At 41.2% G+C, this 220466-nt stretch overlaps 5 protein-coding genes across 5 annotated transcripts; 3 read left to right on the top strand and 2 right to left on the bottom strand.

Annotated features, from left to right (window-relative positions):
• Nucleotides 1-11492: 11492 nt before the first annotated feature.
• Nucleotides 11493-12678, top strand: LOC119657269. The gene is made up of 2 exons (XM_038064102.1): nucleotides 11493-11847; nucleotides 12366-12678. Exons 1-2 carry the CDS (start codon nucleotides 11616-11618, stop codon nucleotides 12617-12619), a joined length of 486 nt encoding a protein of 161 aa, XP_037920030.1. The 5' UTR covers nucleotides 11493-11615; the 3' UTR covers nucleotides 12620-12678.
• Nucleotides 12679-26677: 13999 nt separating this feature from the next.
• Nucleotides 26678-27483, bottom strand: LOC119658379. Its single transcript, XM_038065745.1, has 2 exons — nucleotides 27171-27483; nucleotides 26678-27016 (listed from the first exon to the last, which is right to left on the bottom strand). The coding sequence occupies exons 1-2, from the start codon at nucleotides 27394-27396 to the stop codon at nucleotides 26763-26765; spliced, it is 480 nt and encodes a 159-aa protein (XP_037921673.1). The 5' UTR covers nucleotides 27397-27483; the 3' UTR covers nucleotides 26678-26762.
• An 11258-nt stretch (nucleotides 27484-38741) lies between these two features.
• Nucleotides 38742-51884, bottom strand: LOC119656721 (N-acetylgalactosaminyltransferase 7). Its single transcript, XM_038063248.1, has 2 exons — nucleotides 51513-51884; nucleotides 38742-41001 (listed from the first exon to the last, which is right to left on the bottom strand). The coding sequence occupies exons 1-2, from the start codon at nucleotides 51688-51690 to the stop codon at nucleotides 39437-39439; spliced, it is 1743 nt and encodes a 580-aa protein (XP_037919176.1). The 5' UTR covers nucleotides 51691-51884; the 3' UTR covers nucleotides 38742-39436.
• Nucleotides 51885-52116: 232 nt separating this feature from the next.
• Nucleotides 52117-60762, top strand: LOC119656722 (tyrosine--tRNA ligase, mitochondrial). The gene is made up of 6 exons (XM_038063249.1): nucleotides 52117-52595; nucleotides 59253-59400; nucleotides 59463-59647; nucleotides 59712-60283; nucleotides 60340-60528; nucleotides 60583-60762. The coding sequence occupies exons 1-6, from the start codon at nucleotides 52465-52467 to the stop codon at nucleotides 60744-60746; spliced, it is 1389 nt and encodes a 462-aa protein (XP_037919177.1). The 5' UTR covers nucleotides 52117-52464; the 3' UTR covers nucleotides 60747-60762.
• Nucleotides 60763-74735: 13973 nt separating this feature from the next.
• LOC119658239 (orexin receptor type 2) lies at nucleotides 74736-202168 on the top strand. The gene is made up of 7 exons (XM_038065517.1): nucleotides 74736-75125; nucleotides 89376-89789; nucleotides 160157-160336; nucleotides 167379-167470; nucleotides 172853-172978; nucleotides 190500-190805; nucleotides 199579-202168. The coding sequence occupies exons 2-7, from the start codon at nucleotides 89397-89399 to the stop codon at nucleotides 200552-200554; spliced, it is 2073 nt and encodes a 690-aa protein (XP_037921445.1). The 5' UTR covers nucleotides 74736-75125; nucleotides 89376-89396; the 3' UTR covers nucleotides 200555-202168.
• Nucleotides 202169-220466: the final 18298 nt, after the last annotated feature.

Genomic DNA, 220466 nt, shown 5'->3' with positions numbered 1-220466 from the left:
GTTAATTTGCACCACTCACATGGTTCCTAAAGACAATGGTAAAAGGAAACTTTGTACGGTTACAGACCTTAAAATGCTCAGACGATTCCAGACGGATACCACATTTCACTCATCCGCGATTTTGCGCAGTCTATAGGAAACTGTTGTACTTGTTGATCCTGTTTGATGTAGTCAAGGTATATTATCAGAATCGTATAGCTCCCGAGGACATTTCGAAAACGACAACAAGCACACCTTTTGGAGTATTCGATTTCGCTAGAACGGCTTTGGCTTATGCTATCCATTTTTGTGGATGATGTTCTGGTCGCTTCCTCCGCTGAGTTCGCGCATTTAGAACACCTCCAGTGCAATTTCCACGGTCTCCTCAATGCCGGTCGAGCAATGTTGAGAAATGCAAATTCTTGAAAACGCAAGTGAGATCCCTTTGCCACTTGATTACTCCTAAAGGTGTCCAACCCAGTCAAAGTGCAAGCGATTTCAAGCTTCCGAGTTCCCAAAACAGTTCAGGATCTGAGAAAGTACTTGAACATGCTAAACTTCTGCCGTCATTTCTTGCCCAAAGACGTCTATCATCAATCAATCTTTAACGGCTACCTGTCTGGGCTGCAGTCTAAAACAATCCGCCAGATTGTGTGGTTCCCAGAAGCTGTCTAGACGTTTGGAAACACTGAGCAACAGCTGGTGAAAGTTACACTTCTGGCATTCCCTCATCAAGATGCACCCCTAGTCGCATTTTTCTGTACCTCAGAACATAGATAACATAGTTGCCGACGTTTTCCCATCGTTGATTTTCCGGCAACTACGGTGGCCCAAAAGGACGATGCAGTTCTTGTGAGTATTAGGACGAACTCCAAATATACAAATAGGGAGTTCGACTCACCGTCCTTTTTACACAACGAGCTCTTAGAAACTTTCCATAAGAAATTTGCTCGCGTCATTCACGATCTAGCACTCTCAGACATCGGGACAACGAATCCGTTAGTGACCTCAAAATATCTCTGGCCGACCCTAAACAAGCGCGTCAATTCTTAGGGCAGACAGTGCGCCACATGCCAGAAGTGGAAGACTACAGAACATGTAAGGAAAAAGGTAGGTATGTTCCTTCAGTTCATCAAGCACTTCCACATAATCGGCTCTTTGCGAGACTCTCAAGGTTTCAGGTATTGCCTCACAATCATCGATAGATAGATTCACGAGGTGGCCTGAAGCGATACCACAAGCTTTTGCCGAGTTCTTCTGTTGAGGTAGACCATCTCTTCGGTTCCAGGCTCCACCGAACAATCACGTACGACATACAGTCCAAGGGGAGTCATCATAGCGAAATCAAAGCCACATGCCAGAAGTGGAAGACTACAGAACATGTAAGGAAAAAGGTAGGTATGTTCCTTCAGTTCACCAAGCACTTCCACATAATCGGCTCTTTGCGAGACTCTCAAGGTTTCAGGTATTGCCTCACAATCATCGATAGATAGATTCACGAGGTGGCCTGAAGCGATACCACAAGCTTTTGCCGAGTTCTTCTGTTGAGGTAGACCATCTCTTCGGTTCCAGGCTCCACCGAACAATCACGTACGACATACAGTCCAAGGGGATGCTTGAAAGATGCAGCAGAACGCTATAGGTCGCTAAAATGGCCCTTTTTGCCCGCAAGTCCTGCTGCGCCTCCGGAAAAAAATTGCCACAGCCTCGCTGAGCCGGGGTATGGAGCGACTCTGTACTCGATATTATGTCGGACCTTAATGCTACCGCATTTTTGCGTCTACTTAAATATGCAGTACGTTGTCACGCAGTGCCATACCAAATACGTAGAGTGCCCGGAAAGCATGAAAATATCCTTCCAAGTGCCTCAAAATGGGTACCCCTTTAAACATCTCAGAGGTCCCGCATTTTTTTATAAGAAGAATTTATCACGGTGTCAGCTCGAGCGGGTCACATTCGTCACCATTTGCAATGGGCAATAAAGCCACCTGTTTCATACGTTCATTGATCCGCATCGATATATGCGCAATCAACCAGACCGTACGGCGCTCTTGAAGGAAGTGGCCGACAGCTTAAGCAGTGTCGAGGAAAGGAACATTTTCTGACGTGGGTTAATGCTCATCAATATTCCCGGCTGGCTCTTCAAGGTACTTGCACTCCAACCAGAAAAGTAATTATTATTCTGTCAGATGACAGCCAAGTCAAATAAGCAACCGGCATTGAACTTGGGGGACAAAGAACTTTATCCTTGCGGACGCAGCTTTCGATTTTAGTGTCCTTCAGGTTATATGCATCCGAAAGACAACCCCTAAATTGACTGCTGGTATCAAGAAGTCGACCTAGTTGCTCGTATGCTGCTATGCACAGGGTTGAATTTTCCAGATTTGAAATTAGCCTGACAGAAATAGAGGGAACAACGCCGTTAAGAGAGCAGGCTTTCTTGTGGATAAGATGTATAGGGGGAAGAAAAATTGTATGTCAGGGTCAGGGTCAGTTTGGTTCAAACCATGCAGAAGTCCATCATTCTGCATACATGCTCGATGTTGCGGCAAGTTTCCGACGAATTCTCCCACGGGGCACCACCACCAGCGTCCCTTTAGTTTTTAAGTAGGTAGGATCCACCGAGCCTAAATGCTTGGTACTTAGTGCTAGTATTAATTAAAATCCGACATCTGCCGAGATTGTGCCAACTCGGAAATATTATAATAATAGTTGGCGCAACAATTCATATTGGATCAGGACCTTGAAGTGTGTTAGAGCACTTTATTCAAAACCATACCGGAACACTACAGACACTGCAGGAGGCAATGTGATCAGCATTCCACTCCCCGGAGATTATTACCCTGATTGGACTCAGGTACTCATACTGAGTCGACGGATATCTGACATCCAGTCAGGATACAAATGCTCTGCTTTCAGTGAGATTTCAACCTGGCTCTTCCGTTGGGACTGTTTAGTGCTCTAACCACTTCACGACACCACTACTGTGTTCTGTAAATTTATTCGAAACCCCCCCCCCCCCCCACCCCTCTTAAGTTCCTCGTAAAATAATAGTAATATATCAGATGATAATATGGTTCAAGACCCTAGAATGTTTGGTGGAAAACCTATGTATATTATTATCAAAATGATAGTGGATTAACTTTGTCTCGGCATCATATGGACATTATTTATGTACAGCCACGAACTACGTACAAATGGAACCGTCTTTCACTCATACATACATTATTAAATAAAAATTGCACAAGAAGAGTGGAAATCCCTGTAGTGATTTGTGTAGATTTAATTTAAAACTGGGTTATCAAAAATCTGCAATGTTTGTTGATTTATTTGATTATTATATTATATTTCTTCGGCTACTTAGACTTTACAGCGATATGGGTCAAATGAGCGTAATCAATTGAGAGATTTTATTCTTAGAGTACAAACGAAAATCAGACGAAATTTTCAAGGTTTTGTATGATAAAAAGAAAAGCTTATCAAAATTTATTCATTATGAGTTTGGCTGTTGACCGCATGCAATTCACCCAAAAAACTTAAGGCGATAAGCCACTGCAGCTGCCTAATAAATAAGCATATTTGAGGATTTTTTTCAGCGCGACAGTGAAGTAAATGAAAATTATGATGAAGGTCCTTAATTGTTCATATGATAAATCGCATAAATTATTTTTTTTAAAGTAATGCAAGAGAAAATTGCGGTTACACAACTTTTTTTGACGGAGCTTTCTTTTTTAAGGTCGCGTGGCAGAAACAATTGCTCCTAAAAATTTAAAAATTGACGATTAACAAATCAATTTTCTCGATTACACATATGCATAGCTAGAGAAGCACATAGGAGTTTTCCTCTGAGTATGTCATTTCAAAGGTGTTAGGGAAGTTGTTAAGAAAAAACAAAATATCGAATTTTTCAAACTTCTACAGTGACCTAGCCCCTTAATCAGCCACTAAGATAGTTCACAAAAGAAAATATTTCTTTATTTCTTATTTTCCGAGCAGTGACAATCTCAGTCATTAGCACTTAGGCTTAGACGATCCTAATTAATTCAAAAATATAGTAGGGCTTCAGTGGTGTACCCGGTGGAAGCTTGTGGAGAAGATCCGCCGAACACCCTCCGCAACATGGAGCACGTTTGTAAAATGGTATGAGGTCATATAGGAAACCCTTGAGAAAATAAGATTCAACACTTTTAATTGTGAACCTTTTTTTTATTTCCCGAGCCAATAACTTATGGTTAACCTTCTCCTCCGCGAATTTCTTTGCATGCAACATTATGGCTAATTAGAAATCAAATACTTCAACGTTTTTCTATAAGCACGGAGGGCGAACACGCCACGCTGGATCGCACCCATAAATCCCTTCGCCTTAGTAAAGAGCGCTCAAGCTCACAGCTGCTAGAGATAATTCCACAAATCCACTGTTAGTCTGACTTCACCCCACCTAGAGGATTGAAAGATAGATCCTTCAAGTGAAATGGTTTAAGCCCGCAATCTGACTTACAAATAACCACATGCAAAGGACTCGTCTGCCCTTGAAGGATCCAAACGTGTAGCCATTCGACTTAACAGTAATGTTATGTCGTAAAATCAACCGCTGCCTGCTTCTAATGTCATGAGGCAAATTCATTTATCGCACTTCAGAATTTAAATGCTGGATTCGAAATTAGGGCATAGTAATCCTTTTCCGTACACAATAATACTCTTAATACATATGCTACAGTAGACAGCGAAGACATTCAGAGCGCTTATTTCATTCATTCGGACAGCAAAGCATCCTTCAAATCACTAACTCAAACATGGGTTCTTTACAGAGTTCCTAGGTACTTCTATAGGTCTGCCTTGTTTATAGATCGGATGTGGAGGTTATAAATATAATATCCAAAATATGGTCACGATGCCTTAGCACCGAATATGCCAATTATGCGTAACGAAATTCCAGGATAGTTATCAGTACCAGAGTATTTTCATCTAGAGAGAGTGTTTTCATCTAGTAACATCAAATATGTCAGTTCGCATTTAGCATGTGGACGAAGAAGGGTGCTTCCATGATTACCGGAACTTTTGCCCGCAATGCAACGTGATGTAGTTGATAGCATCGTCTTGGTTTCCATCGATTCTTGGTCACCAGTTTCGGCGATGACCTCAAGTAAATCACGTTCACTGATGACGGGCGCTTACTGGTCTGCAGCCCGCTACACCCTTATGTGGGTGGATTGTAAACATACCGATCGTGGCGAAACAGTTGCAAAATGCGTAACCATGGTCCTGGTCATAGTAGCGCCTCACGATCAGCTGTTTCGACACCGTGCTGTCAATGGAGGCGCCTGACCGGGTCACCAAGATAGACGACCCCTGCCGATTATCTTCATTTTTCTTCTTCTCATTTTATGGTGGTGCTTTTAATACCTAACCATCAGGTGTGGTGATAGTTTCCCCAGAGAGTAATTTACAAGAACACAGAGTTCTTGTGCTTTCTTCACCTATCCCTGAGACGCTGAGGTGGCCTAAAGCCACTTAAACTGAAGCTATCTATCGCTCTTGCTTTCGCAAATGGGCTAAGGAGTGACTTCAGGGAAGACATAATTTACTTCTTGACCTTTTCCCCCACGACTATCTACCTTCAACGTTAATCAGCTTCAACGTGTTGTAAAGAATAGCAAGCTTACACCCGGAATACCCCCAACGTGGAACGCTTAAATCGTTAAGTGAATCTGAAGTTTATCAGGATTCTGCTGAGCTTATTCGGGTTGCTGTAAACCATTTCGAGATAAAGCGCCTGGTGCAATATTGCCGTATGGGATAAAGGCCCATTCGCCTTTGACGGTCTCTGGAGAAATCCCAAAGGAAAAATTCGGCGGCAAAGTCTATATTCGATGCGACCTTCAACCATACCGCGACTTCAATCAATATAGAAGGCAGTGAATGCATTTTGCCGCAGAGCATACGGTCAGCAAATATTTGAAGCTAGATACGGACAAACTTCACCGGCTGGCCTCTGATGTTTACTTCCGACAAGACTGTACTGACCCATATTGACTCCTTAGTACAAAAACAAAATAACAGGCAGCATTAGCAAAACTGCATTTTAAAGATGTGTAAAACAAAACCTTATTAAAATCAGTTTACTGTCTGTCTGTCTGTCTGTTTTTTTAACCTTGATAAGTAGAAAATTTCAAAATCTACTGCGGGCTCCTACTATGCAGTTCTGCGAGACTCTTGCTTACTGAAACCGCCTCCTTCTCCGTCCACTCTCCCCGCGGGACTTTTTCTAAAGTATTGCGCCGCAGAGCTATACCAGCTCCTAACTGCGGCTCGTTGTGGTTCTCTTCCTTTCTTCGTTTCTCCGGAGTTCTTCCTGTCTAAGTTGCTCATGAATATTTGCGAACACTTCCGACTGAGTGTAATTATGCGGTGTTTCCAAAGATTAATTATCTGAAATAATAAAAAACTAATAAAAAAAAAAGGGCGAACTTGTTAGCACTAAGAATTGAAAAAATCAAAAATATTGACTGACGGTTTCGTCCAGGGCAGAGGCAACTCATCAGACGCTGCCTCACCTCTGCCCTGGGAGCAGCGTGACCGAAAGTGCCAACAGGTGGAAAGACGCTCCCTTATATCATCGCAAAAACACGACAAGGTTGCGAATTATATTGGACTTAAAACACCAGTCGTTGTGTTAGCACTGATAAAGGGAACAAGTGCCTCCCGAAATATCGGTATTTGCAAGAATAAATATCCACACCAACGAAAAAGAAACAGCAAGTTTTTTATTATTTCAGACTTCTGACTTGCTTACAAACCTCTGTTGACTTCAGAATGAACTCTACAAAAGGTTCAGGCGATAAGCGTCTATCTGCGACAGTACCCAGTCTTGTCCTGTGCACAGCAAACCTGGGGCAATCAAACACAACACGCTCCACTCTTTCAGCCATATTAACACATCTTGGGCAGTATGACGAATCGTCGTGCTTAAATCGGCGTAGGTATGCAAGATAACCTCCAACGCCGCGCAAGAATTGTGCCTGCTCGTGATTTATTATAATTCCCCATGGCTTCGTCCAATCCATCTTCGATTGTCCGGAATGATGTGGTGTTTGCAACGACCAGTTTATGACTCATCCCATCTCTTTTGCCATTCTGCGACAGATTCCCGCCGTGCCAGCTGTCGTCGAAATGCACCAAACTCCCCGGCTACATATGTGTTAACGTAGAGCCGTCGTTCGCTAGGATATCTATGGGCAATCATTCCTGCTTGTACCCTGCTGATTCTCCTGATGTTGTTCGGTAAGCACGGTATGTCCGGAATGAACTTAGCCGATACACCACTCCTAGCTTCCTGCAGTTTATTTTTCAGCACAGTTGCCCATACTAGAGCTGCGTAGAGTAGCACAGAACTGATTACCCTTGAGAGAAGAAAACGTCAGCTTTGTCTTGATCCACCAGTGTTCGGTACTATTTTCGAGATCGTTACAGCAATGGAAGACGCTTTACATAGTTTACTGCACACTGAATATGTTTCTTGATGCTAAAACTTTTGTCAATCATTACTACCAAGTATTTAAACGTTGGTTGGGAGTAAATTATTTGTTCGCCAATTTTAATTTTCACGGTTCTTCATTTCCTTCTGTTGCTGATTAGAACTACTTCTGCTTTATTTTCAGCCAGTAGTAGGCCACAATTTTCTAACCAAGAATTGATCTCCCATATCGCTTCGTTTAGGTGAATCTAGGTTTCGTCTAGGCGTTTTGCTACCATTGCAATCCCGATATCATCCGCAAAGCCAACGCAAGGGATCTAGGACAGAACCCTGTGGCACACCGCAGGTTGTCGGGAATATTTTCAATCCATCATCAGAGTCTCAATATAACTTTTTTCCTAGGAAAAATTCGACAACAATGTGTACAATGGATATCAGGGCCTGCAGTTTGACTACTGCCTTGATGATTCTTTTCAATTTTGGACAGTTGAACGAGTTCTTCACATCTAGTATTACCACTGCACAGCATTTACCTTCTTCTATTGCAGCCTGTGTCTGACCAGTCACCATACTGATTGCGTCGACGGTTAACTTCGTCTTACAAAATCTGAATTGCTTTTCAGAAAGGCCTCCCTCCCTTTCTGTAATTGGCAGCAACCTATTATATATCACTCGTTCGAATAATTTGCCAATGGTATCGATATCATATGAGGAGTGTGTTGGTTTACCTCACTTGCATGTAGGAAGACAGCGTTTATTATATTCCGCAGTAACTTAGGACAAGTAATCGGTGGAGAGCACTTGCCTTTTAGAGATGACATCACCGACCTATATGCGCCAACCTATAGATCTGAACCAGCTTCGGCACACATCCGCTTGTAATGCCGTGGCAATGTGGTCAGCATTGCGCTCGCCCAAGATTATGGCCCTGATTATCCCACTACGACCAGTGAAATTTTAACCGCGGCCTTCCGTACGACAGCCTAGTACTCTAACTACTCAGTTATCCGGACACTGGATTTTCATATTGTTCCCACATACTGGCTACATACACATCGTTTTCGAACAGGCATCTCTTGGGCCGCTCCACAATTATTCAGATTTAGTTGCAAAAACTTAATTTGCACTTAGTTGTGACAGCCTTTCTCAACCTTTTGGCTGCTTTTTGGTTGCTTCGATAGGAAGGCGTTAGCCCCGCTTACTGTCTGCTACGCAGATCTCGGACTTGCACTCAATCACCACCACATCTTTGCTCATTTTGACCTCGGCTGTATCACCTAGTGACGCTTCAATTTCCTTCCATAGATCTTCACCTTGATCTTTACGCGCCTTAAGCTCTAGCCACAGGGCGCCTTTTTGTGTTCGTCTTATGCGTGTGGCGTTTCGCTCGACTCAATTAGTTTGACTTTACGTAAGATCACCGCGTACGTCAGCTCGCTGGTTTTCGATGTGATGAGCGCGCTGGACCTGGCCCTCTTTTGCAACCGTTCCTTACTTTCTACCTTCCTCCAAGTAAAATCTTCGGTGCTGTTAGTGGCTTTTTCTGAATGACCTGGTAAGTTTCCATATCCTAACTTCCTAGCTTGCGCCATCGTCGGCTTCTCCTTTTTGCTTCATTAAGCGCGTCTCTTTATTAAGATGATTTTGTCGGTGATTGTTCATTTTTGTGGTATCACTTCCATTTCGTTGCGGAACTATTCCGTCTTCAAGTACTTTCTCGTCCTCTTTGGCGTTAAAGTTCGTTTCTTTAATAGAAAGCACCTTATCATTGTTCGCATGCTCCACGTTATTCCGCTAATTGACGTACTCCATTAGATTTTGGATCATTGATCATGCGTTTTTCAGCCGAATTTATTATCGTTCGGAATGAATGGATTATTTGCGCTAAGAGATACCAATGGCGACTCCCACTGACCATTTTGCAAGTGAGAAGTCCACCGGAATCCACGGCTTTCTTCATCGTCTGCAGTAAGGTAATGCCTCCCCGTCAACTACACTATATGTAAGTAAAATATCTCTCCGACCCCAACTGAGAATCGAACTTTATTTACACCGGTCCCTGGGCAGACGCGCTGCGGTAAACTACCCGTCTCACTGAAGGAATCATTCTAAGTAGTGTAGTCCAGGTAGTAGTCGCACTTTACCGACCAACTTACTCTAACCGGATTAAGTATCAAATTTAGCGGGAGAGCAGAACCAGCTTATCACTTGCACAGCGTTAAATGTGATGATTGTGAAACTAAAACACAATCTACCTACCTAACCCTACCTAAGCTCAGTATAACTACTCTGTCAGCAAGCAAGAATGTTATGCGATGGGGGTGGCAGTGCCCAATTTTAGAATCAATGGGAATCAGGTGCTCAATGAACTATTATACCAACGAACTAATTTTTTTTTTAAGAGGCAAAGCACCTGGGGGAATTTGAAAGTAAGACTTTCAGTTGAATACAGCTGTGGTTTTATTGGCAGATCATGAAGGGTGTAAAACATGAAAAGGTCACGACATACCTTGGTATTGGATGGATTCCACTGCATGGCGTAGGCAGCAATGCCGTCGTTCCTCCTTAATGTGTGACTTATCCATTGCCACTCCCGCCTTACGATCATATCACATACAGGTGACTGGAATCAACCTCAAAATCCTCTGAGATTCAACCTCGATGCAGCAAAGCGATGAAGAGCAGATGAAGGGAATATCTAAACTCCTTTCACTGCTCCAAAATTGCCCGTAGGATGTTGATGTGGTCAATGCAGGAGAATCCGGAGCGACAATCAGCCTGATCTCTATCGATCAAGCTTTCGAGGTATTCCTTGGTGCATTCCATAATTCTTTTAGCTATTATCTTTACGACTGCTGGACGCACGCAGATACCCCTCCAATTGCCACATTTAAATCGAGTGCTCTTCTTTGGAATCTTAACGGTCATTCCCTTCTTCCACTCTCATGCGCTGTCATAAGTCTAAATCAAAGAGGTTTGGATTCCAAATTTTCTGCTCTGCTCTACCACGTCGTATTTGAAGAAAGTAATATCATTCATGAGAATACCTATACCCGTAAACGAATTGCGTGATATGGGGCTGAATGTTTGTTCTTAGAATGAGCTAAGCGCAGGGTCAGAGACGCATCCTGCATGCCTGAGAAAAGTTGGTAAAGGAATATAATTTGTAATCGGTCGGATTGTTTAAATCGGGAATATCATCTATAAGCAACTCTGCAGTCAAAGATCTGTGGCAAAGCAGCAAAATGTCAAATTGGACCAGAAGTTTGTAAAAGGGAGACCCATCAGAAAAGTCAAAACTGTTCAATATAACCAAGGTGACATGGACACTCGTAATACCAATTTGGCATGCACAAAGGCAGATTTCCACAGTATCCTTTACTTAAAGTTTTTTCATTATATAAGAGAGATTTTCAGTGGGTGGGTGAAGCTTGGAAATGGATATCGAGAACAAGCTGTTAAGTTGTCATACCGCTACTTACTCAGTCGAGGATGTGTATGTTTCCAGACTTCCAGAATATAGTGGCCTTCATTTCCTTCCATCCCTATTTTGACAATCGCATATGGTGCATCTTTAATTGTTAAGCTACTTAAAGGTAAGAAGCTGAAAGAGTGGTTATAAGGACTTCGCTAACAAAAAGGAAATGTTAAAATTTAAGAAATACTGCCACAATCCAGTTGTTCTGATTATCTTTGAGGCAATCAATTCAAACAACTACAGTCCTATTTTGTCTCATTATCGTAACTTTTTCGATTAATGGGTAAATAAAAACAAGGCGAAAATCAAATATTCATAATCTTATCATTGGTGCCGATGACATATCTCATTGAAACTTTTCGATGTACACATTAGTATGTATTTTAGATTGAATGAAAAAAAACTAATTCACTTCTCATCACGTTTGCTTGTAAGGCATCATAATGTGCACAATAATCAGAACTAATAACAACGGAAGCGAAAATATTACTCCTCCAACAATTGAAAGTAGCCATTTCGGCAAAACCCGGTATTATAGATTCCAATCACGACCTGATCGAAGGTAGTCAGCTGCTGGACGTGATATTTGACACAGAGGTTACGACTGGCTACCTTTAGTATATATAGACTGCACTCATTCACATTTACCGGCGTCAGTCAAGTATTCATTCTTGTTCGCGTAAAATGGCTCGTTTTTTCATACCCGTTGCAGTTTTCTTTGCTGTACTGGCTGTTACAGCTTCCTCCCCAAAAGACGACAACCCAGCCGGTGTTCCTAAACTTCGAACTGAGATTAAAGTTGTGGATAATATTAAGAACTTCCGATCCAGAAATCCTTTAACTAAGTTGACTCCGCTTTCACGTAGTGCTCAACCTAAAGGACAAACTATCTACACACTTGGAGGAAGAGTCGGTGGTAAGTAATAAACATTTCCTGTTATAAACTTATAATAAATGTGATGTGCAAAAACCACCCTTACTAAATTGGAGTTATAATCTTCATACTTAACATAAAGTGCAAAGGTGAAAAGTTCATTCTTTAAATTCTGATGAAAAAAGATCTTTTTTGTTCTGGAGCTCACAGCTCACAGCTTGGCGCATAAATAACAAGGGTCGATGCAATAAAAAAATGAAAGAATACAAAACTATATTTCCCCCAATGGAAACTTTTTTTTGGCCAGGTATCTTCAACTAGTTACCTGCAACTGTCGACAAATATGCCATTTGTGTCCTGGTATTGTATCTTCGAAAATATTAACGTTTAGTGTAAATCGGTCCCTCATCATCATTTAGTAGACACATCTATATCTGAAAATGAAAACTTTATCTGCACATGCATTAGGAGTTCATCCTTATTCTAAAATCTTAACATTTGCTCACCAAAGAATAAAACAATTAACCATTCTAATCTACATCCAATTCGATCATTTCCAGGTGATCGTTTGGCAGCGCAAAGTGGAGACAGTCAACTATTCGGACCACCTCAGGATGTTCAATTGGTCTTGACTTACCCGCAATCAGGGGTTGGAGCTATTATCTCCTACGTAGAAATTACCTGTGATCAAAGTTCGAATCTGGGAGATGCTTACGTAGTAGATGGGGGCATTGGACAGCGCTCTATCACAATTGTTGTTGAGGCCCTTCATACAACATTCTTCACATACGTGGCACAAATTTATGGATATTAATTATAATGACAGTCGTAAGATAAATTATTACATCTTGAATAAACGAAAATGTGATTTAATTCTGTCTATCAGTCGACAATTATGTTCAAAAATGTCATTGATAGCAACTCAATTTGAGACCCCGTGATAACTTTCAGTTTTAAATCCAGTCAACTTGGTGAGTTCAAAGACAACTAAACAAAGAATAGAAGTTTTATTTCTATGCTGCTGAGGGTTTTGAACAAATAGAGTTCTCGGTGCTTAACTTTAGCCTGGCTGCAGCAAAGAGAATCAATAAAGGGTTTCCCTTTTTTTTGTCGTCTCAAAAAATTCGAAGATCGGAAATAGAGATATGCCTACCTCTCTAATACTTAGTTTTCAAAATATCTTCCACGGTGTCAAGTTGTGGAAGATAGGGGGCCGGCAATACTACATTACTATTTCTGGGCTACCAGATTCTATGACCTCTAGGTGGTCATAACAGTGGTCTAAACAGAGACTAGCAGACGGAAAAGGATGAAAGCGAGTCTCTCACGCCTGAAAATGGAAAAAAACTGCCTTACACAGGGACCGTTTCCTTTGGGAGGTAAACAATGTGCTCGTAGTACGTTTCCAAGACAGTCAAAAGATCAAACCTACTGTTATCAGCTCTAAAAATATAAAATTTCAAAATATCAGCCTTCATTTTTTTGCCACTGTGGCAACCTAATTTCGGATGTGGTCGGTATTACCCCACTGATTTAATGAAGTCTCCGTTCCCGCGAAGCGTCGTTCATTGACTTTTATAGTGAGCCAGTACCCAGAACCATAGAGGGCGATAGAAGGAACGGCATTGCCATAAACTTTTTAGTTTTGACACGTTCGTTGATGCGTTAATCACAGAAGACGTCAATTATGGAACCCCACTTCATCCAAACTGCGCTAACGCCGAAAGCAATGTCGTAACGTAGTTAACCACTGGCTGATAAGATTGATTCGAGATATTTAAATCGCTCAATTGTGGGCAGGTCGCTGCCACTGACAGTAATGGTGTCGGTTTCATTGGGGTCGGTCGTCAAAAATTCTGTTTTATTCAGATTCCGTAATAGACTATATTGCATGAGGCGATAATGGCGGAGAGTTCAAACTGACGGTGAAGAAAAATGCTTCGGCAAACTATTGCCCACAATGCGGCATGATTTTGTTGATGCTGACGCCTCTATCACATTGACTTTTAGCCACTAGTTTCTATCTCAAGTCGAACAGTGCTCTGAATTGGCGAGGAGATAGACGGGACAGCAACCCTGTCGATCGAATCAACACCAAAGGGCCTAGAAAAACCTTCACGTGGTGGCACCGGGTAACGCTGTATTCGCATTCGCTTGCTGGTCATGAGCAAGCGATCAGATTCGAGTCTGGAAGGAGACTCATCTGAAATGGCTTTGATCACGAAACCTCATCAGAATTTATTTGGTACCATGGGAACCGAGATAACCCTATGGATTCATATGTCACAGGAAAATGCCGGCCCGGGTATTAGTGGTTGGCCTCCTAGTGGAAGTTCCATCGGGATTGTGGTTATGTTCAAGCGGACAGAAACCTTCAGGCCCCAAACGTGGAGTTGCGTTTGGAATTCGAGTGCTGTATCCCATAGTTCGGTAGAGATTTAGGATGACGTCTCTAAAATGCAGGCCGACGCCTACATTTTAGAGACGTCATGGAAGGAAGGCATGCTAGAAAAAAGAAAATACGCAACTCTCACTCCGACTACTGCGGACGGGCCGTGGTCCTACAGTCCAAATCTACCCCCAAGCGGAAGAGGAAGGCTCAGCAGGAGGTTACTTCAGCCAATAAGAGGGGGGCGGATTACAGGCTGAATCCCTGTCAGAGAATTCTCCTTCATCTTTATCAGGAAAAGCAACCTGGTGCCGTAGACACTACTGGTTTAACAACGGTATGTGAAAATGGAGCCAAGCGGTACGAACACCGTGAATCTGAGAAATCTTCACGGAGATAGCAAAAGAACACACCTGCGGTGGTCCAGATCGTTCTAATCCCACGTGTCCGTTAAGGTTAGGGACTTAGAACCAGTGTATCGGGACGTATTCAAATCAACGAGAGAAATCTCAACGAAGGTGGTCTCCCCCCAAAGGAACACAGACCCGAAGGCGAAAAGAAAAGAACGTATGCGCAAGCTGCAGCCTCACTTCTGAACGCTGTATAAGTGCCTGTAGCTGAAGCCTAGAACGAAGCCAAAATTTAACAAGGTTTTCACGATGGGCTCTCTCATTTGGAGTACACTGATGTGGCTGTCTTAAAAAGGCTCCACCAGATAACGCCAGCTTTGAGTTCTGGTAGTCAGCCCAAGTTCACTATTGTGAATACCGAGTTGCACAGAGCAGGACACGTCGGATGTTGAAAACCTAGCCCTCGAAAGAAGGCAGGAGACATCATCTGCATGCAGGGTGAACAAAACCTGAACACTGACTACGAGCATTTGAGGGTAAAGTTCACGAACACCAGCAAAGACAAATCTACCAATCTTTCTTCGACTGTTATAAAATAGATGAAATTCCAGCATCTTCGGTGTGCTTTCCCGCAACGGAACTGCGCGCGGAGGACAGTGTATGCACTAACGAAAGGACTACAAAATAAATCCTACCTGTTAGAACAAGCGGGAAAAAGCGAAACCTGAAACGTGAACGAAACTGGTTTGATGAAAACAGAACAATACTCTGCGTGATGAGACTCTTTGTGGATGAAGAGAAGGACACTGCTGCACCTTCATTTGCAACAGTTCTCGAAAAAATAAAACCGTACGCTTTCAGCTGTTTTCTGTTATACATTGAACTGGCTGCAGGACTGCCCTTAAATTCTTCTAGTGCAAAAGCCATGGGTTCGATTTAATAAAGCTTGTGACATTCGATCAGTTAAGGGGGCTATGAGCTTTTACGGTGAAGGATCCATAAGACCAGGGGCTTATATATACAACCATCCTGAAACAGTTCTGTTATGGTCCTCTTACAACACCAGATTCTTGGCGACAGGAAAAACATAGGGCAACAGCAAATTCAATCCTAGAGGAGAGAAACTATTTCTTTTCATCACTTCCGCTGGTTTCATGACTACGGACTTAGGGTACGCCCCTACGTTCGTGGAACCGAGAAGATGTGAGGCACTTGACCTAACAATCTGCACTTCACAGGTGTCAGAGTTGGTTGCACACTACCGGGTGCTAGACGAAGTCTCACTATCAGATCATCGATACCTAGAATTCAATCTGCTTATTGTCGGCAAACAGATTGTAAAATAAGGAAGGAGTACGGATTGGATAAAGTTCAATGAATTTCTTGGCAATCAAGAGACGCTTCCTAGGCAACTAGGGACTAGGTCTGTCCTACTTCCCCAGGCAAAAGCAGTAAAACGATGCAAAAACTAAAGAAATCGACCAGACGATTTCCGAGTCGCGCTTGTAAAAGCAATAAAAATGAAGAGTAGTTAAACTTCCGGAACTCACAGCGTGAATATAAAAGGCTCGTTAACTGCTTGAAATGAGGCTTTTTGAGAGTGTATTTTAAGGAACTGGAAGGCGAAAAAGAGACTTCATGACTATAAGGGGATGAGTCGGCTGCTATTAAAAAATCAGATGGTACTTTCACAAACTCCACAATGGAATCAGTGCTGTATAAGTATACCATCCTGGAAAACTGTTTAGAAATGTGGAAGACGAATTCTTAAACACGTAAGGGAAAGGGGAATCGGAACACTGCGAGAGCGGTTGTTACCATTAAAAAAACGATCGCTGCCTTACTATCCTTTGAACACTTCAAAGCAAGAACACTTAGAGCGACTGCTAAGAAATACTTTTCCAGCAGTCTTGCTTTGGGCTGCGTGCTTACCTCTTGGCAGGTATGTGGTGTTCGTAGACATTGAAGGGGTGTTTGACTTTTTGACTCTTTCCAAAAACTTTGCGATGCCGCAAGAGCGTATGGTGTCGATGGTGCTCTAATTAACTGGATATATGCTATGCTAACATTCAGATTGCTCTGTGCTGAAGTGGGTGTGGATCGTTACCAGTGTCCAAGGAGGAAGTGAGCCAAGGAGGTATGCTATTGCAACATCTGCAGAGTATGTTGATCGACTCACGACTATGGGAACTGCAAAATTTGCAAATAATCGCTCAGGCTTATGCTAATGCTGTGGCTGTGCTAGCTGTCGATCGAGATCGTGGAATAGTGTGTAAAAATATACAAAGTGCCGTTGATTTAATTGACAGTTGGTGCCTCAGGCATGAACTTTCAGTAAATCAGTAAAAGGGAACTGGGTGGACTTTACCTCTAGAATCCTTCCACTCCTCGAAGAAGTGAAATATCTGGGAGCCAATCTAGATGAAAAGCTTCTTTTGAACAAACATGGAGTAATAAAAATGAAACGAGGTCTCACAGCTTATGACGGACCTTTGCCTCAACATGGGAACTAAGGCTTCATGTGGATATATGTTGCTACCGTTAGACCGATGTTTGCTTGTGCATACGTATTGTGGTGAATTAAAGTGAGATAAGAAAGTTGTCACCGTAAACTAGCCAAACTGAAAAGAGCTGTGTGTCTGAACCTTATTGGTGCTATGAGCCCTATATTCACTTGTACCCTTAGATATATTTAATCAAAGCACTGCACTGAGAGCAACCTATAGACAGTAATGAGGAAGCAGAATCCACGGAACATTTGTTAATACCATGCCTAGGGACAGATCAGACATGAGACATCAGATCCACAGCGCTTATATGCTGCAGTTGCAGGGGGTAGCATCACAACCTCTAATTGAAATCCAGCGATAACGTATCTGGGATATTTAGTTAGAAGGGCGAGTCGAGTACAACGGGTCAGTATGGGCTGAGTGCTCAGAGGCCACACGCCAGATGTGCTGATAGCTTCCTCAAAGAGTAATCTGCAGGAGCTTTTCTTATTGCGCTTGGAAATCCTTTCCCGTGCCATTCGCTCCATGTAACCAACTCTTTGCAGTTTTCGTAGCTTGACTAGGATCGATATAGCTAGTTCGTCGCATATTTTCAACAACAAATGCCCGTAGTTTTCCAGTCTGCACCCTATTTTATTGGTCACAATATGCGTCATGCAAACATTCGAAATTTAAGTGTTTTTATGGCACAGGTTAATCGATAAATAAGTGACCTTGTGTGTTTGATACAAAGTAATCAATGAATAAACAACGTCTTGTGTATTTACTACTTAATTTGCTTTTATTGTAGAGATAATGAGTTCAAATAAGGAAACCATGTGAATCCTTATACTAGTCGTAAGTACAACCTCTTCCATCGTACTCATAACTTATTTTAGAGTTAACGCATCCAAGATTTCCAATATATAAGAAGTCGCACTATCTAGATCAAGAAACTCCATATGCTCCGAGAGTTTTGTACTATACATGTGGAAAAGGCGTGCGTCAAGCAAGAGATGGTCACTGCTTCTAGGAAACAAGACAATTCTATTTAAAACATCATCAATTGTCAAGCAGTGAACAAAACGAATTGCATTTCCAAACCATGAGCGCACCGCAGTAATCGGAACTAACACTGCATAGTTCCAGATTCACCATCAACTGTACTTACTGAGAGAAACGCTGCTTTTATGGGAGCTAACCAGTTCGTAACTAGTTTATCGGCAGTGCAGCCTATGTATTCGGCACTGGCCTCCGTATCTAAATACGTATGCATTTAAGGCATTCTGTTCAGCGCTTCCATTAGGTTATTCCATATGTTATTCAGTTCAGATAGGGTCGGCATACCACCCTTTTTATGCATGAAAGCATTCGAGCCATACGTTATCACTTGCTTTTGCACGGCTTTAAGAGCATATTACTCGGAAGTACTCGCTAAGCTATTGAACTTTCAAGGTTTATATCCAACCATTCGATAAAATAAGGAATTATACATTGAAATCGAATTGACGTAATTAATGTATTTTGATGGTGTACTCATCAAATTATCAAGAAGAACATTTTCAGTAATGTGATGAAATTCTTGAATTCTCGTGAAAAGCTTAGAAAGCGGAAACAGCTTTAAGATCCTTAATTCCTATTCACCCTGCTCAATCCATCTAAAGTTGAATTACTCATCCACAAACTACTGGTATCAATATCATCCCCAGTAAACATTGAAATCCATATCGATTGCTTCTTGGTAGAGTATTTTGGGCTAACCCAGAAAAGATTAACCAATTTTACAGCACACCATATAGATGTAGACAAGTCATTAATTAGGTGCTGTATATTATTATAACAGATAATCAATAATTCACTTTGTCCAAATAATCGCTTCTTTGCAAGATTAGATTGGAAATATTTTCGCAAATTTCCTTCTTCTTATCGGTGAAGGTGAAGAGCTCGCTTGGACAAACATTTTTGTTGACAGTTGAAATTGAGCTACTCCATCTAAGGATCCATTCTTTTCCCTCCATTATAGTAAGGTGTGTTGATTTCAATGGAACGATAAACGTTTTCTCTTTCAAACTGCTGTAGGGGTTGCTCTATCCACATCAGTATACCTTTATAAGGGGAGAGTGTAGATAGGACTAAACACATCAATATGCTACCAATAACCAATTGTGACCTGTGGAGCTAAAGAAGAGTCTCTTCCAAAGAATCAAGTACACTTCAGTTTTTTTAGGTCAGTTTGACCTATAAACCTTTTCAAGAGCTTATTAGAATTTTGTCAGAACAAATACTATGCATAATTATATTCTACTCGCTTGACCTATATTCTAATTATTGAAAGATTTAAAAAACTCCTAAATTTTACACAAGATTCGCTGTCGATATCATTTGACCCTGACTACACCCTATTCTAATTAACTATCGCTGTTGAATGCTGATAAATCCCTTAAGCAACAGCTGTTCATTGAATCTGCAGACAAACTAAGCATACGATGTAAGGATTCAGAAATCTGATCAAAGCATATGAGAGGTGTAAGCTTGCAGACATCACACTGTGTCAACAACACACATCCGAGAGCACTTATTATCTTGCTGATGAAATTCATTGAAGAAACAAAGTGCATTCTACCACCATTCTTAGCTTAATAGGTTTCACAAAACCGCGTGTGTAGGGGCTACTTGGGCTCTGCAGTCCTGCCCGGCAGATGCCATCAATTTACTCCTGCAACTTCCGCCCTGAACCTTTCAACTACGCGTGTTAGACTACATGAGCCTCCATGTTGGACAGCGAAATTCTACGGCCGTAGTGACGTCTTAGGCAAAGTACCTCGGGAACTTTGGCCGTTCCCAATGAACTACGATCTTTGCCCTGGACCTTCCAACTAGGGCAAAGTGAAGAACGGGATACATAGAATTTTGCCAAGTCTTACCGTCTCCCATGATTCGCCAGTTTATTCCAGGCAGAAGCGACAACTAGGCGACATTAAGGAGTTGTACTTAGTGGCGACATTCTCCAGGCGCAGTGCAGGGATGCGCTGAATAGTCTGGGCAGCACGTTCAAATTCACCCTTTTCTGAGTCCCCGATCACAACGGAGATGGGATTGAGCGGGCTGACCGATTGGACAGGCGCGGCTTTGATCTTGACAGCCCCTCGGTGGACTCAGTCAACTTTCTGTTTAAATCTACTCGCGCTATTTAATAGTCACTGACATCAGATGGGGAAGAACAGGATTTTGCTCACCCTTAACAAGACCTGGTCGCGAAAAAGCGGTTTGGATGGGAGACTAGCGTATACGGGACCATGACGCCAGACTTGGTATACCCTAAAGAAAATAGAAAGAAAGATGACTAACGAATGCGAATTATATCCAACTTAAAACCGCCAGTACTTTAAGCCTAACCCAGGCTAAAGCTAAATTTTCTTGTCTGGGATGTGAGGGATCCTTACTCCACATCTACGTGATGTTGGACCGGCCCAGATGGGAAAAAACTTACTCTCACTTTTGGTATACCCTACAATTTGCAATACAAGAGCTACAGAGAGGAAGGGGGAGACTCTCAGGTATTTCCTTTGCGATTGTCCTGCTTTGGCCAGACCTAGGCTGCAGCAGGTAAACAATTTTTTAGGGACCTCCAAATCTTTAATTGCAGGGTGGGTCAAATCGGACTATCTTTCATGAATACTGCGGTTTGGCTCTGAAGATCTGAGTTAGCTGGGCTCTGCCGCTTTACTCTCCCCACCGCAGTCATGGAATTTGTGGCAGTGAAATGGCATGCCACAGCGCTAATTGGGCTCCCCAGAGCGGTAACTGATACTTACCTATCCTACACCACCAGATTTTGCTGATCAGAATCTTTATTTTTATTTGGGGATTGAGTGACTTCATTCGTCGAAATGAACGAAAGTGTCAACAAACAAAAATTGACGTTTTGACTCAAACCAGCTAAGATTTCGAATCGGCGCACAATGGGACCGATGACTAGGTGAAAAGACTTACGTTATTAGCGTATGTTTTGGTGTATCTACTATCAAACCTCTTTTTAAGGTTTTGTGTAAAACAAACACTTATTAAAATCGATTGATTGTCGGAGCACCAATTGTTGCACCAGCATAGATGACAATATCGCGCATCATACTTATCAATTTCCCGCGAATTTATTGCTTCTTAAGCCATGCAAATAAGAAGCAGATTTAAAGAGAATAATTGATATTCGGGAGAAATATTAACATTTCATTTATGTAGAATCTAGTTCGCTCCAGCCTTTCTTCCATTTACTGTCCGTCTTTTCATGTCTGTCTATCCGTCTTTTTTTGGTGTTGGAAAGTGGAAAGGTTCAAAACCTACAGCTGCTTCCTGCCATACGGTTATGTGAGACTTTTACTCACAAAAACCATCTCCTTCTCCTTCGCTTACTACGCGGAACTTCCATTTCGATATAACGTCACAGGGCACGATCAGTTACGAACGGCGGTTTGAGTCGTTATTTACTACTTTGTGCCTTCGTTTGATTCATTTTTAGATATCTGAAATAATCCTATGAGTCCAACGTCCTTTAGTTGAATCATCCCATCTCTTTTGCCATTCCAAAATTGCTTCACTTAGTGGTAATTGCCGTCGATAGATACAGGTCAGATAGGGACACCTACATTTGATAACATTCTTGCCAACACTGTAGCAACCCCGGAAGTCTTTGTTGCTAAATTCTCAAGAAGGCATGAATGTTAGTCTTTGATCAAGTATGACTCCTAAGTATTTGAGCGTTGTTTGCGACTGTATGATGTGTTCGCCAATCCTGATCTTTATCGACGTTTGCTTCCTTCACTTGGTGATCAAAACTACCTCGGTTTTATGCTCTGCAAATGTCAGACCAGTTTCCTGTATCCAAGATCTGATTTTAAAAATTGTCTCGTTTGTGCGTATCTCGATCTCATCAATATCTTGTGTGACGATGGTCACTCCGATGTCGCCTACGAAGCCAATGATTGTCACTCCTTTGGACAGTTGCATCTTTAATTCTATCATACATTATAATCTGCAGGAGAGGACTGAGGACTGATCCTTGTGGAACCCCCCAGGTTGTTCTATATATCTTAGGTCCTTCGTCCAAATCGTAAGATAATAGCATCTCCCGGAGAAATTCTATGACTATGTGCATCAGGTAACTACAAGAATAACTATCGCGCAAGATTTATTGGCCTCCATTGGTTTTTCTCCTGATCTCTCTCCTCCGTGCTTGACAGTAGATCTTGCCTTTCGGAATCCAAACTGCCTGTATGAGAGACCACCCTCCTTTTCTGTGATTGATACAAACATATCGAGGATGACCCGTTCGAAAGGTTTTCCGATGCTATAGGCATATAGGCCTATAAGACGAAGGATCACCGAAAGGTTTATTTGGCTCCCATCTTTGAGGCAACTCGTAAATGTTCCAACGAACCACCTTGGAACTGTTTTGACGCCCAAACAAACACAAAACCTTATTAAAATCAATTTACTGCCTGTCTGTCTGTCTGTCCGTAACACGCATTTTTCTCTGAGACGGTTGTAGCGATTGACACAAAATTTGGTAGAAAAATGGCAACTGTGAACGCTCACCCATATAGTGAATTACATCCTTTTACGTCGAATGTAAGGAGGACTCCCCATTCATGCAAAAGGGAGCTGTACATTTTTTTTTTCATCAAATATAGTCATGTGGCGTATCAAATTAAAGCTCTCGGTTAGTACTTTTCGAAGCCGGTGTTAGTTTTGACATTTCTTAGAAAGGTGGGGAGTGTGGGGGGTTGAAAGTGATCATTTCTTTAACGAACCCATTCTCAGAAACTACCCAACCGAAAAATCTGAAAAAAAATCTGGGGGCTGCCACTATATGGTGCCTAGGCTCCGAAATACCCTCCATACGGATACCTGTTGAAATAAAGTTAATAATAGTACATTACTATAATTTTTAGTAATTAGCAGGAAAACCCCCATAAGTTCACCATAGAATCACAAAATTGCAATAATGCAATAATGTAGACTACATCATAGAAAATGATCCTACCAAATTTTGTGAAAATCGAACTATTACTAACAAAGTTATAATAGGTCAAAACTGTCGCTTCAGTGCAAATTCAAGACTTTGAATGTCATTATCACTTGAAAATGGGTACATGCATATATTACGTGCTACATACTAATGGGAATGCACACTCAAATCTCTATATAAAGAAATACACAAAACCTTTCATGCCTGAAGCGTCTAGCTTCGGGTTCCCCGGCTTGTTTATTTTTGCTTCGCTTTTAGACTAGCTTTCGTATGCTATCTAAGTTTTTACTCCTATAATCACTCACCCGAAACACACACCTCTCGTTTGCTTTTTTTTGTTTCCTTTTGCTTTTTCTTTTTCCTTTTTCTTTACGGCTGTCACAACGTATCGAAAATGTTGACATCATAGGCAACAGCCTGCCATTCCATTCCTGTTGGGAGTCATCGTAGGCGGGATCGATGCGGCACAGCATTGCATCGTTACCTTGCTGGAACCTCGCAGAAACAAAAAAATCAACAACAACAATATAATTTTCAATATTTGACTGCAAACCCCCCTTAGGTTCATCTTAAAATCAAGAAATTTTACAGCAATGTAAATGCTCTATAACATAGAGCACGATCCTTCGTTGGTGGAAATCGCGCTATTTACTAACAAAGTTATAATAGGTCAAAGTTTTCGCTTCTGTGAAATTTGAATGTCAATAGCACGGGAAAGTGGATATTCTCACATAACATATGCATATATTACGTGCTAAGTACTAATGGGACAAATATCCACTCAAATGTTTTTAAAAATAAATATACAAAACCTTTCTTACCTAAGGCGTCCAGCCAGTTTTTAACGGCATTAAAAGAATTTTCTTGGTCGGCCTGCCGCGAGGCAAGGAGATCAGATAGGATTTAACATAGTGGTGTAACCCGAACCATACTTGCTTTATTTACTGAGGATAGAAGTACAAAGTACTTAGCTCCAAGACCTTCTTTTTATCTGGGCTTAGGACCAGCCTGCTATATAAATAACAAGGCGAAGTTTACAATTAATAGATGATCACTAAAATCTGAGAGCTTTTCAGACTACTTAACAATTTTAAAAATGCGGTTCCTGACACTATTAATGATGTTTTTCTAATGGTTTGGTAATATTGACCACAAAGAATTCTGCTGTCTCAAGGTGTGTTATAATTATGAAATACCTCAAAACTTTCCACGGGCCATGGGCGACTGGCGCAATTGTATTAGATAAAAATACCATAAACTGTCGTATTTTGAAAATTTCCGCCTCCTTAAAAAAACAGACAAACTGATTTTAGTTTTATTTAGAACCAAACCATGAAAATGCACATATACTTGGGATTGAACATTACAGCGCGTACTACCTAGTCAAAAATATAAAGCGAGTATTTTGAGAACCAGTTATTGCTATTTTCAAACCCAAAAATGGAAAAATGGAAATATCTACTGATTTGTAAGAACTAGCTAACAAACACCCTTCGTGTTCAACGACAATAAAACGAGATTTTTCGTAATGATTAAATTTTTGGTATGTGATGTGATCCTTATTAGAATTAGAGTCCCCATCTTTGAATCTCCTAGGCAAACTGATAGCAAATCAAACATAAATTTACGAAGGTCAGTCAAATATAAACCAGAATTTTTTTAAATGATTTTTCTGAGAAGCAAAGCTTTTTTTTTTTAATTTTGTACATAGTCTTCTTGTAGCGTCATAAAAAAAAGAAATCTGAGTCGTTAACCAATTTCACACAAAGAGTTAAACCTCTCCATCCAAATTAAACCTTTATCCTCCAGCCTCATGTCTTAACCGCTACGCTTAACCACATCTTAACACATCTCATCACAAGTGACTATACAGTTGAGAAAACCTCTTCTCCTTCTTCAGTATAACGGGGCAAAACCCTTTGGCAAATTTCTAACCGGCTTTTTTTTTATCAGAAGAAAGAAGCCGTGGAATTCCTTCGGAAAACTTTTATGGGCTTGTAAGAGTTTCAGCCCCAAATTAGGCCCATTCATTTTAGAAAATTTCTTCAGCTTCCACTTCTCGCGTCAAAAACTATAATACTGAGTTGTGCCACAGAAGTAGGAACAGCTTGCTCACTCATTGATCTAATATAGACTGAATATGAATATTGATAATGGGATTAGGAAGTGGATCAGGGAAACCCAGACGGAATTCTTGAAAATAATTCAGAGCCGCCCGACTCTGCAAAAAGCTTTGGTAACCAAATTCCCATTTATATATAACTGACTCTCGTACTAAACCAAATAAAATTCAATATTATAAGTTCAAATACTTAAAAGGACATCCCTAAAAAGGCTCAGGCACAAACATTTCATTATCAGCCGTTGTAAGTTGAGTCTCCTCTTCTTAATTCTGGTGGCAATTATATTTTTGGAATGAGCTAGGACTTTTTGCAAACATTCTGCATAAAAACTCATGTAGCCACTGAAACATAAGTGTCTCAATGACGTATCTTGAAAATCGCATCTTAAGCAAGTGCAATAAAATGTCGTTCGTCCTGTCGCCCTCTATGGTTCTGAGTGTTGGCCAACTATAAATGACAATGAAAGGCGTCTTGCGGTAATGAAGACGAAGATGTTACGTTGGACTAGTGGCATGACACGTTTTGATCACATCCGAAATGAGGATATCCGCGATCGTTATGGGTTTGCGCCAATCGTGGAAAAATTGCGAGAGAGGCGTCTTCGATGGTATGGTCACGCAATTCGTGCTAACGACAATTCACTAGCCAAGAAGTCGATGGTAAACGACCAAAAGGCAGACCGAAACAACGGTGGCTTGATACGCTGGATGGGGATTTAAAGCCTCGAGATTGCACCCAGATCAGGCATTCAATAGAGCGAAACCGATCACGACGAACCGACCCCGCTTGTGAACGGGACAAAGGCTCAAAAAAAAGAAGAAGATGCAAGTGCAATAAAAAAATTGTTACATCGACTTTTTCGGCTGACAATTATCCAGTATCCTTTTCTTTCTATATTCTATATTCAAGGCAGTTTGGCTTTAACTAGGGCAGACTAACTGTCATGACATGTCGACCGCTCCCCTTACTGATGTCTGATTTCTAGATGAGCCCATTGAAAGCAGGAGCAGCAATGAATAAGTGACGCCCTGAAAAAAGACAATTTGTCAATGGCTACATCGTGCCATAAAACTCATTTTTCTAGAAATAACGATGAATAAATCCCATCAGATTGATTTCTCGAAAAGCCTTTGAAGGAGTCAAAGCATGCTCCCTTTTCTGGTATATCCACATTTGGTGGACGATAGTTCCAAGATGCATTAAGTGCTTCAGGAAACCGAATACGATGTTAATACCGAGCCAAAATTACTTCTTTTTGTTGAATTCTTCATAAGTTATGGGTCGGGACAATTCTACCAAGAATAGTATGTGTGAAAAGTATTTCCAAAATGGTAAGAAATATCTAAATTTTTAAACAGACGTGGTATCTAAGTAAATGCAGGTTCTGAGGCGAAGATCACTTTACACAATTTAGATAATATTGTTGCTTTAGCACAGAGATCACCTTTGAAGTTTGAATCAAATTATCGTCACTTAACGTTTTTCTATAAAAGAGATTCGCACAAGAACCAATTTATTTCTTTAAATTTATATAAATCACCAAAGATAAACACAAAATAGATTTGAAAACTGTAAATTGGCCTAATAGCCATAGAAAGCACCGGAATGAGCGTAGTGTGTTGTAGCATTCGCAATAACCAAGATATCTGCGAATTTTTGATTAATTCCGCCCTGCGTGACGTACGCTTTCCCATCTTCCGAAGATTGCTCGACTAGGATATTTATGTAGGTCAATGTTAACCCCGTCGACGAGGTTGGGTAACTAATAGTCGCTTCCACATCTCGAGCAGCCGGAAAATCATCACTATCCTCTTGTTGATCCGCCAATTGGTCACCTATTTTTTGGAAAGAAAGCTGTCATTAGGTCATTGTTGGAAAAAACAAAGGAAAATTCTAGAAGGACACAGCTCATTAAAAATGAAAATATAGTTCTGAAGAAAACGACTACGGCTAGCGTTTCCAAAGAGCAATTTATTCCTGCTACATTACCTGTTATCCTTTCGCCCAATGTATAACTATATTGTCCACGCAATAGTTTAGTCCTTTTCATTTCAATGTAAGTGGTGGGAATCACTGTTCGCGGTAAAAAGTCACCATTATCTCCCACTACACGAATCGATCCTTTGGTAGATCGTTTTTGCGGTCTTGCTAATACTTGACAATGAAGTGTCACTCCCAGCACAGCAAGGAGAAAAAACACCTTTGCGGAAGGCATTGTGCCTTACAGGGTCACTTAACTTTTTCGGTTTCTTTATATCTCACTTATGTCCCGTTCCAATCTGCCTGCGGCCGTTTTCGACTGCTTTATTTATAAGAATCGATAATGGGTTTTGCACGATTCGGCGCGATTACGAGAAAAACGGAAAGAAAAATATTTAGAGATCATAACAGATAAGGCCTGTGGACATAAATATCTAAGATAAGCTGAGAACTACAGGTGTTGATAAGACCCCACCCTAGATAGCGTCGTTCTCCAAGTTTTATTCAAAGCCAAAGTTGACGGTAATTGTGGACTTCTAACGACATAACGCCGTGCCTCAAATGTCAATGAAAGATAATTTTCCTTAAGTAGTATTTGATATGGCTTTGCCCGTAAATAGATAATGATTAAACATAATAATTTAATTGCTCCTATTTCCGACAAACGTCAGACTAAGTAAGCGTTCTTGATTGATTTTCAGTCAAGAGTCTTGGCTGTGCCATTATAATTAGAAAATGACCAATGATTGCTAACTTGGGTTTTATTGCGTTAGATAATTTCGCATAAGCTGTAGGCATGTCTTGGGTCGTTCCTCTAGCACCCATGAACGTGTGCCAGACGTCATAAAAGTAGTCTCCGAAAGTTCATATGAACTCCGCCATACTCGCATGGAAGCTTCCTCGACTTTCGACTTTTCAGAGATATCATGGCCGTTGGTGTCGCATAATGGACTACTTTTAGTGGTGCGTATTCTGCACGAGCGCAACTCCCAGGCTATTATCTGATCCATAAAAATAAACATAAAAACGATAAGGATCGAAATTCTGTCTTAACAACTATGTACACAGTGCGATCATTTCAAAAATTACACTTTATCTATCATTTCTAATTTTGGATTTGGAAAAACCAAAATAGGTGGATAAGGCAAGAACATTTCCTGAATTAAGAATTCATTGCTAATTCAACTCTAATGGGAATCTTCCTGAAAAGTATATAAAAATCTCTCAATCGGACAGGACTCTATTTCACAACAAATTCCACTTATGGCTCAAATTGTCACAAAGGAAGACCATTCGATGCTGAATGAAATAAGCTGCTTTCAAACGAATGTATGGGTAACAGATGCTCTGTCAGACAGGTTATGTAGAGGCTACAAGTGATACAGTACCCGATGGCGGGGGAATTGCTAAGTGGCAAGAGGTGGAACAAGTCAGAAAAAAGCCGTTGAAACCATAAAATGAAAATTTAGGGGAGGATCCAACGACGGCAAGGTAATATGCACATGATCTAACACAGCTTTTAAAAGGACACGGAAGTTATCGAGCATACCGCTATCGATTTAAACATGACGACTTATCATTTGGCTCAAAATACCCGAACGTTGCAGAGAGCGTAGAATATATCTTGTTTGCTTGCAACTCATAGGGCTGAATTGGGAGCTACAACCGGGTAGCACTGAACAACCGAAAATATCAAGCAGCCTATGTATAAGTCGAAAGGATCAAAGTCGAAAAGGCAATGGCAGCCATCCAGAAGAAGCTTTGGTAAGAAGAAGTTAGTCGGAAGAAAGAACGAAGTGACAATACAAACGTGTGCACGGGCACAGAATAAATTCTAATTCAGCCTTGTGTCGTAATAATATATGGGAGTCCCGCGGGAAAAGTAGAAGATGAAAGAAGGAAGTGGTTTCGGCGGGTAATAGCTCCACACAATTGTCCGACAAGAGGCAACAGTAAATTTTGTAGCTTTCCACCCCCTTCCCCTAAAAAAGGATACACGATTAAGGTACTCCTCCACCTCTTCAGCAGCTCATGATCGTGGATGGGAAACCTACCGTTAACGTCCCTCACTGGACCGTCGAATGGTTTTTAACCACCTGCGAGCTCTCTCTTGCGATGCAGTATACAATAGTGAAATTATTATTTGCGGCAACTTTTGCTCCCTGACCAATATGTATATGGTTGCCATTCACCCCTTAATGGAGAAGAGCGCCTCGACCACGAATACGCGTCATCGTTCACAGTTTCCCAAAATACATTTCAGCTCTTTCGTTTCCCGGGACTTTTGCACTCCTCCTTCACCGTTGTGCGCCAGATGCTCCTGGGGCGACCCATTCGTCGGACAATTTAGTTTATACTGCATGGCGTAGCTAGCGAAGGAATTGTAGTCTCGCCTTAAAGTGTGATATACTCGCTGTGTCCGGATAGCTCAGTGGTTAGAGCACAACGCTGTCATACGGAAGGTTACGGTTTAAACCACACTGGTGGCAGTGGAATTTGTATCGTAATTTTAGGTCTGATACCGGTCGACTCAGCTGTGAATGAGCACCAGAGTCAAATCGGGGTAATAATCTCGCCTCCTATAAAGTACTGTAATCCTGTAGAGTACCGTTACGATCTTGAATAAATTGCTCTAATACACTTCAAGGCCCTGTTCCAATTCAATTGTTGCACCAACGATGTGTGAATAATGATACACTTCCGCTTTCTCATCAACACGTTTACGAGTAACTGCTTTATGCGCCCACGAACTTCTTCATTAGAAATTGGGACGTCACAGGCAAGTGTTGATGAATGTGCAACTTTTTAATAACAGTTGTGATCACTTTCCATGTGCTACTCTCATACAACAATATAGAAAGAACATCAGCATAAAACGATCTCATCTTGATTTTGGTGTTTATATGACGCTTGTTTGGCATATTTAACACTGTTAAAGCGTTGAACGACTTCCAGTTCCGTGCAACAATTCTTCCTAGAAAAACCAATTCGGCATAGCCTCGATACTCTCGCTATTAATGCAGACACAGAGAGTGCGATGACCCTTCCCACTAAGAATCTTTGTTTTGTTGGTATTGAGTTGTTGAGTACGACTCTACTTGCCTGATTCGGTGAGACAGCAAACAGATATCACCAGCACAGCTGAAGTGTTCTAAGAAAGATCTCATGGTCTATTGAAGCCTTTCATGTCCTTCATCAGTGATAACAAGAAGAAATAATATCAATGACAATATGCAACCCTGACTGAGATTTTTATTTACAGCGTGACTATAAGAGGCTCGTTAAGAGGCCCAAACGAGACTCCTTTAGAGCTTCCTGTGAGGAACTGGAAGGTGAAAGAAATACTTCTAGGCTGTGCAAAGTCCTTAGAAGGAATGACTCGGCCAAGTTGGACTCTCTTAGATGGTACTTTCACGAACTCCAAACTGGAATCAGTACAGACTCTCCTAGAAGTACACCATCCGGGAGAACTGGTAAGAAAAGTGGAAGGGGAAGAGTTGGCGGTTCTTGCAACCCCTTCAACACGTAGTTATTGCAAGATGAACACTGCGAAAGTGGTTGCTAACAGTGAAAAGTTGAGAACTGCCATATTGTCAGATGGTTAAGGTAGTCTTCATACCGATGTTTAGGAAAGATGATTACTCTAATTCAACGAACTTCAAACAGATCAGCTTGATATCACTCTTGATGAAACGTTTGGAGAGACTGGTTGAGCGTCACATTCGTGGGAAAGCGTTGACGTTGCACCTACTAAATGAAAACCAACATGCTTACCAGCGTGGAAAATTCCGTAGGTCTGGTCTTCAGTCGCTCCTTTCAAAGATAGAGGAGATAAAGGATACAACTGTGAAGGGTAAGATGGGGTAGTCGTGGACATTGAAGGGGAGTTTGATTTGATTTATTTTTTGATTTGATTGATTTGCGCCTTTCCAAAAACTCGGTGATGTCCACAGAAAGCATGGTACTGATGAAACCTTCGTGTAGTAGATTTATGCTATGCTAACGCATAGATTGCTGTGTGGTCAAGGGGGTGATGGGGGTCGCTACCTAGCAACAGAAGCGACGAAAGGCTGCCCCCAGGAGGTTACAGGAATCAGAGAAGATCTACTAGAAATTTTCAGTAAAATATCCAGAACCGAAACCCTGAATCCAGAAGACAAACTTGATAAGGCCCTCCAGCTTGTGATAAAGGCAAGGCGTGGTGGTGCTTTGGTACCAAACTGTTGATGTACTCAGAAAGCATTACCTCCACTGGAATCAAACTATCGTCGAACGTCATCTACAATGATGTACTTAATGTTCAAAAATGGAAACCCATTATCATTGAGCATCACAGCATCACTTTTAAGCCGACCTGTGTGGCCGTTAAAACTTAGCGAGCTTTTGCGGTATATGGATTGCCAAACAAACAACAGCGAAGATGATACCGGCAGCAGACAATGTGCAGTATACTTCCAAGTGGATTTCCCAAGATGAAAGCGGGAGCAAAGAGGGGCCCCGGAATAGTGACACATATCGGCGTAACTAACGCTAAATGGGGTCGGAATTTTCTTTCTACGGCCCTGACTACTAATTTACTAGTTAATATTTACTTCAAATAGTCACCCTATGCGCTAATCGAGTATTTCTAACCAGATTTCTTAGTAATACCAACGAATAAGTTCAATGGCATTTGATGAAATTTTGGAAAAAAGCAACTTAATTTTTGAAAACCTTTTTCATTTCAATTAAAAAGTTGAATAGAGGACATGGAATATCTTTAGCGATAAATGCAACTGGTTGGAAATCATTTACAGTAATAAGTCTTGTAATGCAAATCAATTCACCTTGATAAAGCATGTACAAGTGATTGCTGCTGAGGTGGAACTCTTACAGAGAAACATGCATTTGATTAAAAATTCCAAAAAAATGCAATAACTTCCATTAAAGACGTATTGAAGATAATTAACAAATTCATATGTACCATGTCCCATTATCTGGTTTGTGTTTTGCTAAGGCAAGGAATGCATTCAACGAGAACATTTGGTGCACAAAAAAGAACAAGCTTTTGCCTTTTTTGTTTGTACAAGGAAAAAAGCATTCCCAAAATTAGGCATTCTGGCCTTAGAAGTTAATACATTTTTTCATCGAAAAAGTCACCCTGAAAATGATCGGATAATTCAAAAGAGCGAGTCAAATTTTGTAGTTTCACAATGGTATCTATCTACGATAAACGTGAGGAGCTGAGCGCTCTGTTGATGTTAACGGGTAAAGGTGAGGACAACGTGCTGAAGCTTTACCGTAGTACAGGACACAAGGGATTCCACTCTTGTGTTCATCATCATCAACGGCGCAACAACCGGTATCCGGTCTAGGCCTGCCTTAATAAAATCCAGACATCCCGGTTTTGCGTCGAGGTCCACCAATTCGATGTCCCTAAAAGCTGTCTGGCGCCCTGACCTAAGCCATCGCTCCATCTTAGGCAGGATCTGCCTCGTCTTCTTTTTCTATCATAGATATTGCCCTTATAGACTTTCCGGATGGGATCATCCTCATCCATACGGATTAAGTGACCCGCCCACCGTAACCTATTGAGCCGGATTTTATCCACAACCGGACGGTCATGGTATCGCTCATAGATTTCGTCATTGTGTAGGCTACGAAATCGTCTATCCTCATGTAGGGGGCCAAAAATTCTTCGGAGGATTCTTCTCTCGAACGCGGCCAAGAGTTCGCAATTTTTCTTACTAAGAAGTTTCCGAGGAATACATGAGGACTGGCAAGATCATAGTCTTGTTCAGTAAGAGCTTTGACCCTATGATGAGACGTTTCACGCGAAACAGTTTTTGTAAGCTGAAATAGGCTCTGTTGGCTGACAACAACCGTGCGCGGATTTCAACATCGTAGCTGTTATCGGTTGTGATTTTCGACCCTAGATAGGAGAAATTGTCAACGGTCTTAAAGTTGTATTCTCCTATCCTTATTCTTCTTCCTGTTTGACCAGTGCGGTTTGATGTTGTTGGTTGATTCGTCTTCGATGCTGACGTTGCCACCACATATTTTCTCTTGCCTTCCTTGATATGCAGCCCAAGATTTCGCACTAATCGCCGCCTGCTCGATCTGGATGAAGGCAGTTTGTACGTCTCGGGTGGTTCTTCCCATGATGTCGATATCGTCAGCATAGGCCAGTAATTGGGTGGACTTAAAGAGGATCGTACCTCTTGCATTTACCTCAGCATCACGGATCACTTTCTCGAGGGCCAGGTTAAAGAGGACGCATGATAGGGCATTCCCTTGTCGTAGACCGTTGTTGATGTCGAATGGTCTTGAGAGTGATCCTGCTGCTTTTTATCTGGCTACGAAGGTTATTTTTTTAACAAAGCTGAGCATCTGCACTATTGAAAAAATAAACTAACTCGACTTTTTTACTCGTAACCCTCTGCCTTGATCAATGTTTCCACTAGCTTTTTTGTCATGTTTTTGCGATGATAAAAGGGAGCGTCTTTCCACCTGTTGGCACTTTCGGTCACGCTGCTCCCAGGGCAGAGGTGAGGCAGCGTCTGATGAGTTGCCTCTGCCCTGGGCGAAATCGTCAGTCAAATTTTTGATTTTTTCAATTCTTAATGCTTGGGGTGCTACGCTCCAATACTAGGGATCCATGGACTAAAAAACGAGGGAGTAAGTTGCTCCTCATTTAGTCCGGTCCACCATCAAGTAGATGGGGACTTAGGATCCCGCAGATCCTAAACAACAACCTAGCTTTAGTCTAGCTTAGACTACAACGACTGGTGTTTTAAGTCCAATATAACTCGCAACCTTGTCGTGTTTTTGCGATGATAAAAGGGAGCGTCTTTCCACCTGTTGGCACTTTCGGTCACGCTGCTCCCAGGGCAGAGGTGAGGCAGCGTCTGATGAGTTGCCTCTGCTCTGGACGAAACCGTCAGTCAAATTTTTGATTTTTTCAATTTTTTTTCTTACTTTATCCAATACATTCATTTCTTTTTTAAGGTTTTGAGTGAAGCAAAGCCTTATTAGAATCTATTCAATGTGTGTCTCTCTGCCTTTTTTGAGGAGGCGGATATCTTCAAAAAACACTTGCCTGTGTGTGGGATTTTTACCCATTAACAGCATTTCCCCCCGATTTAGATATAATATCACGGGGCGAAGTTCGCTTAATTTAGCTAGACCTCCTTTCTTCTATCCGCGGCGATTGTAACCGCGCCTTCCTAACCTCTTCTGCTTTTCCCCAGTTTACTTTGGATCGTTGCTATCATGGGGCACGCCAATTCTCCTGGTAAGCTACCATTCTCCAGACAACATTTTCCGATGACAGCCTTTCACTTTGAGTTTTCTCTAAATGAACCATGAACATTGGGCATTGGAAGAATACGTACGCTGTGTTCTTCGGGACCTCAACCCAGTTTGGAGAATCAGGCGAGGTATCCAATTTAAATCTATAAAGCTGTTGGCAGTATCCTCCGTGGCGGGTGAGATTATAACTGACCTCCCCATGCTTTCTCTCCAACCGCACCCTTATAGTAGGGATCAACCTGTATGTCCAACGACCCTCTTTTGAGTGGTCCCATCGCTGTTCCCAGCTGATTATAAATTTCGTCTCCCCAGATGTCAATCACTACTATTCGCGAGATGACGAACGCCGCATTATCTGACGTAGTCTGGAAAGCAGAACACACCTTTAAGGGCGTCCGTCTGTAGGCCGCACTCAGTTATATCATATATGCGTTATATAAAATATGCAGCACTATTCTCAGTAACTGATATGACTCCCGATTCTAATGGAAACGAAATTTCTCTTACGGCGCTTGTTGATGAGGACCGCTTTCTTTTTTTTTCGCAAGTGCCAGTCCAGCGTTCTCTAACCAAGCCTCAGCATCTTTGAGTGCTGTTATTGGCGTATCCCCGAATGTGGTCTCTTCCGGAACTGGAAGATTAAGTATGTGCTTCTTTGTTCATGATTTTTCACAGCAGAGGGCCCAGTGCAGAGCTTTGGCCAGGGACTTCTATACACGATTCCAATTGGCCTAATTGAATGTTTTCCTCACGTCCAGCTTCACTTAAACGCAATATTTGCTACTACTACCCTTTCAATTAATTGGTTTCCCGGTCAGGCTAGCAACCAATTTGAAGTCGTCAATCTTCTTTTTCTTCAGCCTTTGTCCTGTTCAGAAGCGGGGTCGGTGTCAATGATTAATCTAATTTTACAGAACCTATACTGTTCACCTGACAGGCCTCCTGAGGTCATTCTCCGCTTTGTATGTGCTCTTTCCGTACCGTGTGGTTCTTACTTCACCTTTGCTGACCAGAACTATATTTAACCGGGTAAACGCCTCTAAAAGATTTCGGCCCCTTGCATTATTGTCTTTGCTTCCCCATTTAAGGTAATTACCGGTGCCTCGACTTGCATCGTGAACAAGGTTGCCCAGCATGTCTTCAAACTCAGACAATCTGAAACTGGGTGGAGCGTAGCAGCTTTACACGTGCATATCGCTTATCTTCGCCCACACAAAGTCATTGGCCGTCTGACTCCAGGTGTATTGTATAGCTTGGCTACAGCAACCCTTATTGCCGCTCCTCCAGTCGAGTCTGCAATCCATGTGCCACGGTCACGGATTCTATAAGGTTGAGTTATGAAAGCAATTTACCTCTCAGAATTAAAACTTGTCTGCTCAAGTAAATGCTAAACGATCCTACATTGATTAAAGTTTGTTTGATTAAAATCTCATTTATTCATTGTAGTCAACATCCTCCTAAATTCCGGGCATTTACCAATTCTGGCGATATGCCGGTTATCCAGCCCCTGGTGCATACCTTTAAGCATCCTGGTTTCAATCATGCTCTTACTTTCTGTTGGGCAAATAGTATTGGCAAACAGTTGGAAACTCTACCGAGCACTATGTGCAGGTGGATGGTCTCCGGCCGAGTATCAAATTCTGAAATCACCATATTTTGTTACGAGGTTTGCAGTCACGATTCAAGACGACTTCAAGAGAAGGTACAGAACTTCTGGAAACTTCGTGAAGTGGGCTCTGGCCACAATCTTACGCTACAAAACAGAAGGTGTGTTTGCAAGAATTTCCGATCGAAATTCTTTCCCGTTCGTTACCTAATTGACCAGCTGTAACGCTCCAATATTCACAAGGTCATATCGACAAGGTCATCGCCGAAAGAATTGGTTAAGTAGCTTTTTTGTAAAATAAAGTAGTAGAAAGTTAATTGGTGTTGTTATTTCGGAAAGGGCAGCGGAGGAGTTGGCTTAATATCGGTAAGGAACTTATTTACACATATTCCCTTTCAGCAGCGGTGTGAAGCTAGGCGAGATTTGCTAACGCAAATCAGGAGTTTCACGGGCCGGATCAGCATTGGTTACTTCTCCTAAACAAGGTGTGAAGACCACTTCATTGCTAACACTCTACGATCTCTATAAAATCATCATTCATAGAGGACCTTAAATTGTTGAGCAACTACAAAAAGACAGCATACAGACGATTACTGGTTTTGCGCTGAAACAACAATATATTGACTTCATGAGAGAGAAATGTGGAGAGGTCGATTTCTACGGCCACTATTTATCGCATCACTGTGTGTTAAAACCAGAAGCAGCACAATCAAATTCGAGCGTCCGTTCTTTTGCGAGCCCATCTTCCGAAATTTGTACGAAAATGTACTGCCAAATAAAGGTAGTGTTTAACCAAGTACAAAATTAATTCTGTGATTACGGTACAAACTATGCGGAACCTCAAGATGCAGTCGTAAAAAGGGCCTCAGGTGTTATGAAAATTAAAATACATAATCTACAAACCAAACCCTATCTTCCGCTCCATGTGGTGATCGTTGGCAGTTCTTTCTTAATGAAAATCCGCAGACATCCAGGTTGAAGGTTGGATAGAGATGGCAGCCCTACATGGAAGACCGAAGTTACGGAGCCACAATACAAGCCTTCGACTTGATTACCTACACAACGACGAACTCGGCAACGGCCTATCAATTTGCACAATCCTAGTTTGCACGGAAAGCAGTCCACAAACATACAGGGGCCCCTCCAGACTGGATTACTTTCAACGAAATTAAGTGAAAGTCGCCACCTCTCAGCCTAGAATTCCCTCTGAAAAATAGGTGAGAGTGAATACTGAAGAAATCCACAATAAAGCCCTCCCTAATGGGGAAATGGATGCAGCAATAACCGCAGTCAACAGAGGTCCTGCAGATGATCAATGATCTTTACAATCGCCTGAAGAACATTATAATTGATACGGTCACAAACATATTTCGCCTATTCACAAAAACAAAAATTGGAACAACTGGTTCGACGATGGCTGAAAGCCAGCAATGAAACGGAAGGATGGTGTATACGGAGCAATGCTGCACTCTCAAAGAACGCGGGGACGCACAGAGGCCTATCACGAATTCCATCGTGTGGAGAAGCGACTTCACAAACAGGAAAAGAACTCCAGAAGTGCAGGGAGTAACCGGACGATGCGCCGGAGTTTTACTAACAAATCAGCAGGATGAGCCTGAGGCAAAGAGGGAAATCTGATTTCCGACAGAATCGGCATATTGGAGCGATGGGTTGCGTATTTTGATGAGCTGCTCAACAACCAGAATATCGATAAGTTGGAGGCCCGGCCAACTGAAGACGATAGACAAATCTGTCACCGCAAAGCATGGAGAAAACAGCTGGTGTAATTCATTAACTTAAAAATCATGAATCGCCAGGAGCCGATGGAATTATAACCGAATATGGGGGTGACCAATTACATCAAGCGGTTCAGCAACTTATGCTCCAAGTGTAAGACAGCGACTAAATTGATAACACTGATTAAGCTGGCCCTGACTATTATACGAGGCCAAATAAAATCAGCAGGATCACTTACGGAACCAGGGGGATACCATTCATACACATCGAGTAGGTGGCGCGAGGTCCCGGGCTGCGCATTAATAAAGGCAAGACGAAGTACATGGTGCCAATATTAACACCAAAAGCCAATCATCCAAATGATCAAATGGCACTGGTCAAATGAGAAGAATAAATACAGGAAACTGCAACTTTAAGACTGTTGATAATTTCTCCTATCTAGAGTCGAAGATCACAACCTATAACAGCCATGACGATGAAATTCGCATACGCTTGTTGGCAGCCAACAGAGCCTACTTCATTCTACAAAAACTGTTCCGCTCGAAATGTCTCAGCATAGTGACAAAGGTCTTACTGCATTAGACAATGATCTTGTAGTCCTCGCAGACTTCGGTTCTTCAGTAGAAAAATTACGAACTCTTGGGCGCGTTTGAGAGGAGAATCTTTCCAAGAATTTTTGCTCCCCTACAGAAGAATGAATGGATCCGTAGCTTGAACTTAAGGGAAAGTCCATACATACAAGAAGAGGGTGTACATTTTTTTTCACCAAATATAGTCATGTGAGGGGTCAAATGAAAGCTCTCTATTAGTACTTTTCAAAGCTGGCATTTAATGCAAAAGGGAGGAGTGCGGAGGCTGAAAAGTGATCATTCCTTTCACGAACTCATTCTGAGAACCTACTCAACCGAAAAATCTCCTACTTGTGGTATTAAGAAAAACATCAATACTTCCTTCAAAATCTCATATATTCAATATTAAAATTCAGATGATATACATTTCTTACTATCAAACATGTGCTAAAATTACTTAGGAAAGTTCGAAACCAAACATTCGTGATCTTATACAAACGTCCACTGAAACTCCTCCCACTCAGCGTGGAAAGTAAATCATTCCATTTGCGACGTACAGATTAACTATTTCCTAAAATGGAGTCTGCGGTTTACGTACAAAAATTAGACCAATCTCGTTGTCATCAAAATGTATTTGAACTTTTTGCCTTAATCATGAGATTCATAGCGAAAACATTTACTTGAAACATTGGCAGAGACAATTCCACCCTTTGCAACTAACTTGTTCACTTTTTCACTTGATTGTTTTTCTTTTGAGTAGAACGAACTTTGTTAATTAAAAGATACCAAAATTATAGCTTACAGATAAGATAGATAGTGCGTTTTAAAATCAGACATTTTTCTTATAACCGAAGCCCACTACAATAATACGCATTAAAAGTGTCACAAACCGAAATACAATTTGTTGAATTTAGATCACATGAGTAATTTTCTATGATTAATGATTCCGGTTTCCTGCTTAGCAGAACATTGGACGGAGCAAATGGAAATATGTTTCTCTTCCTTTTACAAATTTTACATCGTACCTATAAATTAGTCTTTGTTACACACTAAAAATAATTTCCAACTACCACCTAGGGTCGCAGTGTTTTGAACTTCCACTGTTGATATGCATTGTTTACGTCGCACGGGCTCAGTGACAATTGAAGAGATTGTGGATTCAGCGACATGCATTTCTGGTAGACGCGATGCAACAGGTGCTTCGTCTCCTCGTCGTACTGCCAGGGACCGTCTACCGTCCCTAGTCGGCAGAAGGCTAATTTGATGCCCTGTCGATCGGCTTCTATGCAACGCTCGCCGACACCCAGTTGGCCAGCTGCATTCAGGCGAATTAGTTGGTTGTTTCCACGACCATGGCAGTGCTGAAGTCCTATTATAGAAGGTGGTTGATGTCCCATTGCATCCAAACATGTTTCTACTGCTACCGAACGAAGTTCTCCCCAATGTAGGTTGGCCGGTAACGGAGGGAATTTATCGAAAACATCGTAGGCCACGTTGTCCATGAACCATTGGAAGCTCTTACATTGGAGTTTCTTTTTCAGGGCCAACTGCTCGCTAATGTCGCCCATATCGTAATACCTAGCTAGTGGCTCGCGGGTGTAGAAATACTCTTTGTATTTATCATCAAACCAAGTCTCTATCACTCGTTTGTAGTTGATCGTAATCAGAGGTCCTTTCTTCTTAGCTCCCAATTTTCCAAAGTTGTAAGGCATGAATCCGCGGTAAACATGTCCAACTCGAGAACATGGCACCCATTCTATGCTGCCACCACATTGCCAAATTTTAAAACTTAATTCGAAATTCTCTCCTCCCCAAACTAAAAGGCCCGGATCATAGGCTCCAAGTTCCAAGAAATATTCTCTGTTCATGGCGAACAGACCGCCAGCATGTGTTGGACTCTTGTAAGGCTCGCTGTTATGAGCACGACGTTTCTGTTCCCTCTTCGGCACCTCATTTTCCTTGTATAGCATACCCCATTCAAATATACCGCGATAATGATGGCCATCAGCATATACTGGTCGATACTCGAAAGTCTTATGATCGATTCCATCGATAACAGGAACAGTCATTACAGTGCGGTCGCGATAAATTGGAGCTAATAATGGAGGTAACCAATTCGTGTTCACTTCACAATGTGCATCTAGAAAAACGATCACTTCACCAGTCGCTTCTTTAGCACCTCGCGATCGTGTTCGGATCAACCCTTCCCGTTCTGAATTTCGAATCAATCGAACTTTTCCATTGAATCGTTTAATGTAGCTTTCCAATTTGTCCTGTAAGTCCTCTTTATCTGAAAAATCGTCGACAAGTAGAATTTCGTGGAGCATATGTTTTGGCGAGCGATTAATCACGGAATGTACAGTGCGCATCAGCACCGACCAGCCTTCGTTGTGGAATACGATTATAACGCTTGTTGTTGGCAAGTCGTATGGATAGTCCCAGTGTTGGCACTCTTCCAGGCGAGTGTCTTTGATAGCACGATCGAGGGAGATTGCATTTGAGCAAGCGATGTTCATGCCATACTCCATCTCTGAAGCATCTGCTTCGTTTTTCTTTTCTGGTGGTAGATGATATGGTTCTCCATATTCCCCAGGGCCTTCGCGTTGTGGCTGATTTCGGGGTTCGAAGTTACCGAGACCTGATGAAGAAAATAATGAAAGAAATTAATTGATGTTTATTTTTGAAGTTTGTGTTTGTTTGAAGTTAATGATAAAATGATTGCCTTTCAAGAATCGTGAATGGAATAATCCTCATCTTTTCAAACAAATATAAGAATCTTAGACCCTTGAAGAGCGCATTATAAATCCAAGGAAGCCTTCAAAAACGACTGTTTTCAAGAAATGAAAACTTCACATTACCTATAAGTTGGAAACAAATTTTCGTTAAATGAGGTTACAGATTGTTCATTTTTTAAACGGCATCACCTATACAAGCGCAACAAAATGGTATGATATGGTAGACAGCATCCCCTGCAGCAGATGACTAATGTTCCATTTAATAGTTTATGCAGAAAATAAAGCTTGTATGATTATCAACGACTCAACAACCAGTGTCAGGTCTAGGCCTATCTTAATAAAGAACAGCAGACATCCCGGTTTTGGGTCAATTCGACATCCTTAATAAATGACGTCCTGGTCTACGCCATCGCTCCATTCCAAGTGGGGCCCGCCACGTATTCCTTTTCCACCATAGATATTGCCCTTATAGACTTTCCGGATAGGATCATCCTTACCCATATGGATTAGGTGCTGCTTCAACGCGATATTATAGGCGAGCAGACGGTCGCGATATCGGTCATCAATTTCAATGTTATATAGACTACGGAAACGTTCATCCTCTTGTAAGGGGCCGAAAATTCGTCGGAGAATTTTTTTCTCTCAAACGCGGTTGAAAGTTGGTAATTTTTTTTGCTAAAACCTCAAGCTTCCGAGAAAGACATGAGGACTTATAAGAGCATTGTCATATTAATTTTGACGGAATACCAAATTCTGTTATGGCCGTCCATGTTATCATACGTGGCCTTGAAGTCGATGGAAACATGATGCAACTGATTTGTTGTAAATTTGCCTGGATGTATATGCCAATAATGGTTATCCGGTCTAGGAAGATAGCGGAGAGTATCTTATAGATGGCACTCAACCACTTATACCTTTATAATTGTTGCACTGCGGGAGATATCACGTATTACGGGGGCAGTTAATGCCTCGGTATCGAAAAATAGAGGCTTGTTCAAGAAAAAAATAACTCTGGTTGAAATGGAACAATAGGGGGCCGCTATAGGTTGAACTGCACAAACATTTCTAAGGAAGGTTAACACTGGGCTCACCTACAACGAACTGGAGCACACAGAATCTGACGAAGACTGCTTGATACTATAGCGTCCAGGAAGTTTATATGCTGATGCATTAAAAATCTTGCAAAAAGCCTTTGAGGAGCCTGTTCTGTCGAGAACTCGGGCATAAGAGTGATAGAAAGAATTTAAAAGTCGTCGTATAGTAGTATCGACGAAGACGTCAAAAAAGTGAAAGAAATGGTGCTCGAATATTATTATACCAGCCTGCCTAAAAGAGATTGCTGGTGTACTTGGCACTACATATGGAAACGCTCAGCACATTCCGGTAAAGTTCCTGGGCGTGTAACGTGCCGAATTCTCCTGGAAAATATGCTGTCGGAAGGCCATCTCAATCCCATGACACCAATAAACCTCCAGTGACGACAAGAGTGACTTCAGATGAGTGGCATGAAGCACATTGTGGTGGAAAGTTTGCTTATGAGAAGTGTCACTTCCGGGTGCATCCTAACAACCTGAATTTCATGTAAAAACAACTTCAAAAGACGGTTGTTGAGGACATAGTTTCCGAAACGCATAATTACTGGTATATGACATGGATCTATGAGTTTCAGATGGAGACAAGTCAATAATCGTTCGAGTGACGTTTCGAAAACAATCCGAAACCGGAAAAACAGAATGCGACGAGAGAGCAAATAAATGAAACGTTGGCAACGTGTGTTGCTTTAAAGGAGATAAAATAAAAATTTTACTATTTGATCATAGCGTATTATACAATGAGGGCCCAACATATCCACAGATTTACAATTTTCGTGGAAATATTAAAGATTAGTAAAAAACTGAAGTTTCCTTGGCTTTCGAGGAGTATCAAAAGAAGAGCTTCCGTCTCTTCCACTCACGCTCGAATCTCGGACAATGAGCAGCATGAATTGGCACTCCTACTGAGGAGCCTCTGCATATGTATAACCACTTCTGGTTCTGTGAGATACTACGTAAGGTGGTGGTTTGTTTTTCCGTGAGGTCTTTCGATCCATTCTGTTGTGTTTCCATCGACTCTTCGCGAACTTGGCCTCTCTATGTTGCCAATAATTACACGACTACGCCCTAAACGTACGCCTTTGTCCAGTGTTTGTTATCCCTGAGTCTATCTTTTTTTCCAGTACAACAAACGCATTTCCCCAGCAAGTGAGAGGGATGAGATCATACCAGCTATAAACAGCGCTACCCCAAAGCCATTAGACTACTAACTGAATTTATTTTCTTTCTTTTCTGTGAATTTTTCTGCATTATGGTCGACGCGTTAAGCAAAATGGATCCCACCACTCCAGCTGTATTTCATCTCGTTCAGATACCTTTTGGAGCACAATTTACGGCCGATTATGATCTCCGGATATTTTATAGGCGGGTTTAAACTGACCGATAGTCCTTTTCTTTCTTCTGTTCGTTGTTCTGACCGTTTCCATCTTGTCTTCCGCCAAGGTCAAATTAGTTCTTTCCAGAGAAACTTCATTTTGTTGTTTTTACTGTACTGATTTCTTCGACCTCCATGTCTCCCGAACGTTTTCCGATCATAACCATTGCCAAGTCATCTGCGTAGTTGAAAGCACACTACTTTATACCTTACATTCGATAGTAGGATTCTTAGTACTGAGCCTCGCCTTTTTAGACAGGAATAGAGATTTGTGGGCTAGCTACCTTTAAATTTCGAAACTGGAACTGGAGTGAGAATTTGACACAGATACGGAGTGTTCCTCCAAACCAAAATCGTCTCGGCCATCAATACACTAGAAGAGAATAAAACCGCTATTCATTGATGCTCCTGCATTTTCTGCAGATCTGCTACTCCATGCATGTTGAAAATGACCCCCACTGTTATTCAAAGTCTTCAAGCATTTCCATTTAAAATTAACGATTTTTCAAATGTATTTCTCCTGTTCACTCCTTTGTGAAGTATAGGGCATACAAACCGTCTCAGATTTCAATGAGACAATACTTCAGTTTCATTATCATCACACTTAATGCTATGGAAGCGATAAGCCTACAGCTGGGAAGTAGCACGAATACGAATACAGGCATCCAAGACGACCGGAATCCAAACCCAAGGTGACGAGATCGAGAGGTTGACGCTCAACTTCAACGTCTAATTCCACAGCAAATTAATAATTCTACAAATCAAAATAACGACTTTCTCAATATCGAACCTGATAGCGGCGGTATCGATTCTGATGAGATAGGGATCACTGCCGCAGTTTTTCCTGGGGTATGAACACATATCAAGGATGCTAGATTTCTCAATGAGGATATGATCAAATGGATTGAAAGATTGCCGTGCTTCTATTGGGAGTGAATTCTATGAGCCTCTAATATCATTACACATTTATATCGAGAAGACTATGGTCCTTAGTGTTTCCGTGGTGGACCACCCCGTCGAGTATTATTTTGACGTCGTTCGAGGCCAATACAATACTTACTGAAACCGACTATCTTTTACTGAGTCATACCTGTCTTTCATTGGAACGTGCACGTCGATTGCCTAAACATTAAAATGACGAAAAGCGCGCCAATCCTTTCATCAAAGGTTCTGAAATCTATGATGTCGCGAGATTAGGGCTTTTTCCGCTTTTGAAAATAATGCGCGTTTGGTACTTAATTATAGCACTGCCGAAATATTTTATTTCCTGGGCCAATAAGACATCTATCTTTTACTTTTCCACTTTACTGGTGATCGCTCTAAAGTGCCAAATCTGAACAAAGAGCGTACATTGCACCAGGTTCCGAACTCGAAGTTCCTTTGCATCGTCGTAATAGTCTTTCTTCTCCATTCAACCCGCAATTAAATTTCGGGTTCCAAGATAATATCATGTTGTGAACACCATGAACACTTTCTTGACAACGTATTCGTGAAATCGTCCATATAACCGTGAACCAAGTTGGATCTATCAAGAATTGTGAAACTACTGACGCAATACACGCTATACGGTTACGTATGGAGAAACACCGTGAGGAGCATCGCCCTCTTAACATTGCATTTTTCGATCCGCAGAAAGCGTCTGACCGTGTGCCACACGGACCCATCTGGTATGCTTTACGACAACACCTAGCACCTGAGGAACTCGTGAACTAGGTTAAATTACTCGACCGTTATCCGAAAAGTAAAGTTCGAAGTGTGTTGAGTGTATCAAAACCGCTTCGTGTCTCTATCGGTTTTCATCAAAGAAGCGCCCTCTCCTCCTCTTCGTTCTTGTTATGGACACTGTCACACAGGGCATCCAGTTTCAACTTGTCCAAAAATGGAATGATCACCTCATGTAACACCGTCAGTATCGTCACCCCGCCCCCCTCTTTCGCCCTCTATGACTTTTAGTGTTGACCGACTATAAAATGAATGGTGACTCGCAGTAATGGAGAAGAAGATGAACTAGTAACGTAATACGCCTTAATCACATCCGAAAAGAGGATATCCACGGTCGATATGGGGCTACACCGATCGTGGACAAATTACGAGAGAGGCGTCTTCGATGGTACGGTCACGTAATTCGCGATAAGGAGAATTCACTTGCCAAGATTTATTTGAACATCGAAGTCGATGATAAGCGACCAAACGGCCGGCCGAAACAGCGATGGCTTGATACGCTGAATGGGGATTTGAAGACTGCGTTCGGATCAAGCTTTTGTAGAAGAAAATGGCGCAACCGACGACGACGAGCTGACCCTGCTTGTGAACGGCAGAAAGGCTAAAAAAGAAGACATTTTGTAATTGCTTATTCAGATCTTCCAAAAACAGGTACAATTTATGGCACAATTCTTCGTAGCTAACCGAATGGTAGTTCTTGATGAGGCCTACCTTCTTTTGATGTGATTGCAATGCTTCTGTTCCAAGCAAATGCTATGCTATGGCCCCGGTTTTAGTTCATGTTAGTTATATCTTGGGGACTACGGCCTTCAGACTTCCGTGGAAAGTCCTGGGGGTTTAACGTGAGTACCTGCCGTGAAGGCTTAATCCCACGGTCCTCTTCGGACACGGATTGATTTTGGGACTACAATCAGAGCCCCGCCATGCAAGCACAGCGGTCCTGGTTTATACTGAGTGCAGGCTCAGCATTCATACCAGTGGATGCGAGGCCTATCTAACACCTCTGCCGCAACTAAGGGGTACGGCACCCGAGTTGTACAGCGCAACTCCACGCTTAAACTCCGAGGAGCTCTGCCCGCGATGTAGGCATAACCACAACCACCATGAAACTCCCACTAGGGGGCCAGCCGCAAATAACCGGGCCGAGAGCACATCCTCCAGGATTTCTCCTAGAGCATATGCTCTCAGAGGGCCATCCCGGTTCCCATGGTACCAGCTAACCTCCGGTGAGGCTTCGTGGCAGAGCCACTTCAGATGAGTTCCTTGCAGACTTGGGTCTGATCGCCCTCCTCGAGTACGTGGGGACGGAACTCCCCAACGGGTTAACTGGAGACTTTCGTGGAGAAGGATGTTTTTTAAAAGCAATTACATCCAGTTCAGAAGAGGCTTCCTTAACGTGACTTTGTGATCATGATGGGTGATCTGAATGCCAAGGTGGGCTCTGACAACACATTGTCCGGACATGTTAAGGGGAAACATGATCTTGCCGACCGTAACGGTACTGATGGGAAATCTGTGGACTTAATTAACGTTCAAAGCTTTGCAGTTGCCATAAGGTCAGTTGCGTTTCGACTGACCAACGTTGTAAGAACAATGAGATTAACCACTTTGTGATCAGCAGTTGTCTTCCGATGCGTAACAAGAGAGGCGCTGAAATCGGCCTCGAAAGTGATCATCATCTAATGGCCGTTTGACTTTGCTTCCTTGTTGGACTGGGCGGGTCAGCTACGATTTCTCAAATTCGACATCTACCGCTTATAGAATCCAGCTGTCGCTCAACAATAACAGAAATATCTTGCTAATCGGACGGCAGATACCCTGTGTAACCCACCTGAGAACATTAATGAGCTTTCGGTCGTCATCAAAAATGCTCTTTTTTGCGGGTGCTACGCAGGTCGTCGGCCACGTCCTGAAGGGTCGTCACAAGATCTGGCTAACTGCGGAATCGTGAAAATGGGCTGATAAACGCAAGGCTGTATTGATCGCTACTGTGACGCACTCGAACTCCGATTTCGTACGAAATCCCGGAAAGTTCGAAACTCAACGCGTTTCATTTGAGGTTTCGGGGCGTCTACGATCGCAACGATTCCCGTTCCATTTGATTTTGAGCTTTTTGATTCGAAAATCACTGCAAGCTGAATTGATATGACATATTCAAATGGTTTTAGCGAAATTAGCTAATTGCAACAGGAAATTTTGAGTTGAAATTATCTGAAATTACAATCGCTACTATGATTTCGTCTTTTCCAAAACCACTGGAACTCAATTTTCATTCAACATTTTTATTCCACAGTCAGCAGAACTGCCAAATTGACATAAACGGGCACGACGAGATGGGTCGTGGCTAGCGTTAAATTGACGGGGCTGTAGTGTGCACAGTGACAAAAGGGAATTTGTTATTGCCCTGGTTCAGAGAAGCAGAAGATGCCGCAACAAAGTTTTCAAGGCTTTATACCGCATGTGATCGCAAATCTTTCGATGGTTCTGTGAGGAACGTTAACGATCGACTTATCACCCACGATGACGAGCAGTTGAACAAGTGGAAGGAACACTTCGCCAAGATTCTCAACCATATCCAATCCAGTGTAGTATAATCTGTTGTAGATGAAATGGCTAGTCACCGTAACATGCGGATACGAATTGTTCCTACAACCAGAAGACAAAACATATCAGTCATTAATGCAATCAAAGGTAGTAAAACCGTTGGCTCGACGGTCTACCCACAGAATTATCTGCTATTTCCACTCGTACAAATCTTCTGGAAATACGAAACTTTTCCAGAGAGTGAAAGAAGGAAACGGTCATTAAGATTCCAAAGAAGGGCAGCCATTTTAATTGTGACAATTGGAGGAGTATTTGCGTGCTTTCTTCTGCCGCAAACATAAAAGGTAAAATAATTCTGAAAAGTATCAAAGAACATCTTGAAAGGCTTCACCGGTTTCAAGAAGGCTTTCCAAAGCGTCAGGAGTGTATCTGGCATGCTCTACGCAAGAGGGACAATCCGGAAAAAATAATAGCTATTACCAGAGACGACATATGATGCCGCAAAATGCCATGCGTTGCACCAAGGTAAAATCGCTAGTGTTGCATTTTGTATTGATATTATTTCTCCTTGTTATCGATGATGTTCTGCTGCTTTGTCTTGAGGATGTGGATTACTTGAATGGAGCGTGATATCTTTCGATTTCCTGGTCACATTAGTTTGCTCTCTTGGCATGTCATGATCTTTGGCCAAATGGCTCTTAATTTAGAAAGAGAGGCAAGTAGGGTCGGATTCTTCCTATGTGAATTAATGGGCAGAGAATCGAAGCATCGTTGATCAATTTGTATATCTAGGAAGTGTCCTTTCTGACTACAGTGGAACCAAGCTGCATGTCGCTTGACGCAATAAGAACCCTCTATCCGCCTTCGCTGTCTTGTCTAAATCAAGTTGAGACTGTTCTAGGCTAATGTTCTTGTTGTGCTTCTATATGGGAGTAGCACACGGAAAGTTATCACATCATCATCATCATCAACGGTGCAACAACCGTTATCCGGTCTAGGCCTGTCATAATAAGGAACTCTAGACATCCCGGTTTTGCGCCGAGGTCCACCAATTCGATATCCCAAAAAACTGTTTGGTGTCCTGATCTACGCCATCGCTTCATCTTAGGCAGGGTCTGCCTCGTCTTCTTTTCCTACGATAAATATTGCCCTTATAGACTTTCCGGGCTAGATCATCCTCATCCATACGGATTAAGTGACCCGCCCACCGTAACCTATTGACCCGGATTTTATCCACAACTTGACGGTAATGGTATCGCTCATAGATTTCGTCGTTATGTAGGCTACGGAATCGTCCATCCTCATGTAGGGGGGCCAAAAATTCTTCGGAGGATTCTTCTCTCGAACGCGGCCAAGAGTTCGCAATTATTCTTGCTAAGAACCCAAGTCTCCGAGGAATACGTGAGGACTGGGGAGATCATTGTCTTGTAGAGTAAGAGCTTTGACCCTATGATAGGCTATGGAATCGTCTATCATCTTGTAGAGGGCCAAAAATTCTTCGAAGGATTATACTTTCAAACGCCGATAAGAATTCGCAATTTGTCTTGCTAAGAACTCATGTTTCCGAGGAATGCACGAGGACTGGCAAGATCGTTGTCTTGCACAGTAAGAGCTCTGAACTTATGGTGAGACGTTTTGCGCGAAACAGTTTTTGTAAGCTGAAATAGGCTCTGTTGGCTGCCACCAACCATGCGCGGATTTCATCACGTTGTGTTAACGGTTGTGATTTTCGACCATAGATAGGAGAAATTATCAACGGTCTCAAAGTTGTATTCTCCTATCTTTATTCTTCCCGTTTGACCAGAGCGGTTTGATGTTGTTGATTGTTTGGTTTTCGGTGCTGACGTTGCCACCATATACTTTGCCTTGCCTTCATTGACAATGTGGTCAGTATTACCGAGATTATTACCCTGATTTGACTCAGGTACTCATTCACAGCTGAGTCGACTGATATCCGACGTTAAATCACGATACAAATCCCACTGCCACCAGCTAGATTTGAACCGCGACCTTCTGTACGACAGCCTTGTGCTCTAACCACTCAGCTATCCGGCGGCTTTAAAGTCAATGAAGAGGTGGTGCAACTGATGTCCATATTCCAACAGTTTTTTCATCGCTTGCCGCAGATGGTACTCAGCAACGTGGTACCTCTATAATTGTTGCACGGTGTGATATCTCCCTTTTTAAGTATGAGACAGATAATGCCTCTTTGCCAGTCGTCAGGCATTCATTCGCTGTCCCATACCCTGAGCAAAAGTTGATGATCCACTTGGTGTAATTGATCGCCTCCATATTTAACCAATTCGGCTGTAATTCCATCGGCTCCTGGGGACTTATGATTTTCAGGCCGAAGAATTGCACGGACTGTTTCTTCTATACTTGGTGGTGGTAGTATTTGTCCGTCGTGTTGTTACCATTGGATAAGTTGATCAGAAGGCGAAAGTAGCAATGGGATATGTCACACATTAGGGCGGGGCGACAATTCCAGTTTTGGATGACGAGAATGTCGCTCAGAAGCACATGGAGCAGAACGGTAGAGAAAAATGTAGGATTATCAGGAAGTCTTGGAAGGAATTGAAGTGCATTTCAGCGGACCGTGCATGATGGCGCGTAGGAGTAATTAAATCTTCTATGAGTCTTCATGAGAGAACACCAATAATTGATTTTGGAAATGTTAACAAATGCCAGGAGAGGTACGCCCAAAGTAGAGTTACTCCCTGCATCCCTAATCTAATCTCAGTCACTTGAGTGAATGATGTTTCGGCTTAATTTCATTGGCCCCCAATAGTGACAATTCTATGGTCAAATAATTAAGAGCACCTCACGGAAGAGCACGTAGTCTGGTCTTCCAGATATGAGCCTTAGAATTCAAATTTGTCGTTTTTCCGGTTGACGACAATGTCTAGCCATATTGTTCAATTCATTATCACAAATTGAATGGCGGCGTCAATATTTCCGAAAATAAAATTTGTTCTATATTTTAAAGCATGAATCGATAAAATCCTAATAGAGTAAAGCGCGACTTTTAGGCATCACTTGCAAATGTTATGGCGCAAACTTAACAAAGGCAACGACTCTTTTATCTTATCTTAAATTAGAACTGGAACATTTTCAATAAGCGAATGAATTGGTTTTGGCTTGTTTAGCGATTGATGTTTCCTGTTCAGATGCTTAGACTGTGGGCAATGGAAGTTAATGAAAACCCAATGAATAATTCGAACATATTGGAATATCGAGACGAGTTTGCACGTTGAAATAAAACTAGAAACAACCAGCTTTTATCACAGATCAGGAGTCGATTTTTAATTACTTTTACGTTCGCTTTATTTGATTTAGTTTTAATGATGCGTCGTGACGACCCCCTTAAGGCATTGCTACCCACACATCGCGGAGCCATTTGTTTACACGATTTCGCTCAGAATGCGTAAGTACCGCAAGAGGTGGCTCGTTGGCCTTGGACGACCAGACTGCGCTATAATGCCCGAAAGCCGGACTTAGCGGTCTAGTCAGTTGTAAGGCAGATCAGGAGGAGCAGCCACGAAGTCCGATCATGTTAATTCCAGCCTCACGCACTTCAGGAGAAAGTGAAAGTTAGGCGGAAGCAAGGAGGCGCTTACTTTTGGGGACAATATGCGCTTCTCAGTTCCATGAATGAAAACACCTCTTCAACACCAATACTCACCCTCCACAAGCCTAGGCGCCTCCCTTGCACTGCGCGCTGCGAACTTCGACTGATATACTTCGCGTACCTTCTTGTGGCCATCGGACCAGGTGGCCAGCAAATACACAACTGGAATGGCTATCAAAATGCAAATGAAGATACGGAAAATTCGACCGCGGCGAATGTTGGTCACTCGCATTGTTTCGTCGTTTATTCGATTTGCAATTTTATTTTACTCTTGTGCCCTTGCGAGGACGCGAGATACATGGAATGATTGAAAACACAGGAAAACTCCACTAACTTACGACTGTCGACGTGTCTCAGTGGCAGAAACACTCACCGACACCGAATCCACTCCGCGGCGATTCGACGATGACAACTGTCAACGCCGGTTCCACTGATAAATGTCATGCTGATGGGCGCTTTTCACCGCGGAGACTTTTCCGATTGGGTTACCAACGCGGAAACTTGATAACAGAAGAAGTGGTGTTCAGCCCTGGAGAAATAGATTTGATTCAGAATTTCAGTTCTCAAGATTGGTTTTTCGCATCTAACCAAGAATAAAGTGTAATTTACTCACAAAAATTGGTAAAAATCGATAAAGTGCGGCTTAGTTACTAGAATTTAATCCGGACCCCGGGATCCCTGTAATTGGTAACGTCCAATTTGAATCCAATCCCCGGTTTCCGGTACAACTTTTCTCCAAACTTCGCATTCCGACTGTCAATTTCCATCGGAGAAATTCTGGGTGATTGCATGGGAATTTGACGTTTCAACTATTCCTGTTGGGTACATTTCGCCGCTTTAAGAAATTGAACACAGGAAAACTTGCGCATAAATGAAGTCTCATCACCTTTGATTAGTAGAAAAGGTTAACAATAAATTAAAGCGTTTGAATATATTCAGACAACTGCATGTCGCGAGTTTAGTCGTTCTAACCTTCGAGTTTAATGTCACAACTTTGGCGGAAAAGATGATTCTGAAAGGTATCAACCTAAAAGCGAGGTCCGTCTTCAACGTCTTCAGGCGATATTATACGAACAGGAATATACTGACGTTGTCGGAGCGAGGATTCTTCCATGATATATTTCCCGACAATGCTTCGTAAGTATTTGAATTCAATTAAGTGAGAGCTTGAAGTAGTTTTGCTTTTCCCTCATTCACACTTTTCCTGGCCATCCCATCAGGGATCGTTTATTATTTTTACCTTTAATGTTGTTGAACTCATGGTTATCTCCTTACTGTTAGATGGGTTTTGCTATTGGTAATCATATAGACTTTTTCGTTTAGGGGAACGTTTTGTTGTTAAGTCCTTTCCTATTCTATTTTGAGGCACAAGACTCTACTCTCGTATCCAAAATAATGTCAAATTACCAAAGGCACAGGCAACTGCATAAAGGAGGCCATCAATAATAGGAAGAAAAAGTATTGGTCACAAAATGCCATCCTGGCGAACTTTAGACTTTAAATTCCTCTTTGATCTTACCTCGATGCAGCAACCGACATTTTGCGTTGCACGACCATCTAAAAATAACTATTACTTTCTTCGAAGTGATCCTCATGCGTAGCGGATTCCAAATACATTTTTTTAAATCTAAATTCCGCACATTGTTCCACAATAATGTGTTGATCTATGTCTAAAGCGGACATTCTTTGTCGATTGTGTTTTCGAAGTGCAGGAAGCGAATGACCGCCGCATGGACGGTAAATAACCCTTCCGTGGGAAGACAGTAAAGGCTGACCGAATTTACTTCGCTTAAGTGTGTTGATAGCAAAGATCATTTCACTTCTGTTTAGATGAACAGTCCGCATGTTACGCTGACTCGCCATTTCAACCACAAGGGGTGGAACTTCACCGGTTATTATACGATTGGAAATCGTGGTGAAGTGGTCCTTCTGGTGAAGCGCTTCCCCCACTTCTACCATTAGTGTCCCTAACAAGTGGGGCACACGGTAGCGAAACAGTATTTGCAGCGGCTTATACTTTGACAAACTTGTAGTGCCCGCAACTTTGCGTTTGTGTTTGAGGTGGGGGAGAGGCAAAGCCTCTGAGCACTCAGACCTTAGTGGTCTATTGTACTCGATTCCCCCGTCTAATGGAATATCCCGAATTCGTTTATATATCGGAGGATTTCCCTTAGTGGATAGACGGGGCACTCACATAGAAAATGTTCTCTGGATTCCGCTTCCTCATTACAGGATGGACACGTATCATCTTCGATAATTCCTATTCTGAACATATGCAAAGCTAGTAAATTGTAGCCAGTCAGTATGCCCACAATACTTCTGCAAGTCTTCCTGCTTTTTGACAGGATAAACTTTGCAGTATGTTCGTTTCGTTCTGACAGGAAAAGTTTGATCTGTCTAGCAGCATTCGTCACCTGTGATTATGGGAAGCTAGTTCCCAGTTTTTGATAGCAGCATCAGCCAATGCTACCAAAACCCCAATTGCTGTTTCCAGTCCGGGCATGGGGGAAGTTCAAGCTCCTTTTGCTAAGGAATCCGTGATCCGAAATTTCATTTCTCTGTGCACTGCAATGACCAGGTACTCAAAGTAATTCCACCGTATTGAATCTAGAAACAGAGTTCAATCGATTTTTACATTCCTAAAGGATTTTTGAAGTGATCATACTACCCAACGCCCTCAATGCAGCTTGACTATCGCTACAGATTACGGTGCGCCTGCCTTTCAACCGCTCGTCAATCATCCAGGTTGCCACCCTTAGAATCGCATGTACTTCAGCCTGAAAAACCGTTGTGTATTGTCCCAAAGGAAAAGCCCAATTCTCGTTTTTATTCGAGAAGACGACTCCTCCTCCAGAGCCATTTTCTGTTTTTAAGCCATCGATGTAGAAGACGTCAGTATATCCTGACACGCTTTATTCTGGTTCATCCAAGTTTTCTCTTCGTTTCAAGTTAACATTATATCTTCTACCAAACACATGAAAATCGGAAGGCATTGCGAAAACTAGATTCAGTACTCCCAGTGACCCTTCCAATGCTCTGTGCTCCCCGCGTCCATTGTTTTCCCATAGATCTAATCGCATTAGTCTATGAGCTGCTCTCCTTGCAGTGCTTTGAATAAACAAATCCAGAGCTGCGCCGGATGTAGTGCTCATGGCACCGGTGATACCCAGACACACAGTTATTTGCAGTGTGGCTCTTTTGTTTCACCTTAACCCACCCCATTACGGAAGCATAAGCGAACATCGGCCTAATAATAGCAACATATATGCACATTACTACCTGAGCCCTAAATCCCCATATCGAGGCAAATGTGCGCCTATGCAGCCCATGAGCTGTGAGAGCTCGTTCCATCTTTATCTCTACATGTTTGTTCCAAAGAAGCTTCTTGTCTAGAATAACTCCCAGATATTTCACTTCTTGGAGAGTTGAATGGTTGTACCCCTTATTTCTGGAAGGCAAAGACTATTCAGTTTCCTCCTTTTTGTAAATAATATCATTGTGGTTTTATTTGGATTTACTGAAAGTCCATGACTGAGACACCAATTGTCAATGAAATTGTGGCGCGGCAGGATTCGCGGCATTCGAAATTTATTTCGAATGTTGCGAATGCGAACGAATAGATGGCGCGGATCTGTCCACTTTGCGGAACACACCACGGGAGTGGGGGACCGGCGAAAAAAGTGTGCCATGAGTTGGGGGCAGAAAAGAAACAGATGAAGCGAGACTTCTTTTTCTGCCTCTAAGGTTTTGATGATTAAGTTGCCAACCGCTGACTAAGTCGGTCCATTCATTTTACGTTTCATTTTCATTTGTACAGTTGTCTTGTAACCAAACATATCATCTTAAAGTAAAATTTGTATTTCAAAGATATATTATAAAGAGTAAGCTAGAAGGCAAATTTAATTAATCGCCTGAAATACAGAGAAACCTTTGCCTTGTTTGAGTGTGTTTTGATTTCAACGCGCGTATCTGCATTGCACAATTACTGGCACCAAGAGCCAGTGGTGTGTTCCGCAAAGTGGACAGATCCGCGCCATCTATTCGTTCGCATTCGCAACATTCGAAATAAATTTCGAATGCCGCGAATCCTGCCGCGCCACAAAATCAACGGCGCGCTGCGTATTTCTACACACCATCGAGATCTCGACCAACAGTCAGCACAGACACGTGATCCGCATAAGCTTAAATATGTATTGGCAGATTTTGCAGATCGTATAGTAGTGAGTTCATCAGCATACTCCACAGAAGTGACGATAGCGCACTTCCTTGAGGGCAGCCTTTCGTCGCTTCCGTTGTTAGGTGGCGATCAACACCCACTTCAGCAATCTCTGCGTTAGCATAACGTAGATCCGCTTTATTAGAGTTCCGTCAACACCATGTTCTCTGGCGGCATCACAAAGCTTCTGGAAGGGCGCACAGTCAAAAGTCCCTTCATAGTTCACAAACACCCAAATCGCGTACTCATCCTTCAGAGTTACATCCTCTATCTTTGAAACCAAAGAACGAATAGCAGTCTCACAGGACACAGGAGGAGGGTAGATGCCATCCATGCCAGGTGCTTTGAAGTGTTCAAATAATAGTATAGCAACACTCGCCTTTTCATTGGTAACCACCGCTCTTGTAGTGTCCCACTCCCCTTACAACGCCTTCGTGTTGAAAGGTTTGCAGAAACCGCCAATTCTCTTCTTCCCACTTCTGAGACCTACTCCCGGGTGGTGTGCTTCCAAGAGAGTTTGTATTGACTCAACTATGGAGTTCGCGAAAATGCCATCCGGTTTTCTACGAGAGTCCAACTTGGCCGACTCATCTTTATTAAGGACTGCGCAGCCTGGAAGCCTCCCGTTCACTTGCCAGTTCTTCACAGTATGATCTAAAAGAGTCTCGTTTCGAAGGTTTTACGAGCCTCTTATATTCACGCTTTGAGTTCCGGAAGTTTAGCCAGCCTTCATTTTCATTGCTTGCAAGCACGATTTAGAAGTCATCTGGTTGATTTCCTGAGTCTTTGCAGTTCTCGGTTCCACCATGGAATCGTTCTACCACGTTGCCCTTGGAAAATAGGACAAGATTCTACCACGTTGCCCTTGGAAAATAGGAAAAGATTCTTCAAATCACTCTAAAAGTATGCGATTCAGAGTTTTCAATTGATCTTCTATCGTCAAAGGAGTCCTTAGTCGCCGAGGGAGTTTAACTTTGTCGCCAAGAAGTTCATTAAATTTTGACCAATCCGTGCAGATTGTTAGGTCAATTACTTCACTTCTTCTTGGCCACCCTACGTTCGCGATCATTAAACCAACTGAAGTGATCAATTCAAACAGCATTTCTCCTCTGGGATTGCATTTGCTACTGCCCCAACAAATATGCTGAGCGTTCGCATCACAACCTATTAAAAGTTCAAGGCGACTTGATTCTGCATACACTACCAGAATCATAGGGTAAGTAAACAGAGGCAACTATGACGTTTCTCCTCTTACCATTAACTTGGTATTGTAAGTTGACCGCAACAAGATCCTGGGAACCAAATTGCCTCAGTATGGTTGCCTCTAACAATTTTGACATCAGAATGCCGACCCTCGGTCTCGAGGATCTTTCATCGAAGAAGATCCCAGCCCCCTTGACTGGAGGCCTCCACAATCCGTGCCCCTGGCCACGACCTGATTTCTCAAAGTCGCGGGTGGATTCGAAGTCTGTGACTGCTTACCACTTGGAGAGTTACAATCCTTTGTTTCCAACTTCTTGTGTTTTTGAATATCCTTAGTGTAGGAGTTAATTACCACAAGTTGCCCCACCACGACAAGGTGGGGTCCGAGGGAGAGGTTACTTTCGACTACTCTCATCTTGGGAGTCAGTAAGTTAGGGATTTCTTTTCACCAAAGGCAGAACGTAGCTGGAAGGGAATTGTTTGTTCAAAGAACGTATGCTATGCGGTTGTCCATCGGTCGAGTTCTATCTTCTTCGAAACAAGAACTTGAACATAAAGCGCAAAACGGGTCCATTTATCAGCGCTCCTCAGATTCTTCCTGACCACTGTAGTCCCATCTCAACTTTCACTAGAAAAACGATATGATTGGCGTCGTCCACCTGCCCCATTTCGTGGAGATAGCAGTGAAAATTTCTATGCCTGCTTAGAAGCTGACTGCACCAAAAGTAAAGGGCAAAGGAAAGTTCCTTTGCGTTGCACGTCCAAGAACAAAAGAAGATTGCCTTGAAGCATTCTCCTTCGCTATTCAAAGTCGAAAACTCTTTTGTGGTTTTGTTTGATATTTTATTGATTAACTACTTCTATTGAGCGGCCAGACCGTTAAGTGTCATCGATGACCGTTCGACAAAGTGCTACTCACATATCTTAGCACAGAACAATCTCAGCTTGATCGATTGTGATTGGTGTCGAAATAACTGCATTCCAAGGTTTTAGACAAGACAGCGTTCGATTCAGTTCGATTCAACATCGTCAGAAACCACGCCAGGTCAACATTACTTACTAGCGCCTCTTCCCCATAGAACACTCTAGATATATTCCCTTTCCACGCTGCGGACAGCTTTCTCGAAGTCGCACTGTTCCAAAATGATCTGTAGAGTGTTGATGTGGTCAATTTAGGAAGATCTAGAGCAGAAACCAGCCTGCTCTCTGTCGATCATGCCTTGGAGATGCTCCTTAATGCACTCCAGGATTATTTTAGCTACTATCTTAATGACGGGAGGGAACACGCAAATACCCTCCAATTGTCGCACTCAACACAGGTGCTCTTTTTTAGGATCTTCCATTCTCTGGAAAAGGTTTCGGATTCCCAGGATAGCCTTATAAGTAACAGTAGCAGATCTGCAGGAATTGCGAGAAGAGCAATGAATGTTTATGCGGAGAGACCGTCACCCAGCCGTTTTGGCGCCGGCTCTCTTTTTACGCACATTCGGAAAACATGGTCGATCTGATTACTTATACGGTGCCGGTCAGTTTAAACCTAACTGACCTTATAACAAGCTCTGTGCTCGAATTACTACTGCTACTGCTGCAGAAATCCACAAACCTCTCATCAATATCATTACGGTTGGGAAGACCATTATATGTCCGAGCAAGGTGTTGTCGGAGCCCAACTTGGCATTCAGATCACCCATGTCATCTTTAGGAAACCTCCTCTGAATTGCGTGTCATTCCCAGAAAGTATCCTCCTCCAGTATATCGGAAACCTCCGTTGATATACTATACAATTGTGATGCTTCTTAACTTGGACCGGAATCTTACAGTCAGAATTTTGATAGAAACTGGCTCCCAAGTCACGAGAGCTAGCCTTGCGGTAGCCGTTAGTTCTTATTTATCGGATTCTTATCCGACATCAGATTGGCGTCTATCACCACTCGGCTGCAGAGTGTGCAGATTCTTCTTTGAAGAAAACCTTACCGGAGTTTCTTCTGATATCTGACGAAGCCGGGCCACTGCATATGAAGTGACCGTCTCTTCCTCCTCCTCACAATGACTACATACAGCCGAAATCACCACCCCATTTTTTTCCATATGGTAGTTTGAGGAGAAGGGTATCCATGTTCCATTTCTTAAAGAACATCAAAAATGCGCCCGGGTTCCTTCACGAGGATTTTCGCCTGCCACAAGAGTTCAACTTTCTCCACTCGGCTGCGTGAATACTAGCAATTTCACTTTTCAGAGTAGACTTGACAGTGGACAGCCGTATGCCACTGGCCCTACCATTATGGAACCAGAACCTTGGCCAGTTTGTCAGCTTCCTCAGAAAGCTTTATTGCTGCTAAGGTATCGCGTAAATAATTCAAAATTACTTTTTACAGCAAAGAAATCAAAGATTTATTCATTGGTTCACCACAAACCATCTACGCTGGTTTCGATCCAACTGCGACCAGCTTACACATTGGAAATCTGCTTGTAATAATGGGACTGCTTCACTGCCAGCGTGCGGGACACCAGGGAATTGCACTAGTAAGTATTCCTGGCAAAACATTATGAACATTAAAGCCTCATTTGTTCAAAGTATAAAGTAGTTAGGTGGAGCCACAGGGCGGATAGGTGATCCCAGCGGTCGAAGTACGGAACGCTCTCAAATTGAATCGACGATTGTTGACAAAAATTTAGATTGCATCGAGAAGCAAATTCGGAAAGTATTCCATAACCATCAAGAATATTTTTGGGAGAAGCGAAATCACAAAGGAGACCTACGAGATGTAAAGTGAGTAAAGTTTTATAGATACTTCTGTACATGTATGCAGATCCTTATTCTCTCATTTATACAGATTCGTTAACAACGCCGACTGGTACAAGGATTTAAATTTGATTGAATTCATAGCGAATATGGGAAGGCATTTTCGAATGGGTTCGATGCTGTCCAGGACATCTGTACAAACACGGTTGAACAGTGAAGCAGGGATGAGTTTTACAGAGTTCACTTATCAAATATTCCAAGCTTATGACTGGCTACATCTGCTCCAAAAACACAACTGCCGATTTCAGCTAGGTGGAAGTGATCAAACGGGGAACTTGATGACTGGCCACGAATTGATTAGCCGCGTCGAAAACAAACCTGTTTACGGTCTAACTTTACCTATTATTACTAATGAAGAAGGAGACAAATTTGGAAAATCGGCAGGAAACGCTGTTTGGCTAGATTCAGAGAAGACATCAGCATTTGCATTTTATCAGTTCTTTATTCGAACACCTGATTCTGAAGTGGGGAAACTGTTGAAGCTTTTTACTTTTTTGCCTATGAATGAAATTGAGGATATCGTTCAGAAGCATAAGAGGGTTCCGGAATTGCGGGAGGCGCAACAAAAATTAGCTGAGGAGGTGACGCTTCTCATACATGGAGGTAATTTGTAGCCTTCACATTCCTAACAAACCTGTTAAACTATATCTTGACCACAGAATCTGGACTTCAACAAGCCAAATACATAACAGCTGCTTTGTATAGAGGAAGTACGGAAGCGTTGGCTGAGTTAAATTATAATGACATAAAACAAACGCTAGCTGGAGCCACTTTATGTGAAATTTTACCGGAGCCAGGATTATCTGTTCTCGATTTAGCCATGAAAGCAAAGTGTTTCCCAACAGAATGTAAGCTTAGCACGGAACAGATGTTGAACATGAATAATATCTTTTATATTTCAGCTGACGCAATCCGGATAATCACGGCTGGTGGGTTTTATATTAACCAAAAGCGAACACAAAATGTTGCAGAAGTGATTTCAGCTGGTATTCATATTCTTAAAAATGGTCTAACTTTAATAAGAGTAGGAAAGAAAAACTATTATATTATAAAGTGGTTAACATAGTCAAAAATACAATTTAGTCTGATTTATACAAGTTGTTTTATTGCCGAAAACCAACTTTGATTTTGATTTCAGGAACAAACTTTCTAGTGCCACGATTTTCGATGCCTAAGGTTCAAATTTCGAATTCAGTTTTTATATGTAGGTATATGTATGTTTTTGACTGTTGCTCGTTGTATAATAGGTACAGTTTAGTGTTTATTTCATTCGCTATTTACTGCGACCACACCCTAAAAATTGCTAGTGGAAGTGTTTATTTTTTGCTCTGCAGCCTGGTTTTTCGTTCGTTCCGATAGCTCGGGACCGGCCAAATCATACTTTTTTATATTGTGGACAAGTGCACATTTTTATTTTTAACAATTGGCAATATGAGCTAGATTGCTTTGGTAGAAAGCATGATCCGCCTACTTCTAACTTCGCCATAGACTGCCAGCCGGGAAGAGTCATTCATTGTGAATGCTCATATAACACATTGATGTCCCAGGAAGCAGGTGTGTGCCTGATTAATGGTACTTTCCGGACGGGAAGTCAATGCTCCGATGACGAGGTAGTGACTCCTATCTGAGCTAGGGCTGCATAATTCCCTGCTTGTCGTAAAAGGCGGCTACAAGGGATAGAGATTTGTGGGCTAATTATCTGCAAAACTTCAAATTAATTATGCTTTGGATACAGCTATAGTGCCTAGGAATCGAACTCATCTTTCAGCTACGAATTTTTGATTTCGTCAACGGTTTATGATTAGATTTTGGAACGTACGAATGCTTCTCGAGGACGGTATAGAAGGTCCCCAAAATACCCGCTTGCTCCAATTTCAGCGAGAATCTCACTGATCGGGCTGGAAATTTTGGGATTAAGTGGGGTAAGATGGTGGGACAGTGGCAAGTCTGTCAAAGTAAATGTGAAACCGGTGAGATGGTTAATGCTTACTGCATTCTCTCTCCTCTCTTGTCCTGGGAACCAGTGTCAGATAAAATACTAGTTGGGAGATTTCGGGTCAGGATGACGAACATCTCAATAGTCTTGTGTGGTGCATCAATTGAGACTTCCAGTGGTGAGGAGAGGGGAGGCTTTCTATTAGCATGTAGTGCAGTGATAGTAATAAAAAATTTGAATGCCAATATAGGTTTTGATAATACCTTGCTCCAAGATGTGGTGGGGAAACAGGGTCCAGGGGGGGCCGCAACGACAATGGTGAGTTGTTCATGGTTTTCTGTAGCTTCTACCGCATCGTCATGGCTGGCACATTGTTCGAACATAAGGTTAGTTTGGTCTCTGGCGGACAACGCACATACATCTAATTAGATCAGCCACATCGCGATTCTTCTTCTTTTTCCTATTCTTCAGCTTTTGTCCTGTTCACAAGCGGGGTCGGCTCGTCGTGATAGGCTTTGCCATTTGGCTCTATCGGATGCCTGATCTGGGTGCAATCTCGAGGCTTTCAAATCCTCATCCAGCGTATCAAGTCACCGTTGTTTAGGTCTGCCTTTTGGTCGTTTACCATCGACTTCGATGTTCAGACCAATCTTGGCAAGTGAATTCTCGTTTGCACGAATTGCGTAACCATACCATCGAAGACGCCTCCCTCGCAACTTTTCCACGATCGGTGCAACCCCATAACAATCGCGGATATCCTCATTTCGGATGTGATCTAAACGTGTGACGCCACTAGTCCAACGTAGCATCTTCGTCTCCATTACCGCAAGACGACGTTCATTGTCTCTTATAGTCGGCCAACACTCAGAACCATAGAGAGCGACTGGACGGACGATATTGCGGTAAATTTTAGATTTGAGACGTTCGTTGATACGTTGATCACAAAGAACACCAGTTGTGGAACGCCACTTCATCCAGGTTGCGTTAATGCGTGAAGCAATTTCATAACGCAATTCTTCATTGGCTGATAGCGTTGACCCGAGGTATTTAAATCGCTCAGTTCTGGGCAGATCACTGATGCTGACAGTGATTGTGCCTGTTTCATGGGGATCGGTCGTCAAAAATTCAGTTTTGTTTAAATTCAATCTGAGACCGTGTTGCATGAGGCGATCATTCCATTTTTGGACAAGTTGCTCGAAATCATTTTTGCTATCAGATGCTAGGAAAACATCATCTGCATAAAGCAGTGTGTAGGGCGCTGGACGTTGGATATCCCGTGTGACGGTGTCCATAACAAGAACAAACAGGAGTGGTGAGAGGGTGCAGTAGATTTAGGTGATGTTTTCTGTACGTGCATAGAAAAGGCGCTGACATCGCCTTTATCGAAACCATCTCTTGATTATTGCCTTCCTTCGTTTACGTATCGCGTCCGCATTTTCTCGCAGGGTTGGGGAGCTCCGAGCCATGAAGCTCAACGCGGCTTGGCGATCGTGAGAAATCTCGAATAGCTTGCTGGAGAATATTTATAAGCACTGGGCTGCCATTAAAACTGTTCTTCTCTTCGATGCAGATGAGTTTGTGGTCACGCCGTGAAGGTGCGCCATAAAATCTGGAAGAGCGTAAGGAACTAAAGGCTCGTATTATCACTACGAGTGGGAAAGAACATAATACGCTTCCGATATCATGAAAAATTTCGGAAAGCGAATAGTTTGCGGCGCGACAAAAGGGAGTTCATTATTGCGCTAGTCAGGGAAGCAGAAGCTGCCGCAACTAACTACGATTTGGCTATCTTATACCGCATCACCAATGAGCAGCTAGCTAGCGAACGAGGCCTCCCCATGGTCCTGTGAAGGGAATTGGGGCGGACGTTAACGATAGACTTCTCATCTACAACGACAACTAGCTTAAGTAGTGGAGAAAAATTTCTCAAGCGTATAACATCTGCCGAAGCTCCGCCTCTTGTTAATGAAATAGTAACATCCGAATACGGACTATTCCTCCAAACAAAGGGGAAATAATCTTTGCTATCAACGCTCTGAAGCGAGGCAAGATCGATGAGCTTGACGGTCTCCTTGGGGAACTGTTTATTTCTGATTGGATCTACAGAGCTGCTTCTTCCACTTACCCGAAGGTTCCGTCTTCAGTGCCATAATTGTCGCCGTAAAGATCGTTAAGATAACAGCTAAAATTATCTCTATATTAATCGTAAGAGAACAGGCTAATTTCCGGTCTGGATACTCCTGCATTGACCACATCAACACCCTGCGGATCATTTTGGAACAGTGTGCGGGGTTTAAATCTTCGCTCTTCATCGATTTCGAGAAGGCTTTCGACAATGTGAACAGTGCATCTGGAGTGTTGTATGCAAGAGTGATATTTTGAGAGAAGCTAATAGCTATTACCAGAGCGATATATTATGGTGCCAATCACAGTAGATCTACTATAGGCAGTACCCTTACTAAAATGACCCCACTTGCCAATGTGCTTGCAGAAGCTTATCTATACACATCAGAGACGCTAAACAAAGAAAAGGCATAATCTTCGTCAAATCGTATTGGTAAGAGAGAGATCGGCGAGCTTTTGCTATTCTGGTAATACGACGTGCTCACCCATATAACAAAAAGTTGTTTCACATATTCACTTATACATAAGCAAAAACTTGCCGATCTCACCAATACATTGGCAAGTCCGGGCGGTATGTCAAACACAGCTGATCGGATTTTCGTTACATCTCGCTCATACTCAAGGGCAAAACAATTTGAAATCGTGTGTACTCGCACTGATTTCCCCCCTTGAGGGGCCAGGGGCGTCGCATCGAGGTGAAATTTATAATGAATTCGAGGCTCAAAGCGACATCTGACTGACATCTGGTACTATTCCTTCTTGTTACCCGTGATATTCTTCATGCTGCCTTCACCAGAGAATGATCTCACTGGGACTTCGGCCAAACGGCTCTGAATTTTCAATGAGAGGCAATTAAAGTTAAACTGAGAATAAATACGAACAAAACGGGGAACATTGGTTTTGTCTGACGGATTGTCGTGGTCTTCCTATCTACATTAATGAGCAGGGCATCGAAGGCGTTGATCGATTTGTATATCTAGAAAGCGTTCTTTGTGCTGACGGTGGCACCGACCTTGATTTCGGATTTTTTTTCTAGAATGCCAGCGAGCCGTATAGCTAGTACATATGGGGAGAAAATTCGGCCAGGAGTGCAGGTTGTGAGGAAATCCCCCGTCCCAGGGTGAAAATTATACGGGCCTAGGGTAAAAACTATGAAAGCCCACCTACAAATTTCTTTTTTGGGCCCCCGAGGAAAGTTGGAGGACGGGGGTAATCCCCTTTTCCACCCCTTTCGTCAGACCTGTCGCTGCAAGAGTGCGTCGTTCTGGGTTTGCTGTCAGCGCTGTTTGACTTCTTTGGCAAAACAAACTGACAATGAATCTCTCTTTTGATAGTTTTCTTGTAAACTCGACAATGTTTTTACTGAAACAGCATAGTGTAATGGCTTAAAATATGCGGAGGTGGCCTGTTAGACCATGCGAGTTTTTTCGGAGTTAACCTCGTAGGAATAACTAATTTAAAAAATTGAAAAAGGTGTCGAAATCCATGATGCATTTTGTCCTTAGTATCATTCTTTTTCCAGCTTCAGAGGGCTATGAGCCGCTGCTTGCAAAACTCTAGCCTTTTCTCGTAATATAAGGAACTACCGTTTGTCAATTATAGGAGAATTTCTTAGAGGAAGTATCGAGAAAATGTGGAGCTCTTAATTTTTATCGCAATTTTTATTATAAACTTGGTTTCGTGACGTCTCGTCACGTTCCGATGATTTGCTGAAAATCCAAAATTTAATTTGTACCGGCCTTAGTTGAAAAAAGTCATTTAAATCTTATAGGACAATAGTAGCCCTTTTTGCATCTTAAACATAGATACGAACAACAATATGTACGATGGTGGAATGGATACCGGAATTGCGGAGAGGTAGGGCATCGGTTTGAAGATGCGTTGAATTCTATATCTTGAAATCAGGAAACGAACCTTACATGTTGTTCAAAAGACTGCCGACATGTCACGACAATGGACAGATCCCCTTGTATTATCCCGAAGAATTAATCAACATCTTGGAATTCAATTGTGTTTTCTCGAGCCGGTATCGAAATCACAGCTGTCTTGTAGTGATCGTCCATCCAATCGCTCACAGGGGTTTTCGGTTTCTCCTCCCCCCTTGGTTGTTTGCCACCCTTAAAAAGACATCTAGTTGTCTTCTTTTTCCTCATTAAAGCGAAGCATTTTTCTGATTCCTTTAACCTCAAATTTCTAGCTCCTTCATTCTCTAACTGAATTCGTAATTATACAATTTTCCATTTGAATATTTAATTTTGAAAAAAAGAAGACTATACACATATTCAACTCCTAGCACTTTCTATGAAATTTTATGGAGACGGAAAAGTCTTGCATACTTTAGACTGCGACGGGAGTTGCGCGAGCAAAATTTCGCGGACTGGTATAGTGCCGTGTATGTAATGCAGTGCATTGGTGGGCGCCCACGTGGTTTCGAGCACATGGCTGCGAGAACCTTGCAGCATCTGTCATAACAACAATCATTGCATAGCCGTTTATGGCTCCCCATATTTCAACGAGAACCAGGCCTGGTGAAAGTTTCAAATGCGTCAGCTCTGAGATACTAGAACTTTGGTAAATGACGTATAAGGGACCGATATACTGGTTTTGATGATTGCTTTGAAGGATCATTCCTGATAAAGTACTTGAAACTAAGGAACCTAACTTTTCCAAAATTAAAGTTTTACTTAGAAACATTTTGGAATAATATCCAAGAATAGAGAGTAATTGGGCCATACTATTACTATTGAAAGAAAAGGGCTTACTCTTTCCGGGGATCAATGAATGGATGAGCCCTCATTTTCATAAAGAACCAAACAAAATCCAATATTAATTTTTTCGATATAGAAACAGCGATTTCATTAGCCTAGGATGACCGCTTTTTAGTCTCAATTAAAGGTACCTTTTCTATTGTATTGAGATCTCCATGGAACTGTAGCCCATATGGGCTGGATAACACGGTCCATAAAATTAGTGACTGACGGTTACATCCACGTGCTCAGCAGAATGTGTTATACAATACCCCTTGAGCAAGGTCGCTGCCGCATTTACTCTTGTAAGTCAACTGCAATAAACACAAAAGATGCGAGTATAGCGTTTGAGAAAGTCTGTATGATATCACTTTCCATTATGACATACTGTGCGAGCAAATCTCCTTAATTAAACATATTCTCTTACAGTTTATGGCTAATGGACGTGCATTGTGCAGAATACTTCCAAGTTTGTTGTGATTATGTGACCCACTGCTGTTGTGCAGAAAGTTAATCGCAAAAGATTTCAATTTCGTTCAACAAAGATATCTAATTTTCTGTTTCATAATTGAAGATATTAACAAGGAAGAAAATCATCTACCAAACGGTGTTGACCTATTTTATAATAGAATAGAAGTTTTTCTTATCTGTTGGAGGGAAAATTGAGATTTTTGAATTGCAACTGGGAACATATTTTTGATACGATATTTCTATGCCAAGATTATATCTTTATAGGGTTCTGGCGGTGCATGTACTTCCAGAAACTTTTCTGAAATTAACAAGTGATCTACTCCCTAAAAGTTGGCTAATCGCTAGAGGGTTAGGTAGAGCAGTCACCTCTCACTTTCTGAACACCGCCATGAGAAACAGGATCAATATTGGATTTAAATAAACAAATCAAATATATCATAGAAACATAGCTTTCACTCAAATTCTACTATCAAGGTCGTTATTGTCTGCGAACAGTACAAAATGTACACAGTGGAATTTGTTTTGGACGAAGGAGGAAGACCTACACCGTGAAATTTGGGAAGGAGTTAAATGATACCAAACAACATGCGAAGTTCCACAAGGGTGCGTTTTTGGACCACTCTTCTGGATAATTACGTATATCAGAGTGCTGACAGCGGAGCCATCATCGGCTTTGCCGACGACATTGGGCTGACGGTTGTTGCACGCCTCCTCGATGAAGTTGAGATTTACGCCAATGAAACAGTCTACGACATTAAGTCTTGGCTGGCGAATGCAGGCCTATCGCCCGCATAACATAAGACGAAAGTGATGCTTATCACAAAGCAAAGGGAGAGTACGTCAAAGTTGGGACACAGATAATACATTCCCCAGTATGTAGGCGTAATGATGGTGGTGAAAGAGTAATATAGGTCCCAGGGCGAAATGTGGATTAAGTGGCTGCGGACACAGGAGTCCTAGCATCCTTAACAAAAAATTCACTTCGGCCTGGTTTAGGTATGAACTTACGACGGATTTCACTTCAACATAATTTGTACTCACGACATGTTTTGCGATTATATATAAATGGAGCGATTACCATTTGTCGTTACTTTCGGTAACGACGATGAAGGGGAACGGCTGAGGGAAACTTACCGGACGAACTCACCAGGAATGAAACAATCCAGGGGCTCATGGCGGGATACGAATCCAGGGGCTCAAAAGATTGTTTGAACTTCATTAAGAAGAGCCCCTAGATCAGAGTGGGAATGCTCACTGGCCACTGCAGGGTAAACTATCACTTGGGGAAGTTAGGGATATCTACTGACAGATTTTGTGAGCAGATTAATCAAGCCACCACACAGCATTCGGCACTCGTGCATAATAGGTACCTGGTAGAATACTTAGCATCAGATGTCAAGTTGAAATACTTGTAAGTAGGGAGCATAATAAAGCTTCTCTCTTCAGTAAAAGGGCACAATAGTTCTTTTAGGATGCAGTGCGACATCCCTTGCCGATATTATTGCTATTATCTGAAACCAGATCAGATCTAAATTAGAATGGGAACACGAGAAAGACTTCTAAAGCTCCTCGGGGCCAACCTATCTTTTTTTCTACCGTAAGCCGCAACAATGGAGACGGAAGACCTCAAGGACCTCCTAATTGCTCAACATGAGGAGGAAGGTTGAGGGCAAGGGAAGGTAATCAGGGGTCGGAGTTGCCATATCAACTATCGATTTGGTAGCATACCTGTGCACGTGTATATGGAAAAGTCGAGGAAAGACATCTCGGAGGAGACACCAGGTGAAAAGCATACCGAGGCCCCCGAAGAACTCTCGAAAACCATAGAGGCGGAAAGGACTGGATCAGTCAGGGAAGTATTGGATATTGCCCAGTGAAGAGCAGAAGTTGGACGACCTAGACCTAAAACTTCTAGGGCTTAGGGTGGACAGCGACGCGCCGGAGCAAGTCGCTAAACTGGTGAAGTACTACGAGAAAGATTACGTTACCACTTCTCCTCGGCAGCGCTGCTAACGCCCATCACAAAGTCTGGGGAAGCAGCAACACCAATCGAAAGGGTGAGTGCCTTCTTGAATTTATTCTTAGCAATAAGTTAGAAATATATAACATTGGGAACACTCCAACATTTGTGACCAGCACTAGAGAAGAGCTACTAGGCATATTTCTAGCAAATTCCCTAATGAACTGGTTGGTGAGGAATTGGGGTGTGTGATGAGCCCTTCACGTCTGATCATTGAATAATCAGATTCGACATTGAAGGCAACTCAGACATAAAAAGAATAATAAGGAATCCCAGGAGAACGAATTGGGATTCCTATGCCACGCACTTGAGCAACAACACGGCTCACCTTCAAGGGGCCGGAGACATCAGGAGCAAACTGGAACTAGAAATACTGGTGAAAAACCTAAACACAGTCGTCATTGATGCTGTCCGGCTAAGACAGTTAAGTGATCAAGGGATGTACCATAGTGGAATAGTAACCTGGCCAGAATGAGAACAGAAGTACGGAAAATCTTTAATTGGGCAAAATAAACCGGGGACTGGACGCGATCAGAGAAGCAACATGGAGCAGCATTAGGGAATTCTGTGAAGGGATCAAACAAACCACAAATGCAACCAGGCTTTACAAAGCTGTAACCAAAGACGGGGTAATATCTTCGGTCTGATTGAAAAAGGAAGATGGGTAATTTACCGAGATTGAGGAAGACAGAGTACATTTGCTTCTCAGAACTCATTTCCCGGGGTGCTACCTCACGACAGCAGACGATAACATTCTGCCTGATACCCCAACAACGACTAAAAGGGGAAGAAAGGAGAACCGGAAACTAGCAAAAGAGGTCAAAAGCTAGGGTAAGTTGGGCAGTGGGAACTTTTAAACCACTGAGGCGACCCAGAGTAGATGGTATTTTCTCAGCACTAATCCAGAGAGGCCTTAAAATCATCTTTGAATTGCTTTTGATGGTGGTAAGGGGCAGCATAGTGCTGGGATATATACTAATGGCATGGGGGCGAGCAAAAGTGGTCTTTATTTCGAAAGTGGGTAAAAACGATCCTTTTCACGCTAAATCTTTCAGACCAATTTGCCTAACATCGTTCGAACTAAAAACGGTGGAGAAGGTCGTAGACAACTATATTAGAACTAACGTTCTAAAGCGTAATCCCCTACATCAGTGTCAACACGCTTACTGGGCAGGACGGTCAACTGAAACCGCTCTGTATCACCTGACGGATGTACTACGGGATGCAACAGAAACAAAAAAATAGCGCTGAGTGCGTTTTTGGATATCGAAGGAGCATTCGACAACACATCGTACACAGAGATACAAGCCGCAAGGGAGTGGGAAACATCCTGGCTTTCTGGAGGGGTAAAATGCTAGAGAGTAGACAAATAGAAGTACCGACAGGTACAAATTCTATTGTCATGAATAGTACTCAAGGCTGACCACAGGATGGAGTACGTTCGCCGCTTATGTGGAGTATGGTAGTGGATGAACTCCTGGTCGTGCTAGCAAATACTAGAATACAGATTCAGGATTACGCGGACGACATTGTTTTAATCTATAGGGGCAAATAAGAGGATACCCTATGTGATAGAATCCAAACTGGACTAAGGGTTACTAGTGCTTGGTGCAGAAAGGTGGGACTGCGTATCAATCCGGCCAAGACCACCATAGTACCATTCACTAGGAAACGTAAGCTTGATTACTTGAGAGCCATAAGATTACATGATAAGGAGGTGAAACGAGAAACAGAGGTCAAATATTTGGAAATTACGTTAGACCAAAAATTACTCTGGAAGACGCATGTCGGAAATACTTGTCGGAAATCTACAAGGGCTCTGATGACTTGTAGTTGCATAGCAGGAAAAAATGGGGTTGCAGCCCGAAGGTACTACGGTGGATATATACTGCAATATTAAGGTCAATGATTATCTATGGGGCGGTAATCTGGGCAGAAAGAACTAACCTCAGTACACAAGCCAGGGAGTTACACAAACTCCAAAGACTGGCTTCCGTGTGTATCGGTGGGACAATGAGGGCATGTCTAACGCCCTGAAGGTCCTTCTGGGAGAAACCCCTCTCCATCTGCACATACAGATGCATGAAAGGAGGGTAATATTCAAGATGACCGGGAGTATCACTGAGGCGGAGAGAGGCCTAAATCGGAGGATGATTGATATTCTTTCTAACATGATAAGGAATTTGAAACACGTTGGTGTAACAAGGTAAACTGGGAGAGCGTGGATGTGATATACGCCTTAAACCAGCAAACCAGCACAGACGGATCCCTCACAGCGTCGGAAGCGGGTGCCGGGGTCATTGGTTCAAGGAAAATGTACTTGGAGCCAATGGGTGGGCATTGTAACATATTCCAGGCGGAAATATACGTCATAGACAGATGTGCCTCTTTTAATCTCCAAAGGAACTTCGGGGGCAGGACATTGGTATTTTCACCGACAGCTAAGCAGCGATCAAGGCACCTAGGTCCAACCAGGTGAATTCTAAACATGGGTCAAAACTCTTCTTTGGAATCGGAAATGTTTCATGGCTATCACATTAAAAAGTGAAGAGGGAAGGAACTATACTGGGCGGGTCTGTTAGGAAGGGAGTAGTCCATGATACGTATTGGGGGATACGAAAACAAGCGCACAAATGATTGTTTAAACCTCACCTAGAAGAACCTCCGAATCATAGTGGGAATTCTCACTGGTCACTGTCGGCTAAACTATCACCTAGAGAAGCTAGGGTTATCTACGGACACTGCTTGCAGGTTCTGTGCAGAGTGTGATGAAACTTTTATACGCGTTCTGGGACAGTGTCTGGCACTTGCGCAAAGTAGGTCGAGGTATCTGGGAGAACACTTAATACCGGATGCAAAGTTGAAAGATCTGGAAGTTGGGAACATACCAAAGTTCCTGATGGTTAAAAGCTTGCTTGAGATACTATGATTAATAGGTGCGCTATAACCAGTAAAAAGGGCACAATAGTTCTTTAAGGACGAGGTGTGACTTCCTTTTAACAGAATAATAATAATAGAATCAGCAAAACTGTGGTTGTCAGGACCGCGCGAAACTGGAAACTTATGCAATTTGTCAATTAATGGTAGACATCGGTGGGCTATGGGTGTAGCAAATTAATACTGCAGGATAGGTGACGGACTAAAACAGTTGAAATCCTGAAACTAAGCAAACTGAAAGTCACTGGTAGTAAAGTATTCTCTTTCTACTATCCACAGAAACATTTGAACATTTGACTAACTCTGATTTCACGGTGAAAATAGACTACCTAAGGAGCCACAAAACCTGAAAGAGGTCTAGATTAGATGCACCTATTGAATGAGGAGATTAAAGACCCCCGTGACTGGCACAGAGATTTTCACATAAATGAACGTTGGTAGGCTTGCAAGAGGCCAAAAGACTGCAACATGGGGCAACATAATCCAGTTCTGTACAAAGTATTCCTATCTACCCACCCATTCAGCCAAGTGTTAATACTAGGCCCTGGCATCGTTTGTAAGGCTTCGTGTAAAAGAAAATGGGGTCTCAAGGTATCAAATGAATGGTCTCAATTTGTATTTTTCGAATCTGATATTGACGTGTATAGAAAAGCGTGCGAGTAAGGAGTCCAAATGTACACATTTAAAGTGCGATTCATTTTCGGAAACCACCGACCAAAAATCCGGAAAAAATCAGGAAGGTGTGCTTAAATGAAATTCTCAAAATATGTCCCATTCTGATATTTGCTCAAATAAGCTTATTAATAGTATATTACCAACATTTAGAAATTGACTAAAAAACCCCTTAAGTTTATCCTAGGACTACCAAATTTCGGACCAGCATAGAGGATAATATTTTATATACACGCGTCAAATTTCATGGAAATCGTCAAAGTTATAGCACTTCAAACTTATCAATTTCGTGCGTATTTACCGCATCCTAAGCCATACATCCAAGATGCTGACGTCATAATTAACGAGAATAGTTGACATTCGAGTGAAATATTAAAATTCCATTCATGAAGAATCTACTTCTCCCCTCTTTTGTGTGTCACATGTGAGTGTGTAGCGTATGAGGTTGACTATCATTGAGGGTGAAGCGTATGAAGTTGACTATTATCAATACAGTGCTTTCCATGATTTATTTAAATCGCTTTCTAACAAATAGAGGGCAATGGAATTTTTAGCTATGTGACACGGAACTATCATGTACTCATCGCTCCTCACATCTTCTACTTTTTCTTCAGTCCTTGTCCGGTTTACAAACGAGGTCCGCTTGTCGTGATCGGTTTCGCTATATTGTTTCATCAAATGCCTGATCTGGACACAGAGCCAAATGGCGAAACCGATCACAGCGAGCCGACCCCGCTTGTGAAGGGGACAAAGGCTGAAGAAAAAGAAGAAGTGCCTGAACTGGATATAATCGTGAGGCTTTTAAATCCCCATCCAGCATATCAAGCCACCGTTGTTACGACCTGCCTTTTCGTCGCTTACCATCGACTTCGATGTTCAGACCAATCTTGGCAAGTGAATTCTTGTTAGCACGAATTACGTGACCATACCATCGAAGACGCCTCTCTTGCAGTTTTCTCACGTTCGCTGCAACCCAATATCGATCGTGGATATCCTCATTTGGGATGTGATCAAAACATGTCACGCCACTAGTCCAACGCATCATCTTCATCTCCGTTACCTTAAGACGCCGTTCATTGTCTTTTATAGTCGGACAACAATTAGAACCATAGAGAGCATTAAGAGGGACAAAGAACACTAGTTGTGGAACGCCACTTCATTCAGTTTGCGTTAATGCGTGAAGAAATTTGATAACGTAGCTCCCCATTGGCTGATAACATTGACCCGAGATATTTAAATCGCTGATTTCTGGGTCAGGTCACTGTAGCTGACAGAGCTGAGCGATTTAAATATCCCGAGTCAATGCTATCAGGCAATGAAGAACTGCGTTACGCTTCTCACATAAGGAAACACAAAACCTTCAACACCTAAAACGGCAAGCTTCTGGTTTCCCGACTTTTTAAACTATTAAACAGAAAGCGAAAACTCTCATCCACGAAAACCAGTAAATGTATGAAAATGCTTAGGATAAAGGATAAAGTGAAGTCTTGGGATTTCTTAGGTACCAGCCAATTTCGATCGGATTGACTGGAAGGCAACGGTAATCGAAATAATTAGGTTGGTATCTGTTCATATAGTTTGACCCTTGGTCATGTAAAAGAAGTCCTTAACCTTCCAAGGAAAAGCTTCTGTTTCAGGACGTATTAAGTTGTTGCGTTTATTTCGCCGCAGTTATTTTCAAAGCAGGAGTAATGACTGTTTGCCAGAAAATGCAAGTTTACCAAAAGAGTGTCCTGAAGGTACCGTAAGTTTCGTTCTAGAAAGGATCAAGAAGAAAATCAAATCAATCGCTTGAGTAAACTTCCATTTTTGTACTTGATAAAGTGCATGAGTGGTGGCATTTTTTCTTTGAAAAATTAAAAGAAAACCGAAAGAAAACACCGGGAAGCAACATGTGTGCAGCGAATTGAACTTTCACTCAATGCGCAAGCGTTGGAATCGCTGCCTGGGGAATCAGGAATTATATAGTTGCTAATATCCACTGTTTCAATTCGATTCACTAAGGAAATAAAATTGTTGTTAAAAGCCGTGAAAGCTCCAAATAAAATTTGATTTGATCGTCGCTCCCCAGAGAATTCCAAAAAACTAACAGAATTTCCATAATAGAAATGGAGCTTCGTTTTCCGGTATCACCAGAGGAACTGTTGGCGGAATCCTTAGTCGTCGCCAAGCGGTCGTGCGTGAAGGTCCTCTTTCTGATAAGGTCGTCATAAGGTGCCAGGTGATATGATATAAAACCATAGTTTCAGTTGATAGTACGGAGAAAGCGAATCCGATAGTGGGTATTGCAGTTGTAAGCATATTGAGTGGAATATTTAGGGTGTCGAAAATGAAGTTAGATAATAACGTATTTATGGCTGAGTAGAGAATAATATTAGCATCGAAAAAGTAGAACGATTCAGTTATCAAATAGTGATCAATAATAACATGGGAAAAGTTCGTGATATTCGGGAAGGTGTGAATAAATGGTGAAAGTGGTTTGCTAGTGTCAGGATTGCTAATGGATTACTTTAATTAAAGGAGGTATCCAAACCAAAGGTAAGCGATTGTTCCGCTTTATCCATGCACATCTATTCTGATAAAATTGGCGAGCAGGCGAACATTCTCTAATTAATCATAAAATATCATTAATTTGATGATTCCCTCCATTAATTTTATCTTTTTTTCGCGTCTACGCAAGGTGAAAAGAAGGTTTCTGTAGCCACTCAATCAAAATATGAAAGACAAACATCCTTTCCCAACTGAAAATTCTAAACACCATATATCCTTGGAAGGGTGTGAAAAGCCAACAATGAAACTCCGTCTCAAGAGTATCTATTGCACATTCAATAGTAGGTGAAGGTACAATATTTATTTTGAAAGTGTAATGGGGTTGCATAGAACCGATCCAAGTTAAACTCATTTCACTACAATATGGTGGGAAATTACAACTTGAATACTTTTAATTAATCCAGAAATATCTCGGATACTTTGGTGGAATTTGAACCATGCATTGTTTTAAAGTTTGTTCTTAAAGAGGAGCATCATAGACGAGTCTAAAGAATTTCTCAAAAATTTCATTAAAGGATGCCTTTACCATGAACATTCGTTTTAAAGCAATGTATCTATTTAAAAACAAATTCCGCGATTTTATGGCCATCTATCTTCTTGCCTAGCAGTTTTTGTCACAAGTAAACAATTTCTGTATCAGATAACACTTCATTCATGGAACTTAGGAAACTTAGAACTATCAGGTTGAATTCAAAGGGAAATATGAAGTCAGAGTGACTTTGTCACTTTGGAAACCGGAAGCTAGCTATTTCAGGTACAACAACTTTTATAGTTTTGTAAGTTTGATGGTCTTGTGAAATATTATATTTGATAGTATCCTATTTCTTGCAGCGTATTATTGTATCGACATAATTTGGCATCAAACTCTATTACACTTCGCTTCGGCGATCCTTTTTGGGGACTTCCGCTTAAATACATTTAGTCTTGTGTGCTCGTATGACGGCTGAACTTAAATGCATAAAAGCGAAATTTAGCGACCAGGCTTCGATCCTGGGGTATTAGATAAATCAGATATCTGGTGCTCACCCAACTCGACCATAGCACCCACGAATTTCCTTTCTTCATGAATTTTATATATGTTTATTGCAAATTAAGGTATCTATACCCTACGAGCAAGTTCTATGAGTGAATCCAGAGGGTCTTCAAAGTAAATTAATGTCTTTTAACTTCATCAATAGTGGAAGTATATTTCATGTCACTACAAATCCTCCTATGTATGTATGTCAGTGATCGGTGGAACATTTCGCTTCGTTCAAAAATTATAGATTTGACTCTCAAATTAAAGAAAGGAATAATTTTCGCCACCTATTTCCATGGATGCGTCAAGTAGTACATTATCAGTAGATCGACAATCAAATTTTAGTCTCCAGTATAAGCCGCCACTCAAAATCTTGGTTTGCTAATTGTATCCTCCAGGTGTCGAATCTGACCAGCGACCTACTGTGGTTGTATGTTGCGTTCTCCCGTTCTTTTTAATGGTTTTCCTTAATTCTCAGGGGTTTCAGCTTAACCGTTTCCCGAACACTTGGGAATTCTAATGTTCCATATGGCTTGCCCATTACGGCTTGTGACTAGAATGGATATAGCTGGATCGTCACAGATTCTGTACAATACCATATTGTACCTGGTTGTCCAGTATGATCCCTCGCATATGGGGTCTCTCCATTCAAAGATTTTAACGACTTTTTTAGTGGCTTTTACTATGGTCCAAATTTTACAGCCAAACAATACCACAGGTCTAATGATAGTTCTGTATATGGAATTTGCTCTTCTTGTGTATTTTCTTAATTTCAAAATTGGGAGGCGGATCGAAAACACTCATTTACTATACATTTTTGCCTCCAAATTTCGTCTTCGTTGTTGTCCTTTTTCAGGTGTGCTCCAAGATATATGAAACTGTCATTACTTTCGCAGTTATATTCCTAAATCCTAAATCTTATTTTAGCTTCGTTAATCCTTAATTCAGCTTCCTTTGCTGCGAATTCCAGATCTAGAAAAGTTACTCGTGTTTCCGGTACTGAAAGTGCGTTGATGCTAATATCATTCGTGTATGCTACCAGCTGGGTTGATTTCACTAGTGATGTCCCTTTGAATGAATGAGAATTCTTCGGATGGCATGTTCCATATTAAAGGCAATGGAAGCAAGGACGAGTTTGTATGGAGCTTTGCGTCAGTTCTCCTTAGATGAGGGTCCGAAGTATACCAAGATTTGGTGCACATCGATGTTAAATTCTTAACTTTTCTCATGGTCGTGCTTTATTGAGAACAGTTAGATGTGAAGCGATCTTGGTAGTTTACCAATGATTTACTCCGTATGCTGGCTTTAGTATTATTTCAATTTATTTTACATAGTTCCGCCTTCCACCAGGAGCCTTGTTGCTCCTCTGATCGATGATGTATAGTGCTGTTTCAACATCACTTAATGATAGTTATTGTCAATGAACTTCGCCATTTGAGAAGGCTTCTGGGATGATTGTTTGGGCATTGGTACCCGCTGGATTAGAATGCATCAACATTTTAAAGTGTTAAATTCATCCCGTGTGTGGGTTACTAATAATATTTCCCTTTTTATCTCTACAGAGGCCTGCGTGTAACTTGTATTCTTGTTTCAAATGCTTAAAAGAAAAAAAAACTACCATTTAAAAAGTGTGTTTAAAGGAATTGGCAAAATTATTTTTGTTCCTAAGTTAGCAAAACTATCTTTTTTATTGGCGAGAAACTGGAGCGTGATTTGCTTATATCACTCGATTCTATTAATTGAATTGGTTTCAAATTTTGTATTCTATGGTTTCCGTGGCTTTGCGACTTGTGCATTATTTTGTTTGCCCTTCTCAGGGACAGTCTTATAAAAGAGTGCATTTAATAATATGTAATTTTTCCTCTTTTTCCCCCGTTTTAACACCCATTACCTTTCCCGATCTTTCAACTCCATGATTCCCATCCCGACATTCGTTTCTATTTAACATTTAAAATGATTAATTTTGCTTACTTTTAAAAAAAACCTAACAATTGGTATATTCCCCTAAACTCAAAAATTATTTTCAATTTGTATTTATTAAAAGTTTTCAAACAGTGTGAGCGAAAATTGACTAGCCAATATGGTCGCTGACAATTCTGCTTGCACATGTAACTTGCCCAGGTTGCATATTATTGAATATCGTCACAACGGTTGACCTTGGCTGAGGGCCAATATGCATGCACCTTGCAATGTCTAATTTGATGCAATCTTTGCTTCTGCTGCCTTAACTTGGACTTTGAAGTTGAAGGCCGGGGTTAGCCGCAGGAATTAGCAGGATCTAGACCGGCTAGGTTGGATATGGCTCAGCTGGATGCCACGAGGCGGATTGGCTCTGGTCTTTGGAAGGTGAGAAGGATTGTAGATCGTTTTGGCGGCTGAGGAGAAGTTCTAGATAAAGTAATTCAGTCGAGAGTGGCCATTTTTTCGAATAAGGTTAATAACGCAATATCGGGTATATTTGCCAAATGGTGCACTTGTGTATGGTGTAAAACAGATAGTGTGAGGTCTCAGGACATTAGGGGAGCCATAATGGTCCAATCAGAACAAATGAGATGGTCCAACATCTGTAACGCTGTAACCACGCTGTCCTAAACTGTATACATAAATCCCTCCGTCAGCAAAGGGCCCCGCAGCATGCAGCCATCTGTTTGACAAATGCAACTTGACGAATGGCTGCCAAAGGCAATTTACGTGTTTACCGTGCATCGGCCTTACTCAGAGGATTGAAAGATCAATTCTTCAAGCTAACTGAAGCCAGTCCGGAATCTACTTTACAAACAACCGCATGGAAGGGACCCGTTTGGACTTTGCTCTAAAAATGACGGCGTAGCGAGTCGACTTGACGGTGTGTGAGATGTTACAAGGTAGGTTCATCCGTTCCACGGCAGAATTAAAGCATAGTGGTCCGTATACCGTGGACCTTTTTCCAGATCAGTTTTCGTCCTCGGCAATATTCCGAAAGCATAAGCGGGTAAAGGAATGGTGAACATATTCAGTGCGCTTATTTTATTTTTTTCCCCGAAAAATAAGACTTCAGCTTTACGTATCGGAATTCGGACAGCAGAGCATCTTTCGTTTCACCAACTGAAGTTTAGGTGGAGGTCGTTAATGCCATTTTCAGCACGCAACCTTTGGGGATGACTTGGATTTGACGCTTGTTGAAACCAAATTCAATTTGAATATCATGGCTAAATATGTCACTAAGACTTGTAAGGCTGGCAAAAATACCGGCATCCAACTTGATGTTATCTAAGTACATCAAGTATCTTAACTCACCTAAAATGTAAGCCATATTTCATTGTAAAAATAAAAAAAAAATAAAGAATGCCTAACTAAGAGGAATTCAAATACCCCGGAAAGATGCATATCCGTGTGTCGATCGACTCTGGGGCATTGGTATCCTCAGATAAACGCACTGACGAGATGGTATGCCGCCCTTCCATGACTGTCACCAATTGCTTTAATAGCTACAGGGTTGGTAAGCAAGCGATCGGTCTTGTGTCTGCGGTGTACTACGCTGTGTTCTTAGTAAGGATAAGGCATGTAATTCCCGCAGTGGAGAAGAGGAGAAGTTTCGGCTTCCTTCAGCGAAAATGCACTCATTATCTGCATCCTGCTGGGCGGAAAATCCCAGAGGTCCTCTCTAATAGTCTATTACTTCCGTTACCGAAAATTGCACTGGCCGGACGCTATGTTGAGATTCGCTGAGTGATCTGAAAAGACTCCTTTGGTTCCTCGCGTGGTTTCCATTTTAAATGATGGATTTTCCATGGTGGATATCTTCTGTCACTTAAACTAATAGCGCGAGAGTGAATTTTATGGCCGTGCAATTTGACAGCCATAACTGCATCACAATACACAAGCAACTGTAATTGCAGTAGCAATATATCAGGACACAGTCGATAAGTCGATCTCATCATTGATTGGGTTGTGTGAATGCAAAGAGCTTGGAAACAACTGGTCTATGCTAGGGATCCGTTTCCGAGAATTCTGTATACGCACTTTGGAATTCGCTCTGAACCTCACGGGAGACTCTAGCCGGAGTAAGAGTTCTACCGGGAGTACTGAAATGCCTCTGCCCCATCGGCTCTTAGTCATCAGTTTTCGCGATGACTCCAAATTGAACAAGCTCCCTGACTGTGTCGCTGCAAGTAATGAAGCAGTTCACATTCAATGGGAAACGCTCGACGAAGATTTCGTTCAACATGAGGCGCTAAGATGTTGTGCCTGCCTCCTGCATTATGCTTTCATATTAGGAACGGATGATGAAAACGTTCATATCATTAGTCCACTTCATCTGCTTCTTAAGGAGTTCAAATTTTTTCATCTTATTTTTGAAAGTGCATTTTATATGAAACTGGCAGGTGTGGTGATAGCTTCGTTAGTGAGTAATCTGTAAGATTACGATGTTGTTGCTCTTTGGACACCTACCCCCTGAGAAGTTGCTGTGGTCTACAACCATTCAGAGTGAAACTATCTGTCCTTCTTCTCTTCACAACTGGGCTTCAAAAATTCATGATAATTTTGCGACAGAATATATCAATAAATTGTTTAAATTGTTCGACACAGTTAGTTAGTTAATGGTCAGATAACGTAGGCCAAATCCATTTACATGTATTTCCTAAGTGTTTGAGGATGTCTAATCAAGGAGAATGAGGTTTGTCGAGCGTAAGAAAACCATTATAAACTAAACTAACAATTCAACAATTCTTCAAAAATAATGTAGTAACCATGGATTTGCGGTCTTGATTATGGTTTTGAATGAAGCGCTCTAACACTTTTCAAGGCCCAGAGTCAATTGTGTTGACACATCAACGATTGTTATTATTACAATGCATAAATTCTAAAACATCAAAAACGATGATTCCATATTTCCTTTTGTAGTGGCCACTATGAATTGCCCAGCCCCCATATGCATGTCCATACCGTGTGCTAGCAAATGCATTTTGCCTAGCGAAACATTTATGTATTTAAGTATTGCTGCCAAACAACTGATTGCACGCTGCCCCTAGGATTGTTGCTGTTACGGTGCTGCGAAAATGTCGGGCTATTGCTCGAGGAAAATACGACTGTTGCTTTTTTTTAATTTTTGGCTAGAGATAGGTTGAAAGAAAAACAATTGTAAGGGAGTCGGGTTTTGGAGGTTGATATCGAGCAGAAGGTGGAACGGTACCGAAATAGGGAAGAAATTTGCCCTTTCTTTGTTATTTTGCTGGCTTTTATTAAACATCATTTATTCGAGTGTTTTAAGCTTTTTTTTTTAGTTTTTCCAAGTTTTCCTTTGCAACATTCGTATTAGGAATCCCTTCGAATTTTGTGTAGACAGAGTAGTAAAGCCGCTGCTGTTGGCTGTCCCGGGGAGTCTGAATTTTGAGCGCGATGTCATCCGACTAAAATTATTTCCGTTCGTGTCATTTCCGTATACGTGTGTTTATATTTTTTACGGTCTCCTGAGGGAACATCTTAGAAATGGATTATTTCGGCTGCTTCCACCGGTGTTTTACATAACGTCTTTGGAGTAGCCGCAGATAGGGAGACATGCCAGGAAACAAGTTAGCCTCAATGAGTTTCTTACGTTGCACATGTCATTCTTAGCATTTTACATGCTCGTCGAACAAAACGGTTTAAGGTTCTTTAGATTTCCCTTCCTGTTTCCATTATCCAGACTTAATTGTGAATTTTAAGGGATTTAAATTTTCTACCTTGAAAACGAAATATGTGCGCATATTTTAGTATTTAGTTGCTAATATTTTCATAGCTTTTTGGTTAATCTTCTTTTAAAAAAAAGGGACGATATGATGTATTCATTGTTAAGTATTTAACTGTTTAAGTGATTGTAAGTTTGTTCTCTCTTGCCGGCTTCTTTGGACGATAGGTTCCGCTTTATAAAAGGGCATTGGTTTGAAATGATATTCCAATGACTATATGTACCTCCTAAAAATCTGAAATCTGAGAAAACATTAATCTTCCCTCGTTCAGGTTTCGAATTTTACTACACCACGCTTAGTGTGTGTTTTTTACTAGACTCCCGCGATACCGGCTTAAGGGTACGGTACAACTTTATGAAAGGCATGTTCGAAAATGATATGTCAAAAACATAAAAACATCCGCCTTCTCCGAATCTGTCAAGCATGGCAGGATGTAAGCTCACGTCGATGGGACACTTCAGCGGAATTGCAGTATTTGCAGGTGGACCTTTTCCACCATTTCTTTAGGTTCATCTTAATTTCTACTAAATTTACTTACATCTGTTCGATTTTGCCATCGTCTTTGGCATTGGTAATTGAAAAAGTAATACGTATATTTTACATATTTTTGCTTCATCTGTAGCATGATTTGATATACTTTCCCTTGAAAAAAAATGAACTAAAGGAAAGAAATTTAAGATTTAGTAGCTCCCTTCCCATTGGCTCCGCATTATTTGGTATAATATCGATGCCATACAAAATAGTAATCAACACGTTGAAGGCGGAAGGGAAGGTTTCCAAGAAGTATCTTTTCCGTATTTTTGAAGAGTAAATAAAAAGAGTCCTTATTGGTATTGGCGCTTGATGAATGGATCCCTACATTTATCATCTCATATTAAATACTTTGATGTACCCACATGCTTTGTACCCACCGAAACGTTTTTGACATCCGAAAAGAGTAGGTTTCCGAATAGAGGAGAAATGGAATAATGCCTGCTTAGTTGTTTACCATTTAACATGGTTTGGTTGTAATTGACAGATGATTTTCCGGAAATGCGTGGAACATTTTTATGGAAGTTGCCTTGAAACTTTGAAAAATATATTTATGGAGGAAAAAGTACGCAGGGCACAGGGCATGGACTTGCATTATATCTGAAGTGAAGCAATTTTGAAAGTCCCTTCAGATGACACATTTCTTCTTATTATCAAGGTATTATAGAAACAGGCATCTACATATAATGTAATACGACGAAGTTACACAGCATATTCAAAGTGTAGGAATACTATGTACCACTAATTTATTCCGGGAAAATGCATCCTAGGACGAAGTTAAGACGTAAGTCGAAGCTTAAAAACTTTTTCATTTTATATGCTTGTAAGTGGAAAATGAAGTATTAAAATTGCATTGTATGTATGCAAGTTGAAAAAGAAACAACCGAAGTCGAGTTGTGTTCCTCAATTCTTCAGGCGTTCTAAATCGAAATGACGTAAATCAAATTGCTTTAAGTCGAACCATTCCTCCACAGACAATGGACTCTCGGATAAAAATATGGTGATTGGTTGAAATGACATTGCTGAGCGAGTTGTTCGGATAGAAGCTGTGTCAAGGTAAGGATAAATTGAGCACTGTGGAAATTATGCAGGAGGGGAGTGCAAATAATGCATATTAATCACTTGTCGTTGAATTTTCCCGATTCGCGGTATGACTTGCGGGATAGAACCATGGGAGCGGTTTTGAGCTACTTTAATGCAGAATGAAACACGAATAATTGAAAAATTATGTTTCTTTTTTAAATTGTTAACATAAAAGTCAAAAACAGATGACAGACAGAACAGAAGCAAACTCTTCAGACGTTCCCTCACCTATGCCCTGGGAGTAGGGTGATATCATTGGACAACTATTTTGTTAAAGATGTAAGTGGCCCATAGTACTCATCCATTTAATGGTCAGTTTCATCTGATACCTGATGAAATTCCGAGAAAAAAAAATTTGCCCCTCCTTTTCAAATATATGGACAGCACAAGTCTTCTTAAACTGAACATAAAATTGCACCAGCCGGTATTTTAAAGGGCTTAACAGGCTTCATATTTTTACCAACTTTCGTTCCGTTTAAGAGTAACATGTGTATGACAGGCAGGCGGGCAAGTCTCTTTTACACAAAATGCTAAAATAAGTCGATCCCAGTATCAACACGAACAGGAAGTGCAAAGCTACCTATCATCTACTGCATTAGCTGATTTTTTTTTGTTGGAAGCTATAAGCCGCAGACACGTAACCAAGTTGACAACCAACTTGCTGGTTGCAGCATGGTTGCAAATCTGTGGGCAGTTCCGCTTACTTGCTTAGGTTGTGACAACGGTTGCAAGATTGTGAGAAGATTTTGATATTTTTAGTGGGGAAGTCTCTAATTGTGAACCAGTTGCGAATCGGTATGCTGCCAACGCTTAAGCTGGCGCGATATTCGGCTGTATGCGAATATGCGTTTCTAATGGGTTATGAGCAGCATATACATACGCTAAAGCTTCGTTATGCTATTAACATAGTATGATGGTCCCAAACCCAGGTAAAGGAGGAGGGTTTGAGGCAATGTATCTCTCTTGATGATAGGTCCCGCGACCGCCCGACCAAGAAAATGCATCCAAAGTCGTTGAAAACAACATGATCGGATCGAGAAAAAAGCCTCGGAAAAATGCTAAGGCGTCCACCACAGTCGAAGCGGCAAGACGGGCCCCGGTCCTGTCGAGAAATGGGCAAGGGTTCTTAACGCATTGACTGCGTCAGGACGTAAATAAATTAGTCCGAGCAAAACAAATACTTGTCTACAAGCTAAATGAAAATGTGCATTACTAACTGCGCTCTACAAGAAACTCGATGGTCAGGTGCTTTCTCCTAGGGAGGTACAGTGTACACTAAATTTTGGCAATTTTTGGAATTAACCTGCTCTCGTGGTTGACTATAATTTGCCTGGATGGTTATTCTAACCGTCTCCGTTATTACGCACTTATAAGAGGCTTTATTTACATAGATATATTTTCTCCTTTGGTTTACGATTATAATGCCCAGGTTGTCTGAATAATAGATTCTAGATAATCTCTTGAATGAGAAACTCTACTTGCGACAGCGTACATTCATTGTTCTTCCTTAAGTTGTCAAGTTATGTGTGATGTGAACTGATTGGATAAATTAATGGTCAACCTCATTAATTTCAAACCAGCTATATGATAAATTGGTGATAAGGGTCATGGTTCAGGAAGCGGAAAATGCGTTTTGTTTAGGAGTGAAAGCAAAGAGTAAATGAGATTTATTTAGTTAAAACTCAACCATTGTGGGGCCGCACACGATCTTTTGTGCCCTCAGTCCAAGTCCAAGCCGATTATTAGCGAGGAGGAAAAGATAACGTGGTATGAGCCACCGACAAAAGTGGAAAGTGCGCAATTTGGACGACAGGACGATACCCGTTTGAAGAAATAACTGTAACGCCTGGAAATGGGTTCGTAAAGGGGGCTTTACACGCAACGATACATTGTAGCAATTTATCGTAACGATCAGATTGTTACAATTTATCGTTGTGTGTAAACGGGAGATTGTAGCGATTTATTGGGATTGGAGTTGGAGTGGATGGTTGATGCCGGCCGGCATCAATTTCTGGGAATCGTAACGATTCTTCACCTTTCTCACCAAACAACCGATGTACAGCGACAGCAACACTACTTCCTCCATGGTTAAAGCTTTTATAAAGACTGGGGGATCGATGTAGGGTGACATTTGACAAGAAATCGTTACAATTTAGCGTAGCGTGTAAACAGTGCTCTACTCTTTCGATTTGTTGGAGCGATAAATCGTTCAATGAATTGTTACGATTTATTGTTGCGTGTAAAGCCCCCTTTACATGAACTGGCGTTAGATGCAAGTGTACGATCCCTGATTGTCACCGCGAAAGACTTCAAGAATTCGACGAAGATGCCGACATCATCCCGCGGGGAGGAACCTATAGAGCGCTAATGGTTAAGTTGAAAGGAAGCAGGGCCCTGCAGATAAAGTGCCCAGTTTTATTGCGAAGAATAGTGCACACTCTATTCCCACAGCAAAGCAAATGCACTATTGCGGTCGAAAGAGAGCATCCCACCACGGATTACCATTGCCTGCGAAAAAGTAAGGGCTAAAAAGCACCCTGGCTGGACGGAATATCGAACGTGGCTTTGAAGGTGGCGATAAAGCAAGACCGGAGTGGTTTGTTTCCACTTCTAATACTTACTTGGAAGAGGGCACCTTCCCGACTCAACGGAAAGAGCAAATGCTGGTGATGTTACCAAAGAGTGGTAAACCACCTGGTGGATCATCGTCATATCGTCCCATTTGTTTGCTGGACAGTATAAGCAAATTAAAGAAAAGGAGGAGGCATGTCCACACAACAATATGGTTTTCGCGCCGGCCGATCAACGGTGGATGCTACCAACGCAGTAGTCAATTTGGCAGAGGAAGTAATTGCAGGTATAAGATGGCAAGGTAGTACCAAAAAATACTGTGCCATCATCACCCTGAACGTGAGGAATACTTTCAACTCAGCGCAATGGCAGCATATAATAAAATACTTAAACCAGCTGAATGTTCCGTCGTATATTCAAATAATCATTCGGAATTATTTCGTGGATAGAAAACTCCTCTACGACATCGGCACAGGGCCAGTTGAATATTTGATAACCGGCGGAGTGCCTCAAGGATCAGTGCTGCGCCCACTGCCCTGGAACGTGGTATAAGAACATGTGCTGCGCATCAAACTTCCAGGACAAGCTACCCTTATCGGCTATACAGATGGCATTGTAATTGTTGCAGTGGACAAACACTTGGAGGATCTTATCTGGGCATGTGAGACATCAATTAGGCTAATTAAGGATTGGTAGGTATCACATGGATTAGATTTAGTGGAACTTAAAACTGATGCTGTACTGGTCAGCTGCCGTAAACTGAAAGAAACTCTATGGTTTCGTGTGGGGCAGCATGGGATAGAGTCCAAGCCTTTCATGAAATAACTCGGAATTATACTAGATCATCGACTGACCTTCAAGGAACACTTGAGCTATGCGGGCGAGAAGGCAACGAAAGTTGTAGCGGCGTTAATTGGCATGATGCCCAATGTTCCAGGACCACAAACCACTGAGGAGGCTGCTGCTAGCTAGAGTACCCATACCTATGGTGGGTACCGCAGGTATTTACATCGTTTTGGACATGACCATTCTCCCTTCTGTCCTGAGTGTATAAACGAATACGAGGACCCGGAGCACATACTCTTCCTATGTTCGAGATTTGCAAACGCGAGGGAACAGTTTCAACTTTATTTGACAATACGTTTATAAGTGGAAACGATCATTCCGTAAATGCTCGAATCCTAAGAAGTGTGGAATGCAGTTAGTGGCACCATAAGCTGTATTCAGGAGGAGCTTAGAATGTTAGAGCGCTTACGAAAAACAGCAGGGAGACAATAATATAATTTGTGGCAGTGCAGAAGAAAAAAGCAACCTCTGATATTTTAAGGTTTTCTGTAAAATCTGTTAAAGTCCATTCATTGTCAGCCTTTTTTTGTTCGGCTTTGGAAGGTGGAAAGGTTCAAAACCTACTGCTGGCTCCTGCTATGCAGTTATGGCAGAGTGCTATTCACTAATACCAACTCCTTCTCATTTCACTCTCCCCACCGAACTCCTATAAAGTATTGCGTCGCGGGGCTGGATCAACTTTTAATTGCGGCTCATTATAATTCTCTCCTTTTCTTGTTTTCGTCGTAGTTCTTCCTGTCTAAGCTGTCGGTGAATAGCTTGCAGTTCTTTTGTAACCCGGTTCGAAGGATCTGTTGACTCTAGCATGAACTCCGCAATATTTTCGAGTGTTAGTCACCTGTATGCGACCGCTTTCATTCTTGTTCGGTGCGCGATAATTCAGGGGCAATCAAATATGACATGCTCCGCATTATCAGCCACGTTACCACATCTTGGGTAGCAGGGTGACTCATTGTGACCAAATCGATGTAAATAATTACGATAATCTTCATGTCCACTGGTCTCGGTTAACTCCCCATGGCTTCGTTCAAACCATTTCCGAATATCCGGAATGATGCGGTATGTCCAACGACCGGTTTGTGACTGGCCCCATCTCTTTTGCCACTCTTCGATAGATTTCCATCATGCCAGCTGCCGTCGAAATACGCTAAACTCCTCAGCTGCATACGTTTTGTTGTAGAGTCGCTGACCTTCATTCGCAAAGATGTCTATGGGAAGCATCACTGCTAGTATATATGCTGCTTCTCTTAATGTTGTCTAATACGCACTGCACACCCGGAATGCACTTAGCCGATACGCCATTCCTAATTTTCTGCAGTTTACTTTGTTGCGCGTAGAGTAGCATGGAGGTGACTACCATAGAAAGCAGAAGAAGTCGACTTTGTCTTGGCTCACCAATGTTCGGTGGTATCCTCGAGATCGTTGCAGCGATGGAAGACGCTTTAGTTGCGGCGCACTCAATATGTCTTTTTCAAGTTAAGCCTTGTATCAATCATTACTCCCAAGTATTTGAGGGATTCTTGGGAGTAAATTGTTTGTTCGCCAACTTTGATTTTCACAGTTGTGTTCTCTCTTCTCTTGCTGATGAGGACTTCTTCCGATTGGCCGCAATTTCTCAACCGGGAATTGATTTCCTATGTTATTTCATTTGCGTAGATCTCGATCTCGCCTTGATGCTATGCAACTGCTGTTATTCCAATATTATCGGCGAAGCCAATTATTGTCAGGTTGCCGGAAGGCGTAGCTTCAACACTCCATGATACATGCCTAGCCACAATAAGGGACTTAGGACAGAACCCTGTGGCACAGTTGATTTCTCCTTGACATCACCGACCTGTATGCGCCACCCCATGGGTCAGAGTCAGCTTCAGTACACATCCGCTTGAAATGTTCTAATTTGCTCTTCATGATAGCTACTTGCAATTCATTGTCAGCCCACCTGTTTGTCTTTCCGTTTGCCACACTCAGACACACTTGTACCAAGTAACACGGCTCAATGCAAAAGGGGCTATCAAATTATTTTCTTCATCAAATATAAGCATGGGGGAATCGATGAAACCGGTCCTAATTTTGAAGTTAGTTCCAAAAGACGAGGAATACGGGGCTAGAAAGTAATCATTAGTTTCATGGTGGTACCACAAGGTACCAAATGGAGCAGTCCTGCATTCAAATATTCTTCATTAGGAAGGAGGAAAACAGTGCACAAAACCTTTTAACCCCGAGCTCTGATTTGTTATCACTTAGAAACATGTCCAACTTGATATAATATACAATGTTACTGATAGTCGAATTGTACCCGACCCTACCAGTGAGATAACACGTTCATATATATGAACGGTGCGTTTTCGTACCTGGATCGAATCTGGCATTTCGTTCATTACTTATTCCTGATACTAATTTCATATTATTAAAAACAACCTTCAATATTAAGTTAGGAAACACAATTGCATTTTTTAACATCAAAACTCTCTTCATTTGCAGTGATTCCTCATCAAAGGCAAAATGGCATCATCAGATGTGGAAGCGAAGCTGAGGGACCTCCCTGATAAGTACTTCGTAATTATTGCCAGGATAATAGCAGGCTACGAGAATGATACAACGGCTCTAGAACACTTCAACGATCCCATTTTGAAACCTAGCGTTAGATCGATATATATGCTGTTCGTGCTGCAGTATGCTATCCTGGCCATAGTTGGGAGCGTAATGAATATTGCAATCACGGTTTATGCACTGATACATCGGCTCTACAAGGACGTGACCCATGCATTCATCATAAACCTGGCAATTTGTCACTTCGTACAATGCTCAATCGTTCTACCAATCAGCCTCATGATACTGCTCATACAGAATTGGATGTTTGGACAATTTCTGTGTTTTTTCCTGCCCATTTTGCAGGTGAGTATCAAACATGCTAAATGCTAGCTTTAAGGGTGTTTTTGTGGAACAAGTAATGGCAGTAATATTTTATGCAGCAGAAAATCGATAGTTTGGCCCAGCTTGGGGAATTCACTAATTTCGCTACTGGGTTTGGTGAAATTGCTATTTTAGTGTTCAGGCCCATGTGTTCTCGCCTATAATTAGTGGCATTGCGGCAAATTGGTTTAGTTGGTGAATGCATTGTAATCAGCTTATTTAGCGAAAATAACATTTCTGGTTAGCGTGTCATGTCCCACACAGGGTTTTATGGTAACCATGTATGTATTTTTCACAGCAGATTTATCAAATGATTCTACACTGAAAAAAAAATGAACCAAAAGCCACTAAATGGCCGCGATGATTAATATATGAGGCTTTTCTCACCTCGTACATGATAAATTTGATAGCAGTTCATTTATCACTTGATTCCATCTGACCAACTTCTATTATTTTCGGACTTTTCAAGATGCATTTAATTATTGAGGGTAGTCAACGAAATTGTTCGGAAATGAAGGACTAGGTGAAATGAATTGAAATTTGCGGCTACTCATCGGTTAGATACGTCCATTGTCAAGAAGGAATGAGGATTTAAAAGCTTAGCTAAGTAGGCGGAATTTCATTCTAGGAACTTGAGATAAAAGGACTGGAATAAATGTGGATGTCATACGGGAAATTTAGTGGAAATCTCTTCGACAGTGAAAAATTAGTGACTGTTAGGGATTGTAAGGGACAATAAATAGAGATTTTCTCGTGCGGGTGGGAGCATCTATCAACGACACAGGTAATTTAGGGTAATACTTGTCTTCGGCTGGACGGAAGCCCTGATGTGGAGCGGGGCGGCCTCCCGATGAAGTCGAGACATCGCGTTCGACTTTCAAAGTTAATACTACTGCCACCACCACTGATGGACCTTATATGACCATTTCACCGTACAGTTTATTTTTGAAATTGTTCCGTTACCTTGCAATGGGTGTATTTGACTTGTAGATTCCGGTAGCGATATTCGCGTGAAAAATGCTTCTCAGTTCATTTGATGCGGTTAATTAGCACTGTCACGAGCATATCTAATGAGTGGTGAAGATTGGTTTCTCTATAGCTTAACTAGTTGGTCGATCAATTTTTGTGAAAATGTTTTGTTGGCGTGGTCTATTGCAGCATCGAAACTCGAGCCTCTCCAATAAACTCTAGATTCGTTTTCGGCCCCTCAAAGTAGTAACTGAAACGCTTAATTCTATGAAAGCAGTTGGATAACTTTAATTTATGGGGGTCATCCCGTGTGTCGGATTCACGGAATCGAATTTTTTTTGGCATCAAATGAATCTATATATAGTGTAGAATATATGGGTAAAGTGATTTTTTGATATTTGGAGTTGTTAGGAAATTATACGGTCCGAATAACGTTCGAATGACTTCGCTAAAAGGACAAGAATTGAAGCCAAGGCTGTGGATGTGTTTGTTGAAGAAACCTAAGTTTATGGGTTAGGTATAGTAGATTAATGGTCAGTTTAGATTTTATGGCTAAAAATCGCATTCTAGTTTTTAAATGCGTTTTTCTCGAAACCGCATGTTGAAAATCGGCTGCCACCACAGTCCAAAATCTATCCAACGAAATTCTTTGAAACTTTCACGACTTATTCAGAACATATTTCTACGGTCTGCAAACTAGGATAATTGCGATTCGTTCAGTAGTTTTTTTTTATTCATTGAAGAAGTAGTAAAAAAACACCAAAATTCAAAAAAAAAAAATCAACAAGGCACCAAAAATTTAGCTTTTAATAATTTTCAATAACCCTAGTTTACGGACTGTAGTTAAGTCTGGACATTAAAATGCCGTTTACTTTGTTTTTTTAACATAATCACAGCGCCCTCTAGTGTGGCAGCAGAAAAACACCTTTTTTTGGAAATGGGTGTATAAATTACTCTGTATTTCAATAACGAACTATGCGATCGAGCTGGAAAAATTACTATGCACGCTCAAGATATGAGTAAGTCTATGGTGAAAAATTCGTATTTGTATCTTTATCCAGTTCTTCACAAAAAATTTCTAAAAAAAGCGAAATAAAAAACGGCTTTCACACGAGATGACCCCCTTAAGGGAGCAATTTTATACCTATGACTTCTAAATTATGTTTTAGGGCTACCTATTATCGTTTAATTTCTTTGCATCTTACGTGCTCGGGGGAATATCTGAGGCAGTCGGATGATAAATGCTCCTATAATATGAGATGAAATTCCAGCACTTTCTATCGAAATACACTGCACCACTTTCTTTTCGCACTTATGTCTGAATTGGATTCCACAATTTTCTTTTGTAAAACATGGCATTGCGATCCTCATCCACTTCCTAAGATTGATCGTATAAATTCAATCGACGGCAAATATCCTAGGGTTTTCAATTCAAATTTCAATAACATCGAATTAGGGTAGCAAATACCGGGACAATACAATATGAAATGAGAGTCAATAAACGAGCGCCAAATCCATCCCGATTCATCATCAATATCCGGGGTTGATTTATGTTTTTTTACTAGATCCTATCCAATGAAATGAAAAATTTCCGTAATAAATGCCCTTAACGATAGTGAATGTTTCGATGTTTGGAATTGGGTAGTGAGCGAAGTTAGCGTATTAATCCATATCCGTTCGTTCAATTTTAGCCAAGAAATCTAATCTCCCAAATTTCAACAGGCCTACTCACCCTGTCTGTGTCAGTTTAATTCCTTAAAAGGAATATCCAGGTGATCGATCGATTGACCAAAATTAAGAACAAGCTGTTCATTTTTTGGACCGTCGATCAATCCTCGGTGGACTCGAGCCACAACAACGAAAACATAAGTTGCCATTTCTATAATGTGATATATTGCCTGTGCTGACCCGCTTAGGTATAATGCATCTAAATATGTGAGAGCATATAAATGTACATACATTATATTGCATGTGTAAAATATCAAAGGGGTTATAGTCATTTTATTAAAAGTTAAAAGTGTGCAATCTTTTAATTTTTGTTTGGGATATGAGGGATCCTAAGTCCTCATCTATTTACCTGATGTTGGACCGGACCCAATAAAGACCAACTTACTCTCACGTGTTATGGTCCACGGGCCCCTCGTTTGGGGCATAGTATCCTAGTATACAAAGAGACGACTACCGGTTTCGTACAGGGCGGAGGGAACTCGTCAGACGCTGCTCCACCCCTGCTCTGGGAGCAGCATGCAATCTAGTTTAGGCTCAAACTATTGGCTGTTTAAATTTGGATATAATCCGCACCTTTGTCATGTTTTTCCGATTATATAAAGGAATGTTTTCCACCTCTTGCTATATTCTGTCACGTTGCTCCCAGGGCAGAGGTAAGGCAGCGTTTGATGAGTTGCCTCTGTCCTGGACGAAATCGTTAGCAATCTTTTAATTGTTATATTAGGAGATGAGATTTTTGTCTGATGCTGGTAGTCCAGCCCATAATGAATAGAAAAGGAGTAACTTTATCCGAACTACACCTTTTTAAGGTTTTGTGTAAACACAAAACCTTATTGTGTAAACACAAAACCTTATTAAAATCGGTTTACCGTCTGTCTGTCTGTCTGTCCGTCTGTCTGTCTGTCTGTCTGTCTGTCTGTCTGTCTGTCTGTCCGTCACACGCATTTTTCTCGGAAACGGTTATAGCGATTGACACCAAATTTGGTGTAAAGGTGGGAACTGTGAACGCTCATACATACAGTGAGTTACATCCTTTTACGTTGAATTGAAGGGGGGGTCCCCATACATGCAAAAGGGGTGTGTACAATTTTTTTTCATCAAATATAGTCATGTGGGGTATCAAAGTAAAGGTCTCGATTAGTACTTTTCAAAACCGATCTTAGTTTTGGCATCTCTTGGAAACGTGGGGAGTGCGGGGGGTTGAAAGTGATCATTTCTTTAAGGGCGCCATTCTCAGAAACTACCAAACCGAAAAATCTGAAAAAAATCAGGAGGCTGCCAGTATATGGTGCCTTGGCTCCGAAATACCTTTCATACCGATATCTGTTCAAAGAAAGTTAATAATAGTATATTACTATAATTTTTTGTAATTGCCTGGAAACCCCTCTTAAATTCATCCTAGCGGCACGAAATTCTGCAGGGATGTAGGCTATAATGTAGAGCATAATCATACCAAGTTTGATGGAAATCGCACTATTACTAACAAATTTATAATACGTCGAAGTTGTTGCTTCTTTGAAAATTGAAGACTATCAATGTCAATATCACCCGAAAGTGGACATATGCATATATTACGTGCTACGTACTAAGAAATACACAAAACCTTTCGTACCTGAAGCGTCCAGCTTCCGGTTTCCCGACTTGTTTTGTTTTGAATGTATATATATATTTTGGGGGCGACATGCCACCTTCTTCAGTACAAAACTACTAAAAATAATTGGAATTAAAATATTCTTTTGTATTTTTTCACTGATTATCTAATTAATTTTAAACTAATTACCTTTCAATTACAGCAGTGAGTTTTATTACTTTCGAGGGGCAGTTACCTGAATCCGTGTTTAATAATCGCGCCTTCTCTCAAAATTTCTAAACTTTCCCAAGGGTCCAAGGTTGTCGTTCAATTTGCATCACGGAAGAGCTCAAGATTTTCCCGTTGAATGGTATGACTCTCGTTGACTATGTGTGCTGCAACCGATGATCTTATGCGCGACTTTTGTTTCAGGACACTATTTACCGCTCCTTTTGGTGTGCCCGTTGAATCTAGTCGTTATCGGGCGTTTCGTACGTCCTATATACATATACCTTATTACAATCGCTGTACGTTATTCGGTAGATACCACTTTTTAACTCCACTGCTAAAGAATCCTTTATGCTTCCCAGTAAATCCTGCAAGGGGACGATCGACTCGAACCTATAACTTCCAATTGAAACTTTTTTATCCAATTCTTGATGTTGTTGAATAAGTAGGAATACGCGATACTTATCCGCCTCGTGGTGGCTTCCTTATGATGCGAAAATACTGCTGTATAGGCACGCCTAGTGTGTTGCTTGATTTTCCTCAGTTTCTCAATAATCTGAGGATTATACCCATTCTTAATAGCGGTGTCAATAACGTAGTGTCGTTCCTTATTGAAACCGTATTCCGAAAGAGAGTATGTGATCAGCCTGTGAATCATGCAATTATAGGCCGTCATTTAGGAAATTGTATGGTGTGAAGTTGCTGGTATCGTTCTCTGTGTTACTGTTGGCTTAGGGTATGTTTCGAACTCAAGCTAGAGTTGATGATATTCGGGTCTAGGAGGGGTGGAGCACCATCATTTTCTGCCATTGAAATCCACAGTTGGTGCCTCCGCAATGGATTCACGGTGAACGCTAGGAAGACTGGACTAGTTATGTACATTAGGAATGTTAGGTGGGGCGGCTATACGGTGCCCACCGAAATCTAGCTGACACAAACACTCAAGTATTTAGGAGTACATTTCGGCTCTAAGCTAACGTGGAAGCACCATATCCAGGAATAATATCAGAAATCCTGCAGATTGCTCTGGTGCGGTAGGAATGCGATAGGTACTTTCACCAAAACAGATACATTGGATGTATACATCCATAATAAAACCGATTTTGATGTATGCATACATCGTCTGGTGGCCGAGACTGAACTTTGTTAACAGCAGGAAGCTGTTAACGCATATTTAGAGGCTTGGTTGCTTAAGCATGAGTACTGCGCCAACTGCGGCATTTGAAGCTATCCTAAATCTACCCCTCATTCACTTGGAGATGAAACAGAAGCACCCAACGACTCATATAGATTCGATACCATTGGAGCGTGAAAAGGCGGCCAATCATACGGTCATGCGTTTATTTGGAAACTCTTTGAAAAACATCCGGTAGCCTTGATCCCGACCGATCATATGGTTTCTAGATTTATCTTCGAAAAGACATACACTGTTGTAATCACCAAAAGAGAAGAATGGTCGATAAATGGCCATGAGTCTTTTTAGATTACAGACTTAATAATCTTCACTGACGAATCAGTCTTGGATCGGGCGCATTGGTGTTCTCGGGGAATCCGATTATGGAACTGGCCTGACTCCTCGGAAAAATGACGAGCATATTCCAGACGGAGATATATGCCATTTCATTGGCAGTTGAAGAATGTCGAATCGGTTCCGACAGTCGGGCAGTATTATCAGCACTAAACAGCAACGGCATATCAAGCCAGTTGGTGTGGAGTTGTCATCAGGTGCTGCTGAAACTTGGCCGACTGGACAAAACATTCCTGATGGGGGTGGCGGGGCACTCAAACATCACTGGTAATGAGGAGGCTGACAGACTGGCTCGCCGGGTCAGGAGGGTCTGAAGGGTGAAATTGCAAGGATTCACGCAGCCGAGTGAAGAAATTTGAACTCTTGCCGACAAGCAAAAATCCTTGTGAAAAAACCTGGGGTCGCCAGAGCGGCATTTTAATTGTCCCTTAAGAAATGGGACATGAAAACCCTAGTAGTGGTTCTTAACGGGAGACTGCTCCTTAAACTACCATATGGAAAATATTGGGGTGATAGTTTCGGCTATGTGCAGCCAATGTGAGGAGGAAGAAGAGACGGCCCTGCACTTTTTATGCAACTACCCGGCCTCCTCAGATCTCAGATGAAGATACCTTGGTAAGGATTTCTTCAATGAAGAATCTGCACAATGTCTGCCTCTTTTTTTCACATTCGTTAAAGCCTGTGAACACTGTAGGCGGGAAGCTATTGAATAGGCGATTTACGGGGATAGTACAATGGGTATAACAATGCCCTAAGTGCTCAAAGCTGCGGCTTTCCCCAGTAAATTAAACTAAAACTCGATTTTATTATGATGAATCTTGTTTATCGATGGGATGACTTTGTCGATATCATCTCTTCTAAATAAAGGTTTGCATAAGTTCGAACTTTTCTTCTCCATTCCGGGTCAGATCCAAACTAGCTTAGCCATCTTTCGAGCCCGAAAATTGACTCTTTCATTGTCATGCTTGGAAAAAATTCCATTAGGTCGGATGATACTCTCACCTCTTCCTCACCCATCCTGTCAATGCGTTGCTGGTTCTGTATTATTTCGTGGGAGTTAGCCACTGAATACTTACTGGTCGTCGTATCAACCCTGGCACACATTGATCAACCACTTGGCGATGCTGTACGTCGGTGAGTTCAAATCGGCAATGTGGATTTTCGGTGGACATCTGATTCTTGGATGCGCGCGATTTGGCATTCGGAGTCGCCCAATGGTCGGGAATACAACACTAAATTCTTTCAGGGTTTGATCAACCCTTTTGATAGATTCGGGTAGCGGGTTGATTCGCAATTGGAAGAACGACAGCCTGGTCATACTTGGCTTTGTCCATAACGACGACGTTATTGCCTTTGTCCGCTTTGAGAAAATATAGCGGTTTATCACGAAGTTCCCGTATTGTTTTTAAATTGCGTTTAAAAATTTTTGGCGGCGCGTTATTGCTAGTGATCTTACTTACACTCGAACGAATTTCAGCCTTAGTGTCGTTATCCAAGAATTTTATACCTGCCCCGATTTTAACCACGGTTTCATCAGCAACCTCAGTTGGTGGTACTGCGAACGCAAGACGGTTAGTTACCAACTTTCTTCCGTTATCCATCAGTTCAATACTGCCTCGTATCACCCTTTTTAATTCTCTTTAGCTGCTCGGTTAGAAGCATATTCGAAGGTAGCCGATTGTTACCTGGTCTCCTTCCCTCACCTTTGATTGTCCCCGGTCCCCCTTCTTCAAGAAGGTTTACCTGGAGATCTGCTCCGCCTCTATTGACGTCAGTTTCCCCAGTTTTTTTTTTGTGGTTTTAATGAACGCTTTTGTTGAAACTAAAAGAAAGAAGAACTGTTTAATACCGACTAGAAAAGCGTCCGAAGACCATTAGGATTCGACCCAATGTTCTCATCGAGGCATGGGCCTGCCGCCACAATGTCAACCACTCTTTGTAAAAACTTTACAGTGTATGAAGATGCAGTAAGCCTCGAATGATTGAGAAAAAACTAGCGATGGTGTCAAGCATCCACTTGATGGCGTACCGGGCCGAATTGTTAGAAAGAAATATTACATTTGTTGGAAAAATTGTTAATTTGACTGAACAAGTTGTATATTGCGAGCTCATTTCAAAATTCAAGCAAATCTTTTAGTTCTCAATAAATTTCGCTTCAAAAGATCCAATCGCTTCTAAGTAGTGAGGGGTAAATAGGCAGGTGGACAGATAATGTATGGATTTTAATAAGGCTTGGAGAAATATATTTGACATCAAACTTTAAAATGATATATGTATCCATTATAAACGCTGGGCAAGCCTGAATTTTCGTTTCATATCGAGAGACATCTCATGAGAAAACCAACATTAAAACTATGCGTTGCGATTGGAATAACTTAGGGAACAGCCTTTGTGACCTGCTACTTGAGGAAGTTATAACTTTGTAGTACGTTTCAGCGAATGAATTATTCATAACTTTTTGAGAGGAATCATTTATTCTATGTATATTCAACCCTCTTTCACTACCCAGACGTTTACGATGTGAACTTCGTTAGAACCAGGAGGGCCCTGGTTTCCAGGTAATTTTCACAGAAAAAATCCACACAAAAATTCACTCTCATGATGCTTCCGCGTAAAATAAGGTAATTTCTGTAACGTTCATGGAGATTTATTCTCGTCGATATACCATTTTCGCCGTTAGCTGAAACTTGGAACACAGTCGCGGATTCATTCATCGTCAATGTCAACCAAAGGATAAAATTTGTATCTACTACACCAACGATAGTATGAATCCTTACAAATTTGATCCCGTCCCTTATCAATAGTCCTGTCGAGAATATCTGGCATAGATTCTATGTAGAAGCTGATTGTGAAAGGCGCTCTATTCCCAATGGACTTTTCAATTCCGGAATTCGTTCCTGAAAGCCTTTTACTCATTATCTACCTTTTACCTTTTCAAAGCTAATTTGTAACGTATGTAGTATATGTGTAGCATATTGTAGCTGATTTTATGAAAGTCAAAGTAATAGGTCCGACTTTTGTTTTTTTGATAGTCTCCTTGGATTACTTGACAAGCTCACTACTCTATTTTGTATATAAAAACGCTAGGATGCGAGTGAAAGCATGAAACAAGCGAGACGTATTCTGTTAAATTAGTTTTAATGAAAGAATAAAGATATTTCCTCTGATTTCACGCTTTAGAACTTCTCCGTAATTTCGACTCTTCTTCAATTCTTCAGAATGGAGTATATACGAATATTCTAAATTCCTCAAAGCAACTGTCAGTTAATCTTTGACAGTAAAAGCTCTTACCTCATGCTATGATATCCTGTCCAATAGAATTGCCTGTAGCCCTAGGACTCGGGTTCAGAGAGATAATCCTTTAGTCACATTAGAATGATATTGCATCATGAAAGATTCTAAATTACAAGATTTCAATGTTGTGTGAAAATGACACTTTCGAGTATTAGATTCGATCCCAAGAGGGTTGCAGTTGACCCACATCTGATGTTAGGAGGTGAGGTTTTCAGCCCACTTAGTTAATTGGCCGTATCAAATGAGTGAGTAGAAAGGCAACCGAGATTTGATACCGGTCGGATAGTATTCCCAGAGCAACTAAACAGTCATTAAATAAAATGGCACTTTGTGTAAATGCCCAAGAACCACGTATCCTCTTGGATAGAATAACATCAGCCTGACATTACGAAATCATTCTTTGGTTTACCGAAATGGAGATATGCATAACTGTTCTCAATTTCCTTCATGATAGGGTCTCATATGGATTCATTGCTTATATTGACCCGATTCTGGTGAACATCTTTAATAATTTATATTCTTCCAAAGATTTCTAAGCATTAAAGCTTCTGTCAAAACAAATATTTTTCATCACCTATAGAACACCCACGTTTTAATTTTTGCTGAAGCACTTTTGCGAAGTGAGTTATTTTCATTATTGATTACAATCGCTTCATCTTTTTCGAGGAATTTTTCGGCAGCCAGAATGCCAGGTGAATTTCCTCCTAGCTATGAATTATTTACGGGTTATTATCGTGAAATTGTTTTATATCAAAACAATAATCGCCAGGGGGTACTTTTTCGAGTTTTATCAATAAATTGAATGTCTTTAATAACACGTTCTACGGTTTACCCAATAAAATGTGAATGTAGTGCAAGGAGATGTTTTCCCAAGCATACCGAGAGTTAATTGTGCATCTTGCGGGTAGATTGTTTGTATAGATTCAAGCAGATATAATATATTCCGGACATAATAAGATTTTCTAGGAATTTAGCAATTTTATTCTAGAGAGAGAGCAAAAGGAACCTATTTCTACAGAAACATATGAACGTTAATTTCTAAATTTAAGGCTGCTAGTCGAAATATGTGGGCAACCTCATTAAATAAAATACTGAGGGAGATTACATTTTTAGTGTCTGGATTTTGTTTTAAGAGGGTCAAATCTTTCTCCACTCAGTGAAGGCTCACAAACAGCGCGAAAATATTATATCTTTCACACTAATCAGTAGGATGCAGGCGCATCCTCTATTTTCCTATGTTCAGTTCGTCTTGCCTTGGTGGCCAATCAAAATAACTACATGGTCTGATCATTTTTTATTTGCTTAAAATTTATTTATGAAAATACTATAATACAAACGATTAGCATTCTTCCTCTTCTACCCACTGCTTCCAATGGGTGTACCAGTTTTCATAGGTCTCCTGGAATGCCTGGACCGGAATGCTGTTCAACACCCACGTCACGGCCTGTTCAGCTGCCTCTACCGAGTCGTGTTGCTTCCCCATGAGCATCGATTCTACTCTCAGGAATAGAAAAAAGTTTGGTGACCCGAGTCAAGACTGTAGGGTGCAGCATTATCACCTTGTGCTGGACAAGATTCACCCCTACGCAGAACACTGTGTGGCTCGGCGAGTTGTCATGGTGCAGCCGCTAATTGTTGGTGGACATGACCAATGCGTTTTTGCAGTCTTATGAGGACCACGTAAAAAACTGCATTAACTCTTTGTCCTGTTGTTTCTGAGCTTTTCCGCTTGCTCTCCCTGTCATACTCAAACACCCTTGTCTCGTCACAGGTCACTAAATTATGCAAAAAGTCGGAGTCTTCATTCACATAATGAAGAAGTTTCTGGGAGATCGCTTCTCGGTTGGCGTTTTACTCCTCTGATAACACTCGCGGTACCAATTTCGCGCATACTTTGCGCATGGCTTAGTTTTCTGTCACAATATCAAAAACTTGAGTTTGAGCGATACTGCGATTGTTGCACATTAAATGTTGCACTCGTGACATATGTTTGTCTTGCCTTGTTGGTCGAAATGTACCCGGAGCTGCCGAAGTCTTGCACTTGTTCTCAACCCTCTCGGAACAGCTTGTGCCACTCCAAAACACCTGGTCTACCAGACAGCATCACTGTACGCCTCCACTGAAATTAGACGTGTCTTCATTCTATCACGTCAAAAGTGTTTTTCTGATTCATATTACTGGACACGTAAATGGTTTGGGAATCTTCTTGAGTTAAAATTTAAGAGTATCTATCTACAATTCAAGTAAAATCCCTAGTTGAACATTTTGCAGTTCTCCGTCCTAAAAATTTTATTGTCGGATAGTATATATCAATAATCTCCACCAAGCCAGTGTGATTTTTTGAGAATCGAAACAAGCATGGTAATGTATTACCTTGTCATCATCATCGTCATTGACGGTGTGATAACCGGTATCCGGTCTAGGCCTGTCTTAATAAGGAACTCCAGACACTCCGGTTTTGCGCCAAGGTCCATCGATTCGATATCCCTAAGAGTTGCCTGACGTCCTGGCCTACGCCATCCCTCTCAGTCAGGGTCTGCCTCGTCTTCTTTTTCTACCATACATATTGCCCTTATAGACTTTTCGGGCTGGATCATCCTTATCCATACAGATTAAGTCTCCGACTGGACTGGACTGGACTGGAAGATCATTGTCTTGTACAGTCATAGCTTTGACCCTATGATGAGACGTTTTGAGCGAAACAGTTTTTATAAGCTGAAATAGGCTTTGTTGGCTGACAATAACCGTACGTGGATTTCAACATCGTAGCTGTTATCGGTTGTGATTTTCGACCCTAGATAGGAGAAATTATCAACGGTCTCAAAGTTGTATTCCCCTATCCTTATTCTTCCTGTTTGACCAGGGCGGTTTGATGTTGTTGGTTGATTCGTCTTCGATGCTGACGTTGCCACCATATATTTTCTCTTGCCTTCATTGATATGCAGCCCAAGATCTCGCGCCGATTGCCGCCTGCTCGATCTGGATGAAAGCAGTTTGTACGTCTCGGATGGTTCTTCCCATGATGTCGATATCGTCAGCATAGGTCAGTAGTTGGGTGGACTTGAAGAGGATCGTACTTCTTGCATTTACCTCAGCATCACGGATCACTTTCTCGAGGGCCAGGTTAAAGAGGACGCATGATAGGGTATCCCCTTGTCATAGACCGTTGTTGATGTCGAATGGCCTCAAGAGTTATCCTGCTGCTTTTATCTGGCCTCGCACATTGGTCAGGGTCAGCCTAGTCAGTCTTATCAATTTCATCGGGATACCGAATTCTTTCATGACCGTGAACAGTTTTACCCTGGCTATGCTATCATAGGCGCCCTTAAAGTCGATGAAAAGATGGTGCAATTGATGTCCACATTCTAGCAGTTTTTTCATCACTTGCGTGTTATACTCGTATATGTAGATAGGTTATTACCAATGAAATAGAGATTGAAACCCTATGTTGATTTTCCAAGTGCTCCAATGTGTGGACTTTGTTAGCATCGCAGCCTATCAGTAGAAGCGGATCAAATTAAATGTTGTAGCTTTTTTGACGGTGCCGCTCTATCGTAAACCATGTGAGACGAGGAGACGTATACCATAAGCCTTCTGTTCCCACCGACACTAATTCAACTACAGTTAAATCTTTGGAATTTAAGCTAGGGTACGGGAGAGCATATAAGTTCCTCTTGGTTGGAACGCAGACTTTGAGTCTATGCCAATCGATATTTTTGTTATAGAATAAATGTAGAACCTTTTTGTAGTTATATTCTCAATCCAGACCTCCTATATTAATGTAACGTTGATGTTTTCCTTCTTTATGGAAGGTCAGTAGGCTAACCGACGCGTAGATTAATTTGCACTATCTTCAGCAACTCTTCCGCTCCTAAATCCTTTGGATCTTTGCGAATCTTTTAGCAAATCATCGGTTTTTCGGACGACTAGAAGTACTCTCTATTTATGATAAGTGGTATTTGTGAAACATTTTTTCAGTTTTCATACCCAGCCGTCTATAAGAATCTCAACGTTGTGCCCTTGTTAATGCGGACCTTCGGCAGCTAGATATTTCTTTCATATTAGCCTTGTTTCCAATTAGCTCAAATCTTACCTTTTTCCAGGTGCTATTGGTTTTTAGAACGCTTGAGCAGAGAAAATTCAAGTTTAGTTAGTCTTCGCAAGGTACGACGTGGTATCTTCGCACTACTTGAAAGGGGCACTTTGGTTCAATGCTATTTCAATGAGGTATTCGACCGTCATTATCGATATCTTGATCTTCATAATATTCCACACTCCCGATAACAATTTGCTACTGGTGGAATGGCCGCTGTTGTTTTGCTTTTTTTGGAGGAGTTATTCGGTTTCGGTGTTCTTGTAAATTTTACTTCTTTTTCTCACATGATTGACCTCCTGAGATCGGTTACGTTTAACTGTAGTGTTTTCCGTGATTAGCGTCCTTTCTTGTTCTGATTTCTGGAGAACCTCCGATGTTGATGCTTTTTGTGCAGGTGTACGGAAAAGAAATCAACCTCTGCGGAAAGAACGCAAGGTGCCGAAATCGTATAGCAAGTTCTCCCTTGGCCACGTGGCTCGCGATATATGATTTTCCAACGTAGCTCAGGGACCATTTAGCGCATTCAGCAGTGCAAGGAGGAGTCCTTAATTTATTACTTTAATTCTTGTTTGCTTTTCTGCTCCTATTCTCTGAAACAAAACTAAAGGTTTGCAAGGTGAGAATCATTACCGTACTCGAAGAGATGCCCTTATATAGTGGAAGACTCTGCATGAACTCGGAATGAAATCTCATGTTTTACCCAAAAAGGGGACACTGTCCCATCGCGTACTCAAAATGATGATACAAACAGTGCAAACCCCTAAATGAAGTCATCTCTAGAGAAGAACTGTCTGTCGCTCAAGGAACAATTTTAGCTGCAAAAACTTGAAAAAAATCTATTGTGAGCCCGGAAAAGGCCTAGAGTTTGAGTCAAATGCCCATACTATGATTACCAGCGGAGGCGAAGTTGTTAGCCGCCGGTGAAGTTCGTATCGTCTATCTTTCGAGAAAACAGACTTCAGTAATGAAGTGTTTTAACGCCTGATATGTGGGGACCTTGAATAGTCATCGATCTAAATTGTTAAACATTAATATTGATTCTCGCTTCTTAAGATGATCAGCTGCTTACTGACGACCGACTCCAAGCTCAAAACGTTCGACTTCCTCTGGAATAAAGTGTTTTCAAATGTGAAATTTGGAGCGCTTGTAGAAAGTTGGATTCTGAGCGAGTTTGATTGTGCTCGCGTTATCCACTAGATGAATGAGGTGAAAAAGAAATCATTTGATTGTTGTCGAATGTTATTTGTCCTCTCTAACCTTCCTGTACGTTATCTTTCCCAATCCTTTCATGCTCCGTCTTACGTTGCCCCTGACGCCCATCGTCCTGCTCTCGAGTTCGATGTTCAGATATCCCGACTCCGCTCTCCTGGCGCTCGCAAGCCTACCAAGTTTAACTTTCGTAAGGCGAACTTCGAAGGTCTGAACTCAGCCCTGGCGTCAATCAACTGGGTCCCCTTGCTCTCTCCATTTACATGTGACCAAGCACTCAACACTTCCAATACCATTTTATCTGATCTTCTTCCTTGTTACGTTCCCTCTTCTCCTAAGTGCTTACGCTCTTACCCCGTCTGGTTCACCACTGAAATTCACAAAATGCGAGAAAGAAGTTCCTGTCTTCTATAAACCTTGCTCACTTTTTTTTTTCAAATCCTTTCGTTCCTCGGTCAAATCTTTAATACGTAAGTCCAGACACGAATATTGGTCCAGCGTGGAAGACTCACTAAAGCGCGGAAATCTGAAACCTTTTTGGTCCCACATTCGCAACTCCCGCTGCCCCGCCCAGTTATCCCCCTCCGTCCATTAAATTCTCTGGCTTCTCAGCTAACTCCCCCCAACGATCTTATGATTTACTCTGCCGCTACTTTTCGTCAGTCTATGTTCCTCCTCCTTCCTCCGAATCCTTCCCGATAGTAGATGTAGCCTGCCCCGCATCGCCTACCATTCCCCTTCGTACTCCTATCCTTGTCGAATACCTCATTGGCGAACTTGATGCCAAGGCTACCATGGTCTTCCAAATCTCTTTTTGATCAAAACTGGTAAGTCCATCTCCCTTCCCCTATCTCTTATTTTCAACAAAAGCCTTGAAGAGAATCATTTTCCCAGCTTGTGGAAAGAGGCTCTCATTATCCCCATTCACAAAAATGGCGATCGTTCGCTTGCCGAGAATTACCGTCCCATTTCCCTCCTCTCCTCCTGTTCCAAAATCCTGGAAAGATATGTCAGCGACTGGTTGTCCGCCCACTTTGGCCAACACATAGTGAAAGAACAACACGGCTTCGTTAAACGTAGGTCCACCGCCTCCAACCTGTTTGACTTTACTAACTTTGTCGCCAAATGTCTAAATTCACGGCAAGAAGTGCATACCATTTACACCGACTTCGCGAAAGCCTTCGACACTGTAAATCACAAGATACTTCTATCCAAACTCTCCTCCCTAAACGTTCCCAAACCACTTGTTTTATGGCTTGCCTCTTATCTTTCCAACCGATCCTGCCGCGTCTCTTTTGACGGCTGTACTTTCCGCTCCTTCTCCCCCTCTTCTGGCGTCCCACAGGGGTCTATTCTGGGTCCTTTGCTATTTTTATTTTTTACTAACGACCTTCCTCCCCTCCTTACTTGTCCCTGTTTGCTCTATGCAGAAGACCTTAAGCTGTTTTCCGCTATATCGTCGCCTATGGACTGTGTTTCCCTTCAGAATAACCTGGACACTCTGGTTCGTTGGTGCTCGACTAATGGTTTAGCGCTAAACGTCAGAAAGTGTCACTCTATGTGCTACTCCTTAAAATCCTCAACCACTTCTTTCTCCTACTCGCTTAACGGACATTTCTTATCCTGCTTAAATTCCACTCAAGACCTCGGAGTCACTTTCGACAATAAGCTCCGCTTTGACACCCATTGCCTCGATGTCATCAATCGAGCAGCAAAATTGTCAGGCTTTATTCTTCCTCTGATTTTGACTCCATCCAACCCTCCTTAGCTCTCTTCAATTCCCTTGTGAGGAATACCCTCGAGTATTGCTCCGTGATCTGGTCACCCACTCGTAACTGTGATTGTCTTGCCCTTGAAAATGTGCAACGTAAATTCACCCGTTCTCTCTTCTTTAAGAAAAGCCTCCCTCGTGTGGATTACCCCTCCCGCCTCCGCTTTCTAAACCTTCCCTTCCTACAACAGCGTAGATCCTATCTGGATCTATGCACATTCTTTAAACTTTCCTCGGGCCTGATGGACTGCTCCGCCGCTTACGAGATCACCTGCCGTCCTGCGTCTTATAACACACGTAACGCAGATATTTTCAACGTGCCCTTCGCGGAGCTCGAAGTCTATTTTCATTCCCCGATTCCCAGGCTTTGCCGGAATTATAATGCAAAACAGCTTGGTCCTTTTAACTTCCCTACTTTAAGTAGTTTTAAACGTAGGATAAGTTTTTTGCTTTCTCCTCCTCCTGAGGACAATAATTAATTGGAATTCTCTCTGTTTGTTGTCCGTTAATTAAATAAATAAATAAATGGTGGGGTCTAACGTTGGCATTGATGAACAAATTAAGCTCTCGGTATGGTGCTTTAGTTGATCTTCAGTCTAAAGATCCGATTACTTCTCCTGTTACTTAATATTGCTTTCTCATATTGAATCTTCGGAGGATGTCTCTTAGGGAAAACCGGTAGCCAGTTAAGTAACTTAATTTCAATACAAAAAATATTCTAATGCCTCAGTTTATTTTGAATTCAATTTGCTGTTTGCTCAGCAAAGTATCTTCCCACCTATCTACAAGATCAGTATTAGCTTATCTTGTTCCGTCACTTAGAAAAGCAGACCAGGATTCGCTTGACTCTTCTGCAAACCAAATGCCTAGAAAATTAATTTGGAATGTTTGATTCAGTATCGAAGCGATTGTTAGCCCATTAAAATTCTTTTCCAGGTTGCAGGCTCGCTGAGTTCTGTTAACCTTTCTGTAAGAATACTTGCAGTAACGAGGTTTGAATTGCATTAACACGAGCTAGGGGGCTAAAAATATTATTGTAATCAAGCTCCTCTCATTAGCTAAACCTTCGAACTACAAAGTGAACCCTAAAGTTCGAAAACCATCCAACATCCCCAATGGGTGGATTCAATACAGGTTTTTCCTTTTTTGGAAACACCACAAGCTTGCTAGTTGAACTGGCGATCTAATCTTTTTATCTATGACTTCGATCAAACGCTACTTATCTGCAGATCCCACTGTCTCAATGTAATTCCTACACTCGGGGGACTCATTCAGATGCTTGTTCACTTTCAACTTCAGCTTGCTCCGATTTTTGGACCTTTTATTGCAGCGAGATTCTGGGGTCTCGCATTTGGAATGCTTCATGTGACTGTCATCTCCTTGCAAGTTACAGGGATTATAGCTGTTGGTTCCGGTATTTAGGACCTTGCTTTTCTTAATTGTGGAATTAGTGGGAACTTTAGTGATTTCGGATTGCACATCGTTGCTAGTCTCGATTGGGAGCAAAGTTAACAGCCGATATTTCCTATGTTTTCCTACAATACATTTGTAGTTGCTTGGGTCCTGCTAGTGCGATACTGACATAACATAACATGATGGAACAATATGCATATCAGCTTGGGATGCAAAACCCCAAAAACAGAAAATCTTAGCGTCCTTGATTTGGTCGACAAAATTAAATTCTGGAGAATTTTCCAGAATTATGCATAGTGTTTACAAATGGATGTATGGCATGGCGGCTTATAACCACCACCAAGCAATCTTCCTCTCTTCAGAATTTCGCGTCAGTGGGTCAAACTCTTTCCGAATATATTGTTTCTAGCAGATACACAAACTGGCAAACAGACAGTGAATTAATATATAATTAAATTTCATTTTACTCGAAACATAAAAAGGACATACATATGAGATATAATACTGAGAAAACATACATTTGCATTTGTAACAAGGTTAATGAGCCAAACAAATTTCAGTGCAATTTAATTATATTCATTGTTCATTCTCAGAAAAGATGCTCTTACAGCGTTCGGCTTGAATCCATTTGGAAATAGCATCTACCAGGATCCTCTTAATAGATTAAAGTGTAAAGTAAGACGTCGTCATACTAAGTAAGATTGATAAGTCTTATTCTACGCCGTTAGGTACACGTGTCGGCAGGAGGTGTATTCTTCAAGGTAAACACAATTCGGGTGAAGAAGAAAGGCGTCATGTATCCTTGTAGCATTTCTCCACTAATGAGATAGTGGAAACCCTTGTTTACCGCATATTCATCACTGCGAACTGCCAACTAATCAATTGTAGAGAAGACTAGCATATACAAGTGCTTTGACTCAGGAATTTCAATTTTTGAAAGTTGTCAAGATGTGTGTTAACTTTGGGCTCTATAGGGTTCAAAAATGCCTTTTTAGTGACAGGATGACGATGCAGGGGCTTTGTGGAGGGTCCATGCTCCCCTTTCAATCGTTCTGTACTATTTGGTCTAAAATTTGGTTTCTGATTTGATTGCTTGTTTGTGCTTTGCTGTTTTTCCTATTACGGTAAGCTTAGTAATTGTGCTATGTTTAGATGTGCTATGCAATTGTTGCATAGTATAATATAATTAGGGTCTTATTGGGCAATCGTGTTAATTGCCTGTGTATGGCCTAAAATGAATGATTCTAGAAGATCCTTTCGCTATGATGCACAGCATGGATCCGACAGGCGAAAATCAAATTGCAAAAAAAACTTACCACACATGGTGATACAGATTTAAGCTCTGTTAATGAAAAACAGGGCGTTGTACGAAACAAAGCTAGAGCTCGATGAGAACAATTTAGAATCGGATCTAAGACCGAAGCGAACAACGAATTCTAAGTAATATTTTAATCATCGGACTTTGTCGAAAGATCTATGTTGCTCCAGTAGCTGAGATTACATGGCTGACGAGATGAAAGAAGACCTTACCGACAATGAACAGGACGAACAGCCAAATGCGAAATTTTTAAGCATCTAAACAGCGGAAGAAATTGACTTTCCATACGTCAATTTTAAAAAACTGCTGCCAAATAATTCGTCAAACGTTTTTTAGAAAGAAAAAATCGAGTTGGAAAAATATAGATCCATTACGCAAACATTTATGGAAAATCTAATCTTCTTTCTCTTCAGCCTTTGCTCTGTTCACAAGTGGGGTCGGCTCGTCGTAATCGGTTTCGCCATTTGAAAATCTCGAGGCTTTTAAATCCCGATCCAGCGCACCAAGCCACCGTTGTTTCGGCCGGCCTTTTGGTCGTTTACCATCGACTTCAATGTTCAGACCAATCTTGGCAAGCCAATTCTCATTAGCATGAATTACGTGACCATACCATCGAAGATGCCTCTCTCGCAACTTTTCCCCGATCGGTGCAACCCCATATCGATCGCGGATATCCTCATTTCGGATGTGATCACTGCCACTAGTCCAACGAAACATCTTCGTCTCCATTATCATTGTCTTTATATTACATATACAGTATGTGACTGCATGAGAAGGTGATCCACAAATGAGGCCTAAGAATTGGATTAACGATGTGTTAGGAAAACTCTGGGAAAACATACATTGCAAGGAAAGAAAAGCAGCAACGCTTCGATAATTTGCAGGTTTATAGCAGGGAAGAAAATACTAGGTCGGATATATACTGCAGGAGTAAGGTCAATAATTACCTATGGAAGGGCAATCTGGGTGAAGAATGAGGAAGTTACGCAAACTTTAAAGACTGCGTTGTGTGGGGCAATGAGAATATACTGAACGGCATCCCTTGGGATTGACACGTCCTCACCTACGTATACAGGTGTAGTGAGTCTGAAGGTTGCCTGCTAGTAGTTGTAAAGGCTTTAGTGTTCTTTCAAAGGCACAATAGCTAAAATTGTAGTACCATTGGCTGCGTAAATAATTTCTGTAGATCGATTAATTATTTGAAAACGATTAATTATTTGAAATAATAAAAAACATGTTGTTTCTTTTTCGCTGGTGTAGATATTTATTTTTGCAAATACCGATATTTCGTGAACCACTTATTCCCTTCATCAGTGCTAACAAGTCCTTGTTAGCATTGATGAAGGAAACAAGTGGAACAAGCCCTCGTTAGCACTGATGAAGGGAACAAGTGGGACAAGTCCTTGTTAGCACTGATGAAGGGAACAAGTGGTTCCCGAAATATCGGTATTTGCAAGAATAAATATCTACACCAAAAAAAAAGAAACAACAAGTTTTTTATAATTTCAAATTACTATGTTTGATGTGAAAAACAGTGAAAATGCAAGAATACCACTCGACAAAAAGGTGGATTGAACTTTCACAAGTGGCGCATTTCACTTGAATGTGAAAGATCTTCATGATCAGTAGAAATGAAAACTTTGTGGATGAAAATAGCTTTCAAAATATAATGGGACGTCGCGCATTTTCCAGGAAGATGCTGGAATAGTCGAAAATAGGCGATATGGTTTCCTCTGACGTCTGGAGGGTTTTGAAAAGGGAAAACATGATACTTTAGAAAATTCATCGGCGTCAAAATAGTGTTAGAAGGTCTCTTTTTCAGAAGTACATAAAGAATTTGAAATGGTTAAGACTCTCGTCAAAACGCAGCAAGGAAAGCTAATATATGACTGCAGAGTGGCAGTGGATTGAATATTTTGGTATGAGTTCGACCAAATGGTGAATAATAATGGGATAAACAGTTGTGGACTCCCGCTTACAACTCTGAAGCAAGTGATGTTGCATGACGTCGTCTTGAAAAATGGATTTATTGACAGAATCTCCTATTTTGACGTTAATCTGAGAATTACGAATGCGTCTTTGATTGAAGAAGTGGGTGTTGATATTAGCGGACTTGAAAACAAAAAGACTGTGGTCAAAATAACTGAAATAGTTAGCGAGGAGGCCTCCAAAGATTTTGAATGATATACCCAGCAATTTTTCTAATGGCAAGCGATAAATACTTGAAATATTGTGGATCAGTCAAAGGATTACAAAGCGGGTGGTGTAGCAAAGTTCTAAAAATGAAAAGTTCACAATTGGCTTTTCATAGCGACGAGGAATAGATTTTAATGAAATTTATGCATTTTATGTTCGGTAATGGAAAGCACTCTGTTGTAGGTTACACGTTTTAGCAGTTTCTCATCGTTTACTAAGAGGTTACGATTCCAGCTTAAAAGCTAACAGTACAACAGATTCTTGTCTTTGCATGTTGTAGGAAATGTCCAATCAACCAAACCTACAACAAACCAAGCAACTAAAGGACTTTATAGAATTTTTTTCGGAAATTGGTAGGCTAGCAACCTTCAAATTTCGAAACTTCACTTCTACAGAAACGTCAACAATTCTTTGGATAAGGACTCACCCTACGATTACGAACTTTGGCTATCGAAAACGGGCTATGAATTGTTTCTACAATGTTCGCACGGACACGCATGAAGATACTTCAGAATGTTCATGTACTCCAAGAGAGCGACTCTTGACCTGGGAAGCGGTTTCTGACAGACTTCTGACTGCAAGATACCGGTCCAGGTTAAGGAGTATCACAATTGTACAGTGCTATTTACCAATGAAGACTTCCGATATAGTGGAGACGAACGCTTTCTACGAACAATTACAAGCAGTTCAGGGGGAGGCTTTTGATCGTGGGCCAAGATGGGCTCTGACATCAACTTGATCGAACATGTGATTTAGAAACACGGATGTGGATTTCAACAGGTTCAAAGTTGACCGCTTGTATGATCCATCTGTCGATTGACAGCGAGATAGCTATTTTGCCGATCGGATGGTAGATAGAGCGAGTATCCTGGTTGAGAATATCGATAAGCATTGAATTGCCATAAAAAACGCGCTTTCTTCGGTTGCTACGCAGATCATTGACCATGTCCCGAAGGGGTGTCATAAGGAAGGGGTTGAAAGGTCTATTGACCGCTTCGGAGGATGACATGCTCAAACTCCGATATTGAAAGAAATCTCCAAGATTTCAGCGTAGTATACGGCGCGGCAAGAGAGATTTTGCTATTACGCTGATCAAGGAAATGGAAAATGCAGCAGAATGCAATAATTTCAGCAGTGTATACGGTATCACGAGAGAGTTTGCATGTGGTTGCAAATCTTTCGATGATCCTGTGAAGGATGTCAACCATCGATTTCTCATCAACGATGATGAACAACTAGAGAGGTGGAAAAAACACTTAACCACGGTTCTTACTCGTATCACATACTTCCCCTTCTGGATAAAATGGCTAGTCACCATAACACGCGGATGCGGAATGTTTCTCCAAGTAGAAGAAAAATCATTTCGGCCATCAACGCACTTAAACGGATTAAAGTCGGTGGGTTTGATGGTCTTTCGACGGAGTTATTTATCGCTGAACCAGTAGTTACTCCAGGTTGGCTTCACAGAGAATGGAAGAAGGGAAAAAGAAGGTATGGCTATTAATATTCCAAAGAAAGGTACCCGTTCTGGGTGTTGCAATTGGAAGGTTGTCTGCATGCTCCCTGCCGTTGCGAAGATTGCGACTACAGTTATCCTGGAACACATCTTCCAAATTTGATCGACAAAGAGTAGATTGATTTCCGCTCCGGATCCTTCTGCTTTCACCACATCAACACCCTGTAAGTCATTTTGGAACGGCGCAATGAGTTTCAATCTTTGCTTCACCTGCTTTTCATCAGTTTCGAGATAGTTTTCGACATCGTGAATAGGGAGTGTATCTGGCGTGCTTTACGCAGGAGGGGGTATTCCGGAGAAAATAATAGCTATTTTCTGAACGTCATAAGATGGCGTAAAATGTTACATGCTGCACTAACGTAAAATTTCAGAGGACTTAGAGTTCCAAAGCGGAGTCCCACAGGGTTGCATTTTGTCACTGATATTATTTCTTCTTGTTATTGGTTACGTTCTTCTTACTGCTTTGTCCGGAGGAAATGGAGAAGTTCAATGAACCATGATATCTTTCCTCAAACACCTCCACAATGCTGATGACATTTGCTTGTTCTTTTCGATTTGGAAAGACAGGCAAGTTGAGTTGGGCCAACGCCAACAAAACCAAGGTTTTCCGTCTCACGGGTCATCGCACTCTTCCTATTTGAATTAATGGGCAGACGATCAAAGGCGTCGATCAATTTACATATCTAGTAAGCGTAGTTTCTGTCGACGGTGGCACACAAGTGGATGTTGCTTGAAGTAATAGCAGCACTAGATCCGTTTTCGCTGCCTTGCCTAAAATCAACAAATGCAGTTATCTCAACACCAATATTAAATTGAGACTGTTCTGCGCTTATATTCTTGCTGTGTTGCTATTTGGGTGTAGCAGGAAAAGTGACCACCACTGTCACTCGAAAGCTCCAAGTCTTACCGAACACCTGTCTGCATCATCGAAATATGCTGGCTTGATACTATTTCAAGTAAGGAACTGGACGGTGCGCAGCCCTCTCATCCTTACCCGATGTGATCGGAAGGCGGAAGTGGTAGGTCAGGCGACACATTAAGAAGGGACGACGATTGTATTGCTGGCTACGCCAAGTAATCGTCCCAAAGGGCGCTATGCGCGGATCAGTAGAAAAGGAGTGCGAGAAGGGCATTTCAGCAAACTGCGAACGTTGGCTCGTAGGTGTGGTTGACGCGATATACGGCCCTTAGAGATAATGACAATCGTCTATATCAAAAAGAAATATCTGAAAAATATGACAATGCTCCTGAAATTCTCAAAACGCCTTGAAATCGCAAAACCCTTCATATCTGGTGCATCGTACTTTCCGTCTCCTAGTTGGTGTTCTCCTATTATTCTCGTAGAGTGCACAGCTTGCCAATATTAAAATTTTATTGTGAGGAATTGTGCTGATTGAAACCCTGTAAAATAGTGTTTGCTCGTTTCTCGACTCTGTATCTCAAAATAGTGGGAAAAGCAGTCGCTTAGTTAGAAAATAACAAAAGAGTGTTAATGTTGAAACGAGTTATCTTACTTTTCCTATAAACAAATGATGAAAGTTTTATTTCAACATATGTACTAACGTTTTTCATTGAAAATCTTCAAACCAACTTAAGTCCTTCTATTTGTCTGTTCTCCGACATTTGAGTTATTGGATGAGTTATTCAGTTTTCAGTTGAATTTCTAGTAAAAAAAGTCCTTTTCTGACATTTCAATTTGATTGAGCCTGATAATTCGGAGCAGTCCTTTTCTGTTTAAAATGCGATCTGGTACCTTCATCTATCAAAGTTGCCTGTTGCCCCCATTCCCACACTCACCGAAATAATCTAAGGAAGCTCCACGGGGGGTCGCACAAGCTTACTGTATCTCATTGAATCTTAATCAATGATTAGTTGACTGGCCGGAGATGGTTCTTGAAAAAGAGGTTGCAGATGATTGAAAACATATCGTTATTATATTGTACTTGACAGATTTTTTGCGGAGTTACAAACGGGGTGCAACAGGTTCGTGATTAATTTCTTTTCTTTTCCGTTCTTTGTTCGTCTGTTCGTTTGGACTCTGATCCCCCAATTTTTTCTTTTGCTTATTCGATTCTTCAACTTTTTGATCCGTTCGTCCGTTCTATTATTCCTTCTGTTTTAATTGGTAGACTATTCGGTCTTTATTGTTTTTAATTATTTTATTATTTTTAAATATAATAGTGCAATTGTTCGTTTGAGAATCTGCTTGTATAGTCATCGGTTCATCTGTCTGCTCATTCAAATGCGCAAATGTGTACTTGTTTCCACGTTTGGTTTCCGCCGACCCATTGTTATCTGTTGTCATTCATTATCTAAACAGAGGTGAATGCAGAACAAGAAGATCGAAAAAAGGATGAGATTTTGCAGGGAAACTGGTGAATGAAACGTAACTGACTATTTCTGAGAAAATGGCAATGGATTCTCATTAATGACAAAGGGAATCCAATTAATGGAAAGGCGCTCCAAGCTGAAAATTCAATGGCACAATAACATCATTGTAGGAATTAATTAACAAGGAATCAATTAATTTAATTTCAATTAGTGGCTTTGAATCTGTTCTAATGGTTGAATTCAAAGGTGAGAAAAATTGGTCTTGATTGGTACACCATGAATAACCTTCGGTTTGCAGGAATGAGCAGCAGTTCGAGGTCTAACAATTTAAACACGTGATTCTTGGGTAATACTGTGGAGGTAGAAGTGGCAATAACCGAACTGACGTCAAGCTGTACGCAAACTACCATATTACTGGGTGCTACTTCTGAAAAGCTACGCTTTGCAGTTGACAAATTGTGTGGTAAATACCCACTGTTTTCTATTCTAAAGCTTAGATTTGTCCTTGTGGTGGCCGAGTTAATACGATATTTCCCACAGAACGTTGATATCCTGGTCAAATTATAAGTCTATGTATAATGCTTGTCTCGCTATCGGTGGATTATGAGTTGAACAGCAGCGAGTCTAATGAGAATAAAAGTATGTATATATTCTCGTAAGCAGTGAAATTATTATACAAATGATAATGTCCTGAAACTCAAATTAGTAAATGGAGGGCGTATGTGTCAGCCCTCTCTTGGGAAAATCACTCATAAAAGCCAGCATAGAGAAGGAAAACGCGGCTTTCGTGGTTGGTAGTTTCTGTCTCTCTTGACGGCACTGACGACAAAAAAATACTTCATACAATCTAAATGAAGTTCACGAAAATTTTACAATTCAACCCCTAATTTTTCTGAGATAAGTAGACAAGACAAATGCTAATATTCCCAGAATATTATATAGCGACTTCTTGAAAGGAAATAAAAATCGTTTGGCTTACTTCCAGCTCGACGAGCGGAGGCACATAGCCGCGAGTGGTGCTCCTTGTAACGCTTGATGTCAGAAACACCTTTAACTCCGTAAGGTGGAAAGACATGGTAGGCACACTAGTTAATACTTTCCACGTGCCTAACTATCTCTTACGGATATTGAGGGACTATCTGAGGAACGGCTCCCTGTTCTATGAAACACTAGGTTACGTCGGGGGTAGCACAGGGATCCATAATAGGGCTGGACCTCTGGAACGCTACCTATGATATTCTACTTAAACTCAACATGCCAGAAGAGTCGCATCTGGTCGGTTATGCAGATGATGTCGCGGCGCTTGTTGCTGGACGTACTGTCGAACAGGAGCAAAGCAGACTCGGTATATGTCACGGGTAAGCGGATGGATGACTACTCATGGTTTCAAACTTGCATTGAAAAAACCGAAGTAGCCATCCCGACTAAAAAGAGAATTCCGACCCTGCGACCCATATCGTTCGGTGAGTTGATAATCGAGTCAAAATCAGCGGTAAAGTACCTCAGGTTGACTCTTGACTCAAAGATGAGCTTTTTTGAGCAAATCAAAACAGCAGTGAACAAAGCTGCAGCTGGAGTTTCGGCGTTAAGTAGGCTAATGGCAAATATTGGGGGTCCTACGTCTAGCAAGCGACATCGTGAGATTTGAACCTTCCGTACGACAGCCTTGTAATCTAACCACTGAGCTACCTGGCCACTTAGCCAGATAAGGTGGTGGAATTCAGTGGAGCATCCCCCCCAATCTTACGGTCGGAAATAAGCGTGAATCCGTTGTCGGATTAATGCTTCTCGTAGCCCGTTCTTATCCATATAACGTCTGGCAAAGTCTCACCTCTCGTGGAGGAAGTACCGGCCCAATGTAACATATGCGGAGAGCTCAAAGGGAATTTCCTCGAATCGGGAATGATGGCTCGTAAGAGTGGTGAACTAAACCCTCATGAGAGGATATGGGCACCATACATATCCGATGATGCATCACACAATATCGTCCTAAATACACTCCATATTCTCTACGCAAGAAAATGGCGTGCGCAACACACTATCTCCTGGTTTATAGTGCTAGCTAATGGCCCTGTCTAGATAGGGCACGAAATTAGCAGGATAGATTGCACTGCTTCGTTGACGATCAAAATATGACAGCTCCTGGATATCAGGGATTATAACCGCTGCATATGACCCAGTTTTCCACCTCATCGGCTTCCCATAACCCGAGGTTTTCTTCCGGCTGGTTAATATTGTTTTCCATTTATTACAATACAATTTAATTGAAATTACTTTATTGCCTATCTGTCTGTAAAATGCGCTTTTCCCAGAAATAATGATAAAAGCTGGTATAAAATTTGGTGAAAGGATGCACGTATGCAGCGAATGGCGTAGTTGAGCTTATAGGGGGAATTACCATACATGTTTAGAGGCTTTATATATTCGTTATCCATTACAGCTGTTCTTCATTTATAGGTTTTACTTAGGAAAGAACACACCATCAAAATCTCCCTCTGGTGAAACAAGACATGCGGAATTGCACCTTCTTTTTGTTTAGCCTTTGTCCCGTTCACAAGCGAGGTCGACTCGTCGTGATCAGTTTCGCTATTTTGTCGAAAAACTGATCTGAATGCAATCGCGACGCTTTCAAATCTCCACCTAGCGTATCACGCCGCCGTTGTTTAGACTGGCCTTTTGGTCTCGATGGTTCGATGCTCGAGTCAGTCACCACTCCGAACCATAGAGGGCGACAGAGGACGTCGATCACAAAGAACACCAGATGTGGAAAGCCATTTCCATCCATCCGCTAGTGCGTGAAGCAATTTCGCAACGCAGTTCTCCATTGGCTGTCAGTGTTGACATTTAGTTCTGGGCAGGTCATGAAGCGATGAGGCATTCCATTTTTGGACAAGTTGCTCAAAAGGCGTTTTGCTTTTGGACGCTGGGAAAACATCATCTGCACAAAGCAGTGTATAGGACGCTGGACATTGGATGTCCCTTCTGACATTGTCCATAGCAAGAATAAAGAGGCGAGAACTCGCTTCCTTGATGAACATCAACAAGGACACGAAACCGTTCTGATACACCCGCCATACTTCACACTTTACTTTTCGGATCGTGGTAGATCAGTTGAACCTAGCGCAAAAGTTCTTCTGGCGCTAGGTGTTGTCGTAGAGCATACGAGATAAGTTCGTGTGGCACACGGTCGAACGTTTTCTCTAGATCCAGAGATGGAATGTAAAGAGAGTAATTCTACTTACAGTATTTCTCAATGAATAATCGCGTAGCGTTTAGTGCGTCAGTGGTTCTGCAGTTCTTTCCAAATTCGGCTTGATTCACGATTATTTCAACGATTTCGCGAATATGGTTAACAAGAATGTGTTTGAAAATTTTATGGAATGGGAAAGTCTCTGTATCGGACAGTAATTTGAACATTCTATTGAACTACCTTTCTTTTTCCATATTGGAAGAGTGGTATTTTCTTACCAGTCAGATGGTGTCCTACCTTCCTTAATGAACTGACTGAATAAATCACTGAGCACTGGGTCCCAGCTCTTTGCTTTCCAAAGCTTATACGCGATGTCATCAGGTCCTGTGGCTATCTCCGATTTCATTCGTTTTATTGCTTCCTCGAATTAAGTCGCGCTGACAGATGAAATTGCTCCAAATGTCGGCAGTGTTTGTGGAAAGGGAGGATGAACAGATTCTTCTCGCCATCTATCTATCGCAACTCGTCGGCCGGAAGTGTTTATAACTCGTGTACGTTCATGTTGGCTTTTGACAAGTGTGTCGGTGTGTTCCTCATAGTAAATTTGCGTTTTACTGTTCCCATTATAAAATATAGGAAGATGAGACAATCGTTTGATGAACCATGTTATCGTACGTACAAAGTTATGGGTGTCCGCGAGATCGATTATACGCTCGAGACCCTCATTGCACGCTCCAAACCCCTTTCCCCCATGGCACTTGCCGTTTAACCCAGATGACCATTAAGGTCGTCGGCAATGATGAAGTTGCCAGAAAACATCTTTTTTGGCATCAGGTCGAACTATCTCTGGTGCATGCGCAGTGAAGAAGTGAATAGTGCAATCAGCGGATATAATGGTAAGCTTCATGAGCTGGTCATAAATTCGTTCGACTTCTTTAATGGCATCACGGAAACTCTCTGAGATGGCAATGCCAATAAGGTATTGTGTGAATGGGCTACCAAAACAGAGAAATTTATAGCCATTTTTACCGCGTTCGCGTTCTATGTCGCAGGTCATTGCACCTGACCATCAGATTTCTTGCAGAGCACAAATATCAATGCACCTGTTGTGAAGGGCTTTTACGGGTTCTTCAGTCTTTCCGATTAAGGTGCCAATATTTACCATGCGGACTGTTTTGTTTTTTTTGCTCGGACTAACTTACCTATGTCCTGACGCAGTCCATGCGTCAGGAATCTTTGCCCATTTCTCAACGGGACCAAGGCGGTTATGCCGCGTCGACTGAGGTGGATGCCCTAGCATTTCTCCGAGGCTCAATATTACTCAATGCGATCATTTTGTTTTTAACGATATTGGGTGCACTTCCTAGATCGGCCTGTCGTCGGACTTGTCATGAAGAGAGATCAAGTAGGATTTAGTATAGTGGAATAACTCCAATTATCATCATCACATCTGGCATAACAACCGGTATCCGGTCTCGGCCTGCCTTAATAAGGAATTCCAGACATCTCGGCCTTGCACCAAGGCCCCGCAACAGCAACTATACTTTATTTATCTTTTATCCTGATCCCAGCATTTTATTTTTGTTTTACTGTGGATAGTACAAAGTACGTTGCCTCGAACCCTCCTCCTTTACCTGTGCTTAAGATCAGCATGATGTGTAAATAACATGGCGGAATAAATCGGAAGTGCAACTGACAATCCTATTCTTTAAAGATCATCTAGCTGCTCCCCCATATATGGCCTCATATTCCTCGTTAGTTTTTCTCCGGTATTTTATAAACCGCACTAAGTTGGGTCAGGAATGGTGCAACGTTTTGCAAGTTCAAGAAGTACCTTCCCATATTATGCGGGGAGGTGTAGCATATTTCTTATCTATGGAGATTCATCCCATATATTCCAAATCCAGCAACATGAAGTTTCTTAGCGACAAGAAAAGCAGGCTGCTTTGTTTTCCAATGAAAATGGGTTTTCGAAAAAAGGATATTAAGTGCCTGATATCGAAACTCTTAACTAGAACGTATGAATTGCTCACAAAGAACGAAACACACAACGGTTACCTCATAACCAAGTCCAGGACGCAACACACCAGTCTTAATAGATTCTTTGTCTTTTGTGTCATGGAATTTGGAATGATAGTTTAATTATTTTTTTTTCAGTTGCGGAAAACAACCAATCTGCAAGACATGATAATAATTTGAAAAAGTTAGCTTTACTGCTGACATAATTTGATAAAAAGAAATTAATAATTAAAATATTGTAAATTTACTTGCAAATTACAAAAAATAAATCTACTGACAAGCGTGACCATTGCTGTCACTTCTCATGCGCTAAACACTAATGCCCGATAAGTAAAAGCTTACCTCCATAATTAATTGATTATTTAACTGTTATCCAACAAGGTTAATATAATAACCTTTTGATTGGAGTATCGTTTTGAAATTCTGAAAATGTTTGTCTATCCTTTATTCACAGTAAAATCATTAGCTCAGTTAATTTCTTTGGCTAGGCGGTGGAGCTGAGTTGAGAATACTAATTAACAGGATGTAACCAGATTTTCACAGCATTATCTCAACAGGGTTTCCGATTCGCCTTGGCTGAGTAACCTTCATCCTTTCTTACAGATTAACAAAGTTCAAACCCGAAATCGAAATACGGTTTGATGACTAAAGCGAAAACAAAACGAAAATCTGAAACTTGTTCAAATATTTTCTCTAATATAATTTTCCTGAAAATGCAGTGAGAGTTGCTTCTGTGCCACTTGCAATCTATCTGTTATTTGCAGTTTCTAGAGCTAAGTTGGCATGAATTTACGAATGTATTGATATTCGCATTACAATTGTAACTGTCTTCGATGCAGAGAATTTAATCCGCCCAAGTCGTTCCAAAGTGCACTAAAGTGCATTTATTCCCGTGAATACTTTGATCCTATCTACATTTGGTAGATTAAAGTTGCATGAGCTTCTTGTTTCACTAAGTAGGGGATGAAGGCGAACATTGCAAAGTTTTGCTAAGTTGTTAATGTGCTTAGCTGTTGCAACATAACAACATATGCGAATTTATGTATGTGCAATTTGGCGTAGAACGCGCTGCTTGTTGTCTTCAATATATTGTGATTATGTCTACTTGGGAATTAGTTAGGGAATCTGTTTTGAGTTTTAATCAAATTGACTGATATATTGACTGAGTTTGGTGGTTGAACATGATTTTAGTTTTATGGAGTTCCAGTAAAGTATGTGGCTACAGTGCGGAGTTGTGACTATGACTATCCATTATTAACTTATCCCATTTTTTGTTTACGCTGGAGCTCGTTTATTGTAAATTCCGAGCATCTACTGTACCACGCTCTCTGCATTGTTCATCTTGGAGGACATTTCGTTCAGACTCTGCTCTCCTCTTTGATGTTGATGAGGTAGATTTGATTCTTTCCATCCTCAAATATTTTGATCCTTTTTAGAATTTTTGTTGGCACGTATCTTTTAAAGTACGTACTTCTTTTGCTACTAAATATGACTTTGCATCTTCGAGCTACAGTTTTGTGTAAAACAAAACCTTATTAAAATCGGTTTACTGTCTGTCTGTCACACGTATTTTTCTCGGAAAGATCTCGGCTATTAGCCGATCTTAGTTTTAACATTTGTTAGAAAGGTGGGGAGTGTGGGGGGTTGAAAGTCACGACTTCTTTAACGGACCCATTCTCAGAAACTACAAAAGCGAAAAAGCACTATCTCACCCATTATGTGCTCCATCATTAACCACATCATCATCACCTTCCAACAGATTGGAAGAGTGATCGAATAGTTCCCATCCCAAATAATAACTAAAATCACCTAAATTTTGATAACTACAAGCCTACCCGGCGCCTAGCGTCCTCCGCCAAGATCGAGCAGCTTATTAAATCACATATTGTCGAGCACTGCGAAGCTAATCATTCACTCGCTGATTTCTAATTCGCCAACCGACCCAAGCACTTGGTTCAGCATACACTACTCGTGCTCACATCGGACGTTCTTCTGGGACTTCACCGGAAAACATCGACGATTGCCTGCCTCCTAGACATAAGGAAAGCGTTCGACTCTGTATGGCAGTACAGACTTCCGTACAAACTCTCCGAAGTCCTTAAGTTGCATCCGAACCTCTACAAGTTAATCCTTAGCTTCTTTGATCGGCGGAAGTCCCAAGACCAGATCCAACAACACCTCTCAACTCCTTACACATGTTCAGCTGGCATCTCACAAGGATCAATCATTTCTGCTAGCTTATTTTTCTTATTCACCGCAGACCTGCCCAAACCAAGCTTACATACTTACCCAATCTGAATCCTCCCATATGCGGACGAATTTATACTTAGCATAAACATTCGCGCCGGTGAAGCACCCCTGAATTCTTATTTGCATGAACTTTACCGGTACTTCCTACGTTGGAAAATCTCCCTAAACCATCTCTAGTGCGAAACCATCATATTCCACGAGAACATCAGTATGACGACGAAAATGAGGAGAGACCACAATATACCTATCCCAATCGTAAATGAAGTCACCTATTAAGGGGTGACCAATATCTCACGCCTCTCCCGCGCCCAAATATCTTAAAAACCCTTGGCCGTGCAACTGGTGTCTTCAAGTCCCTTTACTCAATTCTTAACTACAACATTACAATGCTTCTCAAACGGAACTTCTCCGGCTCAAAGAACGCAGAATCCACGCCACTGCACTTCCAATGCAACATCTTTAAAAATGAAGACCGCTTTAAACACATTTCCAACCAGATCCTTTATGACTCCTGACAAACTTCCATCAACGCTGTTCTTTCCCGTCATGCCCTAAACTTCTTGACCAAACACCGAACCCATCCTAACCAACCCATCTCCCAGGGAACGCAGATCGAGATCGTCGAAGAAAATCTTCTAGGAACCCATTTGTTCCCTCAAATCCTCATATCTCGCGCAGAACAGGAACAGGCAGTCCTCTCTATGAAAAGCAAGAAGGCGCCAGGACGCGATGGTATTCCACCAGAGGTATACAAACTGGTATTCCAACACCGGCAGACCTACTGCTCGGCGCATTCAACGCTTGCCTGAAAGAGGGCATTTTCCCTGCTCGTTGGAAGGTGGCGTGGCTTGCGCTGATCCATAAAGAGAAAAGCAACCCCGAATTGCCGCTTTCATACCGCCCACTATGTATGCTTAAGACTGCTGGGAAAGTGCTCGAAAAGCTCATCAGAAGTAAACTAAAGCAGGGAGATCCACAATTGATGCTGTCATGCAAGTCGTGGATGCCGTTCGACGAGCAGAGGCACATTGCCGCCGAACTCGATGGGTGGTGCTCCTCGTAACACTTGACGGAAAGACATTCTAGGCACACTAGACAATACTTTCAACGTGCCGAACTATCTCTTACGGATATTGAGGGACTATCTGACTCCATGCTCTATGAAACACTAAAGGGTCAAAGGAGGATGGAGGTCATGTCGGGGGTGGCACAGGGATCCATCCTAGGGCCGGACTTCTGGAACGCCACCTATGATAGTCTACTTAAACTCGACATGCCAGAAGGGTCGCGCCTGGTCGGCTATGCAGATGATGTCGCAGCGTTTGCTAGTGAACGCACTGACGAAAAGGCGCAAAGCAAACTTGGCATATTGATGCCACCGGTAAGCGGATGGATAACTACTCATGGTTTCAACCTTCACTGGAAAATACCGGAGTGGTCATCCTGACTAAAAAGAGAATTCAACGCAGTATGTCCTGCTCTACGGCGCAGAGGTATGGACTGACGCTCTTAAAAAGGAGGTATATCATAAACGTGTCGCGCAAGTACAGGGACGGGGAGCTTTGCGGATGGCGTCTGCGTATCGCATTGTCTCTGAACCGGCCGTGATGGTGATCGCGGGAGTGATCCCCGTTGCCCTTTTTGCTAAGGAGCGTCAAGCCATATACAAGCGCAAGGAAGATGAGCCAAGGAAGGTGGTTGCTCGCGAAGAACGGGAACGCACTCTAGACGAGTGGCGGCTCTCGTGGGAAAATGAAACTAGAGACAGATGGACTGCGCGGCTCACCGAAAACTTAGGTGCGTGGCTGAATCGGAAGCAAGTTAAAAGACTATTTCCTTACCCAATTTTTCAGTGCGCATGGAAGTTTTCAGTCTTACCTGCACAAGATTGGAAAGGTGCGTTCTCCGGATGGTGTGACGCCCACCACACTTTTTTTTCTTGTGGAAGGTGGGATGGGGTTCGTTAGCAGCTCTATTTAAACACGGAGGATCTCTCTCCAGACAACATTGTCGAAGAGGTGCTGAGAAGTGTTGACAGGTGGAGCCGTGTTGCCCATTACGTACGGGCCATTCTCGTTGCTAAGAAGATAGAGCTTCATCAGTGGAGTAGCCGGATGGCAGGGGGTTCCTTGAACTGACAGTTCCCTTCTTCCTCTCCCCTCCCGTTGGTGAAAGGAATTCCGTGATTTGAAGGCTCCGCAAGGCGAGAGAGTTCGGGGACTAGCTCGAAGTAATATGACAAACGGTTCCAGGGTTGTTCTCTGACGATGGGGAGGTGTTAAGTTGGTAGTCCGATGACGTACCGAACCGGGAGTCCAACACTGTGTGCGTTAAGGTAACCAAAACCCTAACCAAAAGAAAAACTGTCATATCTCTTCAATGTCAAAATCTCCTGATCGATCCCGATGGTAGAATAGTTTTCTACACCGGCAACTACTCTTGATCACAATTTATAAAACCTATCCATACTAGCTTCTTTTTTCCTAACCCTTTCCGCATGTTCTCCATCCTAACCCAATTCCTCTTTCCTTCCCACCGCCCGTTCTGTTTTATCTAAATGCCCACGAGTAGGGTTTTTTTTTACTTTCATCTAAAACGAATTACATAATTTTTAAATTGTTTTCTCTGTCAGTAATAAGTTAGTCAAGACCATAATTTGTACCTTAGATTAAGTGAAACTGTTAAGATAGCTCATAATTTAGTTTTAGTTTAGCTTTGTAGTTTTATACGTGAATTAAAAAGGTTCTTTTCGCAAAAGATTGTTCAGCCTTACTCTTAAATAAGCATGGATGCTACCACAAAGGTGTTACTTATTTAAATTACACCTTGGATATTGGCAGACACTCTCAGCAATCCAGTTTTGTTGAAGTCCTTATTCTGGATCTCTCGAGAAAAGTTTTGGGCGCGCGGTGAAGGCACCCTTTTTCTTTCCTGTGGTCCTGTGTCCCTCTGGCCGGTCCTAATAATAACATATATTCGTACATACATATGAATATGTGTAACTCCTTAAAACTTTTTATAAATCTGATAAACCTTTGGTTTCCAGTTTTCTACATAAATTTAAATCGAATTCTTAAAAAATCCAAAGTAACACAATCTCAATAAAGTTTGTACTTTAAACTTGGAATTTATTTGTACGTTTACCTTGAGGCGTTGCGTTCCAAGTTTCCACTAAATTTCGTTATTTATATGTTTTCAGCGGTTCATTTCAATTTACTTATATCCGCTCTCTGTGATCTTTCTTGTGGCAATATTGAAAATATTGTACGTTCCCATTGAAACACCGAAGAACAGCAGTTCCACGTAATCCGGGCGGATTTCAAGTGATTACCCAGAAGCCAGGTTACTAACGATTACTTCAAATTATGTTTATTTTCTCCGACTGAGTAGCTTTGTTTACCTAAAGTTCAAGAATACATTAACACCACTGCAGCGTACCTGGGGTGACGCTAATATTAGGTGGATGAGTGCCGGTGCTTCCGATTGAGGTGAACTTGCTGAACTTTGATTTTGATAGATTGTGGCAAATTGGTATAAATACTATGTTTAGATATGTGTGGGTACGTGGATTGATAAAATTATTGGCTAAGATTGTTAAGCTGTTTCTTCATAAATACATTCAAACCGTTCGCTGGCTGTAGTCACATAAATTTCCTGAAATAAATTTTATGGGAGTGTGAATTGTGTGTACCCGAAGCACGCAGTGGATGGTGTAATTTGAATTGTGTTCTCATACTATACGAGAATGTCATATGTCATATTAAACTAATGGAGACTCGAATCCAATCACAGTTCTGGAATTGATTGAGATTAAGAGCAATGTGGGCCAGGTAACCTCTTAATTGTCAGTATCACCACTGTAAGGGGTGGGGAGATTATGGAAGTCCTTCCTCCGCAACCTTTGTAGAACGTTAGATATTCACGCTGCGATTTGGGCAACGCTCCTTTCCCCTCACACTCGGAGGTGGGAAAGGCTATCAATGCTGCTATTTAAACAGCCTTCTTCTCCACAGCTATGCTCTCAAGCTGAGGTTTTTGAGCAAGTATTTTCATTTGTTCGTGCTTGCTTGCATGCTTGAGGAAAGCGATTGTCTGTCTGAGGAATCCTACAACTTCCCAGAAAACCACCTTAAAATCAGCAGAACGTGAGTGCCAAGAATGGTTCACAAGGTAGTTTGCTATGTACTCTAATTATATGCTAGAACTTGCATGTCTGGTGTCGCTTAGATTGACTATTATTTTCTGTAAGGGATTGATTGTCCCTCAATATTTAATATAAGGGAAAAAACGTTTAGGTGGTTATGATAAGGTCAAATATTAGTGGATGTGGTGATAAATATGTAAGTTAAATGCTGGTTTTTCTTGAGGATGAAGAAATTTTTGGATAAATTGATGAAATTCTGGAAAATCTAGTTGAGATCGTCCTTGTGCTTCTGCTATTAGACGTCAGATTAGAACTTAAGTTTAATTTTAACCTTCCGTGGATGACCTAATTTAATCTATGCTTCCGGTGTTTCTAGCGATTAAAATTAATGTAAAATGTGAGACGACTTTTCTGCCCCATTCGCTAGTGATTTTTATTCTATTTCGCATATCGTTAGTCTAATTTGGAATACGGCCAACTCCGTTTCACAAAAATGAACAGGAGCGACAAAAAAACATAATATTCTAAGTTACAGTAATGTCTATAATGAACCATTCTGTTGTGCTTTATAAAGTACACTTTCGGGCCTTTTCCAATAAGTTATTTATTTATTTTTTCCTTAACAGAAAAATTTGGTACAAAAAAAGCAGTTAGCTAACTTGCATTCTGCCGATATCAATACGAATATATGGTGTTAGCTAAATTTCCTCAACCATTGAAAAAAAATCAAGCAAATAATGAAATTCAATTCAATATTCAAGAAAATATTCAAGTTATTCAGGTGATATAATATGGTAAGGTACATAATATAAGGTAATATAACATATAATATATATGTAAAGTTATTTATGGGGATAGTAAAAGATAGTCTCGTGGTACAGTCGTCTTCAAATCCTGCAAATAAGAGAGCTTTTCCGCAGTGATTGGCAATCTATCATTCTGTAATGGCTTAATAAGTAAAACTTCTTTCCATTGGTGATGGATCTCCTATGTGGAGGTGTCATCTACCTATCGGAAAATCGAAATTTAAATTAACAGTGTCATCCGCGTTGTAGTGAAAAGTCTGATACTTTAAAATATTTGCAAAATAATAAAAAGCTTTCTATCATCCTTTACACAGCCAAGTCGTTTCGTCCTCATAAATTCTACTTCCTTGAAACTTTAAAACAAGTCGGGAAACCGGAAACTGGACGCTCCAGGTACGAAAGGTTTTGCGTATTTCTTAGTACGTAGCACGTAATATATGCATATATTATGTGAGAGTATCCATTTTCGAGTGATATTGACAATCATGCCCCAGCCGCTAAAGGAGTCGGAACGGCTGGTTTGACGATGAATGTAAGCTAGCAACGGAACGGAAGAATGCCGCATACCGAGTAATGTTGCATTCTCAAAGAACGCGGGCACGCGCAGAGACTCACGAACTCCGTCGAGCGGAGAAGCGACTTCACAGACGGAAAAGGGAAGCCTGGGAGAACCAACAAGTCTGTGAACTAGAAAAGTACAGGGAGCAACCGCACCAGGCGCGCAAGTTTTACCAACAAGTCAGCAGGATAAAGTCTTATACACCTCGATGTTCATCCTGCCGAGACAAAGAGGGAAATCTGATTTCCGACAGAATGGGCATATTAGAGCGATGGGTTGAGTACTTTGATGAGCTACTGAACAACCAGAACATCGGCGAGTTGGAGGTCCCGCCAACTGAAGACGGCGGACAAATACTGCCACCACTAAGTTTAGGAGAAACAGTCCGTGCAATTCATCCGCAAAAAAATCATAAGTCGTCAGGAGCCGATGGAATTACAGCCGTGACGATTGGTAACGAGGCATTATCTGTCTCATACATAAAAAGGGAGATATCACACAGTGCAGCAATTATAGATGTATCACGTTGCTGAGTACCATCTATAAGATATTCTCCACTATCTTGCTAGGCCGGATAGCCCCATACGCCCAGAACATCATTGGCCCATACCAAAGAGGCTTCACTCCAGGCAAATCAGCAACAAATCAGATTTTCTCTCTGCGGCAAGCGATGGAAAAACTGTTGGAATATGGACAACAGTTACACCATCTGTTCATCGACTTTAAAGCCGCCTATGATAGCATAGCCAGGGTAAAACTGTACACGGCCACGGGAGAATTCGGTATCCCGACGAAATTAATAAGACCGACTAGGCTCACTGTGACCAATGTGCGAGGCCAGATAAAATCAGCAGGATCACTCTCAAGACCATTCGACATCAACAACGGTCTGCGACAAGGGGATGCGCTATCATGCGTCCTCTTTAACCTGGCCCTCGAGAAAGTGATCCGTGATTCTGAGATAAATGCGAGGGGTACGATCCTCTTTAAGTCCACCCAACTACTGGCCTATGCTGATGATATCGACATCATGGGAAGAACTACCCGAGACGTACAAACTGCCTTCATCCAGATCGAGCAGGCGGCGATTAGCGCGAGATCTTGGGCTGCACATCAATGAAGGCAAGACAAAATATATGGTGGCAACGTCAGCACCGAAGACGAATCAACCAACAACACCAAACCGCACTGGTCAAACACGAAGAAGAATAAGGATAGGAGAATACAACTTTGAGACCGTTGACAATTTCTCCTATCTAGGGTCGAAAATCACAACCGATAACAGCTACGATGATGAAATCGGCGCACGGTTGTTGTCAGCCAACAGAGCCTATTTCATTTTACAAAGACTGTTCCGTTCGAAACGTCTCACCCTAGGGTCAAAGCTCTTACTGTACAAGACTATGATCTTGGCAGTCCACATATATTCCTCGGAAACTTGGGTTTGTAGCAAGAAAAATTGTGAACTCTTGGCCGCATTTGAGAGAAGAATCCTCCGAAGAATTTTTGGCCCCCTACATGAGGATGGACGATTCCGTAGCCTACACAATGACGAAATCTATGAGCGATACCATGACCGTCCGGTTGTGGATAAAATCCGGCTCAATAGGTTACGGTGGGCGGGTCACTTAATCCGTATGGATGAGGATGGGGACCTCCTTAAATTCGACGTAAAAAGATATAACTCACTGTATGCGTGAGCGTTCACAGTTCCCACCTTCCTACCAAATTTGTTTTGTTTTACACAAAAAATGAAAAATGAAAATCTATATAAAAGCGCATTACGTTAGGTCTCTTTCGCTGGTGATTATAATTACCTCCGGGCGAATTCGTACCTTTGGTTTCTTGTTCCTTTTTTTGTTCACGACCTTAGTCCAATCACCGTTCTTATTTTACTTCCGAACTGTCTATCTGTCTGTTTGTCTGCCAGTCTATCACACCCAATTTAGTCGGAAACGGCTGGACAGATAGTCAGAAAATTCTGTGAGAACATGTGGTCTGTGCGGCCCTGTTCATACAGTGAATGGCGCCATTTTGTGTTAAGTTTGAAGGGGGGCGAAAAGGAGGTATACATTTTTTTCACAGAATATGATAATGCGGGGTATCAAATGAAAGGGCTAGTGCTTTCCGAAACTGATCTAATTTTTCGGTTTTGGTTTTTCTTCGTTGACCTTTTTCGTTATTTGCATATCAGTGTCAATTACTCGAGGGACACATGTGTATGTATATGCATGTGTAATAAAGTTTGTTTGTGTCCGGACAGCTGAGTGGTTAGAGCGCAAGGCTGTCGTACGGAAGGTCGCGGTTCAAATCTCACTGGTGGCAGTGGAATTTGTATCGTGATTTGACGTCGGACACCAGTCGACTCAGCTGTGAATGAGTACCTGAGTCAAATTAGGGTAATAATCTCGGGCGAGCGCAATGCTGACCACATTGCCTCCTAGTGTACCGTTACGGTCTTGAATGAAGTGCTCTAACACACTTCGAGGCCCTGATCCAACATGGATTGTTGCGCCAACGATTATTATTATTATTAATAAAGTTTGCGTGTAGAATCAATTAGGATGCGTTAGATAATTTTATCAATGCGGTAATGGGCAGTGTTTGCTTATTTAGAATGAACACAGTATTTATGTCGTTAATATGTATGTACATATATGCATCTTGGATTTTGGCAAAATATGACGGAATGTTTTCTATGCATAGAGTTTTTCTCTTAAGATGAACACAAAGCCTTTATACCCGAAGCGCCCAGCTTCCGATATCCTGACTTATTTAATAGTAGGTTACGGAGCCTTTGTTTCGTATTCATTTATGTGAAGTTTGAATTTCCCTGTATTCCTTATTTTCAGAGAATAATTTCGGTTTCATTGTTATTTTTGGAGTGGGCTTGTTACCCAGTTTTCAAAGTTAAAACCTACAGCAAATTTTACATTGAAGTAAGAAACAGCTGGTTCCCTAAATATCGTATAATATGCGGAAATGCAAGAAAAACTTTTAACCAAAATATGAAATTTCCTCTTTTATAATACATTGAAACTTTGAAAAAAATCCAACTTACTTATTATATGTGTGTATGTTATAGTAGGACGCATTAGTGGCACCTGTGCAGTTCTTTACAACTCAAATAAACCCAACTTTTCCTGACAGGATGGCTATGTTATTTTTGAACGTAATTACCTTGTTGTAAAAATATACTTGTTGACATTCTGTTATCATTGTTCTGTATATCTCGCAGGCATGGAGTTAGTTTTGAAGATGATCCACCACCTTTATTTACATATCAAGGAGCATAAATTATTCCTACTAGTTCTCACCATAAACGCCTTCCAATAAATTCATGAGTATAAATTATGTGTACGCGATACACCTACGTGTTCCAAATATCCAACGGAAAGGCGTAGATGTTGGTTAACTTCCAAATACATATAAATATATTCAAATTAGACCGATATAAACATATATTAATCCTGTCGACAAACAATCATAAAGTACCGAGAATTAATGATTATTTTACGTTGTTTTTCAATCTTGTAGATTTGCTGTTAGTGAAAGTTATTTCAATTTTGTATAATTTGTAAAAATCAGCATGACTTCGAATCTGGGTGTTTCGTGGAAAGTTTTTAAAAGCAACATAGGTGGTGGCGCGTAATATATTATTAACTTTTTTATTTTGTTTTGGAAAGTGGAGGCGCCACTTTCTTCATTGGAATATTTTATCTGTTGAATGAATTGCAATGGTGAATTCAAGGAAATTTCTGGTTAGAATTAACAGAGTTCGAATGTTTATGAATGTTACCGACTAAAAATTGAATATTTGAATTTCTGGTCAATCTTTCTCTGATTGAAGGACCGAAATTGACCTTTCTATAGAGTGCTATACCTAGTACGGTTAATTCTCTTCGACCTGTATTATCCTCTACGTGCTTCATCTTAAGGTGTCTTTCAACAATGAAGGTTAGCTAATATATCTTAACGCAGTTTATATTTTTGTTACTATTGACAGGGAAAACTGGTCTGAAGTGCAGTTTAACCACTCCTAAATTTTCATCTAAAATGTTTACCATTCTAACTATTATACTGATTGTTATCTCATAGTTTTTGGCTAACAAGGTTGTCAGCATCAACTCAAACTTCAAGCTCCACACTTTTGTGCCGAAACATTTGCTTCTAGATTAGTTTAAAGAGCTCTTTTTATTCATTGAAATCTTAGAACTTCCTCATTAATGTACATTCAGAACAGTAGCCAAATATAATACTTAACCCTACTAAATTGCAGCGCGATTTCCTCGCTCTGCAGAAAAGCTTTCTAGTCATTTTGGTTCGTTAACCAATTAATTCTGAGAAACTAATTTTCCCTAAACGTATGCAGAATGAAATAAATGGACCGGATAGCACCTCCCCTATCCAGACCATTTCAAGAATAAAAGTGAGGTTACTTGCTCATTACGTGAAGCAGCATTCTCCAACAAACATCCCTCCTTATGGAACATTTTTAAAAGTCTTGGCTTGTTCTAAAGGAATTTAAACCCCTTTGCAGCAAACATTCCTCTAACAGGCCGGGTTAGCCGAATTTCCGTTGCCAAAAGGTGAATTTCCCCTCTGATGCAACATTTACAAAACTGTAGTATCCGCTGTTTCACGACATGCAAATAGTCTAGTCGTTAGTGTCTTTAGTTGAGCTGCTCTAGAAATCAAGGTTTTCATCATAAGCAACAATTTTCCTTTTCCTATTACAAAACGTTTTTTATCGTTGCCTCCATATACAAATCTTCCTTTGAAAATGATCATTTCAATTTTAATTTAAAATTTCTACTCAAAACCCGTCAACCTTAGAATCTCGGGCAACCTTAAATTCTATTTAATAACTCAACCATTAAAATGATCATTAACCCTTCCTTTATTGTAATTAATATTGTAATGTACTTTCACATGCTACCGTACAATTACATGCAGATATATCAAATCATTTGATTTGTTACGAGACAGTGAAATAACATATTACCGCAGAAACTGCATAAATTCGGTAAAATGCCGTGACAAAATGTCTAGAGCTGTCTCAAATTTATTACAGGAGTTTAATACTATATATGGCTCACATGTTGTTTGAAAGTGTAGTGGTGGCTGATGGTCGGTTAGTTCGAAAGTCCATCGAGAACTGCTTCGCATGGTTTAACCAGATGGTTTAGGAGTATTAGGACATCTCGGGGAATTGCGAGGAGTTTAGATACAATATGTGTATATTATGGGAACCACAACGATCTTTTTGAGGCACCAATTTTCATAGCTTACCTTCTCATCTACGTATTTTTGCTTAAGGGGGTCATCCCGTGTGAAGGCCGTTTTTTTTGCCTTTTTTTGAAAAATTATTTTCAAGGATTGGATAAAGCTAGAGACGTGATTTATGTATTAAAGAAGTCGTGAAACTTTCAAACAATTTAGTTAGATAGATTTTGAGCTATGGTGGCAGCCGATTTTCAACATGCAGTTTCGAGAAAAATGCATTTGAAAATTTAAATGTGATTATCAACAGTAAAATTTTAACTCACCATTAATATGCTATACCTGGTCCGTTGAGAGCACCCTCCGTTTCTTCAAAAAATTCTTGTAAGGCCGATTATTGCTCTCTGGTTTCAATTCTGGCTGGCTCTTTTAGCGAGGTCAGTCGATCGTCGTTCGGACCGCCAAATTCGCGCTTCATTACGGCGGTCGGCATAAACCTGTCATATGTGACCAACTTGACATCCCATTGTCACTAGGATTTTGAGAATGCCATTGAATCCTTCATTGAAAATAATTACAGCCAGAAAAGTGGCTATTTCTACGACCTTGGCCCCAGAATGAAGGTGTTTAGGAGCGAAAGTCCAGATCAATGCGTTTAACGACTCATGGTTATTCCGGATCTCCGCTCGTAAACATCTGTTCAACAGATCATTTCGTGACAAATCTTCGTAGCTTGGTTTGATGACTGTTTGAACTTCTTCAGTCAAAGGTGCCTTCTCGTGGTGGAAACTGTCCAGTTCTCTTTTAGCTTCCGCTTTGCGCGATTTGCACCAACTGGCCTCGCCTGCTGGACAATTTTAATGCTGAGGGTTTTCGGCTGTAGAACATGCTTCATTCCTTCTATTGAATTTGCGTGTCGACGAATAGCTAGTCCAAAAAATGTAGTGAGGTCGTTAATAACCTCATCAGTAAGTTTTCCAGCCCCTTTTCCACCAATGCCTTTTTGATTCTTCTTTGCACTTCTAAGCCGCGTTCCCATTCTTTTTTACTACTACGTATATTTTATTATTTGCAGAAATTTGCAGAAATACCGGAGAAAGTTCCAGTAAAACCCAGTATACAATATACAAAACTTGTCGCAATTGGAACATCCATGTTCATGGTTGCTAAAAATTTCTTTGCTGATGTTGATGCGAAGTCCTTTTTCTTCTCTGATAAGTATCGATTCCAATGAAATACTCGTTTTTTAGTGCGAGCATAACGTTGAACGTTAAAGCGATCTCCCTTCGTACGATCCATTTAAAAAAATCACTGAACACACAAACAGCACAATACTTACAACAAAATATAACTGAGTATAGCTTGAAAGCCTTTCAGTGCTCACTCTAGACTGGATTATCCTCTTTATTCCAAACAGCAAATAAGTTTAGACAATTGATTGGTTTTCCATCTTTTTATATTTATACCTGTGTTCCAGTTTAAAGGGCTCAGGTAAAAAACTAACAGGTAAAAAAAGATTCGATGCTCCTACTCATCGAGTACTCTAGTCGCAGCTGCAAACTCCTTATCTGATTAACACTGTAATCTCTGAACGACTCGGAATATCGGAAAATCCCTTTGCCCACATATTCTCCATTATATATAGATACAATTCATGCAAAACAAAAATCAATTTCTCCAACCCGACACACGGGATGACCCCCTTAAGTGGGTCATGACCCCCTGAAGTGGGTCATCCCGTGTAAAGGCCGTTTTTTCCTTTTTTAGAAATTTTTTGTGAAGGCCTGAATGAAAATACAAATGCGAATTTTTCACTACGTATGTATTATTATCTTGAGAATACGTAGTATTTTTTTCAGCTCGATAGTATAGTTCATTATTGAAATACAGAGCAATTTATACACCCATCTGCAGCCACGCTACAGGGCGCAGTGATCATCTTAAAGAAAAAAAGTAAACGGTATTTTAACGTACAGACTTAACTACAGTCCGCAAAATATTAAAAGCTAAATTTTTGGTGCCTTGTTAAACTGTTTCTTGCGAATTTTGGTGTTTTTCTTAACGCTTCTTCAATGAATAAAAAAAAAACTACTGAATGAATCGCAATTATCCTAGTTTACGGACCGTAGAAATATGTTCTTAGTCGTGAAAATTCCAAAGAATTCCGTTGGATAGATTTTGGGCTATGGTGGCAGCAGATGTTCAACATGCAGTTTCGAGAAAAACGCATTTAAAATGGAAAATGCGATTTTTAATCATAAAACCTTAACTGGCCATTAATCTGCTACTCCTAATCCATGAACTTTAGGTTTCTTCAAGAAACACATGTACAGCCTTCGCTTCAATTCTTGTCCTTTCAGCGAAGTCATTCGAATATCATTCAGACCGATGAATACGCGCTTTGTTACGGCAGTCGACATAAATCTCAGACGCATGTGACTTACCACGTTTTTATCACTAGAACTGCCGAATGACCCTGGATATAAAAAATCACTTTGCCGATATATTCTACCCTATATCTAGATACAATTGATGCCGAAAAAAAAATTCGATTCCGTGGATCCGACACACCGGATGTATTGCTACTATGGGGGATAGCAACATCAATAATATAATCGGGACGACCCGTCTTGTGAATTAATAGCACGTAAAGCTTGCTTTGCGGTGTATGCCGATCATTTAAAACTTGTCGGTCCCAACACATGCCGTAAGTGAAACAATTGACCTATATTTGTATGCAAGGCTGTGATGAACCTTCCACCCTCCCCCGGTGCGATCACAGAATAGCAAAACACCAAATGGTTCAATGTCTCTAACGCCGCACCTCATATTTTGCATTGGCCGTTCTCCACCCGCTTTCCCATTATGAGCTTTTTATTAGCCTGGGTGACGACCACCCTGTCTTGAATGGTATACATAAACTCCTCCATATTAGCAAATGTTCCTCATCAACCAGACATCTGTCCAACGATTGGCTGCCAGAGACAATGCCTTCGACTTCACCCCGCTCGGATGATTGGAAGATCCATTCTCATTAGTGAGCCAACAAACTGCCTTACAGACAGCCGCATGTAAGGGTTCCTTGCTGTAAATACAAATCTGTGGCAAATCGACTTCGCCGTGATGTTGTGTCGCAATGTCAAACACACCCCTGCCTCTGATATCTCGAAGCAGATTCATCCGTTCTAAAGTAGAATTTGGGTGACGCATTCGAAATTTGGACATAACATAATAATTCCCACCTGCCGCTGAACGTTTTCTAGATCGGTCAACGTTCACGGCAATATTCCGCATGCATATGCCTGCGAAGGAATAGCGAACACAATGATTTCAAAACCAGCTCCACACGTCGCACTAATTCTCTATTATTTTCATACATAATTTATTTTTCTTTCATATTCCGCTCATACTGTACACTAATGACAGTAAAATTTTCCAGCCGAAAGGACATTAGTAATTTTTTTAAATGGAGTATCTCTTTCCGCCCTTCTTAGCTTCCAGGAGAACTCAAATAACAGTATAATCGCTACTAGGTGGGAAAGACCGTTCTTCATTAACATCTGAGGTTGGAGAGATATCGGTTAGTTAGTGCGTACAGTCGAGTTGGTATTCTTTTTCTGATTTTCCCAGTTAGCTTTGCATACATTTTTGAATTGATTCGCGCAATATTTTCGTTATTAAAGTTTCTGGTGTGGTCCCAACGCACAGGATTAAAGACACTTGAAAGTATTGTTAATGATATAGACGGGTCTTCCCACGTTCCCGAGCTTAGCTGTCACAGAGGAGTGCAAGCACGGGTCGGTCGAACAATTTAGTGGTGCTGCACTTGGCGGACCTGCACAATCAAATTTGCCACTTGTTTTTAGTTTTTGAGAAGTGTCTAGCCTTGCGGTTAAGCATAGTCAGCCGGGATGACCATTTTGGTCATAAGCGTTAACTAAAGAAAAGGAAAAACCTGAAGTGTTTAGAATTGCCATTACGTATCAGAATTACGAGTAGCTAGCATAGCGGCAGATAATCATGAATCGATGGACACTTTGATCGAGTTGCATTTCTGTGGGGCATGCACCCAATTCTTTAAAAAAACATTTCACTGAATATAGTCATGTGGGGTATCAAATAAAAGGGCTCGATTATTACTTTTCGAAACTGATCCTGTTTCTGATATTGGGGAAAACATAGGGAAGTGACGGCTTAAAAGTGTGCTTTAAAAGTGAAGGAGGTTTCGTTCTCAGAACCTATTCAACCGAAGTATATAAGTGTATAAAGTGCGTTAGATCAATTTGAAGCAATATTTTGCATTTTTTGCTATGTACGAATGGAAAACCGTGCATTGAGTGTGCCTCACATAAGACGAACACAAAACCTTTTATCCGAAGTGGCCACCTTCCGGTATCCCGACATGTTTTGTTTATAAAGCGGTTTAAATGAAGCTTTGTGGGCATTTTTCCTGTTAGACTACACCAGATTTGTGACGAATACCGTTTGGTAAACACACCTCATGCTTCTTCAGCTTTATCTCGTCCTTTTCCTACTCTCGCTATTTTTCGAGACTGAAGAAATCGAAAACGTTTTAGTTGTGAAAGATTTTGCTGGATATCAAAGAATCTTTAGATCTAAAACATAGTCTGCTCTAAAAATAGCAGGGACTCGGCTTTTCTTGTTTTACAAACAAAACCTTATTAAAATCGGTTCAATGTGTGCCTGTTTGTCAGTCTGTCTGTCTGTCACATGCATTTTTTCAGAAACGGCTATACTGATTGACACAAAATTTGATGAGAAGGTGGAAACTACGAACGTCAGATCTCGACTAGTCCGTCTTAGTTTTGAGATCTGAAAAAAAATCATGAAGCTGCTCCTATACGTTATCTAGGCTTCAAAATACTCCCTATATCGACATTTACTCAAATTACGTTAATTATAGTAAATTACTATGTTTCTGGGTAAATTCACTGGAACCCCCCCCTCTCCAAGTTACAAACACTTGCAGTAATAAAGATGATAGTATAAAGCATGGTATCCCCAAGTGTGATCAAAATCATACTATTACTAAGCGTCAAGCTTCCGGTTTCCTCACTTGTTTGAAAGAAAAACATTATTCATGAGAATGATATAAACGTTTGGAATTTTTGAAAGTAGTATCCTTCTGCATTGCAACACTTTTGCCAACGAGTTTTCTACTTTTTGTACGCCTCTGGCTACGCCTGGACTGGAGTGCTGTTTATCTCCTTCGTTACGGTCCCTCTACCTTGAGTGCCGATTTTATTCTCGGAAATAGAAAAAAGTTTGCGGGTCCACTTGCAGCAAGTCATGGTCTTTATTTACAAAATCCTGGTAGATTGCTTTTTAGTTGGCTTTTTGTTCCTTTGACAAAACTCGCGACAACAACTTTGCACACACCTTCCTCACGGCTAAGTTTTCCGTCATGATTTCAAAAGCTTAGCTTTGAAGCATGCTCAAGTCATCAGGAATTATTTTGAAGCTTGTCCTGCGGTCACTGCTTGGTAAAGTTTTCACTTAGAACACATTTTTGCCGGTTTTACTGATCAAAGGACATTTGGAGTGACCCTCGATCTGCCCTTGGCAGCATCATCATAGTCCTCCTTAATCATGTTGGGCGTCGTTTTACCACGTTTTAAATAAAATTTGACCGCATTTCATCATCATCATCATCATCAAGGGCGCAACAACCGGTATCCGGTCTAGGCCTGACTTAATAAGGAACTCCAGACATCCCGGTTTTGCGCCACCAATTCGATATCCTTAAAATCTGTCTGGCGTCCTGACCTACGCCATCGCTCCATCTCAGGCAGGGTTTGCCCTGTCTTCTTTTTCTACCATAGATATTGCCCTTATAGACTTTCCGGGTTGGATCATCCTCATCCATACGGATTAAGTGACCCGCCTACCATAACCTGTTGAGCCGGATTTTATCCACAACCGGACAGTCATGGTATCGCTCATAGATTTGGTCGTTAGGCGTTTCGCAGCTCCATAATTCTCCGTTACGAGAAGTTTCGACAGGGGTTCACAATGCAGCATTTCTGCTCTGTTCAACGGCTGAGGGCCGACTGCCGATTTATTCTCATCCACCGCGCAGATTGTATACCCGTCATATGCATCATTACTGACTAAACAATTTGGTTAAAAAAAGTATTTCGGGAACCCACTGTTCCTTTCTCCAGTGTTTCCTCTTTAGAAGAGAAACTAAGACCTGGAAAATGAGGATATGCATGCGATTCATAGTTCTATCAAATTTCATAGCTTCGATACACCAATTGGTGTAACCCCTTTAGAAGCAAATGGCATAAGCAAATGGGTAGACAGAAAGACATATTAACTATAAAGCGATTATAATAAGATTTCCCATAAAATTTGTCTCGCATGTATGATCAACTATAGCTTTATTTTCCATTAAAAAGCAAGTTCTGATCGCAGTAAGCCTTTAAAAGAAAAGTAGGCTTGCCTCTGCATGCCAAGCATTCTTTCTCCTTCGTACATATTTTTAATGAAATGATGATGTAATGTTTGACCTTTATCTAGCTCTGCAAAATTTGCGAAGCCATACTATATTTTTCAAATATACTAAAGTAATTGAGTAGATAAACTAGCCAAATTACCCTAGGGAGAACACAGCTATTTTCAAATTTTCATGGCGGACCAATTATATAACAATTCGATTTCGATCAAACTTAATAAGTTGATTTATGGCGGACACAATATGTGCTCTGATGAGATTATTAATAAAGGAAAAGCGTTTTACGAAATCCAAGAGAGTCAAGTCAGTATTGCTGCTGGACTTAATCTTTGATACTTTATATACAATAGATAGAGAACAGCTGCACGTGTTGCTCAGTCTCAGAGGAAAAAGAAAATGTAATAAGAAGTTTATTATTTGGGGTTTTCGTGTAATAAACTCGTACAATATGTTAGTATGTCTGTACATATGAAATGTACAAATTACTATGACCACAGGATTTTCTTTCAAAAGTGAAAATGTATATATATGTATCTATATTATTTAATGAAAAAAAAAAAATCACCAGTCCAAAAATGGTTTCACCGGAAACCAGAAATGACTCTCATTTATCAATCCCAATCCCTATCCCTTTATCCCAACGTAATGTTTGGAATTCGATTCGTTTATTCAGATGGTTTTCTACCTGGCAGTCCAGCAGTCTTTTCCAAGCTAAAGTATAATTTTATTTTTCGGTTGGACAGGCTCAATTCCAGGCACCAGCTGTGCATCTCTTGTAGAATTGAACTCAAATTGTAATAACGTGTAGATCGTTTTCGAAGGTTTGAGAAAAACCTCTCGCGCCATCCAAAGCCGTAAGGCGATCTTATCGATTCCCCAGCTCCTATGACAGTTTGCCACAATCAGCATCCTTCCGAAAGGAAAGCACAATCTGGAACTTACTCTGCTCTAATATGTAAGAGTATAACCATCAATTTCTGTGAAAAAGCCGTACTAGAATGAAAATCCCCAATGCTTGCTGGTAGCTCACGCAGTAGTACCACTGAGAGATGTCAGTTCGGACGATGAGATCGAAAGAGGTAAGAAGCCAAATCCACTGATTATAGTAGAAAATTGTGATCTTTATGGCTTGGGGCAGAATAAATTGACAGTGCTTCTGCTGTCTACAACCTTGTTAATGGAAGGTATGTTGGATAGGTTTAACTTAATATGTCAATGCCAAAGGTTTCCGATGCCCGGACAAATTTTAAATTTCGGTGATATGGGAAGTCGAAAACTGGGGCATGAACAATTGAGTGACCCAACCAGTTGGGAAACTTAAGGGGGTCATCCCGTGTGAAGGCCGGTTTTTTTGGCTTTTTTTTTAGAATTTTTTTGTGAAGAACTGGATAAAGATACAATTACGAATCTTTTACCATAGATTTATTAATATCTAGAGCGTGCATAGTAATTTTTCCAGCCCGATCACATAGTTCGTTATTAAAATATAGAGCAATTTATACACCCATCTCCAAAAAAGGTGTTTTTCTGCTGCCACGCTAGAGGGTACTGTGATCATCTTAAAGAAAAAAAGTAAACGGCATTTTAATGTACTGACTTAACTGCACGGCTTTAACAATTAATAAAAAAATACTGAATGAATCGCAATTATCCTAGTTTACGGACCGTAGAAATATGTTTTGAGTCGTGAAAATTCCAAAGAGTTCCGTTGGATAGATTTTGGGCTATGGTGGGGCCGATTTTCAACATGCAGTTTCGAGAAAAAAGCATTTAAAAAGTAGGATTCGATTTTTAACCATAAAATCTGAAGTTACCATTAATCTGCTATACCTAATCCATAAACCTTAGGTTTCTTCAAGAAACAAATATACAGCCTTGGCTTCAATTCTTAACCTTTTAGCGAAATCATTCCAACATCATTCGGACCGATAAATACGAGCTTTATTACGGCAATTGACATAAATCTAGCATATGACTTATCACGTGTTTAACACTATAATTTCCGAACAACTCCCTTAAAATCTAGGGTAGTGTTGCCAAGCTCATCTATGTTGTATGGTCATAAGTTCTGTCAGTCAAGCAAATATTTATTTCTCACAAGCCAACAGAGCAAATTCTTTGAAATTAATACAGAAACGACAAAATCATTCAAAATGAACGCCTCACGCGTCTACATAAGCTTAAAGTCTCTGGGGCCAAGCGTCGACAGCCTTCACTACACTCGCCTTTAAACCATTGAAAGTGCTGATAGCTGCAAAACGTGCGTAGGCAACCTCCTTGAGGAGTGCAGCTCATCGAGTGAACCGTGTTTCTTTTAGTCGAAAAGTTATTAAATGGCTAACACATCGCGCTAAGTTGAAGATCTACGTGTAAAATACGACTGATACTGCCCGCGGACACCCTTGCTACTCGCTTCTGATGACGTAGAGGATTGTGACAAATGCGTTCAGGGACAGCGTGCACTACATTCAGCCTTCTTAAATAGCGCCGAAGCCCCTCTCGAGGCTTGTCTTCCACGTCATCTGTTTCTTTGTACCCCGCTAATGCACGAAATAGGAGTGGTTCGGTCATCCTGACAAATTGAATGAACTACTGACTTGTGGAGCTTCAAACTCGGCTGGAAGTGGGGTGTGTGTAGGTGCTGTCGTTTCGCAGCGTTACCATTTTATGCCGTCTATAATTTCTCTTGATATGAACGGACTCACACAACTTACGGCTATACTACGTATAATTGATTTTATTTTTTATCTGTTCGAAAGGCACTGCGATCCTGACAAAGTTTATTTGCGGGATCGAGACAGTAAATCTATTTGAAAGGGGAGGATATTTGAACAGTCTAGCTTGGTTGCCTACTTGGCTGGAAAACAGTGAAATTTGAAGAGTGTTATTTTATATAGAATAGTAGTGATCACAAATTAAGCTTCTTTTTGTGAAATTCTCAGTATTAATGGAGATATGCTTCAAATCTTTGATCCTCATCATCATCATCAACGGCGCAACAACCGGTATCCGGTCTAGGCCTGCCTTAATAAGGAACTCCAGACATCCCGGTTTTCCGCCGAGGATTACCAGTTCGATATCCCTAAAAGCTGTCTGGCGTCCTGGCCTACGCTCCATTTTAGGCAGGGTCTGCCTCGTTTTCTTTTTCTACCATAGATATTGCCCTTATGGACTTTCCGGGCCGGATCATCCTCATCCATACGGATTAAGTGACTCGCCCACCATAATCTATTCAGCCGGATTTTATCCACAAATCTTTGATCCTGCACGTGGAAAGTAGAGTGGTGTGCTTTTATGTAGGGTTACACAAGGATGTGGCGCAGCGGGGTTAACAACATTCGAAATTTATTTAATTTATTTAAGTCGATTGACAGTTGCCACCACCGATGTTCTTCGTGGCGGAGTAGGCCTGGATTTGGTCGAAATAATAAAAAGTTAGGAAATTAAGATTGACATTTGATTTTCAATGAAGAGAACAGATGATAAAAAGTGGTGAAGTTTTTCGTTAACTTTATATTAATAAAATTATTTAAGCTACTTTATTTATTTATTTATTTTGACCATCGTGACTTCAAAAGGTTCAGTTATCTTGAGAGTAAAATTTGACAATATTGGAAGACATTTCTACGAAGCAGTCTAGGCTCAGTATTTCTCGACCCGTAGTCTTCACCCAGTAAATCGTCAAGAGACTTTCTTTGCTGGCGTCCAGGATCTCTGACTTAAATGCTCAAAATAGATTACATAAAAGCGGATCAACAAGAAGCCCCCATGCGGTATTGGTGCGCTCAATCATTGAGTGATAGAAGTCCCTGCTACAGGCTCCGAATCGAAAGAATCTTATAATCAAGTCATATCAAGACAAGGACATTTGGCTTACTAGAATCAGGAATATTTTGTGTAAGGATGTCGTTGCGACTAACAATTTTTCCAATCCGCGAGGATATTTTCTGAGCTATCTCTTCGTTTTTGAATCAAGTTCGACATTTGAGAAGCAGTTATAGACATAGTTAGTGTACAGGGCTGGGATTTTTTCGCGAACTGACGTCTCGAAATCATAGATCTCGTTCTTAAGGAAGAAGTATGACGGAGACAACTTACTCATAACCTCCATTATAGGGTATTTTGTTGGGTGTCATATTTTATATCATCTGAGAGGGAATTAAGGCGGCGGAAGTTGATGGTACGTATTGACTCGAACCTATCATATCTCTCGAATTAGGAGGATACGTTGTCAACCAGCACTATAACTGGCAACCGTTATATGTGATTGATGTAGACTCCAGTAAATGTTGTTGTGTTTGTTGACAATGATTTGCGGGACGCCCAGCAAACGAGCTAGTCCATCTCGAAAGAGACATCAATCGTGGGAAACCATAGATTATTTTCGGCTTTCTTGTATCAATTTTGTAGTGACGATAAGTTTCATTGATTGAATCCTGGAGGTACCTTATGCATTGAGACATTTAGGCAGTTAATGTTCGGTGTGAGTGACATAGTGAATAGTTGTTGGAGTGCTCTTCTCCCACGGAGAAGCATGTGCGAAGAAATTCGCATTATTGGCTACGCTTTGTGATTCTTTGACAAGGAAGTCGTTGGTTACTGTTCGGGAAGTTACTCTTTGGGTGGTACTGATATTTTTAGTGGGCTTGGGAATCACAATTGGATGAATTTTGGTATTTCTCAGTTTCCAGCACTGTGCCAGTTGCTGCAGTGACCACTTAATTGTCGCTGCGGTTTGTCGCACCCATGCATTATTGACTCCGGCCTATTGGGGAGTTTTTTTGCGAACTTTCTGTATTTTGCGGAAACTCTCGTCGTTGGCACCCTTACGTTGGTAGGCTTGTTTTTTAATGCTTAGTCGGAGTCATGGCCTACATTTAACTCTTTTTGTTGTTGAATTTTAATGATTTACGGATAATTGCTGCAATGTTCTTCTCGCCACCCTACCAATTCTTTGACATGTGAATACCGAATAGGTCATGTTGGTCCAGTTACAGAGCTTGAAAATCGAGTGAGACCTCCGAATTCTTTCGTTGAAAACCGATTGGCATGAAATTTGGGATGGGATTACAGGGGGCATAAGAAACGGAAGTTATATGGGGCCGATGTGCCCCCAGGGGGCGGGGGCAGGGGAGTGGCGTCCCTTCTATGAGGTGGACAATTATATATTCGAAATAACCACAGAAATCAATTCTAAAAATTGTTTATGAAAATTCCTCTCGCCAGGTTGCTACGTCGATCACGTCGTCGTGGCTGGCGCGTAGTTACATGGATGGTTGAGGCTTGTTTCTTCTTTTTCATATTATGTGTGGGGTGTATCAGTTTTACCAGGATATCGGTGGATAAGCGGATCCTTATTCTTGCGAGTGAATGAAGTATAAAGAGCCCAACCCAACTTGACGAATTGGTAAGCAAAGCAACAAAGGAGCGCTTATCCACGGAGGTTTCCTTGCAGCTACATTCATGTAGAAGGACCAAATAAAGCTTACTTTTTCGATTTTTTGTTAAGAATAGTCCGCTTGAAATTTTCTTTTGAGCATTCTGTCACTTCCTTGTTCAATACGTATCACAAGCACTTTTGGAAGGCACGCATAAGTGAGATTTAAACCAAATTCATCACTAGAATGAATGAAATCAATATGACAACGTTTATCCTCTCTCCTCTCTTTATTTTTAAAACTATTCCATAGACCTGACTGATGATTATAGAACGCGTCTTAAACTTAGTACTTTCTGTTCTTGAAGACATTATTAACTCTGAAATCTTCCGAGTGGTAACCGAAACATTATCGGTCTACTTTCTGGTATGTTGGTTGCCCTGTACAGAAAGAGTATAGGTTGTCTTACACTTTCCAGTCAGCGATTATGTTAACGTCAAGCGTTATCATTTTTTTTTGTGTTCTCCACTTTGAATTTCCATCCATTGCATTAGTTTTTGCAATCGATATACTCGATAACTTTCTGGGACAATTCACTATCCCAGAATGATCGGCGAGTGGCTCGGCTCCTGATACCTACATGATATAGAACGTGGAGAAGCCGTGAACTCTTTTCAGGAAGCCCTGGAAGGAGCTAAAACACATGTCAGTGAAGCGGTAATATGGCGGATAGATGTCGGTGACTCAGCTCATGGCACCGATATACCATCCTGAGCTTAGCTGGCGAAGAAACCTTTAAGTCGTTGTTAATGAAAAACTGGTGGTGGCCGACCTGTACCGTTATTTTTCTCCAGTTCTTGAAAATTTGAGAGAGCTCTGCTCTCGACTGAAATTAACCTGAATAAGCATTCCGGCCATCTCAACCAACCATATAAATTACACTACCATCACTTCAAACTCGTCAAGAAGGGAGTGGGAAGTGGGAGATGACCGGGGCTTCCTCGGGGGGTCCTACAATAAAGTCTTTAGCAAAATTCCATCATCCAATTTGGGGATATTCACACGGCTTTCTCTCCGGGACCAAATTTCCTCCCTTCGACTTTGCGTGTACTCATTCATAAGTGCCAATGGTAGAACTGGGGATGTTAGAATACAATCTTTACAATGAGCTCTTAAAGAATTTTTTGTTGAGGATGCTGCTGACGGACCAGAGCACTTAAGAAGCAATAGACTTCTTTTGTAGTCCATGGACTCCTCTTTTTTAGGTTAAATATCCAAGTTTTCAAAAAAAAAAAGAAAAAAATGCCTGACGATTTCGTCCAGGGTAGAGGCAACTAATCAGACGCTGCCTAACCTCGGCCTTGGGAGCAGCGTGACCGAAAGTAACGACATATGGTAATCGGCCAATTTATATATAATCGCAAACACGTAACTTTACTTTGTTACGAAGGCGTGTATATATGTTATTCTAATTATGCTAGGTTTGCCGAGAAGTTTGTGGCAACCCAAAGTCCGACCATCCCACCAAAATAAATATTTTCTTCAAAAATAAATCTCTTTCCACTACTGCCCCAAATCTTGCGCTGTTGAAGATTTTTTTACGAATAAGTAAGGCCGGACTTCTTTTAAAAGTATTTCATTCGGAATCCGTTTTTCTCTGAATAAATTGGTTGAACATTTAATTCTTCAGATAATTCCAGGAAAATTATCTAACTGGTGGGGGGAAATCTTACTGGGTACCTGCTTGTGCAGCTTCTTGAAATTGTAATTATAAAACTTTGTGTTTTACTTAGGATCACATTTCGATTCCTTCTTTTCATCATTTGCCAAATACATTTATCTAAGAAATTGTTGATTTACACAAAACCAACTTTTTACGAAGTAATTTAACAAATTATGCCTCCAAAACGAATAAACTTGGCAGACGGATTTCAATAATTAAATCAGCATCTGTTTAATTTTTACTATATTTCGAGGGTTGAAACAACTACCACCAATTGAAAAGTTAACTGGGAGACATTTCATCTAAGCTATTTGTATTCTTTACAAGAATGAACTAAATGAACCATATTCACAGAATCTGGAATGAGGACATCAAAAATAGGCTTGCTTAGAACTTATTCAAGAAAACAGGATTCAAGCTTTCTGTATACTTTAGTGTAGGCTGATATAAGATTTTATTCAAGATAAATTGAGTTGATGAAAAACTTCAAATTAAGTAAATTAATTGACATTTTTGGAAGTTAAATTCATGGAAAACCAGTGCGCGATGAGCAACGGTTACAGAGATGTAGTTAGGGTTCTTATATCATAGACATTATGTAAGGAGGGGATTTGATTGTTTTGCAATTTTCCAAAGGTTTTTTGGAAAACAAACCCTAATAAAAGTCTGTTTGTTTTCTGTCCGCCTTTTTTTATGAACGAGGTGAAGATGTTTGGTCTGGATATGACTTCATTTAGTTGATCGCATCCCAATTCTCCTTATATGCCAGCATTCTGATACCAACGCCTCTCTTAGAGTTTCTTTTAATTTCCGCTCAGCAATCCCCGAATTTTGAGCAATAAAAGAATACGTCCTGTGGATCTTCTGCGACACCATCGCAGTTCCATGTTATGTGAAAAACTGGGCGAAATTATAATTGATCGCCCCATGCTGTCTTTCCAACCGCTACTTGATGGAAGGGGTTAGCCTGTATGTTTACCGGCCTTTCCCTGATCGTTCCTAACGCTCTTCCTTTCTATTTATAAACTTCTCCCTTTCGGCGTACTACATCTGCAATTAAGGAGAGATGGACTTCAAGTTGTGTACGGTTGTGGTTCGTCTGCCAAGATGTTGCAAATTACATTCTCTATGTCATGAATATTTTATATGAGAAGCCTGAAGATGAAACACATCCTTAGGTGGTGTTTTTCTGCACGTACTGCTTATAACTAGGCTTCGCTTCTATCATCACTCCCAAGTATTCGATGGCCAGCTTCAAAGTGATGGTATAATTCCCAATTTTAATATGGGTGTAATTTCTCTTACGCAAGTGTCATTGATTCTATGTCGGCGGGATATTCTTCGACCGAGCTTTCTCCGGGGTCGGCTTCTGCGCTTGCGTGTAATATAGGAAATGTCCCCACGGGCATGGACGCTTCGAACAACTCAGCAAAAGTGGCCGGTCTAGATTTCGGGGCAGGCTTAAAAGCTTTATTTGGTTTGCCGGTCGGTCCTGGGGTTTAATTGACGCCTATTGTGTTGGTCCTTTACAAAAATATGCCTGTATGAATTACCATCACAAAGGTGTCAATACTTCTTTTTTGGTGGTGTGCAGCTCCTGGGTATTTTTCTACAAGAGAGTAGGGCACATGAAATCTGAAGACCTCAATTAACAAAGGTCAGGTCTACTTGTGAGTAAGACTACCCTTTTCGAAAGGCCAGAGCTCATGTCCAACTGTGCAAAGGCTTCTAAAATTGCAATGCTTCCCCTCTCTTTTGGATTTGTTTCTGTGCCCTAGTACGCGTGGAAGTTATCGATAATGGACCCCCGATAAGAACAAGTTCGTCAAGTGTGTCTTAAAATTCAGACAATATCAGACTTGGTGGGGAGTCTGTCTGCCTGCCTGTCCGTCTGTCTGCCTTTGCCTTTGTTTTTATCGTTGGAGGATATTTGCATGCAGTTATGTGAGAATCTTGCTCACCATAACCACCTTGTTGTTCAACTCTTCCCACGGGCCTGCCCTAAAGCATTGCTCAATTAAGGCTCACGATTGATCTCTTGCTTTCTTGTTTTTTTTTCTGAAACCTTCTGCCTAAGGCGTTTATTAATAGATCGCACCATCTTTTTGATTTGGGTTCAAGTCTCCGTTTACTCCTGCAGAAACTACACAATATTGATACAACGAGCTTTCCCTCAACAGTAATGAAATACTACCTGCTCTACATTATCAGCCATTTTAATGCACCTTGGGTAGTGTAGTGAATCGTCGTAACCAAATCGATACACATAAGGTAGGCATGATAACCTTTTATTCAAGAATTGTGTCAGCGCGTTCTTTTATTCCCCGTGCCTTTGACCAATTCACCTTCCAATGACCAGTTTGTGGCTTGTTCTATTTTGCTGATCTGCGATAGATTCCTACCCCGCAAGTTCCCGTCGAAATAGATTTAACTCGCCGGTTGAGATTGAGAGACGCCGGCCTAGTTCACCACGATGTCTGTGGGGATTATCCCTGCTAATATAATATGTATGCTGATTCTCCTGATATTGTCCAGTAAGCAAGGTGTATCCGGAGTCCACTTAGCCGATACGCTATCTCTGGTTTCTTACTGTTTAATTGGTGATCGTCAGACTCGCAGTTTAGTAACTCCGCTGCTGTTACTTTCGCTAGCGATCCGTCTGGAAGGATCATTTACGTTTAAATGTACCAAAGGCGACTTTCCACAGCGGAATCCTCGACTTTCTCCTAATTTCTAATTTTTATTCCCTGTTTAACTGGGCATCGAACTGTAATCCTTTCCACGACCTGATTACGTCGAAGTTAACATTTTCTTATTTGGTAAAAATGAGAATCGAACTCCACCTGTGGGGTCTTCTGGACAGATGGGCTTGCGCTAAGTCATGAGCTTCATTCCTCCCCCCCCCCCCCCCCCCCCCATCCTCCTTAATAATGTAGCGTATTCCAGATAATAGTCGCGCTCTCAAGGACCTCCAGTATAAGCGACCTGAATATCAAATTCAGTAAGGAAGGTAAATAAAGGGAAGAAGCGACAAACTCCTTCCTCCTTCTACTTCAATTTCTTCAACTTCAATAATGACTCCTGGATCTTGCTGGTGGGCATGTGCTTGTCTTGCTTCAATTAAAATATAATACAATTTTTGAAATAGAAAACAAGTCAGAAACCGGAAGCCCGACACTTCACGTATGAAAGGTGCTGATGATCTTTCATGAAATAATATTCGGGTGAGCGATGGTTTCATTTGTACATAGCTCGTAGTGTACAAGCTTAAATCCGCTGTTTTTATCTTTCACACATTTTTTTATAGGAACCAAAAAAAAATTTATTTAAGATACTGGCCCTTACTATTTACGCATTTTTTCCATCTCTCGGGGAATTTATGGATAGAATGCTAATAAAATTGTTGATCTTTCGAGGCAAACCACTCATCAAGCCATTTTCGGACGTCTGCGTAAGAATTGGAGTGCTGTTCAGCGAGCGAGTGGCCCATCGATGAAAACAGATGATAGTCGAATAGGGCCAGGTGTGGTGAATAAACGGGATGGAGTAGTATTTCCCAGTTGATATTCCAGCCGGCATCGACAATTTCATCAGGATTCAACAGTACATAGTAGATAATACCCCGCTAATCCTACCACTCGCAGAGCATCGTCTTCCGTCCGAAGCGATTTGGTCTTGAAGAATATGTCGCTGGTTGGCCGGCATCAACCCACGATTTTTTTCGCTTAGTATTCTCAAAATAAATCCATTTTTTGTCGCCAGTCACAATCCGATTCAAAAATATCTTTTTTTTTGTGTCTGACGCATGTGTTTTGGTGGCGTTTCATCTGCCTATCGTTTAATTCATGCGGCACTCATTTTCCGATCTTTTGAACCTTACCCATTGCACGTAGGCGCATGGAAACGACTTATTGAGAGACACCTAATTGCTGGTGAGCATTTCCTAGTTTTGAGTATCGTCCTCGTCCAAAAGAGCCTCCAATTCGTGGTCCTTAACTCGGTCGATTTTCTCGCTGTTGGTGTCGTTCAGATCTTTGATCGTTATCTTTGAACCGACGAAATCAGTCTCGGTACGCTGTTTCCGATAGAGGATTGTCAACGTAGACCTCAATAAGCATTCGATGCGATTCAGCGGCTGATTTCTTCAAATTAAAGCAAGAAAGCAGAGCGTCCCGCAAATGCTTCTTTCCGGGAATAAAATTGGACATGATTATTGAGGAGAAAAAATATGTTTTTGCATGTAATGCAATTGTGGTACTTAAAAAAAATATGGCGTGCTGATAGCAGCTTGATACGCCCACTGACGCTATCTGTGAGCAAACAGCGGATTTAAGCTTGTACACCTGGTATATACTTTGAACGTACCCGATATTCAATTCCATGTGGAACTGACATGTTATTTCTTAAGGGGTACCAAATTGATGCAAAAGAGGCAACTTTGACCTACTGTAACTGTAACTCTAGTAGATTGCTCCTATAGTTAACGCAAAATTTTATGGTTGATGTTAATATACTATTGTTGCGTACTTGCTCTACGTAAACTCATATTACTGGATTGCGTAGCACTAGACAAGAAGCCGTTCTCTATATTTAATATAATCATTTATTTTACATTATTTTAGACAGCCATACTACAAAATTAATTTTAGAACAATCTGTTCTAAATCTGGAACTGGATTGACTCCGTGGGCGGACCTCAGGCCCTTTATATCCCGCGGAACATTCCAGAAAGGCATGCAAAGACTTTGCTAGAAAACTACTTTGTGCCTTTGATAACATATCCTTACCAGCATTAGAGTCATCTGTTAACAATTATCTAAAGTCATTTTCGCAATACTATTATACCGTTTTGTGGTCTCGACCAATTGTCATTAGTACGATTTAAATTGTCGTTACACATAATCTTTAAAAAGTGATTTTCGTCAGACTATTTTTAACTTTATTTTAGCAGATATTGGAATGCAGGTTATTTCGGAGCCTTGAAATTATATATAGGCATCACCATGATTTTTTTTTCAAGTTTTTCTGGCGGGTAGTTTCTGTGGCTATTTTGCATATATGGGGACCCCTCCTTAAGTTCCTAACTTAAGTTCCCACCTTCCTACAAAATTCGGAGTTAATTGGTACAGTTGTTTCTGAGAAAAGTGTGGTAGACGGACAAATAGACAGACAGAGAGGCAGACGGACGGACAGATAGGTAGACAGACTGTAAACCACTGTTTGACAGTAAACCTTAAAAACAGAATTTTTATGTGAGCGATCAAACCTGTGCCCAGCGGCCCATCAGCAACCGCGTTACGATGGTGTCTTTCCATGCGTTATAATTTCTTTTACTGTGTAAATTATTTACTCTTGTTAGTTAGCAAAATTGCTTGCTGACATGCGTAACGTTCATATAGCATCCTTTGCTATCAGCGATCGCTGCCTGCCTGAATATCGGTCTGTCCTGCGCATGCGCTTTTCAGAGGCAGTTTCAATTATTAAAAAGAAAGAACACAAAAGGGGGGGGGGGAGTATAAAACTAAACTTAAGATATACATGAATATCAATTGAAAGGTCCAGATTGTGGGTCGAAAATGATCACCATTCTCAGAAACTGAAGGACCGATAAATCTGAAAAAGGTCGTGATGACCCTCTTTGTGAAGTCCAGATTGCAAAATACTCTACTCTCTATACACTCTAACATCTGCTCAAATAAAGTGAATATTGTTATATTTTATAGATTTACTGGAACCCTTCCCTAATTCGACCATCAAGTTATAAAATTTTGAATCGATATAAGTTATTAGGCTATAACAGTTAATACGATACTGAAAAGTTTGATGTGTATAGCATTATTATTAACAAAGTTATAGAAGATTTGCATTACCTTTTGCTCGTAAATATATTTTATTATATGGTCTCATGTATTGAATGCAGAATTCTATTAAAGGGAATACTCTGATATACTAATCTCATACATAGTATACTACAAATTATTACTACTGGAAGCGTCACGTACCAAAATATTTTCGCAGAAGAAATCCATAAAATTTTTCATACTTTAAACGCCAAGCTTCCGGTTTCCAAATTGTTTTTTAAATAAACAAGGGGAGGAACCTTTAAGTGTTGTGCCTATCAATTTCTAGTGAATGATAGCCAATCATTATCCCAAATATTCAATACCCTTCGATTGACAGTCATACTATTCATCATACACCATTTGAGTGAGGGTGTCCGTACAAAGCGATTATATTCTCTGAATTTGATGAAACGTCTTGAAGTGTTTGTTTTTGAAAAATTTCCTTGAGGCAAAGTTTCCTATTCAATTTATCCATTTTCAAATTGCCTTTGAATTTAATACTTGGAATTAACTTCTTTAGAATTCGATTTTAGGGGAAATGGCAATATTGACCCACTTTTGCAAACGGTCTTAGATTTTCATCATTGATTTCGAATCGGATTAATTTTATTTCAAAAGAAAATGATGAATCAAAAATGGGAAAAAAGGATTTCTGAATTCAAATTGTTCATTTTTCAAATGGTTGCTTTTGTGTACGTAATCAAAGTGCTACTGAAATTGTCCACTGAAAGGAGAATCATCTTCACTTGGATGTTACCACAGTGTACAACGACAGCACGAAGATTGGGGGGTTGACTACAACGAACACTTTAAAAGGCGGAAGGAGCACTCCATCGTACTTTATCTTTCGACGTTCCCCCATATGTAATAGAATAAGTAGCCAACGTTACGACCAGATACGAAAAACATCACCTAAACAATTGCAGAATTTACTCTACATGAAACCCCGCCCTTTCTCAAGGAGTATAGAAAGAAATTCAGAATGAACTCCTGTCTTGTATTATCAATTTATAAAGCTACTTGTTCCTTTGTAAAAGATTGGTAATGGCTTAACTTATTAGAACCGTAAGTTGAATTTGTAAGTGCTATCTCCATAGCTTCTAATTTATTTTTATGTTACATATAATAATAATAATCGTTGGCGCAACAATACAATTGGATCATCGCCTTGAAGTGTGTTACAGCACTTCATTCAAGACCATGTTATGTTGTTGTAATGTTACATGTGTCAATTCAAATTGCGATTTGAACTTTTTGTTCTACTTTTTAGTTAATCAAGGAAGTTAAGTACCTGGGAACAAGGATCTATAACTGGCTCTGTTTTTGCAATTAAATGGGCCAATGTAAATTACTAAGATAACAAAGAAACTAATTAGTCTTTCTGAAGAGTTCAAAGAAGGATTAGAAATTTCTACGAAAATTGCAGAAATAGTTTAGAGGAATCAGCAAGAATGGACTGTGTTAAGATATTTCTAAGATTATAATAGCAACATGCTAAAGATAGCCTCAGGGTCGGATAAGTAAGGAGATTCTACAAAACTGACTCCCTATACTTGGCTCCCATACTATAAGATGTCCTACACGTATATTTCTAAACATCCCTTCCTACCGAAGGATTTTACTCTGACGCTACGTATAAGATTGTCAGTAACTTGAATATAGTATTAGCATTTAGATTGAAAGCGAGAATTGAGTGAATTTGGAAATCGTAATACGAGTCGATTTTTCTCTCGTGAAGGGAACCATGAAGGGTTTTGATCTTTCTATTACAGTTTGGGAGTTAGGCCAACATATTCAAATGGAGAAGGAGTCATTTGAATTTGTATTTAAACATCAAAAGACATTGAAATAGATAACACACCATATTGTTGATATTCGAACGGAAACCTTCGTAGTAATAGAACCTTAAATAAAGTGAAAGCTCCAAAATTAGGTACCGTATTTGTTTTCGAATATAAAGAATGATTTTGCATATATTGTTCTGTAATCTGCATGTGAAAAATAAGTCGGTTCACAGCGAATCTTTAAAATATAATAATATGCTATTGTTAACTAAATAGTAGTAGATATCGTAACGTAAGGTATTTTGAGGCCTAGATACCATATGCATGGACCACCATAAATTTTTTTCAGATTTTCCGATTGGATAGTTTCTGTGAATGGGTCCTTGGAGTAAGTAATCCTTTTCGGACCCCCGCAATCCTCCCCTTTGCTACTAATTTCAAAACTAACGTCTGCTTCGAAAAGTTGGGCTAACTCAACAAAACCTTAAAAACAACTTAACCTAAATTTGAGAATAGCAAACCTTGCTTTTGTAGGCATATTAGGGTCATTGTACTGCCTACAAGGATTGCCTATTTAATGTCTTCCACGAATACAGAATGCGCAAATTCTTTGTAAAAGAAAACGCAGTAAATTTTTTTAAGGTTCTGTGTAAAAAAAGCAAACCTTATTAAAATCAATTCACTGCCTGTCTGTCACACGCACTTTTCTCCAAAATGGTTAAACCGATCCGGACGAGATTCGGTGGACATATGGGAACTATGAAATCCCACGAATTTAAAGGAAGAATCCCCATACATACAAAGGGGCGATGTAAATTTTCTTTCGCTGAATATAGTCGTGTATCAGATCAAAGGTCTCGATTAACGCTTTCTGATACTGATATTGGCTTTGGCGTGAATTGTAAAATGCGCGAGTAAGGAGGAGGAGGAGGGGCGGAGCGCTTAATATGAAAGTGTGTGTGTGAAGCAAGTTTCTTGAAGAAAAGTGCTGTTTCCAAAGTGTTCACAGCATTTAAAACTAGAGCAATAAGGGTTGGGAATACGTGGACTCAAATTCCAACGGACTTTTTGAGAATCACGAAGTACAACGGCGAATAACGCTATCTGATATTCCACAAAAGCATTGAATAGCTGCACTTTTTTGCACCAAGTAGTTCTAGCCTAGTCTAGGTCGTAATCGTCATCGTTCCTGAAAATGTGAGTATTATTCGATGCTTAAAAGTGGCACATGATTATCACATTATGGTCGATGAGTTCTATTCTCTTTGATGGACATTAGAGTAAGGTATGCCTAATTTAAAGGAGCTAGACCAAGGCGGTTTAAGATCTTTTTCATATCCAACGGGGCAACACCCATGTCAAATAATCAGTAGATATTTGCAGAGTCTCAGAGATTTGGAACAATGATGAACTTCGTCATGACTGAGACAAGCGGTATGACAACAAAAACCCCAAGGACGAGCCCGAGTTTCGCGAAACATCATCATCATCAACGGCGCAACAACCGGTATTCGGTTTAAGCCTGCTTTAATAAGGAGCTCCCGACATCCTGGTTTCGCGCCGAGGTCCACCAATTCGATATCCCTAAAAGTTGTCTGGCATCCTGGCCTACGCCATCGCTCCATCTTAAGCATGGTCTTCCTCGTCTTCTTTCTCTACCATAGATATTGCCCTTATAGATTTTCCTCCGTCCTCATCCATACGGATTAAGTGACCCCCCCGTTGTAACCTATTGAGCCGGATTTGATCCTCATAGACTTTGTTGTTATGTAGGCTACGGAATTGTCCGTCTTCATGTAGGGGGCCAAAAATTCTTCGGAGGATTCTTTTCTCAAACACGGCCAAGAGTTCGCAATTTTTCTTGCTAAGAACCCAAGTTTCCGATGAATATATGAGAACTGGCAAGATCATAGTCTTGTATAGTAAGAGCTTTAACCATATGGTGAGACGCTTCGAGCGGAACAGTTTTTCTAAGCGAAAATAGGCTCTGTTGGTTGCCAACAACATGCGCGGATTTTCATTTTCATCGTCGTAGCTATCATGGGTTGTGATAGGAGATAGATAGATAGGAGAAATTATCAACGGTCTTATAGTTGTAGTCTCCTATCTTTATTCTTCCCGTTTGACCAGTGCGATTTGATGTTGTGGGTTGGTTGGTTTTTGGTGCTGACGTTGCCACCATTTATTGTCTCTTGCCTTCATTTATGTGCAGCCCCAGATCTCGCGCGGCCTGCTCGATCTGGATCAAGGTAGTTTGTACGTTTTGGGTCGTTCTTCCCGTGATGTCGATATCGTCAAGGTCAGTAGTTGGGTGGAGCTAAAGAGGATCATACTGCATTTACTTCTGCATCGTGGATCACTTTCTCTAGGGCCAGGTTAAAGAGGACGCATGATAGGGCATCTCCTTGTCGTAGACCGTTGTTGATGTCGAATGGTATTGAGAGTAATTATCTGGCCTTGCACGTTGGTCAGGTTCAGCCTAGTCAGTCTTATCAATTTCGTCGGGATACCGAATTCTATCATGGCCTTGTACAGTTTTACCTTGGCTTTGCTATCATACGCTGCTTTCAAGTCGATGAAAAGATGAAAAGATGCAACTGTTGCCCATATTCCAACAGTTTTTTCATCGTTGGCCAAACAGAGAAAATCTGATCTGTTGCTGATTTGCCTGGAGTGAAGCGTCTTTGGAATGGGCCAGTGATGTTCTGGGCATATGGGGCTATCCGGCCTAGCAAGATATAGGAGAATATCTTATAGATGGTACTCAGCAACTCGATACAAATATAATTGCTGCACTGTGTGATATCTCCCTTTTTATGTATGAGACAGATAATGCCTCTTTGCCAATCGTCAGGCATTGATTCGCTGTCCCATACCTTGAGCACAAGAACCACTTGGTGTAATTGGTCGCCTCCATATTTAATCCGCAAAACTAGGGTCCTGAAAATTCCAAGTGATGTTTGTCTTTTCAGCACTGCTTCTAAATAGTAGTACAAGATGTGCAATCGATGATTTCTTTCACCTATGAATATGTAGGTTACTATAAGGGTGAAATATCATGTGTTATGCATATTTGTGTTTCACTTGTTTACCCTTTGGTAGAGTATGGAATATGACATAGTCTAAGGTTTCAAGATTCGTGTCAGTTTCATTATCATTGCACTTAATGCTGTCCATGTGATAAACCTGCAGCAGCGGGATAGACATCTTACACAAACATCCTATACTGGGGAACCAAACCAAGGGTAACAAGATCGAGATGCTGGAGCTCAACCACCACAACCGTCAATATTTGAACTGCCAGAGTATGCCATATAAAACAACTATTTTTGTTATCCAAAGCTATTATATTATCAAAACGGTCCAAAAATATAAAATACATGAAGGTGCAACAGAGGAATTCTCTGGATTGTCAATTGTTCGGTTGAAGGTCGTAGACCATAACAACATTCTCATGCAGCGCATACTTGTAAAAAATAACTGCAGCGGGTGAAAGTGTGACCCAAGATCCACCTATCTACACAAGGAACCATTTGCAACAATTGCGAATCAGTGAGACCACTTTACGCAGGAATTTGAACATTGATGTGCAATTCCATCGTTTCAAAATTTAATTAACGTAACAACTTGAGTCTAACTGATGGTCCAACTGCCGCGCATTTTTGCTAAATAGATTTTTGAAAGAGGAAAATACTCTTTTCTGATGCGGCTCATTTTCACCTCGGCGAGTATGTGAATAAGTAAGATTACAGGTTCTAGGGGTCTGAAAATTATCACGAATTTCATGAAAAGCAGTTCCATTTTGTAAAAGTAACTTTTCACTGCGGATTATGAGTTCACTGTGTTATTGGATCATTGCTGCTGAGGTCAACGGCAGACATTAATGTGACACGATATCATCCCTTTTGCTGTGGCGATTAGATCGAGGAAGGAACGATTCGCACATCTGACCAAACAATGACTTTATAGGCCGAATGGTTTCAGAACCACATGAGTTCGAGCAATTCAGGCGTCAATTGGCCCCAAGATTGTAGGGTTTGACGCTTTCAATTCACTATACTTTCTCTGGAGATTTTTGAAAGGAAAAGTGTGCGCCAATGCTTCTCTGTAGTTTCAGTCTCTTCGAAACTTCAAACGTAACATTCGGTCAGAAATCGCGGCATTCATTCCGGTGAAAATTCATTGAAAATTTGAATGAAGGTCGCTAAACACCTGCTATCAATAAAAAATACGATTTCATCTCATAAATTGCAAACTGGAAATCCTAACTATGTGATGCGTACATTCTACATATAATACCTTATGTGCAGTAACTTAAAAAAAGACACAATTTTCAACTATACTTTGTTATTAATAGTACAGTTTCCACCAAACTTTCCAGTATAGTTTCTCGTATTGTGAAATTCTTAGGCAAACTTAGTTTAGTCTCCAGGGAAATTTTCAAAATGCTGAAAAAATTATTATTGACTTTATTTGAGAAGATATTGAAATGGAGAGTACTTTGAGGATTATATGTTATGCGGAAGCATCAATTTGAATTTTTTGAGATTTTCGGGTTGAGCAGTTTCTCAGAATGGTCGCTAAATTTTAGAGATCTCTTGTCAGCCCCCCAATGCACTCCTCTGCAATTGATGTCGAAAGGGAAAAAAGTTCTAATCGGAACCCTTCCTTTGATATCAAACATGACTCTATTTGATGCGAAAAAATGTATGCCCCCTTTTAGCATTTTTCCACATAAATTTAATATTGGATGATATCAGTCATTGTATGTGAGGAGTTCACAATTTGAACATTTTCACCAAATATGTGCCAGCAGGTATTCCCATTTCATAGAATAGCGCAAGTAACAAATAGGCAAATATATAGGCAGGCGGATTGAAAGTAAACTAATCTTAATAAAGTTTTGTTTTTACTCAAAACCGCATGGCATTCTTTATTGATAACTTCATAGACGTTCACTTAAGAGGAAATCTTTCCTTTTATCAATGTACATTATAATTAATATTGCAAATAAAAACAGTCTAAAAATATGTATCTTTCGGGGATATGCTGAGTCGGGACTTACTTTGGTTGCAAATCTTGCTGACCTACCTTTCGTACGATGCAACAACAAAGAATGTTGACTCCAACGCTTTTGCCTTCGGAGATCTTTTTGAAGAAAGTTTGTTGATTGTTGTGAAGTTTATTTACAAACCAAACATTTTTTCGAAAACAAATTTCGGAAAATTAATGCTTTTGTTTTCAAAATCATTGATCATTTCACCAAATTCCAGAACTCATGTTTTTACGGTTCTATTTATCTGAATTCGAGCGGAATAACAATTCCAGATACTTTGCTCATCGCACCTACATATGTACAATAATTGGTTGGTGGTTTCCCAAGAAGCTACGTGGTGTTGCCTTCAATTTTTTCTTGTTTAATTGGGAACTCTTTTCGCTTCATTATTGCGTTTGACCTAATTTGCTTGACGAAGTTAATTGAAAAAACAATTGCAGTTATCGTTTGTTAATTATCATTTCAATAAAAACATGTCTGCTTGATGTACATGCATCAACGGGTTTAATGCATATTGTCAATATCAGGAAATGTTCCTACATTATTCGATAGTACATGGCTTTACCGACGTAAATTTATTTTTTTAAGCTTGAAGTTAAGCTAAATGATTAGATATCAACTGGGTAAATCCCAGATCCATGTTTTCATACATTCAAGTATACATATATGTGTTACACGCGTACATATATTGCGGTCAACTACAATAATATTTTATTTTCCATTTTTCAGGATATACCATTTCATGTGGCAATGATATCCCATCTGCTCATCGCTTGGGACCGGATGAGATGGTTGGGTGATCCACTCCGAGGGAGGCTACCAGCGTTCGTATGTTGCTGTGCTACTTGGCTCACTGGTATGGTAATAGCCCTACCATATCCCATTTACACCACATATTTGGACCTTGGGGTAAGTTTCAGAAAGTTTTCGAAACTTTGTTATTTTATTGAGTTTTCAGTTTCCAAAGTGCGTAAAACCTTTTGCAGTATATATATTAAGGACGCACAGAATTTCAACATCGGACTTAGAATTTCATTTCAAATTTATTTTATGTGAGGAAAATTTTCCATAAAAACGTGCTAAATTAGTTTCCGCGATTTCTATCCTTTCAAAAAATCATTTTTCCACCCTAAACCAATGTTAGTACTATTGCGGTTTCCATTTCTCTTTCTACAAAAGGTTATTTCTGACTGACATTTTGTGAATAGTTCTCGTAGACTATTTTTGTTATTATAACTAAATATGTATATGCCAATTGCACGACTCAGCATTGTGCCAAATACAGCAGTCATCATGTAGTAGCGTAATTGGCCCAGAACATAGCACTTTGCGGTACCTGGGGACCAAGGTGTCAAATCTACATATGACTATCATCAACTTTGTTTTGTTTTTTCTTTGAGATTATTCGGTTGGATAGTTGTTGAGCTAGCAGCTTGAATACTAATAGGTATAGTACTATAGGCATAGGTTTCCGAAAAATAACTAAATAAACAAAAAGACAATTAATAAGGGTTTGTTTTACACAAAAGGAACGACTAGATTCCATACAGAGAGCCGACTCTGCGCCCAACGCGGATGCCGCGATCGAACAAGGGCAAACCACGAGAGATTGTATTTGTCCCAGTACCTACATGCCATGCTCCGGATCTGCTTTACATTCATTAATGTACCATAGCAAATGAGGGTCTCTTTAAGAATGCCATTTCACCCTCATTTTTAAGGAGATTACGACAAACAATTGGTAACATGAAATCACTGCCCATTTACAGAGTTGGGTTTGGTATTTCATGAATGGCCTGCACTGGTCTACTGTATCCGTTTACTGAAAGCGCCCACATGCGTTTTAGCTCAAGTCTGTATACCTTATCTTCCTTCTATTGTAAGGTCCAATGCTAGTAGTCGCAGCAATGAATCGAGGCACTGCTGGTGTGGTAGCCGCAATAAAGCGGGAGACGGGGAAACTTTAGGACCCATATAGAAGCAATGGCCCTTCTCGTGGAGAAGATCATATCATTTGTGATAGCTGTAGCCGTTTTCCGAAAGGAGATGAGAGCTCGAATACGTCTTGCTTGTATTTTTGGCCCCCTACATGAGGATGGACAATTCCGTAGCCTATATAATGACGAAATCTATGAGCGGTTGTGGATAAAATCCGGCTCAATAGATTACGGTGGGAGGGTCACTTAATCCGTATGGATGAGGATGATTCAGCCCGGAAAGTCTATAAGGGCAATATCTATGGTAGGAAAGGAAAACGAGGCAGACCCTGCCTGCGATGGAGCGATGGCGCAGGTCAGGACGCCAGGCAGCTTTTAGGGATATCGAATTGGTGGACCTCAGCGCAAACCGGGGATGTCTGGAGTTCCTTATTAAGGCAAGCCTAGACCGGATACCGGTTGTTGCGCCGTTGATGATGATAATGATGTAGCCCATTTATGACCTACGACCCTTCTGGTGGCGAATAGTGTCCACTTGTCCTGTGTTTACTCGCTTGACATGATCGTTCCAATTAACTTTTATATCTAATATTATCTCCAGATTATTAACTTCATTTTATAGTTGAAACTGTTCTCCAAAAAGTGATGAGAAATGGAGTTCGTCCTATCTTGGCTCTCCGGGATAGGCCAGTTGATCGGTTTTATTTTAAAATTTTCCTGATGGTAGATACTTCTGCCGCTGCTTTGCTAGGAAAGGCACTCTCTGTCTCCATGCCTGAAAAGCCAAAATAACACGCGTGCTAAATCTGAAAATTAAGACAAAAAAATAACGCGTCCGCGCATCTTCTTTTTCTTCAGCCTTTGTCCCGTTCAAGACACCGTTGTTTCGGCCGGGCATTGGTTCAGACCAATCTTGTTCATTGTCGTTTATAGTCGGCCAACAGAGAGCGACAGAACAGACGACATTGCGGTCAATTTTAGATTTGAGACGTTCTTTGATATTTCGATCAAAAAGAATACCAATTGTAGAACGCCACTACATCCAAGTTGCGTTAATGCGTCAAGCAATTCCATAAAGCAGTTCTTCATTAGCTGATAATATTGATCCGAGATATTTAAATCGCTTAGTTCTGGGCCGCTGATTGTGTGTAAAACTCCAGATCCGAACGCCGTGATCGAGAGAGAAGATTGAAGACGGATCGTATCCTTAGTTGAAGCTTCTCTTGCCTCTGACATACAAGAGGCGCGTCCTTTAGGGTTCCAGCCCACCCTTAGCATCATTAGGAAATGCAACTGGAGGATGGTCCTTTTCTCATTTGCGAATATTATCTAATGAAAGTAGTTTTTTCTATTTTCTCGACTCATTTATGGTTGAAATTTTCAAGAAACTAACCTGATACCGCCGCGTTTATCTATTCCCTGCAATCTACTGCTAAGCGGACAGTTCTATTCTAATTGGGTTGGGCTCCATAATCTGCCACTAAATATTCGTTTGCCAACGGAAAATGTGATCTTACCAGTCAAGTGGGCCAGTAAAATTATTAAAAGACGTGGCAGCAGCCAATGTCTAGTGTAGATGATACTACTTCCTCTAAATTCAGAATTGAATAGGTCTCATGGCAAGGATTACCTAAGCAGCAAACCTAAGGAGCAAAACTCAAATAAGCAAGCGATGGCGGCTTTACGGTTTCTTACCAGGGCAGAGGTAAATCGTCAGACGCTGCCTCACCTCTGCCCTGGGAGCAGCGTGACCGTAGCGGCTCGCAGATGTTGAGTGCTCCTTTATAAAATTCGTAGAACACGACATGCCTACAAATTTTATTGAGCGCAAATTCGCCTTATTGACCAGAGCTTGGCCAGAGCTGAAATATTCGTTTTGAGAATGATAGGGTCCTAAGTCCGCATCAATTTAATGCTGGACCGGACCAAATGGGGAGCAACTTACTCCCTCTTTCCTGGTCCACGGACCCCTCGCTTAGAGCTTGTAGAATACATGCTAGAAAGTTAAATAAAATCATCGGAAGATGATATCAGAATTCCCGCGCACTGGTCGTTTTCGGAGTTTTTACTGGATTAGTCAAGCAGTCCACTATAACCGGCGCTTATTCACTGCGCAACCAAACCGCGCAATTTAAGCGTGCACACATCGCAGAAATATCTCGATCTAATTGTAGTTTAATAGCAAAAGTAAATGTGGATCATCTTCTTGGGTAAATTCAACGGCTGCCAATCTTGGGAGGAATCAGAGGCTCAAATAAAGTTTAAAATTAAATCATTGACCCGAAGATGACAATTCTCTAAACAATCGAAACAACACTCCCCTCGAGTCAGCAACCCCGCTAATTTTGGTTTTTGACCTGGACCTTGAAGTCAAAATTCTCATCGTCGGGTAGGGCAATAGTAAAAGCTGCTTCAATTTTCTTCATTATTTGTACATCTCGAATCGGTATTACACTAACAAAATCAATTCGTGTTCGCATGCATATCGCTTTAACCAGAAACAAGCGTTGAGATTGTCTCCAATAATATGCAAAATAAGCAAGCCTAAGTGAAAGCCAGAACAAAAAGTTTAATGGTTGTTTTCGGAATTTTGAGAAACTGATATATCAAAATTTGGAAATATTTAAATGGATTTCGGGGTTTTTGAGGGGGAGGGGGGATCGGGAAAACGCAAAAAAGGGAATGTCTACAGCTTGTCATTGGACAAAGCAAACGGAAAGTTGCACATGCTGACACGCCGCGGAGACTACAATTTTTGACAGAAATTTTACAGTGGATGTATTCTATTGTATTCAACCAGTTTGTCTGTCCTTCTTGTCTAACGTTGTAGTTTCACCAACTTCATTGATACCAACCAGTCTGCCGATCATACAGGATGCTGGTGAGTAGTCTCGCTCACTGATTCCCATTACTCTTAACGCTAAAATCATTTAGTTTCTGGAGACAAAGTCATTTGATGCTATTATTTAATTTAGAATTATTAAATATACACACTCTACCCTCACCTCGACTTCCGTCTACTAACTAAGGTTTTTTGGTGTATCTTTGATTCTGATTAGCCAGAAAATTACTGCTGTTAGGGCTTTACTATGCTGAAGGTTTATCGTATCTTAGCCACTTTAATTTTTCGATGGCCATTTTCCCTATTTATGAAGGTGTGCAATGCCAGAAGAAAGTAAAGCTCAAGCTCCTGGCTTTAACCGCCTTCAGACTATTGTCATCGATCTTTAGAAAGAGACTCATTCTATACTCATGTGTTCCAGGCTCCAGGCTTTTTCAGGCTCTTGAGTATCATATTATGTGTGTGTGTATGGTGGGGGAGGAGCTACAGCTTCTGAGCACTCAGGCCGTGTTGGCGCATTGTACTCGCCTCCCCCGTCTAACGGAATATTCCGGATTCGTTAACGTATCGCAGGATTTCCGTTAGTGGATGTGATGCTACCCGTCGCAATTGGTGGACATCGGCACCAAAGATCTGATGCCTGATGCGTCCATAGGCGGAGCATTCACATAGGAAATGCTCCGTGGATTCCGCTTCCTCATTACAGGAGGGACACGTATCATCTTCGGTAATTCCTATTCTGAACATATGCCCAGCTAGTGAATTATGGCCTGTCAGAATGCCCACAATACACCTGCAAGTCCTCCTGCTTTTCGACAGGATAAACTTTGCGGTACGCATGTTCGGTGTGTCCGGATAGCTGAGTGGTTAGAGCGCAAGGCTGTCGTACGGAAGGTCACGGTTCAAATCTCACTGGTGGCAGTGGAATTTGTATCGTGATTTGATGTCGGATACCAGTCGACTCAGCTGTGAATGAGTACCTGAGTCAAATCAGGGTAATAATCTCGGGCGAGCGCAATGCTGACCACATTGCTTCCTAGTGTACCGTTACGGTCTTGAATGAAGTGCTCTAACACACTTCAAGGCCCTGATCCAACATGGATTGTTGCACCAACGATTATTATTATTATTATGTTCGGTTCTGGCAGGAAAAGTTTGGTGTGTCGAGCAGCATTTAAGCTCTGCCACCTGTCATTATGGGAAACTTGTTCCCAGTTTTTGAAAACAGATTTAGCCAATGCTACTGAAACCCCAATTGCTGGCTCCGGTCCCGGCATAGGGGAGATTGATTCCTCTTTCGCTAAAGCGTCCGAGATTTCATTTCCCTCTATGCCACAGTGACCAGGTACCCAGATTAGTTCCACCGTATTGAATCTAGACATAGAGTTCAAACGGTTTCTGCATTCCTGAACGATTTTCGAGGTGATGAAAGGACTGCTCAATGCCCTCAGTGCAGCTTGACCGTCACTGCAGATTGCGATGCGCCTGCCCTTCAACCGCTCGTCAATCACCCAGTTTGCCACCTTTAGGATCGCATAAACTTCGGCTTGAAAAACCGTTGCATATTGTCCCAAAGGAAAAGCCCAATTCTCGTTTTTATTCGAGAGGTAGACTCCGGTTCCAGAACCCTCTTCTGTTCTTGAGCCATCGGTGTAGAAGACTTCCGTATATCCCGCCACGCATTCCACTGGGTCTTCCCAGTCCTCTCTACGCTTCAGGGTAACTACATATCTTCTACCAAACAGATGTATGGGGATACGAGAATCGGAAGGCATTGTAAGAACTGGATGTACCATATTATAGACTTCGCTGGTACCTTCTCTGGGTGTATCTAAATATATCAACAGTAGAGAGAATAAAACAAAAATTGACGCATGTTGGAGGTGTTAAGTTGAACGTGAGAAGGGTTGTGGAAGTTCACAACTATGAATTCTTTTGTAATCAGATTCATCTGTTTAAAAACGATACAACCGTAATTTAAAGCACCATGCGTATAAGGCATCCTTGTGAAAATGCTGCTGCACCTACCAAAGCCTACCAATTAAACAACGTTGAAAACATCTCGATTGTGAGCCGAGCAGACGTCTGTACTGAAATCTCATCACGAGGAAGGATATCTCAATTTTGCCAATGCTCACCTGATTTAGACGGATAATGATATAATTCAAGCTAGTGAAGTTTGTCACCTTGTGGTACGTACAGAAACTTAATGGATTGTCGTTTTGTCTGAAAAAAAAAAGTTGAATTGTGACTGCATATTTAAGGAATGAACATCACATTTTTTCAATGTGCAGATTCATCAGTGGATCATTAATGATTTGGAAAGAATCAGTGGATGAGGAAAGGTGCAAACGCGGCAGTTTTTAATAAAAAAGATAAAAAAAAATATCAACATGGTCTTTAGAGTGATTTGAAACCACAGATCCGCCGTTTCCAAGTTGCCTAACTATTTATTCACACAAGATAACGCATCAATTGACCACACCAGTCCGACTCTGACGTGGTTGTGAACAACTTTTTATAGCACACATCAAATTTGAAAACACCACACTATTTTTTCAAAAAAAAGAGTATTTTGGAAATTTGCGAAAAAACTCTGCCAAACTACATTCTAGAAGCCAACAATTGTGCGGCCATATTTGCAACTTTAGTGCAAATCCTATCAACAAAAATAGGTCATAATTGATTAAACCTAGTGAAATAAATAGTTTGCTATTCTAAAGGTCCGACCTGGTATTTATCTCCAGAGTTCCTTATACAAAAAATATACATAAAAAATTTCTTAACTGAAGTGTCAAGCTTCCAATTTCCGACTTGTTTATATCTTTGAAGGAGGTTTTAGCCAAACCTGTTTGGGCGCATCGGAATAATAGTACTCAATAGTAATCATGGAAATCGAAATCAAGAAAGCATGCAAATTAGACCCGCCTTCAGGATAGGCTTCTTACATTATATGATGACTTTCGAAAACATTTTGATTTTGATCAAGCAAGAAAATTATAACTTTTACAAATGTTGTTTCATTGGCACAAAATTCGACGTTTTGATAAAATATCTGAAATTAATGCATGAATGAAGTGCAGTACTTAGAGTTCTCTCATGTTCAGTAACATGCATCGGCCCAATACATACTTTGAATTGTTTCTAAATCAGATTTTTCATTCTATTCCAGACATACGTTGCGGGGCTTCAAGGAGTTGGTCTTTGTTTCGTTAACTTGATCGACGATATGCAAGAATACATGCGAGGTCTATTTGTGATAATGTAAGTATCTTTTTAATGTATTTTTGTGTTCTAAGCGTAAGAAATATCCTCATAAGTACAAGATGATTCACATGTAAACATACACATAACGACTGTGGCGTGTCGTATGATATAATTGAAGCTAGGTAGAACTCCTACTCAATTAAAATTACGGTGGGAGAAAAAAAGTAGCAGGACCATTTGTCAAGTCCTGTCAATTGCTTTTACTTAGTTTCCCTATAAGTTCAGAGCTGAATAAAGTCCTCTCAGCTCTCATATGTTGTCTCGAATCTAAGCTTTTTGGGAAAAGTGTAGAACCGGCATTTAGATGGAACATATTATTTTATCTTTGCCTACCGTTAATACGTGAATTACAACCAGAAATAAAGGCATTCCCTTTTTCAATTATCTTAAATGACAGCTTTTAACTAATTGATACTTCTATTTCTAATTATTCGTCTTTTCCTTTAGCCTTTGTCCCATTCACAAGCGGGGTCGGCTCGTCGTGATCGGATTCGCCATTTTATTTTACAGAAGTCCTAATCTAGATGTAGTCGCGAGACTTTCAAATCACCATCCAGGGCATCAAACCACCGTTGTTTGGGCTGACCTTTTGATCGTTTACTATCAACTTCGATGTTCAGACCAATCTGGGAAAGTGAATTTTCGTTAACACAAATTGTATTACCATACCACCGAAGGCGCTTCTCTCACAATTTTCGTAGGATCGGTGCAACCCCATAACGATCGCGGATATCCCCACTTCGGATGCGATCAATAACCCGATTGAAGAATTCACTGAGCCACGGTATTGGGCCCTAGCTATTCACTTTCCAGAGCTTTTTCCGTCGCACTTCGTTGGTCAGCAAAGTACCGTTCTTATCATTAACGCAACACAAGTGTCCAATATCCTTCCATCTTTTGTGTCAGTTTTTGACAAGTCAATACATATCCTGAATGTTCAGTTTATCGTAAATATATTTCTAATGGACCGCTGGGGTGACATCATTCGTTTTCTTTGCTTCCCGGTTGTCATTTTACCAATCGGCCACCGTTTTAGTTTTTCATGGACCTTCATTTCAACATCGTTATTCCAAAGCTAAGTATCTCGGTTGATGAACCTCTTATCTGGCTTGGCCCCGCTTTGTGGATCGTGCCTTTCATTTGGTTTCACGATTCCCCCACATTCGTAATGGTTGGTAATCGAGTAAGTGGGATTATTTCTTCTTTCTTCTCACGAAATTGCTACCACTTATTGGGCGACGGTTCAGTGCGTTCCTCGCGCTCTTTTATCGGTGCTTGATTCGCAAGACAGCAATTAACGGTCAATGTTGAGGAGCGATCGTCTCATAGGGAAAGGCTTTGCAATCAGTGACGATGGTAAAATTTCGGGGTCTAATGAGAATATAGTCGATTTGCGTTTTACTGTTCCCACTATAAAATGTAGGAAGATGAGACAATCGTTTGATGAACCATGTATTCAAAATTACAAGGTCATGGGTATTCTCAAAGTCGACTACACCTGCACCACCCTCATTGTGCCCTCTAAACCTTTGGAACCTGTTGCCATTGTCCTTTTCACCCACATGATGAAATGATGATATAGTCGTCAGCAGGCACGTTACAGATTTTTGCATCGAGAAGTTGCTAGAAGGCATCCTTCTCATCATCAGGGTGACCTGTCCGCGGTGCGTATCCGGTGAAGAAGTGAATAGTGCGATCAGTGGATATAATGGTGAGCCTCACCTGCCGCATCGTAGAGGACTGTATTGGTCGTTTGGTGTCACACTTCCCTTCCAAACGCTCAACATAATCTTATTTGCCACCATTTCAGGCATTGGAGTCGCTCGTGGTCTTCGATAATTATCGCTTGGGTTTCTGATCCATTTTTCATCGTTCTTAATGATTTTCTTGAAAAATGACTCCATTTCGCTGGGTTTCCGCAGCAAAATGATGTACCATAATTCTGTCAATAAAATTTCTTTTGTTCTTCCTCTTAAAATCATGTGACATCCAAACATTGGGTTAATTTGAGTAACGTACTCAAGGATATTGTCATAGCCATTGTTTAGTGCCTCCACTATTTCCAGATAGCTTACATGGCGATTTTAGATGGTGATTAGAAGACCCAGCGTGTCGGCTGATTATAGTATTTAAAATAAAGAAAAAAAATAACAAATTTTGAGAGAGCAGATCTTTGGGTGAGGTATTGTGATAAAAATGTCAGGCGATGACGGCTTTACGGTTTCTTACCAGAACAGAGGCAAATCGTCAGATGCTGCCTCACCTCTGTCCTGGGAGCAGCGTGACCGAAACGGCTGGTAGATGTTAAGTGCTCCTTTATATAATTCGCAGAACACAACATGACTACAATTATATTGAACGCAAATCCGCCAATTCTATTGACCAAAGCTTGGCCAGAGTTGAAAATATTTTTTGAGAATTGTGTATGTGTGAGGTCTGTATCAACTCGATGCCGGACCGGACCAAATGGTATTGTGAGTTTTTTTTTGGAACTATTTTATAAATTCCCGAGTTGTTACAATCTCGGCAGATGCCAGATTTTTCCTAATACTAGCACTAAGTGCCAAGCATTTAGGTTCGGACGATCGTAGCTATTTCCAAGATAAAGGGGAGAATCCGTCGAGGACTTCCCGCAACATCGAGCACGTATTTAGAATGGTGTACTTCTGCATGGTTTGAGCCAGACGGTGTGAGTCCCATTACATCAAGGGAAGCTGTGAGGGATTTACATAGGTACAATACGTGTAGCTGACAATATTATGGGAACTACAACCACTTGCTCGAGATACCAAATTTCTTTGATTTCCCTTGCCAGGTTCATCCGCTCCACGGCAGAGTTTAGATGATGCATTTGGAATTTGGACATACTTGTTCGTATCCGCCGCTAACCGTTTTCCAAATTGGTCTTCGTCCATGGCAATATACCGAAAGCATAAGAAAATGAAAGGATATCGAATACTACTAAATTCAATGCCCTTATTTTATTCTTGCCCGAGAGATGCGATTTCTAGGTTAGTAAGCAAGTAATCGGTCTTGTGACTGCGGGGACCTGCGCTATGTTCTTTTTAGGGATAAGGTAGGCAGTTACCGTAATAAGGAAGGGTGGAAATTCCTCTGGTCGACTCATGACCTGATTTATGTTGTGTGCCAACCGACTGTATACGCTGATAAATTTCTTATACCAGAAATTCTATACCCGATCCAGACCTGGGCCCCTCCAGTTCTTCAAGCTTCGGTAACATGCGCAAAATTCATGCCAAGCGTCTTGGGATGACGGATGCCTTCCGCGGTGATTCACGTAGTATGCTCAGTATGCTGGGCAAGTAACCCCCAAAGTCCAACCCAGTATTCTTTTGCTTCCGTTACCGAAAACTGTGCTGTCTGGACGCTCTGTTGGGATTCATTGAAAGATCTGGAAAAGCTCTGCTGGTTCCTCGCGTATGTTGCATTCTGGACACGTCTGGCGTGACTTTCGCTATACCGTCGTAACCGACAGCATATGACAGAAAGTTTCTATTTTAGTGTGTCTAGAATTTCATCTACGGGTGTCTCACTGGTGATGGTATAGTTCCTGTAAACCCTCTGCACTTTGCACTTTCTTTCTTTTATTAATTTTTTTATTTAATTATTTTTAGTTATAATACTTCCTTAAAAAAGTTCTTTCTTTTTACCGGATTTATTTAACATAATAATGTTTAGTTTTTCTATTATTTTTATTATTTCCGTCATCTTGTATATCGGATAATGAATTTTCTTGCGGAATATATCTAGCCATGAACTCTAGATAATTTTCTTTGATTTGAGGACTCCCTTCTTCTCTCCTCCTCCTTAGCCTATATGTAAGGAGCATCCTCCAAAATAATCGCCCGAGGATGTCAATGAAGGCTGGGAACCTCAAAGGCCGCGCTCTCTGAACATCTGTGGCAGGAGTAATAAGGATCGAGGTTGTGATCCATCGTGGATCCTTCCTCTCGATCGTGGGATTCGGGTCCAAAGAGTGTCGACTCCACGTGGGCAGTCCAAATTTAGCTCGCGTGTGGTCATATTGCTAGGTGCAGGCGAATCCCCGTGTTTGTTAACTTTTTTTGAATCCGGTGCGAATTCATGCGCCAGCAAAGACAAGTGAATTTTGATTTAATGACACGTGAGGGATTGAAGCTCTCAAAGGAACCGCCCACATTGCGAGCACAGAGACGTACAACCACGTGTCGACAGAGCGCTTCAATATTTGCGAGCAGACCTTCACAGTCAACTTAGTCAATTTCTTTTAGGTTTTACGATAGCTTTTTCATCTAGGTCGTCTTCGGTCACCCTTAATGGCCATTTGATCATATCGATTTCCTTTAGTTCATTACATATTTTGTTAGCATGGGAATGCGTAAGACGGAAGGAAGTGGTTGATATTCTCCTACTGAATAAACTTCTCCACAAAGAAGTTTAAAGAGAGAGAAAAGTACGGAAAATATTTAGTTAGAATACTTGACTACAGGTGGCTTAAATGTCGGTAAGACAATCCGATATCAAAGTAGTTTACTATTATAAGTAAGGTGTTTGCCCATCTTTTGGAAGAGTATTCTAGAAACATTCGTGAGCAAATGTCCGCCATCAGAATCAGTTTATTTTGAGCAGGTAGTCGGGCCTCCTGATTTCAAGTACAAAAAGCTGTGGAAGTAGCATCCGGGTACGCATTCACCCTCCACGTGACAGTGTTTTAAATGCAAAAATAATGAAGCAACGAGTGATAATATCCATGATATAAGTTGTCTTCTTTTATCGACTCTGCTTGTGAGCACCTTTAATTAAATTTCTTTAAATGTCATGACTTACATACATGGCGTTCGGTATTAACTCACTCTTCCTTCCGTACTTACTTCGAAATGTAATTTTGAAAACTTCTGTCACATTGGAGTAGGGATGTATAGCGACACCATATTTGCGCTCAGGCTATATACACACTTGTACATATATTACTTCACTGGCTTTCTCCTATTCTGTCTATTTTGTGGAATAAATATTCGTCGTAATTCGTCTCGGGACTAACTTTCGTCAATGTAGCAGCATATGGTGCCAATTTTTCGGCAGCCATCTCCTTTGAACAACATTGAATATGTTGACCTTGATGACTGGAACTGTTACGATATTATCCTTTTGTATAATACTTACATTTTCTCAGAATTATGTGGTGGTGATTGGAATGGAAAGCATCCTAATTCAATTAGTTTGCCATGGTTAATACACTTCCACTGAATTGAAGGGTTATTCCTCCCATACCGCAGTTTGATGAACATTTTTGCTGTTTGCTGCTTCCAATAAATTAAAGTTGAATCTATCTTTTTTCCAAGAAAAGGCTGAACTTTAATTAAATCTTTTAATTTCCAGGTATTGTGCACCGACAACAATATTGGCATATTTGTACATTAGAACGTCGCAGGAACTAAGGCCTCCTGATGGTCCATTCGCCGTCATGATGTTTGAACATCGAGCGGATATTCGAAATCGGCAACGGTGAGTGAAATCTGTTTACATATTTATATGCATAGTACAATACGTTATTTTCTGCCTGAATGACGGAGCAGGACGTATGATAAACAATTTAGAGGCTTAGTGAACCAAAATGCTTCAATCTATTATAACCCTCGTCATTTTGATGTCTAGACTTTCCTCGCCTTTTCTTAGAAGTGCCCGGATTTATATCTTAGAAACTCATGAATTCAATCAATTAACTGTCAACATCACTCTAGACATGATTTATGCATGCGAGTACATCTGTGAGTGTCTTCTAAATGAAATCCTTTTCCTTCACTTCTAAAGTCAGGAGGAAGATGATGAAATTGAAATTGTTACTTCAAGGAGCCTAACTGGCATTCCAGAAGTAGAATTGTCGGGATCACTGTGTTAAGAGGAATACTCGTATGGGTTTCCACATTTCCATCGCTTCTCATACATTGATTGAGCTAACCATTGATTTATTGTCAGGCGTGCTTTGGGTTTGGGTGAAAGTTGGAACCATAACCAGGTTTTCGCATTTAATTCAATTCTGTTCAGAATTATTTAACCTTGAATTACTCAGACTCGTGTGCATGTGTGTGATCTGATTTGAATGGGAACATAACAATTTATATTCAAATGCCGAACATTACAGAGTTTCAAGGAATCCACGCATGGATATTAATTAATGTCATAAATATATTAGCTAATTAATAAGCTCACCTTTCAGGTTCGGATTTGAGCATGTATGTAGATAAATGGAAAGGTGATGTCCTATGCTTCACTCGTCTCTAATTTGATCATTTTCCAGCGTTTTTTTGTAAAATACTTCATGTGAATGTGAGCTGAAATAAGGTCTCATTAAAATATTAAAAGAATGTTCATATTCCTCAAAATCTAAATTTCCTTTCGTTTCTATGGAGAGCAAGTGTGCCTAGAGTAAGTCAAAAGATAATCTCAATTCGAATTGTGTTAATCACGGGGGCCGAACTATAAATTAGAAAGTGGAGAATAGTGACCATACAAGTTCACCCGATCTTAGCGCAGATAGGAAAACGTTTCAGTTGGATGCAGCTGTGTCGGTTTTCCACCAACCTTCTCTATTTGAAGCTTTTTGTTTCTTCTTCAATGAAGCGCCAGGCCGGGGTGAACCTTCGCAACTCGGATACACAACTTCCAGTTTTTCCGATACACCAATCGTGAACCTTCAACTAGAAAAGCGTAGAAATATCTTGTTATCCGTATCGATTGAATTCTCAGCACAGTACAGCAAGTCATTCCTTAGGTCGGTTTTCTTCTGCAAATCTATTTAGCATTCGCCCGGTATGTCCACTTTTCATCTCTTTTTGATTGGCGATTTTCGTAAAATAATTCGTACAACACATAGTTAAAAGTAACCCTCCATGCATTTCCTTCTTTTACTGACCCAAGAATATTTTGAAGGATCTTTCCCTCAAATGGGTCTATCAACTGAAAATGGTTTTTGGGTAAATTTCATCTTTCTGTCAGATCAGAATATTGTATGTTTCCTTCTCCAGTCCAAGGGATCTTCGAGTAGTAGTATTCTTTAGTATTTTATAGATAAACAATTTATTGTTTCTGTAACCAGCCTTGATTTAAAGATAGTCCAGACTGCATAGAAGGTTTTGCGGGGTGGTCGTGATTCATCTTTGTGTCCTTGGCCTTTTGTTGATAATAAAACCTTTGTTCTAATAGCTCCTTGAGGTGTATTGACTGTTGGGGACACACTATCATACACTTTCCACCTGACTAGTTGTCCTTCAACCAGATCTCCTGAGTAACTGAGCCCACTTTTTGAAGCACCTTCTTCACACGAAGTAGTGTCCTACCTTTCATCTCATCATCGTCAGTATATCTACCAATGTTTTGCATCCAGTTAGGTTACGTTTCTGGCGACAAATTCTCAAACTGGAATATGGAGTATTTGTGCGGAACATTCTCCTTGTTTTAGTCCTGTCTCAGTTTAGAAAATTTGAGCCAGTCCCTTGTTGAATTCGCACCTAGCATTCTCTGCATTTTGTTGCGACTTTTATAAGTTGGATCAGCTTCGAAAGGAGCCTTAGCTTCGCGGTATACAGCGGCAACGCGATATGATTGGTGCCAACGTAAGCTTACTAGATATCCAGGAACAGTTGGTATGATTACGTATTCGCACCAGACCAGAAGTATTTGCTCTTAGGTAGACCGTTCAATTCTGTAAACACCTTATACGCATCCATAATATTGTTTGAGTATCCCTTTAGTCGCTTCCCAATAACTTTAGTTAGTTAGTTTGCAGGATGGGTGTAATAAGGGTATTCGTCTATATCATATATCAGACGGAAGTTTTTCATCGTTGTGCCTTTTTTCAGGGCTACAAACAGCAGTAGGGTGTGCACTCATGAAACTATTTCTCCATTCTATTCGTACGGTCTCTATGCAATCGCGGGAAAGCATTAGTTCAACGGAAAGACTGCGTTTCAAGCAAACATATCTTCCGCTGTTCACGTTTTCCTTACGTCCTCCGCCTAAATCCTCTTTATTACTGAAGCTATTGCGCGCCAGATTTCCTCCGATTTCAGCATTTTCCTGTTAATAGGGGGTATAAAGCAGAATTTAGAATACCCCTTCTTTGCGCAAAATCGCGACATATTCTAGGTCTTCAAGGTAAATTAGTACACATACTTTCTGTAATCATTTTTCCAATGACTTTTGTTCTGTGTTTGGCTTCATTTGCTTGCGTTTCGTCTTAACAAAAGTGTCTGCCGGTTAGTTTGGCTTGAAATTGACCTTTGCTTCAATGATCACCATTAAGTACTTGTTGGCCAAATTTGAAGTGATAGTGTGGTCTAAAATCCCAAATGCTAGTCGCGCCTTCGTCTTTTGTTCTTCTGGGCAAGCCGAACCATCACCAGCTATGTTTTTGTAACAATAATGCTCTCATTAGCAGTGTCTTACAACATCATAAGGTTGTTTTATTGCAATAATCACCTTCAAATCATTCACAAATTGTGTTATCTTGGCCTTCTTAGCCTAGGGAGCGGCGGAAAATACACCACTGAGCCTTGACAGAGGCACGTCTTCTGTGAAGATGTATTTCTAACGACCCCTATCTGTATCAGACCAAAGTGTTCTTTTGGAAAGATAGCTTTCGAGTAGTGTAGTCAAATACGAATAAATATGTACACTCGGTTTAGCTAATGAGTTCTTATAAGGGGACACCTTGTCCCGAGCTAGCTCTTCTAGTCATGTTTATGGCATCAAGCGTAAAATGGAATTGAAGAAAACTAGATTGTCGCTCCAATAGGTCATCTCTGTATTTTATGATTTTAGAAACCCCTCTACTATATTATCTATTGTGCAATGGGTTCCCCATTATTTTTTGGGTCAGGTCGAACCTTTTAGATTCGTTCGATCTTAGCGCAGATATGTAGAAGTTTTCGCAGAAGTGTGTTTTCAATGCAATTGTGTCGGTTCGGGTGGATGAGGTTCTGCATCCTTCTCCATTTCAAGCCTTTTCCTTCTTCCTGAATGACGTGCCAGCCCCGGCCGAACCTTTGTAACCCGGATACGCAGGTGCCAGTAGTTCCGATACACCGATCGTGAATCGTCACCGACCGTCTTACTTGCGCAAATCTGGTTTCGTGAAATAACTCTTATAACTCACAGTTGAAACTTACCTTATATGCATCTCCTTCTTTTACTGACGCCGCTGTATCTCACACCTTTCGTCACTACCTCGTGATGATAAAATCCCTGCCTTTTTAAACGTGTATTTTTCAAAGTTATAGGAGCTCCTTGAGCTACATTTACTGCTAGGGGCACACCTCCATACACTTCCAACCCGACTAGTTGCCTTTGAACCAGCTTTCTTTAGTAGCAGACACCATTTCCTGAAGCACCATCTTCATAAGAAGTAGTGTGCAAGCTATGATGTGAATATCGTCAGCATATCTAACTATGTAGATTTTGTCAATAGCGGCCTGTATATATCCCCTTAGGTTACGTTTCGTTAATCAGATTCCACAACCAGAGTAGAGTATGTGAGATAAATCATCTCCTTGTTTTAGTCTTGAATCGGTTTGAAAGTTATGAGTTAGGTCATTTTCGCACCTAGCATTATCCACTTTTCATCCATACTATTATAAGGTGCCAACGTAAGCTTGGCATATATCCAGGAACAGTTGGTATATGTCAATGCCGTATTCTCAATACTTTGAAATATTTGATCCGCAGTGGATTGTTCAATTATGGAATTATTTTGTATCGATAACGTTGCCTGGGTATGACTTTATCCACTTTCCAATTATTTCAATTAGCACTTTTTACAAGGATATTCGCCAATGTCTAAAATAGACGGACGTTTTTAAAGGTTTATTTAAAACAAAATTTCACACAAATAGATTCATTTCATGTCCATCTTTCTGCCTTTTTCTCATGAGTACATCAGATTGCAGCAATGTGTGCATCCGCGAAACCACCCCGACACTCCCCCCTTTCCTTTACCACACAACCGTCGGAAAGTGCGAGGAAGTCTGCGTTTTAAGCAGTCATCCTTTTGCTCTTCCAAGCACCTCCACTTTGAGCAAAATTGCGACATACTCTAGCCCTCCAAGTGCGCAACCACATTTAGGGCAAAAGGGCGGATTTTGTGTTTTTTTCTCAAATTGATAAAGTATGTACCTCACATGCCAGAAAATCCATCGGGACCATATCTGCAATAACACCTATTGCCTCACGTGAAGTTGTCCTGAAGTCGTTGCACACGCTCAGTGTAACAAGGCGGTTAATTGTGTTTACTGTCCTCCAATTGGTCCTACACCATAGTATTTCCTCGCAGTCCGAAACCGCGTATAATATGGTGGATCGAACAACTTCGGCCACGAATCATTTGTGACTGTATTTCGGGCTCTAAATACTGGGATTCATCCTAGGAGTCCCCTCAACCCCAAACTAACATCATACCCAGAAACAATATCAGAAGTCCTTCAAACTGCGCGCGTGGACAAGAGAATTTTAGAGATTTTCACGACAATGGATTCACTGGATCTAAACATCTCTAATAAAGCCATTTTGATATTAACATACATTTTGTGGGCGTGGCTTAGCTTTGCAAATAAAGGAAAAAAATGTCGAGCAAATGGCCCAGGGTCCTTTGAGGTTATGGACATACAAATAATTTTCTACGAGACCATTGTAAAGAATAGATTGGAGGTCAAGGGAATTTTAGGAAACTCTAGTTAAAGAACTGGCCAAGCCAAGGGAGAGATATATATCAGTTTGTTTGTAGTAAGTGAGTATTACGCCTTTCGAAACCGATCCGACACGGGGGGCGGGGGACAGGGTTTTCGGTGAATAATTACAAGATTGACATAATATGCGTGCTCCAACTTCAGGCGGAAGTAAATCTATAACAGAGGATACGAGACTTACCTGACACCTCTATTATCTTGGGGCCGGGAACCGTTTGATAGGAAACGCGGCTCCACGTCGAACTCAAAGAGCTTTCCTGTGATCTAGAATGCCGACAACAGCCTTGATAAAACTCCCGCAATTAGCCAACCGCATATAACCGAGTCGGAGGTTGGCTTCGTCAAAATTGAAAGGGTTATTCCGGCCCCGTGACAAATCTCTAATTAAGAGATTCAGTTGGTCTCTTGCAACTCGGCATTGAAAACCAACAATCCCACTCCTCAAAGGCATTATCGGAATCAGTAGTAACTTTCCAATCAGTGAGTTCCCCCTACGTAGAGTGTCAATGCATTCACCTACTACATTCACGACCAGTCACTAGGGTGAAGTTTTCGTCTGACCTTTTGGTTGAATGTATGTAATTCAATTTGTTGCATAAATTTGGATCCCTGTCGTCAGGTCAAAATCTTAGTTAAAGAATCCAAGGCTTCTAGGTTGAAATTTTCCTTGTTCTTAAAAAAGGAAAATACTGTGATAGTTTCGGTTAAATGTAACAAATGTAATAAAGAATAGAACACGGCTCAGCCTGTCATATACCGTTGTTAACTTGAAACTTTTCGTTCTTCTGCTTCCAGGCAACGTTTGCACATCCACAAAAACCTGCCAACGTCTCACGCAGCCAGTCATTGAAAAGGGAGTTTTTAGCGGACAGAATAATGGGCGGAAACTCTGGCTACCTCCAGTCTCTTAGCAGAACATAACCTAGTTATTAGTTTATTGATTTGTCCTATAAGTTCGGCCCCTTTTTGAAAATTCTGCCTAAATTTACTTTAGTTTCCTCTATAATCAAAAAGTACTGGGGACTGGTAAATAAAACAAAATGACTTGATTTTCAGGCAAATTCATTTTGCCATTTTCTAAATAACGTCAATGTGTCGTCTCGTCTATGTACCGCTAGTAGATCACCAAAGAGATGACCTTTAGCTCCCCCATCACTTTCGTTTTTTACGGCTTCAGCTCATTATTAATGAGCAACTCAGACGATTGTTGACTTGTCTCCATCTCAAACTCACAAACCAATGTCTTGCCACTAGTAACTGTGTCTTTCATGAAAGGCAGTCTATTATTCGCTTTAGAAATCAAGTCTTCAGCAACCGTGTTTGCGCAAAATTTTGGGTTTGCACCAAATTTTTTTAGCAACACAAAGCTCCAAAGTTCAACAACATAACTGTAGACGGCAAAAGGTAAAAAGGTAACAGACAGATAATAATGATGCATTGGCGCTAAAATATTGATCAGTATGCCATCAGTATGTATTCAAAAAAACGAAAATAACCGGTTCTGCCAACCGCACTTCGGTACTTTTTGATCATGGAGTATGTATGGCTGTCTCTAATTCCTAAAACGTAGGCATTATCGGCCGAACTTTGAAACCCATTAAAGGTGCTAATATTCAGAGACATCTATTGACATCCTTCAATTCTAGTCGGGAAAACTAATTTATATCAAGTACACGCTTGACATTCATTTCCATAGATGCGAGGCCTATCTAACACCGCAGCAGCCGTTGGGATCCAAAAAGCTCTCCCCCGCAATTTAGAGTATCAACCAAAGCCAGGATGAAACTCCCACAACAATCAACCCTATAGTTCAATATCAATTGAGTAGGCACTCCCCGAGGACCTCATTGAAGTCGATCGTAACCTTTCCATCAGCGGAAACTTACTGCACAGACTGTCAGAGCATTCCCTTCCTGTATCCACGGCCAGCAAGGCGAAGTGAACACTGTGTTTCCGGGTGACACCTTTGAGCACCGAACCTGTTTGGACAGTGGGCCAGGATTATCAGCTTTAAAGAGCAATAATATAATACCACATATCGAGCTAATTTGTGTGAAGCTCTTACTAATTGATGCTTGTAGTTCGCCGACTGAAGGAAACGTCACTAGTATAAATGTCAAAGCAACCAGCAACCGAATGTCGCTACTAATGAAAAGCCTGAGATGTTGATTCGGCTAGGGTCTGGCCTTACAATGCCAATGGTGGGGCTAGAGCTAGAGTTCGTCTTGAATAGTGAAGATTGAAGCAGCGGAAAAATTATGGCAAAAAGGTATTAAAAAGTACTTTTATATGAGCGTACTTAGGTTGAAGCAGAAAGGAAAGATTTTAACTTCTGCTGTGGTTATATTTTGTATACCATCATCATCAACGGAAGGAACAACCGATATCTGGTCTGGACCTGCCTTAATAAGGAACTCCAGATATCCCAGCTTTGCGTCGAGATTCATTAATTTAATATCCTTAGAAGCTGTCTGTCGTTTTAGTCTACGCCATCGCTCCATCTCAGGCAGGGTCTGCCTCACATTTTTTTCTACCACAGATATTGCTCTTATAGGCTTTTCGGGCTGCATCATCCTCATCCATGCGGATTAAGTGACCCCCCAGCATAACCTATTGAGCCATATTTTCTGCACAACCAGACGGTCATGGTATCGCTCATCGATTTCGTCGTTGAGTAGACTACGGAATCGTTCATTCCCAAGTAGAGGGCCCAAGAAATTCTTCGGAGGATTCTTTTCTCGAATACGGTCAAGAGGTCGCTATTTTCCTTGCTAAGAACCCAGGTCTCCGAGGAATACATGGGACTGGTAAGATCATAGGACTGGTAACATCATAGTCTTGTAAAGTAAGAGTAAGGTCAACCGTATGGTGAGACTGAAGCAGGGGAGGGGGTTCACAGAACGTGTAAAACTTTTAAAAATCGTAGCGGAAGCTTAAATATCACCACATGTTTTTTAGATTTGTCGTTCTTCTTCTTTTTTTCTGACTTTGTCCCATTCACCAGCGGGGTCGAGGCAGTGATTGGTGTTCCCACCTATCTCCCTGCTATTGTCGATAGCTATGTAGCAGAAAGGAGGCTTGGTATGATATTGGTGGTGGACCCCACAATTACGTATTCTCTGCAGGTGTCCCACAGAGCTCTGAACTTGTCCCACTACTGTGGAACCTTATGTACAGTGATGTACTTAATCTTCCGATTCTGGAAGAGGGTGTGATGGTGGATCACACCGATGATAAAGCATTGGTTGTAGTCGTAAAGCATCTATAGGATGCTTAGCTATATCCATGCGAGACATTCAGTGCTGTTAAGATCTGGTTAGAGGGCGCTGGTCTAACATTTGCTGAGAAAAAAACAGAACTGGTCCTCATCACAAAACGCGGGAAGTGAAATTGCGCCCGAATTAGAATCGGCAATCACATCATTATTTTCAAGCTGGCCATAAATACTTCAGAGTGATGATAGATACGAACTTAAATTTTGAACAACACCTGCAGTATGCTTGTGACAAAGTATCCCCGGCGAGTATGGCCCTCACAAGGCTAATGCTGATCGTGGGTGGGCCGCCGTGTACTTGTACTTGGTTATGCCTTCTCTATTTGGGGAAACGCATTTCACATATCACGAAATGCCCATAAACAGAGTGCGGTCTATAGGAGGACAATCCTAAAAGTGTGTTCTATCTTCAGAACGGTCTCAGATGAGGCAGCATTTGTCATCTCGGCAATGATATCAATTGACATCTTGGTATTGTGATTTGTGTTTCCGCCTTTCCTAGAAGCAGTCGATGAGCCCTATTTTCGTTCATCTCTTGACATTCTCCATACCTCGAATCAGTCGTTTTTTCGCCGCTTTATTTCATTTTTTTTTTGCTCGACTGTCGATTTTGACTGAGAAGGAATTCTCCGTTCAAAAGGGTATTGAGCGTCAGTATGGATATAGTCTTCATATTTTTGACATATAGTCTACGTAGTTTGAACTTCGGAGCTCTGTTTTTCCTTCATGGCGACTATGTCCTTCCACCGTAACTTATTGCCCATTGCTTTTTCGTTGAAGTTCAAAGGAATGTTATTTTTGCGTGGTATATCCCCTCTGTGTCCGGATGGCGCAACTGGTTAGAGCACTGGGCTGTTGTAGCAGAAGACGGCGGTTAAAATCTCACTGGTGGCGGAGAGATTTGTTATCGTGGCTGTATGACGGATACCAGTCGACTCAGTTGTGAATGAGTACCTGAGTCAAATCAGGGTAATAATCTCCGGCGAGCGCAATGCTGACCACATTGCCTCCTACAGTATACTGTAGTGCACCGTAACGCTCTTGAATGAAGTGCTCTAACACACTTCAAGGCCTTGATCCTATATGGATTGTTGTGCCAGCGATTATTATTATTATTATATATCTCCTCTCCTATGTCTAGCTGGTCAAAGTATTTGTCTCGGAGAGCATCGTTCTTAACTTTTGTTGGTCATCTTTTCCATGGGGGCCTACAACACAACTGGTTCGTACTCAATCTCCAATCTCCAGGTGAAAGGAATCATCTTTTTGCGGATCCATCATATGTTTTTTTTAGTACCTCCAGTATTACAAGCGATCGCTCTTCGCTCATCATCTGGCTTGCTGATCCGACAGTTAGGAAATAAGTTTTGATGAAGGTCAAAGAACAAGAATGATGATAATCTATAAGGAGACGGAATTTAATGGGAAAGCGTGGAGAGACAGGCTAGAAATATTTACGTAAATTCTGAATGTTGCAAAGGATTAGGAAAAAGTCTTGAGTGGAGTTGAAACAGATTGTCAGGAACCAACAAGACAATACGTAACTGCGGGTGACACGCTTCCCCCGTATTGATTTTTGGCAACCATATATATAATATAAGGGAGTACGATGAAGTAGATGTGAAGACGTTTTTGTCGTTGTTAAGCAAAGCGAACACTCCATATCTGACCGGTTCTCAGATTGAGCGATTGTGCGAACATCAGCCAATCAACTTCAATCAAATCAGCCAGAGTTCGAACTCTGATTTGTCATGGATGCTTGTGTTACGCTTTGTGCCTGTCCGCTGCTGCAGCTTTATAACTCAGACATTATAGAATGAGATAATCATAAAAGTATAGTGCAATTACAAAAAAAGATAACGATTAGGAAACGGATTATGTTTGGATGCTCCACAGGGACCTACGATCAATAATTGTTGTCAACGTAAAAGGTTTCCTAAAAAAAAGCGTCTTAACAAAGTAGTCTATTTTAAATTTAAAAGACGAAAAGTATAAACTCATTTATAATCCTCTAGCCAAATGGTACGGTTAAACTTCAAAGATATAAGAAAAAAAGAAATAAGCACATAACCCAATTCTCCATTGTACTAGATAATGTTGGAGGAAATTTTTCGTTAGGAATCTTCCTGAAGTTAAGATTAAAAGCTTTATCCAGGAAACAAAGTGGGTCGTAATTTGCTCGCCTAACTTAATTGGGAAGTAAAGTAGAAAATGGGCGCAGGTTGAAACCCCCCAAGATTTAAATAATAATTCTTGTAATTGGAAGAGAGAGAAATCCCTACCCGTGTTATATAGCGGGGGCTTCTCGATTGTTTGAGGCGAATTAGGAGCTATCATCTAGAAAGATTTTAGTAAACTTTGTATAGGAATGAATTAAGTATATTTTCAAGAATCAACATCCTAATAGGAAATTCATCTACTGTCCTTCATGGGAAGTTAAAACAATTTATGGTTATTAAGACATTTAGTTTAAAGTGCGTTTTATTGTAAAATTTCAGCAAAATCATTGTATCTTTCAAGGCAGAATATTAATTGGGGAAACATGAAGATACTTTCTCTAATTTCATAAAATTAGAAGCGCTCGATTGTTGCTATGGAGGCAGTTGGATAGCCTTTGATAACAGAAGTCCGAATTTGAAACTCTAAAACAATACAGAAAACTTAATTAGAGGAAATTCTATAAGTGATTAAGTTCTTACAAAAACTCTGCCAGAAATTCTGACTAAAGACTACTGTTTCAGAACGGAAATATGAATTGGATCTCGGAAGAATGATGTCTTATAAAATAAAGACTTGTGTGGTCGTAGCAAATACCACGCAAGTCTTTATTTTCGTACGTCTGCTTGGTAGATATTTTTGGCAGTTATTTCAGTGAAAAATGAAATTATATATTTCTGCCTTATTTGAACCGGACTGCATGGTAGAACTCCCAATAAGTCAGATATAAGGACGAGTATGGTGCTTCGGCCAGGCAGAGGCAACTCATCAGATGGTGCCCCTTCAGCTAGGGCAGAGGGAACTTATTAGACATGGTCTTCCCTTTCCTCTGGGAGCACTGACCAAATGTGGCTGGAGGTAGTAATCACTCCTTTATGTATAATCGCAAACGCAACGTGAGTGCAAATTATTTCCAAATTAACACCGGCTTATATTCAGGGTCAAACTAGGCCGAAATGAACAACTTATTTTTATCCTTATAACCTCAAACAAAAATAAGTCAGATATATTTTTACCTTGAGAGAATGCGATATGATTGACTAGCCTGACCGTAATCGATGCTTGATTTCATGATCAAATAGTCGCAGGATATGTAGTCAGATGTCTTCCGCTCTTGGTCTAAGATAATCTATACTATAGCAGCAAATATGGAAGACTGTTTAATTTGCACTTTGTAAGACCTAACATTTTTTTCTACTCCATCGGCATTTGGACATTTTAATTTCCATTCAACAGCACGAGGAACCATCTACTATTGGAACTTCATACAAACTCTTTACTCAACTTACTCCTATCAATTACAGTTTTATGGTTGCTAATTTCGTTACTATGTGTCCGGATAGCTCAAGCGGTTAGAGCGCTAGGCTGTCATAGCGGAAGGCCGCGGTTCAAATCTCTCACTGGTGGCAGAGCGATTTGTTATCATGACTGTATGTCGGATACCAGTCGACTCAGCTGTGAATGAGTCCCTGAATCAAATCAAGGAAATAATTTCAGGTGAGCACAATGCCGACCGCCTGGTTCCCGACAGTGGGCTGTAATGTACCGTCACCGTCTTGAATGAAGTGCTCTAACACTTCAAGGCCTTGATCCATCGGATTGTTGCGCCAACGATTATTATTATTAATTTCGTTAATTCTTCTAAAATTCCCCAAGGCTCTAAACTAGGCCCCTTCTGTTTCAATTGTACAAAGAGGAATACGAGAACGAGATGAAGGATAAGTTCGAATATGGATCTTAAAGAAAATACAGGACCGATCCTCCACCATAACTCCTGAAACAGATGGACAAATTCATCAAGAGATGTCAACTGATAACCAATTTTACGAAACAACAGAATTAAAGTCTTAAACCCATTTTTCCGTGGAACAGACGAAATCGGTTAAGTATTCAAGGGAATTCTCTCAGGGCCCTCTCATTTTGGGGAAAGCGAAGTCTTGGTGTTCTTTGAAGTTAAGGCTCTTTTTCCGACTATTCAGGTCAAAGGAGCGATCGTCCAAGGGGAAGATTTTTACATCAATAACAAAATGGTCCACAGTGAAAAATAGAGGGGAAAACTACTTTACTTTTAGGGGTGAGAATTATAAGTAGGGAAAAGAAGTGCTTGATTTGCTACCCCTTCGTCCTGTTCATAATCGAAATCTTTATGCCCAAACCAGAAATGGAGTTAACTTTGGTTACACTAACGCCAAGATTTTGGAAGAGGTATTTATCTCTCAACAGGCTGCATCGAAATGTCAAATTTGCATTGAAAATGGAAAAGGAACAGCTACTATTTTCAGATCTGCTATTAAGGAGGAAATAAAAGATGCGGACGTGAAGATCTACAGCAACCCGAAGGATATCAAACAAGTCATTCACAGGGCATTTGACCACGCATAGCAGCATAGAGTCGGTAAATGAGACGAAACACATTTTGGATGTCACCGGACTGACCGAATACGCCAGATCGTCAGAAGTTTGATTAACAAACGTATTGGGATTTTTGATTCCGGATATGTTGTTTTCAGCAGCAGAAACAGTCAGCTGAAAACTCTTCTGGGCTCAATCAAATGCCCCAATGTGTAGAATCTAAAATTTACTGCGTTGATTGAACAAAGTGCACATTGGGCAGGCGCGAATGGAAGTGGAAGCAGATCCCGGAGAGCACCTGAAGTAGATAAAGTTGGCGAGAAAAGGGACCACACACTTCTGATCGAAACTAGCACAGCACATCATCGTGGTGAACCACACCATTTCCAAGGAGGACATAAAATTACTGAAACATATAAGGGATATAAAAAAAATTAGATGCTGAAAGCATGGAGATTTACAAAACATAGAAAGACGCACTTCTTACCGCCGAGAAAAGTAACATTCAATTTGTCGGTATATGCCTTAAGTCGGATTTTGTGTTGTGTTGTCGCCAGTGAATCGCCGACTGTGCCTATCGAAGTACTGTCAAGAGTAGAGCCGCGCCTGGCCTGTCCGTCAGCCCGCCCATTTCCTTCTGTGTTCCTATGACCGGTTATCCAAGGAAGGATGTCCCTACACTGCGCCATTAGGCTGGAGGATGGACTGCTAGACAAAGCCTTATTAATGGCTTGGCTGCCGTTCAAATTGACTATGTTATGCTCGGATCACGCTCCAGCCGTTCGCAGGCTTCCAGTATCGACACAATTTTCGGACTCGGATACATACAACGTTCGCACTGACTTCACAGATCACCCTCAATCGGTCGGTAAAGAAAACATTGTCAACTTTGTTACAGGTCGCCGGTCCTCCACCCTGCCCTGGTTGGTTCCTTGGAAAGTTCGGCTGGCGTGTGTCGTATTCCGTAGTCTAGGATGTTACTATGGCCCTAGGAGTTCGTTGTTCAACATCCGGGCTCATGTGGTCAGATAGTACCACTCATTGGAACATATTTAAGCAAGAATGAGTGAGAGTTGAGTTGGGAGTTTTTTGCCGAGCAGGACTGCAGAGCCCCGGCAGTATCTGCATACGCGGTCGTTTGAATCCTATTAAGCTCCGTTCTATTGTATTTCTTTGTCAACGCCTGCCACCTTATAATAGAACCATAAGTTAGGATAGGGTGAACATCGACTGTGTACATCTAAAAAACTATCCTCGCCCTGAAACCTGATTTCCTCGGAAAGGTCCTCTTGCAGGCGTTGATGACTATACAGACCTTCTGAATCCTTTGTTCCGTATTCAATCTCTAATTTAATTTGGGATCCAAGATTACCCACAAATACCTTACATTAGGGGAAAGAATCAATCTTTGTTTTATTTAGCCACGAGGGGTGAAATTCGGGTACTCTTTTCTTGGTGAATAGCATCAGTTCTGTTTTGGTTGAATTTATGGGGGGTCGCATCTTGCAGTCCACAGACATGCTTCCCCCAGCGTTCCGTCCACGATTTCTTTCATAACGGAGAAAAAGATCCCTGAAGCACTAAGTCGTCGGCATATGCAATGAGCTTTATCCTTTTCCTGTCCAATATCCGTAGAATTATCCTAGTCCTTTGGATGGATATTATCCTGCAATCCTATTCTGGTTAAGGCTTCCTTGATAGCGCTGGTACTTACATTGTTGAATGTTCCCTCTATAGGGCTTTTAGAGTGTAATGCTTGTACTTTAGTGAGCGGTCAATGAAAAGCGGTTTCTGTGAATGTACCTTTGAGGTAAGCATGTTGAAACTTGGAAAAGGGCGCTATCTCTGTAATCGTCTTTAAATGGGTGTCTGACACGCGTTCAAGGGTCTTCGGAAGATATAAGGTTGATTGGCCGAGTGTCGTCTGCGAGCTAATTGTTCCGGTAAATCTCGACAAGCCACGAATGTGACTGCATATCGTTCAAGCATGGCTTTGACTCAGGGTCCTACTTGCGAGCGAGGAAGCGCATCCGAATTAGCAGCTCAAAGATCTCTCCAGAAGGCTCCATCCAGGAGCCTCTGACTTTTTCAGAAACGATGAGTTCCTATGTTCCTTCGCCAGAATCTTACTGAGTCTCACAAATTCCCATGGTACTTTCAATATTCTGACAATAGTCTAACCAGGACTGCTACCTAGTAGTTTTGATGGCCGAATTAAACCTCTCCGAGCAGTCATTGTATGATTGGGATTTTTCGTGCATGTAGCACATGTTGAATATCTTCCCGGTCAGCTTCTCGAGGTTGGATAGATCGTCATTCCACCTGGGTGGCAATGTGGTCTTCCTGTATTTCGCAGGGCACGAGACTTTGAAGGAACGTTCGTATACCTTCTAGGGAGCTCCGACCTTTGACGCCAGCTCGTCCGTTGTGCCAATGTTACCGATTAAAACACCGGAGATTTTGTTCTTGGCAACTAGAATCCTCCTGGCGTCTCTGAAAAGGTTCGAAGTCTCTACAGCGAGATTTAGAGTTAAAATTATCCAATTGTGATCTGAAAAGGAAGGGACTGTCTGATTCTCAAGTTGTCAACTGCCGTAGTTCTCCGAGCTGGCCCCTGTTACACAGTAAAAGGTTTATGTTAATAATAAAGTCGAAAAGACGACGACCTGTTTGGTTGTTTCCGAGCGTATGCTGGCCTTTTTTGCTACGATGTTTGATGTCAAATGTTAAAGTTCTTCTGGTGAAGCGGTCGTGAGCCATGTGAATCTAGGAGATATATATGTTCTCCGCTCCTGTCTAATCCAGTTTGACCACAGTTAAGCCTGTAGAACTCAGGTTTGGACACAGAAAAGCAAGCAAACTCTTTCTCGCGAGGATACATGGTCTAGGTTTATTTCCATTAGTGTCTCTTGTGCTGTGGAATAAATTGTAATATTTCGAATTTGAGGGTACAGTCTCCTCCGGGGTTTCTGTATTAATGTCACGCCGATGTCTTCCTCTAGGTGGAAGATCAACCGACTAGCTGAAGTGAGTGATGAGTGATGTAGAGCTATCTATGCTACCGTCACCTTGGGTTGGTGGACCGTCAGTCCCCCAGTCCTCGCCGGACCATCGATTTTCAGTTATTTAGCGGCATCGACTAAATTCAGGTTGTCGTCCAGTTTCGCGGAGCGGAACACTTTCACTGATGTCATGGACGCACGACTCGAGAAAGTCTCCTGAGAACTACCTCTGAGGAGTCAAAGCAGGAGATGCATTCCCCTGTTCCTTTTTGCCGTCCAGGAGATATTCGATTACCACCTCTAACAGCCTGGCCATAACATTGTTCTTCACCTCCGGCGCCAGTTCGACGCTAACTACTATCAATTACCAGTGGCTCCTGGCCATGTCGCTGATAAGCTTCGCAGTTCGCGCCTCCGCGGATGGTTGTCGCTTTTTCACTGTTTGCAGAGGTTACTTGTCGTCCGAGAACTTTACACTCTGCTCCTTTTATTTTGTCGCTCGACCTCATCTTGATATTGATTGTATTTGAAAGAGGTAAGCTGCGCCTTCTCTTGGTATCTCAGTTGTTTGCTATTGTATTCTTCGACAATGCCTATAGACCTCCTTATTCTTCGACATCCCGCTCAGAATATGTATGGCCTGCTGGTATTGGCTCTTAAAGAGACCTCCAGTGGACCACCGCTTCCTCGCTAGCTTCTGATGGCGGACATTTTTGTGAGACCTTGTTTTCTAGGGGACGTCGATGGTTTCAGGTTAGTTAAAGAATACATAATCAATGAGAAGATACTGTTTATAGATGAAGGAGTATTCCTTCAAGAATTCCATGAAAGCAATATCTCCTGACAATTGTTTTGAAAATTGACATCAAACGATGCACGAACATATAAATATTTCCCTAAAACTCGATAATTATGATACCATGTCAGAATTTTGATTTGTCCTTCCAAACGCTCGATTCCTACTTTATTTATAATTTCGATACTAATACTCCCATGAGAAACACGAGCGATCAGTAACAAGCATTCGTTCTTTTTTTATCAGTCAGTTGTTGCATATCCGTTACTGGTATATTCCAATCAATAAATAAGAAAGTTGAGACGTGTTCCTTCATTAATGTTTATTCTGGGAAGGCATATAAATTTCTCCCTGTGACTGACACAGCGTTTCTGTCCAGCTAGGGTCTTTGGCCTATCGAAAGCATATTTCAACCTGTCATTATTCCATTCATATTGCATGTCCTCATAAATAATAACTTCTTCTCCTTTCTCGATTATTTCATAATATATTTATGAGCAATCCGACAAATAATGCGCACGAACGAATAGGAGCTTAGGCAGGGTTACTTTCGATAGCGGAGCTATGCAGGCTTCTTTGCCACATTCGATTTTGTACGTTCTGGTGTCATTGGTTTTTCATGTGTTTTTTCCTTTTCTCATTTCAGGAATTCGACTACGTCGTCGTCCACAGAGAGACCTGCCCGACAGGATTCGTCCCGTTCTTATGACTTATATAATGCTGAACTAGACGTGACCCGAGAAAAACGTACACAGCGACATCTCGGATCGATGGCCGCCACGCAAGTAGTCTGTATTTGTCCATTGATGGTGCTTCGCCTGGCCAAAATGGTGCTAACCGAAACCTACGAAAATGCCAGGCATTTTGATTTTACGTACTTAATGTTCGTGTGGACGGCATTTCTTCCAACTGTTATATTCCCATGCATTTACGTTTGTGGAATCCTTTCCAGGTAAGTTGCCTCTATTAAGCTGTGTAAGTGGTCGACCCTGGTCCCTAACCGCTTTTGAACCCTCGCATAAACGTTTCATGCATCAGTAAGTTACGTTTCAAAATAATCTTCGAACCTTATTATGCCATTACTCCTACGGTTTCTCTGGCTCAAACATTAAATGGTGGATATCGCGTTTAGATGAGAGTTGAAATGGATTTAACAAACGCTTCGCGGAGGCACTAATGTCTATCTTATGGACATAGAAGGCAATTTCTCTTGCTGAATAAGGAGATTTATTGAAATAGAATTTATCCACAGAGCTTCCTGATACGTTGCAAGATGAGAAAATCAATAAAAGCCACGGCAGAATACAATATATTTCCGAGTCCTTAGAATGTAAGTTGAAACCTGGAATGGGGTCTATTTCAAGGACTAAGTGCGATAATTGATGCTCAATTAAAAACTCAGATATCAGCAAATTCCAGCGTAGCCGTGAGAGCCACTTAAATCATGACATCTTTTATCTTTATTTCACATCATATCTGCATTTAAGGCTGTCTGCACATTCAAGTTAGTCGAAAATTTACGAAGGAGTCCTTGAAAAACTTCACGGTATGCCATCAACGTGGTACGATTCATAGCGATATTGAACGAACCGGCAGCAGTTTATTTCTGATACTCCATTTCGTATTTTATGAGGTCGGGCTGCCCTGATACTATAATATTCAGTGAAGCGAGGAAAATTCTGCATTTCCATTTCTGGCTAAAGTGGAGATGAAAACGAAACAATGTTCTGGAATAAGCTGGCCTTGCTCATTTTGTGAATAAGTGCTAGTTGACTACACTTGCTGGCTGCTGAAAAAGCAAGGGATAACAGCCGGGATTAACGGATATTCTGAAGGACTTACAGATAAATGTTTTCACCCATACTTTCTACGTAGGGTTCCGCATTGTTGTTGGCAAACACTGAGGGATAATGTGTTTTCTAATAGAAGGGAGTAATGACAAAACTTGAGGAAATTAAAATTAAGTTATTCTGTGTCGGAATCAAGTCAAACCCATAAGCTGCTCCCTTCGACTTAGACAATTGTCTGCTCTGCATTTGCTCCTTGTTCACGATTGGATAGTCCCGGCAAGGACCGCTGGGCATATGCTAATGAAGTACGAAACTGAACAAGTTTTCAAACTCACTGTCAGAACACGAAAACGCAATTAATGAATTAGTTTCGGATAATTATGTTAATTGTTTGACAGCAATGTTGAAAGTAAAATTTCATGTTGATTAGGATATTTATATGTCCCATGTCAGGACGAGTAAAATCAGCTAATTTTTTATTGGGTTGGCTGCTCTTTCCAATATCAAATATATTTTCTACATGTTCATCGTTTTGGTAAATCTGTCCCAAAGTTAGTGTAGAAAGAAAGGGCAAGAGTCACATTTAGATATTTGAGAAAACTGATGGGTTAAAATGCAGGCGTCACTAAATTGTTGATATTTATTATTCGCTTCAATGCTTCGGGATACTCACTTAATACCCTTTGTCGTCTTCTGTTTATCGTAAAAACAGACTCAAGGAATTGATAGTCAATCAATATATTTACATAGCGTAATTTTCTGCTGCGTGAGGCAGAATGGCGTCTCAGAAGCCGAGGATATACTGGTTGTGCCTTTTTGCTATTGGCTTAGTAAAATTTCTTGTCTTAACTATGGTGAAAGGTTTTCTTCTTGCGTTGTTTGGCCCAGCAAAAATGTTGGTGATCCAAATAGATAATTTGGGTTTAAAGTGTAATTAAGTGGTGGCGCACGAGGAAACACCTATTCTTCCTGCCTAGCACTTCTATAATCATTAAGATTTGGCACTTTGCATCTGCACTCAGTTTAATTATTAGAAGGGATTACAATTCCAGCATGAAGTTAATGACAATGAGGTTTTCTAATCATTTTTACGGCCTTGTGTAAAACGAAACCTTATTAAAATCGGTTTGCTGTCTGCCTGTCTTTTTTTTTTATGGATGGAGTTGGAAATCTTACAAAGACAAGGCCGCACCAGGTTGCAGCAGCGTGTGGGATTCTCACCGGCATAAACCACTCCCACTTTCTCCTTCTTTCTTCCCCGCGGAACCGCGGCAAAACATTATTTCGCGGGGTGACTGCGCTTTAAGCGACCAAACCTTCCGTTCTTCGCGTCCTCCTTGCGCACTCCGCTTTTCCAAGTTCCTCCTCTATACTTTTTATTGCGGAGTTCACCGTACACCAGTATCTCTCCGACTTCAGCATTTCGCCGACGACGTTCTGCAGGCCTAGGTTGATTTTCAGGGTGTCTTCCAGGCTCCTCGTCTCTGAGTAAAATCGTGGACAGTGGAACATAACATGCTCCGGGTCCCCAGGTGTGCAATCACATTCAGGACAAAAGGGAAAATCATCCAGCCTGAATTGGTGCAGATACTTCCTAAAACGACCAGACCTGACCTGACAGGAATTGCGTTAGATGGTAGTTAATATCGACGTGTCGTCGCTGGATCCACTCCTCAATACGACGAATCAAAGTGTGGGTCCAGCGACCCCTCTGCGAGTCATCCCACCGTTGCTGTCACCTTTCCACCAACTCTCGCCTTGCCGCAATTCGGTATTCTGCATCCTTTTCAGGTGGATTCATTTTCCTTTTCTTGTACAGGCAGCGTGTCTCTCGCCAGAATGTCTATCGGGATCATTTCTGCAATAACACACGCTGCGTCCCCTGATATTGTTCTGAAAGCGCAGCATAACCTTAGCGCCATTAAGCGGTAAGTCATATTTATCCTCCTTCGATTACTCTCATATGCTAGTGCTTCCTTCCAGACTGGTGCCGCGTAGAATAGTATGAAGCGAACCACTCTGGCCACAAGTAATCTGCGACTGTATCTTGGGCCTCCAATGTTAGGCATCATCCGTGCTAATGATACGCTAGTATTTACCGCTTTTTCTCAGCCATAGCCCAGGTGTCCCGTGAAATTGATTTTAGCGTTAATCATCACCCCCAAGTATTTGATAACCGGTTTCGAAGGGATGATGTGACTACCAACACGAATATTAACCGTATTCCTCTTCCTACGGTTGCTAATCAAGACCGCCTCCGTCTTTTCTTCCGCAAAGTCAAGCTGAACCATTACTTCAACGTCTTCAGGTTGTTTCGCGACGACAACTACCGCTAGATCCTCTGCGAAATCAATTATCGTGGCCTCCTTTGGCACGGGAAGGGCCAGGACCCCATTGTATATTCTACAGGAGAGGACCCAACACTGAGCCCTGTGGTACTCCTGCGGTGACAGTGTACTGCTTGGATCTCTCATCCGTATCGTACCAATGTGTTTTCTCCTAGAGGTAACTTTCGAGGAGCTTAGTCAAATAGCTAGGTGCACCCGTTTTAGCCAGTGAGCTTTTTATCCACTTCCAACATGCGGAATTGAACGCATTTTTGACGTTCAACGTCGCCAACGCACAGCATTTATTAGACGACATCGCGTCTCGAGCCAACTTCAAAAAAACGTCAACGCGTCGATTGTTGAGTGGAATCGTTGAAATCGAAATTGTCGCTCCGATAGTCGATCTTTATATTCAATGATTGGGAGCAGTCTATTGTAAATGGCCCTTTCGAGCATCTTTTCTGCCGTGTCAATGAGGCAAATCGGTCGGTATGATGATAGGTGTCCTGGGTGCTTATTCGGCTTCGGGAGCAAAACCAGTTTTTGCCTCTTCCACTGGTTGGGGAAAACTCCTTCTACCATGCATGTTTCAAAACCGTTGATAAACCAGTCGGGTCCGGTCTTAACAGCCAGTTTAAGAGCTTCGTTGGAGACACCATCCAGACCGGGTGCTTTCTTATCACCAATTCTCCGGCAAATTTGCGCAAGTTTCACCTCAGTTACCGCAGGTCTGTCTGTCAGTCTATCCGTCACACGCATTGTTCTCGGAGACGTAGCGATTTACCTCAAATTTGGTGGAAAGGTGGGAAGTATGATTGCTCACGCATACAGTGGGTTATATAATTCAGCATACATGCAAAAGGGGGGTGTATGTTTTTCTCATCAAATATAGTCGTTGTGGGGTATCAAATGAAAGGTCTTGATGAGTACTTTGACATTTGTTGGAAAGATGGCTAGTGCGGGGGGTCGAAACTGATCATTTCTTTAACGAAGCCATTCTCAGAAACTAGTCAATCGAAAAATCTGAAAAAAATCATAAGGCTGCCACTAATGGGACAAGTGCACACTCAAATATCCTTATAAAAGAAACACACAAAACCTTTCATACCTGAAGCATCCAGCTTCCGGTTTCGACTTGTTAAGATTTGTGCGAAATAAGACCTTATTCAAATCGATCGTCTGTCTATCCGTCTGCCTGCGTGTATTTTTCTCGTTGGAAGGCGGAAAGCTTCAAAAACTACCGTTGGCTCCTGCCACATGGTTATGTCGGACTCTTACCTACTAAAACCACCTCCTTCTCCACTCTCTCCGCGGGACTCCCATTGGTATTACGTCCTGGGCTGGATCAGAAATTACCTGCACTCACGTTCACGTTCCCGTTCCCCACTCGTTCCTTCTTGTGAATGTCTTTCACCTGTCCAAACTACCTTCGATACCTTTTTCGACTGTAGTCCATATCCTCTTCGATTTCAACTGATGATTTTTCATATTTTCCGATGAGAAGTGCTCTTTAGTTGTAACTTCTAATGCGGGTCTTTGAACTGTGGACCTCGGGCACTGAATAAAGGCGCGTTCTGCGTCCTCTGCAATGTTCGGGCACTTTGGACATCAATAGAGGTATGCACCGTGTCCGCACAAAACTTGTGTTAGGTCGGAACTTACTTCACATAAAGGTCTCTCGATGCATCTCCGAATCTCGAATATCCTATATGATTCTGTGGGTCCATCTGACTTTCTCTGACGCACTCCACCTCTTCTGCCACTCGCCACTAGTTTCACGCCTTGCAAACTGCCGCCGACAGGCAAAATGTTTTCCGGTGAGATGCGACCCATCTTTCGCCAGAGGACCAATTGAGATAATCCCTGTTATCACACAGGCCGTTTCGATGATTGAAGTGCAATTGGATGATATGGAGCTTCTATTTTTCTTCTATTTTCTTTCTCTCCCTGTATATCCCGTCCCTTGAAACAAGTGGGCGACGGCTCGGCCTTGGGCCACTTATGTGAGTGTGTTGCAATCATTCCAATTCATTTTTTTGACCGTTGGAACGCTCAACTTGAACTTGCTGGCCTTTTGGAGTAGATATTAAAGAATACCAAATTTTTTTTACTGATCTAACATTCCAGGATTCAAGACCGTAGTCATTTATTCGTTTACGCGGCCTTTTCGTGGTATCGGCCCAGTCCTAGGTTGTTCATCCTGTCACTGTACATGATGTTAAATTTACCACCTGGAGGATAAAGTAAATTGCTATCGAACTCCTTGACGAAAGGGTGTGATCAAGTTGAATGTAGTATGATGGAGTCATCCCAACTAAGCTGGGCATCCATCCATACTTTTTTTCATTTTTCCCAATTATGGGTTTTACTGAGGATAGTACTATGTACGTTGCCTTAAGGCCTCCTCCTTTACCTAGGCTGGGGATCAGAATGCTATTTACATAACATGCCGAATTTTGTTTTTAAAATGATGTCATATGAGGTGTTCCGATATGTAATGTTAAATCTAACCTCTAGTCGGTCATTACCCCTAAATACTTGAGCACAGGTTGGCAGTGTATTATCTGTGTCCCAACTTTTGTCTTCATAGACTTAGTGATAAGTACTACTTCCCCGTCAGATTTCATCATCGTAGCTGTTATCGGTTGCGATTTTTGACCCTAGATAGGAGAAATTATCAACGGTCTCAAAGTTGTATTCTCCCATATTTATTCTTCCCGTTTGACCAGTGCGGTTTGATGTTGTTGGTTGGTTGGTTTTCGGTACTGATGTTGCCACCATACACTTTGTCTTGCCTTCATGGATGTGCAGCCCAAGATCTCGCGCCGATAGCCGCCCGCTCAATCTGGATGAAATCAGTTTGTACGTCGCGGGTTGTTCTTCCCATGATGTGGATATCGTCGGTTGGATGGACTTAAAGAGGATCGTACCTCTTGCATTTACTTCAGCATCACAGATCACTTTCTCGAAGGGTAGGTTAAAGAGGACGCATGGTAGGGCATCCCTTTGTCGTAGACCGTTTTAAATATCGAATGGTCTTGAGAGTGATCCTGTTGCTTTTATCTGGCCTCGCACATTGTCAGGGTCAGCCTAGTCAGTCTTATAAAATTCGTCGGGATACGGAATTCTCTCATGGCCGTGCACAATTCTACCCTGGCTATGATATCATAGGCGGCTTTAAAGTCGATGAACAGATGGTGCAACTGTTGTCCATATTCCAACAGTTTTACCATCGCTTGCCGTAGAGAGAAAATCTGATCTGTTGCTGATTTGCCTGGAGTGAAGCCTCTTTGGTATGGACCAATGATGTTTTGGGCGTATGTGGCTATCCGACTTAGCAATATAGCGGGAAATATCTCATAGGTGGTATTCAGCAAGCGTGGAACCTCTATAATTGCTGCACTGCGTGATATCTCCCTTTTTATGTATGGTACAGATAATGCTTCGTTGCCAGTCATCCGGCATTGGGTCGCTGTCCCACTCCTTAAGTATCAGTTGATGAATTGCTTGGTGTAATTGGTCGCTTCCATATTTAACCAATTCGGCTGTAATTCCATCGGCTCCTGGCAACTTATGATTTTTGAGCAGTCGATGTTCTGGTTGTTGAGTAGCTTATCAAAATACTCAACCCATCGGTCCAATATGCTCATTCTGCCGCAAATCAGATTTCCCTTTGTCTCGGCAGAATGAGCATCGAGATATATAGGGCTTTATCCTGCTAATTTGTTGGTTAAAGTCCGGCGCCTGGTGTGGTTGCTCTCTGTACTTTTCGAGTTCAGGGATCTGTTGGTTCTCCCAGGCTTCCTTTTTCCGTCCATGAAGTCATTTATCCGCTCGGCGGAGTTCGTGGCAAGTCTCCGCGTGTGCTCGCGTCCTTTGAGGATGCAACAATACTCGGTATGCCGCATGCTTTCGCCTCGTCATCATCATTGAACCATTGTTCTGACTTTTTTTACGTCTGGGGCCAAATATATTTGTGGCCGTATCAATGGTAGCATTCTTCAAGTGATTGTGAAGATCATATATTAATGCTTCATTTCAGTAAGCTCTGTTGACTGCGGTTATTGCGGTATCCATTTCTCTCTTGTAGGTGTCACGGAGGGCCGTGTTGTGGGATGCCTTAGTGTTAACTCTAAACTGATTGTCATAAGGGATTCTAGGCGGTGTTGTTATTCGAGCCCGGAGCAGTATGCCAACGAGATAGTGATTCAAGTATATATTGGCCCCTATATGTTCTGACATTCATCCAGGCTGAAAGGTGACGGCGTTCCATCAACACGTGGTCAATTTCATTGCGAGTGATGTCGCCTGGAGAGACCCATGAATGTTTGTGGCTCGCTTTCCGCGCAAAGCAGGTACTTCCAACTACCATTTCGTGTTACATTGCCAAATCATTTGTATTTTTATGTAAGCTATGGGAGCCAACGTGTCGCCTGAATACGGGCTCCGAGCGAGGCAAATGCAGAGTGCATAGCCTTTCGCTTATGTTTTCAGGTGTTATGCTCCACCGTGGGTACCAATTGACGTTTCGCCTTGGGACCTATACTACCCTTTGACCCTTTAAAGTATTTGACTACATCTTATTTGCAATTACTGAACTCTATCGATGAATTTGTCGAATTATATACAATATAATACAAATTTGGGGTTTTTGATGTACGAGAACGGAAAAGAAGCTGACAACGAGAAGTATTTTGCTGTATACATATGTCAGCCCCTCTCTAATTGCAGAGAAGTCGACTTTTAATGAGGCCCTCTCTCTCAATTTAATTGGTTTTGGGTCCATGTATACAATTGTGACAACTGTTGTTAAGGTTTTCGCTGAAACAGTACAAGTCATAACTACAAATCAACGAAATTTCAAAAACAGATTCGCTCTCCGTATTTATATGGCTTAATGAGAAATAAACGAGTTCCAGCTAATTTTAGCGGAGCGCTATATTCAGTAAGTGAAAACTTCATACACCCGCGAATTACCAAACATTTGGACTAACATTTAGGAACGAAATTTAGCTGGCGCGTGGAGAATTATCTGAATAAAATACAAATTGTAGCATTTTTGTGTATACGTTGCTGTGCATGGTATTTTCGTTTTCATTTGTTATGATAGTTATTTCGATACAATTTTCCGGGGGATATCCTTTCAGAAAATACCCAAATCCAGCATATGTCAATAATTTCAATTTCACTCAATTTACGTAATGTTCTGACGCAAGGCATTTGCGTCTACGACAGAAAATATACATCCAATTTTCGATTGATTGATTGGAACTGATTGGGTCAGATTTGCATTCAGAAAATATCAGATAGGGTTTAGGAGATGCCAAAGGAAAGGGTTCTAAATAAAGTTGTATTCATTCAGTTACGGTGAATTACTTGCTTTTGTAATGGTAAATTGGTGTTACTTAAGAATAGTTTGAAGATTTTCTGGAATGAGTTGGTGGAAATTGGAAAATCTATTGGGGTCGCTAGGATTTTTTTTTCAATTCAACACAGAAACCGGGATCTCCTAAGTTAACATTTACATTTAATCCCGTAATTAATGAATATTTAATGATAGTACCTAATGGAATTGTTAATAAATTATTCCTATTTTGCTTTCTTACAGATCTGAAAAGGAACGCCTTCGCGGCTACTTGCGATTATCAACGAGGAAAAAAGGTTCCAAGAAGACAAGGGATCCGCCGGAAGAGTCGACAATACATGAAAACCTTACGCCTGATGTAACCACTACGAATCGCAGTGACTCTATTGAAAAACAAGAGAACCATCGAGAACCCAGTGAGGAAAAGGAGAATGTCAATATAATTACGAACATGCGACATCCTATTGTCGGGCGGAGCACTAGGCCTACTCCGCGTTTCGCTAACTACTTTCAATCCGCGACATTTACCGATTCAATAAATAATTCTTGCTCGAACATTACTTCAAGTACGTACTGTAATAATGGCACTGAGCGAGGGAGTGTTATCGATTCGGAAAACACGTCCGTCTTAAGTGCGGACAAGGATTCGCTTTTTGAACGGAAATGGGTAAATTCTCTGGCGTCTTCGGCACTTTGCCATAAGGACGTGACTTTCTCCGATTGCGAATCAATTGTTCGCCATGACTCCTCCAGTACTTTTGAACGAGATCTGGAAATTATTGATCTCCTGGAGCGAGAACGTAGCATGGACATACAGGACATCATGCAACGTGAAAGGAAGGGTGAGTTTGTGAGGAATCCCAGTTCCGAAAGACGGAAACTTCCTGACCTTGGCAAAATTTGCAAATCCCCAAAAAATAGTGTTTATAGTTATGAAAATGCTTTTGATTATCCGCAACGATTGCCGAGTCGAAAAAGCTCGCATAGCTCATATGTGGGACATGCTGTAGTAAAACGTGATAGCCTAAATTCAGCCGGGAGCGAATGTGGGGTCTTTCCTAGTCGTAGTGACTCTGTGAGCAAGCCAGTGATGGAGAATAGGGTTAAGCGAACGAAACGAAATAGTAGCTCGTCATCAAGGAGTTTAATTAAGTCGCAGGAACACATTTTTCCAAATCCAGAAATGGATTTTCGGGAAAATGTTTTCGCTAACCTGTGAGATGTGATCGAAAGTTAGTTTTGTTCAGTTATGAAATCAGCTCGTAAATTTACGTTTTTAAAAAGTACATTATGAACGTTCCGTCCCTAATGAAGATAGAAATATTCACCACCGCGAATAGGTAAAAGTTCTGTTCATTTAATTTTCTCACCCCGTGCTCGAATTTATTCTATTCGGGGGTATGTAGATGCGCCGGTTCTTCAGAAACAGGATTGTTCGAAAACCACAATTTTAAACCGATTCGGTTAAATCAATTTGAGTCCCAGTCTACCCCAATACAACTGATGTCACAAATAAAAATAAAATCCTTTTCTAATGTGAAGCTATCTGAGAAATTCGCTTGGACGTTCCACAGAAATTTGTATCCAGTTCAATGACAAATATTTAAATGAACCATGTTGGAGTCATCCCTTTTCATAGCAAACAACTACATAACTTTTCACAGCTGGAGTGGTATCTCTGCCTTCTTGATTAAAATATTTATCTATTGTCCTTTTGTGGACTCGTGTATCACAAGCTTTCAATTCGTTTCGTTTGACAGTCGTGTGGTATGCTCGAGTGTACATATATGGTAGGTGTATGTCGAAGGATGAAGTGGGTGCATTTAGGAAGTTTTTGGAAATTTAGAGGAATGGAATGCTATTTCGATTCAGTTCCTACCTTGGCTTGAAGGGTGGGAACTGGGGGCTGTATCGTTTGGGTATTTACCTCAAATGCCGGTATTCTTCGTTTGGTTGAATTTTTGTGCATTCTGCTATCTAACACGCAGATTTCGGGTCTTTTTACAGACAAGGCCTTATGTCTATTTGCAAGGATTCCTGCATTCCGCTCAGGAAAATTTCAAATTCATGAAGATTATAATACCGAGCATATCAAGGATTCCTTCGTTTACATACACATACAGACGTAATTTGAATAAAGCCATAAAAAGTTGGAGGAGTGTCTGGTTTGCTTCCTTCAAATATAAATTGTGAAAATTCTCCTAAAGAGACAACTTGAACCCATAAAAAAGGAGCTCTTTCAAAATGGATCTCTTTAAAGGAGAACTAATAAAACTTGGAAGAAATTCCTTCAAATATTTTAAGATCACAGAATCCTTTCTTCTGCATTGAAGCTAGCAAACAATTTTTACTTTAATTAATAAGAAAGAAAATGAAAAAGTGAATTTAGGCTGTAATGTAGCGAAGTTTTTTCTACAACGTTAGCATGGAACTCACAATTGAACTTTAGATATTTTAATGTTGTAAACTGTTCATGAATAATTGTTCTTATACTTGTATCAAAGTATAAAACTACGAATATTTCTTAGATAAGAAGATACTTATATTTATAGTAAGAAATTCGAAATCAAATATTTCCATAAGGTGCCAAAAATAATAGAAGATTCTAAGTAAGTTATTTATCGAATTTCAAATATTTGAAATCTTTAGCTACGTTGCAACATTTTCATAGTATATAGTAGATAAAAAACAAAGTTTAAACATCAGAGTTTTATTGGAAATTCTTGCGAGCCCCAAAGAATATCGAACATGTTATTAGTTATTAAGCAAGTTGTACAATATTTTTACGATTAAGTGGAATTAAGAAATAAAATATCGTATATGTTGTACAGAACTGTTTGTTTTAGTTGTGAATTCAAACTAGTTTTGATATTAAAGTATAATCCATGGTAGCTCCTATTTTTGCCAATTTTATACAATATCTTCTCAAATATTCTTAAAAATATTAGAAGACTCCCGTTAAGTTTATCCGAAAATTACAAAACTTCATGGAATCAACGCTCATAAAATAGGCTTCAAGAATGGAAAGTTTGGTGGAAGTCCTGCTGTCACTAACAACCTTAGAATGGATCAAAGTTTGCCTTGTGAAATTATTGTCCTCGAAAACATCAAAGAATCTCAAAAGCAGCACAATTAGCTAGGCATCAGGTTAAGGTTGAATCAGGAGACAAGTTCTCATACTGACAGAATAAGAGTGCGTTGGATTAGAAATTTCGTCTAATCGACTAGGTTCCTCTTGGCTGTTGGTTAGATTTTAGGGGTAACAGCAATTTTCTGGGAGTTGAAACGAAGTAAGAGCTAGAGGATAGTCCACCTTTCATAGTGGAAGATTATGAAAAGATCACAAGCCAAAATGAAGTAGCATGCGCCTAGCGCTGCGAAGCCAAGAAAGAATTTGGTCTTCAAAATGCAGGTTGCGAATATTCCTAGCACCTTCGGTTTCAGCTAATACCTTTACCCTAGTGGCCAGTCTAGCCAGGGTAAACTTCTATCCCAAAAAAAAAGACATTAGATATGGTTAATATCAGGTGCATTATCGGAGGTTGAGTTGCATGCCTTTAATCGGAAGACACAGGATCACAGCCAGGGAGCGATCTTAGTGGAGTGGAAGTAAGATAAAGACTGGATTCTTTTCGCAAAAGCTCCAAACTTGGAAGGTCACAACTGAAGGTAACTTTAGCCCTAGGCAGTCAAGATTCGTCGCGGAACTCGGAAAGGAACTTGGAAAATCCCCGGACTGACATAACTATCGATGCTGTAAAAGGCGGAATTCATAAAAGAACTCTGTGAGTTCATCAAAGTGAGGCGGAATATCCACGAAAGTATCAGGGCTCTGATACGAAGTATTAAGCGTCATGTGGCGAAGTTACGCGGCAGGCGGAGGTGACGCCACCTCAACATAAGATAGGTGAGAACGCGGCTAAACGGAGGAGAGGAGGAATAAGTGAATCCCTTGGTGTCCAACAAGCGGCCAAGAAGAAAAAAGCCTCATCGCCAAAAAAAAAGCTAAGTCGGCAAAAGTTGCGGATAGATCTTCAATTACGGCTCCAATTTTGACAAAAGTGGAAGAAGCTACATTTCGTAAACCCGAAGAATGGGCGACAAAACGCGGTACAAGGAGAAAAAGAGGATTCGTCCGGAAGTAATCATTATTTCTAAGAAAGGAGATATATACTACGACGATATCCTTGGGAAAATCAAAGCCGGTCCGGAACTGGGTGGCAATGTGAGCCATATCAAGCGTACGCAAAAGGGGGATCTGAAGTAAATCTAGCGAGAAAACAGTATTTCTCAAGATATGCTGAGTACGATAGGCCGCGAAGGTACAGAAAGTGTGGAGAAAAGGACCACCTTATCAAAAACTGCACTAGAGATCGACGATGCATGTGGGGCAAAGGGAAAGCAGAAGAGGAAGGATCTGAATGGTAAGGCCAAATGAGGTTGATACAAATCAACCTCAACCATTGCGAGGCAGCTCAAGACTTGCTCCCGCAAAGTATTCGAGAGTCGAATGTGGACGTGGCGGTAAGATGTGAACCATACCGAAACTATGTTAGTGCTACGTAGGTGAAAGACTCATCGGTAAACGCGACGATATAGGTATATGAACGCAAGCCATTCAAGAAACAATGGTATTCCCGGGAGCCGGCTTTGTACGAGCGAAAGTCAACGACGTCCATATCTGCAGCTGCAAATGCTCCTCCTAGTGCAATATGAGGAGATGACAGATAGCTTGGTATTAAACACTAGACTGATTTGAACGCGTGGGCTGGACGTCGTACTAGCTAATGCTGCATGCGTCCCCACCTTCCGCGGCAGAGGGGTAGGCTCAATCCTCGATCTGACTTACCTCAGTACCTCGTTGTCGAGAGGAATGGTCTGGTCATCTTTTTCGACATCAGGAACGGGGGAGGTGACAATCGAGTGAACAACAAAAGCGGAAAAACCGTGGTAGCTAGGTGATTCACTGGAGCTTTCGTGGAAGAGACATTTCTGGCAGCTTTAGAAGGAAGTTGCGACCCGAAGGGAATGACGCTGGAAAAAGTGAGCCAGTTATGTCGACGGCAAACTGAGGCATTCGGCTCAATAATGCTGCGACCCAAGTTTCATCACAGTAGGAGACCAAACTACTGGTAAAACTAAGAAATGTATTGTTGGGAGCATCATGTCTGCGAGCAAGGAGGCTTTGATAAAGAGTTAGAGGGAAACCAGAACATCGGCAGTCGGAGAAGGAATACCGCGATCTTCCAAATAGCCTTAAGAAGGCTGTACGGGAAAATAAGCGGAATTGCTACAAGCAGTTGTACCTTGAAGCAAATACGAACCTATGGGGCGCTGCTGAACAAAATTCGTGGACAAAAATCACTCCAAGTGACGTGCATGCGATTTTTGTTCAAAATAATCGGAATCCTTTTCCCAGAGATCTGTGGACGAATTGGGGACAAGAAGGCTCCGGTATTGGACGGGATTCCTAACAAAGCCCTGATGTTGGCTGCTAAAATCAGGCCCGCATCGTTCATAAGTACATTTGAATTATACACGGTTGAAGGAGTGTTTCTCGCTCAGTGGAAGAGGCAGAGGTTGATTCTGCTACCGAAACCTCACCACCTGGCGCACTCTCTTCATACCACTCTATCTGTTTTTTAGACTCTATGGGGAAGATGTTGGAGAGGGTGATATACAACAGGTTGCTTCCGTTAATTGAGCTAGCTGGTGGTCTATCGGAGCGGCAGTATGGGTTTCGTAGAGCGCGGTCCATGGTTAATGCGGCGGTCGTGGACCTGGCTCGGGAGGCATCGGCCGCTGGTAAGTGCACGGTTTTAACGCTAGATGCCAGAAATGCCTTTAACTCATCCAATTCGGTTTAGATTAAGGGCACCCTGGCCAATGAAAAATTGGCACCACATTTTACGTTAGGAAATATCTTTAGATAAGCCTACCGGTAGAGCAGGTGCAAAGCTACATTAATAGACACAATGAAGAATAGCATCATAAGCTTATTATGCACTGGCGCTTGAAAATATGATTCCTTTCATTTTTTAAATGATGCTTGTGCTCAATTGTAGGAGACTTTGATAACCTACCCAGCCATTTGTGTTTGTACGACCCTATACAAACCCTTATTTCAAATGTACCATGGAGGGTCTATTCCACTTGTTAACATTCTCTCCCCCATGATGGTGGATGGTAATAATTTCGCGAAATAACTTACTTCTGCCTTCTAGCGCACAGTTTACTCTTTTTTGGACGAATACTTAGTTTTTTTTAATCGTCAAGGCAGAGGCAACTCTAAAGACGCTGCTTCACCTCTACCGATTTATAATCCTTCCCTAGTTTAGGGATTATTCATCTTTTAAACCTCACTTTCTAAGATATTGTCTTATTTCACTTCGAAGTGATGGCGTTATAGCTCTTCACTGCTCCATATTGCAATAAATGTTAGAAGGATTTCAGAACAAGCTTGGAAAACAGATAAGATTTCCATTTTATATGCCATCTGACTGCATTCAATGAAAAAACATATGCATTTCCAATATCTATTTTTCGATGAAGGCAGCATATGCATTTCCAATACATCTATCAATTCTTTCGTTCTACTTGCTCCGGAGGGAACAAGCAAATGGATTAACAGGTCGAATGGATTGATGCAATATCGACATTGAATGATGCTCAACCTTTTTGACTTCATACTCACTTTACTTCATATGCATTACTTTGGAAGTTATGGAATGCTTAATATTACAAGTATTACAGGATATGTAAGTTCATATAGCAAGATGGATGTATTCCGGTAAAACGTATTTATAATACTTCACACCAGTATACCACCATGTGTGATGTCAACACGCTTTTCCTTCAAATTGAGGGAGGTTTTGACAATTGACACAAATCACGACTGGAGGAAATGAACCTCTTTCAGCGAATCGGCAAACGAATAATGACGTGGCATTTAACGGTTCATCAGTAAATTTGTGTGTATATTGTAGGTATGTATTCATGCCTTGTCTTTTAATGAAAGTAAAAGCGGATGGAGGAAAGTTCATGTCAAGGTATTGCTATTAAATGATTCGAACCACTGACTTCCAAATGCCATAATGTCAATCGCTGGTGTAACAGTTTAATTTGAAGTTTGACTTTGGAATATTTTAAAACGCTCTATTTCTAGACCTAGTAGGAATTATGTTCTCCCAGAATTGTTGTATTTCGTTCAGACATGCTCGCAAGGAAAAGCCAGGTTTCAGACATTAAGTAAAAACTTCTTGGTGACCTCAGACAGATCTCCGGTTGTAGGGTGAGGGAGACGCTGTCCTTCATGAACGTTACTGGCTAGTTCTAATTCTTCTGTGTTTGCCCTTTCCACATTAATCATGGTCTAGAAACTCTCTAGCATCGAAAGGGCGCATCATAGCGCAAATTGGCAAAATACATACTAGGCTAGGCTATATCTCCTCAATCCGTATTGATTGAAGGACTCAATATGCAGACCTTACAAATGATTTACTACTACCGTTGGCACAGGGTGTTCAACATTCTTGTGGATTTTTCTGTACTCGATTTCCTCGCTTTCTGCTTTTGAAAATTCGTTTCGGAACTTGATCTTTGTATATTCTCCCGCCTACTGTAAGTTCCGGAAATGATTAAAACGGAAAGTGGGTCGTGTAACAATTGATATAATTCATAGGAATCCTCACATGAACTTCGTCCTAGAATCATCAACTGCAGTAATATATATGTCATAATATAAAGCCTGATACTGTGGAGGTGCTGCAACTCACCACGACTGAAACTCACCTGAGCACTTGTCGATGCCGCGACGCTGGCGTAGTAACTGGACTAGAGTCAGTCAGTTGTCAGGCTTGAAAAAAAAATTTTTGAGCATCGATTATCGCGTGAATTTTATGAGATAGACTAAGTTGTGATGTTGTTAATTATTTACAATTAAATAAAATAAGAAAATAAAAATTAGCTTAATCAAGTTTTATTAGCCAGGTTTGGTGGGAAGCGCACTATTGATAACAAAGTTATAATAAGTCCAAGTTAATACAATGCAAATTTACTGCAATATAAGCCAGAATGTCAGTATCACACTAAAGAGAATAGTCTGACATCCTAAATACATAAGCACTATGAGCTAGGTGCATATGGGACAAATGTACAGTCAAATATTCTTTTGCAGGAAATACACGAAACCTTTCATAATTGAATCGCCGAACTTTTGGTTTTCGACTTGTTAATTGTTCTCAAATACATCTCTGTTGTTGTTTGCCATATAGCTGGTAACAGGTTTAGAGCTCTTTTGAGGAGCACCCTTGTCGTTCTCCTCTGTTTCGCTAAATCCAGGCTCCACCATGATGTTTTACTCTTTTCCGGGAAATAAGCAGGGCACCATAGAATCTCCTCATCTTCCTGTTGGATTTTTATGGTCAATTTGATCGTTGTACTGTCGCCATCACATAGGCCGTTAACCAAGTTAGCTTGGAGGTCTTTTGAAACCACCATGTAGGAGAAAGAGAGAAAGTGGTTCATCAACTTGTGCTCAAGGTATGGGACAGCGAATCAATGCCTGACGATTGCCAAAGAGGCATTATATGTCCCATACATAAACAAGTCGGGAAACCGGAAGCTAGACGCTTCAGGTATGAAAGGTTTTGTGTATTTCTTTTATAAAGAGATTTTGGTGTGCATTTGTCCCAGTAGCACGTAAAATATGCATTATTATGTGAAAATAGCCACTTTCAAGTGATATTGACATTCATAGTCTTGAATTTGCAAAGGAGCGCAGATTTGACCTAGTATAACTTTGTTAGTAATTGTGCGATTTTCACCAAATTTTGCAGGATCATGATCTGTACTGTAGCCTACATTGTTGTTTTGTGATTCTAGGGTGAACTTAAGGGGGGTTTTCCTGTCAATTACTAAAAATTATAGTAATATACTATTATTAACTTTATTTGAACAGGTATCGATATGGAGGGTATTTCGGAGCCTAGGCACTATATAGTGGCAGCCCCCTGATTTTTTCCAGATTTTTCGGTTGGGTAGTTCCTGAGAATGGGTTCGTTAAAAAAATGACCACTTTCAACCCCCCGAAAAACTAAGACTGGCTTCGAAAAGTACTAACCGAAACCTTTAATTTGATACCCCACATGACTATATTTTATGAAAAAAAAAATTACACCCCCCTTTGCATGTATGGGGACCCCCCTTAAATTCGTTGTAAGAGGATGTAATTCACTATATGCGTGAGCGTTCACAGTTCCCACCTTTCTACTAAATTTGGTGTCAATCGCTATAACCGTCTCCGAGAAAAATGCGTGTGACGGACAGACAGACAGACAGACAGACGGACAGACAGACAGACAGTAAACCGATTTTAATACGGTTTTGTTTTATAAACAAAACCTTAAAAAGGAGATATCACACAGTGCTGCAATTATAGAGGTATCACGTTGCTGAGTACCATCTCGAAGATATTCTCCGCTATCTTGCTAGGCCGGATAGCCCCATACGCCCAGAACATCATTGGCCCATATCGAAGAGGCTTCACTCCAGGCAAATGAGCAACAGATCAGATTTTCTCTGTGCGGCAAGCGATGGAAAAACTGTTGGAATATGGACAACAGTTGCAGCATCTATTCATCGACTTTAAAGCCGTCTATGATAGCATAGCCAGGGTAAAACTGTACACGGCCATGAGAGAATTTGATATCCCGACGAAACTAATAAGACTGACTAGGCTGACCCTGACCAATGTGCGGGTGCAGATAAAAGCAGCAGGATCACTCTCAAGACCATTCGACATCAACAACGGTCTACGACAAGGGGATGCCCTATCATGCGCCCTCTTTAACCTGGCCGTCGAGAAAGTGATCCGTGATGCTGAGGTAAATGCAAGAGGTAAGATCCTCTTCAAGTCTACCCAACTACTGGCCTATGCTCACGATATCGACATCATGGGAAGAACCACCCGAGACGTACAAACTGCCTTCATCCAGATCGAGCAGGCGGCGATTGGCGCGAGATCTTGGGCTGTACATCAATGATGGCAAGACGGAGTATATGGTGGCAACGTCAGCACCGAAAACCAACCAACCAACAACATCAAACCGCACTGGTCAAATTTGAAGAATAAAGATAGGAGAATACAACTTTGAGACCGTTGATAATTTCTTCTATCTAGGGTCGAAAATCACAACCGATAACAGCTACGATGATGAAATCCGCGCACGGTTGTTGTCAGCCAACAGAGCCTATTTCAGCTTACAAAGCCTGTTCCGCTCGAAACGTCTCACCATAGGGTCAAAGCTCTTACTGTACAAGATAATGATCTTGCCAGTCCTCGGAGACTTGGATTCTTAGCAAAAAGAATTGCGAACTATTGGCCGCGTTCGAGAGAAGAATCCTCCGAAGAATTTTTGGCCCCCTACATGAGGACGAACGATTCCGTAGCCGATAAACGATGAAATCTATGAGCGATACCATGACCGTCCACTTGTAGATAAAATCCGGCTCAATAGGTTACGGTGGGTGGATCATTGAATCCATATGGACGAGGATGATCCAGCCCGGAAAGTTTATAAGGGTAATATCTATAGTAGAAAAAGAAAACGAGGCAGACCCTGCCTAAGATGAAGCGATGGCGTGGGCTGTACGTCCCCTTCCATATTGCCAAAACTTCTTATTATCTGATTCAGGAACGCCAATAGTGAGAAATGTTTCCGGTCTATCGGATTTTTCTCCTGCTTTGCTACCTAATAGCGTCCAGGTATTGAGGTTATTCTGAGCTCCAGCTTGTGCCAGGATGTCACCACCATTACGCTTTTCTTCTGGAAGCCAGAGAAAGCACTTTTTAAACGATGGTAGCTCGAAAACCCCCTTCAGGGTCAGTCGCGCACCCTCCTACACACCGTTGAAGGAGGAACAGTACTGTCTGAGCCACTCGTTCGTGCTTTGGTCGGCAAAGTTTATCCGCAACATTTAACAGTATACACCTACCGATTCAACACATAGTATAGTCCCTTGCAAAGATACAGTGCTTACAGCTAGGACCCATCCATTGGCTTCGATAGCCTTGGCTGCAAATGAAGACTTAGCCGTTGCTGGCCGAGCACTTTTTGCAGTCATTTGAACCGAAATCTGTTGCGGTTTGCTCGAATGCGGTTTTCGCGAAGGCGCTTTGCCCGGAGGCGGTCTGCCCGAAGACTTTTTGTCCGGAGGCATTGTTTATCCTGGAGGCTGTTTGCTGCCCAAAGACAGATGCTTACCGGTAGATAAGACTTTAGCCTCAGCAGGTGGCGCCGATTTGAGTCCAGGGTCAGGAATGCTGACAGAAGGGAGCTGCTTCGGCTCATCCGTTAAGGACTGGGTCCCACTTGAATAAGTGGCAAATCTTAGTCTAGACTCACCTTCACCATTGAAGAGTTCGGGGTTGCCCCTTCGCTCAGGGTTGGATTTTTATGATCAAAGTGCCGATGATTTCTTTTGTTTTTAAGTTTTTAGTTTCTTCATAGTTGGCTGCCGTGGGCTTTATTTTACCGGGGAAAATAAGTCAATCTCGGCAGACAAGACTAGTTGAAACTGGGTTCACTGGGCACCCAGAGTTCACCGTTCGCGAGCACATCTTAACTCCTGTGACCATTCAACCCGACAGTCACACCTTGAGGTTTTGATTACCCTTTAGCTTCAGGTGTCCACTCTGGTTTCCCGGAGGTTCCTGGTTACGAAACTCCTTCACCACGACATGTAGGTTATCGTCGAGGGTAAGTAAAGTATACTGCATTCCTTCGTTTTCATCTTCTGTTAGAGTACGAGCATCTCGAAAAGCTTAGTATTTTTGGATTGTGCACAATCGTTTGTTGATGGCTCAAAATGCTGTAGTTTTGTGGTATGATTCTTTTCACATAATTTTCATGAACTGCTATAGTATTTCGATATTTTATCGCCTTTGATCTGTGCAGGGATTTAATCCGAGGCCGTGTCAGATTTCTGAATAGCTGTATTATTCTATGTTGTCGAGTTGGTGGGCCGTCGACCAGATGAAAGCCTTTTCTTTTTTCTTCAATTTTAGTTAATAACGAAATAATATATGATATGATATTAACCAAACATTCATAAGCAAAGTTCCTCACATAAGCAATCCACAAAATCTCTTTGAATTTTGAGACCAGATATTTCCCTACTTCTCATGAGTATCGACTTAAAATTTTCCGCCTTATTTCGCAAAATTTCAATGCTCTCTGCATCTTTCCCTCCAAAACCCTTTCTATAGATTACTCAACTCAATTCCAGTCCTTTCCGATGAATTCCTCTCATGTACAATATCTTGATAATAAAATTTTCCACGTGATTTTCTCAATTTTCAAACCTTCCTGGAGTTGATTTGCGATTGAGAAATAGATTAGGGAAAAGGCGTCACCTTTCCAGCTATTCCACAGATGCGAAACGTTGATCACAAATTTAACATTCACTCCCCGAACACCTCTTATTCAATGAGATAAGGCGTCAAAATATTTGATTAACTTTCCCCGAATTTTCGCGAGAATTTCTAACTTCTGTGACTCAATACCCCATAATACAGTTGAAGTTCTGAGAGGATAAATCTAATTGATTCGTCGGTGTAGTATTTCTCCCCAAATCAAAATGACCTATCATCTGAATTTAGGGAGGAATAGTGGGTACATAATGAGTTGCTAATAGAGAAGGGGTTTCCTGCAGGACTGGTGAAACTGCTTTAATTTTGCCCTGTAATGAAATTGTTACAAGATGAGAATGTAACATGTCATTAGGGCCCTTCGAATCATTTACCTAGCGCTTCCATTTTCGGGATCCACGATGTGCTAGCATTCCCCACATTGTGCAGTATCGTATGCTATACCATAAATAAGCAGAGTCGACTGCCTCGGATTCGCAAACAGAGAACATCTTTCCAAGCATTTCGAATGAATTTTGCGTCCAACACTGGCTAGAGCATGTGGAAAGTGTCTCCGCAGTACCATCGAAATTGACCAAGCCTGCGGAAAACAACATGAAGCACCCGATAAAAGTCAACGTGTGTACTTTGTCGCAATAATGGGGCAGTTAAATTTTATTTCTTCGATTAATTCGAGTGCAAACTGTTAGTGCAACTATGCAGCAATTGGGGCAGGCCTCCTCCATTTATAAACAAGCTCCACATATATGCACATTGGAGCTGGTATGTCGAAGCGAATCTTTCCGCTATTGCGAAGTAATGCAATGTCGGTGCGATAGTCGCAAAATCGTTCCACTTGGCTCCGATTATGCAATTTCACTTTTAGTTTTCCACTTCTTGTGGGTCAGTATCGTGCTTAAGAGCGGATGATACCGCGCTGATCGCGTCGCATAGAAACATGTTTGGATTACTAATGACCTATTGCAAGAAATTGAGTCAGGTGCAGCGACATTAATTGTGTGCACCTCCGCCCATATTACCTCAGATTATGGGTGATATTAAATAATTGATTCACCAAGATGGAATGAAAGCGAAGTAAAGAAATAATGTATTCTAGGCAGGAAAATTTGTGCAGGGGAAGAATTTCTCCGTATTGGGATGCCTACAGACTAGACTTGGCGCTTAGAATATGACAACACAAATCAGGGAAATCTGCTGTTAGCAATGATTACCAAACGCTGAGTGTAACATATTCAACTTGTCTCCACCCTCCACGAGTAGAATTATTGTAGAATCTCCAAACCTAGCTACTAACTAAAACAATTCTATTCAGTCGTCAAAATTTATCGTAGTTTTTTAACAATCTCTTTGAGGGGAAATTCGCTTTAGTATATCACTACTTCAGTTCTTAGGGTGTAGAGGGTCGAAATTTTACAAAAATTATCTCGAGCAACTTGTCCAAAAATGTGATCGACCTATCCACGAACGTCTCAAATCTAAAATTTACCGTAATGTCGTTCGTCCTGTCGCTTTCTATGGTTCTGAGTGTTGGCAGACTATAAAAGACAATGAACGACGTCTTTCGTGGTCTCACACGTTTTGATCACATCCGAAATGAGGATTTCCGCGATCGTGGAAAAATTACGGGACAGGCGTCTTCGATGGTATGGTCACGCAATTCGTGCCAACGAGAATTCACTTGCCAAGATTGGTCTGAACATATCATAGAAGTCGATGGGAAATGACGAAAAGGCAGGTCGAAACAACGGTGGTTTGATACGCTGGATGGGGATTTACAAGCCTCTAGATTGCGCCCAGATGAGGCATTCGATAGAGCCAAATGGCGAAACCGATCACGACGAGCCAACCCCGCTTGTGAACGGGACAAAGGCTGAAGAAAAAGAAGAAGAAATCTGCTCCTTTATCATTCATTCATTCAGTCGGAATCGGCTATGAATCTCGGGTGAGATACATCCAGGAGCCAGGGAAAGAAAAGAAGCAACACATGGACTTTGGCGCTACGTTTAAAATAATGATATTATTCATACAAGAAAATGAATTTACGTTTTGGAATGTCCTTCTGTATACCAGGGACCCACCAGTTTTTCGAAGGAAGATAGGATCAAATGCCAATTACAGCTCATACGGCCGTTGCTGAATTAGTTGAACACTACAGTAAGCAAGAAATGTGAAGACGCAGAAAAAAATAGTAGAAATGAGAGCAAAAACCATAATATCCACAGCACCTACAAGGAAGCCGACTTCGATGATAACAGCAGCATTAATAACAATTGAGATGTTACTACTAGTGGCGATAATAATAACAGAGGTGAAGTAGTTAAAATGATCATGTTTGTCCCTATGAAGCAAACGAACGATAGCCTTAGGTAAGCGCAAAGATGGGCTCAACCAATATTAACTCCCTCACCTTCAGAATGCGAAATGTGTAGTTCTACATTAAATGTAGCACAATTTCTAAAACTTTTAAAGGACAAAAGATTCAAGGTCTCTTCGTTAGATAAAAAACAAGTCGGGAAGCTGGAAGCTCAGCGCTTCGGATATGAAAGGTTTTGTTTGTTTCTTGTGTGAGCAAATTTGAGTACAAAACTAGCCCATTTGTTGTAGCCCGTAATGTAATAATAGTATGATTTTGATTAAACTTGGGGATAATATGCTTCATAATATAATCTATCATATATTACTGGAATCTTTAAAACTTAAGGGGGTAGGGGTTTCTAGTCAATTTCCCCAAAAAGACAGTGATATACTATTAATTTGAGCAAATATCGATAAGGAGAGTATTTTGAGGCTTGGGCACCATATAGAGTCAACTTTATCATTTTTTTCAGATTTTAAGGTTGGATAGTTTCTGAGAATGAGTCCGTTAAAATTATCATCACTTTCGATCCCCTGTCTTTCCAACAAATGTCGAAACTAGGCTTGGCATTGAAAAGTACTAATTAGTACCTTTCATTTGATACCCAACATGACTATATTCGGTGAAAAAAAAAGAATTTGACACCCCCTTTTGCATCTGTAATCTGAACGTAGAAAGATATAACTCACTGTATGTCTGGGCATTCACAGTTTCCACCTTCTCACTGAATTTTGTATCAATCGGTATAGCCGTTTCTGAGAAAAGTGCGTGTGGCAGACAAATATACAGAATTACACTTCGCTCAGCTTGGGCAAAAACGAGCTCTGCTCAGAAGCAGCCGTAAATCCATAGGGGAGCGCTTATATCGTGATTGGGCGATTCAAAGGCCGCTCATCTCTGCAGATCACAGTGCCCTACCCTTTTGCTAAAAATCATCCAGGAGTTATTCCCTTAGCAAGTTAGTACTTCTGCTAAGCCTGCTAAACCTCCATGTAAACCATCCTTACACAGCCCCGTGTATCTCTTGATCACTGTGTTGAAAATTTTAGAGCGTGTAATCTATATTAGATTACTCCTGGCTGTCGAAAGCCAAGGCGGCCTTTCTGATCGGCAGTATGGGTTCCGTAAAACTAGATCAAGCATTGATGCTATCAAATTGGTTACTGGTTTGGCCAAAGATGCGTTTCACTGAAACCTTGGACAAGTAATCCGGAAATCTGTAGTGAAAGTTGGTAGCCCGCCTATATCGCTGCTTTCATATAATAGTTATTTAGCTGAATGAAGGCTCTGGTACAATACCGATAGTGAACCCCAGGAGTACGTTGCTTCCGCGGGTGCCCTGCAGGGTTTCGTATTGTGCCCACTACTGTGGAACATAATGTACAACGATGGTGGTGGGTTACGCCCACGACATAGCGCTGGTTATTGTCGCAAAGCATATCGGTGATGCGGAGTTATATTCAGACGAGGCAATCAGTGCTGTTAAAAGTTGGCTAGAGAGCTCTGATCTGAAACTTCCAGACATAGTCCCACAATAACACCTTATGGTGGTTCCGCGGGGCATGGAGGGTGTTGAAGATTTTTACCTCCTCAAAAAAAAAAACATATGGACGGATAGACAAACAGACAAACAAAACTTTAACAAAGTCCCAGACCCCTCCACCAAGTTTCCTATTTTTACGCTGCTGATTTAAGCCCAAACAGTAGAGAATGGCCCAATATGGAAGCGCGAAATGATCCCGAGGATGGAGCACAAAACCTAAACCAGTCGGAATACAGGGAGCTGAATGCTTCGGGTATGAAGGTTTTATGTTCATCTAGTGTGAGAAAATTCCTATGCACGTTTTTCCATTCGTACATAGTTAAAAATGCAAAATATTCTTAGATCTATCCAACTCGGCCGTTCATATGAGTTCACTTTATATGATCAAGACGTCATATGTACACTCCTTAGATTGCAATAAATTCACGCGAAATACACAATTTTGACCATAAATAACTTTAATCATGTAACCAAATTTTGTAGTGCTAGGATTTACTTAATAGGGCTTTTCAGATAAATTTCTAAAATATGGTAACATGCTACTATTAACTCTGAGTAGATATCGGAATGGGATGTATTTTGAGGCCTACATTTCGTACAGCTGCCCCATGATGATTTTTTCAGATTTTGCGGTTGGATGAGTTGTGAGAACGAGACCTGTTAGGCGTTGCGGGGCACCCATTTTGAGCCCTCACTCTGCTATGTTTCATCCAATATCAGAAATAAAATCAATTTTGAAAGATACTAACTGAGCCCTTTCATTTGATACCTTACATGACCATATCATGTGAAAAAAATTAACATCCTCTTTCACATATATGGGTAGCCCCCTTGATTTTAACACAAAATGGCGCCACTTGCTGTATGTAAAGGGATTCACAGATCACATATTCTCATCAATTTTCGTTACAATAGTTTAAGTGGTTTCCGAATAAATCGAGCATGACAGACAAAAATAGCCTTACCATTCGAAGTAGCGAAAAAAGATATTGCTGCTGGTAAAATTCGCGTTTTCTGGGTCAGCTGTCGACTTGGAGGGCAGATATCGCAAAATGCCTGGAATTTGGACACATTTCAAGAAACTGTACAAGCAAGTACAATAGATCTGCTGAAGACGCGGAGAGGAAGGACATATGGCTAAAGAGTGCAATGCGAATCGTAAATGCTGAGGCTGATCTGACGCTCGCAGAACATAAAACCGAAGTAATTTTAATCACCAAGTGAAGGAAGTAAACGCCGGTGAAGATCCAAATTTGCGACTGCATCATCCATTCGCAACCAACGCTTAAATACTTAAAAATCAAGGTTGACCAATGACTAAAATTCAAGCCCCATATTGAGAATTTAGCAACAAAGGCTTCAGGAGCTGCTAAATTGTTGACAAGAATGTTACTGAATGTAGGTGGCTCTAGGTAAAGCCGTCAGCTCCTTATCTCGAGAGTTGTCAGCTCCATCTTGCTTTATGCACCTCAAGTCTGTGCATCGATATTAAAGCTAGAAACAAACAGAAGAAAAATCGCAGCCACATATCGATTGAGCGCGTTGCTAACGTCCTGTGCTTACCGTACAACATCAGACGGAGTAGCATGTGTGATAGTAGGTAAGGCCCTCGTCGACAGTTTGACGAACGAGTGTCGACGCCTCTATGACCCATCATATGCAATCGGCGAGTCCTGTACCTATCGTCGAAAATTACCACGAAATGAAGCGGTTTTAATACCGGCGTGAGCTGGAAGCAGTACTTAGTAGTTCTAATTCCAGCATGTATTGGGACCGGTAAATTTTAACTAATCGCCACATATCGCACAACAAGCTTGACGTGCTGTTGACAAGACGGGTCGCTCCGCGTATATTATTGATGTTGCTATTAACCATAATAGCAATATATGAGCCACACCAAAGAAACTTGGTGTCTCGAAAAAGTGGTTTTAGGTTCTTATAATATTGTCAACTACAGGAATTGTACCAAAATCTCTCACGGCTTTCCTTGATTTCCTGGGGCTCTCACATAGTCTGGTTCAAACCATACAGAAATATACCATTTTGCGTAAGTGTTGGATGTTGTGGGGAGATCCCGATGGATTCTTCCATTAACCTAACACCGGCCACCACCACCAGTCCTCCTTTATATTTTAAGTAGGTAGCTTCGTCCGAGCTTAAATGCTTGCCACTTAGCACTAGTATTAGGTAAAATCCGGCATCTGCCGAGATTGTGACAGCTCGGAAATGAAATAATAATCGTTGCCGCAACAATCCAATTGGATTAGGGCCTTAAAGTGTTTTCAGGCACTGCATTCAAGACCTTGACGATACACTACAGGGTTACAGTACCCTATAAGAAGCAATGTGGTCAACATTGCGCTCGCCCAAGATGATTACCCCGATTTGACTCTGGCATTCATTCAGCGAGCGCAGTGCTGGCCACATTGCCTCCTACAGTGTACTGTAGTTGCACCGTTACGGTTTCAAATGAAGTGCTCTAATACACTTCAAGGCACTGATCCAATATGGATTGTTGCGCCAACGATTATAATTATATTATTCATTCACAACTGAGTCGAATGGTATCCGACGTCAAATCATGATACAAAGTCCACTACCACCAATGAGAATTGAACCGCGATCTTCTGTACGATAGCGATTTTGCAGTGGCACAAAAGATGGGATGATTCAATTAAAGGACGCTGGACTCATAGGCTTATTCCAGATGTCTCAACTGGATGAAACGAAAGGCACAGTGAAGTTAAGTACAACCCAATTAAATTCCAACTGGACACCGTACCTATTTTTATCGCATCGCGCATGACGACTCCCCATCTTGCCTAGGATGTGGAGCGATGCGGGAATTGACACCAGAGCGCGGTTGTCACCCAAGAATATCGTGGGTGAAGTGTTGACCTCCGAAAAGGCATCGAGGGCGGTGGAAAAATTAATGAAGACGCTCCACAATCTGTTGAAGAAAGAGGAGCTCCGGAGGAAAGTAATAAACAACGACAGGAGCCGTAGTTCCTGCTACGTAATGTAATTCTGAAATGGCAGTCCCACGAGGTAAGCAAAGTTTCAGTGAGTAACAGTCAGTCATAATCATGTGGCTGGAGCCAGAGGTAGGTTTTGAACCTTTCTACCTTCCAACGCCAGAAAAAAGACATCGAATCGATTCTAGTAAGATTTTGTTTGACACAAAACCTTAAAGACGGCTGTTGAACCAACAATAACAGCCCTTTTACCAAATCCCGCCTTCACCACCAAGTAATCAATGCTGAGCGTTATTTTGTAACGAAAAAAATGTGACCTGGAAAGGGTGAAGGCAAATTTCTAACTGCTAAACATGCAAGAAACTGTGGCACCTGGTCAATCAACGTGGAGGTTAGTGTATCGCTGATAACCCTACTCGGAACTATCTGAAACCAGGAAAGATGCCTTGGACTAGACTGAACACACAACAAAGGACCGGGAGAAGAAGAAAAACTAAAACATTTGAGCATTTTTTCATAGAACCGGAAATTGCTCCTTGGAAAGTCTGTCCTAATATACGACTGATATCACCGCGTTGTAAAAATTCCGCCTCGGGTTTTCCATAGCATGATGGTCTTAAGTCCTCTCTCAGACCCCACATTATTTACATAGCATGCTGGTCTCAAGCTCTGCACTATCCTGAGTAAAAAAAATAATATGTTGATATCAAGGAAAGAGATAAATTGAATATAGTTTGAGTTACTTAACTGTGCTAAATCCTACCTGATCTCTCTCGGTACCAGACTCGGTAACAGGACGACCAAAAAAACGCATCCCATGCTGTCAAAAGAAAAAATGGTCACGCTATTGATTACAAAATCTTGGGGCAATGCTAGGGGGTTCACCCTAGTGGACGGGGCAGGACGGCCTGCAAAAAAATCAGCAAGGGTTCTTGGCGAATAGGCGGCGCCAGGACGTAAATAAATTAGTCTGAGCCGTATTTGCACGTTAAATATTGGTACTCCGATTTGGCGACTGGATACTCGGGACAGTGGGGTAGATCTGTATAATCTTGTCAAAAGCCAGTACCAAAGCGCAGAGGATACCGAACACTTCTGTTGTTTTAATGACAAAAGTGACGATAAGATGGCGGGAATATTTTGAGCAGATTGTAACGGAAGAATTTGTTCATTTTCCATTTCCACAAGCACTGCAGACATTTAGACAGGTGGAACTGTCAGCGCCACTGAAGTCGAGAAAGCAATAACACAAATGAAATCACCGAAAGCAACCGGGGCTAACGACATCGCATTCGAGCTCTGGAAAGCCAAGAACTAAAACCGAAGACTGTGGCTCAGTGAGTTCTTCAATAGGGTTATTGAGGAAGGTACCATCTGACTGGCAAGAAAGCACCACAGTTCCAATATGCAACATGAAAGTCAGTCTAGCAGGATGTTCAAATTACTGTCCTATCTGTGTGTTCTGCCATACCATGAAGTTTTTTAAAGGCATTCTTGACAACCATATTCGCGGCATCGTTCCAAACGCCGTGAATCAAAGGCTGAAAGAAAAAAAAGAAAGCATCTTGTTGCCTTGATTTCAAATTCCCATTGCGTCAGCGATTCTTATATCCATTTTATGCCTGTCCTGCTGCTATTAGGTTGATCTACACAGAGTCAACTGTAATGTTGATGGAAGTGAAGCTCAGTTCCATTAAAAATTAAATCGGAAAAATAAGGGACTTTATGGATACCCGATACTACGCAATAGTATGAGCAAAAGACAAGTATTATCAACGCTATCCACTCCATCACTAGCATCAAGACTAAGAGATACGTGTAAGGAAT

The sequence above is a fragment of the Hermetia illucens genome, chromosome 5 (genome assembly GCF_905115235.1).
Source record: "Hermetia illucens chromosome 5, iHerIll2.2.curated.20191125, whole genome shotgun sequence".
Classification (NCBI taxonomy): Eukaryota; Metazoa; Arthropoda; class Insecta; order Diptera; family Stratiomyidae; genus Hermetia; species Hermetia illucens.
The sequence above is the reverse complement of the archived record's forward strand: the minus strand, read 5'-3'. Positions and strand labels throughout refer to the sequence as shown.

Coding starts and splice junctions, on each gene's coding strand:
- LOC119657269 (XM_038064102.1), top strand. CDS start 11,616: ATGGCTCGTTTTTTCATACCCGTTGCAGTTTTCTTTGCTGTACTGGCT. Junction 11,848..12,365: donor ACTTGGAGGAAGAGTCGGTG/GTAAGTAATAAA, acceptor GATCATTTCCAG/GTGATCGTTTGGCAGCGCAA.
- LOC119658379 (XM_038065745.1), bottom strand. CDS start 27,396: ATGCCTTCCGCAAAGGTGTTTTTTCTCCTTGCTGTGCTGGGAGTGACA. Junction 27,017..27,170: donor ATTGGGCGAAAGGATAACAG/GTAATGTAGCAG, acceptor TCCAAAAAATAG/GTGACCAATTGGCGGATCAA.
- LOC119656721 (XM_038063248.1), bottom strand. CDS start 51,690: ATGCGAGTGACCAACATTCGCCGCGGTCGAATTTTCCGTATCTTCATT. Junction 41,002..51,512: donor GGCGCCTAGGCTTGTGGAGG/GTGAGTATTGGT, acceptor TTTCTTCATCAG/GTCTCGGTAACTTCGAACCC.
- LOC119656722 (XM_038063249.1), top strand. CDS start 52,465: ATGATTCTGAAAGGTATCAACCTAAAAGCGAGGTCCGTCTTCAACGTC. Junction 59,401..59,462: donor GACACCAGGGAATTGCACTA/GTAAGTATTCCT, acceptor AGTATAAAGTAG/TTAGGTGGAGCCACAGGGCG. Junction 60,284..60,339: donor GACGCTTCTCATACATGGAG/GTAATTTGTAGC, acceptor TCTTGACCACAG/AATCTGGACTTCAACAAGCC.
- LOC119658239 (XM_038065517.1), top strand. CDS start 89,397: ATGGCATCATCAGATGTGGAAGCGAAGCTGAGGGACCTCCCTGATAAG. Junction 89,790..160,156: donor TTTTCCTGCCCATTTTGCAG/GTGAGTATCAAA, acceptor TCCATTTTTCAG/GATATACCATTTCATGTGGC. Junction 160,337..167,378: donor CCACATATTTGGACCTTGGG/GTAAGTTTCAGA, acceptor ATTCTATTCCAG/ACATACGTTGCGGGGCTTCA.